Source organism: Aythya ferina (assembly GCF_964211825.1).
Source record: "Aythya ferina genome assembly, chromosome: 19".
In the NCBI taxonomy this organism is placed as follows: Eukaryota; Metazoa; Chordata; class Aves; order Anseriformes; family Anatidae; genus Aythya; species Aythya ferina.
Genome location: NC_140309.1, coordinates 2,680,094 through 2,968,451, shown reverse-complemented (window position 1 = coordinate 2,968,451; position 288,358 = coordinate 2,680,094). Strand labels below are relative to the sequence as shown.

The following is a 288,358-nucleotide window of genomic DNA, read 5'->3' as shown; positions in this document are numbered from 1 at the left end:
CTTTTTTTTTTTTTGTCATGTATTATGACAGCTAAATCTATTATAGGCAGTGATAAATGCTGCAGATGAATTTTTATGAGAGCCATGGACACAATGTATATTTCTGTTCTTCTTTACCTTTGCCAGTGCATTCATGAAAACAGAATTTATAATCCTCGCTGGACTGGAAGATGGCAAATGGTGGTTGGGGAGGAAAAGTATTTTCATTTGCTATGACTGTACCTTGTTAAGTTAATATTTAATGTGATTCTTGATAATTTGAACTCTAACTCCTCCTTCACACATGCAGGTGACCTCTGCTGAAAGCCACTTTGGTTACTGGAACAAGGTATCAGACAGTTGCTTAGATTCCATTTACAGAGGAGGTGCTTGTCTGACTGCTTTTGTTTCTGGTAAGAAAGAAGAAAGAGCTGTGGTTCAAACAAAAACCAGAGACTCAAATAATTCAGAGTTCTGTTAGTCCTGTGGAGACTTGGTTAAGTCTTACCTGGATAAATTGACTTGCTTGTTTAGAGTCCCACTGCCATCTTTGTAGGTATACCCATCCATTTTTTCAGAAGGCCATTTGGAGTAGGATTCCAGCTTAAAAGGTCTAAAAGGCCTTTTGAAGGTGTCTCTTCTTAACTCCAAATAGAGACTAGCCTCTAACCTAGCTGTTTCAGAGAAGTACATGTAAATGTGTGGTGGGACTACCTCCTCCCTTGCTGATTTTACAGTCCAAGCAGATTTTTCATTCTGTACCAATCCTGGCCATTTTTTATGTGAAGATCTTAGGGAGAGTCTGATTTTTGTTATGTGATTGCATTGTGCTTGGTGCTCTGACTGCGGCAAGTGAGCATTTCTCAGGGCTGCTATAACAGGCTGACAACTGAGGGCTTCAGTGAATTAGTTTATTGGGTAACCACTATAAAAAAAATCCAGGTTTTAGCTAGCCAAGAAGCAATAAAGCTGCAGGAAAGGTCAGGCTCTGTTCATCCTGCAACCTGTCTCCATCCGGAGGGGCTTTGACTGCTTGTGGCCAGGAGCAAAGTGGAAGTTCCCAGCATGGCTCATCATGATAGAGTCATGGGTTTTCCAGTACGGTCCCTTCTGCCAGTTGTGTACTTGGCTAGGTATTTCTTTTCCTGCAGGTGTCTTGCAACTACAGTAATTGTAACACAAAGACATTGCCTTGTCACAAAGAGTATCCCCCTCCTTGCTCGTGTACTCTCCATGAATCTCTGTGCAGCAATCTGTGGAATATGGCATCATGCCTGGCACCTTACAATCTTGCATATCCCCTTAGCCAGTTTAGCAGAGGCCTTTCCTGTAGGATGTGACCATTGCATTTGATGTTTCCGCTGCTGGCAATACTTTGCTATACCATTATGCCTATTTTATAAATGAGGAAAGTGCACCTGGTAACACAAAGCTCAGAGTCACTGGTGTGATAACAGCCACCTACTGCCTGACTCATCCCATTAGTCACCCAGGGAGACTAGGTACTGCCTCAGTCACCAAGAGAACCAAAAAAAAAAAACCTAAATCAGGTAGACTGCAGAGTCAATGGCAGTAAGAGATGAGGAATTTATGGATCACTATTGTGCCTTTAGAAAGTACCTTTCATCCTAACCCAAGTTAACAACTTCCTGGTGTTTTAGATTTGCTAACACTATGTCCATGAAATTATGTTTTTACTTGTTAATAGGATAATTCAAGTACCTGTGTATGGCCTGTGGTCATTCTGGTTATTAAGGGCAGATACACCCTATTTTAACACTGAGTGTAGATTGTTTGATCACCTCTATTGCTCAGTGTTGAAGCTTGGAGGGTAGCATTTTTCTTTGTTAGATTTATGAGGTGTTTCTCTACTGAAAAAGTGGTATTTAGCCCTAAGTACCAAACAATCCACTCCCAATACAAACATCTTTGTTTAAAGATGAGAAAATAATTAAGGGAGAACTTAATCAATTGATTACATAGCTGTCAAATATACATTATTACTGCATGGTGATGACATGCATCTCCTGCTTTGCGTATTCAAAGCCATTAACTAGTTTCTGTTGATTTAGTGGCAGATTTCTGTTGACAAAGCAGTCACTGCTTTAGCACTAAAGCATGAAAACTAACTTTTTTTTTAAGATAATTAAAAATGCAAGTATAAATTTCCTGGACTTTCAGCAGTCCCTGTGTGTGAAGAACCTCAGTGTACTTGGGGCAAGCATGATGAATTTGGAGCTCAGTTCATGAAACAAACAATCGAAAAACAAACAAACAAACAAGCTCGTAAAATGATCACTGACTACTTGCCTTCCAAAAGAAACGTTTTGTCTGTGTTCAGTGTAGATTGGCCAAGTAGAGCTGGATTTATTTTCACCTGTTAGAAAAGGCTGTTGTTCTTCTGAGACACCACAAGAGGGTAGTTAAAGAGAGACTGAAATATGTGTAGGCTGACGGGATGGCTATGCTGGTTTGTGCAAGGTGAATGTGGCTTTAAATTATTTTTATACGTGTCTGATCTGTGAGGAGCTCTCCTGTTCCCTGCATAAATGACAGAAATCTCAATGGTGCTGTGGCAGGCAATGATCAGGTTGACTAAAGAGTGACCTTGCTTTATCACATTTAATAGGAGGGATCAGAAGTGGTCTGTACCCGGACCATTCAGCTAGATAAAGGTAATCATATTTTTCAGAGTTAGGCTTAAAGTGCATGGTGCTACAGTCCAGCAACAAAGCACGTTGCTTATGTTATGGGAATAAAAGATGCCTCTCTATTGCAAATGGTACGTACGATGAGTCAACGTGTGTCAGATCCTCAAAGCCTCAACCATTAATGAGGACATCAACCTGTGTTATCCATTACCTGCCTTTTGAAGGGGCTAACTGCAGTCAGCAGTGAATCGCTTCATTTGGAGACGAGGAAAAAAAATAAAGTCAAGTTTTCTAAGGACATAAAACAAAATGGTTTATTTAACATCCATACGGCTGTCTGCTTCACACCAGCAGGTTTTTTGTTTTGTTTTGTTTTTCCCTGTTCTGCTCTATTCACCTTTGCCATGTCAGCTGAAGGCTAACAATCTGCTGATGTTGTCAAAGCCCTGCTGACCCCTGAGGAGGTCTGCCTGCCTCAAGGGGCTTTTCCTCAGAGTGCCTTGAGCAGGCAACTACAGCGAAATGCAGCCCCCACAGCCTTTCAGCTGGACTAAGGGGCCGAAGCAGGCCTGGTGGAGCCTCCAGCTCCCATTCGCACAGCCCCACATGCACCTGCCCCCTGGCCAAACCACACCAAGAGCCTGGAAAAGGGGCTGTCCCCATTGGCATGGCACAGCCAGTGTCAGAGTCCCTCAGAAGACAATGACTGAGGAATCTTGCACCCAAAGGCAGGTCCAGAGGCACAGCACACCAGTGGCTGCCAAATAGCTCACACCTGTGGGTACAGCAGCTGAAGGTTTAAACACTAATTGGCATAGAGATAGAATTAATTTTGTGCTGAAAATGCTTGTTGTGTGCTGAGCACTGCATGGAGGGCTCCTGTGTGCCTCACCAGGGTGGATGAGGGTAACCCCCCACACAGGGGGTGTCTGGTGATCCTCAGGACTGCCTCCTTGACTGGAGAGAAGTGGGCACTGTTCCAGGGCAGGACAACCCCCTGAAGGCAGTGTCCTGCTCTGCTCACCTGAGTCACCAAAAGGGTTTCAATGAAGCCAAGCAGTGAGGTGAGCCAGCAATGAGGCAAAGCGCCATGTTGATGAGATGGTGACTTGCTCCCATGTGTCCTGCAGAGGGCAGGAGCAGCTTGGCCCCCCCAACTGGCTGTGCCACCCCACACTGGGCTCCTTCTAGCAGTGCTGGGGCTGGCACATGTGGAGGGGCCAGCAGCCCTGCAGCATTATCCTTGTGGTGCTACTGTGAGCCGTGGTTTGTTGTCAGTGGCACTATGTTATGACAGTCATTATGGTTTTAAATGACTCATTTTCCACTTAACTGTATTATTGTGGCTTATAAAGCATCTGGAGCTCTGCAGCAGTAAATACATCACTTTGCTACAACAATATACTAATCTATTTATTTGAAGGCTTTATTCAACAAAAGACAGTTGTTGCAGGCAGGTGCGTACAGACATCCAGCCCGTGCCGCAGGGCCTGGCCCACTGGGCCTTCGTCCTGGTGGCCCACCAGCATAGGTCAGAAACATGTCATGCTGCTGGCGTATCTGCAGAAACCAATCTACATGTCTTTAGTATGACTTGCTGTAGCAGCGATTTGGCATCTTTTAATGAAACAGAGAGAGATTGGCAGATATGCGTGAGAGAGAGAGGTTCTGTGTTTGTGCCAAGGTGGCCTTTGAGGCATTAGTGTCCTGGGGACCAATGTGGGTCTGCTCGTACCAGTCAGTCCTGACTAATAAAGCCCCTTTAGACTCTTCGTTTTATTCATTTTATTTCGTTTTCACTCAGCGTGAGCTGAGGTTTGTGTGGGCACGGCCGGGAAGGCGGCTGCAGAGGGCAGTGTGGGAGAGAGAGAAAGCCGAGCCGACATGGCGGCGGGCTGTCGGCCCGTGGGCGCGCTCGGACGCTAGAGGGAGACGCCTGCCCGGCGGCGGCAGGGAGCAGGCTTTTTGAAGCTCTAAAGATGGACTTTTGGGGTTGGTTGTTTGCTTTTTTAAAAAGTCTCCAACAGATTTGTCTCTTCTGCGACCTCCCAGGAGCTCTTGTGCCGGCCCGCAGCAAGGCGGCAGCTGGTGCCCCTCAGGCTGCTGTGGTGTTCTTAGCAAACCTCAGCAGTTCTCACTTCTGATTTGAGACCCACAAGGTGTTAGGATGAGAAAGCTCTAGTTTGATGTTACTTTGATAAAGGTATTTAGAGAAACATATCGAGGAATGCAGAAAATTGAAGTAAATAAAAAAAAAGCAACAGCTGTAAGTTAAACTGTCACCTTTGGTGAATTGAAAAAATGAAGAACTAAGAAAAGGAGCAGGTACAATAGGGCTCTTAAAATGTACTTATTTACTTATTTGTTATCAAAAGGCACTGTGAACTCCTGTCTTTCTCTGTGAGTACCTCTGAATGCTCTCCCTTACAGGTTGGGCGTACAAGATGGTGGAAACAGATTGTCCACATGGCTGCGAGCCTGGCGGCAGAGGTGGGTCTGGCAGCTGGACAAGGTGGAATAGGAAAAGGGTGAATTTTTATCTCAAATGAGGTGGGGAGGGCTCTGGGGAGCAAGATCAACTCTTGGTGTATTGTTCTGTCCCAAATATTACTTTTATCTGATACATTTGTGTGGGAAGGGTGTTTGTAAATACCCTCATGGCATGTCCTCACCGGCTGAGGCAGCATGGATAGCCAGCAGGTCAGTGGGTGCTGGGGCAGACAGCTGGTGTCTTGCTGTGCTCTCCAGGCAGCAATCACTCCATTTTTGTACCTGGATGTGCTGTATCCTCTAGCTTGTGTATAAGAAGGCTTTTCTAGCTGAAATTGTGAGCATCCCATCATGATGTTCAGCGTGCTAGCCAAACTCAGGCTCTGCTAACATGGGGATGCAGCCTAACTATGTTGAATTAGAGGTACAATTTGTCCTTGCTCCCATTAGTATGAAGATAAATTAAATGTGTGTTGTTCTGTAGCATGTTTCTGCAGATGATTGCATGTTGCAAAATTGTATTTCAAATCAAAGAACTAGCAGCTTGAGTTTTGATTTCTTACCTAATCTGCTAGGGACTCTTTAAGAAGGTCATATTAAGAATCTGTGTCTCTGCTACTTTCTCTGTGATATGACTCCCCCAGCCCCTCACCTTTTTCCTCCTGTAAAGAGCATGAAAATCTGTTTTTGGAAATTCTGTGTGAGAAGTTTCATGGTGCAGGTTTGGTTTGGTTTTGTTTGTTTCCCCTTCTCCCTCACTGTATTTGCTGATGTCCATTAGCACTGCAGTAAGTCTGTTCTGGCAGGTTATTCAGTTATATCTTTAGGTTGACTTGAATTTGGAGGGATTACAGTCAGAGTGGGCATCAGATTTTGAGAATTATTTTGCAACGACTGCAACAGAATTAGCAGTAATATAAAGCTAAACTCTATTTGGCATCAAGTTAATTTGTTCCCAGTCTCAAGAGTTTTGTGAGATTTGCTCTGAATGGCACCAAAACTTCCTGATAAAACAGAGAACAGTCTATCTCCAGGAAATCTACCATAAAGCATTCGGATCTCTTTCTAATTGACTGTTTACATGAGTTTCCATTAAATTCTGGCATCCAGACTACAGTGGGATCATTCTGGACCTTATTTTTATGCATATACCTTTCACAACTTCAGTTTTACTCAAATATGCAGGACTGAATTTGCCTGTCACTGCAAGGCAAAATCCAGAATGTCCTTGACTTTCACTTCCAAAATACTTTGCATGTGAATGTCTGCAGCATTTTGGTGAGTGAGCTAAGCACTACGTTAAACCTAGGAATCCAACTGAAAAATAAGAAGATAACTCTGCAACACTATACTTAGCAGGGTTTTATTTTGATTTTTGTTACCATAAACATATTCCACTATTAAAACTGCAGTGAAAGACCATGGCATTGCAAGCTGAACTCCTCAGGACAGGAAAAAGACCCCCGGAGATAGCTATATATATGTATATCAGATGGGAAACAGTAAAAAGAGACAAAAAGTGATGGTTAAATATAGGTTTGTAGGATTTTGTTTTATCTAGAATACTAGATTAGGAGTTTGGGTTTTTACAAAGGAAGGTGAGTTTACTGTTTTCTTTTGGCATGTGGCTGTCTTCAGGCAATTCTGAAGGATTCTTTGAATGGCTTAAGTATTGGCAAACAGGGAGTTTAGTGGCCTGTAAAAACAGCTGATGGGTATAAAAACAGTGCATTGATACTAGCCTGGAAGAGGATGTTTTGAGAGGATGGTTTATGAGGATATTTATGATTTTAAGGAAGGAACAGAGGATTGTCTAACAGGTATATGAACAGAATGTCTAAAAAGCTATGAATGGGAATGATCTGTATGTAATAGAAAACTTGGATACAAAATAAAATGTTTTGATGTGAATATCTGAACCTGCAAGTGGTGCAAAGGCAGGTTAAAGGGCCAATGAAGCTTGTGATTATTTTTTTTTTCTGTTTTGTAGGTAGCTGAAGGTGATAACTCTTCCACTGTTGAGCATCAGGGAAATTCCAGGAGTTCCTAAATTTGCCACAGGTGGGAAAAACTTTTATTAAAGTTGTTGCTGGAAGAGTTATGGCAAAATCACCTGTTTTGCTTCACTAAACAAAACTGTTTTGCTTTTATTCCAACTGTGGAATAGAAGGGGAACAGGCTACCTGGCAACGCCACCAGGTAGCCTGTTCCAAAAAAAAATCCAAAAACTGTGTATTTTTGTATTGTCTTTTCAGCTAAGTAAGACACTCATAGAATAACATAGTTTACTGAGTATCAAAATAAGCCTAATTGTCCAAATTTCTCTATTTGAGAACTTTGTATTATATATCTATATAATATGTTATGCTTGAATCTCCATCCTGTAGATCTATGAAAACAATAAATAAAAAAGTCACTGTTCTGGGTGGAGAATGCAACTCTCCTGCTAACTTCAAAAGACAAAACAGGAAATGTCAATTTGAAGTAATGTTAAAGCCCCAGCACAACTCCAGTCTGAGGTTGTTTGCCACCAGATCAAACAGAGAGCTGGGACCATACCAGCTTTAGGAAGCAGAGTTCAGCTCTCCAGGAATCATAACAAAGCTATATGTACTCCAGAACAAGACAGGTTTCTCAGGGCTGTTAAGTCCTGGGTATTCTCAGTAACCAGACTTCCAGGTTCCCAAAATACTGACAGACCAGTCCAGCAAACCCAAAGCAGTTTCTAATGAAGGTATTTTCCTTTGAAATCTGACCAAAGGCTCACTTCCCATATTTTCCCTGAGAGACCCACAGACCATAAATTTGAGCATACTGCCAGCTTTGGTAGACACAAGTTTCCAAAGGCTGCTGGTCCTGTAGCACTTAAACTAAATTCCCTTTCACTTAATTTGTGTCTTCCATGCCCGTGATGTGAAATCCCTGCATCCTGCTAGCTGAGAATATGGGGGAAACTTGCCTCTGTTGTTGGAAGCTATTATATTTCCATGAAGCATTTATGGTTTGGTTCATTGCATTTTTCCAGTGTTTTCCTGGAAAAATTTCAGCAGCTCTAATTCTGCCTCGTGTGTTTAGGTGGCAAATGCCGCAGGGCACAGCCTGGCACACTGAATGTGTGCATGCGGTACTGAGCCCTATTTGCAGCTGAGTCGTAATGCCTGAAGGCTACCACAAAATTCCAGATTCTCAGTGAGCTTTGTATGCTTGGCTTAGGAAAGTTTTCCACCACATCACAGATAATACATCGCACCTAGCTGAAAAGGCTTTGATACTTCACTTAGGATCTCATGTAGCTACAGAAACATCACAGAGGGGAGTGGCTGCCTATTGCACCAGGAGAGAGCTTCACCTCAAAGCAGCTGCTGCATGTTGTGCTGTGATGACTTAAGCTGTTCCCAATAGGGCTATTTGCTTGTTTAGATTTACTTAGTCTTGGATCTGAGTTACCTGTGCTAGACTGTGCAAAGCAGGAAAACCAGGCTTACTACCCAGGTATGAAACATCCAAGGCTGTGCACAGATAGCCTTACCTTGATAGGATGGGCTTTGGTGCCAGAGTTTTTTCAGTGGTTTAAGTGTGTCCAGTTTTTCAGGTAATAAAGAAGCACTTTAAGGCATAATTTGATGGAAGCTAAAACCAATAACCTACCTTTTAGGTGAGCTTCTACAGTAGGTGGGACGTGATAGCATGGTGGAAAGTATGTAGATATTTGCTTGTAGGCTACAGCTGCTTGAAGACTGGCTTCCTTCCTTCCTTCAGTCACATCCTAATCCAGGCTAGGGTACTGAAGAATACACTTAGCATTTTACAGCACCATAGAAAATACTTGAGGATTTGCATTGAAGGCAGAACTTGTCGATCTTGTGGAAAGTATTTTATTCCTAGGGGTCTTGGTAAGTCTTAGATTTTGCTGATATCTTAATACGTGGAGGGCTGATTGTCTAATGATCAGGATGATCTCTGAGCATGTAATATTTCTACATTTCACGCACTTAAATGTGTGTGTGATTTTTTTTTCCTTTTTTGTTTGTTGGGATGCCTTCAAGTCAAGAGTCATCTTATAAATGGGGAATCTGGTCAAAGGAAAATGAAATCCAAGACTGCATAAGCCTGATGAAGGAGGAAGTGAGAGCTCAGCCATGGATTCCATAGTCTGTCCTTCTCCCCTCCTCTGTACACATCATTAGCAGTCTTGTTATTCTACAGAGCAAGTATTCAGGTGAATTACGAGTCAGAAAGGAGAGAAGGGATATAGAATAATGTTTTAAGCCTTAGAATAGGTCACTTCAAGTGATGAGCGACTTTTGTTTTGTTGGAATTCTTTCCAGCATTGCCAGTGCTCATGCTGCTCTTTACAGGAACAAAAGGCTTGTCTATTCTGAGTTGCAGTGCAGCATTTTTTTGCCTGCCCTAAATTCACTTAATTTTAACTTAATCACTCCATATTTTTTCATGTTTCTGTGAGGCTACCATGTTGCTGTCTCAGCAGTAATAGTGAGAAGTTGAAAGAAGTTAATCGTGCTGCGTAGCTCAATGCCTTATGGTTTATTATTAAGAATAAAGACAAGTACTCCACTATTTAATCTCTAATGTGCAGTTAACTTAATTCCTAATCCTCTAAAGAGATGGTGTTCTTCCTAATGCTTTGGCTTCTGCCTTGCTTTCAAGCTGTGCATGAAACTTAAAAGCCAAAATACTCAGTGCTGAGAAAATTTTAATAAATGCATGCATAACTCAGTCTGCATTTGTTTCTGCTTAAACATTCAGGGAGAGAAGTTTTCCTCTTATTAGAGTGCCTGATTGAAATGAATGCTTAGGGGGCTGCTTTCCCATTCTTGTGCTACTGATGCGTGGTGCAGCACAGACAGCCCGGACTGATACGGGATTAGTTTAGTTCTCTGCTCTAAGCGTTGGTAACTGTCTAAAATACCTCTTTCTCCTTGTCTGCTAGTTCTTTTCTTAGCCTGGCCGCCTCCTCCTCCCTATTATTTTCATAGTTCCATGCTAGATCTGACTGAGTATTCACTGAGGACATGTGGGCTGTGCTACAAGTTAATAAGCTTCTGCAAGCCGTTAGTTCTTTACAGTGATAGTTTTCTTTATTTTCAGTGTATTATGGTGTGATGGCATTTAACAAACAAGCTTCAGCTGCAGATTTTTGGCATTGTGCTTTCACTCATGGAAAACCTTGCGCTTGTCCCTGTTCACTCTTCATCTATAAGCCTGGGTATGAGCCCCAGAATTGCCCAGACAACATCTGTGCTCAGGTTATGTTTTCAGACTGCATGTAGATGCCAAAAGCCTGTTGTTCTGGTATTTTATTTTCATCGCCTCTCCTTTTTGGGTATGTTTAACTTTAGCCTCTTTCAATCTTCCTGTTTTACTACTATCCCGCACATTCGTTTTATTCCACTCAGCTAATTGGATTAATGCACTTAGTGTATTTATTGCACAGTATTGATTTGATAATACCTCTCATACACTCTTCACCATAATCTCTTATTTTCTTTGGACAACACTAAATGCTTCTCCACCCCCACCTTTGCACTTAGACTTCATGTGTAAGATCACAGCAGTGATTAAACCCCCCTGAAGCTAATCATGCTCTGCCCTGCAGGCCTGGTGTGCCTGGCTGACTTCTCCGTAGCCTTCAGTGCTTAGGAAAGTGTTGGATAATGCTTTCAATAGCTGCTCAGTGCTGATGTAGGTGATCTCACAAAATTTGAGGCTTGTGTTTTTGCAAGTGGTTAGTCACTTGAGTGCATAGCTTTGGTGCCTTTGGGGGAGGTTAAATACCTCAAATTTTTGCTTGCCTGTGCTTACTTTTCAATGTTCAAACTTCTGGCAAGAGCTCAGCATCCAAATTCCCTGATGACCTGTGAAAACTCTGCCTAAGTGTCTAAAGCATGTAAGTCTAAAGCTTTCCTAGAGTCAAGAATTGTTTGCAACATGCAAAGTCTAATTCACCGGAATTATCAGTGGCTTTCCAGAAAGTATGGCAAAACAGAGCCTGTGTTGATTCCCTCTCTGTTGTTGTTTGACAGTCAGGTGCGTTTAAGTATGTGTGAGCTATGCAGAGTTTTCAGCTTCACATGTATCTTTATTTTTATCCCCAGTTCCTGAAAAAAACACGTTTGTTATATAGACAGCACTCTAAAAACCTGAAATGGTGTGCTGGGCTGGACAGTGGTTTTCCCCAACTGAGCTAAGGCTTTCTTCTACCTCATCTGCCTTTGTGTGGCCATGCTGAGCGCAGCCGAGGCCTCGTGTGCTGCTGAGGCTGTCTGAGGCTGGTCCTGTGCAAGGAGCTACTTGTACACAGGATCCTGGCAGTTCTCCCATCTCCTCCAAACAGCAGCATGATGATGAAATAGTTTGGTGCAGAAGGAATGGGTAGCAAAATGGTCTGCCTGCCCCTTTTTGGAGTTGATCTGACACGTTGGAAATAGGGTTTCCTCCGCTCAGAGAGGTTGTGTAGCCCAGAGCAGAGGTTAATGCTCTCTCAAGCAGAGAGCGTGCTCTCCAGGTGTAGGCAGTTTTATTTTCTGTCTCACTCTGCAGTTGTTGCTGTGTGTTAAAAGATATTTTCATTATACTAAGGCAGTTGTAAGACATTACCTCCATTTGACAGCCTTTACACCAGCTTGCTGCTCTCATCAAGCAGATGCATTTCTTTACTCTCAGTATCAACACGTCACTTGTCTGAGATCCAAAGCTGTGGCATGAGGAGAGGACCATCAGAAAATAACAGGCTGTGTACATGAGGTGTCTGGGAATGCTGTCACACAGGTACCAAAGGAAGGTGGGATTGTGAGGGGATTTTTGTGTGTGCGCTCTATATGACAATACATTGACTGCAATTTTAGGTTAAAAAGAAATCTTCTTGAAGCTAAAACTGCAACCCAGGACAGCAAGTTCCTTGGGGTAATTTGCTTGTGTTAGTGGGGAGTTAGAGCCCCTAACTCTCCCTGGAGACTGGCAGGGAGGTTGCTTTTTGTTGTTGTTGTTGTTGTTTTTTAAGATAAGGCAGGGAAGAGAAGCCAGCAGTCTCCCAGGCAGTGTCGTACATCCTGTAGAAAAAGAAGCTGAGCCAAAGCAATCTCTCTAGAGACAGTTGCACGTTGGGTTTTTATAGCTTCATCTTCTACAGCTTATCCTGAGCCAGGCTCCCCCTGTATGAGGCTGTGACCTATTTAATTCCAGACCCAGGAGGGAGGTGAGTGCTGGGTTAGGGCAGTAGATTTGGGTTGTGCTGGGCTTGCTGCTCTGTGTTCCCATGTGCCCTTCTGCTTGCATGAAGCAATTCAGGTAGCACTTCATCTTGAAAGCTCAGCATTGGTGCGTTTTTTACATACAGCAGACAAATACCTCATCAGTGCTTTGAGGTGCTGCCATGAGTTGGTTTCGTGACAACTTTGAGGAAAGAAACATTTGGGATGCTTTTTTTTTTTTTTTTGCTTTAAAATGTTGCTTGAGAAAAAGTAACTTCCAAGTGAGTTTCTGCTGTCTGTAATGCTTCTTCCAGCTTCTCTCCAACTCTAGGGCAGGCTGTCAACAATTATCTGTCGCTTTCTTTCTTTTTCTTCCTCCAAAGCATTTTCCAGGTTAACTTCCTTCCCCCTCCCTTTTTGCAGGATACCTGTTCTCTGGGAGCCCCGTGCAATACTCGGCACAGCCTCAGCACCTGGAGGAGGGCAGTGGGATTGGGGCTGGGTGAGCTCACAGCAACAGCTGGCTGGGGGTGATTGCTGGTGATTTCCACGCAGCCTGGGGACAGGGGTTAGCAACCAGTCCTTTTGCATTTGGGGGGCTGGAGCTGTGCCTTCGGGGCAGGAGTTGCCAGGCAGTGAGGGTATGTTGCAAAGAGAAGGGCCTGGGGAACTGTGTGGTGCTTTGAAAGGCAGGAGGGCATCATTAGGTCAGATGGTGCATGAGCTGGCTTTTTTGGAGCAGTGGTGGATGTATTTAAGACAGACCATTTGAAAAAGGCTGAAACTCCTGTCTAGGACCAAGTAGAGGCCTAAGAAAGGTAGGGCAGGGTGCCTTCTGTCTGTTACCATCAAAAAAAGGCTAATGCCTGAAATAACTCTGATTTTCATCCAGAGTGAGTGTAAATACATTTCTAATTGGGTTGGGTTTGCTGTCTGAATTGAGCTCTGTCACCATATAGGGCAGGAGAGTAGTGGCCTCTGTTAGAGCTGATGGGAATGAAGGGTTTTGAGTGTGTGAGATAGCTTGTCTTTTAATAGGGTTGCTTCCTTTTGAGCTGGGAAGAAAGCAAATATTAGCTGCTGCTTCAACAGCTTAAGCATATCTGAAGACATTTTGCAACATCTCATTTCATGTCCCCTATAGCCTTGCACGGTATCAGTACTGCTGTCATCATCAGGTGCTGGATGATTGGAAGTGTTAGCAGTGGAGCTACTTTAATGCTGAAAAGCGAGGTGTCAGACCCTGCAGCGCAACGCATGACAAATGGCTTCTGCTAAAGCAGGCTCTTCAAGTTAAAGCTAAGGGACCTTGGCCCTTTATTTTAGGATGAGCTTGGACATGTGGCACTAATTTTAGTTGTAGTTGTGTGCAGTTACTAGTGTAACGGCAGATGAAACCATTTTGTTTTAGGAAATTTCCAGTTTTCTATGCTGTAATCCACAATGATGCAAGTCTGAGGAAACTGGTTATTCAACACAACAAAACCCTGTCTGATGAGAGTTTTCTTAGGAGCTCTAGCTCCCAAGCTAGATTACAAAGGAGGAAGACGTGCTATTGTAGCCATGCTCCCATGAGAGCACCTGTATGATCCTTGTTTTCTATTGACCACAACTGTAACCTGCAGAACTCTGCACAGAAATAATCCTACTGTGAGCTGCTTTTGATGCCAAGAGATGATTCTCAAATTGTGCAACTCCCTGTTTTCTATTCAAAGATTGTGCCTGAGTTGTCTTTCTGCATTTGATCCACTGAACCTTTCTCTTTTGTTTCTTTTCTTTTTTTTTTTTTTTTTTTTTTTTTTTTTTTTTTTTTACCAGTTTCTGTTGCTTTTCTACTATGTGCTTCAGAGACCGAAAATAGCTACACTGCTGAGAATGAGTGGGGAGGCAGAAAAGCAGCAGGAAAAATTGCTAGCTGTATCTGCCTAACCTTAGCCATTATTTGACAAAATAAACCTTTTTCACTTCCTTCCCTTGTGACAATTTATCTCTGACCAAAGTTTTGCTTTTATTTCTTTATTAATAAATCTATTTACCCCTTAGTGAAGAGGATTACTTACTACTCTAATTTGCTAATTCTTCACACCTTTTTTTTTAGCAGTGTCATAGCCGATAGCCTGTTGTTTATGGGAGGCCCAGCCTTGGGCTGCAGCTAGCTCCTGAGCTGTGAACAAATGTTTTTCTAGTCTGGGAACTGTCTTAAAACAGCAGTGCAATGCTTATGAAATGGGAGTATGAGCTAATTTATAACATACTGTTCTTCTGTTGTGAGGAAGTAAATACTTTGCAAGGCAACCGAGCACCTCCAACCGGCTCAGCTGCCTGCATCCGATGTGTGTAGCTGTGGGTGGAAGTTCTGGTGGTGTTTCTGAGCAGCGTGCAAACAGGCTTGTTACTGCTTAGCTATATTCACATCACTGGGTAGAAATAAGTCTTTGTCAAACCGCATTGCTTTGTAGTGGCTGACCTTGTTTTAAAACCTGAACTTACAAAATAGATTTTGTTTCTGACAGTAGTTTCTCGGCAAGTTAAATCATGCTCCGCAAGTATCTGGGGGGCGGGAACATCCTCTTGTAAAATTTAGTATTGGCCTGTTTAAGGAGAGTACCACTTCAGCTCAGCAGAACCAGCAGAAGAGAGCCTTTGAGGTGCTTAATCAAGGGATTGGTATCAGCTTTTGGGAAACAAAACAACCATGCATTCCCATTAAATAAATATAATTGAAAAGCTGCAGTACTGTATATTTTTGGTATACTTTGCCTGTAAAATGTCTTGAAGTTTGATGCAAGCTCTTGAGGAGTATTTACCAGAGAATGCATTCCCCATATAATGAGTTGTCTCATGGCTTCAGTTAGGTTAGATGGAAATACAGAAGCCCTTAAATAGGAGAAGTGGCTGGGGACGCTGACCTGCCAGGGCATGCTGCTGGATAAGTTAGGCTGACAGTTGTCTTTGTGCCGCCTGTGGTTTGTGTGTAAGTCTAGCACCAGACTGTCTAAGCAACATAAAACTGATTATGATTTTAAGAGCCATGAAAAATGTATTAAGAGACAGGTTATAACAAAAATTGAAAAGTTTACATAAATGGAAGTGTCTGGTTGCACAAAAATAACAGCTAACAGGTGGTTAGTACTAACAAGGTAAATAGAAATAAATTATGGTTTGGATGCAGTGCCGTTGCCTTGTTGAAGATACCTAGCAATTTAATAAGCTCCAGGAACAAATTCCTAAGGGCCCGGTCCTGCATTGCACTCTGCAAATGGATTTAATTGAATTGTAATGAGGCTAGTTATGGACAACTGTTCCACTTACACACAGCTTATTGCAGGATTAGGTTTAAACTCCTCAGTACAACATATGTTAGAGTGTTACTTTAAAATTAAAAATTTCAAGCTTTGGGGTGGGCTTGTGGTCTTCAAAACCTAGGAGGTTGACAATATACTAAAAATGGTGGCATGCTTTGTGTTCCTGTTATAAGCAAGGAACTTCATTAATAAAGAATATGTTCGTACATCCTTAAATATTAATAGCCAAACTTATGCCTGTGAGAGAGATCATTCTGAACAAGATGATTTTTTTATTCCTGGAAGTGTTTGCACATTGACAGTTTTAAAAGAGCAACAAACACCTCCAAATATTTGTTTAGAAATAAAATTGGCTATAGGGCTGACTAATGTTGTTGAGGATTGGGATCCAATTGTGTGACATATCAAAGGAGACTGGCAAGCTCAATTCCCTGAATGGGAGCTTTGAGGGAAGAAGCGGTCCCACAATGGCAACTTGTGCCACACAATACAATTTTCATCCTGAGATGTTTTCTCTGGAGGTGAGAGAAGCATGTTTTAGTAAAATGTATGATTTCATCATCTTTTAGGTGGAAAGCAGGCAAAGTTTGAGGCTTCTATAGGAAGGATGAGCTGAAGTCATTTAACCTGCATCCTGCACATCAAATTATTTTCTTCTCACTGCAAAGTATTTGTCCACTTCTAATTAACTTCCTCTCAGGCTTATGTATAAACCTGTGCTGAAATATAACACTATAATTACTGCCCAACTGTTTTTAAATAGGTAAAAATGACCTATCAATACATTATAAACAGAGATAACTGAATATTTTATTAATGTTTTCTGAAAGCGTCAATTATTTCTATTTGGATATCAATTAGTTTGCTTTTAAACAGAATTCAGAGTAGTAGCATTCAATTCACTTACTCTAAATTAGATGGCAGTATGTTTCACTTAATATAAATTGTGTGTGATTACTTACAATCAGTTTAAATCGATAAGTTTGTGATGGATTTTTACCCTGTGCTGTGGTTTCCCAGTAATAAATCCCTTGTTTAGTCCAGAAGGCATCGCTTCTTTTGGCAGCTTTCCACGCATTTCAGTAATGAGTATTGGATAGGCACAGTTTTAACAAATCAGCGTTTAAGAAAAAAAAGTCCCTGTAGAGGATAAATGCATTAAAAAAAATCAATTTAACTCAACTAGCCCCAATTCAAATGAATAGAATACTCAGCTTTAAGAATCTTAAGAGACTGTTCCTTGTGGCAGGTACTTGTACATATCCTGGCCTAATAATTTTAAATTTATTAACCAAAATGCTTTGTCTGTAATTGAAGGGTTGGAAACTGCTGTAACTTTACAAAACTCGTGGAGGGTAGGTGCAGAATGTTATTTTAGTTTGCTTAATTGAGTCACAAGCTGGGGTGACTTGTTCCTGAGGTTTCTGTCTTTACCCCACAAGAGAAGGTTAATGTGAACCAGAGGAGTTGTTCTGGAAAAATTGCATCGAGGTCACAGAACATAATAAAAGACAATCCTCTAATCTCCAAAACTGCTTGTTTGGATTTGGGTTTTAATGGGAGTAGGGAAAAGAGCTCCAAAATCATTGGTAAGGCAGCAGGCACTTATGGATGGTGACGCCCTGGCTTTTGTGGATGACTTTGAGTGATAGCTGGCTGGTGAGATGGGTAGGAAAGCTGCTTGTGATCTCCTACATGATGAAGGAAGACACGGGCACTAGTGGTGATGGAGCACAGTGAAAGCCAGCCTGGCTGTGGCACTGCACTGGCAGGAATGACAGCCTCCATCCTCCCGTACTGTTGAAAATCCTGGTGGAAAATCTGTTGGTCTACAGCATATACTCAATTTAATCACATGGGAATGGCTTTGGTAATTAATTGAACTAGAATGCAGAAATCAATTTTCGTCTTTCTGGAATGGAAAGCTGCTTCTAGGCCAGGAAGCTGTTCCCCATCTCTCCTCTGAGCTCTATTCTCAGACTCATTTATGCTGTAGTGTGAATATACGTATGCTCAGTCTTTCTCCCATTTCATGCTTCAGCTCCTGGTTATAAAAGGCACACACTAACAGAGTGTTGCTTCCCAAGCCTGAGCAGACTTCATGAAGCAGTTCTTAGAAGAAATAAAGCATGGAAATGAATTAGTGAAATTCTGAGCTTCAAAGACCACCAAAAAAGCCAGGCAGGGCTGAGCACTGCAAGGTCAGGCAGTTGGGAGGCAGCAATGTAGTGAAGATCTGCAGGAAGAGAGCAATGCAGTATAAATCACCTGGTTGTTTTGGTGTTAGCACAGTGGGTTAAGGATAACTTGGATAAAACCTCTGAACTTTAATGCAAGCATCAGGGCTGAAAATGTGCCAGCGTTGGAGGCTCCTCTGAGGAACAGGTAACTGTTGAACCAGCTGTGCCAAGACTGCATGGACAACTTTCTGGGAAACGCCATGAACCCACTGAGCCTTTCCCTAGGATAAAACTGCAGCTTTCTGCTGCAGTGCCCCGAGTGACAGCCTGGGCCATTGGCTAACAGGCCGTCAGGGGAGGCATGCGCTCTGCAGCAGCAAGCCCCATGCAGGTGCCTCTGGGCTGGCCGTGTTTCACCTGCTGGCTGCTGTTCCTTTGTATGCAATCGGTCCATTTTTCATGCTATTCTTGAGCACTCGAGTCCTTTAGGAAGCAGGTGGCAATCATGGAGCTCCTGCAGCCAGGAGGGTGGTGAAGGGACATTTAACAGCATGGGTTGCTTTTTGTTTTTAAGGGATCTGCTGGCTGCCTTGGCAAGAAATAGAAACTGTTCGTGGCTATTTCTCTACAGCAGAACAAAGTGTGCTGGGTTGTACATTCTGGTCCTTCATCTGTTTTCCCTGGGATGGCGCAGGGGTTCTTAGCGTTTGTTAATAGACTAACCTACAATCTCCACATATGTGCTCTGTGTGTTTGTGCCAGGCTTATGCCCCCAGCCTTCCTCCTGCTGCTTTTTCAGAAATATGTTATTAGTCCCTCAACACGAAGGATTATTTTTTATCTGGGCTACCTAAGTGCTCTAATTTGTAAAGTAATTTCTCCTGAATTCAGGTCTTGCATCAAGGCTAACGCCAAAAGAGCTATTCAAGGTGTGCATGCATGTGTATAATTTTATGCTTTTAATTCATTTGATTTAGCTGAGGCTATTAGATTCCTGTTGTTCACAGTATGGCTGACTATTTGTAGACTACATAAATTAAATATTCCTTTCCTGGTACTGTGTAACTTAACAATTAAAACTACCTAATAATATTCTCCCATATAATTCCGTCACATGCTCTTTAATCTCAGAAATACTTCACAGGGATAAGGTGCAATGAACCCCCAGCCCCTCTGCCCCAATTTTTCCTTAAATGGCCCAAAGTTGTATTGCACTCTGATCCAACTGCCTAACAAACGTGATGGCTGAGCTAATAAAGTCACAAAGACCAAATCTGTAGTCAATTCTTCCCGTGCAATGACTTCACTAACCTTTTTTTTTTTTCTTTTTTTTTTTTTTTTTTCCCACTGTACAGACTTACTGGCCAGCAAAGAACAACATCAAAACTTGTGTGTCACATTTTTGGGATCTAAGATTACTTCAGAATCAGTCATTTTCTTTGTAATGAGGATGGATCCTCTTCCCAATAGCAATTCTCCTGGACTCTGTTATAATACAATTTGTATTTATTCTTTAGGTGAACCATTTTAATTTATTTTTGGTGAATAGCTTAATGATAACCAGCTAATGAGACGACTGCGCATGTTGAGAATGCTTGTTCCGATAGGAATTGTGACTTTGTGTGATACCGTTTTTTCTATCCTGCTTTGTTTGTGTGCCAAATGGTAGTTGTGTACCATGCTCACCTCTCATGCTGTTTTTCAAAAGCTTCTGATGGTGGACACCACACATGAATGCTAGCTGAATCTGTATGTATTCTATCATTTGTGGAATTAATATGAAAAATAGATATATATATGCAAACTAATCTTTTCTGTATATCCATTGGAACTTTAAATTTAGGGGGAAAACGTTTGTCCACGTTATTGTCACCAGTCCTCTCATGTTAAAAGATTTGTTGCATCTTTCTGTTACTTCTAAATCTAGAAAGCTACCTAGATTTGGAGGGTGTACTTTTCGCCTTAAAAACAGGGATGTGGTAGACTAGACCAAACTGCCTATTTGCAAGGAACACCTCTGGAGGAGCTGTAGTCAATGCCCAAAGGTCTGGTACAGTATTTCTTCCTTCTGGCTGCATGTACTAAGGAATTGTCTTTCCATTTCAGGCTGCCTGCAAATCTGTCTTCTCAGGCTGCTGCACTGGTGTTTCAGAGCGGAGAAAACTTCCTATCCTGGACACTTGCAAAGGATTTGTTTTTTCTAAAGTTTCAGTAGGAGTGATTAATTGCTTTGTAACAGGCCATAATATGGACATGTGCTCTTAGGTAGTCATCTTTCTCACTCGTGTACAGTAACCATCAGAAAACTTCTCTTCGTGTCCAAGACTATTCACGGGGAGCTAACAAGCTTGCTCTCCCACTCATAAACTTCAATTGCAACATCGCTTGTGAGACGTGAAAAGTGCCCCACAGCCTGTATCTCATGGCTTCTGTGAGCCAGGGCACGAGGAGGTTTGTGTCCAGCTTGCAGTGTGCGTGGCAGGGAGTCAGTCACTTCCACTCGAATGGAAACTGGTTTTGAAAAATACTTGCCCGAGAGCAAAGCTGAAAGTAATTATAGCACATGAGACCAAAGTTGGAACCGTTGCTGATAGGCAATGAAAAATGACTGTCTGTTGAAGACAGTGCCCATCCTTTTCTCTTTATCACAGTGTCTGGTTTACAGTCACTTGGCTGTAATTGCAGCACTTAGTATTTCTCAGTGTTGGAGCCTTTCAGGTGTCATTCCTTCAGTGCCATAACTACTGGACTTCTTGACCTGTGCTTTAAAGCCCCTCTTGAGGTGTTGCAAGGCGATAGCTTAGGGAAGAAATATGTTCATTATTACTCCTTTTTTCTCTGCTTATGGAATCCACAGCAATTGCACAATAGCAACTGATAAGGAGCCCTGTGATCTTAAGTGGAGTTGCAGTGAGGTACACAAGCCTGTCGCGGTGGTGCCTAAGGGTTTGCAGTTACTTTCAGCATGTTTACTGCATCCAAAGCAGGCCAGATGAAAATGGATTCTTGTGATGGGTAGTGACCAGGCTGCCATCTTTGCTTTTTTTTTTGGTGTTGCTCAAGACCGTTTGCCAGTGCATCACAGTTCAACATGCTATTTTTCTTCCTGTGCCTTTTAGGCAAGTATCTGAGCCAATGCCTGCAAAAAGTTTTGCATAAGGCTGTTAGCAAAATTCCTACCCGTAGCCACCTACGCTCCTGCTGAAGCCTCTGGCTGAGCAATCCTGCTGTCTTCGGTAGGAAAGGCAGCAGCTACAGACTGCAGCTGAATCCTGAGAGGTAACAAGCCTGCAGTCAGGCTGTGATCCCCAGCAGAAGCAGTTAGTAAACTCATCACCCAGGAAGGATATGTGTGCTTAGTGGGTGCAGGATGCCCTGAACAGTGGGGCATAGGTCTCCTGTCCCACATCCCTTTGCAAACTGGTGTGGAACAGTATTTCTGGCACATTGTTAAACACTTTGAGATGCAAGGCTGGTCCTTTGCTCTTTAAAGCTGCTTTGTGTGAACAGACTGTATGCTTTCTCCTGGCCCTTGCATGTGGCTTGAAACATGCAGATGGTTCTGGTGGAGGTACGCTTGAACACCTTGAGATTAGCCCCTTGGAAGTCTGATTTCTCCATGCCTTTTAGAGCAGCGGTTCTTTCCAAGGATTCATTAGTATGCTGCTGTGTCACCTCCCAAATGCTTTTCGTCTTTGGGTAGCAGTGCCCATTACTACAGGCTTGCCGAACATCTCAGATCTTTGCCGTTGTTACAGCTGATCCATATTCCTATGGATGATTTTGCATTTCAGTGTTGTGAAATTTCAGAGGGGACTCAACTTGCCTTCTGCTCATTAGTTGTTTCTGGAGACATCCCTGCTGATGTATACTGAACTCTGACAGGTAATAGGGCTGCAATCAGAGGAGGCAAAAAAGTGTTCTCTGCAAAAACTCTTCCTCCCCTTGTTCTCCTTTCTCCAAGAAAAGGTACATGAGCTGGAGGATGCTGAATCCGAAGAGCAGAAGGTGTTGGGTCCTGCTCACCTCCCCAGGAGAATGGGGAGTGACAGGTTTAAACTCCCTATTGCTCTCCTGGCTTGCTGCAAGAGTTGTGTGCGACCTTGTGTCAGAGGCATGGGAATCCACCCAAATCCTGCACGTCTGTGCATGTGACAAGTAGTGTTCTTTAACCTTGGCTTGGTGTGAAGGCAAACTGCCTGAAGAAAGAACTGGAGTCAGAGGAGAAGGAAGCATTGCTCCACCAGAAACTGGGAGGTCTTTACTTGCTGCTCTTATTTTTATGCTTTACAAAGAATGAACAGGGAGAGCGTAAGACTCCACTCATAAATAAAATCCTTTACGTAGTTTGCAAACTCAGGCAATTACATTTGTGTTCAATTAATGTTAAGCCACTGAAGATTCAGTGCAAGTGCATTCAAATTTCCCCTTCTCCAGTCTAAAACCATTTATCTCAAGTGAGACCCGGAGGTAGCCTCTTGTGAACGTACCCGCTGGTTAACAAGTAATCTGCTAAAGAAAATAAGTGCTTCTTTTACAACAGTATTTTAAAGATTTCTGTATGTGCTTTCTTGTGAAAAAGTGTTTTCTGCAAGGATCTTGTGGTTCCTTTGGCAAGAGGTGACTTGACAAACTTGCTGTCCCTGTAAACAAAACAGCTATGTTTCAAAACTGAAGTCTTTTGATCCGTGTAGAAGGGATGGATTTCCCCCCCTACACACAATTGCATTCTTAGGTTAAGTTGCAAGTCTAGTGAATGAATCAAAGAGTTGGCTTTAACAAGTCCCTATCTTTAAAAAAAAAAAAAAAAAAAAAAAAAAAAGGAGGGGGGAAGCATTGGGATGAGATTTATGACATTTCTTCTCCCCCTCCATCTCTTGTTGTGAAGGTGATAGTATTAAATTCATGTTGTCAAAACATTTGACCAGTGCCTTGGCCTCTGTGTATCTAATGACCAGTGAACTTGAGTTGAATGTGGAAGCTTACAGAAGCTTAGGTGGGAGCTTGTAGGTTAGCTACAAGACAGAGCTGCTTTTCATAATGGTTGTATGCTCAAATAATTTTTTATTTTATTTTTTTTTGCCACTGCTATGCTTCTTGACGTTTTGCAGCTTGCATCCTCTCTCTGCCCTCTGACTTAGAAAAAGGATTGTCTGCATGGTTTCTGCTGTGGTATGTTTTCATTTCAATTGCAAGTGGCTATTAGTATTCCACAAATAACCATTCAGGCACTTGGGTTTCTAAGCAAAAGGAGAACTTAAAACAAGAATGAATGTGATATTTAAGATAGATGTTTTCAGGAAAGCTTATGGGTTGTGCCCAGAGACTGCCAGACTTCCTTAGTGACCTGGGTTGATTCTCTGATTGTCTCCCAATGGTTTTACGTGCAGTTTTTCTCTTTGTAACAAGGACAGATCATCAAACTTGTGTTGTATTCTTATTTCCCTCACCACCCTCCCCCCTAACACCACCACCATTAGGCACAGGGAGATTTTCTATTGCTTAATTACCTAAAAGCAAACTGGAATTAAGTGCTTTTTCCTGAAGGAGTTGGGGTAGCTTGTACCCTTGGGGACTTCAGGAGCTCAGGGTGCTAGGAGGGAGCCCACTGTTCCTCTTAGGCTGTGGCACTTGGTAACCATCCCTTGGCTCTGTCCTGTGGCTTTCTCCTCAGCCTTGTCTTCTGACTCTAGTTCATCCGTGTCGAATAACCATGGCTAAAGCTGAATTGCCGAATCCTGGGGACTGCAGCGGAGTTGGTACGTAGCAGCTAACTCCTCGGAGAAGAGGAGCAGTTGGTGCTCGCCATGGCTGAGTGCATCTGAAGAACATAAAGGAATTTGGGATGCACAGACTGTAATGTCTTTCATCTTGCTAGTGTATTACCCTACAGGATCCTTTCTGGGAGCTTTGAAATTTTTCACGATTAAATGGAGCTCTCAAGTGACCTATTCACTTGTCCTCCCGTTCCTGTGAGGGAGGGAGTCTTGGATCACTGGACTGTTAGCACAAGGACATTTTTAATGCAGAGAAGTTGTTTGTTGTGTTTTCTTTCTATTTTTCTAATAGTTGAATTGGGCTGGTTCCAGCCCAAATTTATAACAAAGCCCTTCTGTATGTTTTGAAGGGCTGAAAGCATAATCACTACTTTCTCATTTAAATTCTAAAATTACCTTTCAAATCTTACCTTTGTCATTTCTTTTGTAAAAGTCTTCTCTGGCCTTTTGAGGGATGAGCAAACACAGTTTCAGTACTGTGATTTCTGTAAAAGGCTATAAACGACTCCCTGTGCTCTTAACACAAAATTTACATAATCCCAAACCACACTATTGAAAGAGTAACTTCTAACCACTTAACTACATTTAACTTTTGTAAAGTTGGATTGGTGTCTAGGGAGTCTTGGGGGCTGTGGTTTGCTTGTTTGTTCTTCATGGATTACATTAATTTTAGAGCTGTGTTGGGGCAAAAGAGAGCAGGGTGCCTGTCTGCCTTTATTCGCCTCGGTTGATCCTGTCCAAGAGAGATGCTCCCTCCATGGAGAGTCGCAGCACTCAGCTGGGAAAGACCAAGGTGCATGGCAAGCACCCCACGAGCTGCAGCGAGGGGAATGGGGAGCAGGCCCACAACCCAGCCTCAGAGATGGAGCACCAATTCCTAGAGAAGACTGAAAAGGTGGCAAGGAGAGAGGGGCCCCTCAGTTTGCCCCTGCCTCCCCTTCCACGTTTGCCCAGGAATGGTGATACTTGTTCCATACCTTTTATTTTGATTTGTCGCACTCAGTGCATCTGCATTTTTGCTGTTACAGAATTTAACCTGCTTTGGTTTGTGTTATCCAGGTAGCTCTGGAGATTCAACACTCTTTTCTGTCTTCACTTTAAAGGAAAGGTGTAGGCAGATCTCCCAGCTGCAGTTGATGCAGGATACTGTCACATAAATCAGAGCGTCAGAACATGCTCACTATGGAGGAAGGTCTGCTTTTTGATTATACTACCTTATTACCAAATATATTGCTCAAAGGCAAGTGTGGGGAGCCTTTCCCTTGCTAAAGGCTACGTAGACCTTTCAGATAACTTTGACAAGCTATACATTAAAACTCACAGTTGTGGTTTTTACCCTTTATGTTACCGTTGAACGATTTTGCTGTGGGCTTTCTGAAATAAGTAGCAAGCTGTAGTCAGCCAGAGGGTTGCAGATTCACCACATAGGCTTGACAGACTAATAAGCATTCTCTTAATAGTGTCTAAGAGCTGATTCTGCTGGAACTGCAGTGTCATTTCTCAACCTGAAGTCAGGTACTTCCAGACATGCCTGCCATGCTTTCCCAGCTGTGTTAGCCACAGCAGAGCAGCCACACCTTGTTGGCAATGTTGATAACTGAGGGAATGTCTTATAGGGGGATGGCCAGGTATTTTTCTGGTCCTTAACAGCCACTCAAGCTATGTCTTAAGGAGAAGAGAGGTTGTTAATGCACACATGCATCAGAATTTTGAAGCTGGGAAAAGGAAAAATTACCTTGTGAATAGAAACTAAGTGTGGCAGCTGTCCTGTGGGCTGTGTGAATCCTTTTGAAAGAAATTTGGAGGGGGAGGAGGGCAGGCAAAGGAGTCTTGAGTGAAAACAAAAGGCTTCAGATATGTCAGATCTTTCCCATTGATGGTTAAGTGAATGAGGTACTGAAATGACTTGTCTTTGGAGGTAGTGTAGTCTTCATCATGGGAGGCTGCTAAGGTCAAGTTGGGTAAATGCCTTTGAGGAAAGGTGTGGGTTGCTGCTGATCCTGTCTGAGGCAGGGGGACCAAGGAGGAAACTTCTCTACCTACTTCCTTCCTTAGTATCCTGGGGCTTGCAACTCTGGAAAGTAGCAGTGGCCTAATCTTCTTTGCAACTTCAGAAAGTAGCAGGGGTATCTTCTTCACGATACACGGTGACCCAAACCCTCAGCATTTTTCCTAAAGAGTATTTTGAACAATGGCAATATGGTGCTTGCAGCAACTGGTGCTTCAGTGGTGAAGGAGTGCTGGCCGAAGGTCAGCAGCGCTGCTTGCTTTTGGAGAACAGTGCTGGGGAAATATGTTTCAGGATCTAAAACTGTGAAAGGACTTCTCTACTTGTTTGTTTTGTCAGTTTGCAGCTTGTTAGAAAGCTTGTTAGGAAGGAGTAGGTTACGGGTGAGGTCTCTAAGTGTTATGTTGGAGCTTACCTCCCTCAAAGTTTGAGGGAGAAGTGTCCCTCACGTTACTAGTGACTTGTATAAAGGAGTGCGAGAGTATGAAAACACTAATGAAAGTATATAATGGCTTTTGCAGACAATTAAGCAGGAGATAGCTTTTTAGCTCTGGAGAGAGTAAACAACTGGAAAATTATGGTCATTGGACAGCAAGAAATCTATTTTTTTGTCATTACTGTGTATTGAAGAGATCAGTAAATGACTGTTTAAACCTTGATCAGTCACCAGCCCACACAGGATCTCTTTCTTCTTCATTTAATTTCATTGCTGAGATTGACAGGTTCAAATATGAACAGCTTTAAGTATGTGATCACTCCCATCTCGAGGATTTGCCTGGCTTTTTAGTTTTCAAATCTCATTTCAGAATACATTGCATTAAATGACATGAAATTACCAAGCACTTTAATTACTTTTTTTGTTGTTGTTGAACAAACTGTTTTTATCTGTTGCTGTTGCTTACAGACTCTGTGGCACAGCAAAACATAATAGTTTGCTGGTATAATGCCCTGTTCCCTAATTGTATTATGTTTCAGGATGTGAAGTTACTCAGCTACAGCTACTGAGGGATGCGCAGCACAACTTCCAGTGCCAGCACTAGCACTGGGTAAGACTCTTTCTTTGGAAATATCTCCAAATCTGCAGAGTATGGGAGGGCCAGCTGTGTGTCTTCAGTTTCTTTTGCAGGAGAGAAGCTGATCATTGATTTGGAAGTGAAGATGAATGGGTTGTATTACACTTTTAGGTGTTGCTTCTAATATTGTCAATGATGACTTGCTGCTGATGTAAAGTTTTGTAACCCAGGAAGGAGAGAGGAACAAAGGCAGGACAAAATGGAGTGAAGGATAAATTTACAAAGCTTCTAATAAAAAGAATGGTGATGAGGAAAGAATTGTTGTTTCTAATTGGAACGGACAGTGGGATCTTCCCATACGAATTACCATATCTAATTGACTTGTAGCAGAGTGCTTGCTGTGGTTTTCCTGCAGTGGTGTTGCTAGGAAATGTTGCTAGGCAACTATTCAATGACTGAACCGACCTTTAAGATAAATATATGTATTTTTTCCCAATTTTGATGTTGGAGAGCAAACCTCTATTTTGTGTCTTGTGCTGGCCTTTCTTTGGGTGGTAGGAGCTATTTGGGCATGGGGATTTCTTAAATAACAGTCGGCTTAAGATTTGGCAGAGCTGTTTTGCAGGCACAACCTTTATGTGTAACGTTTTTAGGAGCTCAATTTCTTCCTTGTAGCATGAGCAGCAAAAGTTAGTAAATAATGTTTTGAATAATTTATCTGATTAATTTTGTGTTTTTTATTAAATAAATCATTGCAGAAACATTCTTCCCGGCTACACGGGGACAGGCAGGGTGACAGGAGAGCACAAGATGACTAGGTGCAGTCTGACAAACAGGAATTTAAAGGTTCTCATGTTGACTAGGCCTTCTAATAATAAGACTGGTGGCAGAGCACAAAACACAGTCGGGACCTACTGGGAGTGTTTTCTTTTCGCCAGCTGTCTTTGAAGCAAATCCCTTTGTTTATTACCATGTTTGAATGAATTATTCTCTTAATTTTTGGAATGCTTTTGCTGCTACAAAGTGAATTACTGCATTTCTTCCTCCAGAGGAACAGTTTGAATAGTCTCTGAGCTTCATAATTTTAAAAGTAGCTCTAGTTACAGACAACTTGTAGAAAGCTACAGAGATATTCTGGGTTTTTCCTTGGCTAAGGATGAAGTTTCAAAATGCTGAGGCTTGCCGAGTGAGCACTGAATGCCAGCCTGTATGGAGTCCTATATGGTGTCGCATCAGAGAACTGATACAAGGGTTGCAGCGTCTGCTCCTCTGACATGCACAGATATCTTTGAAGCCGTTGGGATCAGGTGTGCTGTCCCTCGCCAGCACAAAGCCGCGAGGAGGAGGAGGATCCTGAAAGCAGAGGCAGAGCAAGTTGGTTTGTTGCTAGGAACTGGATGGTGCTGCTCCCTCTTGCATCCCCTCGAGTAGCACAGTGGGAGGCTGAAAGAAGAGGGTAGAAGGCAAGGGAAAGCACAGACCACCTGCAAGTGCCTCTGAGGAGAGAAAAGGGAAAGCAGCCAATGTCTGCAGGGGAAGCAGGTTTTGCTCGGCTGATGCCCAGCAGCCCTACCCCATCACACACCATATGGCTCTGCCCCCTTCTCTTCTCCCACAGACCCTGACAGAGCTGTGAACAAGGATATTCACTCCCCACCTCTAAACTTCTGGGTAACTTCGCAGCTGTCCCGGATGCATGTGCAAGCAGTCTTGGAGGATGCTGGCTTGATTTCCAGGCCCCCGCTGTGTTTTTTTTTTTTTTTTTTTTTTTTAAGGAAGGGGCTATGGGCACAGTACATGGGTGAACAAGAGTCCGGAGAACTCTCCCTTGTGCTGTCTGTCTTCCTTTGTCAGCCTCATCGAACTTCAGATCTCCCCTTCCAAATGTATTGCCTCCCTCCCCTGTATACATGCTATGTTGTAAAGGGAACTGATTTCTCTCAGTGTGTTGTAGAGGCACCCTGCTGGTGCGTTGCCTGTTTTGAAATAAACCCAGATATCCACCACTGTCTAAATTAAACTAGATTTGTTCCAAGCTTTACATTATCTGATACAGATTACCCAGTGCTTGCCTCTACTGTGCTTGCTGCCAAGGAGGTTGTCCTCAGGTTTTGCTTTTCCAGGCATTTCAACCGATCTGTCCCTCACTATAAAAGAGATGGACTCTTCCTGATGGAGATTTATCCATCCTTTGCACGACATCTGTCATGGTGGAGGGATTTGTTTTCTCCCCTGGTTGTAGCTAGGTCAGAGTATCTGTGTCCGAGCAGAGCAGTGGAAATGAGAATGAGACTGCCGGGGAGGAGGAGGACAGTCTTGCAGTGAATACTTCCGCAATAATTCCTGAAAGAAGGCAGTTTCTGCAGCACTCGAGGTGTGGTAGGTATTCCTGCTACATGTAGCAAGGACTTGGGATGATTAGCATGGAATTGAATTTTGTGTTAATCTAAGGCAGCAGTAGGGTGCAGAACCAACTAGCAGATGATTTCATTCTGTCTCATCCCTTAAATAACAAGAGAGCTTCAGCCCAAGGTTGAAGCGGGACCCTCACTCCTGTGTGGTCGTGGGAAGGAGTCAGCGCAATGACTGGCCTTGGTATGGGAGCAGAATTCAGGTTCTGTGAGGCAACCCAGGGCTTTACTTACATTGAGGCAGAGGCTGGCTTATTAGCATTTGTTTTTGTCCTTACTTTATGCTGTATGCCTAGGAGCAACAGTTCTTGTCAATTTGGCCAGAATGGAAGTATGAGTGGATGGTGACAGGGGATTTAGTAGACATTGTAACACCAATTTTTTTAAACATAATCACATTTAGTAGCCTTCTGATTACAAAAAGAAATGAATATAGTATTCACTTTGAATGTAAAGATGGACTTTCCTTATTTCTTGTTTGGCGAAAGTATCACAGATGATTGTAACACCCTGTAGAGACTAAAGGCTTAAGTTTCTGTAGAAAGTCTAGAGTTTGCAAATACTGAACTCTTGGTATATGTTTAGTCACAATGAAATTAGTGACTTTAAACTTTTTAAAAACTTAATTTGGAGGAGAGAGGTCTTCATTAGCTTTCACTGTAGAACGCCAGTCAGTTCTTAAGCGCTTTAGCAAGCATTTATCATTGCTTTCAAAAAGCCTACGGAAACGTAGTTATTTGAGATTTTGGCTTAAATACCCATTTAATACATAGACATTACTTGGAAGTAAAGCATTAATATGTATTAGGCTTTGCAGTGTTAAGTAGACTCACTACAACATCCCTCAGTCCTTCCTGCAGGCTACTGTCCTCTAAAATAGTGTGCTGTTGTGGAGAAATTACTATTAATTGAAAACATCAAAAATGAGTAGCTTGTGTAGCTGTGAGAAGGATTCAAAATTCTACAGCTTGCCATAGACTACCCCAGCTTTCAGAATATATTGATTTCACAGCATTAAACAGTATATGTGGTGTCAGGTCATAGATGGAGAATGCGTAGAATGAATAATTTACCACCTAGAGAGAGCGAGCCTGTCTACAGGAATAATAAGAAAAACAGCCTTGTGAACTGAGACTCTGATCTCAAAGCTGAGAGCTTTCTTGGAAGTGGGAGCATCTGATGTTGAAAGACCTCTGGAGGTTTGTATGTGAGAAATTCTGCGCAGCAAGCAGGAAGAAATGAATCTCTCATTTTGTGGTTTCCCTTCCCTGCATGAAAAGATAAGCTCTACAGATGCATCTTTGACCTGGACAAGGCTTCACATTGTCCTCCTTGGAGGAGGCAGGCTGGGGTTAAGGTTCAAACCCTCATGTGAACCCTCAGGTTCAAAACTGCCTCATGTGGTCCTGGGGCTTGGCTGCAGCCACAGGGTTAGGCAAGGGGAGATGGATTAGTTGCACATCAGGGGAAAGCCCTCATGGAAGGACTGCCTCGTATTTAACTCCTTCAGGTTTTGAGGTGCAGGTTTGTTGCCACAAGCACCTGGATGGCTGTTACAGAATTTGCTCTTGTTTCTTGTCAGTTGGGTTAAAGGATGAATCCATCTGGAATAGTGGAATACCTAGCACAGCTAGTCAGACCTGGGGATCATTTCACAAAAAAATGAGTACAGTGGATTTTTCTGGTTCTGTAGAAACATTGAAAGTTGGTACCCATGCAGAACTTCAGCAACAGAGGTGCTTTTCCACGAACCTTCTCGCATTGTTAGCAAGGCTGCTTTCCAAGAGAGGTTTTGGACCGTTTTCTTGTACTAATTTAATTGATATTGTTAATTAAAAGAAGGCAGTTCCTCTGTCCTTCTCCTTCACCCAGAGCATACATACTCCACCTCCCCACACCATTCCTTTTGCTAATAGGACAGTACAAAAAGAATAAAAACAAGGCAAGTGGTAACTGGCAACAATTAACATACCTTTCAAGTAAACAAGCAAGCTCTCACTTAGTATGATAAGTGAAGGAGGAAAGCAGAAGTTGATAAACCATGAAATGTGGATATTTTTCTACAAGTAGACTAGGTATGGAAAAAGATCTGTCAGTAAAACATTCCTTCCCTCTTTTCTGCTCTGTCTCAAAGCCTCCCTTTGCTTGGACTTATGTGGACGGTTGTGCTGCAGAGGGTGTTGTGTCTTAGCCAAATGACCAAAATTGAGGAATATGTGGATGTGGGCTCATATCCTGTTCCACTATTTTTCATGAGCACATAGTTTCATGTCGCTGGGCTATTAGTTCCCCTCTCTCTGTGAAAAGGGGGTAACCTCACGTGGCAGTTCAGATGCAGACCTTCAGGAAATGTATAGAAAGAGACTTCCAAAACCCAGCAGGCTGTATTTGAATCTCTGGCTAGGATCCCAATACAACTAACTTTTTGACACTTTCTATCTGCAATTGCACTCAAATGCTCATGTCTCTTCTGAAAGCCAGCTTACACAGGGAAATTAAAATATGTGCTGTGAAACTCTCTGGGATGCTTAGAAGTGCTAAAAGATATTAGTTGCACTGAATGGGTCAGTTTTTGGTTTTCCAAAATTAACACCACCACACTTTATGTTGACTTGTGTCTTAATTTAAGGTACAAATTCATCACAGCACAGATTCTTCATTGCAACTACTATTATCAGTGTAAAAATGGAGAGTCCAGTGTTCTTCTTAGTTCACCTGAACGGTAAATGTGAAGCAAAGCTCCAGTAAATTGAAGTTCTAAGTTAAATTAGGATCAAGAAAAGGTTTTTACTTGATTAACTTGTGCAAGCTGTAGAGGGTGTTAATGTAGATGACAGATTGTGCTATTTGCTTGTGGGGCTGTAATCAGATAACCTGTAAGCAAATGAAAGTCCTTACTGACTTCAACAGTTAGTGCCCTCCTTACTGTCCCCATTGTTTCCTCTTGCACCTTTCAGAAGCTTGTAATGTCCCTATAAAAATGTTTTTGTACTATTTGAAAAAGGTGGTGCTAATTCTACTGCTGCTTAACAAATGAAGAAAGCTCTTTTTCCATAATGGCTGCAGATTTTTAATTAGAGGCAAAGGTATCGCCACTGCTTGTTGCACGAAGGGTTGGAGCAGTACTTCACTTTCCTTATCCTCTTGTGTTACAAGAGGGGTAAGAATGTAGTGTAATATGAAGGCAGATCTACAGGAGCTGAAGCTGGAGAATTATGCGCGTGCCTTGGTACAAATGATAAGAGCCTCAGGTTGTACCAGCTCAGCGGGAAGAGTCCTGACTGTGCCGCGGGTGATACAGCAAGAAGGTGGTATTTGAGAAGACTATTCTCAAAGCACCATTCTGTGAAGTACTACCTTGCATCAGGCACGTCAAATTTTGCAGTTTCCCATTCACTTCAGAAATCCTTGCTTTCTGAATTTCTTTACTACATTGTGCTTTTCCGAGCCACTTTTTCCATTTTCCTTTACGGGTTTGTTTCTCTAACTGGGAATAAGTAGTTTAACTTCAGGTTTTGTTAGTAAACAAACCACATGGAAAACTAGCATTTCCCAGTGGGAAAAACTCAAGAGCTAGTATCTGCACTAACCCCTTGCTCTTAAAAACATTCCCCAAGAAAGCAAGCAAATGATTCTCTGCAACTGCATTTTTCCTGATCAGCAGGAAACTGATCGTGCAACTGTGGCAAATTTTTTCAGTCCAAGAGACTGAAGATGCCTGAACTTGTGATTCCTTAGGTGACCCAGAAAGAATGTGGGTCTACGTGTATCTTTGCAGGGTAGGTGACATGGAGAAAACAAGAGGGGACCTATATCTGATTTACACCTGCTGCTTTGTGATGAGAGCACTTTGTTCTAGAGGTAATTGTGTGGGAGGGGATGCAAGTTCGGAAGGCCATGCGGGTAGCTTTAATTCTCATCTTCTTGGGCCACAAGAGGTTACAAACAGGTTTGGTTTGTCGCTACTAAGCTCAGCCCCAGCCCTCTTCCCATACTAGCTCTGAACCCCTGCAGCTCTATTCAGCCCTTTCCGTTCTCTTTCCTTGTGCCCATACCTTGAAGAATGTCTGTGCAAAGCCTGGCTGTTCCCACCTTGATACTCAGTAGTAAGATCTTGCCCTGAGCCCTTTGGAAATACTGGAGAAGGGAGAGCTGTGCTAGGGCAGACCTGTGCAAAGTATCCCACCAGGTTACGGCTGTGCTACCAGCTGCAGAGCTGTAGTGGCTTTGCTGGCTGGGAGCCCCCTGGGATGTACCAAGAAGCTATGCTGGCTCTACTGCCTGTGCTTAGATACTCAAACCCTGACTTCCCCCATCACACAGCGGGACTACTGAAGTACTTGCAAGAAAGCACAAAGTTGCCTCTTCATTCAGCCTTGGACCTGGGGCAGCCTACATTGCATCAGGAAGGTGTGTTCTGAAATTAAAACAAGCATGCGATACGTTTGATAGGCTTCATGAGTTTAATGCCTCTTGACAAACTGAATTCATCATGATAGTAAAATACTGGAGTTACTAGGCAATTAAATTGTTTTAGTTTCTAGGCAGGGTACTTAGTGAACATATTTGCCCGATACTGTGTTTTAATACCAGATAAAATTATTTCCTGCCAAAATTTTTTTAAATGTGGGAAGCTAGAAAATATCTTTAAGCCTAAAAGTGTTGTTTAAGAATTCATGAAAGAATATTGGAAAAATGCTGCAGAACATATTGCTAACTCTGCTTTCCTTTTTAAGGGAGAAATCTTGTTAGTTAGAAGACCAAGTATTCATTTTTCTGTTAAAAATTAAACAGGGCTTTCTGCAAGAAGAGAGATTTCTGGTTTTAGAAATCCATGCTGAAGCATATCAAATACATTGGTTAAAACTCAGAAACTGCCTATAAGCCTCTAGCTCTAACATCTGTTCAAGAATGAATAGAACAAAGAAAACATAATGGCTGTGAACAATATGAGGGAGATAGTATTCTTTCTCTTCTGAATAGGATTGTTTGTACCACAGTCACTACAGTAACATTTGAACGCTTCCCAGTAGTAAATTAAATAATGGGACTAACATCGGTGTTCTCTTATCTACTTTCAGACTGTAAAGAATTCATCTGGCTTGCACAAGTGGCTATCTTTGTTCCTATGGCCACACACAAGGTGGTTGCATATCGCGTTACTGGCAGTCAGGACTCTTCGAAACAGCCTTTATCTGCCCATTTGCTTTTGATACAGTTGTTCACAGCACTGCGGTGATAAGTGAAGAACAAACACGTTGAGCCTGTACAGTTCAGAAAACACGCAGGACATGGGAGGTTGCTTGAATACAAGTCTGCCCGCAGCAGCATCTGGCTCTCACCTGAGCAATGTCTTCTAGAATGAACCTCTAAGTGATACAGGAGGGCTTCCACATGCTTCATGCCAGAGCTTCTCATCAGTATAGATCCTTGCATACAGCTGAGTAGAAGGAAGAGGACAAAGTCTGTACTAAAATTCTCCGTATGCTGTAATGAGATACCTACAGTTATGTTTGACTGCAAGGGGGAAAAAAGCTTTGAAAAGTGAAGGAGAATGATTACACTGTCACCAGCAGTTTTTTCCTTCTAACCTCAGGGATGGAAGCGGTCTAATGACCCCCTAATGTCTTCAGTAATCTACTGAAATATGTCAATAGTATATAGAGATGTTGCAGAACCAATTTACCATTGTTTAAGTGCACTGTGGGACAGTAAGAAGTTCACAAAGCTATTTTTTTTGATTGCTTTCTGTTTAATCCCCAGGGAGAAACTTCAATGACCTGCATCTGCAGTGGGTGTAATACTTTGTCATAACACATTGTAGTCATATTTTTGAGTCTGTACAGATAAATATTTTAGGAAGCATAACTAAGGAAGTTGAATATTTTTTCTTGTCCACAAGGGACTCTTTGGCCTCTGGAGAGGATGCTTCCTGGGTTAAAAATGAGACATTCTTTGGTTGTATTTGGCTAAAGTTCATTGCATAGACTCTGTGACTTGCTTATGAATTAGCATGAAAATTAATCTCCTTCTTAAGAGGATATATAGATTAGGGGAAGCTTGAAAGATTATTATATCCTGTTTGAGAACACACCAATTGAATAGAGCTTAATATTTTTCATCACCATACATTTCTATCTGGCATTAGCATAATATACCTGTATAGTACTTAAGAATCTATTACTTTATTACTGAAGAGCATTCACATGTTTACTGCAATGTTTCAAACCATCACTTTTAGCTGTGGGTAAAAGTACAATTTAATGCAGTTGTATTTTTGACTGAAGGCAGGTGAATATATTGCTAATAAAGTCTGTTGTACCAGTACATCTCTCTTTGAGAATCATCTTGGGGTGAAGTTCCTGTATTAAAGGCCGTAGCCACACAAATGAGCTGTGGATAGAGAAAATGGTGCATCTCTGTTAATGAGGGAAGATTGGCTGCTTTGCTTTATGGATGAACGGGGGCTTTCTCTTAGGTTACGTTAATTGAGGATAAATGGACAGACTTATGCCTGTAACTATGAAAAATTTAAGCCATTTCTATTTAACCTCTATCATCTTGTGCTCCATTATTTGTTGCTTCTTTTGGTATAGTCAAAACAATGTCCACAGAAAACAGAATGGCTCAAAGTACACTCAGGAAATGTTGAGACTGTATTGTTTTTTTCCTTTTCTTTCTCAATACCTAACTAAAATATTAGTTACCATCCTGTTCTGACTTCATCTTGTAAGTAAGGGTTTGTGTAGCTGGGAATCTGCAGATGTTGGGAAAGCAACCTTTAGAATATTTTAGGATTTGTTTTCCTTTTTAAAATCATAAACAATGTTAGTGTTGATCTATGTGGCCTCAGATTTTTTTTAAACCTAAATTGTTGCATTGGCTACTAATTACAGAATACTCAAAAATAAATTAGTAAGCCCTCTGTAAAATTACATCAGAAGCAACATTATTTCCCATAACATTAATAAGCACTTTTTGGGTGTGATTTATTTTTGCAACAATTACTGTAAAGTCTCCTGGAAGATGTATTTCTGTGTAGTTAATGTAATATACGTGTATGCAGTTTTCCATTTTAGTGCCTATTGATTGCTTCATTTTTCATCTATATTAGGCTATTCATATAATTTCCTTCAGGCTTTCAGAAATGGCAGACATCAAGGGAAAATTTTAGTGGTAATGCCCTATGGAAAATGCAAAAAAGCAAATAGATGAGTCTCAACGAAAGGATTGAGTTCAAGTGCACTTGTATTGTGAGAATTTAAACTGCCTTTCAACCTTTTAGAGATCTGAAAGTATTTTATTGAAGCAACTTTGCTTTCATGTATTTTACGGCGAGATGAATTCTAATTGTGAGTGGAATGCGCATGTAAGAGAAGTGTGTCCGTTCTGTTCTCTTTGGCAATCCGTAAGTTCAAAAGGTGAAGGTTAATGTTTCTCAGTAATGAGTTTCGTCTGAAAACTTAAGTTCAAGTTATGAGTAGCTCATGAAATGTATTGTAGATGAAGAGTCCCTCAAATTCAGACTTGCTACCTTAAATGCCCAAGTTTGTAAGGCATCCTGGTACCGGAATATAAGAGAAGGTAAAAATTCTACTAGTATCCAATATTTGTGCACTTAAAAACAATAATAAAAAAGGCATACAAATCCTTATAACTAATTATAATTAATTGGTTCCTCTCTGCTTTCACCTCTCACAGGCTCCCCACAGCAGCGTGTTCAGAGGGGACACGTTCCGTTTTCAGTTCAGGTGGTGTAATGGTGGTTTGGACTTACAGAAATGAATTTATCTTCACTGCACCGAATAAGGTAATTAAGTAACTTCTCATTAGTGTATCTTTAGTGCCACAGTATGTAGCTGTTTATAATGCAGTTTGAGATAATGTAGTTAATTTATGGTACAGTGGCAGTTGTAGCCCTAACTGTTTGCTGTTTTAATGGTAACTTGTGTTTTTACAATAACTTCACAATGAAAAGGGTCAGGCAGCAGATTTGGCTGAAATTGAAGAGCTTAGGATCAAAGTTAGAGTAAAGGAGCTGACACCTAATCTTTTAAGACAACATTGATCTGCTGAGATTGTAGGCGTTAATTAGAGGCACGGGTAAGAACTACTAACAAACTCATGCACAGCTCCAGAGAAATCTCTCCATCCTAAATTAGGTCTATGTGGCCAGTCGCTTCCTGAGGAGAGAATTGGGTGATTCACCCAAACTCTTACGGGAAGTGCCATAATTTCAATTGATGAAGGTAGGAGAGAGAAAACCAATGTATCCAGGTTCAGCTCTTCACCTCTATAAACATTGTCAGTTTTGTCACAGAGAACAGTAGCATCAGAATTGATAAACTAGTGTACCAATATGAATGTATGATTTTCAGAGGGGCTAATAAAGGAGTCAACAGATACCCAGTAAACATTTTTAGAGGGATTTGCAAACCTGACTTCTTAGCTGACTTTGAAAAACCTAGTAGCATTAAGTTTTCTGTATTGAAGACTTTTGCAAGTTATGTGGACGAAGTGTTGTGCCTTTTTTCACTTGATGCATTTTTAGTGCACATAGCAAAATGTTTTAAAGAGGTGTTTCCTTGAGAAGAGTAATTTGGAGGTTATATTTATGCTGTTCCAGAAAGGTCAGCTTCAGAACTCCCTTGTGAGATTAAACATGGGGTCAGGAACAGGTATTAAACAAATTATATAAAAGGCAGAAGTTCAGCAGTCTCTTCTTTGAATTCCTTTACAGCTCTTGGGTGAGCACTGTGTCGTGCTTGTGATATGGCACTGTGCTTTCTACCTTTGCTGTAACCTCTACTTCAAATTCAGATAAGTCTTCCAAGGCCACGAGCTCCAACTGTCTCAAGGGAGGAAAGGCTTCTAGCACTGAACCCTTTCAACTGAAAAATACGTATATGTCTATATTTATATGTCTTTTTTATAATTATTTTTATTGCGACCGTGAAAGCTTCTTTTCCAACCTGATCTTCCATTGGCCCAACAGACTCTCTAACAAGGATCTGTCTGCACAGAATCATAGAATCACAGACAGGTTTGGGTTGGAAGGGACCTTACAGCTCATCCAGTTCCAACCCACTGCCATGGGCAGGGATGTCACCCACCAGGTCAGGTTGCCCAGGGACCCATCCAAACTGGCCTTGAAAACTTCAGGAAAGGGGCATCCACAACTTGTTTGAAGGGTTTGTTATTGGATGTTACAACTTTTGCAAGTTGTTTCTCAAAGCATTTTTGGCCTCTTTTGTGTTACCTCTACTGTCAGTCTGCCGGAGTAGCATACACTATTTTCTCTTTGGGGTACAATTTCATTTTCTTGAACCTTCCATGTAGTGTTTTTATGTGACTTCTCTGCCATCTGCAAGGATCTTGCTCTTTCTGAGTGCGCTTCTGAGGTTTATGGAGTTTTTCTGAATGTATTTCAAGCTGCTTGATTGCAAAAAGTATTTTTTGCTTTTGTTATTCCAAGGTGGGCCATGAATTTAAACACACAGCAGTCCATGGGCCAAAGTTGAACATGAACAGGAATGAAAACTGTGTCCTCAGTGCTGGCCGGGGCCAAGTCAAGAGTTGATTTTCATGTGGTTCACTAATCAACCACCTTGTGAAACAGTCATAAATGGTACTGAAAAAATGGGTGTTGGCATTGTGCCAACATGCTATGTCAGACATTTATTTGACATTCATTTGTATGTATTTGACATTATTGTATGACATTTATTTGATGCATATGGGGGTATCCGATTCTCCCATTACAGCTGTGTTTGTTGCTACCATGTTTCTCTGTTGTCCCTGAACACTCCAAAATTGTGGCTGCTCTCAGCAACATGCAGCTGAGAATATTGATCTGTTCTTATATTTTTCTTTTAATGCCTGGAAGGTGCTATTGTATACATTCCTTTGTGTTGAGAACAGCCACCTGGGACAACTGTCTGTCCAGCTCTTCATACGATGCAGCCTCATCAAGCAGACACTTGTGTGCATAAAGCAACTGCATTGGATTACCAGCTTTCTATACCTGAATACCTCTTTTCCTCATATACACCATGCATTTTAAGAGCAAGCTCATATAAAGCACTAGATGTCCTCAGGAAAAGAGATCTTTTGAAAGACTGAAAGATGAGGCCTTGCAGAACACGTTTCGTATGTAACAACCTTGAAACCCTGGTTAAAGCTATTGGGAAATCCTCACTCCTTGAGTGGTTTTTGCCATGCTCATGATGTGGATAACAACCAACCTTTTTAGTGTCATTGACTCTTCAAATGTTCTGCTGCATGAATGTGCCAATTCCAACTGCACAGACCATGCTTCTGCTCCCTAAACTCTCATCCATTCTTGTCCTTTGGTGGGGCTAAGGAGCTTCATGATTTGATTTATTTGGCCATTTTTAAGCAAGTTTCTTAGAGTAGCACACACACATGCTGTTCTACATTTTTCTGGGGGTGTCATAAAAATAAAGAAGGGATTTTTCCCAGGGAGAAAACAAGCTCAGAAGACCTGAAGATAGGAATATTTAATTACCACACTGCTTATGGCTTGACATAACCCACTAACATTTTCATTGACTTCGTCAAAGTGAGTACAAGTAACAACTGCAACTTTGGCTGTTTTTCTAAGTAGCTGAAGTTATGAAAGCCTGCCTAGCATCTTCCTACACTATGGTCTGTGGCAGTTTCTTTACTGGGAGAATATAACCTTATATTTCCCTTGAGCAGGGAAAAGTTGCTGAAGTAAATTTGTTGAGATAAATCTCAAATGTTTTGGTGATGAGTTTGAAAGGGGCACTAAAGCGGAAGGCAAGAAATGGAAAATTAAGAAGGCAAGCTATGTCATCCATGAGCTGACTGCTTTCAGGAGGACGAAGACTTTTTTTTTGTAGCATACCACAGAAGTTTTGTACAGACGCAGATTCAGGCAAAAAGCAGAGCAATTCAAAGATCATCTGTCTCTTCCAGTGATAATAATTTCTTAGCTTTTATATCTTTTGTATCTCCGTGAATCTAAAAGCACTTACAAGGAAATTGATATAATTTTTCTCCATTAGCCTGTGGTCAACTAATAGCTGCACTAGAAATTGAACTTGAGTGCTGGGTTGTCAGTCCAGTGAAGCACACTGGTACTGGGGCTTCTGCCAAGCTCAGGAGAGGCGACTCCTGACTGTCAGAAGTAGTTATGGCACTGAACTTAGCTGGCTTGTATTGCTGTAAACCTCCTGTTCTGAAACACAGGTGGGTCAATATATGGGGTGTATGCAGTGTGCTACTCCTGCTCCGCCTCAACTTATGCGCCAATTTGTTCAGAATTTTGAACTGGGCAAAATGGTAAGGAAAGCAAGTTTTTTACAAGACCTTCTGGTGGCTGTTCTGATTTGTTTTGGGAAGTGAGCAACCCTTGTAAACGTTTGTCTCAGTATTATTATAGCTATCCAATGATAACGAGTGAAAAACCCTGATTTCTTTTAATCTCCTGAATCCATTGTTATCAGATGAATTCTTTTTATAGGTCCCAAATTTATTCAGGAGATTCGTAAGGAAACCCTTGTAGCTATAGTTGAAATCCTATATGTCTGAAGCATAGGCTGGTTGTTTTTTAAAGAAATAAAATACAACACTAGGAAGCTAGTAAAACAGCAATTTCAATACATCAGAGAGTGGTGCAGTGACTACAGGCTGATTAGCTATTTCTCGTCTTCCGGATCAAATTACTTGCATGTAAGTAAATCATATCTGAATCCCCAAAACAGGTTTTGATATTATCAGTGGATTTAGGCAACTCCAAATGCTTGTAATAAGCATGATGAAGCAGGTATTCTATCTTTACCCAAGGAGCAGATTAAAACTTACCCTAGGTATGTGCAATAACATAAATGTATGTCATATCTGGTTTACTTTTATATCTTCTTACTCCCGTTGACAACAAGAGTCAGATGTACCAGATATGCTTAATCTGGAAAAGTGTCAGCACTATCATTTTTTTTCTGCTTTCATATTTCCTGCACTTCTGGAACTCTAGCCTGCTGATCTGATTTCTCCTGGCTATACTTTTCTGTGTATTCTTTTTCCTATTTCTCTTACTTTGTGCAACTCACTGTATATAATATGCCTATACCTTTACATAGCTCTTCTCAGAGGAAAAGAAACTACAATAGGAAATGAAGTCTGGTAGGTGGAATGAAAGTAGAAATAACGTACCTCGTGTTTGTGACTGTAGGCTACTTCGTGGTAGATCTGTGTTTATTTTAGAAGTGTCTTAGTTACTGTTAGCTCTTCTATGTTTTAAGAAATTTACTAATGCTTTTCATATAGTAAATGGAATGATAACATCATATGGGTTTAAAAACAATTGGAAGAAAAGCCACTGTTTCATACTGAAAACATTTTAAACTAATAAAAAAAATCTAAATCAGAAAAAACAGTTGAGAACAAATGACACTTTTTGAGAGGAAAAACTTGTAATTTAAAATACTGAATTCAGAATCTCTCCTGCTCTACGTTTCCTGTGAGAGTCTTGATTTCCAGGTTATTGATTATTTGGAGGTTGGTGTATCATAATCTCTGCTCATGGAATATATTCTACTTTGTGCAGTTTGAATTAAATCTCCCATGTAAGTGAATGGGCACACTCATCGTAAGTCTACCAAATAAATCCCTCGGGACTGATTTTATAGTAGCCCTCTGGAGGGATGCATGAAGGTGACGTCTGCCAAGGTTGAGGTATTGCAATACTACATGTTGTTAGGTGGTTTGGCCAGAGAGTAAAACCTCCCTACTCTGTCTCCATGGTGTTACTCTGAGATGTTGTTTCAGAAAACATTTGCAAGGAGTTGTATTCTGGAAGGTGGGTGATAGCCAAAACCATGAGTATGAGAAGGCATTGTAAGGTGGAGCTGGGGATCTTTCATTGGTGGAAACAGACCTTGAATTTATGCTTAAGAAACGTAAGTGAATGAGGAAGAGGTCAAGGTCCAGTTCCTCCTGTAGGAGGACACCATTCAGGAATCGAAAGCAGATCTTGGTGTAAATCTGTGGGAGGGACTGATCTCATGTCTATGGAGAGAAGGAATAGTCTTTAGTGCAGAGGGACTGGAACTTGCATAAAGATGCAAGGTGCAGAGAGCATCAAGCTGAAAGGGTACAACTTAAGAGTGTGTGTGAGACCATCAGTTCAGCTGTGTTGTTTGGGCAAGTTGAGCCAGGGCTGCAAAAGCAGTGAAGGCACAGGGCTCTCTGGATTTTACTACAGAAAACCTCTGCAATGCAACCACACATCTGATCACTTCTACCAACACTGCATGTTCTTATGGTCCTTGAAATGAACCAAAAGTGAAAAGAAATGTATTTTTTTCCTCTCTGACCTACCAACCCCCCTGTTTTTTGTTGTTGTTGTTGTTGTTTTTTTTTTCTCTTCATACTGGAACTAGTACTAAATAATTGAAATTGAAATCATGATGAAAAGTGAGACTGCATTATTTTAAGGACCAAGCTATTTGTTTCTGAATGGAGAGGAGAGGGTGGAGATTTGAGGAGAGTTTCCTGTTATGCTGGTTTCTAATAAAGTAAAACTGAATGTTTACATAAGGTAAAGGAACCAGAGAAGTCTTAATTCTGGTATTCTGTTTGAAAACCAAGTTCTTGTGTTAATTAAACCTCTGCAGAGCAAACCTTATGTATGACATTTGGTATTACAGATGGCATGGACTGGCTTCCTAAATCTCTGGTTTGAATCATTACTCCTATGCAGTTTATGGTGGGCCAACCATGCATGGGATTCTTGACAAGGATAAACCCAGCTGGCTCATATTAGCAGAAGCCAACATTTATTTCAGTCAGCTATTGAGTGATAGTCCTTTCAATGTTGCTCTCGTTGCCAAGTCTACTTTCCAAAACTCCTGTGGACATTGCTGAATATTGTCGGGACCAGTGATTTTTAACACTCCTGCGACTGTCTCTCTTCTCTTACCCTTACTTTCCAAGTGCAAAACTGTTTTCTTCATCATCTAGGAGAAGCGTTTCAGCTGAATTCATACAAGAAATCTGGGAAACTCTTCCCGTTTTTTCTGAAAAAGCTGTATTCCAGATGTTGCAGGATGGATTTGTGAAAGGGAGAGTATTTGGATGCAGATGACGTGTGTGTGTGTGTTTGGTGTTTTTTGTTTTTTTTTAAGCAGTTGAAAGAAGTCAATGAACAAGAATGCAGAATTTCAGCTCATAAGAATAAGGCATTGAAGTGTGTCCAGGATCTGTGGGTCAAGAGGCAAACATGGTGAACTTCTGCATATAATAGGTACTTCTGTACTTCATCTGTCCTGCAATGTGAACTGTACATTGTGCAAGGAGCACCAAAGCATGTGCAGTGACATCAGGGAGGAAAACAACCAGGGAGGGAGAGTAAACCTGTTTATGTTGAAATACGTTGAACAACTGGCATTTACTTGAGCGTATTGAACTGCAGCCTGATTTTGTTCCAGAAGACCCCATCTGGCTGAGAACTTGTAAGCAGTCCTGTTACATCTTCTGATCTTGCTCCTGGCTGATTAATCTTACTGAAGAGTAAGAGGTGTGTACGGGAAAAAAACAAACTTGAGGAAAAAAAAAAAATAAAAATGTTTCTACGGTAACCCTGAGAAATCTCTTTAAAAGGAATTTGTTTCCTGTTTGACCCTCATCTGTGAGTACATTTGGATTTCGTTGTGCATACAAAATATCTGGTGGTTGCATTTCAAACACATCCTCTGTAGAACCACTGGAAATGTAAACAAGGTGCCAAAAGCTGAACTGCAGAGGGTGTGTGAGGAATCTCTCAGCCTGGGGACATGAACTCGTTCTGCTAATCAGAGGAACAGGACTGCATCCATTATCGCAAATTCCAGTCTCCCTTCTATCCACAGAAGAGCTGCAGAGCCCATAACAGGCAGGATGATTAAACTTTCTTTTTCTTTTTTTTTTTCTTTTTTTTTTTTTCAGTCATTGACCCATTCTTGCTCTTTACCATAATACTGGAGTATCCCAAAGTTTCTGTGTATAAAGCTCAAGTCATTTTAGAGGAAAAAAGCCATATTACAGTATCTATCTAAGATATAAGATTTCTATCATTACAGAAACGATAGCATCAGTGACCTTGAATAGAAACCTTAAGGTGGCAACTGGTTGCGTTGTTCTGTTTGCCAGACAACCGCCCCCACGACCACTCCATACAGAGCTATTGTGGCCAGTTTTGCAAATAATGTGCAAAAACTCTTGTGCTTGGTGGGAGGGGGCGTCAGTATGTGTCAGAACTGAATGCGTCACCTAAGTGAATGCTTCTGGATCCACTTGGTTGTGCTTCTCTGTAAAGTGTTTACATAAGTGCACCCAAAATAAATTCATCACTGTGAAGTTACTGTAATTGAGAAGATGGTCAGAGAAGAGTAGCTAAGAAATTAGCAGGAACCTGAAGGATTTGATTAATAAGGAAAATTGCTAGAAGGTGCTGAGGGTGACGGAGGAAGGGATGGAACATAATACACTATAAATATTTGACGAACAAAAATATGGAGAGGAATTATTCAAGACAGAAACAAGGTGAAACTGGAGAGGTATGAAATAAATGCAAGGAAGAAGAAAGTTCTTGACAGCAAGATGTTTCAGGCTGTGTACACAGTAACCCTGAGGGACACATGACCAATAGCATGTCTGAAAACTAAATTGAATAGACAAAGAACAACAACCTATAGCGGGCAGCCCTTTTATGGAAAGGCAGAAGGAGGTGATAAGTGACTCAGACATTTGTGGCAAGATTAAGTACAGATAGCATGGCCAGCTCTCTGATATTTTGAAGTTAAAGCATCATGTAGGCGTGCAAATGGGAACAAGACAGTCAAGCAGTCTAGTGCGTAGACCTTGTGGAAGGGAAAAGCTGAAAGCTGTTAGTCCTGTGATTTCTGGGGGGGGGGGGAAATCTGACTGTCAGTACAGCTTCTAATTTCATCTTGAATTAATGAAACATACCTCTGTTGCACCAAGAAATGGATTTTTAATACCTACAACTGTGTGCTAGACCTGTTCCAGTTGTTCTAGAGTGACACAGCTGCTGGAGGTATGTGAGAATTCCTGAAACCATGTTGCAGGAGGAACCTTGTGCTTGTGTCTCTTGGTTTTGCTGTAGGGTAGTCTAACAACTGTTTGCTGTCTGCACAGCATGCTTAACAGAGAGCACATTCTCAAAGCAACTGAAACAACTTCAAAAGGCAAACCAGTCAGTTTGCTATGTAGGCACACAACAAGGTTTTCTATGGCACGTCAAAGTGCTTAACTTCTTTTAAATGATCTCCACCCCTGGATGGGAAATCAGAGCTCCCATCAGCTAGAGACAGACTCCTGCTGCCCTGAAGAGCCACGTCTCTACTCCTCCCTCCTTCAACCACCTTCTTTCATTTAATTTCATGCTATCAAGTAGCATAAAATGAAATGGATAATCCCAGGGCTCTGTGATGTGTGTTTATATTACAGTGTTCCTTAGTTCTCAAGAATCTTCTGCAGGAACACATCCCAGTAGATCTGTATAGCTTGTCTTCAGTATTTAGTATAAATTCAATACTGTCCACAAGAAAGATCACTTACAACACTCACATTGTATTTTTACTTTCAGTGAAGCTGAAGTCACGTCTTTTATTTATACGAGCATGTTATTATCTATAACCTAATAAAGATGCAAAATGCATGAAATCAATTACCTACAGGCTTAAGAAATGTACATACATGATTATTTTTTTTGTTTTGCTTTCACATTTGTTGAATACAAACCTTGTATTAGTTTGAATGTGAAAAGTCAGCTGACTCCTGTATGAAAATGAGTTTTGTCTTCCCTCTTTACCATGAGCTAGTTTTAAAATACTTTTTAATCCAGCTAGAAAATTCACTTAATTAATAAAATTTTCAAATTATAAGGCTTATTAAAAATCCTTTGTGCTCTAAGAGCTTATTAGTTTTAAGAACCTTATTTTCAAGATAACTTTCAACTACATAAAAGGATTTTAATTTTAAAAAGAGTTTTATTTCTGTTTTTCATTATTTTGTAGCTTGAGACAAAGTGTGGAAAGCATTTAATCCAACAGAGCATTTCAAAATATGACTAAGCCTATAGTTTTTTATGACATGCAGAAAACATTGTCTGCTTATTTTGCAGTATGTTGTGCAAAATACTGAGAGCTCTGTCTATACATACCCAATCAAAATAGGTCTGGTAGGAATAAGCTTTTCCTGCTGTCTAGCTGTCAACCAGATTTCCATAATGTTTGTTGCTGTTGAAAGCCCTTTCTGAACTGCCTATAGCCTTAGGAATGCAAATAGCGGTAATGGAAAGCAATCAGAAAAGTTTTTACTGGAGTCCTTTTGTTTTTTTGGATGGTCTTTTTTGTTGGTTAGGATTTTTTGTTTGTTTGTACTGACCATGAGCATAATGCATGTTCTTTAACTTTGCTGACAAAATAAGCATAAATGAGTCAGAAAACTATCTGGAGATCCATCCTGTGAGCAAGTCATGTGTGAAGGGTTGCTAACGCTACTGCGCTGGTCTTGTTAAGATTTCTGTACAATGCAAGTCAGACGGGTTGTATTGCTGGCTGGTTAATTAGCCTCTTATTGCACGGGATGAACGAGCAGAGTCAGTTTGGTCTCTAGGAGCTTTCTGCTAACCCCTGGTTACCTGCAGCCAAAAGAACCCCATTTGTTTCCCAGAGTGAGGGTGCTCACTTCATAGGAGCCTCATTGTCCTACTTCTTGTGTAAACCTCCTCACGTTTCTTATAGATTCCTTACCAGATTTTTGCAGGTTGTATCTCTCCAGACGGAGCATCTCAGCCCAAGCAGAAGGAACTGCTGCCTGTCCATCCGGTGAGCAGACCTCGTGTGCAATGAGAGATGTTACAGTCTCTTACTAGCCCCTTCTTCAGAGCCGTGTGGCATGGTTTTGGGGTACCTGTAGCACAGTGAGGATGAGGCCAATGTGCCTTCTAACTGCAAGAGTCTTTTAATGAAATCCTTTAAAACCTGGATGTCTAATGTATTGGGACAGAGCACCTGAGCAATGTTTAAATTTAAGGAAGCAAATTCTTGCTTCCATAGGCTTCACTGGGACTTCTTCCATGTGTTGATTTCAGTGAATACTTAAGCGATGAGTTAAGGGATTGGAAACTGGAGCTCTTGTGCCAAACAGTATAGCATTGAGCCCCAAAGACAGCTGGCAATCCTAAAACCCAGAAGGGTTTATTTTTACAATTAAAAAGTCAAAAGCTCCTGAATAATGTATGTGGTTAAAACAATTGTGCACATTCAAAATGCCAGTTAATCACAGAAAGAATCAGGCTGTGTACTATACTTTAATGTTCACCATTGGGAAAACTGGGGAGGGAGGGGAAAGGCTACTTCTGTTCACACAGCAACAGCAGCTGTACTTGGCTGGGGCAGAGGCTTGTGCTATGAGATCATTCTGGAAAACAAAATTAGTAATGGATCAAAGTTGTAAAGTTGTGATCTGACCTATGGTTGTGTCACCAAGAGTTTTCAAGGGAAGTGCATTGAAGTGTGCTTTTAGATGCTCATCGTCTAATGACAGACAGAATAAAGAGTAATTCATTAAGGAAAGGACAAATACAACATGACATATGCCACACCACTCAATTCCCAGTAGATAGCCAGAAAAATGTTTAAATTTAGATCTTAAAATCCAAAATGGATTTAAAACGGGTTTCTAAAAGGCAGTGAGGGTATGTGTATTGGTGTTCTTAAGTGGGATACAACATGCTGGGATGATCAAAGTTTTTATGTCAATCAGGCTCTGTACTGGTTGAACACATCAACTGTAACAATGATACTGATCTTGTAGACCTACAGCTAGACAAGTTCGGGGAGTTACTTGTTTTGTGTGGTGGTTATTTTGTTTGTTTTGTTGGGGGGGGGGGCATCCTTCATGGCAGCTACCTTTGTACTCCAACTGGGAACAACTTCAGTAGATCTTCTTAAAGCTTTAAAAAATCTTAGGGCTGTCTGAAACTGAGGAACCCCACAGCTGCGGATGCTGTCTCCCAGTACAGCTGGAGGTAGCGAAGACTACAGGGATTAAGAGAAAAATCTCTCTGGGACCTTGCGTCTTGTAAAAAACAAACAAGCCAAAAAAAAAGGTTATAAGTGACTTTTCCAGTATTTGACTAAAAGTCCTGTGGCACAGCAGAGAGTTGTCATGGATACTCTGACTCTAGGATGCTATAAATCTCATCTTTCATTGCATTTATAATATCTTCAGCACTTTTAAATCTGCTTTCAGTGCCATTACAAAGCTACATCAAAGTAGATGGTACAGTGCTATAGGAATAACTTATTCTCCTCAGGCATAGTGAGGGCTGTGTTGTGTAAAGAACTCCCATAGTGCCAATGAGCCATCACCTAAGCACCATTATGACACTCTTTTAATATAAAGAAAGGTAAAATTTTTCGTAGTTTGAGTAGAGATCCCTTACTGCTATAGATGTGTGACTGCCTTTTTTTTTGTCTAAGTGTTCTGTATTCCCTCATCTGAGGTGAGCTATTTTGGATACGTGACGTCGGTTGATGAGCATGAGACCTGCAACTCCAGTGCTGTTTGGTGTGTTTGGGAAGCTGGGGAAGTGTTAGGATGAAAAGTTGATTCCTTCGTTGTTTTTGTTTATTGTAAGGATGTGGGGAGAAATTTTCTGTGGGTTAAAGTTGCAAACTGGAGAGCATAAGAAGTTGAAAATAAGAACCCTTCTTAACCTGCCTTGGATTTGGAGTGGGTCTATATTTAATAGCCTGGCAGGCTCTGTTAATTGCCAATTAGTGCAATAGATCTCTATGCATCTCTCTAGAATTAATTTAAGCTGGGATCAAAAGAAGAGGCCAGGTGAATAGAGGATGGGTCCTGAAAGGCGACTTCTTCCATTTGTCCTTAACTATTATTTGTACAAGCTGAGAGGAACAATAAAAGCTGTTATTTCTAATAAGCAGATATGAGGAAAATGGATGAAGTCTTTCAGAAAACTTTCATGCTAGATCTTAGCAAAATCCTTAAGCTAACTCTCCAAATGAAGAAGCAGTGAAGTGCGCCAGTATTCACATAGGACTCCCTCTTTTAGCGTTACCAATAATGGATTGTAACTTCTGTGAGAGCATGGTATGATTCTTTGTTGGCTTGAGTTTAGTGGGTAGGTACCCAATGAAGGTCTGATTGGAAAAAAAAAAAAAAAAAAGTGCTAATAATAATGCCTTCAGGCTGCAGTTAGTATACACTAATTAATCTGTGACTGGAGGTGCTGTTCACATTGAGCTCTGCCTCTCTGTAGTAAAGAAACATGCCTTGCTTGTCGTTGGCTGCCATGATGGCCTCTGCCATTGCCTGTAACTCTATAATGTGCACATCCCGAGTCAGAGCAGGCCTGGGGGCAAATACCTGGGGGCAGGTCATACTTGACGGGTTCACATCCTGTCCCACGACAGTCACGGCACACCACAGACTGGTCTAAGAACAAAGATGTCTGTGTGAGGGTTAAAACTGCAGAAGAGCTGCAGACAAATTCAGAAGAGAGTTGTCTGCAGGGGAGGACTCCATTCCTGATTCGGAGAGGATGACCACATTGTTTCTAAGAAAGAAAACAGAGGGGATGAGTTGGTACATTTTCCTGATGAAAGTGCACACCACACTGACATCTTCTGCCTCATCCTGGCCCCGAGCTAAGCGCTACAGGCACAGAAGGCTATGACCCTTCTCTTTGGTCTGTCTGTTCTTAGCTCTGGGAAGTGAATCCAGTGACAGCACGTCCCTACAGAAAAGATTAAGAACAAATACAGCCTCCTCCAGAGCTGTGCTTCAAGGTCTTGTCCAGGACCTGTTAGAGCAGATAAGAAATTTTCTAGTTGCCTTTACTGCGTTAGGTGCTTATTTTATATATGCAATGCATTTTTGCAGGAGCCCTCCATTACCTCTAGCTTCGTCTTGGTTTTAGCTGTGGTGTTCATTATATTATATCCTACCCAAGTCAAATCCAGTACTAGTTTGTCTCACCTTTTATGCAGAGTATTATTCAATCATTCTTTGTGAAGTGAAGATGAGCAATAATATAATATCAGAGATGATTAAGCAAGGGGTAAACCTTCATTTCATGCTGTCAAAAAAAAAATCCTGTTTGCACTTTTGAACTTTTAAGTACATAAATACAGGAAGTTAGCATTTCTTTCGATCAATATCTGAATTGGATGATTTTTTATTTTTTTTTTTTTTTTTGTGGCTGAGATGTACTAAATTGCATCAAAGAATTCATCTGTGCCATAAAATCAAAAATAATGGGTTTTTGAAAACGCTCATTGAAAATGGTCTGGTCTTACTTGGAACAGTAGTAATAAATACTGTAAGCCACACATCACACTAGGGGATCCGACAGACCCATTAGAACAAAAGACATTTGAGAGTGCTTTGCCATATGTTTCCTTCAGAACAGAATATCTCCAGCTGGGAGGGACCCACAAGGATCATCCACTCAGGTTGGTACCAGTAGGACAATGGTGCTTCCTAATGGATCAGATCAACCTCTTGCAGGTGCTGGCATTATCCATGGGGACAAACCAATGTAAAGACCCAATATTCTTCTGTAAAGAAAGAGAAAACTTTCAAAAAAATAGTAATCTTTATAAAACAGTTTTGTAGGTTTGAGGGGTTACTGCATTCTTGAATATCCAGGAGAAGCTGTAAAGCTGCCCTCATGATGGGGTTGAAAACGTGGTTATGGTAAATCTCTACTTCAGTGGATTTCCAATCATTAGCTTCAGCCTCAGGTAGACTAACCGTTCAAGGAGAATAAATCAAAAATGCTTAAAAGTTTCAGATACGCTGATAGCAACACCTACCTTCTGCATAGTAAAAACATCAAAAGGGAAAAGCAGGCTTGATAATAATGAAGTTTGGGAACTTAAGAAATTACAGAGGTCACTTCAGATCCCATTGGCCCCTGAGCAAAACTGTTTCAAGGCATTTTAGTTCTTTGACCTTCTTTGTACATATTTGAATGCCACAGCTTTTTACCTAAAGCATTCAAAAGAAGATTAAATAACTTTTTAACATCTGCTGTGTTCATAGTGTGTAGGAAGAGCTATCAATTTTGGTTGCTGTTAAGATGGGTGGGTTTTTACTTGATTTGGAGAAGGTGTTTAAACATACTTTATCTTATGTTTGTGTGTTCTATTATAGTCTGAAAATGGGGAAAAAATAGCTTGCTTTAATTTGGTGACTTTCATTTAAAAGGAAATAAATGCTTTAAAAACAAAGCAAACCACATCTAGAGGTCAGTTCTCTCGCAGGCATGAACAACAGCATCTGTTTAACAGCAAGCAGCAGCTCTACGTGCTGGTGTAGTGTAGGAATATGTCAACACAAAAGAACACTGGGAAAAAATAGAGGATAAAAATACAGAATATTTGTTTGAGCTCTTGAGTGCAACTAATATGTAGCAATTGTGTGAGGAACGATGAACTCCTACTAAGCTTTGTCTGCTTTTCTAGTTTTATATCTTGCCTATACCTTGTGCAACTCAGAGAGGTGATTTTGCTCAGGATGAAGCTGCTCAGGGTAGAAAGCGCTCCCAGGGCATCAGGACATTGTTGCAAAATCGTCAGCTCTTGTCCTCATGGGGGACTTCAACTTCCCAGACATATCCTGGAAACACAACACAGCCCAGAGAAAGCAATCTAGGAGGTTTCTGGAGAGCGTGGAAGATAGCTTCCTGACACGGCTGGTTAGTGAGCCTACCAGGGGAGGTGCCCTGCTAGACCTTCTGTTCACAGAGAGGGACTGGTGGGAGATGCTGTGGCCGGGAGCTGTCTTGGGCAGAGTTAGCATGAAATGGCGGAGTTTTCTATTCTTGGTGAAGTCCAGGAAGGCTGCGCACTCCTCAAGAAGGAAATCTTAAAGGCTCAGGAGCGGTCTGTCCCCACGTGCCCAAAGACAAGCCAGCATGGAAGAAGACCGGCCTGGCTGAACAGAGAGTTGTGGCTAGAGATTAGGGGGAAAAAAAAAAAAAGAGCGTTTATGATCTATGGAAAAGAGGGAAGGGCACTCAGAAGAACTATAAGGATGTTATAAGGATGTGTAGGGACAAAATTAGAAAGGCCAAAGCTCATCTGGAGCTCAATCTGGCTACTGCTGTTAAAGACAAGAGAAAATGTTTTTATAAATGCATTAACATGAAAGGGAGGACTAAGGGAATCTCCATCCTTTACTGGATGCGGGGGAAAACTTAGTGAGGAGTCTTTACCGGCAAGAGCAGTTGTTCTCTGGATACCCAGTATGCTGAGCTGGTGGAAGGGGATGGGGAGCAGGATGTGGCCCTCACAATCCACAAGGAAATGGTTGGTGACCTGCTACAGCACTTAGATGTATGCAAGTTGATGGGGCCAGATGGGATCCACCTGAGGGTACTGAGAGAACTGGCGGAGGAGCTTGCCAAGCTGCTTTCAATCATTTATCGGCAGTCCTGTCTATCAGGGGAGGTCCCAGTTGACTGGCGGCTAGCAAATGTGATGCCCATCTACAAGAAGGGCCGGAGGGCAGACCTGGGAAACTATGGGCCTGTCAGTTTGACCTCAGTGCCAGGGAAGCTCATGGAGCAGATCCTCCTGAGAGTCATCATGCAGCACTTGCAGGGCAAGCAGGCGATCAGGCCCAGTCAGCATGGGTTTATGAAAGGCAGGTCATGCCTGACGAACCTGATCTCCTTCTATGACAGAGTGACGCGCTGGGTGGATGAGGGAAAGGCTGTGGATGTGGTCTACCTTGACTTCAGCTAGGCTTTTGACACCATTTCCTGCAGCATTCTCCTCAAGAAACTGGCTGCTTGTGGCATGGACTGGTTTACGCTTTGTTGGGTTAGAAACTGGCTGGATAGCCGGGCCCAAAGAGTTGTGGTGAATGGAGTCAAATCCGGTTGGAGGCTGGTCACTAGTGGCGTCCCCCAGGGCTCGGTGCTGGGGCCGGTCCTCTTTAATATCTTCATCGATGATCTGGACGAGGGCATTGAGTGCACCCTCAGTAAGTTCACAGATGACACCAAGTTAGGTGCGTGCATCAATCTGCTCGAGGCTAGGAAGGCTCTGCAGGAGGATCTGGATAGGCTGCACCGATGGGCTGAGGTCAACTGCATGAAGTTTAACAAGGCCAAGTGCCGGGTCCTGCACCTGGGGCGCAATAACCCCAAGCAGAGCTACAGGCTGCGAGATGAATGGTTGCTACAAGAAGGACATGGAGGTGCTTGAGCGGGTCCAGAGAAGGGCGACGAAGCTGGTGAGGGGCCTGGAGAACAAGTCCTACGAGGAGCGGCTGAGGGAGCTGGGCTTGTTCAGCCTGGAGAAGAGGAGGCTCAGGGGTGACCTTATCGCTCTCTATGGGTACCTCAAGGGAGGCTGTAGCGAGGTGGGGGTTGGTCTGTTCTCCCACGTGCCTGGTGACAGGACGAGGGGGAATGGGTTTAAGTTGAGCCAGGGGAGTTTTAGGTTAGATGTTAGGAAGAACTTCTTCACTGAAAGGGTTGTGAGGCACTGGAACAGGCTGCCCAGGGAAGTGGTGGAGTCACCATCCCTGGAAGTCTTTAAAAGACGTTTAGATGTAGAGCTTAGGGGTTAGTGGGGACTGCTAGCGTTAGGTCAGAGGTTGGACTCGATGATCTTGCGGTCTCTTCCAACCTAGAAATTCTGTGATTCTGTGACTTGGCATGTCCATGCTCATCTCCATGGTGGCTACTGAGACTGGCTTCTCCTGGCCTGAACTGCTCAACTGCAAATGTTTCCTTGGGTATGAAGGAGAGAGAAGTGCCTCAAGAAGGGGTCCCAAATCTTTGGATGCACACTGTGCTTTGCTAGGCAGAAGGCTCCAGAGGGCTCGTCATTTGGGTACGGGAACTGTTCACAGGCACTTCTTGGCTGCACTCATCCGTGGCATTTTTGAGTCAACAAATAGCATGTAGTGAGGTGATGACTGCTTCTGAGGGACATTGATCAGAGACTGCTAATGAAAAAGGGCTTGACTGGATCAAGTAGCGAAGCGCAACTGCGACTCAGAGCTGGGGAATTTGTCAGCACCCAGAGACGGCTCGTAAGTAATGAGCACCAGGGCCCTGGAGAAAGGGGCTGGGCATGGGGCCAGGCGGTGTGGGTGAGAAGGTCTGAGGAGAGTCCAGAACAGCAGTCCTCAATTCCTTCCTATTCTCTTTTTTCATTTTTGGGGCTGTGCATGACCTCAGTCAGTAGAAAGCATCTGGCAGCACATAGCATTGAGGCTGGAGGGGAAGCCACCTGCACCTGACGGGACCGCTACCACGTCACTGGCTGTCTGGCCTAAAACAGAGCTCCCGATAGCATGATGCTGGTGACTTTTTGGTGTGACTTTGGCTCTGATCCAATGGAGGAGCTGGTGGGGTTTTCCCTCTAAGGCCTCTCATTCCAAACTCTAATCTGAATTCAGGGCTGTACTCTGCTCAATTTATGAATTCCACAGGGATCATCTCGTGGGACAGAAGAGCAGCAGACATCGAAGGAGAAATGGTGTTGTTTGCAGTACACTCTAGTGCTGCTAATTAGAACCAGTGTTGCAGCGCTCTGATTCCTTGATGTTCACATAAATTCCCACTTGGGTTTATAACCCAAGCTTCCTGCTTGAAATAGCCTCACAATGAGATCGGGAGAAACTCCTCTGGAGAAGTAAGTGCAGGTTTTTAAACTTCAGATGAAAAGCCTGTTGCTGAATCTCTTTATCCAAATTTTCCTCATCTTTAATAGCAAATTTAGCTGAGCACAGAATGCCGAGATTCACCCTGAGTTTTCAGGGATTCAGATTTGCTGTTTCTTGATGTACATTGCCTTACACAATCAATTAGCCTGTATTGAGCATTGATTTTTCTTCCTGTTTTATATTTACATGCCTTGCTCAGAGCTTGCCTCTGCTGGGATTAAGGAGTTGCATCCTTGTGAAGTTATTCTGGTGATGAGGATAAAACTAAAGTTGAACAGCACTTGTTTTGTATCTGGGCTCTGATAACAGTGTTCTGTAAGTTAGAGCGGAGGTTGTCTCAGACAATCTGCATGCGCAGGATTCTTTTGCTGAGGAGCAGGAGGTTGACAAGTCTGTGACCAGCTGCTTTTGTACCCCACAGCTTCTGGGACAGGTTTCATGTGCAGCTGGATGGGACTTTGCATGCAGGCTTGAACTTCTTGGAATATCCTTACTGTCAGAGCCAGCAGGACTAATCATGCTTCCTCAGTTCTGTTTAATGAAGGTAGTGCATCAGAGTGCAGTGTGCTTTGTCCCACGGATAAAAGCTTTTACAGCTCAGCATATTTGCTAAGATCTCCACTACTCTCTCAGTAAGGAGATTAGTTGAGGAAATAGGTTTTGCTCCCTCAGGAACTGTGGTGCATTGCCAGTTTGTAAATACACAGATGCCATAAAAACAAAAAAAAATCCAAATATTTTATCAAGCTGTGATGTCTCAAACAAAGCTTTATATTCTAAAAAACTGTCTTTGTTACTGAAGACTTGGATCTTGCAAAAGTGAATGTGTATGATTTAATTTTTTTACAGGGCTACAGCTAAAGAGTTGTAAAATTCTAATGGTGTCTATTGTTAGCGTATTTGCAGGGGAAAAAAAAATAAAACACAACATAAAACATCCTTCTATTGTAAACTTTATGCTGTATTTTCTGGACTGTGCTAGTCACAGTATAACAGTCTTCAGAATAGAGAAAATAGGAACATAACCAACCCTTACAAACCTTTGTAATTGCACGTCTCCTTTTGCTTTAGCTCTTAGCTTGAGTGTCCCAGATGATTTGAATTCTTATGTTGGAGGAGAGTGATGCTGCCAGATATTTTAATGTAGCTTTATATTTGTCACATGAGATATTTGGCTCAGAGAAATTGATTCCACAGTTTTGTCTTACTCAAAAAAGGGAAAACGTGTAGCACTCTGAGTGCCATGAATAAGCTTGAATTATTTCATGCCTGAATTTTCTTTCAAACTATAGCGCAACAAACCGCCTTCTGCAGCAGTCTCCCTAAAACCTGATGGTAGGTTGGGCTGTTGACGCATGAGATGCCACCTGGTGCTGTGGTCTTCGGGACCTAATCCCCTGCATTTCTGCTCACTTCTCACATAGAAGTAGGTCACTGCTCAGTTGCTTCTGGCGGTGCTGTATTAGGTTCCATTGTTCACCTCATTTTTCTTTGAACTGAGGATAAAAGATATAATTTGCACTAATCTTCTAGAACTGATGCAAAATTCCAGTGCTGAGGCAGGACAAAATGAGGATACACGAATCTATGAGGAACTGTGATGCAAACGTGTCGGAGATTCCAGAGGTAATGTGAATTTAACAAACACGTTTTGCTGCCATCTGGCTAAAAAGGTCCCTGCTGCAGCTTTGACATAGGGTTGACTTCTTTGAGCTTTATTGCCTTTCTTTCTAATTACAAGCAGATACAGTATTGCGGAAATTCATGGACACGGTGGATGCCCAGAGAGTCCACCCAGCTTATTGCCTGCAGCCAGTATCTTGGTGCTGACTGCGTGCCCTGCCCGTGCTGCTGCACCATGTCCTGCAGCAGTGCCATTTGTCCCCACCTCCCAGGGACTGAGAGCGATCCTCCTGCCCTCTTGTCTCTCCCACTGGCTCAAAAAGCTCAAAAACTTTGGTTCACTGCTTTGTGAGAGGCCCGGCTGTTTCCTCCCACCCTCCCCGTCCTTACCCGGTTAAACAAAGCCAGACTCTCCTGGGAGCTGTGTTTAACAGTTCGCTCTGAGATCCTCGGCAGGAAACGTAGGTGGGGGGGAATGGAAAGCATCTTTCTATGCCTCACGATTTTAGAAGCCATAAATAATACAGTAGAACTTAAACTTTCTTGGAAAGCACTTTGTGTATGTAATCTGAGCATTCTTCACCCCATTTCTCATCTCTGGGAAGTATCCCATTTTCTTGCACATTTGTTGTTTTCCTTTGGCCTAAAGCCTGCCAGTGTGCAGCACCTTATTTAATGTGTAATTTAATTTAATAAAGGGCTTGTCAATTAATAAAGAAAACAACAACAAAACAGAAAATACGTTGGGATGATGATGAGTTATTCAAATTGTTGCCTTGTCCTTGTAGAGAGTCTGCCACTCAGACAAAGAAAATTTCTCAGGTTTGGTTTGGCCCCTTGGAGAAGAGTTTTGGCGAGGAGAATGAAGGAGGGTCTGCCAGCTGTGATGTGGTCTGCACTCCTGCTGTCGCTGTAGGACTCTCGGGAGACCTTGGCAAATGGTTCAGAACTGAGGATCTGATATCCAAGATACCCCCTTTGGGCCGTCAGATTCATTAATGTTGTGGGCATGATCCCTTAATAAAAGTAGCAATATGAGGTAGTTTAATAGGTAATTAAACCTGATGAGCCAGGAGGAGGTCCCTTCCCATGCTGTGAAGTGCTCTGTGGCAGAAGGAAGCTATTCAAATCAGTCTGAGAGATGTAGGGTTTGCTGAGGCTCTGAGGGCAGTTCAGTGAGGACGCTGTATAGAGGACCACACAGCAGCTCTAGATGTTTAAGGGCATTACTATTTTGGACTTTTTGCATGGTTTGAGTGTATGTAAGCCACAGAGAGTGCAAGGTAGGCAAAGCATCAAATTAAAATTAAACAAAAATATTCACCCTCCTTGGACAAGTTAATGTGCACTAGACAAGTACATACATGAACTGTATGAACACCTCCCTTCAAATACTAGCCAAAACCATTTTCCCTGTGTATGGGCTATTTTTCTTCTTCTTGTTCTTTGCCTCTAGATTTGAGATGTGCTATAAGCTCTGGTTTGCTACAGGATTCCACGTGATATCAGAGCTGGAGTGCGAACCTGCAGGCTGCTGGAATAGGCATTGGATCTTTATGGGCTGAATCAGGTTCACTACAAAACAAGCCTCTTGCTGGCTGAAAAGTATGGCGTGCTCTGTAATAACCATGGAATTATGTGCATCCAGGATTTGGAAGAGAGCTAAAACTGCCAGTTTTAAAACACTGTAATTGCAACTTACCTTTAGTGTATGTTGTATTTCAGGTACATACAGAAGACTATGCTTTGCTTTTCTTATCCATGATGTGTTAAAAGTTACTATGTGTCTGCTACAGAGATACGAATGGGATTTCTCCCTAAGTAAACTGCTATCTAGTATAAAGAAAGATGTCAAATACTAGTCCACAACAAAAATGCAACTAATGGGTATCCAATGACTGCTTTTACTGTGTAGCTAGGCATCTTACATCTCATAGGCCATAAAACTGTTGTATTTTGTATCCATGCCTAGTACTGAAGGTGAGAGATGTTAGATTTCTCATCCTCCAATATTCTGTTTGAACATGCCTTTTATCCTTAGCCATACATCCAGCAAATGCAGAGCCCAGTAATGTTTTCATTTAAGGACCATATGGGAAGCATATGGGAAATTATCTCTCTGGTTGACCTGCCGTTTATTAATGATGCCTTATGAAATCTTTTTGTTCGTCTTTTTTTTTTTTTTTTTTTTTTTTGCCTTCCCTTGAAATTCAACTCCCCTCCCCTGAGCAAATTGATACCATTGTTTGTTTGCTAGGGAAATGAAAAAGATGTGTCTACTGAGGGTTAAACTTCAGTTTGGGGAATAAGCAGCAGTAGCAGATGAGATCCCTAATAAGGCTCTTGCTTCTGTGAAAGTGCCCTTGATGATGCAGATGGAAGGTAGATCAGTATGGAAAACATGACCTAGATGTTCTTTCTAAGCAGAATACTTGCATACACATACTTTATATATATATATTATGTTGTTCCAGGCATTGGTAGCTCTTTAAAGGAGCAACAAAAGCTCCTTATTTCAGAGAAATACCACATCAACAAGCTTATTTGCCTCAGTATAGTCCCCAGTGATTAAAGGTACACCTACAAGAAAAGCTGAAAGCTTTGCCTACAAGCCTTCCTCCTTGCTAATACAGCCGAAAGACCATTCATTATCCCACCCAAGGCAGAGTTTAAAAAACAGATTCTTTCCAGACTCATTGCACTGAAAGGGAGATATTCAGGCATGCTCTCGTTCAGCAGCAGAATCAGCTATACACTGAAATATTTTAGCATTTCAGCATGGGTTTCTCTGTAGGTTACTCATACTATACATGTATAGACTCTTCACACTTCCTGTGAGCAGTCAGTTATCTGCTTATTCAGAGATTTTGCAAAAAGCTGTTTTGAATTATGAGCATTTTAACAAGTCTAGTAGTCAAGGGATCACAGATAATTGATAAATTATAGACATGAATAGTTTGAATATGGATAGTTAACACTAGCTAGAGAATATCATTTATATAAATAGATCTATCGAGTTATTAGACTTCATGGTTTTAAAATAACCATTTACTAAACATCAACTTAGTTAAAATTAACTCCTTGTTGCCTCATTACATGGGGTAAGTCAAAGTTTATTTTCTGTTCCAGTTGAATCATAGTCCAATTTAATGTTGTGACCATGTAGCTGTTATCAGAAATAATCTCCTAAGCCAGAATGGAGCTAGATAAACAGCAAGACAACTCAGGCAGACTTGCACATATGATTACTGATGTGATTCAATTCAGTGAGCTACTGTAATGAAATTTTAAATATGGGGTTTAAGTAGGCTTGAGTTATATGCAGGTATTATCCCGGCCCTTTGCACAAGAATAAATAGTAACTTCACTGAATGATTAGCAGGCTATAATGTGTGCCTTCAGAATCTTACTGCGCTACTGAGGCTATCCACAGAAATAAAATGTATCTTTGCATGCAATCCACAAACAAATGGAAGAATTAAATCCAGTAAATAGTATTTGCTTATTCACTTAATCGTTCAATTTGAGTAACTTTTGTCTTCCACGTCACCAGTAAAAAGTTAACTCCAAAGCCCAGTACTTGGGATCCCAGTTTTCCCAGTAGACTTGTAGGAGATCTTGTCTAAGTGAATGGAGCTGCTGACCTTCAACAGGACTGTCTGCGCTCTTGGAGTCAGGTGTGGTAAGCATCAGGAGTCTCCATGTAGTAAGTTTTCTGTGTGTGGATCTTTGACTCAAAGAGGGAGAGACCAGGCCTTCCAACTGGTGGCTGCAACTGGTAAGCTTAAGACCTATGGTCTTTAATTCCAGTTATCTCAAGGGTTACTCAAACCAGAATTCAGAATAATTTGTATGTGGTTCCTCTCTCTATTAATCCTAAAAATTGATAGCTGTGTGCTGCTTTGAGCCTATTGAATTTAAGAAATTGAGTAGTTTCTTGTGATGCTGTCCATGATTGTTCCTTCATCTGTAGTGAACTACCTCTGGCAGCTTAGCAGCTAAACAAGCAAGTAGCTTTTCTGGTGGGTGGGCGTTTATTATTTATTTATTTATGCATATATGACACTTCCAAAATGATCTACTCAGTTTTTACCTAATGCAATTTTGTACAGGCATTAAAAAAAAAAACATCCACAGAATTTTTCTATTCAAGATTACAAATGCTCAGTTTGAAAGCAGGTTTCTGCTGTTTTATCCACAAAACAGATAGACAGTCGTATATGTTTGCTCAGAGCTATGCCACATCCGTCTCACTCTCCAAAGTCCCAGTCCCAGTGCCTTTCTTACCAGCTGGTACAAGAGAGGGCTTACAGCATCAGAGGTGGGGATGGCTAAAATTATTACAAAGAATCCTTCTTATTCCTTTGTGCCGTACTGTTTCCGAACACCAAAACAATGAATACTGAGAAGGAAAAATATGCATTAGCTGTCTTGTCTTATCTGGTGTGAATGTGCCCTGAAATAGTTGTGAGCAGCATTTATGAGCAGCCAAACATTGTGGTTTTTCTATGTGAATTCTGGAAACAGGAGATTGTTTCCCAGTGAGAGCAAAGCAGTTTGCAAAGCTGCTATTGGGATATGTTCAGCCTCTCAGGCCTGTGAATCTTGTTACTGCTTATTTACTAGACCTTTGTGGGTCATAATAGCTGTTCTTTCTTTCCAGAACTATCTCCTCCTTACCTCAAGTACTTTCTGTTTGAAATATTTATAATACTAGTGACAGCACCATGGAATGAGTCAGCTCCATGCTGCTTACACTTTGTTGAATGAAGGGATGCCAAAGGCATAATTTCTTCATCACTGAAACCTGTTTTTGACAAAACTTAGAATTCAGCTCCTCCTCATAGGTATGTATGTCTAACTGATTTAAAGCAAATACCAAAGACTCATAAAGATCAGAGGCACACCACTACGCTGATAGGTTGTGTGCACCAACGCTTGCAGGTGCAGGACCACAAGAGCAGCAGTGCTCTGGTTAATTATTCTGACACCTCCTTTCCTTAAATGGCTCTGAGATGAGAACATTTTTTAGGGGGAAAAACTAAATTGTTGCATACTGTAGGTTATTTGCCAAGGAAATACCAAAAATATTTTTCCTGTGAATATTATCCTTTCTGCAGTGATCACTCTACAGAAATGCAAATACACTGTCCAGGCCACAGACAAACCCATGTTGGAACAGCACTGCAGACGGTGCCTGGGCTTGGCCCCGCTGTTGGGGTTTATCGGCCCTTCTGTCCCAGCTCTGTTGCCCCTGGCAGGAGATTTGAGCATGTAGACGCAAGCTAGAAGCTTGCCTTAAGTCCTGATCACGTTTTCTGTTTCTCTGAGGTTGAGGAGCATAAAGATGACCTCACCCAAAATGTTCAACAACAGTATCTCTACCCTGTGAGAGGACAGCTCTTGCAATCCTCACCTGAATCACTTTCCATCTGTCTGGTCTCTTACACCTTCTTTCCCAGAAAATTTACCCTCTTCCTATTCTGTTTCATAACCCACATCCACTGGAAAGAAGAAAGGACAAGTCCAGCCTTTCATAAGGCTGGACTTTGGACATAAGTAAGGCTTCTTTCATAAGGCTGGACATTGGGAGCCCAGCGCCGTGCGGCTCTGTGCAGCGCCCCGCGCCCTGCCACGTCGGAGCTGCCGGCCGCAGACATGGTCTCCGTGATCAACACTGTGGACACCTCCCACGAGGACATGATCCATGAAGCTCAGATGGATTACTATGGCACCCGGTTAGCGACCTGCTCTTCAGACAGATCCGTAAAAATCTTTGATGTTTGGAATGGAGGGCAAATCCTCATCGCCGACCTAAGAGCGCATGAAGGTCCAGTGTGGCAAGTTGCCTGGGCTCATCCGATGTATGGAAATATCTTGGCTTCCTGTTCCTATGACAGGAAGGTCATTATCTGGAAGGAAGAAAATGGCACGTGGGAAAAGACATACGAGTACACGGGGCACGACTCGTCAGTGAACTCCGTCTGCTGGGCGCCACACGACTACGGATTGATACTGGCCTGCGGGAGCTCTGACGGAGCCATTTCGTTGTTGAGCTACACAGGTGACGGGCAATGGGAAGTCAAAAAGATCAGCAACGCACATACTATTGGATGTAACGCAGTTAGCTGGGCTCCTGCTGTTGTACCAGGCAGCCTTATAGAACAACCATCTGGTCAAAAACCAAACTACATCAAAAGGTTTGCATCTGGTGGCTGTGACAACCTTGTGAAGATCTGGAAAGAAGAAGACGGTCAGTGGAAAGAAGAGCAGAAGCTGGAGGCTCACAGTGGCTGGGTTCAAGACGTAGCCTGGGCTCCATCCATAGGTTTGCCAACAAGCACCATTGCTAGCTGCTCACAGGATGGCAGAGTGTTTATCTGGACGTGTGATGATGCCTCTGGAAATTCGTGGTCCCCAAAACTGCTGCACAAGTTCAATGATGTTGTCTGGCATGTGAGTTGGTCCATTACTGCAAATATTCTTGCAGTGTCCGGAGGAGACAATAAAGTCACACTATGGAAAGAATCAGGAGATGGACTGTGGGCATGCATCAGCGATGTCAACAAGGGCCAAGGAGGAGTGTCTGCCGTTACAGAGGGGCAGCAGAATGAGCAGTGATGCAGGAGTGAGCAGTCCAGCAGCAGGAAGTGATCACTAATACCTGATTTGCAATGTTTCTTGACTCAGGTAAGAACTGGTTTTATCTAAACAGGATGTGAACTTGGGAAAAAGTTATCCAATTTTATGAGCACTCTATAACCAATGCTGGGAGGCTACAATGTGTTGATAATCAGCCTTAACTGACATTCCCTTAAATTAAAGGTGAATATCAGAGCAAAGTACTGTGCCTTGTGCTACTCCTTGGTGCTGTAAAAGTTGTACCCTGCCTTCTGGTTTAGGGATCAGATTTAATCGCATATGCTGGGGTCAGACTTCCCGCACTTGAGTAGGAGCAGGAGGAGGCAGGCTGTCACAGTGCCGATGCCTGAACCCTTCTGTGCACGGGGACGAGTGTTCTGGCCATTCAAGTGGGGGGGAGGGCTGGTGGAGTTACCAACAGGAGGTGATGTCCTGGCAGTAGTGAAGTGGTGCTTAGATCCTCCCGAAAATAACATGCTTTATGTGGGTATGTGAAAGTCTCCATGTTTTCCTGAAGATGAAAGGAGTAGTTGAACGCATATGTATTTTGCTTTACGGTAATCTCAAACCTGGTTATTTAACCAACATCAACAAATCAAAATACAATTTGGAGGTTGGTTTGTTGTTGTTTTTTTTTTTAGCCATACCACACTTCTGTACTGTACCTCAGGTTTTTGTTTAGATACCAACGGAGTAAAATCCTATTGCTTAAAAAAAAAAAAAAAAAAAAAAAAAAAAAAACAACCCTGGAGAAGAGGAGGCTCAGGGGTGACCTTATCGCTCTCTATAGGTACCTCAAGGGAGGCTGTAGCGAGGTGGGGGTTGGCCTGTTCTCCCACGTGCCTGGTGACAGGACGAGGGGGAATGGGCTTAAGTTGAGCCAGGGGAGTTTTAGGTTAGATGTTAGGAAGAACTTCTTCACTGAAAGGGTTGTGAGGCACTGGAACAGGCTGCCCAGGGAAGTGGTGGAGTCACCATCCCTGGAAGTCTTCAAAAGACGTTTAGATGTAGAGCTTAGGGATATGGTTTAGTGGGGACTGCTAGCGTTAGGTCAGAGGTTGGACTCGATGATCTTGAGGTCTCTTCCAACCTAGAAATTCTGTGATTCTGTGATAAAGGCTGGGGAAAGAAAAAGGTAGGAAACAGAAACAAGTTCAGGCTTTGGCTTTACATGTGAGAATCGCAAACTGTATTTCATCCTTGCATACCTCAAACACTTTTTTCCCTGTCCCAGCATCCTTCATCAGACCTGCCATTCCTGTGGCAAAGCCCTTCAGAAATAGCCAGGCCCTTTAGGATTAATAGGTGTGCTTTAGTGTTTCCATCTGCAGAATGTATATTGCTCATATCTGGAGGTTATGGTCAGTGCTGATGGTTCTAAAGCTCCTTCAAGATATGATGCAATATAAAAATGCAAAAGCTATTTATGGCTTACTTTTTTATATGTAATATTTACCACTTTCCCCTGCCTTTTCATGTAGCGTAACAAACAGTGTTCTGCTTCCTAAAAAATGTGTGGTAAATCAATTGCTCAACAGTTTTTCAAATATTCTTACTTAATGTTAGCTTTTATATGCAGATTTTGGAAACTGTGTAAAATGTGCCTTAAATGGCAGAATAAAATAAATACCAGGGCTCTTACAGCTTTTTTCCACCTGCTTTCAATGCTGAGTTGCCAAACAATTTCAGTGTTTTATAGCCTGTTGCCCCAAATCAAATTCTGTGTTGCTTTTGGTTTAAGGGCTAATAGCTTTTTGAAATATATTAGTGCTTTCTGGTGACAGATCTAAGATTAGCTGTTTATCCATAGTTCCAAGAGGTATTCTGTAATCCTGTGCCACAGTAAACTTTATGAGGAATTTTACAAGCTTTCACGAGTGCATTGTGTTTTTGAAATGCTAAAAAAGCAGTTCAGGAGAGAAGAAAGCAAAGCACTGTGGGGTCTCCATCTGATGTTCCCCTGGTCTTTCAAGTGCAGCATTGCTAGCGAGGGGGGAAGGACTGCACAGCATACAGTGAGGAAGGAAACCAGCAAGCCTAAAGCTTTAAGCGCTGCATAACTGCTTTACTAGAAGCATATAGGCCTTATAATTAACAGCAAGCATGGAATAACTCTTCCTTCAGCCAGTAGTTGGCAAGGCAGCAAAGCTTGAGCATGCACTCAGTAGCAGTAGCGCTCAGAGAACGATGTCCCTTCACTGTTTTTTTTTTTTTTTTTTTTCACTTAATGGGATTTTTGAGGCAGTGTGAAGACCTCTGGTCTGTACACAGTACTCTGCTGCAGTGCCTCAAGCAGGTGGTTAAGGCAGGGTGAGGACGAGGCAATGCGCTTCTGGGGCAGGGGCACTTCCCTGGGGCTGAGCACAGCTGTGTTTCTCTGCAAACTGGGGGTGCAGTTTGAATGAAGCACGCCATCTCCTTATGCTTCATTCTCCTTCTGCACTGAGTGACAGGCAAATACGCAGGCACTATGATAACACAGATCAAGAGAGAGACTCGGATAGTCTCTCATAGACTTTTTCCTTAAAAAAAATATTCCTCTCTGGAAGATCTTCAGTCCTTCGGGGATGCATTTCAGAAGCAGGGACTAGTATATAATTCGTTCTCTGCTTCCTTAAAGATGTCATCTTTCACCCACAACAAATGCTATTGCAGGGGAGAAAACAGAAAATAGTTGGCCATTCTTCTGAAATGAAAGCAGCAATCTTCTAAGCTGAAAACAATTGCTTCAGGGGAACTCAATAACTGCTTGGACCATATGAAAACAGGCAGTTTGTATCAAGATCAGTAACTGTGTTATCAGGCTGGAGCTACTGGTGGAGATGTTTGCATCTAACCCCAAGCAGCAGCTGGAATGGTGCTTCAGCAGGGCATGGGTGGTCTATGTTTGGTGACAGAGAAGATAGCTTGAATCACGCTTTCATAACCGGGGAGAAAATAACAGGCTGTTTTGAGCACTAGCTTTCGTTTGGTGGAGCAAGTTGTAGTTTTTACTCAGCGTGGATGAGCCTGACTAGAAAGCACAAGTCAGCCAAAAGTGACTTGCGCTGTCCCCAGTCTCCTACAGCAGCTTCATCTGGATGTTAAACAAGAGGAGGAGGAGGTGGCAGGTTTTGCCCTGAATGACTTGCCAGCTGAGAATAATTGGAATAAAAAGGCAACTCCTACCTGAAAAGAGCTGCTTTAAGGAGCCTCCACCCTGGGTTTTGCACTTTTGTAGCATCTACCTCCCAAAATCCCCACCCAAGGCCAGAGATGGGGAATATTCTGGCAGCATTACTGAGCTGAGGGTTTCAGTGTGCTTCTCAGGGCTGCTTAACAACAAGAAGATACAAACAGAAAATGTAACTTTGTGCAGTATTTCTGCAAGAGGACAGACCTGCCCAAGATCTCCCTTTCCCCGTAGGCACCAGCTTTTCAGAACTGCTCAGTGTGTTGGGATTTATGTGAAAAGTGGAGTTCTGAAAATCTAGCCTCAGTTTAATGCCTGTCTGGTCCATGACTACCCTGAAAAATCACCTTGCCCAATGGATACCCAGTGAATCAACAAGAAGTCTGGAATAAAACCTGTTTGTGTATTTTTTTCCCACTCTGACTTTCATTGCATCCCACAGTGAAACAGTACCTTGTATTTATCTATGAGGAATTGCTGAGACGTGCACTTGGTATGTTTTTAAAAAGTGCTTCAACAAAACATTTATTTTGTTCCAGGGAATCTGTATATGAAAAGGCTTTGTGATAGGAGGGGATTCAGTTAATTAATTCAAAATATAAACATACATGTGTCTGTTTCTTGACCTACTTACGCTTCTAAACATTAGAACTGCTTTGAAGTATTTCTTTGCTGGGATGTAGACCTCTTGAAATTTTTATGAGAAGTATCTTTTAAATTCTGTAACAAGAACTTTTACTAATCTTTATCAGTGAGATTTAATTAGGGTGATACAGTACACACATTGACATTCATTAAGCAGTGTTGCAATTTGTGGTACCTCTTTATTGGGAGGTTTACATTTTTTAAGGTTATAATACTGGGTATTACTTCCAGATGGTCAGCCACCATTCATAGTCGCAGCAGGATAAAAGCTGCCATAACATGCCTGTAACATAGCTGAAGCACAAATTCAGTGCAAGAGATATCTTAATTATCTAAAAAAGAATTACACAGAAAAGACTTAAAGAAACAAGTTATCTGTGTGCACTGCCTTGTAAAATTCCCAGTATTTTTTTTTGTTGCTTTTTGTTTAAGATGACACTATTTTTGACTTCAATGGATGGAGAAATACGTTAGATAAGGATGAAAAGGCAGGTGTTGGTTTCCCGTTCGTACCTGTGTCTGCCCCATGTCCAAGTCTCGAGTGATGCATCCTCAGCGCAGCCTCTGTGCCTCCTGCCCTGTGTGGCTCTTGGTACTAAACATTCTTGGTTTGAGCCTGGCCAGGTTGTTTTTAACATCTCTTAATTTTCTTGAGAATTTAGAGCCCATTTTTAAAGATCTTCAGGTATCTTTTTGTTTGCACATGTAACATGAAGAAATAATAGTATTTCCTACCTCAAACGAAGGAGTATGAGGTGGTTAGGTGCTGTAATAACATTGGCAATGTTTGTTATCTAGTATAATACAGAGAAGTAAATGGGGATTCTTTTCTGGTCACACAAAAAGCCAATTTTGTGTTTTAAATGACTTTTTTATTTTTTTTTCCCTATGCTTTGTCAAAATTTCAATGAACTTGCTCTTCTCCCTTCCTCTCTTTTTTTTTGAGAAAGAAGCTGAACCTTTTGAAACCAACTTTAATAAGAAAATTATGTAGGAGTTAGCATTCAGAGTGATGACCAGAATCTGAAATGCAAAGCAGCAAAACAAAAGAATATTTGAGCTATAAGCTATGATTTTGCCTTTTCTGAGTGAGCCCTTTCATTTCTAAATTCAGTTCAAGATTTGAAGCCATTCTAGAAACTTCAGGAGTGCTGATCCTGGAAGATACTTATTGATAATCCTTGCAAAGATCTCGTTTTAATATCCTTGAGGGAACTATAAAGCAACCTCATAAGCTAAAAGCACAATATGTTGCTTGTTTTTCACAGCATTTCACTGATGTGTCAGTGATGAGCTGTCCATGCTCACAGTCTGAACTTAAAAAATCATGAAATATGAATAGAATCATTGTAATGTAGAACTAAATGTGTTTCCAAACTTTGAGGATGAAACAGGGGAGAGCTACTTCTGTGCATTAGCTAGCCATTCTTGTGGAGGAAAATCATAAGGCTGGAGATAAAGGGCTCACTCCTTAGCATTAAATACATGCTTAAGTTACTGCCAAAAATGAATCCAGAAGGAGCACACAATGTACCATCAACTTTTTGTATTAGCTTCTAAAGAGATTTATTTATTTAGTTATGTATGTATGTATGTATGTATTTATTTATTTATTTATCCCCCCCCCCCCCCCCCCCCCCCCACCAAGTGCTTACTCATTTTGTGAGATCGGGCCTCACGTGATCAGTGAAATTTAACACTGTCACTGACCCTTGCTATTCCGGCACTACTGCATTTTCTGGGCCAGCATTTGGACTGCAGTTCCCCACAGAACAGCTTTATGCTTTGGGTCAACAGCTACAATTCCCGAACTGAGTGCGTGCTGTGGGCATCTTACAGCAAGCTTTTAGCATTTCACGGGGCAGATTCCTGCATGGCGAAGACACCAGTGTGGAAAATAAAGAAGACATAAGTGATAGGGATGCTTGAATTCATCTGACCTGTCTCGAGGGAGGAGTCGCTTGGTAGTTTCAGACAGCAGAGAAATAAAATTACGTAATCAGGAATTCTCAAATGTTTGAGAGAAAAATGAAAGGCTGGCAATCTCTTTGCATCACCTGAAGCCTGCAAACAAAGAAGAAACCCAAATGTGTTAACAAATACTCTAGGCAGAATTTGAAGGAGAATCTCATGGCTTTAAATGGAAGCCTTGTTATTAGTATTTTTTATTCTCTTGAAGATCATGGTTCTTGTGGTGATTCAAAGTCACAGTGGGTCAAATGAATTCTTCTAAGACAACCCAAATGTCTGCTTTCTTATGCCACAAATGTAGACATTTAGGCTTCCCGTGTGGGTGCAAAGCATCCTGGTGACACCCTCAGTCTGCCGGCCTCTGGGAGCAGATGGGAGAGGACTGAGCTGGAGCTGAGAGGAGATGCCTGTGCTGCCTGCCCTGGAGAACATAATGCTGGCAGTGGCTCCAGTAAGTAGCATGAAAATGGATTTTTCTGTGGAGCGGCAGAGACGCCAGGGATGTACAAAGAGTCTGCCTAGCAGACATGGCATTGCACTGCCGTTACATACTTTTAAAGTGATTTGGATGAGATAACCTCTGCAAACTAAGTTATTTTTGTATTTTTAATTCTTCTTGTAACTAGCAGCTACCGTTCGCTGTATTTTAAGGAGCGGAGATTTTAGCTAAAGGATTACTATGTCGTTAATCAATCTATTGAATATTCATGATTTAGTGGATTTTTCCCCCACAGAAGGAGAGAAGTAATTATTTTGGCTAGCACTTGAAAAGCGTGTTTAGTGTTGATAGAAACTCTTCTGTACTAGGCAAAAATAGAAATTTTTCAGACATGCAAACTGATCTTTTCTCCCTGATACCAATAAATAACCTTTAGTTCTTTTTTCTGTTTTGTAATATTCAATGCCTTTTTTTTTTTTTTTTTTTTTTTGGTAAGTAAGGAATGGACTTAAGTAAGGAAAGTGCACAAACTGAGGAAGAAAAGGGGGAAAAAAAAGGAAACAACCTCCAGTGAAGGTTGAGCTAGTCTTTATTGAAACCCTGATTTAGAGAGTGGGGTCTTGACAGCCATTTTCACATTTACTGTACACTAACACTTTGCATAGACATTTACATTTTCTTAAGTCTCTTGCTGTGATGCAAATCTTAAACACTGGTTGGTGGAGTGTGTGAGGCTTGTTACTGTAAAAGCAGCGAATAAAACTCTCTAAGACTTACTTTGAAATCTTAGAAAGTGGGCATTCTTTATTATCAAAGCTGTAGTGTTGGAGACACGGGGATTGCTCCGCCAAAGTGTCTGCCTTATCAATGCTGACCAAACAGCCTTAGAATCACAAGGTTTACATGTTCATTACATTCATGGAATTATTTACAGATGTTCCTGCTATCTGTGCAGACTCAACGAATTGAGTCAGTGGTCCTGATGGTCATTGAGGCCTCTTCACCTTTGCCTGCTGGCTAGCCCTGAGCTTGGTTTTTGCTTTTGCTTCCTTAAATGTTATTTTGCTGATGTGCCAACTCCAGTTGAGTTATGCACACTGCTCCATTTCCTTTTTATTTTCCATCTCCAAGGTCAATCAACCACATGTTGCAGCCCTTCCACTGCTTCCTTAGGTTATTAGCACTTAACTACATTGAACGTAAAGCACAAAAATTCCTTACTAGGCAGTACAAGGGTTTCTCTATTATCCCTATCAATTCCTTCCTATCAGTATTATTCAGGCCAAGAGATCTGTCCGTACCAGGCTGTTCTCAAGACTTTTATGACACAAAGCATATTTTCTGGTGTCCTACTGGTGTACATCTTCAGTATATTTTGTCCTTATCAGTTTATGCTCTGTAAAGCATACTGCTTTCTCCCATGTGGGGAAGCATAAAGGTATCTGCTGGCAGATATTACTGCAACTCAATGATGCAGATAGCTTTAGGCTATTTGGAAATATGGTAGAGTTGGCCAACTCTTGTGCAGAGCATGCTAGCAGTTGTTACTCCAGAGAGCTTAAAGGCATGTAATGATAGCTGCTAATTCTTTGGAGTTTGAGCCCTAGCAGTTTCTAGGATCTTGATCATCAGACCAGAAGTGATTGGCTCTAGAAAGCTGAGCAAAGTGAGGTGGCTCCCTGTGAATAAAGCAAGGGCAAACTCAAACTGTTGCTGCTGGTAAGAAGTAGAAAGGTCCTGTGAAACGTGTAATGTTGCAAACCAGTTAGGGAGAGGAGAGATCAGTTTTTTTGTAAGGTGTCCCCCTGTCCCCACTGCTTCCCAAAAGGCCAATGCTGATTCACATTAGGAGTTTTGCGTAGGCAAAGAATGTGCCCAGTTGCACCTCTTCCCCGGAGGCCAGCAGGAGAAAACCTCTCTCCTGTGTAATGGAGATGCTTTGCAGGTGGGCTGGCTGAATGTCCCAGATGATGGCTGTTTGTCAACTAACACAGCTTCAAAGTCTGTACTGTTCAGTTCTGCCTTTTATATAAAGAAAAGCAGCAACAATAACAGATACCTGGGAAAGTCTTTGAAAATCATCCTCGATACGAGTGGCGTTGTTGAATGTGGGTATTCTTAATTATTTACAGCTCATGCTGTTTCCCAAACCATATATAACTTCAATTTATTTTTCATACAGGTCTTTAGATTTATTTATTTTGTCCTGGCACACCATGTGCTGTCCACAGACCCACCATAAGGTGGGTTGTGGCTTTCTTCTTCCATCCCTGCTTTGTCTGGGGACTTACTTGTGCTCCTTTCAGAAGGGGGATGGTAAAAAATGCTCTCCTTCTCCTTTAGCTAACTGAAACCCTCAAATTCAGTCTGTGCTTGCAGATTGAATTGTCCAAGGGGGGCAGTCTAGAAAACAAATGTGAAAATGGGAAGGTTATTGCTTTAGTCAAGCAGCTTTACAAAGCCTTTTATAATACCAGCTTGGGTTCCTTGGACTTGAGCTGCAAGGATTTTAGCAAGGTAAGAGTTAATGTTTCTTTTGTGTCGGTTGCATGGGGTGGTTTTTATTTTTCATTTTTATTTTTTTGGGGGGAGTTTTTTTTTTTCCCCATTAGGGTCGTATTATATAACAGCAATGTGCCAAAATTTCTTAAATCTGTTTTTTTACAGCCAGTGTTTTATAATTAAAATAGATCTTGCTGTTCCTTTATAATGCAACAACGCTTAATTCAGTGGGAGCACTGTGTAATGAAGGACTTGCAGGAATGGACTCTACATCCAATACTGCTTTAAAATAAGCAGCAGGTAGTTTTCTGTTTATTTCTGAATATTCTGTGTCCTATTTCTGTTTTATTTCTCAATATATCTGCCTCCTGACAGTCTAGAGACTATGTGGCCTTGCTTTTTGGTAAACAACTCTGCAAAGTTGCTTTTTGTTTTTGTGCATTTTTTACATTGCTATTATTGATAGAGGGAAAAATAGTATCAGTAGACAGCTGTGGAGATTAAACTCTTACGCTTACCATGTGCCAAAACACCCCAGACAACCCCCATACCTGCAGGTGTAATGGTAAGCTTCCCCTCAGTGCCAGCAAAAAGCTTTCATGGTTTTCATGAACATCTGGGGTAGAGGAAGCTTCATATCATTAAAATCATTCACAGTTTTACCCTCTTTACCCTCTCAGGTGAAAGCCCTGTAAATGCGAGCATGGATGACTGACCAACTGCCTTATTTCAACATGTCTACAAGAACTGTGCCTGACTCCCTTTTCTTTGGGATTGTAGCAGCATCCTGGATCTTAAGGTAGAAACCATGAAAGGTTGCACGTACAGTAAGAACTAAGTTTAAACTCCCAATCCTTTAAAGCAATTTTAGTTTTTTTTTTTCCTTGGCATTATTTTTCCCCTTTTTTAATTATGGCTGGAAGGTGAGAGGGGGTATTCTTGCACCTCGAGAAGGTGCCTTGTATGATCCAATGAGTCAGTGTTCGAGCTTCTAATCCATTTTCATGTCATCCTTCTGAAAAGCAGGGCTGACTGTGGCAAACTGATAAAGCTCTAACGAGAGAGGCTTACTGCAGCTGTTCTGGTAGTAGCTGCCCTCTCGGATGAGAACTTTCAATATTCTGGCACCGAAATGCTGGATTTGAATTCCTGTTTGGGGTATTTAGCATTACAGCAATGTAAACCTGGGAGCGTAGGAGATAGGAGCTGACCACCTCGGTGCTTGATGCAGGATGTTTGGGGAAGGCAGCACGGTCTGCAGCTCGTGGCTAAACGCTGGCGTGGGCTCAGCCTCCATCCGTGTGGGACACAAGCCCAACAGCCAAGCTGAGGCAGGGACCCCGAGTCGGGCTGGGGGCGCCTGAACCCCCCCCAGCACGGAAACTTTCCGAGCATCCTCTGCGCATCCCAAGCAGCCGGGGCAGGCCGGGGGGGGGCTGTTTTGAGGGGGTAGGGGCACACGGACCCCTCCAGCGCGCCTCGCCGCCAGGCCCGGCCCGGGGCCGCTCCCCCGAGCGTGCGCTGAGAGGGGCGGGGGCCGCTCCGCGACCGCCCCCCGCTCCCCGCTCCCCGCCCCGCCGCGCTGCGGCCGGGAGGCGGCGGCTGCGGCCGGGGAGGGCCCGAGAGAGGGGCCGGGAGGAGCCGTGCGGGAGCGGGGAGGGAGCGGGAGGAGCCGCGAGGGGCCGCCAGGGCCATGCCCCCCCCGCCCCGCACCGCGCCGCCGGCGGAGGCAGGCGCGGCGCTGCCGCAGGGCGCCCTGCGCCGGGCATGAAGTTACGGCGGAGCGGGGCGGGCGGCGCCTCCCCCGGGCGGCCGTAGCCCCGGGGCGGGCTCGGCACAGCCTCGGCAGCCGCCCCGCAGCGCGGTGCCGGTGGCGGAGCCGTGCCGGAGCCGAGCGATGTGCGCGCCGCGGCCGGCACCTGCCGCCCCGCTCCCCTAGCGCCTGCTGGCAGCGCGGCGGCTGGAGGTGCCCCTCGGGAAGTTTGATGGCTTCTTTGCGGAGAGTCAAAGTCCTGCTGGTGTTAAACTTGATCGCGGTGGCCGGCTTCGTCCTCTTCCTGGCCAAGTGCAGACCCATCACGGCCAAGAGCGGCGACTCCTTCCACGACGTCCATCCCCGGGCAGAAGTGGTCAACTTGACAGCCCACGGCATCGGCTCCATCCAGGATGCGGTGCTGAAGAGGCTGTCCCTCCTGGAAGACATAGTCTACAGGCAGCTCAATGGTAGGAGCGCGTCTGCTTTCAATGCCGTTTGGGCACGGGTGGGAGTGTGAGCTGAGGCAGAGGGCGAGCGCGACGATTTTGTGAAGTTTCTGTGCTAGAACCGTGCCTTTTCCCGTGTTATCGTGAACATGGGGCTTCAGCTGACTGAATTGATTTGGTATCCGATTTCCAAGTTCTGTTCGTGTTAAAAGCTCGGAGTACCTTGCACAGGATGGGAGGAAAGCATAATAACATAATGCTGGCTTTCAGGTTTGTAGTACCGGCCAGGAAATTACAGTGTCATGATTTCTACATCAAATGAGAAGGGTGTTCAGTGGCCAAATACAGGGTTGGAGCAGCACGGCTTATATTGATTGAGGGAATGACTTTAACCACTGCCGAGCTGTCCTTTTTGGAAGGATCTTTTAAATGGCTAAAGCACATTGCGTTGTTGGAGTGCCGAAGGTCAGAAAGCAAATTGCTCTTTCTGTAATAAGTTAAGCAAACAATTCATTATTTCCTATGGCTTAGCCTTGACAGCTGCTAATTAAAACCTCAAGTAATGCTTCTCTTCATAGTGTAGCGAAGGGATTTCTATTAAAATCTCACCAGGTTCAGTAGTTGTGAAATGTAGAAAGGGAGTTTCAAAGATGCCGTGTGGGATAGAGAAACATGCTGTAAAGATGTAAGAAATCTAGGTGAGCTATCTAATTAAAACACTGACTGTGGAAGCTAATTTTTTTAAAAACTGTTCCCCGTGGATTCACAACTGGGAATGTGATCTCAATCAAGTCTTCCACTTCTTCCTTTGCATCTCTGTAGCTCTAAACGACTACCAGCTTTTGTATTGCAGAATTAGCAGAGTTAGTGTTCTTGGCAGTGGCAGTGTGATTCCCTCCCTGACTTTTGAATATGAAGCTAATGCATGATTCTGTGCTGCGTTCAGCTGAAAGCTGGCGTGCATTGTGTCTCTGTGCTGGATCGGAGCTATTGCTGCTTGCACTTCAGCACTGAGGATGTGAGGCAGGTGGGGGAATGCAGCGTACCCTTCCTGGTGTCTGATAGTTGTCTTGGTCAGCATCTGTGCTTTGTTGAAGGTGCTGTATGAAAGGAGAAGCACTCAGCAGAGTAGGGAAGTGTTATTTATACTTTTACTTTATGCACTTGCATGCAATGCCTGTCCTGCCCATGAGAACAGCTAGCACCACAAGATGTTGAGGCAGCGTTGTAGGGCGACAAACAAGGTGAAATGAAAGAACGGTAAGGGATAAGGTGGAGAAGTGTGTGTCATGTACAATGAAACTGAAACTCAGTGCTGGTGGATACTGCTCAGGGCAGAAGTTTCCAGGAAGGTTTTGGCACTTTACCTAAAAAGGGGTGATAGCTGCAGTTCAAGATAGGAGACCACATGCTGGGACTGTGGTATCGGACCTATAATCATGATGCCATCTACCATCCCCCAAATTCAGAGGCTAGTGAAATTATAAGCTAGTGCTCTTCTGTGGAGGTAAACAGGGGGGGGTCCCTGCTCTGATGTGCTCTGAGGGATGCTTTTGGAGCTAGCTGGTGTGCGAGCAAAGCTCTGGATGTGCTGTGTTGGCGGGAGGCTGCTTAGTGCTGCGGAGCAGCCGTGCACCTGGAGAACAGGGGAGGCAGAGAGGTGCCAGATGCGTTGCCCGTATCGCAAAGGTTTTCTTAGGGCAGGTGGGAAGCTGAGCACATAAATGCGATGTCTTGCCTGGCCTCTGCATACTGGGGTGATTTATGGCATTGCTGATGAGTCTGGCTGAAAAATAGCTCTGGTGTAGCAGTTACATAACTTCGGGCCAAGTATATATTTGGTATGCGTGGTTTTTAGAAAAAGTACTATGTGCTCTGTTCCCCAAGTAATGTCTGTGTTGTGCTTCAGAAAGGCACGGAGTATGATGCAGGGGGGCTGTGTGAACCCCGTCAGCACCCCCAGCTCCGAAAGGATGCAGCCACAGCCAGGTGTGCTGAGACAGTCCGTGGGGTGGAGGATGCGGAGCAGCTGAACCAGCTTCCCCGCCAGGAGTTTGCTGAGCCCCCATCGGAGCTCGGTCTTCTCCTGGGTGCTTGTCGAACAGTTAAAGCTGAAATCCTAGTGTCTGTGTGAAGTGCGCAGATATGAGCTCATTTAATTTTTTCTCTTTTTAGGATAGGAAAGTAGCATGCTGGTGACAAGTGCCAAACAAAGCCCGCCATATGCTCTTCAACAAGTTCTCTACACAACGCGTCCACTGAGAGAATTTGTTCTGGTGCTTGAAGTTGTCTTTAGTTTTCAGTCTGACCTGTGGTTTAGCATGTATGAAATGTTTGAGTATCCTGTAGCATAGCACAGGGGAAGCCTGCAGCTCAGGGAGTGTTGGGAAATGTTTAGCCAAGGAGAGAAACTGAAACAGTTTGGGTGGAATCAGCTATGGATTTTTGTCTGTGTTATAGGACTTGGCTGGATTTCCGTGCAAGCTGAAGCCATCTTTAAAAAAGTGAATTTTTTTAAAGGCTGCAATTCTGTACAGATCAAATGAGCAATCTGATCATGCCATTGCTGTATTTTTAGGTTTTTGAATCGTGGTATAAAACACATCAGAAAGAACAGATCTCTCTTGTATGGCAACCCTCATTTTATATGTGCGCCTGTTTATTTCTGTAAGTGCTGGCTATAAAAGCAAGCTAAACAACACTATATGCCTCTGGTCTGGTAAAGGAATGATTTTACACAATCATTCCTTTTGAATGATGTTCCTCTGCATTGCCATTCTGGAAACAGCACCAGGACGGATCTTACTCCTCAGAGTAGATGCTCTTTGTGCACAAACAGCTGTCCCAAATGTGACCTGATCTGCTGCCCGCAGTGACATCTCATTTTCCTGGTGATACATCTTGCTGGTCTTTTAGTGTTTTATGGCTGCAGTTAGGTGGTTTTGTCATTGCACAGCTACGGGACGCTTGTTTCAGATGCTGGAGAAAAAGAACACTGTGGGAATACTGAACTGGGCTGGGGACTGGCGATTAATTGCATCAAATGTTGCCCTTGCTTAGTTTTTGCCGTGGAGTCATTCGTACAGAATCTGTGAGAAGACTTAGACCTGTGCAAATTTGTCTCTTTGCTCTTTTTTTTTTTTTTTTTTTGGCCTAAATCAGATTGAAAACTATACACACGCTTTGTTCTTTTAAAAAATTGGTTATTCCTCCTTAGTTCATTGCACAAGTCTTGTGTTTTTTGCCTCTCGATTTTCTGTTGTTTTTTGCTAGTCTCTCATCAGATGGCTTCCACGGTCACAAAGAAGTATGTGGGTGACCTTTGAATAGTCTATTGAAATGGAGGTTTTTGTTTGGGCACGCGCTTATCTCTGAATTCAGAGGATTTTTAATTTCTGTAGTCATTCTTTGGATGGAATTTTCTTGTTGAGCGGATGTTAACAGAAAGCTAATGAAGGTCTGAAAGGAACATTTGCATTTTATTTTGGGTATTAACCACAACTTGTCTTTTTGATACAAATATGGTTTTTTAAATTATTTATTTTTATTTTTTAATGGTAGCATTTAAATAAGTGTAAATTGTGTTCCATATTACCTCCAACTTCATGGAGATTCACACAAATGAACTTTCAGTTTGGGTCCTTGTTCACAAAGAGGGGGTCTCTGTGCCTATGTAAAAGGCAAGCTAGTTAGCTAGGGAGGAGCTGAAATAAAGACTCAGAAGAGTGCAGTCAGTATCTGCTGCAACCGTACGCCCCCTGAGAAGCGATGGGGTAAGGTTCTTTGATTTACCTACCTTGCCCCTCTGGGGCTATTGCTGAATCTCACTAATGACCAGGAAGAATTTGAGAAATGTGTTTGTAGGATACTGAAACCACAAAGGCAGGTCAAACTTCTTAACAAAAAATTGCTGAGTCCTGAGATCAGTGGCATATGTGATGAGTGACGTGATTTGAGGAAAGCTACAGCTTACCTGAAGAGACAGCTTACAAAGATTTTTCTTACTGTGAGATCCCTCTTGATGGGATGTGTTGCAGGGCGAGTAGCCGCTCACCTTCTCTCCTGCAAGCAAGAGCCGTGGGGGAATTGCCCAGCTAGCTTTGTTTGGCTGTTTCTTCTTCCTTGAGCTTTTGCATTTCTCTGCTCCGCTTCCCTTCATCCTCTTGAGGGTGAGCTCGATCCCAGCCTGGGTGTGCAAAAGGGAAATGTTCACAGCAGTGCAGGATGTGTTCACCCTGTGACAGAGAGGATAAGGGTGCTGTGTGCCCTTGGCAACGCCTGCCCAAGGTAGGAGGTGCGTTAGCAGGTTGGGTGTCGCCTGCCAAGATGCTGGTGGGATGGATATGGCCCATAAGCAGTTTCTCTTAAATGTGCAGGTTGCTGGTGTTGCACTGATGAATGTTCATGCCAGACACAAGGAAAGAGCCTGGATATGATTTTGTGTGTTAGTTGTTTTTTTTTTTTTTTTTTTTTTTTTTGTCTTGTCCCTTTCCCTCTGGGTCTGATCCTACACTAAAGTGGGCAGTCCACTTTTCTAAACCCTGCTTGCCAGATGCTCTTGAGGTCAATATAGGAACAGTGCAGTTATTGAGTAGTGCTGCCTGTAGGAGAATGAGAATCGCAGAGGGGAGTACTCCAAATAAACCTGTTTTGCCTGTGGGGAAGCCATCACCCATGTCTGCCATTGCAAAGCACCCTGAGCAAATACAAGTAAATTAGTTCTGCTGCTCACGGGCTATCTGAGGTAGTTATTTAGCCGCCTCCTTGGTGTGCTGGGGTAAACGTCTGCATGGCTACTTGGGCCTTTTCAGCAGAGCTCTGGGTCATGGGTTGAAGCCTCCAAGAACTGTGAAGGCTGCGAAGTCCCCATCCAGTGCTTTTTGGCTGATGCACAGCAACAGCTAAACCTAGTGAGCAATCAGCTGCCTTGAACTCAGTTAGACAGGAATGATGTGGTATCTTTTGGAGGAGAGTGGAAAAAAACAAATTTCAATATCAAAGTTCTTTAATTTGTGCTAAATATTAGTAAGACAGAGAATGCTCTGAAAGGACACTGCTGACTCACCTGAAACCTGTCATTTAAGTTTTACTTTGTAAACTCCCAAGAGATGATGTACAAGATCAGAAGGAATAAAAGGTATTTGCAAATTGCTAAAAAACATCACTGGCATTGCTAGAGTGGCCAGCAATGAAGAAGTGCAGGAGTGGAGCTGGCCAGAAAATGGGTGAGCAGTTTTTTTTTGTTGTTGTTTTTCCCTGTGCACTCATGAAGTCCACAAAGTAAACTGCTGCTGTAGCAAATGTTAAAAGTTGAAGAGGAACTTCAAATTCTGTGTCAGTTAAATAAGCCTATGTTCATTTTTTTTAAACAAGCTTGCATCTGTGCTTTTGCACACAGAATTATTTGCACATGCTGAGATATGAACAAGTGCATGCCAGCAGCCTCCATGCACACAGATTGTGCTCTCGTCTGCTTATCCAATTAGGAAATTAACTTTGTGGGGGTTGCATATGGGCATGGAGGCAGATACTGAAACATAGCCTTTTGCGTGGTCTTACTATCCCTCTTGTGAAGTGGCACTTAATTAACTTAAAACACTTTAGAGATACGTGGATTTACTTCCCATAAGAATAAGATAATGCTTATCTTCTATAACACTTATCATCTTCAGAGTACATTACAAACTTAGCTAACTACCAAGTATAGAAAATTATATATGTAAATAAAGCAGATTAAAAGCTGTTCCATCAGCCGTTTAGTAGTATGTAGTAGTGTTACACCCATAGATTAGCAATATTAAAATTTCCTAACAGGTAGGTAATATATAACTAAAGCACTAAGAAATTCTCTGCAAGAGAATAAGCAGCTGAATGTAAAGAATAGAGAGTAGAGAAATGCTGTTTATAGGCAGAATGGGCCAAGCTTTAATCACGTTAATGAAATCATATCAAAATTGCTCTTCATAGGAGCACAGCCTTGCTGGGCAAAATCCTTTGATATAAGAAATGATGATGTAGAGATAAAGTATACAGTGATATGCTGTGGTGGATGTGAGTGTTGTATTAACTGATGGTTATCACACAGGATCTGATAGACTGTTTTCCCATTCTATTCCACTGCCATGATGTTTTTGAAGTAGAAACTAACTGTATCATTTTACATAGCCTTATATAGCAACCTGATAAAAAAATTACAGCTTTAATATCAATTGTATACCCAACAGATTTGGCTGTCATATTCTCCATTGTGAATAATGCAAATTATCCACATTTTGTACTTGCTTTTAAAAGTTATCAGCCTGAAATTGGTAACTGCTGGAGCGTGGTCTGCGGAGAGGGTCTTCGGGCACCTGAGAGCTGCTGCCTGTAAGTTATCCTTATCGGGTCCATGGAAATTGCATCCGATACTGATCAAAGAATGAATAAAACAATAAATACTCTTTGGAGAAATAATAGAGTTAAAAGATGAAGCTTCAGATAGTCACTTAGGAAGCATCTGGAAGCTGAGACGTTAACGTGACATTTAGTTTACAACCCAGCTGACTAGGAACTGATAGATAATTTTTGTTTTCGATAGTTGTTTGGCATCATCAACCGAATATTCACTGTCATTGGCAATGAATGAGTAATAAGCCACTAACACGTTTATCATGCAGAGACAACACAGGAATCATGAGATGCAACAGCAATGACTAGAAAATAGTGACAATGTTGGTATTTTATTCTTGCATATTAATTCATGTCTGCCTGACTGGAGAAATGGAACCTTAGCTCAATAATAAATTTTCCTAATGTACGTTAGATTTAGGCTACCAAATGAGTTACGAGAGCTTGCAGGGGTATATTTTTAAGGATACAAAAAAATCCAAAACAAAGCACAAAAAACAGGTGCTGCAATTATTATGTGAATTCCTATATTATTTCCCACCCTCAGCCCCAGTCAGTAGTGAGCTTAGTAAGAGACATTTGGAATTGGATGCACTTGGCAAAACATGGGCATGTAGTGACATTTCAGTGCCTGAAGGCATCCTGCCCGGCTTCCAGCTGCCACTCCAGAAGGGCACGACTCTGCTGTCGGTGGAGTGTCACATCTGCTGGGCTCACGCAGCATCTTGGATACCCCGAGGCCTTTCGAATGGCAGCAGGCATTGCTTAGACAACAGTCCCGCGCTTGTGCCTTGGAGATCTTCTGCTTTGATCAGAGAGGACAGACAGACGAAGCTGGCTTTAGGCGTACGCTGCCAATGCTCTTGGATTTTGGGGAGACCTTCTGCTGTGATGTTGGCCACCATTTTCTCTCATCACTTCTCTCCTGGCAAAAGTTGCACATTTCCTGTATGGAAATGCTGCACATAGTATGTGAGGAAAGCTGCTGGTTAGTAAGGCATAGCACAAAAGAGAACAGAAATGAGTGTTCTCAGGTAATTAAAAATGTTTTACTCATTTTGTGATTTATGCCACTAATCTTTATATAAAATTCAACAATCTGGTCCAGATGTTACGGCGGGCTGGCAGGCTGCTCACTCATAGCTCCTACAGATGTGCTTGGATCCTGGGGTAGGTGAGGACATTCTGCACGTCAAAATATTAAACTTAAAAGGGGGAAGTTTTCTGCAAGATGTTTGCATTGAAGTCTGTAAGCAGCTGTTCAAACTGAACGTGCACAGTATTGACCCTACCAATCAGTCAGCAGCAGCGATTCGACTTCAGTGATGTATCCTAGTGGTACAATATTATTTTCCCTAAACAGTTCTGGGAGTACTAGCAAGTGCATTCTAGCCCCCAATCCCCATGGTCAAATTTCTCCAGGAAATTGTCGAATGCTTTTACATTTTATTGCTACAAGCATGGCTAGCTCTGCCTATAAATCTAATAGCTTATCGACCCGCATTCTGACATTCACTGACAGTTATCTAAAAATAATGCGGTAATGATGCAACGAGAGCCCCACGCACCACGCTACGTTAAAGGAGAGTGCTATGCAGAGCCTCGCGCTGCTGACATTGAGCAATTACACGCTGTGCCTCCGATGCAGCCTCGTGGCTTTGATGCTTGCGTTGGTGGGGAGATGCAAAGTTATCTGAAGAAGAAAGACAATTCCCTGGAATCAGGAGTGAGTTGGATAAGATCACAGTGCTTGCCTTTTCCTATTAAAATAACCCTGATCTGTACTTGTCTGCATGTTACAGTGCGAGGAGTACCGGTTCCTAGGGTGCTGCCCTCCCTGGCTTTCACTCGGATGCCCAGTACCCACAGACCGTGAAGCTGTCGGGTATCTGCCGTATCACAGCACTTGTTTGGGCCTGCAGTAGGAAATGCCTGCAGTGTCACGGTAGCTGTAATACAACAGTGATATGATAACTCGTGGTGAATGGATTGTGTAAAATAGGGATCTTCCTGGGTTGCATAACCCAGGCTGTTCTGTAAGGACACTGCTCTACCCTGATAGAGAAATGGATGATCTCTCAAAAGCCGGGGCTGTGGCACGCAGAGTAACTCCCCGTGCCTTGTTGTACCTGGATACCTTATCGTAGTGCATGCAGTAAAATGACCTGCGTCACGTCAGCATTGCATGCTGAGGAATGGAGGGGGATCCTGAGTCCCTCTTCCCCTTGGCACCCTTGCCTTCTGTGCAAATGGGCATCTCGTGCCCTCCTCCCCACCTGCAGCTTCTACAGGGTGTGGGTGACAAGGCTGGGTGGGGGCGCAGGAGGGCTGTGTGCCAGCCTGCCCTGCGCTGCCTGCAGGCCCTGCAGCACCCCAGCTCCATCCCCCAGCGTCCGAACGGAGAAGAGTTGGGGAGAAAGCAGCAAAAAACTCGAAGGGTTTTCTTTTTTGCTCATGTCCTCTATGTAGCAGCGGTAGGGTCTTGTTGTGTTTGCAGGCAGAGGGAATCCAAATTGTTTCTCCTCGGCGTGTCTGAGTGCTGCTGAGATACAGAAAGCAGAAAACTGTTACAAGAGAAAAATCAACAGTGGATTAAGGTCCGCAGCCTCGGCTGAGTTATTTTGGATGTTACTTCAACCTGCAGAGGGAGTGAGCAGGCATGGGAGTTGAGTAAGTTACCTCACTGCTGGGAGACTTCATTTAACCTTTGTTTTATTTTTCATTTGCACGTGTAGCACTTCAGACAGTGTAACAGCCCTCCGTGGTTGTGCGTGTTCTCAGAGCATGAAGATGAAGTAAGAAGGTTAATATTAAGGTGAAACAATTAGAATTCCTTTCTGGGTCTTTGCCCACATTATACTTTAAATTAAATCATAAAAGCAATCGTGTTTGCACCAAATTACTAACTTTTTTTTTTTTTCAAAACAATTACTTGATGGTACTCTCAAAAACACAAAGGAAAAAAAAGTGAAAATCCATTTAATGATAGTTAAAAGTTTGCATATATTCTGTTATTGTGTTTAAAATAACTTTTGTTGACCTTTAGCCTTTTTAGTGGAGTGTGCTGGAACGCTGAATGCTTTAAATAGGTCAGAACATAAAAACCCTATTCTGCTAGATTTTATTTCATTTTTTCATATTTGTGCTGACAAGACAATAACAGTAATAACCAATACACTTTTCTAGACCTGCAGTCAAGGCTGGGGCCATGTTGTGCTTTGCCCTTCGTAAGTGTAAACCGAATGCCATAATGCGAAATTTCAGTTCCCTTGAAGTTGTTACTCGTATAATTAGAAGGGACTGGTTTCACCATTAAGGGCACCAGGCATTCAGGAGAAGAGATGTACGTCTCAGTTTTGCCTCCAACTTTGTGTGATGCTGGACAAATCTCTTCGAATAACATGAGAAAAAATCTGCGAGGCAGGGGTTCAAGTTCTCTTATATATTGCTGAGCGCATGCCTCAAGGACAGAACAAGATGAAGAGTTTATATGTGGGAAATGGGATGAGAACAAAGAAAAATTGACCGATGTTGTGGTGGTTTTTAAATGCTCGCAATCGGCATTAAAGAGGTCGGAACAGAAAACATGAGAGAACAGAAGAGGCATTTGCCTTGCTTCCTATTCCTTCCCATAACAAATGACTGGAATTTAGCCTTGATTAAGGGGTTACCACTTGAGTGCATTAAGACCTCATTCAGTGGCTGGTTCACATCCCATATATTCAGTGCTATAAACCAGTGAGAAACAGGCCGTTCCCAAAGTGCTTATCATTCAGCAAGACAAATCATGCAATGGAATGAGGCAGAAGATGGGGGAGAATTAGACCTAATGTTGTGTTAATTCTCTCTGTTTTTTGGGTTTTGGTTTTTGGACTCCCAGCCCAAGGATCTCTATGGGCTTCGAGGACTGGGGAGGAGGGCAGGCAGCAGCGCCCATCTGACGGCTTCCTCAGGTTTCTGCCCCCAGGAGGCTGTCACAGAGGCCTCGGTCCAGAAGGATGAAACTGTCCACTGGGCATCATCCCCTAAAGGGATGCGTGGTGGCATCCCGGTTGTCAGAAGGTGTGGGGTATGGGATGCTGGTGATGGGGCCAGTGCTCATCAGGTAAGGCCGCTTTCATTGACCGTATGCAATGCCCAAGGGGGGACAGCTGTTTTTAAGCCCTGGAGGTGGAGGTCAGAAACAAAACTGCAAATGACATGAATGCTTAAAGGACTGGGGGAGGGTGAGCTGCTTCCTCTGACGCGAAGGGGTCGGTTCAAACACAGTGTGGTTTGGTTAGTGCTTGTGGTAGGAAGGGGCAGTGTGACAGTGTAGTTGTTCAGCTGATTTGTGGGCACGTGGAGAGCTTTTGTATGGAAATCTGCCCCTGTCCAGAGTGCTTGGAAGGTGGTTACTGGCCCTTCACAATGTTGTACATGAAAGGTGTTACTGGGGTCAGGTCATATTGACTTCAGTTGTCTTTGGATCAAGCGCTGAATCAATAAGCAACTTTCTGAGGGAGTTCAGTGTCTGTTCTGCACAGACATTAAAGGGGGATAGACAGTAACATGGGACTTTACACTTTCATCAGTCTTTTCTCAGGATGTTGCTCAACTTTCCAATACTAATTAATGCTGTGTTCCTTGTACACATTTCCTCCCTACTGATGCTGCCTGTTTGATCCAACATCAGACCTTGCAAATTAGAACCAGCTGCCAGGCTGCAAGGAGGAAAGAGGCAATGAATGGCAAGGAATGGAACTGTGACATCACATCCCAGCTTGAGGCATGCGGCATAATCTGTGGGTTTTGTGCAGCTGTATGGAAAGTCCTGAAATTCCTCTGAATGTCCAGCTCCAATTATAATTACTGGAACTGGATATCCAGAAATACCTGGCTCCAATTATAATTAATGGAACCAGATGCCCAGAGAAAGTCCTTCACTCCAAAGCCGCAGACCCAAGTGTAAGCATCTCTGTTAGCATCTTATTATGAGGCTGCCCAACCTTTCCCATACTGAGAAATTGCTTTTGTTTGTTAATTGTTTTTCCAATTAGGCTGAAGTGGTCAGATATTGTCAAGCTCCTGTTTATCTTTAATCTCAGCAAACTGGCACAGATGTTTCTGGAGATGATGTATGAAGAAAACGCATGCCATTGTTCTCGTGGAGGGACAGGAGGGACAAACGTCGTGCAAAGGGAAGAGGAGCAGATGGGCTGAACTGGCAGCCGTGAGAAATGGGGCTGAGCAGCCAGGGGAGCGGAGAAGGGGGGAGATCAGGAGGCTGACATGGGTCGGTGACGCAGAAATTGGTGGGGAGGAGGAGAGGAGGCATAAGACGAGGTGTCCAGGCAGGGAACAGCACCTGCCTGTGTGAGGATGCCAGGGGCATCTCTGTTTTTTACAGCAGTGTTTGGATGCAGCACGGTTGCTTGGGGGCTTTGTTACAAGTTGGGGAAAAATGGTGATTTGAAAAAAAAAAAAAAAAAGTCTTATTTTCAACTAGATATCTCCTCTAAATTAAGTATAACTAAAAAGATAGGTTCCTTCCAGAAACATTAATACTAAATGTATTTTTGCAGGTTTCATGATTAAAGTGTTAGCATGGTAGAGTGTTCAGGAGATGTGTGGATATGAAGCTTGGGCAGGTATTATTAGCCATGTAAAGCAAAACAATACAGTCACTGTGGAGAAATTACGGGTTTTGTGCTGAAGCACATTTTTAACCTTTGTTTTTACTACTCTAAAAATGAAGCAGTTTGAGCATTAAGCCTACATTAAGAAACAAAGTGTATGCAGGCTGGATTTTCACGTCTGAATGTATGAAATGCTGGGCTATTAAAATCTGTTTTAACGATCTCTTTTCCCATAACTCCTAATATTTGCCATTTACTAATTATGATGTGCCTAAGTGTTTCTCATTTGTAGTACGTATTTTAAATACTGCAGCTGTCCTAGTTCCCAGCTAACTGCTGGTGATTTTTTTTTTAATTGAGTAGTATTGGCGATTTTTGCAGGTTGGCATTAAGTGTTCACCTTATACTGTTATTCCTTAGAAAGTTTGTGATATAAAGGTCCCCGGTGGAAGCAGACATAGTTGGACTTGGCAGTGGAGCAGCAGTGCTGGAGAGCACATAGATTTTCAGTGAGCATTGGTTTATGTCTTAAACTCATGCTGAGTCAGTGAGGGCATACCCGGGGGCGGTTGGAGTGAAGCAGTTCTGGATTTGGGATTTCCTGTTCTATTTATCTTTATTATTTTTTTTTTAATAGCTCTTAGGATTTTCCAACAAATTTGTAACAGGTGAAACGTGATGTGGAAGGTAGCAGCCAGAGCAGCAGCTTTGCAAGCTCCCCAAGCTGCCCATGGACACAAAAAAGGCAGGGTTTTCCTCATGGTCTGCATCAAGGGCCAGCGTGATTGGGGCTAAAGGTAGCAGGCAAACTAGTTACTGAGTTACCAATATTACTGAGGACGTTGACCTTAAATTCTGATGGACCTCTCTGCAAAACAAGGAGCCAAGAATGCAGGGAAAATGGAAAGTGATAGTAATAAAAAAATAAATAAATTTAAAAAAAAAGAAAAAGAAAAATAGGAAGCAGGGACCATACATGAAGGACAAGGGGGAAATATGCAATTCAGAACAATTTAGATATTCTGCAAGCAAGAAAAGCCCATTAGCTCAGCTGTCTGTCCTCCTTGCATTTCATTTTACCTGAATTTTACCTGTTTTTCCTTAATCCCATTTCTCGATCACCTTCACCAGAGGCAACTCCAGCTGTGATTTGACAGCTGCTACTGTCTTCTTCAGCGTGTGCTGCCAAAAATCCCAGCTGATTCTAGGGCTTAAGGCACAGTGCTGTCTATTTTCCGTATTTCTTCCTATTATAAAATGATATATTAATATTAATAATGTCCTTTCTAAATTCAAAAAACTCCAGGCCTTTTGCAATTATGTGGGTTTTTTTGAATGCCAGTCGTTGGGAGGTGCGTCCTGGCAGCAAGCACGGCAGCATGAGCATGCCCCAGAATAGAGGCAGTGCTTTGGGGCTGGGTGGGCAGGACTCACATTTGGAACCGATCCGTTAAAGTTTTAAGGAAGCTTGAATACAGGTGAAAGCTTTAGGTATAATCTGGATTTTTAGGATAGGCTGAATCTAAACCCTAACCATGGATGTCCTTATGGATGCGTGTGTGTCTGAGCTGTGCTGTTCAGACCTAGCTTTACATGCAAGGAGAGCTGGTCAGGCATTTTTCTGTGAAACAGATTTCAATGAAAAATGTCATTTCTCAAAACGGAGACTTTTCGAAGGGAATAGTACAGGTCCAGCCTTGAAATTCTGGTCAAAGAGCAGGAAGTCTCTTCCACAGCAACCAGTTAATGAGACCTGGGTTCTCGGTACCAGGTAGTAAATTCAGTTTCATTCAGAAACATGCAATAAGTGGATCCAGGAATGCTTTTGGTTCATCCAGACCCTGTAAGGGTGGTATGTGGGATCGCCCTTCTCTTGCGCTTTGTTTTTTTTTGGGGAGGAAAGCCATACACACGTTTTGGACGGGATCACTGCACACCATGGTCCTAGCAGCCAGGGACCTCAGTGCCACAGCGTACCTGGAGCCCTCCTGCCCCTGCTGCGGGCTTGTCCCAGTCCCTACCCTTGGGGAAAGGAGAGCTGAAAGCTGTCCCCAGCTGGGTCCCTTCGCATACCTTAGCCTATCTCTGCAGGAGACAAAACCGGCCCCTTCTGTGTTCTGTATGGGTGCACTGTGGAATGAGGCTATAGGAATCCCTGCAGCTGGTTAAGGATGTGCAGGAGGGAGAAGGGCTGCCCTGTGCCTGCTCGGCTGGAGGAGGAAGGCAGAGAGGAGCTGCACCAGGCGGGGTGTGTGTGTGGGACTGGGGGCAGCACTAACAAGGTGTAAAGAGGTGGCTCCCACCAACAGAATTTCTCTGCTTGAGCTCATCTTAAAAATCAAAGTCTAGGCAAGTAATTAGAGCTCTATTATCATTGCATGTTGTTACGGCGTGTTTCCGAGGAGTTGATCTGCAATGGATTTGTCAAGTTTGTTTCCTTCTGTCTGCTGTCCAGGCTGTGTTTTCAGTAGGCTCCCATGTGTCCAACTGACGGTCTGCCTGCAGGGTTGAGGTTCAGCATGTGAAGTTGAGTCCAGACTGTCGCTAGCCCATGCTGCTCCTCTGGGACACACAAATGTGTCCCTCAGGAGACAGGAAGCTGTTAATAGGAGTTGGATAGTGAAATGATGAGCTGCGTCCAGCCTTTGGGTTTATGTAGGGACTTGCACGATTTCCCTGATGGGAGACATCTTTTGCCTTATTTAGTTGGAACAGAAATATAAATATATATTTATACTCAGACCTACATACCTGTTGTGCTTGTCAGTTCTCCTGTTTTTTCACTTCACATCCAGTGAAATAATTGCATCTGATTTAAAAGAAAATAGGTGTGTGATGTGCTGTAGGGCCTTCTCATGCTGAATGTTACCAACCAGCCATAGCTCCTTCTGCACATGTTGGCAGTCCTCACGTGGCTGCTCAGCTTATTTCTTGCTTCCTAGCCATCGGCTCCCTTTCTGCTGCATTGAAGGCAAAATGCTGCTCCTGTTAGAGGCGGTATCTGACCTATAACTTCTTGCTCTCTCTTTCCTCCAAAAGGTTTTCTTCAAAAAAACAACAACAACAACCAACCAAACAAATAAACAAAAAAACATGAAGCACACACACACACAAAACAGCAACAAAAACCACAACATTTTTATTTTTTGCTAGCTCCATCCTTTTTTCAAGCCTCCATGCTGAGTCTTGGCTTAAAACCTTGAGCTGAAACTCAAGAAGTTGAAATAAAGCTGATCTAGGAGTCTTCTGGCTGGATCAATGGAGCAAAAGAACAGGCTGAAGTTGCACAATTGTAAGTTAGAGCTTCGTGGAACGTGCTGTGTCAGGATCTTGTACCATGTGATTATCTTCAGAGGTGCACAAAGGCAAATGCTTTTCCAGTCTTAGGAAATTCCTTTATTCGTGAATTTTAAAACACTGTTTTTTCTTTTTTAAATGCTGATATGGACATTCAAGTAATAATGAATTTCTTGTGGTTCATTTTCTTTAACTCATTTTTTTGATGTTATTAGATAAGTCCTTTCAGTATTTGCCTTCTGTGAGCACTGGAATTTCTTTTCATGCCTTTTGAGTTGCCCTTTCTGCAATTCGCATACTCAGTTGCTGGGAGCTTCCTGAAAGGAGCTGAGTGGCAGCAGCGGGGTGGGATTGCAGGACCTGGGGTGCCCTGAGGGAGCTCAGCTCCCCCCCTGGAGGTTCCTTGAGTGTTTAATGCAGATAAATTTAGCGGGTGCTGCTTGGTTCAATCACCACCACCATTTTCTGTGTATCTGTATAAGGACAGCTCAAACTGCTGGTTTTAAACCCTGTAAGCCTGTCTGGGTCATGAATTTGTCTGACAAGTGGATCCTGCCCAGTTCCCTCCATATGGGTGAGCTGGGAAAAGCCCGAGGAACCCCCTCTCATCATCACAGGTGCACACTGCATTGCTCCCAGGGGCTTTGGCAGGGTCAGAAGCAGGCTTGTCTTAGGTGCTTCGTTACTTGGCAATACGGATTGAAGGCTGGATGCTGAGATTAAAGAAATGGAAAGATAAGGTCTGATTTTCAAGCCAAAATCTGTATGAGCTGGGCTTCTCTCACATCAGTCCCTAGAGCATTCAGTCTAATTGGAGAGATTTTTTTCCCCTTGCTATGTCACTAAGGCCCTTTGTATTTCATGTGCGTTATGTTATGTCAGAGACTTGGATCTTCAGCTATGTACCAAATGCAGAACTGTGTGGTAGATACCTGGCAAGCTTTCATTCATTTGTCACATTTCAGGGTTTTTCGACAAATAAATACGGTTTCATATTTATACCCATGCCAGTAATAAATCAAATTAGTTTGAAATTAGCTTTTGCTCTTACAATGGTTTGCACATTTCTAATACTAAGGAGATAAGGAAAGAAGAACAAACCTGCTTTGAAGACCAGCTGATTTCCATAGCAGGCAGAGTGACCTACTTAACAGGAGAGGGAGAGCGAGCTGAGTCAAAAATGGACTGCTTATTTATTTATATAATTTTAAAGTATCTGCGTCAGTGCTCCTCTGGCCGAGTCCTCTCCTGGCGCTCACCTGACAGAGCTGAAGAACTCGGAGCTGAAGAAATGTCATTTGTCCTTCAAGAGTTCTCTTTGTGTTAAAAGACTCGTGGTGCTGCCTGGGCAGAGCTGTGCAGCTCAGTGCAGAGGCACTTGGTAGCTGACAGGATTCAGATAGGGCTTTGGGGGAATGTGAATCAGTTTAACATTTGTAGGAAATCTATTCCATTGCTTCGCTTAAATGAGAAGGAGCAGCATGCCTTGCATTGGGGCTTTTATCCCGTGCTCTTGAAAACCACGCTTATTTGGGAATGTCCTTGTGGAGAGCTGCCAAGCGGCGCAGCAGATCTGGAGATCCCCCAGTAGATGGGCTGGAACAACAGATGGGTCGGGAGATGCATTAGCTTCTATTTTTACCCACTCCTTGTTGGTAGCCAGGAGAGGCATGAAGTTGTATGTATATATGTGCCATCAGATAAACAGAGAATACACAACTTGTGGCTTTTTATCTTAAAAGAGAGCTCCCTCTTTTCTCAGTCTGATTCAGAGCCGGTTCTGTCTTAGGAGGAGGTCTGGCAGCTCTGCGATGCATGTCTGGAAGGTTAGGGGCTGCTCGTGGGGCTGCAATAAGCAGTGTGAGCGTGCACAGCTGTAGCTCATTGCCCTGGCTCTAGTATGGGCATTCCTTTGGTGTAAAGTCAGCATAACGTGCACCCAGCCCAGAGTGACCGTGACTTGTATACCAGACAATGAAATGCATGAATTTCTGTGGGAAAAGGTGATTAGTCAGTACCAGGGATCTTATAACTAGCTGGAGAACCAACACTTATATTGGTTGCTGGAGGCTGTTGGCTGTGTCCTGCTCTCAGTATTTATTTACCCCACTGCAACCAGGCTGCCTTTATGGCTGTGCCAGCACCCACAGGTACTGGCTTGTGTTCTACAAGTTGTGTTTTGCATTGCTACACCTGCTGACAGTAGGCTCATTTGGCTCTTCCTGGTTCCATACTGAAAATGGAACGGCTTGGGTTGGGAGGGGCCTTACAGACCATCCAGTTCCCCAGCCACAGGTAGGAACACCTCCTGCTAGATCAGGTTGCCCAAGGCCCCATCCAGCCTGGCCTTGAGCACTTCAGGGATGGGGCATCCACAACCTGTGTGGGCAACTTCATTGTATCCAATCTAATCAATCTAATTGTATCCAATCTAATCCTACCCTTTTTCAGTTTTACTCATAACTTGATTTGCAGAGCCTGTGGAATTGTTCACGTATCTGGGACCTGAGTTGGGTACATCTCATGGATTACAAGAAACGGTGATGATCTGAGCTTTAAATGCTGCTAAATTGATTGATACTCTGCTCTTGCATTTAAAGGAACGAGATGTTCTGGTATGCAGAATGGGGAGGACAGATTGTTGGTCTGAGCTTGTGATTGAGACAGTCTTGACAGAGCTGTAGCAATAAAAATTTGTTCATTTATTCAGAGAAGATACTATAAAGTTTTCTTTGCTAACCCTGCGTAGTGGTAATATTTTATAAGAGCAATGTGTGCTTTGTCTTTGGCTGAAATATCTTCTTCCTTTTTCCCAACACTGGAGTTCAATGAGCTGAAAACTTCCCTGCCCTGTGGGCAGTTGCATTTCACTGGGGCCATATGTTGAGTTTGCAAAGCTCATTGGGAACTCAGCAGGATCTCTGAACCAAGTTAAAAATTAAGAACTGACGAGTAGGTGAGAAAAGACTGCTCGCAGCCACCTCAGGGTGTTCATGCTCCCATATCAGCTTTGCTCTACACAATTACTGTGCCCTGTTTCTTTTTTAATAGCACTTCTATTTCTGTGAGTCAAAACTCAGCTCCTTCTAAATTCCACTATTCACTAAGAACAGCAAATCTGAGAAGACTAGAGGAAGTCTTGTGGCCTGCTTTAAATGTTTTATATGTTTTAAGTTTCATGTAAATGAAAAAAGTGTATTGACCTGCTGCAGAGAAGAAAGCATTTCAAATCAAACTAACAGAGCAATGGAGAGAGCAACTACTCTGCCTAAAACACCGCCTGGTTGGCTGTTCCTCAGCCTGTCCCCGAGCTGCACTACGCGGGGGCTTCTTCGTGCTTTTCATTCTGTGAGAAGCAGACTCTGGACTTCATGATATGAAGAAGAACATTTGTCAAGACTCGTGAATCAAACGCTTTATTCCAGTGGGAACCCTTTGCAAGGAACAGCTAGGTTCTTTGGGAAGGGCAAAGTGACCTGCAAGCAGCTCAGCTGGCGGTGCATCTGGGAAGGGGCTGTGGCAGCAGCAGGAGGTGAGCAGCAGAGCCACGCATTCAGTGGCAGCAGGGGCTCGTCCCCCTTTGCAGTCCTGTGTTTGCAGGAGACCGTCATTTCCAGACTTGGCCAAGCTGAGGGACCACCTTCCCCAGGAACAAAGGAGTTCTTCCTGTTAGCTTTTAGCAAATCATAAACTTGCTAACTGATAACGTCTGAGGCGCTCCCTGCTTCTGGTGTGGCGCAGTGTGTACCTTGCTTTCTGTGTATCTTGCTTTTCCTTTTTACCTACTTTTTTACCTAGATTTAGCACTACATCTGGCACATCCGCTCAGATCATCTGCCTTGTTTCCAGGGTTCTAGTTATTTAAATTCTCTATACAATAAGCATTTTATTTTAATCTTTGCTCCCCCACTGCTCTGTATTTCTAGATTTACTGTACTCCATTTCTGAACTGGAATTGACTAGAGCTGCAGCTAATATTCTGCATGTGAGAGCAAGGTCTACAATAAGGAGAGATGATTTGGCCAGACATTGGCAAAATGGCATCAAGTGTTTGTAGTATGGTTAAGTGTAATTCCCATGATTGACGTTTAAATTGTGGACCACTGTCCTCAGATAGACAGTTTTTCATACCCTTGATTGAATGGTTCTTATTTTTCAAAGTCCTTCTCTTCTCACTGTCCTTCCTGCAGTGCCTTGGTGCTGCAGAAGGCAAGACTGGAGGATTCCTTTGGTCTCCCAGATTTTTGGGTTGCTTCACAGTATCTATAGAGTCTCAGTGCGTCAGAAAAGGAGGTAAGGTGCTTAAAGCTGAACACAAAATGACATGGATCATTTAAAGCTGCTTGTGGAACTTCTGACCATTAATTTTGTTAGTGTGAGAATCTAAGTTCTTAGGAGCAAATATTATCCACCCCCGAGGATGTGTCTTGCCTGTGTAGGTGGGGTTGCAGATGGATTTTATCCCTTTTCTCTGAATGTGCAAATTGTGGAAGTTTTGGAATTCTCTCTGAGCAGAATTTGGCAAGTCTGTGCTCGTTCCAGCCGCCGCTCTGCAGCTATTCCTCTTGCGCAGTGATCCTTGCAATTCAGTCTTTTCCAGTCTTGCTTGATGGACTCTCTTGTTTAATTTCAGAAACCAGTAAGGCTTTGATATATATATGTTTTTGGTAGCACTTGTACTTAATGTGTATGTCGATATGATGCACTTCAGATTTGTGTGTGCCGATGCTGCAGAGTATAAACTGCCCAAACTGAAACGTAAAACATAAGACGTTTTACAGCATAATTGTGTCACTAAAACAAGTTGCGTCTATGGTAAGAATGTAATGATTCCTCTCAGAACGATTTATTTTAATATAATATAAAAAAACAAACAAACAAATACACACAACATTTAATAAGCTGAACTGTTGCAGAAATAATAAGGCAATGCTTTCTTAGCCATATAGCCATTTGTTTAAATACTAAAACAGGTTAATTTTAAATTAAAAAAAATATTTTCACAAGGTGCTTTATGTAATTCTGAAATGCCAACTAATTCCATGCATAGCCCTGTGTGGCCAGTTAGAGAGAGGTGTAGATTGGCGATTGATGTGACAGGGCTCAGGGCCACGTTCAGCATCTGTCTGTCCTTAGCAGCACAGGTACCAGTACTGACATCAGCCAAACGCGTGGCCTCGAACCCGCAGGACTTAGGGCCTCAGGGTGCTCATGTCCAGGTGCAGGTTGCCCTTCTGAGCCCTGCTGGGGGGAAGCTGAGCCCTGGGCCACGTCCTTCACCCCACTTCGGTCAGGCATGGGCAGGGCTGAGCACAGACCACAGAATCACACAATCACAGAATTTCTAGGTTGGAAGAGACCTCAAGATCATCGAGTCCAACCTCTGACCTAACGCTAACAGTCCCCACTAAACCATATCCCTAAGCTCTACATCTAAACGTCTTTTGAAGACTTCCAGGGATGGTGACTCCACCACTTCCCTGGGCAGCCTGTTCCAATGCCTCACAACCCTTTCAGTGAAGAAGTTCTTCCTAACATCTAACCTAAAACTCCTCTGGCGCAACTTAAGCCCATTCCCCCTCGTCCTGTCACCAGGCACGTGGGAGAACAGGCCAACCCCCACCTCGCTACAGCCTCCCTTGAGGTACCTATAGAGAGCGATAAGGTCACCCCTGAGCCTCCTCTTCTCCAGTTTTTTTTTTTTTTTTTTTTTTTTAAGCAATAAGATTTTATTCTGCTGGTATCTAAACAAAAACCTGAGGTACAGTACAGAAGTGTGGTATGGCTAAAAAAAAAAAAAAACAACAAACCAACCTCCAAATTGTATTTTGATTTGTTGATGTTGGTTAAATAACCAGGTTTGAGATTACCATAAAGCAAAATACATATGCATTCCACTATTCCTTTCGTCTTCAGGAAAACATGGAGACTTTCACATACCCACATAAAGCATGTTATTTTCGGGAGGATCTAAGCACCACTTCACTACTGCCAGGACATCACCTCCTGTTGGTAACTCCACCAGCCCTCCCCCCCACTTGAATGGCCAGAACACTCGTCCCCGTGCACAGAAGGGTTCAGGCATCGGCACTGTGACAGCCTGCGTCCTCCTGCTCCTACTCAAGTGCGGGAAGTCTGACCCCAGCATATGCGATTAAATCTGATCCCTAAACCAGAAGGCAGGGTACAACTTTTACAGCACCAAGGAGTAGCACAAGGCACAGTACTTTGCTCTGATATTCACCTTTAATTTAAGGGAATGTCAGTTAAGGCTGATTATCAACACATTGTAGCCTCCCAGCATTGGTTATAGAGTGCTCATAAAATTGGATAACTTTTTCCCAAGTTCGCATCCTGTTTAGATAAAACCAGTTCTTACCTGAGTCAAGAAACATTGCAAATCAGGTATTAGTGATCACTTCCTGCTGCTGGACTGCTCACTCCTGCATCACTGCTCATTCTGCTGCCCCTCTGTAACGGCAGACACTCCTCCTTGGCCCTTGTTGACATCGCTGATGCATGCCCACAGTCCATCTCCTGATTCTTTCCATAGTGTGACTTTATTGTCTCCTCCGGACACTGCAAGAATATTTGCAGTAATGGACCAACTCACATGCCAGTGCCACCCTGAGCTGCAGGAGGATTAATGGTCGCGGCTGCAGCTGTAACATGTTGGTCACAGGCCGTGGCTTGTTTTCATCTGCTCGCAAATCTGGTCTGACCCTTACAGTGCTGTTGGAGCCAGCAGGAGAATATATTGGGGAAGGAGGATGCGTGCTGCCTCCCAGCCCTGCAGGGGAGCCTCGTACCTCCTGCACGCCCAGCAGTAACACAGCCGGTGGGCAGCACTGTGCTTGCGCCGTGTGAAATGTTTGCAGGCAAGAGATCATTGCCCTAGTGGTGTCCGCACTGCCCAAGGAAGGAGTTGAAGAACTCATTCATGTTTGGCACTGAAAATGGTCATGAAAGACCAAATATTGTCCAAATAAAGCAGTTACCAAAATGGGATGTTTAGTACTCATCACGTGGAGATGTGAGAAGTGTCTCGTGTACGTCAGGATTCATTCTGGGAAAGGCTGGTCTGAAGGCAGGACTTGCAGATCAGTGCAGAGTTTGCCAACTGGAAGGTATCCTAAAAGGGAATCTAAAATCAAAGCTGTTTTACTGTTTGTTGTTACATATCTGTCTTCAAACAACTGGTAAATGAAGTCTGAAGTCTTGGATTTTAGTACGGTACCCTCTTGCCTTTAGCTGAAGGCAATTTGTTCTGGGTAATGGCTTCAGCTGGCTGGCAAACCATTTCCAAGGTCTTTCAGGTCCCTCAGCCGGCAGTGACCAACTCTCACAGTGCCCAGAACATTAATCTGAAGTCAAAGGTACCAAAGACATTATGGGACACTGTGAGTTGGTTTCATTTCACAGCTGAAAGCTGAGGCATTGGGGAGATGTCTCCTAGGGCTGTGATTTAATCTGTAATACAGCTATAATACACAGATGCGGGAAGAATAAATCTCCCCACATCACGACACTTGCTTGGGGTCAGCAGACTGCTTCTTTCTCACCATATTTTAATGCAGTTGTTTTGTTCCTGGTGAGGTTATGAAATACAAGGATTATGCTTTATGTTTTGAAACCTAAGCGCGTCCATTATCAGTTGCTCCATGTGGCCAGCAGTGGACAGACTGTGCTGAAGCCTGGTGGTAAATGCCCCAGAGTTTCTGTCCTCAGTATTTGGTAGCTGGCAAAGTTCAGCTCCAGGGAGGGAGAGTGCAAAGACAGTTGAGTAATGATGATGACAGTGTCCTTTTTGAGACATGTTTGTCCATGCCATAGGATAAAGACATTCCTATGGGCACAGTGATCCAAATAATAACAGCGGAGCTCTTGGATCCAGTTGTGAGCGATTGAACAGATGGGCCCTTGTGTGCAAACAGAGCGTTTTATGCGTTCGCTGGCACAGCAGCCACTGAGTCTGTTGTAGGAGTGGAGCTTCAGTAATGCCAGACCCTGTAAAAGCCCTGAAAAGCATGTTTTCTCGAGAAAATTAATTAACTAGTTGTTTTTTTTTTCTTTCAAATACATGTAGACTTACAACTTGTGCTGTTACATGTAGAGGTTCTGCATCACTGAGCCTTATGATTTCTTCCCTCTTGCTCCTGTGATGCTCCTGTGGCTGCCTGGTGCTGAAGAGCAATGAAACCACCGTGCTGGTGCCCGTTGGACGCCCACCTCCGGCCTCCCCTGCCTGCAAGAACGTGCACTGCTTTCCTCGTGTGCGTGCTAACGAAACATAGCAGCTTTCTGGAGCCATGGAGTGGATAAATAAATGCAAAATGACTAAAATACCTTATCTTGGAGTTTAAAAAGGATGGGTGCAACCGCTTTAAAAGGGTTTGTGAGTGGCTGCTGGCAACCTCAAAGCAAGGCTGTATCATGTGAACTAACGCTGTGCCAGCTGGTGCTGCTGGACAGGGCATAGCATCTGTACCACTGGAAGAGGGAGAAGGACATTTGTAAGGGTCCCATTTGTATCCCCAGGATACATTTAAAAGGGACATCTGTATCCCCAGCAAAATGGGATTGGAGAGAACTTGTCTCTTAGGTGCGAGACGAGGGTGCAGGTTTGGATTTTGAAGGCAGAGGAACTTATTGTGTTGTATTTGTGCTCTTAAAGCCTTCTAGACCGTGCACTTCGTGCTGCTTGATGGGTCCTTGCTCACGTGCCTTTCCAAAGAGATCATGCGGCTGGTGTTACTACATGATCTGAGAGCCAGAAGAGGTGGCTAACAATTCAGTGCTTCCTGTTCAGACATGCAAATAAAGGGGCAAATACTTCAAGCAGCTCATTGCAATTTAGCTTTCCTGAAGGGTTAGGAAACTCAGAATGCTGCAATATATAGACCTTGAAGAAGAAAGGAAGTAGAGTATCTGGGATGCAGCAGCGCCCAAAATTCTCTCTGGTTTTGGAGGCAAAGTGATGAGGAGGGGTTTTGTTGTTTAGCTTTGTTTTTAGCACCCCCAGCTTGTGGCGCAGCACTGCTGGTAACAGGAATACAGCAGTGGCGGTGCAGCAGAGGTGGGATTTGACTCAGTGAAACACCCTGGAACCAGTGCTATCTCCCTGTTAAAAACAAAACAAAAATCCACCCTGCAGTTAACGACAAATGCCCATTCTGTATGAAATTACATGTAGAAACCTGTAAGAAAGAAAGAAAACCTGTGCTTAGGGTCTGTGAAATCAGGCCTTTATGTTTTTGAGTATCCTTAGTACCTGTTTTCCAAGTGATGCTCGATAGTTGCTTTCACTTGCTGAAATTTGTGGTCTGGCTGTAGCATACCTGAGAGCTTTCAGTCTGTACTAAGCCTGTGATAAGCAGCTTCCTTTTGGCAAGAGGTCTCTGCATTCCTCCCACTGCTCTCTCTTTACGGCTTAATTTCTTCTGCTTTGCCACAATTTGATTTTATTTTACGGCTTGCAGCATGAGGTCCCTGAATCGTTTGCGTCTGTTAAACAAACATCTATTTCTGGGATTGATGTTTTAATTTAATAAAACACCTTCTAATGGGGGTCAGCTGCAGCTGTGAATTTGTAATGAGCACTTGTTGGAAGCCCTGTCAAATGGCAGCGTGTAGCAGAGTGCATGCAAGGGTGTTTGTTCCAAGCCCCCGCAGGTGGGTGATTTGTTGGAGGGGCTTCCCGTGGCTCCCGTTCCTCACTGTGCTGCTTGTGTTGGATCAGCCGCTCGCACTAGTGCTGCCTGAGCCACCTTTCATGCAATCTCGGAGCCATACAGGACCAACATCTGTACAAAGAAAGTGGTAGCGGAAGCCCAGGTTTTGGATCTGGCTGGATATGGTTGCACATGGAAAGAGCACTTCTGTATGCCAAGGAGTTGGATGTTAAAGGAGGTGCTTCTAGGAGCTCAGCTAGGGGAGGCTCTTTTGTAATACACACGGGAAATTGCTTTAAAATGGCCAAGAAAATTCAAGTTTGAATTACAGCAGTTGGAGCATGCAGAAACAAGCACTACTTTTGTGCCTAGTCTCTGGGAAGAGCCCCAGACCAACTGTTGTTGACTGCTATCTTGGCTGGTACAGGTCAGAAAGTCAGAGGTGCCTGAGAGCACATAGTGCTGGCTTGGGCTTATTGACCTGTTGCTTAGCATAAAACATTTTGTGATCATCTGTGAGGATTAGAAAAGCACCAAGACACAGACTGCTGGTCCAAGTCTTTAGGTAGAGAGAGTGTGTAAGCCAGCTCACAGGATTTTCGTCGAAGTCTGCAGCTAGTGATGTTAACTGGGGACTGGTTTTGTTTGCTAAAGCAGCACCAAGTGATTCCAGGCTTCTGGCTTTGTTCTTGGCCCTCAGGACATCAGGCGGAATGATCTTGTATAAATTATAGAAGATATATATATTAGTTTGTGGATTCTTTCAGAATGTCCTTTTCCATCTTTGCTAATCTCTAGTAAATCAGTGTTTTGGGAAAGAAAACAGAGGCATGAAAAATCTCATAGCAATGCGTTATTAATAAATTCTTCCTTAAGCCTTTCGTTTCATTTTTCACTTTAATGTGCTCTGTTCTACTGCCAGTCTTTGGTTAGCGTTTTTAAGTGTTATTCCTTTGCCAGAGGTTTCCAAATAGACCTGGGATGGAACATTAAGCATCTGATAAAATTTTGTGGTGCCCCACCGCCCCCCCACATAGAAAATTTGGACTTACTCCAGGTGGAAACAAACTTCTAATGAAAGCCAATGGGCTCTTTAATATTTTAATTTCTTTTTTATTTTTTTTTTCCCAAGAAATAATTTGCCTAACAATTATCCTGCCAGCTCTAACCAGGATATCCCTAGTGAGATTTGCAACCAGAATAACAAGTTAATTCTTATAGTAGTGCTGCCTTCTAGGTTATGAATTTCCCTATAACCTCTGATTTTATTGCAAGAGAGCTGTCAGGGATGCATTGGACAACAAAAGCTTTGATTGTCTGGGTTAAATTTCAACCGGCAGTTTTAATCAGTGAGGTTTTTCACTTGTAAAACCCACTGACTTACTGCAGTCAGTTGGTACAGGTGATGCATTGTGCTGTACCTACCCTGTTCCTGTTTCTTCTGCTGTTCTTCAAGAGGTCCGTCACTGGCTTATTTGTCCTTGATGAGCGGTGTTACACTTTAAATCTTTTTCTTCACTCTTCATGTCTTCCTTTTCCTTCCTATTTCTCTTGTTTTATTTTTTTCTTTCTTTCTGTTCTTTTTACTTCTCCCCTCTTTTTCCAACGATTATTGGAGTTGTGCTTTAGCACTGGTTTAGGGTTTATCACAGGGCTGAAACCTCAGCAAATTCACAACGGTACAAATCCTGCAGTGTTTGGGATCTGTATGTCTCCACAGGGCAGTTGGGGAGGAAGGAGAGGAGTGATGTGATAGGGAAGGTCTAGTAGAAGACCTCTGGATACAGGCAGGAAGACACTTGTCTTCCTGCCTGAAGGCAGAACCGAACTTGTCAACAAATGTCATAATTATTTTGATTGGTTTAGCTGTGTTGGTACCCCAAGTTACGTAAACGGGCCTGGAGGCTTAACGTTACCGTCTATTGACCACCCATGGGCACCTGTTCTCCTCTAAAAACGTTGTTGATAGCTTGCAGTGAGCATTATGTTCCACTTATGACTGGAGCTTTGCACATAAATAACTTGTTAAGAGCTGTGGGAAACCTCCTGTTGTAACCATGGTCCTCTGATTGCAGGGAGTTGACTCTTCCCTGCGTTTGCCTTGTATTTCTCTATTAAGGACATACGATTATCCTGTAGCAGGTGGCATTGCTGTGCAGAGAAATCTATGCTTGCTATCTCCAGCCTTAACCATTATCATGAGAAGAATAGATTTCTCCTCTTCTGTGTATTAAGGACATGTTGTGACTTTGTGGAATCACTGCAGGAGTAAATGATGTATGAAATGAGAAATCTCTGCTCAGCGCACACAGACACAGCCAGGGCTATAAAATGTTCAGCTCAGATGCAGCCAGAAAAATCTCTGAAGTATCCAATGTGAGCCCCAGTTCTTCCTCTGGTAAAGCCTGTTTCCACCACTGTTGGCTTAAATCTTTTCCTGGTGCCGTCACAAGTCTTGACTGATCATGACAGGGAGAGATGTCGAGGAGTTGGACTCGATGATCCTTGTGGGTCCCTTCCAGCTTGGGATGTTCTGCGATCCTCTGTCTGCTCCAAATGTGGAGACCTCACCACGTGCACATGACGTGATTGTTTTCCTTGAGGCTAGTAGTCAAGGACAGATGCTCCCTAGCTTGGGAGCTGTGGGCCCCACCTTCCTCATTTTCCCCAGGTGGCTGATCTGGACAAAGCTGGCAGATGTTACGTGCAACTCAGTCCAAGCGAGTCCTGGAAAGTTTTGCAGTTTCCTGGGTTTTATTGCCATGTGTGGATAAAGCCTAAGGGCTGAGGCTAAATCTGTATATTGACACGCAGCTGTCTTTCCTCTGGCTGCTGATCCTCCTCCTTTATCCCCCAGGAAAGCACGTGCTTCCCTTGCGGACAGCTTGCAGGGCAGGGCGAGAAGCCGATGGGTAAGCTCACTGCTCGGGCTGCTTTGGCGACCAGTGTCCAAGCTGTGCATGGAAAATCGAGCACTGCTGCCAGAGGGCTCAGTAAGGCACCACCTCCAGATACAGTGCTTGCTGACTTGATCTTATGAGTGTGTGAGGGGACGGCAGGTGACTCAGCTCAGACACAGTTTCTTTCACTGCTGTTACTGCTTTGCAGACTTATCCATATGTGCTCCTCTGGTGTCCAAGAGAGAGATGGGGCTTGTGGAGAAGAAAGAAGTACTGCAAGTGGTGACAGTCCTGCAGCTCAGGCCCTGTGTGCTCAGCCCTGCAACCACGGGAGGCAGCATGGGAAGGAAGGTGGTTACTAGAAAACATGCAGCAGTGATTTTGGGAAAACTTCAAAATTTACATTTCAAATCTAAGAAATTTTAAGGAAAAAATCTCAGAAGCAACTGTAGAAAACAAAAAAAGGTTCGCATCAAAAAAGGATGCAATATATTTTAATGGTTATTTCAGTGCTTTGGTGCATGGAAGAGACAAAAGTCATGTAGTTGTTACACTGAGAAGTGGCAGCAGCAGGAGTATGGAGCCCCTTGTAAGGTAGGTTCACTGAGCTAGAAATGTAGCACTGTATGTACCTTCTAAAATAAGCTCAGCTCCCTTTCTGGAAAAACAGATGCTTTGGTTCATTTTGAACCTGTAAGATCCTTGCAGATAATTCAGTTGGAGAACAATTTGGAATAATTCACGAAGGACGTTCTTCTTCCCATGTTTAACAATGAGGTAGAACAACTGAGAGAGAACTCCCTTGGCTTCATGCCAATAAGCTGCATCAGTGTTCCTGGGAGAGTGCCTGGAAGTTGCAAAAAATACATCATCTTCTTGGCCAAGGCTGGATGAGCTATCAGTTGAACAGAAAAAGAACATTTCTGTGCTGCTCTAAGTGGCTGCTTCTTCCTACTCTGGTGTTTGAGGTGAGCCCTTTCCCTTCTTCAGACTTCCCTTGTGACAGGCAGGTCGCAAGGCTGTAGGATGCTGCTGCTCTGCCTCACCCCAAGGCCCAGGATGGTGTGAGCGATTGCATCTTGCAGTGGCACTGACTGTGTCGCCTCCTGTCCAGCTGCCCTGCAGAGCCCTCTGGTTGCCATCGCGCCTCCCCTGCATCCTTCTGACCCTGGTCCCCAGTGGCAGACTCTCCTTGCTATGCCACATGGATGGGAGGCTGGGACCGAGCAGTGATAACTGCTGCTCCAGTGCCTCTTAACGTCACTTTTCTCTGTCAAAATGTTAGGTGTGGATAATGTGGGCACTGCTGGTTTTGGTGGTGCTTTCTTGCCACATTTGTCACGTGTGGGGAAAAATAGCCGTGTTCTGTGCCATCAGCTCCTTAGCTATCACCCTTACCAGGTCTCTGCCAGGGACGGATAAAGCTAGTGAGGGAAAAGAGGTGGTGGAAAAATATTTTTGTTGTTGTTGTTGACTCATGGATGCGGTCCTATGTGCTTTGCTGTGCTTTTTAGGCATGCCTGGTAAGCTATAAGAGCTTCTTCAGGGATTGCAGAATGATGTTCTTCTGAGACTTGTAGCAAGGGTACCTGCCAGTTCCTTCAAGGGTTTTCTTTAAAATCACAGATCTGTAGGATTTTCTGTTGAGAAGAGAGCTTTATGGAGAACTCATCTGGGGGCTTCCAGTAGGCTCTGTGAGAACATTTTAACATAGATCCTCCCACCATCTGATCTGTTATCAAGGACTGTTCTACAGCGATGCAAGCCTGGCTCTTCTGCCTTAGAGACTTTGGAAGTGTATCTGTCTGTGCATGCTTGTCTGGAGGTCAGTTGGTTTTCTGCGTGGCATGTGGTGCTCTTCATATTTTTGCAGTGCCCTTTCACCCTTGACCTTCTCTGCCTCTGTGGATTGAAAACAGCTAAGCTGCCTGTCCTCCAGCTGCTCCCGTCTGTGCCTGAGCACGTGCTCTAATGCTATTGGGTGAAACCCAGTTTAAAACTTCCACACTTGTCCTTTGTGTTTCTCGGGGGAGACAGCTCTTGTGGGGCTTTTACCAGCACAGCGGCTACTTGTAGCTGTGTACTGCAAGAGCTTTTTCAAGATTGCTATATCCATGTCTCAGTTTTTTTCTACTCATTGCACACCGTAGTAGGGTTACTGTTGTGCTGAGACTTCTCACTGATGTTATGTAGCATTGGTAACATTTTATATTCCCCTTGCACCGCAATGCTCTGCAGAATTTTTTCAGTGTTATGAGTTTGTTCTGTGCTGGCAGAAATAGCAGCTCCATAACTCCTGATTAGTTTCTGACCATCCCTCTTTTAACCTTCCACTCAAACGTGGATTATTTTGGGTACCAGACAATGCAATGTACTGCAGTGACTAATTGAGCAGATGATATATGAGTAGATGGGGAGGTATCTGCCGTATGGAGTTCCACTAGCAATCTGCACCGACAGACCGCTGCGGCTGGCGGCACTGCTGGCATCTCCTATGCAGAAACGAGGTGCTCAGCCCCGGGCTGCCACACTGCTGGGGTGGCCTTTCTGGACCTGGTTAGCAGGTACGAGCACACCATCATTGATAACGTGCCAATTGTCAGGGCATTTACATTTTGAGTCTTTTTACTGTTTGCATTTTGTAATGCATGAATGCTAGAATCTTACAAAGTTTGCTACAAACAGAGAAAAAAGCTAAGTTTGCATAGCCTGATTTTTGTTGTTAGAGTATATTACAGCCCAAGTTGTTTTTCCTGGTAGACTCTGATCAATACGTCCCCCAGAGCAATGGCACTGAATTTCCTTGTCCTTTAACAAAAACTTAAGAAAGTCTAACTCGAGTCATGTAGAGTTAGCCAGGGGGAGATACCTGAGGACCTCCCTCTTGGGAAATACATTTTATTTTTCCCTGTGGTAGACCTCCAAAGGTCCCAGTGTAGTGAGCACAGCAACAGTGCACAGTGAAGTCTTTCTGAGGCTTTTAATTCAGTAGCTTTGCTTTTTTCTTTCTTTCTTTCTTCTGTTACAAGCTTATGTGTATGAAAAACGATAATTAGCTGCTTTGGTTTAGACTTTCATCACAGTCTAATGGGTTTAGATGCATGTTTCATAATAAAATTCATAGATTGTGTTAAAAATACAACCACAGAACTTGACTGGGGTAATGTAGTAATGCTTGTAGAGAAATGTAATAAGCTTGTGGTAGAAACCACATGTGCCTGAAAGTTGCAGAGCATGGCTGTGAATGGGAGCCTCTCTGCCTGGATTTTGAACCGAGGAGGGGACGATCTCTCTCCTGGTTTCTGCGGAATGGTTCAATAAAGCTAATTTTGTGACATTGGACAGGACCTCTCCATCAGGGCAAACTGACAGCCCTGGAGGCTCAAAGCCCTCTTTAAATAATCCACAGAAGAAGCATTGCATGGTCTGTAATTGCAAAAGCTTCCCAAAGAAATTGATGTCTTTCATAAGTGTAGTTCACGGAGCCTCATTTTTTGTGTGTGTGCAGGCTTGCTTCACCTAATAAACCCAGCTGTGTGTTGTGCTATAATTGTAAATCCTGGAGATCAATGTATTTCTTTTCTGTTTAACAACTTGGGAATGAATGCAGCGCTGCACAAAAGGGGATGGTTAATGGTAGTGGTTAAGCAAGATGTTACAGGCAGGTGTGGTAGTTAGATAAGGCAGCAGTCCCATGGGAGAGTCTTGGTCCTGATTTATGCCATCCTCTGCCGGTAGCTAAACCTTGACTTTGTAATGAATGTCTGGGACATTTTGGGGCATTAAGAATTGGTTTTGTCTTTATTTTCAGGAGGGAAAAATGCATTTCACCCTTGTGCAAGGAGCATAGCATTTGAGCTTTTTTCCTTCCCTGTGGGGAAGGGAAGGAGGAGGCCAGCAGTTACCGCCCGTTGGGCAGCTCTCGTGCTGCATTTTGGTGTGTGCACCGGGACAGCCAGGCGGCGCGGCTGCCAGGAGGCTGCATCTGTTCCTCCTGACTTGCGTGCCGACTTCTCCTGGGAGCTCACACAGCTCCCTCCACCCTGCTCCTCTGAAGGAAGGCAGGATTTTTCAACCCACAGGAGATGATGATGTGCTCAGTGATCATTATCCTGTTAAATCTGTACCCTTTGATTCCTGGCTTGCCAGGCAAATGCGCCTCGCGGTGTTTCAGCCGCAGGCGTCCTTCCCCAGCTCCTCCGCCCCGTGTGAGCCCTCCTCAGCTTTCCTCCTTTGGCCACCTCCTGCGGGAGAGGTCTCCCACCAGCAGCACGTGCTGGCAGCCAGCCCTGGCTGTGTGAGGAAGGCTCCATGCCGGGGCAGGATGTCTTCGCTGGAGCTGGGGAAGGCTTTGGAGTCGGGAGCTGTGCTAACTAACGCTTCTGCATTGTTTAAGGCTCAGGGAGCAAAAGCTGTGCACAGAGGCACTGAGCGAGGCTTGCGTGTTGCTAGATTTTCATATGGGGCTGTAACTGGATTAAATCGTTGGATACACAATTTAAATTCTGTCTGGTTTGCCTAATCTTCAGAAATCCTGGATAATGGTTTGTGTAAGTTTTCCATGCCCAGGGTAAGTGAGTATATGGGGCATGTGCAGCTCCCCTTGTCCCAAGCAGTAGGCAGAGACCGCAGCTGAGAAGTGCTGCAGCCTGCACCTCCTGATTTGTTGTGCTGCTGTTAATGCTAATGTTGCACTGTTTACGTTAACATAATTACATTAACATAAACAAAATGTTTATATTAAAGTCACTGCAAGGAAATAATCATTCTCCTTTTCCTGTCTCACATCTCCATGTTGCACAGTCTTTTCATACCTTTTAACAATAACTTGTAGCAAAACAACAACAAAAAAACAGATCTGGAAAGTGCAACTGATAAGCAGTGAGATAACTCATGCTGGAGCAGGGATGGTGTCAGTCTTTCAGATACATTTTTGAAAGCAAATGCTCCTGAATCTTGTTTTGTGCATAAAGAGATTCTCAAGGGGATGGCATCAGATGATCAATTCCAATTGAGAATCAAAGGGAATTAAAGAATAAATTTTTAAAAGAATTTGTGGTCCGAAGGCCAAATTTCATCAGAAATCAGTAAGACTTAGGCTTTTTACACAGTTCAGGCCTAGATAGTGGCATGTGCTTAAAATAAGTTCATTTTATCAGTAGGGCTTCTCAGCAGTGTATTAAGATAAAAAAAAAAAAAAAAGATGCACAAGTTTCTGCAGGAGTGCAATCCTACTGACTTTTGTAAAATTAAAGCATTTTATTTTCATGTCTTTGGAAATCTCTTCTTTAATCTCAAGGTGTAGGTTGAGGAGCCTAGCTTTAGCTATCCAGTATTAAAAATCTTGATCTAAAGCAAGTTTATTTTGCCTTCAGAAAGCAAGCTTTTCTTTCACTATATTGACCCCAACAGTTACAGTAATTATAATTAATATTAATAGTCTCTGATATTTTTTCTATCACTCTTTTCTACCACAGCAAGGGTTTTAATACATTTTCTAAAACATTTGCTCTGAGACGGAAGCTTGTATGTCAAGTTTCACCCTGGAGCAAATTCCTATTTTCAACTTGAAAATACAGATTTCAACAGAAATGCTGACAGCCTTCTAGCGGCACATCTCCCACAAGAGCGAGGGGGATAACACATGAAGCTCTGGATCTTTTATGACGTTAATCTTTCTGAGAGAAGAAAGAGATTTGATAATCCAAGTACACCAGTCAGGAGCTGTTGGTCTCTTCTGTGTCTTGAAGATGAGCGTCAGGAAGTACCTAAGGCAGCCCATGTCTTTAGACTTGCCCACTAAATTATTTAGATATTATTTAGATATTCATATCTACTTTTGTACTGTATTACTTCTGCGAGTGCTAGAGAGACTGATTTATGTAGAACACTGAAACAAAAAGATGGTTTACAAAGTGGCCACTGGAAAGGGTACCTTTATTTGGTGCACCTTTTCCATCGTTACTGAGGTATCTTGTTAAAGGCTGCAGTTTTTATTTGCTGTCCTTACTGTTAAATTATTACTTCTTCTTTCATTTGACCTCGTTCAGGACAATTTGAGGTTTTTGCTTGTGTGTTTGTTTGTGTGTGCTGTTAATCCTGGCTCTTATATATATATATGTTTGAAGTTAAGTAAGTGCTTAATGGCTTTTGTACAGCAAAGTGTACGGCTTCTCTTGGACATGCAGCTCCAATCTGGGGGAGGGCTTTTTTATTTTTTAAATTGACTTTTGGGGGAAGATGTGTTGCATGCAATGGGAATATTCATGTTTTAAAAATGAAACACAAACATTACACCCAAGTAGCTGCTGAGCCAACGCTTCTGGCCCTGCTGCTGCAGAGGATCTATGTGTACTGACCTCTGTGTCCCCGTGGAAGGCCACTGGATGAATGGGATCCATCCAGACAGGCAGGAAAGCAGCTCAGGATGTGGGAAAAGGTTGTTTAAATTGAGTTAGAGAGGAAAAGCAGAGAGGATCGAGTGTGATACCTTGGGTAATGCAAGACCTTAGTGTGGCATGGCAAGAGTCTTCTGCAGCTTGTTGAAAAGCCTTGCCTTCTTTTAGACTGTAAACCTCACAGACTCTGCCAGTCCTCAGAGACGTCTGTATGCTCTTGGGTTTTCTTGCCTCCCTTTTCCCTCTTTCCTTTGACCAGAAGCAGAAAACAGAGCAGATGCAATAAAGCACTTCCATCCAAGTGAGCATTTGTGAGCTGGGAGTAAGCACGCAGCAGCCACCTGTGGCTCTGCTCCCCCTCCATGAATTATGCAGCTCTCTCCTTCAAAGCGCTCTCTTCCACACAAAAAACGGCTCCTGGGACGGTACTCGCCAGGATTTAGGTTTCCAGGAGCATCAGTGCAGTACCTTCCCTCAGACTTAAATTCACTTTAAAAATCCATTACAGGCCCTATTACCAAGGGCACCATTAAGCCTTTGTAGCATTCATCTCTTTGGTATATATGTTAAGTGGATGATCTGTTTCCAGACTAGCAGGTAGTATGACACCATATATCACAAAGCTGCAGATACATCTGTGCCAGCAGTTAGATACTTGGCTTGATTTGCTCAGATGCTGAGCACATGTAGTGTCCTTCGGTGCCAGATGTTGTCATGTGTCCAGGTAAATTTGGTATGAGCATTAAGCACAGTGGGGCAGATTGTGTTCTCCCATATAAAAAAAAATGTCAGTCCTTACTGGACAGAGAGGGTGTACGTTTCCAGGTATAAATTGCAGCAGGTACCAAACCCATGGCTGTCTCCTAGCCAGCCATCAGACTTCTTTTCTGGCCTGTACAAATCTGCCCCAGCATTTGTTTGTCTTTCACTGGCAGCATAGCAGTGTTTTACTAAAGATCTACTAAAGCATCTCTTTAGCTTTAAGCTTGTTAATAGTCATAGTTTCATGACTTTTTCCATGCATAGGGAAAACCACAGTAGGCTACCAAAAGCACTAACTATCCCTTCAACTCTTATTATTATACTTTGGAGTAATTGCAGTTATTCCCTCAAACCTACGTATTTCTTAGAAAACCAAGGGCATGTTGTGAAGCTTTATAGAGTTCATCCACGTTGCCAGCAGGATTAGTTTTCTCCCTGCCAAAGGCTTTGTGCATCAGAGTCCTCTGGTTTGACCAGCTGAAGCATTCACACACGTACTGTTTAGGCTGTAGGGTTCTGTGTGGTGGGGTGCTCGCTCACCCCTGTGCTCGCAGGGGACAAATGCAGGGTTGGCACCAGCACATAGGACCCCAGACCTTGATCTGAGAGATCTGCATTGAGGTTCTGGCACTGTCGCAGCCTGGGACAAGTCGGTGGTGTGTGCTGGGGATGTGCTGGGTGAGCGACAGCCAAAACTGCAGTGGTGCTGCACCTGTGCTGTGGCAATGAAACCAGGTTTGCATCCTGGCGAGAACGATGCTGTGCTGTGCCAAGAGGAGGTCCCTGCCTTTATGCATCACCAGGGCAGTAAATGGGTCCCCAGCTGCAAGGGTCAGGCACTGCAGGGGCTGCCAGGTTGCCCACTGGACTTTCTTTTCTTGCCCTCCTGGTGTGGTGTGTTGGGGGAAGGATTATGAGGCATTAGGTTTGCTGCTGGACAAATCGGGGTTCTGCCGCTTTCTGCTGGCATTCTCTGACCTTAGGGAAGTCGTTGGCCTCAGACCCTTGTAAATTAATGGTATTTTCAAATATGATTTAAGATGTAATAAAATCAGTGGAAATTGGAGTCTAAATACACTTAAAGACCTGGATATTGGTTCCTGTCTCAAAAATCTTGCAGGGTATGCAAACGGTCTCACATGCCTAAAACAGGGCTCTGTCTTGGCCAGAGGATGGGAAACTTTTGTATGTCTTTCTGTGCCACAGCTGGAAACATCCAGGTTATAAAAGAAATGGTTGGTAAGAAGAGAGATGATAGATTTTTTTTTGTCAGCCCGTATAGCCACCAGCTGGCTCTGTATGTATGCATTTTATATGCAGCACAATTCAGTATGGTCAGGCTTTTTGCTGTTTGCACTGAACTCCATTCAAGGTAAGAAATATATTTGTGTTGCCTCAGTGGGAAGGAAAATCTGTTGCTTCGAGGACGTAGGCTGCTTCAGTGTGCTGCGGCACGTGTGAGCATCATGCACCGACACAAGATGGAGTGGAAGCGAGTTAAGAGCTCCTGAGATGACAAATTTGCTGATGTACACCGGCTTCGAAACGTGCAGCTCGTGCTGTGAATGAGGCCAGGGTGTGTAACAGGTTGTGATGTGCTTCAGCAGTCTGATGAGGCGATGACATGGGAGATAACTTGGGATATAGTAATGTGCTTGGATCCGCTCCAGCACACATGCCTTCTCGCTTCTGTAGTGCCTTTTCTTTAATCTCCACACATTCTTCTCCTTCCTTATCTTAATCACGTCTTGCCGCCTTCGAAAAGCAGTGCTCTGATATTACTGGTATTTTATTTAGTATTTGTGCTAGCATTGCACCAGCTAGATCTGTTGTATGGTTTGTTTATTTTCAAGGGGTGCGCAGACGTGTTGAGATATTCGAAAAATAGCAGTTTTTCCAGAGAAAAAATCTCCCTATGAAATTGCTGATTTTCATTGCGAGTCCATTAAAGTGTCACTTAGTGGTGTGTGTTTTAGAGCAAAGGCTTTCTTCCTCTGCCATTGCGTATGATGTATTTAGATTTGCATTTTAAGATCTGAAATATTGGTGCCTCAAAGGACAAAGTCAAGAGGTCTGCAAGTAAATTTACTGTTGAGATAACATTGAAATAGGAAGAATGCCAGTGAGCTCTGGCAGGCACGTGTTGGGCCCCCGCTTGGAGGGTTTGCTTCAGCCTCCCCCTGGCTTTCTGTGCGAGCCCTGGGTGCTTACTGGTTCTTTTTACAGCCAAAGATGCTGAATCCAAAATTAAATACGAAGAAGCATAAATAGCCCTAATTCTTGCCTTTAATTATTATCATTGCTTATTACGGACTGGATGCCTGTGTCCCAGTGCTGTCACTTCTCCTCTCTGTCATCAGGCTGCTGTTGCAAGGGACAGCAGCAGCCCAACAATGGCCTTAACGCTGCTGTACTGCCGGTAGGCAACTCATCTTCCTAGAGTCCAGCGCTCACCACCTCAAGAATAAAGAAGGATCCTTAATTTTGTAGTGTCTTAACAGCTGAACATGTTTTGTAGCCAAGTTCTGTTGAGATGTACAGCAAAATGCAAGAAACCAGTGGTTCCTTTGCCTAGCTCTGTTGTTACACTGCTCGTTCCTCCATCGGGCTGCTGCTCTCGCTGCTCGGCGCCTGCCTCCAGCTTTTATGTGTGTGCGTGCTCCCGGGTGCTGCGAGTGCTCCTGCTCCAGCAGCTGGGGAACTGAAAAACTCAGGTTTGACTTTTCAGGGTGTGACTGATGCCGCCTCAGGTGGGAATGAGTTGGGTATCTGCTCAGCAACCTGCTGAGCTGCCCTACTGGGGAGCAGCAGCATGTGGATAACCTGAATGTTTTTGGGAGGGCAGCAGCTTTCGGACATCCACACCTTCCTAAAGGTCTGGCTTTGAGGCTGAAATTCTCCAGACTTGGCCTGGACTGTGCTTTGTTAATTTAGTGCATGGCTTTGTTAATTTAGTGCATGTATGCCTGTGGACTATTTCTTAGGCATAAACAGACGTAGTGAGCCTCCAGTCTGAAAGTGATTTAACCAACCCCTCTGTATTTCCATAGAAATAATAGAACACACAGAAATTAGAAAAAGGTTGTGGATTACTTGCCTCTAAGGATGTTAAGGTACAAGGGGGATTCTTGCTCTGCCTTTAGCTGGAATGATTGTGTGGGGTTTAAGAATAACCCCAGCCCATTGTGGTGCAAGACTCGTGCAGCTGCTTGGTGGTTTGGGGTGGTGACTGCACCAGCCGGCCGGGCTGCTGGGGGGGACTGGGAGAGGTCTGTTGGTGGGCTCTGCGCAGCACTGATGGAAGGGGTGATTAGACTGTCTTCCTTCTCAGACAGCTGCAGACAGCTCTAATGTGTTAGATAACATTGCCATTCAATAACTGCATGCTAATACAAACTCATCTATCTTCATTTACTATCCTGCTGCTGTGCTTTCCTTTTCTTTTCTCCTTTTATTAGTGTTTTGGTTGGTCGACATGATAATAGTTTATCAGCTCAGCAGGGGGAAGCCTCGGTGTTGCCTGGCTTGGGAGGGTGCAGCAGGGATGCCCGTGGTGTCAGGGAGCCCTTGAGTCAGCAGCACCATGCCTCTGCGTTACGCTGTTGCTGGTGGTAATAGTTAATTTAATTTGAGAGAGTTTTAAATCCATGTACCTGATCCTTTGTTCCTGCTAAAGAGCTTTGGGCTCTTCCAGGAACCTGGGCTCAGCTCAGCTGGCTGCATTCAGGTAGCAGATTTTCTACCTAAACCTCTGTGCAGAATCGCTAGGGATTTTTATCCCCCTTCTTTGCCAACAGGATGTTGCAGCTGCATGTTGTTACTTCTGTGTGGCTCTATGAAGCAGCCTGTTTGAAAGACTGGTATGTTAGAAGTAGGTTAAATTGAACTTTAGGGGACTCTTTTGGTAGACTGGGCCATGAGGTGTTCGCTAGCTGATGCCAGTGTATGGATGTTTTTTGAAATTAACATGATTGGATGTTGTTAGAATTTAACATGATAATAAACCACATGAACGGAAACATGATGTACTTATTTTAGACAGAGGAACAGTGAAGTGACTGTATTAGTCTGAATGTAGGATTAAACCTGAGGGAAAAAATGTGGCTGAGTTTTTTTCTTGGGCAGTGATTGGGATTACCTGAAAACTTTTACCAAAGTCTCAGAATTTCATCTGTCACTAATAGCAGGAAATAGGACTTAGCGCTTTATTGCTAGGTCTGGTATATCACGGGAGTAGACCATATGCATGTGTAATGATTTGCAGCTGTTTATTTTAATTTCATTTGACTAACGTATAGACTAACACAGAATTCACAAAGGCAGTTTTAATAAATGCCAGAAATATGCACAGCAGGGTTCTTCTGTTTTTACATAAACAGCAACTTACTTTCTGCAGACAATTACAGGCGTGTAACATATGGGGAATTATGGAATGAGGTCTGCAATTGCCCCGTATTTATTTCAGAATTCATATGGGAAGCATTTATCTTGCTTCGTTGTGGAGAGGCATGCCTGTGCAATCTGCTCTTTGGCACGAACACCAAGGGTCCTGCGTGGCCACTGTGCCGCCCCGTGGCTGACGCAGCCCACCCACAGCCCTGTGTTTGAAAAACGTTTCTGTAAGGGCTTTCAGAGTGGCAATTTCACTGCCTCATGAACTCCCAGTATGGTAAGAGGTAGATGATGCCTAGAAAAGTTACATTCATAAGCATAAAAGTCAAAGAATAAGAGTAAAGTGTGGTTACAGACACACAGTTTCAACTGGTCAGCCTACCCTGGGGAGCTACGTGAGCTTCTGTGACAGTGATACCAAGAAATCGGTACGTGTTGCTCCTCAGCCACTAATAAAAGTATCCTGCTGGTAATTCATGATGTACTTGCCTTTCCTTCCCCTCCTACCTCGTATAGCCCAGCCATGATCAGCAGATGGGATTTTTTTTTTTTCCCCGTATGTGATGCATCTCTCGTCTCCAGCCTTGATTGCAGAGGGATGTTCATTTTATAAAACTCAGGCAGGTATTTTAAAATAAGTCAGTGGAGTGGCAGCCAGTGTTGGCTGGAGATGTGAATTTTGACATTACAGAAGATAAAGGCAGATCTGGGAAAACTCACTTTAGTCCCTGAAATCTAACAAATACAATAGTCAAATTGCATACATTTACCATTCTCAAATCCAGCATAGTTGGTGGTTACTGTTATTTTTATGTTTGCCACTAGCACACAGAGCCCTCAGACCAGGTTCAGATCCCTGTTGAGGCACACACCGAGAGATAAATTTGTACTGATTAACATCTTCCCAGAGTCTTGCAGTCACCTTAAATATATTGCATTTATTGCTGTTGTCATTAGCTATTTGTACCTAGGTAGTATTTAGGAAACCCAGTCATGTATCAAGATCCCATTGAGTTAGGCTCAGTACAAATAAACAATAAAATGACTCACACTGCTCCACAAACCTTACAGTTAATGACTTAACTAATTACTCTAATTAATCTGTGCAAAAATTGGAGAATTTGCCCTGAGACCTATTGAAAAATTAGTAAACACGTACTGTCCTTTCTTCTGTCATATATTCTCATCCTGAGGGTTTTATCTCTGCCCTTGATTATGTGGAAGCGCAAGAATAGCTGTGCTGGGATGTAGGAGTAGCCCCAGGTTCCCACTTAGCCTTTGTTTACTCGGAGGACCTTCCAGCATCCATGCATTTTTGAGCCAGGGAAAGTGGGCTGGTATTTAACAGTGCTCAGTGGATTGTCTTTGGATTTGCAGGGAATCTGCACATGTTGGCTGATGCAAGAACGAGGATTATTTTGGTTTGTGTGTGGAACATGTTGGCTTTCATTTCTCTTTGAAAAGGCTTGGTCCAGGAAGGATTTTTTATTTTTGAGGCTGGTCTAGTAGAGCACCTTGTTTCTTAGAAGAATGCATGTATCTCGAAGTGTGATAAATTATTTGGCCTAAAGGACATGATACTTTCCTTCTAAAGGTATCCTCTCAGCAATCTGACCTTTTAAAAATGATTTTTTTTTTAGTTACATATTTTGTGTTAGCTCATACTGTATGTGCCTTTCTTTCCAGCCTTATTTTGGAGCTTAAATCTTGGTTAGCAGAAACCCATTTATTGTACTGCATTTTTGTGCATCTTCTTCACTGTAGTGTACATCACTAAGCATCTGCATGCACATAGAAAAACTCTGATTTAAACCACCGCTTACCTGCCTGGGACCAAAATTAGGTTTGTACCTTCAAGAATTGATGACAGGTACAAGTAAGTAACAGTGGTGATTTGTCACTGAGAAAACGTTTCCTGTATCTGAAAGGAGACTCATTAACTATTCAGCCCCAAATGGAAGTGACCCTTAGTGAATTGCTCACAGTTATGGAGAGAAAAGGATCTGTCTTAAGGCTTTCTGTGGCAAGGTGAAGGAGTCTCTTCAAGTCAGACCACCATGACGGCATAGCAACTTAGGTTCAGTAGTTCAGATACTTTTTTTTAATCTGTAGAAGAAGGTATGGAGAGCAATTGCCAGTATTGCAGTGTCTTTGGGTGCTGTCATGCAGGCTCCAAGCCACGTACTCTTTTGCCCAGAGATTGTGACTTTGGCTTGTGAGGCATGTAATGTACTTTAACTCACACAAATTAATCTAATACTTTGCCTTGAAGTTCATGCAGAGCATAGGAAGGCATCGGCAGCATGTCAAGTTCACAGGTTCTTTCTGTGTTACGTCCGGAGAAAGCTTTCATGGGGTTCTGAAGTGAAACTCAGATTTCAGATTTCAAAGTCCTACAGTCTTTGTTTTAAGTCCATGTACATACCTGAATTGCATATTGATGCCAAGCACTGGCTTCTGAATGTATTTTACTTGGTGTTTTGGAGTCTGGATTTCTGATAGTGATATGTTTTGTCAATAATCTGAAAATGGAGTAAGACTATCTGGAGGAATATATACAGAGCAGCCTGAAATCACACTTAACATGGTTACACAGGAGAAAAGGTTTTGGTACCCAGGGTTATCTGCCCATAAACTTGCTGCAGAGGTGAGTGAGAGAGAGATGAGCTTATGAAGAAAAGGCTGAATATTGTCAGCAATTACATACTTTAATAGCAGTGACCATCAGTTTTCCTCTCTCTCACAGGAAGGAGCTTTGTCATGTCAGTGTCATTGGAGGATGCTTCTGAGGACCTTGAACACATGTAGGGGTAACGTGCCCAAGATAAGGTTTAATCATGGTACAGAAAGCACAGGAAAAAGGAAAGGAAGGTCTGGGTGGCCAACAGGCAGGCTTCCTGGCTGGGCACCCAGGGCTGTGGTCTTGAAAGCCACTTGACCATGTAGACAAAAGAAAGATCTTGAGCTCAAAGTCATCTTGGCATTGCCAGGTTGTTAAAGTGGAAGCAGAGATGTGAACTTTTGTCATGATGCAAAAACTTGACACAGGAAAAGGAGACATGAAGAGCAGTTGCTTAGAATATTTTAGTCTTCGTCTTGCACTTTGAGAATATGTACTATATGCTAACAATTTAAGCCCAAAAGATGAGTTGGGAGAGCATCTTGCTCTTGCTTCCTGCTCAACATTTCTTATTCTCTTTGAATTTTAGATCCAAGTTGCTCTCGGGTGTTGTCAAAAGGTGGCATATCCTTAATAAGCAAACACAGGAAATGAATGTAATGCTTTTGTCTTTTCTCTTGACCTGCATCTGAAGCAGGAGCTATGTTTTGCTCATAAATAAATTATTTTCCCAAGGAGAATTCGATCTCTGTAAACTCACGGTGTGTGGGAGGCTTTGTCATGTCAAGAAGGAAGAAGAAAGTCACAGATTATTGAAGGACAACTTTGGGAAAGATTGGGGGGAAAACTGATGACCTCCAGGCCTTGTGTGCATCAGGGGAGAGTTGGGACTCTGTCCTGCTGGAGGAAGATGTCCCTCGTTTAGGTCCTCAGCTCCTTTTTCCTACCCAGAGCTCCCAGTAAGGTCTGGTTTTCATTCTTTTCCTTTCATTCATCTCCCAAGAATAGGATTCCTGATCTTTTAGGGGACAGTAAAGTACTACCTCCCTCTCCTGAGAGGAGGCATCTTTTTCATGGCATCTTTTCTACGGCACCTCCAGGACTTGTTTGAGCTGTGAAGGGATGGGGCTCAGGATTTGAAGGCTCAATGTCTACCGCAGCAACGTTTTCTACTGGGAATCTGAATCCATGGTAAGCCTGACCTGGAAAGGGAAAGAGCAGCTAGATGAGGCTGATGACCCTTAGCATCTTACAGCCACCTTTTATTCCCCGTAAGCCATTTAATTTGGTTAAGGTGAAGAGGGCAGACTTTGTGTGGTGGGTGTTAATTGGATTTCTCCCTTGATAGAGCAAGAGGAAGGTATAACGCACTGAGCGGTTGCAAGATACTTCCCAAATTGTTTAGGATGCTGAATTGGGAGATTAATTAAAATACAGCCTTAATATCCTGTTTTCTTGCTGCATTTCTAGAACAAGCAATGGCAAAAGGTATTTTTTTAATTTAATTTTTTACTGTGAGTGTCAACACAAAAGAATAGCTGATTTCTGTATGCTGGGTAGCAACAGGGTTACTCATTAGCACAGTTTTTAGGGGAGAATTAGTTTATGGTCATGGGCTCCCCTGGCAGACTCAGGGGCACAGCGCATGTGGCCCTGGGGACAGCGGGTACTTGGTGGGGGCTGCAGCCTTCCAGTGATGTGGTGTAGAAGGGAGACTGCCCTGATCAGCGGGGGCTTTGAGGGACAGAAATGAGGTGCCAAGAGGAGTGGGATGTAATAATAAATGCCTGTGTGCTAGAGGGCTTGGGGAATGGGAGAGAGCATTGAGTTGAGAGCTGTGTCTGCATGGGAAGCTGTGGCACCACACACGTGGCAGGGCTGTTCTTCCCAGAGAGAAGGTTTGGCAAAGACAATGCCTCAAGAGACCTCTCATTTGCCATCTGGGGACCAGAAAGAAGAGAACAGTGTCAAGTGTGCTCTGTGCTGACACTGCTGGCACTGGGTACGTCCCTGGCAATCTCTGCCATGGGGCAGGAGGCTTGCAGAGGCCTGTGGACACAGAATGCACCTCAGTGCCAGCTCTGTGTCTGGGGGCTTCTTGTTGTCGTCTTAATTGAATGCATTGCTCTTGAAAAAGGCTACAAACACTCTGCTTTTGCAACAAACATAATCCTGTCAAGCACTGTAAGGGTTGGGGCTGGCCCTCTGGATCCATCTGGTCCTTCCCAGTCACCGTGCTCCCTGTGGGCCTGCTCTCAGAGCGAGGTGGTCAAAACGCAGCCTTCGTGTGATCCGTACTTGGGTGTTACCTCGTGTTACCCTTCCTTTGGTGCTGGTTGCTCAAGAGGGGAGGGCCTCTGGAGGAAGGCATCCTTTCTTCTGGCTGGAGAATATGATTCGGCCTGTCCTAAGTCAAGTTCCTTTGCCCTTGGAACAGACCGTGCTCTGCAGGATTTGCTTTAGGATTTGGGTGGCTTTTACTGCAGTAAAGTAGGCCAGATTTTTGTTCTGGAGGCAGAAAATTTTCTAATTTCACAAGAGCTCAGATTCTGTCTCTAAACACTAATCTTTTCTAGCTAAGTCACCTTGAACAGATTATCTTTCATGTTTGATCATCTAGAAAATTAGTGAGGTATGCTTTCAGTTCTGTTCTCTTGGAGTACCAAACACAATGGGACCAAGATGCTGTTGTACCATATCCCCTCTGTTACCAAGTGGTTTACAAAATGAACAGGGACAGTCCTACTTCAGGTAGGATAAAATCAGAGTCTCATATTTAGTTCCCCCTCAGGGTGCTTTGAGCATTAATTATGTTTTTAAAGCACTTAGTGCCTATCATCAGAAGCTCTCTATAGAAACACAAAGTTAAACAGTCACATATCGGTGACCTCTTAGGAATTGTTCCCGATGTTGCACGGCATAACCATTCATAAATTCACATTAACAGCAGAGAGCAAGCTCCGGTTCTCCTTCTTTGAGACTCCTGTCAGGCAACACATTTAAGCTTATGCTTTACTTAAACACTTCAATAGTTTCCCCAAGTTTGCTAACTTGTGTTTGATAGGAAACTAATTAAGTCTATGCCTTCACCTTCACCTTTAGCAATACTGAGACTAAGTCATGATAGAGCAGTTCTAGCTTTGTATCTAAGAGGTGATGCTCATATGTTCATTACAATAACACATTACTTAAAATACCTTGGACTTACTAACAGCAGTATTACAGAGAATGCAGATGTGTACAAGAGCAGAGGCATCACAGTGGAGAATATTTCTCTCTGATGATCAAATTAACGCCTTTATTTCTGTTCTTAGATGTTGCAAGTCATAGTGTGTCACCCCTCTGACCTATTTGCAAAGCACAAACAGATGGGAAGAAATTTGAAAAGCAAAAGCACTCTCTGGGGTGTCCTGTGTGTCTGAGAGCACTGAATGCACACCAGTAAACCAACAATAAATTGTTTCGGTTGCTGAGTGAGAACAGCATCTGAGCACAGCCAGAGCAAGTATTATAAAAGAAATTAAATGCACTAAGCAAAACCCTGTAAAATAGACTTTCCTGACCTTAAAAAGTAAGTAGCAAGTTTATAGCTCAGTAAAAGGCAATTAGTGCAAAGAAGCACGTACACACTTGAAGATGCATGTATTAACCCTGAGTTTCTCCTTTTACAGATATGCTAACATAATAATTACATGTTGGCTTCACTGTGTTCTTTCTGTTTCGGGGAAAGCCCTCTGTGGGCAATGTCATCTCTAATACCTCAGTCTTTGCTAATTTAATGAGCAGGTTTATGGGTAGCCCAGGGAGGGATGATACTGAGTAGAGGGCCCCTGTAGAGAAACTTGGAAACATGCTGAGGACCTGTCTGAAAAGTGGTACAGTCCCTCATACCTTTTTGTCGCCGTTTCCCAGCTTTGTGGTTTGTCATCTCAGTGACATAAGTGCTCATGGGTTAAAAATAACCCCAGCACTCCCTGCCCTTCCTAAGAGAGAATTAGGGACAGAGGAGGAAGGCTCTTGGTTGACCTCATCAACTGTGGAGATTTTATAGCCTAATGCACTAGAGCAGTTCAGTTACTGACTCCAGTTTTCTGCCCTTTCCCTTTTTTGGCTCCCAGAGGCTCTGCAGAGGCGTTGCCTTGTGCGTGGGGCTGACACAGTTTGTGTGCTGAGTGTGTAACCTATCGCATAATGACAATAACCGAAATGGAGTATCCACCTTTGTGCTTATGATGGCTATACTAAAGTGTGTTATTTCCTCATTTCATTCCTTACTAAGTGGCATCCTTTGTTCTCTTTATCAACAGACCTATCTGTAGAAGAAGGAAATGTTTTACAAAAAGGAGAACATGAGCATGCATTAAAGGAAACCACAAACACCAACAGCAAGTTATGGAAACATGATTTAGAAATAACAGATTCCTTGTGGCAATGAGAGTGCAGAATATGATTCTTAAGCTTTGAACGGGACTTAAAGAATGTTGGCTTGTGCTTCTGTGGGCTTTGTTCTCTTTGCACTTCCATAGTTTTTCCTCCGGTTCCTGGGGGTACCCTGCTGCGAGTGTGACTCTGGTCATGGTTTCTGTGGGGGCAAGGTGGATTTAAGAAATTCTTGGTTCTTTGTTCTTGGCTGCATGGTCCTGTCCTGGGACTGCAGCTTGGCACTTCTGGGACGTGCAAGAAGCAGCTCTGCCTGGATGCGAGAGGATTGTGATGGCGTGAGAATGGACTGCATTGCCCAGAGAAATTGAATTTTACACTGAAGCATAAAAGTAGCTACGCTGAGCCAAACAAAAGGCTCACCTGACCCTGGGTTTCTGGCAGTGGCTGGTAGGAGTGACTGCCGAGGGAGAATAGTTTGCAGAACGGCCCCACAAACCTCCGCAACAACACAAATGAGAGAGGTGATGATTTGCAGCTGAGGGCAGAAGAGTTTGGTAACTTCTTAAGCTGTCTTTACTAAGAGAGATGGTATAACGAGCAGTATATCCTAATTTTCCTTTGTGCTTTCTGATGCTTGGATTGGGTCTCAAAATAAATGAGAAGATCCCAACGTACTGCTCCTGCCATCTTTCCTGAGCAGGTCTTGCATGTAGCCCTGCCTACTGCCAGGCTGATTTCTGCACTGCTCGAATGGGAAAGCAAGATCATTTGTGCTGGCTTGTATTGCAATCTAGCTAGAAAGAATATAGTTACAGATAATTGCTTAATTCTTCACTCAAATGGGATCTTGGCTGATCAGTATAAATATGCTAGGTTGCTTTTACCCTTGATCTTTCTCATTCAAGCTTCTGTGTCCCCAGCTGTCTGATATGCACCGAGTCAGCCGGCATGTATGAGAATAGCTTGGGTGCTTCAGCAAAGTCCATCAAGCGCAGAATTGTACTTAGGTGTTTGCTGAATCAATACCCCATTAGGTGCAAGGACCAGGGGCCTTGTATTTCTTTTGAATGGTGATGTACCCTAAATTGATCTTTGAAGTTACTGGAATGGTATCAGGCTTTTCATGTGAGGTCCTGCCATGGTTTGTGTTGTATTACGTTGGTAAGCTACATACATAGACTCCTCTTATGATATTTCATCAGGCTTCAGATAGTTGTATGTTAACTCATTGCGGAAGTATTGCTGGACAAAACTTCTAGTGTTGCTCTTTAACCTCGCTGCTGCCATCTATGGAGAGAAGCCATGACACCATGTTCCTGGACAGAACATTGACTTCTTGCAGAGCATCTGTAATAGTATTTGTGTGCCTCGAGTTCCTTGTCCTGGAACCTCAGCAGGTAATTCCCACACAGGTGGTTTGCAGTGGAGCAGCCAGGCCTGCTCACATGTTGCTCACTTGGCCTTAATGGGGGAAAAATATACAAGTGTTACTTGCTTTCTAATTGCAACCTGAGCATGATGGTATTTTGTGATGTCTAAAGACAACTTAAAATAACAGCAAGGAGATTTCTTTAGATCATTTTAAGCACCTGATGGAAATCCATCCCTGTGTGTTGGTGGGGAAATGGTTGTGCCTGCATCCCAATAAGATCGAATCCTTGAAAGCAGGCCTTAGGCAGGGCTTAATAAAGTGAGCTCTCTGAAGCTCTTGAACATGGATGCAGTGTGTCTGGAGTCAGCAGTCTCTCTAAATGATCTTAGTGATGGTTTTGACCCTGATTTTTCTTTTTGTTATACATTGTGATCTACTACTACTTGTGTTGTTTTTTCCTCTCTCAAGTAAACTGCATGTATTTCCAGAATGTGATGGTCCCATGTGCTAGTCAGAGATATAAATTTGTGTTCGTGTCATAATGTGCAAGTGAGATCTCTACAGCACATTCTTTTCTGTGCTTTAGTGCAAATGCACTTCATCCATCCTCCTTTGCAGATCCATGTGTGTTATCTAGAAATGAGAGTCAGCTGCTGGTGCTGCATATGTCACTTTACTACTTGGCAACTGCCTCAAAGATATCGATACCTTGCCTGCAAAATGTACATTCCTTCTTACAACACATCTTGCACTCACTGATATAATGATGCAGCTTATTACAGCATATTTAATTCCAAAGAGCATTTTGAACTGCCTGTTACAGGAATCCCTCTTCCTCCAGCTGATTCAGGATGCTTTGGGTACAACCACAGCTGCTGAACACCATGTGCAGTGGGGCACATAGTGAAGGTGGGAAGAGCACAGGAAAGTCAGAGCCATCAGAAATCCCCACGTTCAGAGCAGCAGAGCATAACTGGTCAGTTTGAGACAAACCTTTAATAACCGCGAGTGATTGGCATCTTGGTTTGAGCCTTTCGTTTGAAAGGGGGGGCTCCCAGCAGCACGGCAGCTCCTGTGGTGGTTGTGTTAGTACAGGCATGGGAAGAGCATTGCTCTAATTAAGTTGCTAGGAGTGCTTCATACACGTCCTGGTTTTTCCTTAGGATATAAATCACCTCCAGTCTTGTCTTTTGTATCTGAATAAGATATTTATGCGTAAGTCTACTGTTTGTTCTCCCTGCTGAGATGCAGAAAGCTTTACTTAGCTGGGTCTCCTTGGTCTTCTGATTCTAATCCAGCTATGTTGCTAAATCCTGCCTTTTTTTTTCTTTTTTTTTTTTCTCCTCTCAACAAGTAACTTAAAAATGTGCAGCAGAATCATAGGCGCTAATATCTTTGGACTTTCAGGGAGCATAGATCTATGTCCAAGCTCTTCTACTAGTCCCAGGTTTTAGAATCAACTATATAATTCCTTTGAACTGAATGGCCTCAGCCAGCTGAAGGATTTCTGTCATTTTGTGCCTGAGGTGAATCTTGATCAGGAAATTCTTTTGCAGCCAGAACTTTGTAGTGTAATGGCCTAAACAGGGCAAGACTGGCTTTGAAATTCTCCTGGTAACTGTATTCTCCTTGCAGCAGATGCCAGTCCTCCCTCTGGCTCTGAAGGTAATTTCGTGTGTTTCCATTTCCATATAGATAAGGAAACTTCAATTACCTGTATGTTTATGTGTGTGTATATATATATGTATATATATACACGTGTATAAATATATATTTATATTAAAACATTTCTAACCAGACTCAAAACTCTGTGCAGTCTGAATGTGATCTCTTCTCCTATCCTTTCTATTGAGTACAAGGTGGGAGGAAACCTTGGACATTGCCTTACTGCTTCTTTCATGATGTAATCTCAGCTGTGCTTAAATCATAGATGTCGATCCAACCTGTCATTACTACATTTAATAATAAGGAGCTGTGCCTGTCCTGGAAAGCCAGTTTTGGTGCTCGCGTAGCTGGGCTGCTGGGAAATGCATACAATTCTCACCCATCCAGCTGTCACGGTTACTTAAGTGAGCTCTTAATGGTCTATTGGACAAGCTTGTTTTAGTAAGAATTATTCAATTTTATCTACACAGGAGCTTTCTTATAGATTAAATATATTGGATTACAGGTAAAATATGCTGTGTTTTCAGTTTGTCTGTGCCTGGCTAAAATCCCTGTTTGCCAAGCGTGGGCCCAACAGAATTCATCTGCTGCTTTTTTGAGTTCACATTTGTCATTCAGTGTGAAGCCAGAGGTTTGAAATTTTCTTGAAGCCACCTTTTGCCAGTCATCATTTTTGTGTTTATCTCTGCAGTATACCAACAAATCATTTGCATGGCAAAGGACGCCAGACAGCTCTGTCGGATCATTGCAGCTGCTCTGAAGGAAATGTTCAGATGTGCTAAAATACATCTCACTGGAAAAGTACTGTCCAAATGGAAGTTGATAGCATTGATCCTTTAGCAAGGGGGATTTGTCAGAAGCCTGCTGCAGCATTTGATGTTGAGGATATACTGGCTTTTGATGAGTGGTCAGCACTGGGAAAAACATACCCAACATGTACACTGAATAAAATCGTGGAGTGTTCAGGTGAATACTGATTTTTTTTTTTTTTTCCACTGGACTCTACTAAATACCATTTTAAGTTAATTTTTAAAATTTGTGTTGTTATTTTTTTTTTTCCAATAAAGTTATCTTCTGTCTTCTAATAGCTTTACTAGCACATTTGGTTTCCTTTGCAAGAGTTTAGGGATGCTTTGGGAAAGCAGTGAGAGCAGAGAGACGGTGATAGAGCCAGTTGTGTTTTGTGCTACCTGGACACCTTCTGCTGCCCCCGTACCGCACAGAGTTGTGTGCTGTGTAGGTGTGACCTGCAGTCAGACGAGTGGGCAATATTTAGTGTAATAAACAGCAAGTGTGAGCGAAGACTGAGTAAAAATTGTGTAAAAGCTGCTGCAGGGAGAAAGAAGAAAATGTATTGCCAGGTCTCAGCCTCCACCAAAGCTGAAAAGGAAAATTGGTGCCTGTTAGTCTGCCAATTAGCCTTATCTTTAATGAGTCCTCCTTTTAATAGGCTGTATTTGCAGCATTCAGCAAGTCAACACTAAAAACTTAAGCGGTTTTCCATAATTTCTAGCATTACCTATGACATTTGCCCTTTGGTGTCTATTCTGGTTTCTCGTAAAATACCCCTAAAAGCCTATTTGTTGTATCCTTTCTTTCCCTCTTCACCAAGAGGTCACACAGAAGAGCCGTATCAGCACTGTGACACAGCACATACTAGGCCATTTACCTATTTTTTATTTATTATTTTCCTGAATCAGAAATTTCTTTTTAGGCTTCAAATCTCTGGCTGAAGTGAGGCCAGAAGTGCATGTCCCCGTGAGAGCCATTTAGGCTGGATGGTCTGTGGAGCTTAGTTTAGGAAGAGCTGTACTTTTCAAAGCCGTTTCCTTTAATTTTCTCTTTATGCTTCCCTTATTTTCAGTTTCAGAGGGTTGTTTTTTTGTATTTATTTCTTCTTGAGAAGGGGTGACTTTGTGTCCTTTCTTGGTGAAGGTATAGCACGTGCCTTTAAATCCATACTGCATGTACTGTCTCATGTAGTGGGATGGCATAAACAAATGATGAAGGATGCAACTTACAGTTCTTGCCTTTTATTTGCCTTTTCAAAAATCTTTCCTATGTGATTTCCTCCCATCCTTTCCCTTCTCCACCTCCAGTGTTCAGGCTCAGGACCCCTGTTTTTCTGAAGAGACGTTCAATTTCAGATGCTTTTCTCTATTCCCTAGCCTTCTTAATGAAAGAAATTTCCTTGGCTTAAGTTTGTATAGGTAGGGTTAACATTTTCTTTCATCTAGGCTGACATGTAGCAAAATGCTTTTCCAACAAGCCTGCTGCCTGGGGAGCCTGTTTGTCTGGGCGCTTTATAAATGAAGGCTGTGTATCACATTATATTGTATTTTACCAAAGGTTTTCTCTATCCCTGAAAGCTCCTGTCTCCTTATGAAACATGCTGCCAGTTTAAGAAGGGAATAATATATTTACTGTAGCTGTACTCAGTCTAGGAATAATTTGGCTTCGGAGATTAAATTTTTATATCATCTTGAAGAAAACCAACTCTTTGTCAGCCCTCAGGGAATCCAGTGTCTGGCCTTTTCAGCAGGAGGGACTCAAATATTAGCAGATAAAAAAAAAAAAAAAAGACACCACTTATAACTTCTATTCCTGCAACATGAGCAATGCACTCCTATTGTTTCAAAGTTCAGATGTTTTAGGAGATTTTGAGAAAAATCGTCTTTTCATTTCTAAACTACTTGTTGGGTGAATGTGGCTTAAGGATGACTGAAGCTCAAAAGTGTTCAGAGCTCTGATCCATACCAGGCATCTAATCTAGATGCAGCCCATTACCATCTTATGAGCTTGCAAAATTCACTAGGGAGTCTCCAAAGATCAGGCTTTTTGTGGGGGCTTAATGCTGTTTATCGCTATAGATAGGCTGGAGCAGGCATCAGGAAAGATGTTTTGGCAGCAATTCAGCACTTCTGCTTTGGTGCCTGCCCAGAATGATAAAAGATTTGGTCTGTGACTTGGAAAGGGTTCTGACTGTTTTTACTTTTTAGCCCAATTCTTCAAGGAAATAAGCTGACGCGATCACGCTCTTGCTCTTTCTTGCTCTGTGTGTAATTTCTGGCACTGTGGGCCCATTTCAAGCAGGTTTGGCAGAGAGCTGGAAGTTTTAAAAGCGCAAAGATGCTGCAAGCACATTGCTAGTAAGAAGCCACAGCAAAAGGCTGTGCTGAAAACCAGCTCTGGACAGTTGTGTGTTGGGAGCGACCGGCTTCAGAGGCGATTTCGCCTCTGTTTCTGCATCACCAGAGGTGCTTAATCGTTCATTTGCAGCGTTACGCCATTTGAACATGGTACAAGAGATTGCTGGTCCTTCGAGAACCAAATGGTGTTTCCATGCAGGCTGTGAAGGGCAGACAGAAAACGAAAGAAGATGCATGTGCCACCGCCAGGAACCTGCACGTGTAGCTCTAAGCTCCTGAGCAGTTTGCTTGGTTCTGCTGGCTGGGAATCGGAGGGGTGTCCTGGGCTGTGCTGGCTGTGGTGACTTGGGAGCCCAGTGACTAGGCACCGCAGGGAGGATTTGGGGTGTTTGCAGCCTCTCTGCCTTGGGAGAGCCTGAATCTGCTGACCCTGCACGTCGTGACCAGGATTTAGACCAGGCTGTTGTCCGTGCAAGCAGGGACTGGAAAAGCAATTCAGAGAGCAGCAGGGGAGACAGGGAGGAGGAAGATTTGGGGGACTGGACTAGATGATCTTTCAAGGTCCCTTCCAATCCTTAACATTCTGTGATTCTGTGAAGGAGAGCAAGGAGAGGAAGGGACACGGTTGCACACAGGAACCCTATCTGAAAGGTTTGCTCCTGGGAAACACAGGGGTGTTTCTGTGCACCTGGCTGTGGGTTAATGCAAATCCCAGGATGCTCTGTGCTGAGAAGCAGCTTTCTGTGGGCTGAGGCTGATTTCTGAAATTTTGTCAAAGATGCATAAGGACTGTGGGATTGTGTCCTTTGTGCAGCCCTAAAACTGAATGAGTACAAGCAAATGAATGGATTGATGGGATGAGGGTTGCTCTAACAGTTTGTTTTCAGTCCTGCCTCTTCTGAGGCACCTTTTCAGCCCATTGGAAGCAAACTTCTTCCTCCTCTGTTTGGATGTGAATTATCTTTCTTGCCAGACATTACTTGAATCTTGCATCTCAGTGTCATAAACCAAAGTGGTACTCCAGCTGCACGGCTGAACCCTTCTGACAGCCTCAGCTGGAGGGTGACATGCTAACCAGCACACACACATACATGTAGATCCTCCCCCTTGCATTGCACTGGGGAGTTGTGACTGTCCCTGTGGATCTTTTTGCTGTTTTGGGTAGGGAGTGGCATTGGAAGAGAGGTGGCCTCGTGGCGTTGCTGTCCCCAGTGCATACGGATCGATTGCCTTCATTGATGCCTTTGGTTAAAGGACCCGGGTTTACCTCTGCTTACCGAGACAGGGTTCATAGTAGTAGAAGGGCTAAAGCAAGGAAATGTAACACGGAGAAGTTATATGCAGAAATAAGCTTCAGGGAATGTACTGAGTGAGTAGAGATAAATGTGTGCTGGTATGTTGGTGTGTTTATGCGTCTGCTTGTCTCGACCACAATCTTGGGAGAAAGCAGTTAATGGCATTATAAGCTTGTCAGTCAAAGCTGCTGAATATTAAGTCATGTCTTGGCCTTCCTCTGCAATAACAGGTGCTTCGTTTTGCCAGGACCTGGAAGTCCCGGCAGAGCCTGCTACCTCGGGACAGCTGGGGACAGGGGGTGCAGGTGGGTCTGCTTTGCTCTGCCTGCATCCTGACTGCATTTTGGGAGAGGTGAAACACACACGTCCCCTTTTATATCTTTCTTCTGGAATAAGGCTACAGAGGGGAAGGGAAGGATGACATCCTTGTGCTCCCCAGCAGTTCCCACCCTGTCCTCCATGGTATACCATGCTGGTGGGTGAGGATGGAAGGTTTTGCTGGAGTGTGCCAAGTTCTTGCAGCCTGCAAATTTCAGTGCAGCCAGCCTGATTCCTTGGCAAAATGTCCTTGCTCCAGGCATCTCCTGCTGCTGCTGCTAATCCCAGCTCAGGTCCACCAGGCTGGGCAATGCAGGACGAGCTGGTATAGCTTGCTCCTATGGTTGTTGGTGTTTTGAATATTGAGAGCCAGATTCTTCCCATCTCATTTCAGGTATTGTACTAAGGTAGCTGGGAGCCCAGTTACCTCAGTCAAGACACAGACGAGCACCTCTGGAGACTGGCTCAGGTCTGGTGGTGGATACATTAGCCTTGGAGGGATAGTCTTTCCCTGCTGACTTTGATTAGGGACCTCTGCGAGGGCTGCTACCTTACTCTGTGTTTAAAAAAATACAAACAGTTGATAATAACCTGGTTTTGGCTAGGATGGAGTTAATTTTCCTCCTAGTAGCTGGTATGGTGCTGTGTTTGGGATTTAGGATGAGAATAATGATACCACGCTGATGTTTCAGTTGTTGCAGAGCAGTGCTTACACCAAGCCAAGGACTTCTCAGCTTCTCGCTCTGCCCTGCCAGTGGGCAGGCTGGGGGTGCAGCAGGAGCTGGGAGGGGACAGACCCAGGACAGCCGACCCAAACTGGCCAAAGGGATGTCCCACGCCACAGGATGTCATGCTGAACAATTAGTATGGGGTGGCTGGGGGAGCGGCTGCTTGGGGCTAGGCTGGGCATTGCTCAGCGGGTGGTGAACAATTGCAGTGTGCATCACTTGCTTTGTACACTTTATCAGTAGTAGCACTATTAGCATTATTATTTGCCTTTCTTTTCTGTCCTAATAAACTCAACCCACAAGCTTTCATTTTTTTTTCCCTCCAGTTCTCTCCCCCATCCTGCTGAGGGTAGGTAGGGAAGGTGAGCAAAGGGCTGTGTGGTGCTGAGCTGGGTTAAACCTGCCTCAGACAGAGCGTGGTGCTGTGATGTTGGCAGCTCTGACAGCCCACAGGGTGGGAACCCCAGGTACCGCAGCCTCGTGCCCAGGCCCTGTGTCCACGGAGCCTCTGCCAGCCCTCACCCAGCCCTGAAAGTCCCCGCTTCTGCTCAGCCCTTCTGGCCGCTGTGCAGTTCCAAAGCACCAGTAGCAAAAGCACCAGGAAGTGAGAAATCTGGTGAAACAAATGAAGAAAAGCAACATTAAGCTTTTAAAGCCGGCTGGTAGATTTTGAAGATACCTATAGTGGCAGTAAGGGCAGGCTTTGAAAGGATTTTATAGCTCTGTGTTACAGTCTTTCTGGCCAAGAAATATAATTGCCAGGCAGTGAGATGATTTCTTACAGATAGGTTTTGGTAGAAACATTTCATGGGGAAGATGAAGGAGGAGGAATTAAATTTATGAGCTGAATTCCATTGTAATGTATCTGTTAGTGATAAAACCCTCGGCTGAGCAACTAAGGAAGATGTTTTGTCTTCTTAGAGTAACAAGAAGCAGGACATGATCTGGGGTACTCTGCGGGAATTTGTGCATCGGCAGGTACTCTGTTCCTGAGTAGAAAAGGTGTTTTTGATAAAAGTAATAGACGTTTCAGAAAAATTGCCTTTTTCTGAAAATATTTTTTAAAAATATTGGTTTTGTTCTTTTGGAGTCCTTGTCTGAAACCCTGGACACTGCCACAAAAGGAAACTGGTGCCTTGTCTGTTTGGAAGTGAGCTGATCCTTCTCCTTCCCGCTGCTTGGGGTTAGGTTTGCAGAGCGGTCTGTTGGCCTTTTGCAGGCCCAAAGGCTTCCCCTTAACTGGCTTTCTTGGTGCACTCCTCTGGCTGTTGCTGAGCTTACAGATGGAAAAAGGCAGCTTGGGTATCTAATCCATCCCCATGTCACAGTCAGCTTCTCCTCGCAGTTGATTTGTTAGTACTGTCCTCGGATAAAATCTAATCAAGCCCCGTGCGGTCAGAGAGACTCCATCAACTCTCAGAAGCTCTCTAGCAGGGAGGGCTGTTTAGAGGTACCTTGTCAGAAGGAATAATAATAATTTCCATTCAAGTGTTTCAAACTGTGGTTTATATTCATAGGTGATTTTCTTACTGCCTCGCAATACTGCTTTTTAAGGAAAATAGTGTTAAAATCTGTATCGTGTAAATGGTCAGGCAGCATTTGGTCTGGGGCAACAGAAATCCACAGCAGGTTTGGGAGCTGGGCCACACGCTTGGACAGCTGTGCCCAGGGAACAACCTGAATGTTGCTGTCTTTTCATAAATACCAGTGGTGAGGACAGTCTGTTCTGCTCTCAGAATCAGGACTCTGCTATTAAAACAAAAAGAAATATATTCTGGTGTCTTAATTAAAAAAAAAAAAAAAATCCATCAGATTTTTTTTTTTGACAAAGAAAAGTGTGAGTCTCTGCTAATGAAAAATATTCAAATTCCAGGTGTCCTGTGTAATAAATAATAACATGAGCATGAACTTGGCTTGCCACAATCAGCACCAAATCATCAATATAGCTTCTTTTTGTGCAGCTCATTTTGAACTTTACCTATTTCCTTGAGCTATGCAGATATAAATAAATAATTCCACTTGATAAAGGTCTGGGAATGCTATACTTTAAAAGATAAGAAAGCTTTGAGGGGAAATTGTTTTTAAATCCATAGCATTTGTATGCTGTTCACTGTTCATACCGAGCAAAAATTCATTCAGCTGGCAGTTAACCAACCCAATTTTATTCTTATTCTGTGTTCAACCTATCCTTCTCCTGGGGACATCTAACCTTATATGTAATTACATCTCGTAGAGTGGGAAGGAGGTCTAAATAACCTTCTGAACAACTAAATAAATGCACAGATCCCTAGGACAGGTTATCGGTTGGATGCAGGTGGTAGAGCATTGGTAACAGTAGGCCTGAGCTGTGAAGAATTTCAAAATTTGAGTCATTTTCCTTCCTACATTGGACCAAAAATCTAGAATTAGAAATATTTTCAGAAAACCAAAATAAAAAACTCTGGCTTTTCAGATTTTTTGTTTCTTCGTTGGCTTGGAAGTAACAGTGATGAATTTAACAGTGATGGTGGCTTTCTTTCTCTCGAGGTCTGTCCAAGTCACTTGGTCTCATTGAAGGCTATGGTGGACGTGGCAAAGGTGGGCTTCCAGCCACCCTGTCCCCTGAGGAGGAGGAGAAAGCTAAGGGACCCCATGAGAAATACGGCTACAACTCCTACCTCAGTGAGAAAATTTCACTGGATCGTTCCATACCAGATTATCGTCCAACCAAGTAAGTACCAGTTGCTTCATGAAGGAGGTGTTGCTCAAGAGCTAGGAGTGGTGGTTACCTTCATGTTCCTGGGCAAGACTGCTCTTCCCTGCTTGCTGTTTGCTGGGCAATGCTCAATAATGAGCAGCCAACACAGTTTGACTGAAATCAGGATTGTTCATAAAGACAATTTATCAGGGAAAAAAAAAAGAAAAGGCTGGTTTCTTCCCACTTTTCTTTCTCTCTCTCTCTCTCTCTCTCTCTCTCTCTCCCTATTTCCCTGAAGCAATATATTATTTTGGGTGGTAGTAATGTGGTCAGAAGCTCACATCTGCTCTCGTCAGCAAAGAGCTGTTCACTGAGCTATTGGCCTGTGGTGTTTATTACGCTGTAAAAGCGTGCCAGGACTCACCCTCCCTCCTCCCCTGTCAGCTCCTTCATGTCCCTGCAACACCTCTGGGGCTCTCCGGCTGCCTCTGCGCTCCTCCAAGCGCAGTCCTCCTGTGATGCTGCCTGGGGATCTCCTGTTGGGCTTCAGTTGTCCCCAAAGGGATGCTACGAGGCATGGGGCTGGAGCACTGTAACCCTCTTGAACTGCTGTGGCAGGAGGATGGCATGGGAAAAGGCTTAAAATACTGAGCAGAAAGAGTAACAGATATCTCCTGGCAGTGACACCGCTGCGCAGATGCCTGTGAAGGGATCCCAGTGGATTCAGTGGCAATATGCTCTCTATGCTATTTCACCAGAATGAACTTTTAAGGTGGTGATGATGATGATGATTACCTACTAAGCACCAACTCACTTTAAATGAGATGCCAAATCATTGTTAAGAGTGTGAGAGAAGACATACTGTAAGTTTATCTTCATGAAAGTTAATTTTAGATATGGCTAGTAAAGTGCTCCTCAAAATAGGAAAGTGTCAATTTGTTAAGGCTGGAGTGATAGCTCTGATTAAAAAAATAAATAAAAATAACACGACTGAGAGAGATTTAGATTCTGAAAAATACCTGTGTCATTAGGGTGGTGACAAAGCTATTGCTTGGCATCTGCAAACCACTGAAAATCATGCGGCAAGGGGATGCAGCTACATGTCTCCAGCATCCTGGCAAATTGTTAACGATGTGAGAGCATGGAGAGCTTTTGTTCCGTCACTTCTCTGCATGCTGCATGAATTTCAAGCAGCCACTCATAGTTTCCAAGGCTGTCAGCCACTGACAACAGAAATATTTGGATGAGTTTTCAAAGGAGTGGAGGCCCAGCCTCCAATTCTGCTGGTATGGTTTGTCTGGACAAAATGAATTGCAGGTAGAAATTGCACCTTTGGCTGTATGATATGCAAATCCCAGTACAATGACAAATCCTTGAAGTGAGACCTTCTCTAGCAGTTACCTGAGTCTGAGCTTCTTATTTTCATTTCTCATCCAGAACTCTGACTTCTAGCAGAGCCAGCATTACTTTGTGAGAATTAATTTGAGCATTAATGTTTTTTCAGATCTTCCAGGGAAGAAAAGGATTAATTCTGACATTTTTAGGTTTGCATTGTATTTTCCTCAGTACCACTATCAGTCATTTCATAGGAGGGTGGTGGAGAGGACAGAGCAGACACAGCAATTTATTAAATATGCATCATTTTCGAGCTAGACTAATATTTCGGAGGAGAGAATTTGTGGGTACTGCAGTTGCATAACTTAGTGTATTTTATCTATGCAAGATCTTCAGGATGGTGTTTTGGTTATTACTGCTTTTTTATTTTAAGAGTTCAGTTGTCTTGGTGTTGTAAGAGAGCAGTTGGTCTGGTTGTGAAATAGGTTTTAATTTTGCTGGAAGATTTGAAAAGTTTCAGCTTTTTCTGCTTCTGACTTCAAGATCCATTCGCTATTTTGTGCATGCAATTTTATGGCTGATTTTATGAAGGGTTTAATGCAAACCATTTAAGTCAAGTATCCTGGTCTCTGATTAAAATAGATTCAAGTCAAAGGAAATTAGCCTAAATGGTTTTGAAATTGCAGCATTAGTGGGAAAAACTGTTGAAAACCCTCCAGCTGATAAGCATTACAAAGCATGTATTAGTTTTAAATATAATAGTGAGGCTTGTTTGGTTCCACTAAAGGCTGTTTGATGTCCGGAATGCCGATGGTCGCAGGCTGCTCCTAGCAGTGGCTGTCACTCTTGTGATTCTGTCCTTTTAATTTTCTCTTTTTTAAAACAAAAAGATGAATGAGATCGAGTGGTGCTCTCCTGAGTGCTGAGCTGTGCTGGGTCAGACCTCGTGGTTCTTTTTCCTGCCTCCTGTTTGTGACTGTGGCTAAAGTGAAGCGAGCTTTAGGGGGAAATGTGACACGTTTTATAATTGCACTGCATTTAAATACTCTGCACCTTGTGGTCAACATGGCTAAGGGGGGGTCAGAGACACATGTGTCCCTGCTCAGGGTGATCAGCAAGCAGACATTGGCAATGAAAAGGTATCACGAGTCTCAGCAAAGGGCCTTTCGAGTCCCTCCCAGAAGCAGTGGAAAGGACAGAGGCCACTGGCCCTGGAGGACATCCTCCAGGATTGCTGGGTTCGGGAGGGTGCTTCCAGAGAAGCTTTGGAGAAGGTAGGGTTCTTCCCTTCTTCCCTTTGTGATGTCTCATTTTAGTTGATCAGCAAATTGTGGCTGTAAAACGCAGTTTATTTTAGATAGTTTCTTTTACTTAAAAGCTGAGGCTGCTCATCTGGGCTGGAAGGTAAGAAATCTCCTCTGCTCTTCCCCCCTTGAGCAGTATTGGGCTTTACCTTGGAAGGCTTCCTGAAAAGGTGTTGCTGATTACATGGATATATGAAAAGTATGCGCAGTGCTAATACCACGAGGCAGTTGTGCCTGTAAGACCTTGAGCTGGTTGATGTTGGTGATCCTGGCCTTCTCCTGACTAGGAAGGGTTGTGTTGGGTGTGCAATGCAATGTGCTTTTGGAGTGAGTCAGGGAAGTATTCTGCTTTCCCCCCTCAAAGCTGCTTCTTTGGCTAAAGGAAATCAGGACTCGTATTTTGGGGCAAGGGGCCCTAAGTTTGAGTCAGTGGGGGTACAAGATGGGCATAAGCAATGTGTTTCTAGCTATCTTGGTTGTATTTTTGGACTTCAAGATGAGACTTACGCGTGTTCCAAAAGTACCTAAGGTGCTGCTGGTGGACTACAGAGCTTCTACACACATCTTCCAAAAATGAGCTGGAGATATTTTGTCTGTCCGTGTTTTCCTGCAAAAACTGGTGAGAATGGGGCTGGTCTGTGAGATTTCTGGTTGATCAATTCACAGCGTTTTCTGCCTGCCTGTGAAGGTTTTGGTGTGTGTGTATGTTAAGATGTGTTATGTTCTTTATTGGATGTGAAGCATATTTACATGGGATCCTACGGGCTGCTGATGTTCCCCACTTTGATACCAGATTTTACGCACCTCTATTTTTATTCTGTGTTATATGATTTAATGGGAGCCCCTCTTACATGTAGCAAGAGAACAAAAAATTGCTGCGTTAGATCAGCCTGGCAGTCCATCTTAACTAGTATCTAATCTCTGATAGTGGAATTACCAGATGCTTCAGGTTGAAGAAATCATATTAAGGAGAACTATGAAATAATCTGCCCATCTGGTGCGTTCTTCTCTCTTCTCTATCCTATCTAAAATAAATGTGAAGTTCTCATTATCGCTTTAAAAGTCTGCTCCTGTCTGGAATCCTGCTAAGCTCTGATTCAGTGGTGTTTTATGGCATTATGGGATTAAGGAGTAGATTTAAGAAAAATAATACCCACAATTGTGAGGACTATTGAATCATTGGGTGAAGATGATATATTCCTGCTGCTGCCAATCTCTGAGCAGCTGTTCTAATGCAAGCAAGCTTCAAGTCAACACAAGATATTAAAGTAAGGAAGAAAAACAGTGCAAGTGATGGGTAATTTCTTCAAGTTTAGTGTTCAGCAGTTTTGAGGGCTTCCTAGCTGGGAGCCCCTACCCCTTCCCACTGCCTGCCTTTAGTTCCTGTATGTGGCTCAGGCAGAGCATGGGAAAACATTGGGAGGTTAGGGGATGGTGGTACATAGGGAGCATGATCTGCTTTTGTTTTCTTCACAGCATGCAACTGGTAAAAGGTTTGTGTTTATTAGCTGGTCCACGTGGCCTTAGGGAAGTGTCCTGGGCAGAGCTCAACCATCACCGAGGCAGTTCCTGAAGATTAAACAGTTACATATTGCTGACTTGATTTTAATTTTTCCCAGTGGCGTGTCTGGGGGTTGAGTCAGAGCCATTACGCTCAAGTGTCTCAAGTGGCTGAATCACCCTTTTATTTTCGTAGCTGCCTTCCTTGGGAGCCTGGGAGCAATTGGGCTTTTTAGCACCATCTGGCTTCAACTGGTTTTATTGCCAGAGACTTCTGTGTAGCTCCTGGTTGAGGCTCTTTCTTTGAGTGGGGCACAGTGGGAAAGACAGAGTTATAAAGGAGACTTTGGGCTGTTCTCTCACAACTTAAAGGAACTAAGCCCATTCTTGACTTTATTTTTATTTAGCGATTGAACAGGTTCTGGGGTGGAGAAACTGCTGTAGCAGGAGGCATTGCAGACTTTGAAGTCTTTGCACCTACGGAGAGCCCCTTGGCCTCTGCCGTGGGGGTTCCTTGGGTCTCAGCCTCCACTTAAGTTACAGAGGTGTTGAGAAACCAGACTTTTTTTTTAATACTCAAAATTGCATACAACTTTTGGAAAGTAGTGAATGTGGATATGACTTGGTTACATCAGGACTGTCCAGGAGCATGGGCCTTAGAGATCAGCAATTCAGTCCCTTGCCTGTGAGATCTGCATTTGTGTCTCTCTTATGCTGGACCCGAGATGCTCTGATCCTGGTCTGGATGCTGGCTGTCTCTGCCTCCCACAAAGATGCTGAGGTCAGCAGTGGTTTGTGCCACAAGGCTCAGCCAGGGCCAGGAAGGTCTGGAGGTTTCGTGTCCTACAGTATTTATTTATTTTCTTGTGAATAAAAGTAGGTCTCTGCCACTGTGGGAATAACTGAAATGACCAGGTTTTGCAGGTGCCTTGATCTCGGTTTTCTCTTTGTACCAAGATACTGGAATGTGATACTTACTCAGGATTTCTCATGATTTGGGCAGGAGACTGCCCTGTGCTTCATGCATCTGGCATCGTGTGTCTTAGCATTTCATTTCCTTTCAAACTGGAAGGCGTATGAGCTCCTTCAAGGTTTGCTTGAAACAAGTGTTTATTGCCTCTTTCCCCCCCCAGCTCCACTCCCTCCCCCCAAACGAGCATATTCTTCTTGTTAAGTGTGGCTGAGATCTGCAAATATTATTGTAGCACGTGAGAGAGCTCCTCACTGGTGGTTTCAAGTTTCTTTAGTAGCTGAAACATTTCTGGAGTCACACATTTGTGATATGATGCAAGTTGCTTAGTCATGCTTAGCCCTAGGGTGTTTAGCCAGGCTTGATGAAATGAGTCTGAGGAGAAGGACAGTGCTTAAAAGACGAAAACAAATTGTTTGAATTAACAATGGTGATGTTTGCTGAGAAATAGCAGTCCTTGCTGTATATTGCAGACCAAGGAGATCAAAAGAGCCCTTTCTTTTGTGTGCACGATACATTATCGTAGCTTTTGCAAGGGGTTTCTTTTTTTCTTTTTCTTTTCTTGTGTTCCTGTCTACAAACAATAGCAAGGAAGAGGCAGGATGTATTAATTTTCTTCTTCAAGTAAGTGAAGGAAAAACTAGCAAGGAACCAAGGCCATATAAAAAGGAGAAAAGCCACGATGGTGTTTCAGATGAGAAGTCCTGCTTTAATGGTACATGGGAGTGTCTTAAAATATACTTTCATCTCTAGGGAAAACAATCAAACAAACAAAAACAAAACAAAAACAAACAAACTACAACAAAAAACAAACAAACAAATAATAAATAATAATAATAAAAAAAAACAACACAGAAGTAGGGGTGTATCTTCTCTCTTACTTGCAGCGCTGACACGGGCTGCTTAGAGAAGCTGTGGATGCCCCATCACTGGAGGTGTTCAAGGCCAGGTTGGTGGGGCCCTGCGCAACCTCACCTGGTGGGAGGTGTCCCTGCCTGTGGCAGGGGTTGGAACCGGGTGAGCTGTGAGGTCCCTTCCAGCCTGAGCCATTCTGATGCTAGATGCTTGTGGTCTGAACCATCACTGTGCGCAAAACTCTTGCCCTTGGCATTTTGTGGCTGCAGCATGGACAAAGTAACACATTCCAATGCTTGGAAAGATGCCTCCTGAACATCTTCTGAGAGAGAAAGTAAAGAAACCAAGTAGTGAGTGTCAATGTCAAGACTCTAGCCAAAAGGAACCATTCCTTATAACAGGGTTCTGCTTTGCTGTTCAGAGACTGTTTGCTGGATGTTTTCTACCCAAGCACACTGTCTTGCCAGGTCTGTCCCATCTCTGTGTGTTTCTAGGGCTCTGTGTTGCTTTACATGTCTTTAGCCTGCCAGGCTGCACGTGTTCCTTGTGCTCTCCAAAGGAACGCTTGAGATTGTGCCAGATCTGTCCCCTCTCTGATGTGAGGTTCACGGGCATAGGAAGATACCTGCAAATGCAGCAAATCCAGCTTCAGAGCTGAAAGGTTGTGGCTCTTCTTCCCCTGCTTCATCAGGTACGGGAGAGGTGAGGAGCAGGCACCCAGTCTGCACACAGCCTGGCACCACCTGTCCCTGGCTGTGCTGCATCTCCTGCGGGCCTTGGGGTGGGTTGCGCCAGGGAAAAGCCCCACATCTGCCTGCTTTATCCCTGCGTTGCTTTTCCAGCACTGATGCAAACCACTGCACTGTTGAATACATACTGATACTGATCTTTATTCTTTAGTGGTATCCCGGTACGTATGTATGCAGGGATTGGCTACTGGACTTCCAAAAGTCAAAGTGGAAAGAAGAAAAGTGTTTTTTTCTTGAAAACTGGGCAAGAGAAGTCTCTAAAGACATGCTTTTCTAGCTGTGCTTGGTGTTTGCTGGTTACTTTAACTTCCTACTGAAATGTTTGTTTTTACCTTTTATTCTGGATGTACATAGAGACACAGAACAACTTTGTTTTTCTTCTGAAGTAAAGATTCTTGCAGTAGGGTTTGTCTGACAGCTACATGTGCTCTGCATGAAGTCAGTGTCAAAAGCCTTTGGTGCTTAGAAGTCCCAAGCATCTTTTTTAACTTTATTGGTAAGAAAGTGCTTCTGGGAAAGTAACTCTGGAGTTGTTTAGTGGCTATTACGGGATTCTCTTAGTATCATTATTCTGCATCAGTGTAATCTAGAAACACCATGACCCTGGCTTTGTATACACAGTACCTGATTTTTTTTATGCAATGGATTCCACTAATTGTCATATTTCCCTTCCTGACTACAAAATTATTCCCCATTCTTCTGAGTTTGGAACATGATGCTTCAGGGAAGACTAATGTATGTGAAGTGTGCCATAAAACATTTACTGGTGTAAACATAAGTATTAAGCACATGCTTAGGAGGAGGATAGCATTAGTATAGTTTAACAAACAGCTTTTGCCCTCTTCTGAACTCCTGCACTGAAAAATACCTGCGTTAGGAATACTTCTGACTAAATCATACTTAGGGAAATAAGTAAACCAAATTAAGATTTGGATATGCTTCTTCTAAATTGCCTTCCAAAGGAAACAAAGCTTGTGTGTTTGTGCTACCAACCTGTCTGTCTTGCAGAGAGCTTTTCTGTTGCCTCAGGAGCTTCTGAATCAGTTGTATATGCACAGCCAAGGCAGGCAGAGGAATGAGTCAAGCATCGCTGTCTGCCAGCATTGGTCCTGAAGCCGTTTATTTAGTTCTCCAGCATCCAAGGCAGCGCAGTGTGTGTTCAGCTGGCTGGAAGGGCGCAGGGATGGGTGGCAGAGCCGAGTGACACGGGGAGCTGGGTGAGTCTGTCCTGCAGTCGACGGCATGTTTTGGAGGATGGTCAACCACAAAGCTTGAATCTGTTGAAATAATTTAAAAATTCATTATTTTTTTTCTCCTCCTCACTGTCCCTGAGTTGGGGCCATTCAATCAATCCTCCACTGAGGGTCTCCCAATGACTCTTTTTCTTCATTTATGTGAAATAGCTTGTGTGCATGGGGAGAGACGGGTAAGTGGATGTGACACTCATAATGGCTCTGGCTTTTATGTCCCTTAGACCTGTCTGAACCTAATAACTTTATTGCAAGAGCCTGTCACAAAAATAAATCCTATTCTGCACATCCTATTTTTCCAACTTAGGAGATCGTTTCTTGTTAGAACTTGCTGAGTAAGTAATGTGCACTTAAAATGTCTGTATGTACCTAAATATATAAATTGTAATGTATATTTTTGATACCCGCAGTTGTAAAAAATATAAAGCACAACATTTCTGAGAAATAGTTACTGGAAATAAGGTAGGAATTAAAAACAAAAAACCTTTCATGAAGAAATTCAATGAGTTTTAGAGGTTTAATGATCAGAAATTCAATTTATGAGAATCCTGTGTTCTGAATCTATAAGCATAAAACTGTACCAGACAGCGTTAGGTCTTTTAAAATTCTTGGGTAATAGAAAATGGTTTTCTGTTCCATGTACTTCATAGGGTAGATACAATTGATTTAATATTGATAATCTCTTTTGCAAGAAGACATGTGCAACTGAATCAGCAAAATAGGACCTAAAATAAGCAATCAATGAATGGAGCGTGATTAGGAAGTGGCATTTTGAATAGCAGTCTGAACACTTGCTTTCTTTTAAGCTCGTTCATAATCTTTACAAAAGCCAAATGAAGATCAATTCATTTCCTGGTGAAGCTTTATTTTTGTGAACGGAACTTGAATGAAGCTTGTTTGAAGTCAATAGCTTTAGTTTGTGGACTTATTTGTCATCAGTTCAGAAGGATATGGAAGTCTTTGTTTTTCTACTGAGATTTAAAGACTGAACCTGGTATGGATATATGAGTAAAAGCTGAGAAGCAGTAAATTTGGCTGGATTAAGGAAACTTGAGCATGCTTGAACCTGCCTGGATGCACACAATGTGTGTGCGGAGACAGCAGAAGATTGTAACATGATTTATAATGTATTGTGTTTTAGTCACGGTGCCTTGCAGCCCAATCCTCAGTAAATCATTCAATCCAATCAGTGCACCATTGATATATAAGAATTTACCTCCCAGGTTTTCAGCTGCATCGATACAAAGTACATAGCTGTTTTCTGTGGCAAGGCAGAGCATGTGCTGGGCTGGGAGAGGGTCTGTGAATATCTGCCGGCTGCAGGGACAAAAGAGAAGTCAAGTCTTGGATGTATATTAATTAATCTGTTGAATTTGGCTGTGCAGGTGGGATATGATTTTGTGTGTTAGGTTTTTATTGGCTCCCCATGAGACCTAAGACAAAAGTCAGACAGCATTCATGAGGTGAGGGAGAGAGGGAAGAAGACTCCTGAATCTTCTGGTTTTGTGGCTTTTGGGTGTTTGCTCATCTTTAGCAAATATCAGATGTGGCCCCAAATCTCTGATAATATATATAAATAAATGACAAGTGTGTATTGGTAAGGTGTGGACCATGTATCACTATATGTATTTCCAAACATGTTTACTTCCTTTTTGGTGTCTGCTCACAGCAAGTATATCATAGCCATTGCTGCCTGAAAATGTACCTAATAAGCTAGTCTGTATTTATGGCCTGAAGTTGCACTGTGCTTCTGTCTCCTTTGGGAGTTGTTGGTTGTGGCAGGGTGAGAAAGGAGCTGACTTCCAATGTGTTGGCCTTTAGATACTCCTGTTAGTTTTTCAGTTGCAGCAGCAAACAAATCTATAGTCTTAAATCATGTTGTTTGGGTTTAAGTAATAGTAAAAGACTTTTCCAAAGTGTCTGTGCTAGATAGCTGTGAACCTGTTGTCATTTGGATGTCTGTAGATAAAGGCAGGCATTTAATAGGCTTAGCAAAAAAAGAGAAAAGGTCTAATACCTAAACTATGGGGCACACTTGAAATTCCTCACTATACCGCCTCCAGCTCATAGTTAAAAATTACAGACAAGTTTTTTGATTCTTAACCCTGTAGCAGTTCAGGTTGCGTTTGGCTGTGTTCGGTTGGATTCCTCTCTGAGCTGCCTAGTAGGTATGCGAATGGCGTTGTGTTTTGTGCCCGCCTAAGCTGGATTACCTCTCTTCTGCATGCTTGGTCTCTGTGCCTGTCAGTTTTGTCTCCCAGTGTTGTCTCTCCTGTGTTTTCGTTGTGTGTGTGTGTGTGCTTTGTTTGGTTTTTTGTTTGTTTTCTCCCAGAGGAGAGTGCAGCAGGTAAGAGTATAAAATTCATCCAGGAGGAAATTTAACCACAGAACAGCAGTGGTGGTGTGTATTTTTATCTGTGGAACAGAGAGAAACTTCTGGCATGTTGGAGTGTATTCTTGGCCTCTTGTGCTTCTTGCAGCAGAAAACAATTATTTCATGAAAAACAAGACTATGGACAATGTGGCCAGTCATTGCTTTTGAACTCTGTCCCTAAACACCTCTCCAGTCTTCAAGAAGCTTCTTGCCCTCTCTGTGCTTAATGTCCACTGCCACTAACAGGGGACAGCAATATTTTTTAGCCAGTTAGTTGAATTCAGTTAACAGGTAACCAAAAATGGAATACAACTAGAAATGCAGACCTAAATCAACCTAATCCTTTATTTTACATCTCTTTGGTATTGCTTCTGACTTGCTTTTTTTCCCAGACCAAGTGACCTGTGTCTGTTACCCAGTGGTAGGTAACTGTAACCTCTGTGAGCAGTCTGTGCTGTGCGGAAGGTGGTGGTGCTGGCTCCAGCAGGCTTCTGCTGGGGCTGCAGAGCTCCCTCTGTTGAATTTTTCAGCATGCAGAAATTTGCCACGCAGGGCTGAGCAACACCCCTTTGCTGGACCTGGTCCAATTTTGACAGGTTATGTAAACTTAGGAGGTGATTTCTGTACATAACGGAAGAGGTTGGTTTAAAACCTCTTCATCTTGCCAGTTCATAAACCAGTTAGCAGAATGGAACTGCTATTACCCAGAAAAGTTATCTCTAAAAATCAGCTATTTCTTTTAAATTCATCACTTTTATACTACCTGTTAGAGCAGTAGCATTGTTCCACCCGGTGTTCAAGGCAGCACAAGTGTTAGCCACTTTTCTTATTCACTGCCCTAAGTACATGCAGTGGATGTCAAAATCTTGAGTTTCCATGAGATCTATTCTAGTAAGAAGCTCTGAAGGTAAGGCCATATAGGAAGGACTGAATATTAAATTTGGCAGGCAAGGCTTATGGCTGTGACAGTTCTATACCAATGTACCAAAGCAGAGCTGTGAAGCTGTTTGTGTAAGGCTGCTGGGTGCTTGCTGCCCCAAAGTTGCTGTCCTGAGAGATGCTGCCAGGGCTAGAATTCACTTCCCAGCAAGTGAACCCCAAAAGTAGCAGCATCAATTACACCTGACAGCAGGATAAACATACCTTGGAGAGAAGGGTGGAGTAAATTGTCCTTTGGCAATACCAGTGTCTCTGTGCTGACCTATCAGGAAGCTTTGACTTCTGCCTTAGTCTGAACGTCTCTTAATTAGCCATATCCAGTGTGGTGTCTGCGTGATCGGCTACATGAGCAGCTGACACCTCTAATAGAGGGTGTCAAAACATACACTGTTAATTCACAGTTTTACATTACTGCCTTTCATCTTGTGACCTCTGATCACTTAGAAGCCTGTAATGCGAAGGTTGTGGTTGCCCCATTGTAGCAGAGTCAGCGTTCCCATGCTGGCTGGCACAGTGCTGCTCCTTCCTCAGTGGATGTGCAGGGGCTGCTCAGCACAGTGCTGGTGAAATCGAGAGCAGGCTTTGCTTTGGATCTGCACCCCACAGGAGGTCAGGGTGCTTCTCGCCTTGATGACATGATGCCTGTCTTTGTAAAACGCTATAGGCAACAATTTTCAAAGCCTGTTCCCTCAATCCATGCCTATTTTGACAATATTCAGCATTCAGCTCTGTTTGGAGTAGACCATTTTCAAACAAACTGACAAAAATCTTAATTTTTCTTCCTGTCTGTTGTGCATTGCCTGGGGTTACAGATAGGTCAACAGACTGGCAGAGCCAGTGCTGTGGGACCTGTGGGTTTTGTTGCTGAGTCCCACTTACCTCCTTTGGACTTGGGGTTCACCACCTAATTTCTTCATTCCCTCATTTAAAAAGAAGATATTATCAACTTTGAGTGGCATCAAGTACTGCTTGAATTATTGGTGTCTTAGCTAAGAGGAGAGCAAGCTCCTTCTCCTGAAGACTCAATGGACCTCAGAATCCCCAGTTCTGGGGATTTCCATGGTGTCCAGGGACATCCAGGCTTGGTCCCAAGGGCGATACATTTGCCTCCTTGCAATGTGGCCCCATGGGATGAAAGTACTGGTCTGTGTCTAGCCCTACCTTGTCATGCTGTATGTTGTCCTTGTGGGACTGATGAGGAGCAGGTCAAGAGCCCAGGGGCTCTAAGCAAGAAGCAGAGACAGTGGATGTCATTACCTGAACTATCCTGAAAAGTGTATACCTGGTGATAGGCACCCATAGGCTGCCTGCAGGACTGTAAGCCAAACTGCATTAACCTGCTGCTCTGACCCTGCTACACCAAAACAGTCCTGGTACCCTCTCTGGATAATGGGTCAAAATTTATAGCATGTTTTGTATGGGGACTGCTCTGACAGTGCAGCCTTGGGAACTAAAGGATCAGAGCTTCCTATGCACTGAGAGATGTATTGATGATTCTTTTAGTTGCAAGACAATGTTTGCTCCAGCTTGGCTTTACAAGAGCTTAGGAAAACAGCAATCTATGTGATAGTAATTTAGGGGAGAATTCCACTGAATGTGCAGAAATTCTAAACCAGTTTTATTTTATGCACCTTTGCTTTAATGTTGCAATTCCATATATCATTGTAGGAGACGTATTTAAAAATATACGAGCTTATTAAGTTGAACTCTCTCTTGTGCTGAACCACACTTTGTAGGAAAATCTACAAAATCCTGTAAAAGCTCTGCCAACATAGTTGAGTACTTTTGCAAGCCTAACTGTTTTTAAGGACCATAAGTAACAAGAATCATTTATTCTACTAATCAAAAGAATATTTGCCTATTTAAATATTCAAACCCTCAAGCCTTATACGAGAATGAAATGTCAGCAAGGGATAAGCACGTTAGCTGGATTTATTTTGTGTGATGGCCAGCAAAGAAATGATTAACAACTAACTTCAAGAGCCAGATTTGGGAACTACTTGGTGCTCAGAATTAAAAAATAGGGGAGGAAGAAAATCTAGCCACTCTAATATGTAGGAGAGGAAGACAGCTGTGAAAAAGCTATCATTGAGATCTTTTATGAAGAAGTGTGGTCTCCATAATCAAAACCACTAAAATCTTTGCCTACTTTGTCCCTCTCCATGGGCAAGTTGGAACAGGGTTGTGCCCATTTTGTGCAACCTTGCAACTAGCATGGATTTTCATGCCTACTTCTTTCTGTTCAGTTCGTGGCTATTTATTGTGGCTGATCATATACAAGAGATGGAGAGGGCCTAGAAGGGACCCCCATTAGTAGCTGCAGGGGTAACTTCATAGGATGCAGAAGCAACAGAGCCCTAAAAATGTGGGATGTTTTGCAGGCATGGGTGTTTGCCCTCCTCCTGATGTTGGCATCCCAGAAGGGCACGTAGAAGGGATGTGCTTTCTGGTCCTTTGTGTGGTGCAGGAGAATGGTGTGTTGAACAGACCTGAAGGGCATTTTTTCAGAGATGAGTAATGGTGTGGAGTCAAAGCTAATGATGGTGTAGCCATTAGATAGGTACGCTGGTGATCAATCAGCCTGAACAGCTGTCAAGGCTAACTCGGAGGGCTTCTGCTGCTGGGACCCTCTGCCTGTGGCAGCCACCACAGCGAGTCCAGCACTGGCTTGTGGCCATCGATGCATCCCTTAAGCTGAGAGCAGATCAGAGCTCCTTGTGCTTCCAATACTACCTTGTGTGATGCTGCCTAATGCTTTCCTGGGCCAGGCATTAGTCAGACCAATTAAATTGTTCAAACGTTGCAGGAAAGCAGCCTACTGTTACTGTGTTGACCTCTTCTTCAGTGTGTATTTTTCATACTTGACATCCATGCAGAGCAGAGCCTGCCTGTCCTGCGTGACAGCACACAGGCTGTGCGTGGCATCCTGTCCTTCTGTGCTGGAAGAGCAGGATGGGGAATGCTCCCCCTTTGGGCTGAGGGGAGGGTGCAAAGCAGTGGGCAGCCCAGGGAGGGTTGAGCATCAGCAGAGAGAAAATAGGAAAAGAACTTACTCTAACGTGATAGAAAGGTCATACAGCAGACTTTTAAGTTCCTGGTCTGCTGGTAATTCATTTTTGGGCAGTTGCATGCATTCTTCTGCATCACCTCTTCGTCTGTCAAGTAGTGACTGTTCCTGCTGTGGTGGAAATGGGAAACTTAAAGCCAGCACCGCAGGTAAGTCTCCAAGTAGGGTGTGCTATTTTTCTCTTAATGTCAACAGTCACGTTGCACTGATGTTGAAAATCAATCGGAACTGATGTTAGCTGGTGCTGTCTTACAGGGTGGGACTCGTGTCATGGGGATTTTCAGCCTGTTAGTGGCCTTTCCCACTACACAAAGTATATAAAAAGTTTTGCTAGCTTGTCTTGGTTATTGAATGTATGACACTGTAAAACTCTCCTGTGCTTTGTGGGGCACTGAACAGGGATGCTTCTGTGCACAGAGGCGGCTGGCTGTCTCGGTGGTGGCAGTGGTGGCGTGGGGCAGGATGCGTGCCATGGCACGAGGTGAACGGATGCAGCGTGACTGCCCGAACGGTTCCCGTGCCTGCCAGCCATTCCTGGCAGGGTGAGCTCTGCCCTGCCTGCGACACGGGCTCAGGAGCTGCACCCTCCCTCTGCAGTTTGCAGCGGTGGCACCTGAGCCTGGCCCATGGTGGCTGGATTCCCTTTGCTGCCTTTCTGCCCCACGTATCTTTTGCCTTGAAGACTTGCCTGCCTGATGGTCTGCGCTGGGACACGATGCCCAGTGTGTTCCTGCCGGAGCATCGTGTGCCTGTTGGGCAGGCTTGCAGGTTTGTGTTGGATCAGGAACCACAACTGCAGCTTATTTGAAATCAAGGGTAGGCAAGTGGGGGGGCTGGGACCCCTGCACTGCACTGCCTCTGGCTTTCCCTCAATTTTTGCTGCTCTTCAGGTGCTGGTTAGCTGCGTGTTTAAAAAATAACAATGCAGCTTGGGGGAAGATGCAGTCATCTCTTAGCAGGCTGTGATGTGGCTTCTGCTGTCTGGCTTGGGCACTGTGGTCTTGCCCAGGACCCCTGTGTGGTGTTTGTCTTGTGCTGCAAGGCATGTGTGACTGCTTCCTTTTATGTGAAGGTTTTGGTTTTTGTTAGCATTTCTTAACACCTTCTCTTTGGCTTCACTCGCTGATGCACCTGCATCCCATACAGCGAAGATCTACCAAGTTGAGAGCAGGAAATGACCTTTGGAGAAGGGTTTGTGCTGATGAGGCTGTTGCAGAGATCAGCTTTGGGGCATTTGCAGCCCAAAGGGACAATAGGCAGATCCGTAAGAAGAAGCTCTGCGAATGCTCCAAAATGTGCCTGGGGTATTGCTGAGGTAGCACCAGCCTGGAGGAAAACAGCTCCTGGCAAAACTGTTGTGTCTGGTTCTGTACAATGCAAAACTGTCTCTCAAAGCAGATGGTGAGTGTTTTGCCCTTGTGTTTTAAGGCACAGGGGGTGTGAGGTTAGGTTTTTCTCTGCTTTCTTTAAAACTGTGGATTAAAAGCATCATCAGGGCTCCGTGTCTGCAGCAACAGATACTTTTCTTTCAGTGGTGGTTTTCCTAATATCTCTTTACCACCTGATATTCCCTCCAGCTCATCTGTGTCTTGATCTTGACAAAAACCTCTGCATTTTATTGCACCCCCATTGTGCAGTTGGAGAGATGGCTTCTGACAGCTCCAGGCTGGATGATCTGTGGTGCTTTACAGGCATGAGGAATGATTCATTAGAAATACATCATTAGGAAATTCAGGTTACTGATGGATCATTTTCAGACAGCCTGTTGAAGCCTACTTTTTGACTAGATCCAGGTATGACCCTTAAAACACTGGGCGTATTTGGGACCCAGGGCACATCCATCCAAAGCAGACTTTTCAGATTTATGGAGTTCTGCTTTCTCACTAGGAACGAGAACAGCTATACTTTCTGCTTAATGGTTTTTAATCTTCACTTAAAATTTTGGTAGGCATATTTATATATGGATTGGGGAGGAAGGACTCGGAGACAGTACAGCAGGGACAAATTAGGAAAAAATGATGGTCTTAATGATTTGAGGTTCTGTGCAAAATGGATGCATGTGCTGTCAGGAGTGGATGACTTGAGTGAGGCATATCGCAGAATGTAGCAGATAATTTCTAGAGTCAGTGATGAATACAGTCTTTGATGCAGCATCTGGGATTAGTGGTTACTGGATCTCAGCACTAGCAATATTTCTACTTTTGGTATCTGGAGAGCAAAATGCCCTGGGAGCAGAGTGAGCTGCAGGGCTGTCCAGCTGCTCCTGGACTTCTTCTGTGGGCTAATGTCTGCTACTATTTTTTTCTGGAGTACAAGATGACAGTGCTGTTCTCCATGGTTAGGGGCTTTGAAAGAATATGATGTGTTATTGTCTTAAATTGTCGTGTTTCTTTTGTTACATTTTTTTGGTGAAAGGTGCTACCTGACGGTGCCTGCCATCCATAGGAGATGCACCATGTGCAGTATATCGAGTCACAACATAGGCACAAAAATCTGCTGCTAGCTCTGTGCCAGCGTGGCTTAATCTGGAGCTGAAGGATCAGGCTGCTGCGACTGACGGGTGCCTGCTCTGCGCTAGGATCCAGGCGAGGTGTGCTGGTGGCGGTTTGTGCTGGGGCAGCAAAGGTGCAGAGACCGCCTGAGGTTGGTTGTCAGTCGCCTGAAAGCGGACAGCGTGACTCAAGGTGGTTGGTACAAGATAGAAATAGCTTTGTGCTCCAGGAGCCAGTTGATGTGTATTAATTAATAGAGTGGATCACGTTAAATCACAGAGCAGAGAAGCGTTTTGAAATGTCACTTGCCATCTTGTGGCCTCCCTGTGCTCCAGGAGTGCTTGCTGTGATTCCAGGTTATTTTTCTGCCGTGGGATCACGAAGCAGTAAATGACATGATATCCCTTTTCTGTCACCCAGACAGCCAATAAACATCCTAATCTCAGTTGCTGCACTGAAGAGTAGATTTACAGCTATGTGGTGGGCATAAAACAAATGATCAGAGGATTCAAAGGCAGCCTCCTGCAGTAGACAGGCCTAGTAGCAAAACGTGATTCTTTTTGTTTTGTTTTAAAATTTGCTGACTTGATTAATACAGCCTGACGTATGGCAAGCTGTTCGGCATAAACTCAGACGTATTTTCCCTCCCCCCCCATCTCCTCTCCTCATCCTTCATTTGTTTCTGAATGGCTTCTTGCATAAAGAAGTCACTGTGAAAGATACCCCCTGTAAATATGCTATATTTCATGTGCTTCCTTGTGTTTTCTCCTGATTGCAGAGTTAGGCTTTTGTGTAAAATAAAGATCTTGGATCCGAGAAAGGTGCAAGTGTCCACAGTGAGGTGGTGTCAGGTTCTCTGCACCCATCTGCCTTCTTGCTGGACCAAGGATGGAGTAAAACCTCATTAAACCCCATTCTTCTGTACTTCAGGACAAGCAACACTTCCCAATGAAAGCTCAGAGAGGTCCGTAACTTAACCCCCCGATGAGATACGTTAGTAAGACAAAACTTCCTGAGAGTTTTGTCAGCATGATTTAATGGGACATAGTCAAGCATGATTTAATGGGGCATAAAATGCCTCTTACTCTGATATCCCATTGATCTAAATGAGACACAAAACCGTAAGGGATCTGTTTCTTTTTGCTATTGATTCATGGCATTTTGATATAAATCGTGAAAGCAGGTTCCAAACTACATTTAACTGAGCAGAGCAGGATTTAGTGGGGAAAATGCCAGTGTGTAACCTGTGCTAATTAGTTTACAGGTGTTGGCAAGTAGCTGGTGTTGTGTGCTTTACCAGTCAAGTGTTTCTTACTTACCAAAGAGGGAAGTATGAGGGATTAACTGCAGTCTACTTGAATTTTCTCCAGTTTGTGCTGCTTTCTGAAGTAAAAGGCCAGGTATTGCCCTTTTGTAAACTGGCACAGTGCCTGTGTCTGGCAGCACTGCCTTGGGTCCGTAGGCTGATGTGCGCTCTGCTGCTGAGCACCTGGTACCGGGGGCACAGAAGTTTCCGAACCAGGCTTTTGGTAATGATGGAAAACTGGAAGTGGGCAAATGTCAGTTTAAGAAGAGGTGCTGGTCTTTAAGTCTATGAATTTCAATGGATTTCAGTACATGACACCAGCAAATGTATATTGTGTTCGTCTCGCCACTGTAATTTTTTTTTAAATGTAAAAGTTTTCACAATGCATGCAGTTGTTGCTTTGGAAATCCAGTTTTACTGGACTCAGAGTTGCTTGCAAGCAGACTGGCCAGGGTGTGAGCAGAGCATTAGAAACAAAACCTAGGATTGTCCTCCTAGAACACACGAGAAGCTGCAGAGGTCTCCCAGCCTGTGCAAAAATTGATTTCCTTTGGTGTTAGTTCAGCTTCTGAATAAGCTTGGAAAAACCTCAGCACAACAGGCTTATTCTAGAGCTTCTCCCTGTTGCTGGTTAGCCTCAAATCCCCCTGAGGATGTTCTCGAGTGTCACATTTATCTCATTAGTTGCAAGTCCCTGAAGAGACAAGCCCATGGTCTGGGCCAAGGATGGCAGCTGTGCCAGAATCGAGCTCTGGCTGTGTGTGTGTGTTCCCTTTTGTATAATTAGCCAGTCTTGAATCCTGAGTCTAGATGTATTTTGGCCTGGGAGCTGAATTTGGAGGGTGCTGTCTGGTGATTAGCTGAATGCTTTCTTACCAGAGGGTGATTGAGCAGGGGCAGGAGGGATGATACCTCAGATGTGGTCTGGTAGCCGGCACGTTGCTGAAAGGCATGGGCATGCCTGGGGACTTGTCCCTGAGCCCTTCGTCATTGCTCCTACTGGGACTCAGGCTTGGTGCTGGCTGGCTGTGCTGTTCCTCTATGTTTCACCTGAAACACAGAGCGCTGCAGAGTCCGAATCAGTCCCTTTTGTGTTTAAAATGCTTAGAAGACAAAACAAACCAGCTAAACCGCTTCCCATCTCTTGTAGTCATTATTCCTGCTGTTTTAATAAGTTCTCTGCTGACCCTTCTAATTATGTTTGCGATTGAGCTCTTCTCCCGCCTCCCTGGCCCCACGAGAGCACAGAAGCACCGGGTGTTCTCCTGCACGAGTGTTTGTCGACATGTCAGCTCGACAGTAATGAACCTCTGCGATGAAGCCTGGGGGCTGAAGTCCAATAGCACATGGCTGTGGGCAGAGAGCTTCCCTCAACCCAGCTGCTTTTTGCGCCAGAGGCCCGTGTGAGGAAGGCTGACAAACCAGAGGTTAATTTGTTTTCAAATTGCTGCCTTTCCCGTTCCTGTGGTCACAACCAAAGCCACCAGAGAGAGAGCGCAGTGTTTATGCGAAGCCTTTGCCTCATTCCTCCTGCCGATAGAGAACGATAGCTCTGCGCACACGAGCAGTGCGGGTATATGAGGTCCCCACTCCTTCCCTGACTTATCTCTTCTCCCCATATCTTTGCTTGCCTGTCCTTAGCAACCAGGTGAGGAGAACAGAGATAAGAGGAGTGCAGGGTGAATGCAAATCATCAGCACACGAACCTCATAGGGCTCGGTGTGAATTTTCCTCCAAACCACTTTGATCACAAACTGAGTTCTTTGTTCCCCAGAAGTGTGCACTGGGGGGAGGCTTTTCAGAGGTGTGCAGTTGTTAAAAGGAAATACTTTTGATCCCATGACCACTATTCCTTCAGTTTAGCAGGTGTCAACATATACAGAAAGCAGATTTTTAATCTCATAGTCTGTTCAGTTCAACTTTTGTGCAAGGATTAAAGAATTGCCCCATTGTGACTGTTCATTCTTTTTAAAGAGAGATCTGCTTCTTGGAAGATACTTTTTGGCATTCAGTACGTTCTTGTTTGTAGAGAGCTTGGATTGCTTTAGGGTATGCAACAGTTAAATCAGGAAATACATCCTTGTTTTCATCCAGCATAGTTGTTTAACTAAAGATTCATAAAGAACCATGCTTCTGTTAAAATCTTCATCTTTAGCATCTCATTTTGGAGTCTAAAGAATGCCTGCAGTTGCCTAAGAAACGCCCAGTACAATTAAATACAGAGTCGTTGTTGGCGAGTCAATGAGCTTGAAGCTACGCCTGGATGTCGTTCCTGCGTTTGTTCTTTCTTTGCTTATCAGGGCAGGATTTACTTGGTAAACGCTCATTGTAATTCTACGAACTCTGCTAATGTTGCATGTCTAATCCAGCATGAATGGGGAGAGGGAGCAGCAAGGCTCGTTTTCTTGTTCATCCTTTGCATGTATTTATTACAGGGAAAGATGGAGAATTTAAGTTGCTCAAAGTAGTTAAAGATCACCTGTTTGCTTTCTGCAAGTGCTTAATTAAGGCTAGGCTTTTATTTAGGGTGAAGCGTGGCATAAAACTTCATCTGCATCTCATTGGGAACTGCATGTACTCCTCAGAGAGCTCTGGGTTACCTGAAAGATCTCTTCTCCTTAGAGCTGCCACAATTCTGCTCCATGTATGTCCTCGGTTGTGATGCCTGGTGTACGCACATAACGTGAACCTGCTGCTTGCCAGGGATGAAGCTGGCTGGTAGGTGATATGGGAACACCTTCCACTTCTCTCTGGCTCTGATACGCAGAAATGTGCCTGAGTAGATGCCTAGCCACCAAAACGAAGCTCGAGTTAAGCAGTTACTCCTGTAACCCAAAGAAATGATTGCAAATCTTTGTTTTTAACTTACAGTGGCTGCGAAGTACAAAGACACCAATTCACAGCAGTGCTCTGCTGGGATACTCCAGAGACTGAAATGTATTCAGAAGAATCTATAAAGAGAGTTAAAGCATTACTAAAACTATTTAACCAAGGGTCATTTTGTATTCATTTCATTCCAAGGCAAATGGGAAGAAAATTCACAAGTGTGGTTTAAGAACAAAACTAACTTCTGAGCAGCTGTTTAATCTTAGCACAGAACAGGAAGGTGAGGTTTCTCTTTAAATGAGGAAAGACTTTCTCTGTTCTAGCAGCTGCCTGTTGTTATGTGCCTACAGACATGCATGGACACACAAATGCAACCTGAATTAAGTGAACTGTGGCTTTGCACCCTGCCCTTGGTGCTCTCCCAGCCCAGAGGATGCTCTGTCACTGCTGTCTTCCTAGAGAGCACTGCTGAAGTTATGCCCAGGCACTAACACACACATTGTGCAAAGCAATGTAGTGTTGGCCCTTGTCCTTGCCATGTATTAAACATGTGCCTAGCTCTAAGTGCTGCAGCGTATGCTCTGCTAACCCCGTCTTTCTCTTTTTCTCCTTTGTGCTGCAGGTGCAAAGAGCTGAAATACGGCAAGGACCTACCCCAGATCTCCATTATCTTCATCTTCGTGAACGAAGCACTGTCGGTTATCCTGCGGTCGGTGCACAGCGCTGTTAATCATACACCAGCTCACCTGCTGAAGGAGATTATCCTTGTGGATGACAACAGTGATGAAGGTTAGTAGTGCTGGGATCTTGGATCTCCAAAACCCTCAGGAGGGTGTTTAACTTCTTCAAATCTCATGGAGGAGTTGTTTCCTTTGGCAGTGGTGATGCTGCAGGGAGGCATGTGGCCTGATACGATGTGGGTGCTAGCTAGCACACCGGTTCTACCCTGCCCTGTTTCTCCAGCTTTTGTAGCAAAAAAGCAATGGGATCAAACTGAAGTTAAAATCTGAAATAACTTTTAATTGGAAGCATTGTTGAAAACTAGAAGGCTATAAAAAACGCAGGGTGTGACCTTAACTCTGTATTCACAGTAGCATCCACCAGTTCTGGTTTCAGGTGTATATTTATTTCCACTCGCAACACCTGGGTTGTTGCAGCAGTACACCTCTAAATGCTTACCATGGAGCCAAGGGACAAGACCCTGGAGACCATGTCTTATTTCTGCTTTGGCTCCTCACAGTGGTGTTAAACAAGACATCTTCCCCTCTGTGTGCCTCAGTTTCCTTATCGGTAAAATCAAGTCCCAAACTGTCTTTTTTTTATTTAATTATTTTTTAAAAGTCTGGGATCTGCAGAGATGCTGCTTCCTCTACAGAGGACGCTGCAGAGATGTTATATTTCTGATGTGAGAAAGATGAGTAAAGAGGAGGGAATGAACACACTAAGCCCTGTAATGGTTTTACTCATCTGGGAAGCTGAGCTCCATCACAACTGCGCTCTCACTCTCCCTCCTCAAAGGGAAAGGGGAAGAAAATATGATGGGGAAGAAAAACAGGGCTCACAGGTTGGAATAAGAACATGGAGATCACTCACCAGTTACTGTCACAGACAAAACAGGCTCAGCATAGGGTGATTATAGGCCCCTGCTCCTGGGTGGGCTCCTCTCCACGGGCTGCAGCTCCAGCCTGAGGCCTGCTCCTGCGGGGGCTCTCCATGGGCCGCAGCCTCCTCCAGGCCACATCCACCTGCTCCACCGGGGGCTCCTCCACAGGCTGCAGCGTGGAGATCTGCTCCATGTGGGACCCATGGGCTGCAGGGGGACAGCCTGCTCCACCAGGGGCCTCTCCACAGGCTGCAGGGGAATTTCTACTGCGTGCCTAGAGCACCTCCTGCTGCACTGACCTTGGGGGCTGCAGGGCTGGCTCTTACTCCTTGCTTCCCAGCTGTTGTTGCACTGCAGTTTTCTTTTGCCCTTTCTTAAATCTGCTCTCAGAGAGGCGCAACCAGCCTTGCTCACTGGCTCATCTCTGGTCCCTTTAGAGCCAGATGAAACTGGCCCTTATCTAACATGGGGCAGTTTCTGGGCTCTTATTGCAGAAGCCACCCCTGCAGCCTCCCTGCTACCAAAACCTGGCAACGTAAACCCAATACAGACCCATGTAAGACAGGCCATGAAAAAATGTGGAGGAAGATGTTAGGTTTCCTGTGTTAGATACTTGTGTTTTGGTTCAACCTTCTTGCAATCTCACCGTCAAAATGCCTTCCCTTCTGGCTTTTGATAACGCAAATTTTCCAGAGGTTAAATGTCACATGGAAGCATTTTCAGACTTGAATTCTTCCCAGATCTGTTCTTCCAGTGTGCAGTTGGTATCACTTGAGCAGTTAAAATTTCACGAAGATCAGCAAATGGTTGTCACTTCGATTACTGCCACCTTCATTTACATTGCACGCTTCCAATATTATTTAAAAAAATAATAGACATGGGCTGTGGATTCTGTGATGAGAAGGGAAGAACAGGGAGTCTGAGAGGTTACTCGTCTGTCTGCAGTGAGATGAGATGGTACACAGCAAGCTACTCAAGCCTGCAAAAATAGGCACTCAAATCCCACAGTAATGAGCACCATAGAAAGCTGATGAATTATAATTACTAGTAGAAGAAACAGGAGGCCAGCTCCACAGCTGATGGAAATCACAGCAGCTCTAGTGCAGAAGCTAGGGTGATGCACACCAGTGAAGCTGTGGGGTTTCAGAGCTGGAACAATTCAAATAGTGAAGAGGAAACACAGGTGACCTGTTATTGCAGTATTTAGTATTGCCCAGTTTGAAATACCAAAATGAGATGCTGCTACTCAAAACTGAACCATGCCAATGGGGTGAAGAGAAGAGCTCTCTTTATTAGAGAACCCCTTGGTAATAATTACTGAGCTTTTGTACCCACTGCTATGCACAAAGAAATATGTTTCTGAACAGCCTCCACCAGCCATTCAGTATGCAGCACTAATATTGAGTCAAGGACTCTGGAGACACTCATGAAAGACATGAGACAGTGAAATGAATGCTTTCAAAAAGCTTCATCCCCTGAGTAAGCTGAGACTGCAGCTGGTGTTGAGGATGTGGAATGAAATCTCTTTATCCACCACTGAGGTTGCAAGCCAATGTTTTCCCTGGTGGCTTGCTGCAAGGGCTGTGGCAGTGCTGGGGGGGGTTTGGTGGTGGGGCTGGGTGGTGGCAGGGTGTTGACAGGACAGCACCACGATGGTGGCTAAAGCCTGGTGTGTGCTCGAGCACTCACAGCTGTGGGATTTCCTCTTTGTGCCTGTTTTAGCCGGGCTGACCAAGGTGCTTGGGTTGTGCCAGAGTGCCTTGTGGCACCCACCTGGCTGGGGAGGGAGATGCAGGTAGAGGAGCTACACTGAGGGAGCAGAAATGCCTACAATGTGTGCGGGAGCTAGGAAAAGCCAACCTCCTTATACACGGTGGTTGCATGCTCTGTGCATCCCACCAAGAGGCTGCATTGACCGCATCAGGAGTGTGAGCATCCAGAGTCCCTTGTGAAAGAGCAGGGTTTGACAGAATGTGAGCACCAAGGTGGTTCTATCCTTACAGACCTTCCTGGGGAAGTATAAAAGGAGAATGGGAGTAGGGAACAGTTTGAGGGAACCAGGCGATGCTGTTAGCCAGTAGGGTTAGTTAATAATGTCAGCACTACGCTGTTGTCTTTGTAGGCATCATGACAAATGAGATTTTTAAGGAGGGATTTGAGGAAGATAATGAGGTAACTTGGCAGATGTTTATGGAGAGCTCATCCCAAGCGTATAATAGTCTAGTTTTCTCCTGTAAAAGAAATGATGCAAACAAATACATATCTCTTGGACCTATGCGTTCATTGTCTGCATCTTCAAGGAGTTTCAATGACAGCAAAAAATTATTAATGGCAATAACGTTGTCACATAGTTCACACTAATGGTAGGAAATAATTGTGAGCAGCAATAGCAACATCTTGCAGTTCATACTTCGGATATTGCAAACAAAATCATTGTAATACATGGATTTATCTTCAATAGGAAAATAATTACAGGAAAATAGATTCTCATAAGCTGTAAGATTTAGCGATGGCTCCTGGAGAAGCAAGTGCTAGTGCCAAGCAGCAGGGGTGGGATTGCATGCGGGTGGCTTCCATTGAACGAGGTGAGGAGTTACTGGAGCCTTTTGGTGAGCAGCTGTGTCTGTTTGAGGGGTGGCTTCTGTGGGTGTACGGCTTGTCACAAAGCCTTTGGGCTCTGTTTTGTACACCAGGCAGGAGACTGACCTTCAGAGAGTGGGGTCTCAAAAGCAGTAGGAATATTAAAACCAGGTGGGTTCCTAGGAGCAACCTCTGGGCAAGTCACTGAAGACTTACGAGAACCTGTGGCTGTGGGCTGCAAGCCGGGGGGATGCGGGGTTCTGGTGCAGTTTTTGCTAGGAAATACTTCTCACAAACATAAAGAGGAAATAGAGGTTGGGAATATGTATAGGTAATGTAAGAGTAACATGTTTTCCCAACCCAAGTATTAAAAGACCCCTGGGATTTTCAAGTCAGCTTCAAGTTTTAAAATTAGTTGCAGGGATGGAGGTGAGATGTGTGTACTCTGCGCACCTCAGTCTGGCGTCTGCCCTTCAGGCAGCCCACTGAATGCTTACAGAGATGGGAGCAAAGCCTCTTGGTGTTTGGCAGTTTCAGACTGGAACAAACTGCTCCTGAAGGCTCCGTAGACGCTTTTTGCCCTCAGCTTTGTTGTAATGTGATTTGTACAACAACACTGCATAACTTAAAAGTATGCAGTGAGAGATTAAAAGTTAATAGATGTGGATGTTCTGATTCTTCCTATCTGAGCTGTAAATAGATAAAAGATAAGAACGTATTGTAACTGGAAGAAAATCCCTTCATCAAGGAAGAAGCTTGGGGAGTTGTAGTTTGAGTCCTTTTCCCCCTAGAGCTGCACGTTATACTTTGTAAAGACTTTTTTTGGAGGTTGCTTTTGTTTGTGTTTGTTGTAGGGGTGTAATTACAAAGTGAGTGCACAGGTTGTGTTTCTGAGTGATAACATGTTTCGTAGGTTGTTGGAGGGATGCAGCAGCATGCCCCTGAGATGCTGCGTTATCTCACAGTTGCACACTTTGTCTGAGTCTGTTGCTTAATCAACACCTGTTTTTTTTTGCTGTCTGCCTTCTAATGTTTTTAATCTGGGATAATATCTCTTTGAAAAGCAAACCTTCTGGTATAAAAGAAAACCTTTGAATAAAAGTCTGCTTAGAGTAGCTGACTACACCCAGGTACACATGCTAGCGGTTGTAATTTGCCTCCGTGTGAAGTATTATTGGTGACTTGATGTATCACTGTCTGGTTTTGCAGCTGGTTTCAACACCAACAGCCGTGGTTTGTGTGCGCTCTCCCAGGAGCTGGCTCGCTTGCAGTGTGTGTGCATGTGTGTTGAGGTCAGTTTTTAACAGACTTGCAAGAAGCTGAGTCTTAGCTTTTCCTAGATATTGGCCTAATTATTCTAGTTGCTCAAACCTGAAGATGGATTGTTTAATTGCAGCTGACCTGGTGCCATCCCACTGACAATCAGGACTCAGGCTTTCAGTCCCTGCTGAGGTGGGAGGGGAGCAGCAAGCCTTGTTGGTTTGTCCCTATTTCTTTGGCTTTAGTCAGCCATAAAGTTAAGATCTGAAGGCACTTTGTGGGACCAGCTTGGCCTCTATCTCCATCCAAGAATTGGTTCACACACCTACTCCCTTTTCACAGTTTCATATTGAATATTTACATGCAAACATTGAAAGCTTCAGAGACTCGCCTGGATGTGAGTCTCACTGCCAAAATTTGCACCTTCATTTATTGACCACTGAAGGAGTTTCTTTTGTAGGTTGCTGTAGGATTCCAGCCCACAATAGCTTCAGCGTTTCAGGCAAGCGAGAGCGCGGGGCAGAAGGGAGTGCTGGTGTTCCCATGGCACTGGAGCATTCCCAGCTCCGACCCGGGTGTCCCCCAGCCTGCAGTTTCTGATAACAGCCTTAGGCTCTGTGGACTTTTCCCACCTGGCTCAGCCTTGCAAACACTCCTGTGTTTTCCTTAGGGGCATAGAGGACACATGGTCCACTCCCTAGGCCTTGGTCTTTGCTCCTTTCTTTCTGTGCCACTGGGTAGTTCCCACCGTTGGTTCTGGGGGCTTTACTGGGGACAGGAATAGCAGCATGGAACATGGAGCAGTGGATGTTCCTTCAGTTGTTTCAGGGCTAATGTCCATGGCATAGTCACTTCTAGTGGCATCAGGTGGTTCAATTTCTCTGGCAGGCCTATTTCCCAGAAAGCTCATGTAGGTGACAAAATACTTTGCAATACGTAACATAAGTCATTATGGCTGACAGCTGAGCTTTTTTAATAGAGCAACAGGTCTATTGGATTCTACTTTCTTGGACTCGCCCTTCAGTGAAGATCAATACAGACAGATGGAGAACAAAAGGGAGGATTGAAATTGAACCTCCTGGCATTTTCAGTATGGTTTCTTTCTGCAAATCTTTCCCGTAAGTGGCTTGTGCAATGGCAAAGACCAAATGTTCACAAATGCCTCCATGTGCAAGTATTGATTGCATCTGTAACAACTGAGATTCAGGAATGATGTGGGTGTGTTGTGAAGGATGGCCCAGGTAGGCATCTGTGAAGGATGCATGGGATGCCATGAGATATATAAGAGAAAGGGGTATCCAACTTCCATTGCAGTGCTCAGCTGGGATCACACTGACAGATGTAGCCCCTGTAGATCCACCCATACAGATATCTTATGGGTTCGTGGGCTGCTTAGACACTCTTTTGATTAGGAGGAATGAAGCAGTGGTGTTTCTGAGCTGGATGTCATGCTAAAATTGTCATTGGTGCAGTATCTTGTGGACATGCTAATTTCCAGCAGTGTTGCTGTTGATGCTTTTCAGCACAGCCATGTCAGTCCTGCAGGGATGACTTGATACTCAAATGGGAATTTTGCAGAGCATTCCCAGAGAGTGGGATTTCATGCGTGGTCCCTGATACTGTTTTTTTCACACCTGAACTTCTGCACGTGCTGAGAAACAACATCCAAAGCCCACCCTGCTGGCTGGACGCTGGGGAGATACCTCCTCATACCAAGGCAGATGTGCCACATGCTCATTGCCTGCTGTGCAACGTGCCCTCTTCCTGCAGAGCTGCTCACAAGTGCGAGAGGCTGCCTGAGGCTAACACAGGTGTGCAGCCGTCCTGTTGTGAGGGCTTACACAGGCACATGAGAAAAGCAAATTCTTGTCCAAGAAGGCAAGTGCTGAGGCAAAATGGGAGGGAAGCAGGGAAACTAGCCCAGAAATCTGTGCCAGGTTGTGCAGGAGGCCTATAGCACAAAGAGATGCCACGTTTCCCATGTCTGGTTAAAGCTTTTGTCTCCAAGCATTTCTGCACTTGGGAAGCAGTCCCTTAGGGATACTTCTTGTGGGCAGGGGAGGGCAACTCTGACCTCTGCTGATGGAGGTGCAAGGTTAAAATGATGCTCAGTCCCAAACATCTTCAGCATCCCTTCCTGGTCACAGGGGGTCCAGCCTTGTGATGTTTGACACGTGCACAGCTGTGCTGAACTGGCCTGTGTGCTCTGTACCTGTTGGCACCCAGCACCCCTTCAGGCAGGAGGAGGATGCAGCTATGGCTCCCCTGGGGGTTTCTGCCCATTACACAGCACCATGGGGTAGGCACCTCCCAGGCTCCACCTGTCACCACACTCAGGAGGTAAAGTTACAGTTCTTCCTGGCTCACTAGAGCTACACTCTCCTTCAAGCTGCTCATGAATGTTTTTCCTGTTTCCCATCAACGGGGTAAGCTTAGAACTTCAATTTTTTAAAATGTGTTTTAATTGTTCAATCTATTATAATGCTGTGGTCTGCAGTATTAATGACAAAACAGGTGAAAGGCTGGTACTGGACTTGTGGGGTTTCATATGCCAATGTCCCTGTCTCCTTAAAACCATTCAGAAGAGTTGTTGTCTCCATAAAACATTGGTTTTTCTCTGAGTAGCTCAGCATGAAATGGAAGTTGCTGAGTTATGTATGTATGTGATGCAGATGCACTGAGTTGAGGAAGGGGCTCATTTGCTTTATTCTTTTTATTCCCATTTCAGCATAAAAGAGAAATGAGACTTTGGGGAAATTGGTATGTGAGGGGAACCATCCCAAAAAGGCGGTTTGAAGAAAGCACATTTTATTTACTTGGCAGAAGGCGTGGAGGGAAAGGGAAGAGAGGATCCCGTATCCTTTGATGCAATCTCGAGCTAAGCCCAACAGATGGGACTTAGTGTTTACTTTTCTGCTCTCCACTGCTGTTTTCTTCACGTAGGAACCACTTTGTTGCTATAACCTGTGGATTATGTTAGTGGTGATCTGGTGATCTTTTTTATTTTTTTTTTTCCTCTGGAAAAGGGAGTGTATGTGAGGGGTATGAACTGACCAGGAGGTAAAAGGACTAAGGCAGAGCACTAGAAAAGCCAGGCACAGAATGTGGCTTCTGTAACGGGAGGCTGGTGGCTCTTCTCACTGCAGTACGTGTGTAGTGGGGCACATCTGTTGGAAATTGGTATTTATTTGTTTGTTTTAAGTGTTGGGCAGAGTGTTTCAAAAGGTGGAAGGGTGCACGTGACAGGTTAACGCGTTGTGCCCGTACATGGGATGGTTTCCAGTCTTATGAACTGAAACTAAATCTTAGTCTGAGAATCTCAAAGATTCTCAAATGGGGCAGTTGAAATTTTGGACGCTTTTCCAAATTGTTGAGAAAATATACTGGTATTTTCCACTTATTGCATGCAACCCTTCATATGCTTTCACCCTCAAAAACCCAGAGTGTTGTTTGTGCTCCGCTGACAACTTGTAAGTACAGCAAAGTTTGATGCTGGTCATAACTGCAGACGGAGAAATCCATGTTGTTCTCAGCCACAGCCGTGTACAGGCATAGGCAGCGTAATTACATGATCTGCAGTTCCCAATGAACATAAGATACATGGTTCTGAGGCTCTTTTTTATAAAGCCAAAACATCTCTAATCCTATCAAGGTCAGTCCAAAGTCAGGTCTGTGAAAGTGGTCTCTTGCAAGGCAGCGTTGACTGAATCTTAGTTACCAATAATTACGTCCCTTCCAGGGGTGGTGTCTGGTTCCAGTAAGTCACACTGGTATCCGTCAGTACAGCCGGCTGGTTTCAGGTGAAAACTGTTGTGCCTTTACAACGGGCTCTCTGGTACTTCTCCTCTAGAGGAACTGAAGGCGCCGCTGGAGGAATATGTCAACAAACGATACCCGGGGCTGGTGAAGGTGGTGCGCAACCAGAAGAGGGAGGGCCTGATCCGTGCGCGCATCGAGGGCTGGAAGGCTGCCACGGGCCAGGTCACTGGATTTTTTGATGCCCACGTGGAGTTCACGGCTGGCTGGTAGGTGCTCGACCTCGGGGTCCCTGTTAGTGTGTGTGCACGGGGTGTCCGCTGCCATGTAGGGTGGTCTGTCCTTCTGTAAGGATGTGTGTGAAAACCCCTGGCTTATTAATCTTGGCTTTCTGTACCAAATGGCCACTGATGAGATACGTTGAGATGACATAAGGAATATCTTTCCTTGCTCTTGTTTTCTCTAATCATTTCCTATTCCCCCCTTTGATGGACGCTCCTCCCCCCCCCCCATCCACTCTAGTTTGTTTTTCGGGTAGATTCAGGTAGATTTCCTGTTCTCTTAGCCCAAAGTACTTTAAGTTTTAAAAAAAAAAAAAGCAGACAGCAAGGGATTGAAAGAGAAAGCATTTCCCGCATTCTTGCCCTTTGCAGCTGGATCCCACTGGGGAAGGCTGATGTTTTAGATTGATTTGTTTCTTCTGCAGCAAAGAATAAGTGCAGAGGCGCAGAAGCAGCGAAAGGTATTTCATATGGACTTTTTTTGGAGAGATTCAAAACATTTGAGTTCAAGTGGTTTAAGCTTCTGTGAATCTAAATCATGAGAAGAAACTGAGAGTGGTTTTTCTCTCTAACAAAGTATAAAAAATAAATGGTCCAAGTTTAGAGAACTGGAGGTAGAAGCTACTAACTTACGTCTAATTTGACCAGAGAGCAACATCCACTAGAAAAAGGCTTTAACATCAACAAAGAATTCTGTGCAGTTACGGGATTTTTCATAACAACAGCACATGTGAAGAGTGTATTTAGGAGTTGTTTCTTATGTTGATATCTGTATTCCCAGCTAAACGTTCCTTTCAAGGTCACTAAGTCTTCACACCGAATTTTATTGCTATACAGAGGAAGCTACAATTTACTGAGCTCTTGAAACAGCTTTTCTAGGGATAGAGAGGGAGCATTTCTGCAGCATGGGCATGGCTCTCTGATATTTTGTACCTGCTGCTATTGCTGGAGGCACCAAGAGTGGAAGTTGTTCCTTGTGTTGGCAGACCAGACCTGCTCTGTCACTGGTTCTTGGGCTGCCGAGGTGAGGCTGAGCATACCCCTACTCTGGGCACATTTGCATGTCCCCAAGATGAATTTTGTAGCTATAGAGCCTTTTTCTTGAGCCTTCTCCTCACCTGTCTCTTTTGATGGTCCATATTTCTTCTATGGAAAGTGTCTATTTCTTCTGTGGAAAGTGACCACTTTTTCAGAGCCTTTCCTGGCTGTTGCATCAGTCCATACTGCAAGTCTGGCCCTTAGGTAATGGTTTGGCTGATTTCTTTGCTACTTTAGTAGCAGTATCAGGAAAGCTCCGTTTAAAAAATAAAGAAATTTTGAAATTTAAAAAGTTCTGAATATGGAATTACTCTTTAATAATGCTTTTTTAAACCAGCATACCAGAGAAAACATGGTGTACTGGCTCTGCGGGAAGAGATAAGTTGTAGTTTTAGAGGTTTAATTCATTTCAACAGCTTAATGCCTTAGTTTGTGAAAATCATTTTTTCCTTGCGCTGATAGCCTCAGCTTGTCCATGAATTTTCATAGAAGTAGTCAGTTGTGTAGGAGAGTGCTAAAACTCCCCAAACATGCAGGGCTGCATCTGTGTACTCCGATTGCAGGCCCACGCAAGGGATGCGTCCAGGCAGGAAATCCCATCAAATGCAAGTGCTGAAACCTCTCGCTGCATCTCCCTTGTGGCTGACAAAGCTTGGCAAGCCTTTCAGGAATAACTTTTTAATCCTGGCGGTGTAAATGCATTGTCTCCGAGCACAATTTCTGTGCTGATAGAAGCAGAGGCGAGTGGATCAGTAGGACAGGGGTAGTGCACTGCAGTCCAGGACTGCTCGCTGGCGCTGCGAGGGGCCTCGTGTTGGTCACCGACCCCCACTGGGTGGGTTTTGCTATATCTCTTTGAAGGCAGGATGCCACTTGTGAATGACAGCAGAGAGGGGTCCACGAAATTCCCTTTTAGGTACTGAACAGTGACAAGACACATTTCCTCATCCTCATTTAAGTGTACAAGCTGTAGAAAAGCAACAGTGTGTGCAAACTGGGGAGAAATTAGTGGTCTTTTCCTGTACTTTGCTTCTTTTTACCACCCAGGGCTGAGCCAGTACTCTCACGAATTCAGGAGAATCGAAGAAGGGTCATTCTTCCCTCCATCGATAACATCAAGCAGGACAACTTTGAGGTGCAGCGCTACGAGAACTCTGCCCATGGGTACAGCTGGGAGCTGTGGTGCATGTACATCAGCCCCCCCAAGGACTGGTGGGACGCTGGGGACCCCTCACTGCCCATCAGGTATGTCACAGAGCTGGGGACCATTCCAGTTCTGTCAGTGAGGTGTGACGGGGCAAAATGGGGAAAGATAAAATGAGAAAGCCAGCTTATAGAGACTGGATATCGAATGGTAACAGGAGGCAGCTCAGAGAGGCTGCCTGTTGGGCTGTAACACAAACCCAAGCCAGGGAGGGTTTTTGCTGGAGTGCTTTGGGAAGAGGTGTTATTTGGTAACGATGTGCAGAAACACAGGGGGGTATAGGAGCTGTGTAGATCTATACGGTTTTATGTTTAACTGCATTCGACAGTCGCTTTACTTCAATTATAGCATTAAGTTTTTGCAAATCATAAGGAATGAGGTGATTATTCCTGTATAATGAACTAAGTGTGAATTCATGAAATATGGCACCGTGTTTTCTTGAATAAAAAGTGCATTTCCTTTCCAGGCAAACTTTATAAAAATAAATCTTAGCTTGTTCCAATGCTGAGAGGCCTGCATGGTCGGCAGCTCTGAAATGTTGCCCCAACCCCTTCAGGCTTTAGGTATGGGACAAGTCCATTTGGGAAGAGAATAGCTCAGTGTAGGGGGGAGGCTGAGGTTGTGCTGCATGCAGAGTTCAGTTATTTCCTCTTGACAGCCCCTAAATATGGGGGATGTAACGTAGACACTGCTGCTTTGGGTTGTGGCACGTGGAAATTGGGGCACAGGAGTTAGAAAGAGCCAGGGCGGATGGGCAGTGCCTCTGTGCCCTGCTCTGGGAAACAGCTTCTGTACCAGACCCAGTAGCCTCATGGTGATGTTAAATAATTAAACAACTTACTAAAATAACGTTGTTAACATGCACTGGGGGAAGGATTATGAGAAAGATAAATGGGTAGTGTCCACAACAAAAAGCTAATGGAAAAATACTGTCTCTTTGCATTATGTTGTGTAACCACATACAGACCAGAAATAAATGACTACAGTTATTTTTTTGTCATATAATGCTATGAAAACTATGCACTTCATGACAGTATGTGTATGAAAGGGATGCCAGTGCAGTACTCCATGTAATTATGCGTGGGATTAGAGGAAATTCTTAAATTACCATATACAAAGGTACATTAGTTTTAGGGTGACCTTTTAAGATAAGAGTGGGAGTGGAAAAAGGCAGTTTGTTCCTTTTTGGGGGATGTGTGTGTGCGTGTCTTGGTTTTCTTTGCTTGTTTCATATCGGTGGTGCACGAGTTTTATGGCAGCCTGAAGAGCAATTCCCCTGCCTGAGACAGAGGCTCCAGCGTGCCCGTGAGCCCTGGTGTGACAGCCCCTACCAAATATTCAGCAGTGGAGACCAGAGACAGACAGCTGTGGGAACACGTTTGGAGGCAATTTTCTCTCATGGATTATTCACAAGATATAATTATCCAGGCAGAGTGCTGATGGCATGAAACTCATCTAAAATATGGCCTGGTCCCAAACTGGCTCCAGGTTGCTGCTCTGTCCAATAATTTTCCCAAAGAAAGTCTTTTTGAATGACTAGGACTGCTATAATACCTGGATTCTGTAATACATCTCCTGGACTATTTTTTCTATTAACATTTAAAATTCTGATACACAAAGACACCTTCGATCTTAGCACTCTGTTGTGCATGCATTTCACAGCTAGACTTTCCTTGCCAGGTTTACGGACCTCCTCTGACTACTTTCTGCCCAGAAGATAAAATTCTGCCCAGCGTAACATATGATGTCTAAATCAGTCCTCATAGAAGAGGCAGACAGTAACTGACATTTTAAACAGTCGTCATATAGATCCTTTTCTGCATCAGCATGAGCTCTGGTGAAGATATTTGAATTTTCTAGTTCAAATGTTATTAATTTGTATGTATAAAGGAATCCATGCGTGTGTACATATCTGGAAGTTCTTTGCACTAGGAGATGTAGCCAAGATTTATCCAGTCCTTTGTTATTATTGTCCTCAATAAATGTTTACTGAGGGTCCAGAAAACCTGCGTATCAAGGAAGAACAGAAGAAAACTGATGCTTTCTGTGTCCTGCCCAAAACAGGTCTTTTGGAATGCTGTGAAATTGCATGTTGACCTGATCTGGCAGCAGGTTATTCCCAGGGTGGGATCTGCCTTCTTGCTGTCTCCAGGACAGATTCATTTCCCACTTGGCAGATCATGATTTTCTGGGGGCTTTTCAGGGTATGGAGCCTGTCTGCTGCTACAGCAGTGCTGGGCTGTGAACTCCAGCACCAGCGATTTCTTCTGCTTGACTCATTTAGTTCATGCTGCATCAGGTTTTGTCAAAAAGCAGCTTTGGAGAAATTGCTGATATCTGGAAGATTTATGGCTAGATCTGCTGATTGCGCTCCAGTTGCAAGACTCATGATTTATAATTACGAATGTGACATATTGATGGCTCCAGGGGTCTGATTCAGGAAAACAATTAAATGCACTCTTGCATCTTTGTCTCTTCAAGAAGCCAAGTAAGCAGATAGTGCATATTAAGCAGACTTGAGGATGAGGACACTTACCTGAACATGGAAATTAGGGGTGTCATGCTTTCCTACTGGCAGTTGAGCGCATGAGCCTCCAGAGAGAAGAGACTTGAATCTTGGTGCTTGGCTGGTGGGTCCATCAAGAGTGCTGTGACCCTGGTGGTCACACTGGTAGAATATTTGGAATATAATGCATTTACTGGCTTTGCATTTTCTGCACTTTTCTGGTGGATCTGCTCAGTCTGGGAGGCAAAAACATTGCTGAATAGCTGTAGTAATTAGCAAGCCCCCTTAACTGTGTTGAGGCTGAAGGAAGGGTCCTGGGTGGCTTCAGAGGCGACAGAGGCATCTTTGCAGGCACGTGGTGTGCTGGGGCCAGCTGGGAGCCAGCTAGAAGGTTAAATTGGACTTGGGATGAGGCTTGGCTGCGGCTGTTTTATGTGGTACTTAATCTTTAGTGGTGTTGGAAGGCAAAAGCTCATGTAATTAGTATTAAGATCACTGTGAGGAGGAAATTGGTTTTGAGAGCTATGGATTGTAAAAGAACAGAAAAGCTGGTGGTGTTTGTTTCTTTTTCCTAAAGATGAAAATAATTTGAGTAAACCCACCCAATTACCTGTTATCTCAGCCTCAACTGCTAATGGATTTGCTCTTGCAACATACTTATGAAAGAGAGCTCTCATCCTGGTTGCGTAAATGATGCCGAGTTTGAGATGGAAGAAATAAAAGGGGATTTAGATTATTGAATGTCATGTGAGTGGAGAGAAGGTGCCTAGTTCTACAGCTCACCAACATGCTTGTGGTGTTCCCTATAAACTGCCCCTTTGGACACAGGCTGCAAATAACATTGAGGTTTCCCACTCTTGGCATGTTTCATTTGTAGTAAGACCATAGGGATTTGTGGTGGTGGTATTACTATTATTTTATATATACTTACATATATTTTTTCAGAAACAGCTAGATACTTCCTTAACTGCTTACAGCAGCCATCATCCCCTGATGGCTTTCACAAGCACAGAAACGTGGTGTTTTCTTTATTTTAATTGATTGGTGTGTTCTTTCCTCTTTAATTTAGCCATTGAGACTTTTTCCAGGCAGCTGTTACAGCCTGAAGCTTTTGTACACACGGGATATGCTCAAACCTTTAAATATCCACAGCAATAAAGCAGTTCTCAGGAATAACTTTTCCTTTTCCCATCATGCAGAATGATGCAAGTGAGCTTTCATGTTTAGGATGACATTCCTGCATCTGCACCTTTGCAGGGACAGCATATTACACCAGCACATCAAAACCTCTAGAAAACTCTAGACAGGCTTGCTTAAACTGCTGTATTTTCACCAACTTTCAAGTACTCGGCATGGCAGTCTTATTAGAAGGCTTCCAGCAAGTCTGAGTTGCTGCAGACTGTTACATGCCGGTGATGTTGTGAGGGCTGGGCAGAGTTTCAAGGATTATTTCTTGGGGGTTATGTTTTTGAAAAATCTCAAGCTCCCTAGGAAGCTGTTTGTACAAACGCTGCATATTCTTAAAAATTAGTGCTTCCTGACTTTAACTAGCATCTCCGAACTGCAGGAATGTTCCCATTTCTGTGTAAAGACAGGTGTAAAATGTTCTCACTCCTCTGGCGTTGCTGCTTTGGAAGTCAAAGGGAAAGCTGATTTCCATAAGAGCCAGACAGGGGGTGATAATGCTAACTTGTGTTTGGGAACCTCACCTGGTATGTCTGAGAAGATGCTTGTGTGCAGGTGTTTGCTTAGAGGGATTGGATGTATGTGAATGTCACAACAGCTGCAGAACACTTACGGAGCTCTGTAATGGCTTTATATAAAGTTTAAATCAAACACAAAGATAAAATAATGGTTCTGGTGATCCGTCTCTGAAGCCCCTTTTCATAAGCAGATCAAAGAAAACAAAGCTCTGTGTTGACCACACAAATGCTTTCTAATCTTTGAAGTCTGATTCCCCTCCAAGCCCTCTACTTGCTGCAGTTGCTTGTCCAGGGGAGCGACATCCTGCTGCCAAGTTTATAGCAAAAATCCCCACGTCCTCCGTAAACGTTGGAGCCAACCTTAGACCAGTCTGAGATCAGTGTGGATGTACTGCCACAGGTTGTGAGTGCTCCTGGGAAGAGCTGGTACAGGCACCTTATGTAAACATCTGAATAAATCAAACCCTGGCTGTCTTTGGTGTGCTTGCTGGAGACTCGCGCTTCCATGTATATCACTTTTAAAATTAAGGCCACTCCTGGCTGGCACAGGTCAGAACAGAGGCCTCTGACAACTTGTAAACAGCCTACCAGAAGACATAGAGGGATTTTTTTCATCAGTATTTAATTTGGGGCAGTCTTGCTTGGACCTATATTCTGGGAAAGAGAAGGTTTAGGTCAGAATCCTGATCTCAATAAACTTTGTCATCCATCTCTGGATTAAATTACAACCATCAAGCATTTTACCAGCTTCAAAAGTAGTTTTACAGAAACCTTTTTAGTTTTGTCAGTGTGGGCTTGCCATTTAGTTATGAGTTTTTTGGTGATGATTTGAAGCCACAGAGGAAAAAAAAAAAAAAAAAAAAAGGTCTAATTGACTTTCCTGATTTTGACTTTAAATGTATTGGGGAGAAGTGAACCCCAACTCACTGCACAAAGTGACTTTCACCAGAGTGCTAATTTTAAGCTCTCAGACTTCACAGAGATTCCCTGTGGTGTGAGAAACCTGCTATGAGCTTTGGATGGTTCGAAGCTCAGATTGCCTTTTTATGTCATGCCTTTTTTTTTGATGAATTCTCTGTCTGGTCATTTTTAACATTACATAATTTAGTACAGAGCATAAAAGAAGGGTGTCTAATAATTTGTAATAGTGTCAGGTTTTACAGGATGAACAGATTTATGTCAATGCCTGAAACACTATAAAGCTCCCACACCTGAGGTTTAAGCATATGTAGATGGTTAATGGTAGCCCATGTGCTGACCAGCTGTACACGTTTGTTAATGCCACATCTAATTTCAGAACATTTATGATTTTTAAAAGACTGTCCTTGATTGCGACTGTTGGTCTCAGCCAGGAGCTGGGCTTGATCCAAACCCCACTGGCAGGGATGGCAAGGTTCCCACCTAACACCAGGTTTTGGGAGCGGACCCCACAAGCTATGCGAATTTTCTATAAAATAGAGAAAAGCTTCTGGAAGAAAGGATCAACATTTCTGCAGTCTCTGAGCATCGGGGCCAACGTTGTCACTGTAGACAGCAGCGTGTTGTGACACAGTCTTGATGCATGGACCTGAGTGGGCTCATGCTTGGCCGTGTTATAAATGAAGTCTCAACTCAATCTGAATTTAGTAATATTTATAAAAGGCAAGTAAACAATGCTGATTGCGTGGAGAGTCTATGCTCTACCAACATGCACACATGAATATCGAACCTTCTAAACATACAGAACATTGTTTTTCCATACTAAACCCGAGTATGCCTATACATACCCGCACCTTGACCTCAATTTGGTCCCGTATTTCAGGCTCATAAACTGTCTGATTGTTAATAAGGAGAATAAGCTGTAAGGTTACCAGGACAGTCTTTGTTCCTAAGGACGTATGATTCCCCATAATGCGCAACTGCTTACCAGCCAGGGGCAGTTGTGTGCACAGGTCCACTTCTCTCAGCTTGAGCTTCTTCCCAGCTCCGGTGCACCTATTTCCAGTGACTTTCAGTACGAGCTTTGAGTGGTTTGCTGAGTTTGGCCGAACCTATCTTCATGAGGCGATCAATGTGCCTGTTCCCATCCTGGTCTCCGTTCTGCTAGCCGGTCCCTATTCATTCCTTTTTCCTGCTTCTTTATTGATGACATAACTTCATTATATCGTGTTGCCTTTTTCATCTTGAGAGCAGGCTCCCCTCTTATACCCTTCTCCCCACAGCAGTCCTTTTCAAAAACAACTCTTCATTGGTCAAACAACTTTGCATATAATAGCAACAGCAAACACCCAGCAACTTCCATGCCTTAATGGCTGGAGAACAAGCAACTGCGTGGTATCTCCTGAATCACCCTTCTTTGTTCCCTCTAAACTCTTTTACATTCATGATGGCCTCATCATTAAGAGTCTGATGGTATCAACCATGGGGCTTGCCGACCCCCATGGCCACACTCGCACATCTCCCCCTTCTTTATTAATATCAACCATCTTCTTGACACGAATTGTTATGCCATATCTCACAGCCAGTTTGGCCAAGTGACCGTCCAGAGGTGGTTTTTTTTTGTACACTTTTAGGTAACAGGGTTTGGGTGCTGGTTGCTGCTCTGGAGGAGGCTGGGTTTCTCCTGGGATGGAGGGGAGCTCTCTTTCTAGTCCCAAGCCTTCAGACCAGCTTGGTGCAGGTTTAAGTGGGGGCTTGTTTTCACTGAAACCACTGCTCCGCTAAACTGAAGGAGTCTTGCATATAAAGCTTCAAGACCTTCTTTGGGCACCAAAGTCAACAGCGAATTTTCCTAAAGTGCCTTTATAACTGGGTCAGGGCCAATTAGCCTCCAGGATTGTCCTCTGCGGAGGTGAGCAGAGGGTGGGAGAGCAAATCCTCCCTCCTGAAGGGAGTCATCATTTATTGATATAAAATGCTAATACAAGTCATTTCCATGAGGAAAGGTGGCTAGCCACCCTGGAAGAATTTGCCTTTGTGTTTTTAAGTCTTTACATAAGAGAAGTGTTTTAATTAAAAGGAAGAAAAAAGAAAAAGCATGCTTCTGATTTAAAAATAAATAAATACTTGCACTGACAGAACTTCTAATCTGAGCCCTAGTCACAAAAACAGCCTTTATTGATGTCAAAGTTGCTTTAGAAAAGGAAAGAGTAAACAGGATTTGGCCTTTAATTTGTGAAGGGTTTTGATTTTTCAGAGGCATTAAAGAGACAGAAAAGATGGGTATTGAATTATTTAACAATTGCTAGTAAAATTAAGCTTCAGTCAGCCTGCTTTCACCGAAATAATCTTATGAATAAAAACAAAACAATCTGGGGCAACACCAATATACAGTGCTCATATCCCGCTGGCTGAATTGTTTCAAAGTAGTCCATGAAGTGGTTTTGCAAGTCAAAGCCAAGTGGAGCCTTTTCTGTGGTCTGTTCACACTTCCCCTAGGAGAAAGCTGCTGTTGATGGATTATACAAACGTCTTTTCTCTCTAAATCTGAAACCGAGGGGAAAATATGCAAAAAGGAGTTGGGGGAATTTGGCTCTTTGAATTTCTTTTTTCTTTAGCAGATGTCATTTAAGTGATTTATTGTCTAAAACCAATCTTTTCTCATTAAGAAGCAAGTATTTAATGACTTCTGAGGTGGGTATTCAAAACAAAGACGTGATAATCGAGGCAATCGTGCTCAGTGACAAAACACAGCAGCCCTTCATCAAACAAACTTAAAAGAGTGTTTGAGAGCAAGTGCTGAGGGCTATGATTTTCTTTCATGTGCACTTTAATTCACTGTCCTCTTCAGTCAGTGGCACATAAATAGGCATAGTTTAAATTAAAGGAAAAAAAGATCCCTATTATCATACCCATCGGTTGGAGCAATAAGTGTTTGATGCCGGCGAGCTCCGAGCTTCCTCTGCTTGGGATCTCTGGAGGCTTTTAGAAATTCTGCCTCCCAGAGCACCACCCTGCTGGTGGGCTGTGCTGGGGAGCCCAAATGAAACCTTGAGGTTACGTCTCCTTCCCAGTGCTTGCAAAGCATGTACGCATGGGTGCAGGCAGCAGGCTGAGCATCGCATGTTTAATGGCCAGAACCTGTCCTGGGGGTTGTTCACTAGACCTGTGTTAGCAGGCACGGCACAGAAGGCTGCAGCCTCATCTTGGTGTGCTCGTTCTGGCCATCTGTGGCATTTGCAAGTGCCCGCTTTCCATGCTGGCTGGTGAGCTGGGCTAGCTGTAGCCGCTCTTCCTTCCCTCTTTCCAGAGCACAAACACAGCTGTGGAAACTTGCAAGAGGAAAATGCCAGGGAAGGGCAGCTTTGGTAGTTCCTGGTGGCGTTGCTGCTGTCACCTGTTCAGGTCACTGCTGAGCCTGACTGTATGGGATTTTCTGAAAATTTCTCTTTTTTATAATTTTGGCATTTCAATTTGTTTTCTTCTAGCTTCTTGGAGAGGTCAGAGCTAGCATTGCTGTTGGGGCCATGGTGCTGTTTGGCTTTGCAGCGGGGCAGGGCCAAGGGCACAAACCTCCCCGCGCAGGGCAGCAGCCCCTTGCCCTCTGCCTCGGTTGTGGCGTGGGTGAGTGTGGCCCATTGTGGGGACCTGAGGATCGCGGTGATGTGGAAGGGCGTCTGATAAGGTAAAAGTTACCTAGAGAGCAAGGGGAGTGGATGAGGTGTCAGAGTGTGTCTGTAGTTAAGGGGTGATTTGGTGGCAGCAGAGGAGTGACTCCACAGTGTGCGTGGTGGATGTCCTGGCTGCCGGCTCTCTCCTGCTGCTTACTCTGAAGACAGGACTTCTCCTGGGAGGATTTGTTTTACAATCAATTCAAGCCCAGATCAAGCAGTAGCTTTGAGAGCACTGTTAGTTAGGTACAAATTTAGTTTTTAGCAAGCATTGCTGTTCTTCACGGCTGTCCTGTGGATGGAGGAACACCATGCTTTGAAGGAGACAGCTTGTCTCCAGAACACAGCCCCCACGTCCCCATCGCTTTTCACAGACAGTGACACATCCGAGAAATGCAGACTTCAAGCACTGGAAGTTGGAATCGTGAAGAGTATTTCAGGCTTTGAGAAGAAGCTTTTGGGTTTGTGGAGTCAAGGGACTCTGGGGCGGTGGTCTCCCATCCCCAGACACAGAGGTGCACCCACCCTGATCTTCAGGGAAGAAGAACTGAAAAGTTGATCTTTGCTGCCTTCTGCAGCTAGGCAGGCGCTGTGGTGCTTGATGGAGTTGTGTGTTATGTACATTGGGCTCCTTCAAAGAACAGGCTGAGGACTGGAAGACAATGTTATTGCTGAAGATTTTTGCATTCATATGGAAATAAAAACACTTTCAAATGTGTTTTAATTGCCTTTTTTTTTTTTTTTTTTTTTTTTGAGGCTCCAGAATGCAGCTTTCATCAACACCTCTAAATTACTGCAAGTAGTGACAGCCTGCTGCCTGGCTGCCTGCAGAAGCACTGCTGGGTTGTAGAGCCCTTCAGCGCAGCAGCTGTAGAAGAGCAGTGTCTATAGAAGCTTTCTAGAAGAGCATCAGCTGAGCTGATCCTAAAGGATCTGGTGAGGGTCTGAGTTGTCACTGCCCGTGCTTCCCCCCGGCATGGGGAGCAGCCCCCGCTTCAGCTTATGTATTTCAATCCCACATGAAGGGAGGATGTGGTGGTGGAAGTCCTCACTGCTCATTAAGATTTTTGGGGTCCCCAAGTTGGAAACCTGCTTTGCTTCCCGTCCCAAGATGATCAAGGGAGAGCAAAATGCTCCTTGAGGGGTATGGGAGGCTGGGAGCAGGGTTTTGCTCTGATTAGCTCTGTGGCTGAGCCTCTCCCATGACATGATGGCTGAGGAAACCTGTTTTTTCTATGCCGGGCACCTTTGTGTTTAATGAACACCTTTCTCAGATCCCAATTGTCTCGTAGCTGCTGTGATCCTTAGAAGACGAGTGGGTACTTGCTAATGAGCAGTCAGGCTGGAGGTGTTCTTAGCTTGATCTGACAAGCGCTCGCTTTGCTCTGATTAATGCCTGGGTGAACTCACTTTTTTTTTTTTTTTTTGGAAACTAGTTCAGACCTGCTGTGTTGAAGCAAAGAAATGGGGTGCCTGTAGGGACAGGTGGAGGCAGGGCTTTGCTCTGGGCTTGTCTGCCCTGGAGTAGTGGCCCTGCAGCCTGTCCCCACTGTTCTTCAGCCCTGTCTTTAATGCTACGGGCATGGAGGCAGGAATGATAATCTGCTGTGGAGTCTCTGTTAGCCCAGCACAAGCCAATAGCAAAGCATCGCTGCTCAAATGTCAGTGTAGCACGTCTTCTATTTCCTTGTCCTTTCTGTCTATGAGATTTCCTTTCAGGAAAAAATAAATCAAGAAGGAAGAAAAACAACTATTTAAGCGAACAGCTGTTGGTGGCTTTGCATGGTGCCTGAAGACCTCGAAGTTTTGTGGCTGCAGCCAGCCTGTCTGACCGATGGGAGAAGTAGGCTGAGGGAGGCTTCTGCCCTGCAGGATGGGAACATCGTGGGCTGGGCAGAGGGGTGGGCTGCTCTGTGGCACCCAGCCTGCTGTCCGGATCGGCCCTGAGAGGTTCCTCGCTCCCTGGAGAGAGGGAGGCTCACATGCGACAGTCCTTGTAAATTCTTGCCCAAGTCGCTGCTTGGAGGTGTTTTGAAAGAGGTCTTTCCTCTGCTAAGTGTTAGATTGATGTCAGCAGAGGCAATAGTCCATTCTGTTACTGTCGCTGCCGCCGACACCACTGCTCTATTTTTCTTTGCAATTAGAAAAACCATCAATCATTTTCACAGATGTGCACCTTATAATTGCCTTCTCTTGCGCTCCCGGTTTAGCGTAGATGTTCATGTCAAGTCCAGCCCTGGGAGAAAAGAGCAGCTGACAGGTTTCTGAGAGCTCAGCAGAGATTCTCCATAAACTCTCTGTTTCCACATGGGATTTAGCGACCATGTGATTTAGTGTTTCTGGCTTCTTTTTTTAGGGGAAATAAGTGTTGTGTGGTTTTTTTTTTTTTTTTCTTCCTATTGTAATGACAGAAATTTTTCTTTAAGTGTGGCAAGGCTGGGTGCCAAAAAGCAGTGTCTTGAATTCCTTGCAGTGCAAACTTTCAGTAAGCAGAAAAACAGAAGAGTGTGAGAGCTGCAGGCTCTGGGCATGGGCTGCTTGGGATGTTGAAGCCAGTGGCAGTCCTGAGTGAGACTGGAGCTGGACCTTAGAATGCGATGAGAATGGCTGTGGCCAACGAGACAGGCACAAAGGCTGATGCTGAGAAGAGCCTTGGGGATGCAGTTTAATTTTTTTCCCTAGGAAATCAAGAAGTTCCTTCGTGCCCTGTCAGTGGGCTGCTTGCACTGGAAGAGAGGAGACAACAGAGTTTGATGCGAGGCTGTTTGGGAAGAGCAATGCACACAGCAAAACGGCGGCATTGGAGACCGCTCTGACTGCAGAGGGATCAGATGGTTGGTCCTGAGTGGTGCCATTATAGTGTTAATTACATCAGCCTGAAAAGCAGGTGTTACTTTGGTTTAAAACAGAGCATGAGGTGGCTCAGAGCAGTTCCCCCGAGAATTTTTCTCTCTTCTCAGTACAGCCGTGACTTTCACAATGATTTAGGATGTGTTACTGCATTTCCTTTGCTTCTTGGTAGAGGAAAGGGACATGAACACTTACTAATGTTACATCACCCCAGTGTTTAATCCTGTCTTTTTGGTTTGGTTGGCAGCTGTGTGAGTATCATCTCAGAAGCAGGCTGAAAGTATAAAGAAAAAAGAAACTGCATGAGCACTGGGTTTTGTCCTTGCTGTTTGTCCGTAGGCATCTGCACTTAGATGTGGGCAGTTGTGAGTCTGGTCACAGCTTCCAACAGGAAAAAAATCTGCTTTTCTTTGAGATCACAAGGTTTGGTGACGGTATTTCACCTTCATCTGAGTGAGTTTCTGGATTTAGGTCTGTCACATCCAAATGCTATTTTGTTCTGTTTGTATTGTAAAGCTCTCTGGCCGCTGGTCAACAACCGTAATGTTTCTGCTGTAATATTGCTGCTGGAGGAAAATGCAGCTGTAAGGAGAGAGGGAAGCACGCAATATGCAGTCCTGCATAGTTTTGGGGAATTGAGCTCTGACTGTAGGATGGTCTAAAAATAAGTGGAAAGTGGAGGGAGAGGAGAGACTCCATTTCTCCATTTACTTTAGGAACAGAAATGAGGAGATTGGGGAAGCAGATGGCTGGCTTGCTGCTAGCCACAGTTGATTGTTCCAGCTGATTTGGGGATGGGCACATGTAGGCATTGCCAAGGAAACTCATGTGGGTATTCATGAAGACAAGTATAATAAAGGGTTAGTAGTTTTTCTGGACTGGCACAAGGCTGGTGGCCTCTTCAGGCTTGCGACACCAAAGCGATCAGAAGGGACTTAATGCTCTGTGTGGTGAAATACTTATCGTGTCGAGATTGCTGCAGAGGTCTTGACATAAACTGAGGAGCTTTGCAGGCCTGTTAGTTATCGGGGCTGTACAACAGGTACACTCCATTTTAGCAAGAAATAGCCTTGCCGAAAGACAATGCAGCATAACTGTGTTTTTTTTTTTTCCTTTTTTTTTTTTTTTTTTTTCCCAGCGAGCAGTCCTTCCCTTGTTGATTTATGGTTAGCTTAGTCAAGAAATTCCTGCATGCCTAGTGAAATGGGTTCATTTTTAACTGTGAGGGAGCATTTTCTTTTTATGCAGTAGCTTCTTTTTGTGCTTTTGTGAAATAGGCTTTAACATAGAAATAAATCATCACAGCATTACTAAATTAAAAATAAGTTTAAAACCAGGCAGTGCCGCAAGCCAAGGTTAAACTTGGATCAGGAGATCAGATTATAGTTTCATCAGTCTTTCCTCCCACTCTTTGCTTAATTTGGTACTTAAATGAACTTAATAACCATTTCAAAGATATGTACACCCAGCTGCTTTGGAGAGCAGTCTCCTGGTCCTCATGTTCTTATTTTGGGTCACGCGCATCATTGCACTAATGTGCTATAACTGTACTCCTAGATGCCACAGTTTATTTGGATGTAGAAGAATTACACTTGCTTGGAGCAGAATTAACATTAAGTTTACCTATCTTTATAAGGCAAAAGAAGTAAAACATTTTCAACCGGCAGTTTTTTGGTTGATTTTGTTTACTTGCATCTCTGTCCTCATAGCTGCCTTTTAAAGGGTGTTGAATGACACCATTATTTGGAAGAAAACTTAGCACCAACAGGCAACTTGGCAACTGAACAGTCACAGGGGACAAACTGGCAAAGGTATATATGTGCCTGGTGATGTACTGGTGCTGTAGGGGATTTATAAAAATCTGTCCAAGAATGTTTTATTCCTCACAGTCTAGTCCAAGAGATGTTTTTAACAGTCTTGCCTTTCAGAAACATTTTATCCCTTGAAAGGCTCATCTTTAATTACTCTGCACCTCCATTCCTGTCGGTTAAATGAATGTGATGATTTTTTCCTCCCACTTGTCTTCTTTCATTTACTGGAAGTGTGATGTGGCAAAATACTCAAGCATGCTCCTAACTCAAAGAGCTTAAACAGGAGTGTTTAAACGGTGCTAAATGTGAGCTACTTGGTGAACTACTTTGCTGAACCTTGACCACTGTTTATAGTGGCTTCTGTCTGGGTCTTTCTGCTATTTGTTTGCTGTTATCTCGATCAGTTGTCTAGATGCCGTTGCTAAACAAATGAGATGATAATTAGCATAGCAACATCAGAGGAAGTTGATTTTCCATCTGTAATAAAGATGATGATAATTAAACATGCATGACCTCATTGGATTGAATATGAATCAATTAAAATTAAAACTGGCTGGGAATTATTTTTCTCCCGTGATTTTTTTTCAGAGAAAGCAAGAACAATATGACAACTCCTAATGGAAAGAATTTGAGCTGATATGCACCCTTGTTATTTAAAAATGAAAACGTCATGATTCTTCAGGGGTGGTGTATTTAGTGGTACCTCCGCCACCCTGCCTGGTGCAAATGTCCATTTTGATGAAGTTTTTCACCTGGGGGGAAGAAATAGTGAAAAACTTTTCAGCTATTTCTAGCACTGTTTAGCAAAACTCAGATCAAACATGTGCAAATGCTTTCTGCGTGTGTGTCCAGGGAGGCATATTCCACAGGCACTGCGGCCAATGGGGTGCATAAATTACTTTTATAACACGTTTTAATTTCCTGTGCATGAGTGAACACCGCAATGGAGCAGTTTATTTTAAAGGAAAATGATTTATTAGAGGCAAACTGCAGAGATGAAACAAAAAGGGAGCTGAAGTTGGAAACCCAAGTTTGGTGCCCCATCAAGGAGCTGGTGATGCACTTGCCCTCAGCACTTGAAGTGGGACCCAGGAGAGCTTCTCTGGAGCACAGGTGGGAAAGGATTGCATTGAGTTCCTTTTTGCCATTTTTTCAAAAATGAGATTGTGGTGGCACTGTAGCAGTCACGGCCAGACCTGCCTGGGGCTTTTGGTTTTGTTTTTTGAGAGCTGTGTGACATGTCCTAGCTGGCAGCAAGATACAGCCTGGTTTAGTTCAGAGCATTGACCTGGAAAATGGGAAACCAAAGCCTGTGCAGTCCTAGGTCACTGTTTAGCGTTTTGGGATATGCTTCCAGGCCTTTTGGTTAAAGCTCTTCTAATCTGTATAATTTATCAAACATGAGAAGGGGTTGAAAGCAAAATGCAGTAGCCCTGCTGCTGTGGTGAGGACGCACACCCCTGGCAGGGAAGCCCTGAATTCAGCTGCTGCTTTGACTATTTGATGTCTTGGTTGAATATCCTGAACAGCAAGATACTCAGCATGTGTGCTTTAGGTTAGGGTCATCTTTTGGTCCTTTTCCTCCCTGCCAGTAGTAAAAATAAAAAAAAATAATAAATAAATAAATCCCATTGTATCTAGTGCAGAATAAAAGCAAATGCTAAAATATTGCTTTTCCCTTCCCCTTCCAAAAGAGTTTTTTCTTGACTGTCCTCAGTAATTGGTAATATGTGGTGTGCTTAAAATCTGAATACGGTCCCATGTGCTGGTTGGGGTTTAGCACTTGACTGCACTTGTGATGGGGACATTCATGATTCAAACTCTCAGATTGCCTTGTATCTGATAAATGACTGGAACACAAAGTTGTATCTGCATGGGCAATAGTCCTAACCGTACACTGCCATGCATTGCCTTGCTTGAGGATGACATATGACAAAATAACGTTGCGGGGTTTGTTTGAATACATCAATTTAAAGTTGTGTGTTCTCCAAATGGATTTGTTTTTGCCTGTCACTTACATCTTCCGTGGACACGGAGAACTGTTTCTGGAGAGAGATGTAAGATGTGTCTCTGATAGCATCAAAGAAATAACCTATCTTAGACTAGAAAATCCTGGTTTTATTTCATTTTTGTTTCATCCTGGAATCTATCTCATTTAGGCTTCATTGCTGCAAAATGGCCAGTTATAACTGAGTGTGATTGGTGTATTTTCTGTTATCTTTATAGGCTTGGCTAAAATGCGGAAGCTACTGTCTGCAGGTATCAAATAAAAAGGGTTATTGCAGATACAGAAATGGACGCCAGCTGAGTGCAGACGAAGGCTGCATAAAACGTTAAATCATTCTGTTTTGAATATGTTATCTTCCCATGTGCCAGCCCCCACCCGCTCTCATCTTTCATTTGGCCATTTCTACATAAGACAGCTCTTTACAGTGGCTTCCCAGAGAGGAGGAAAAAACTTACATGTTTTCTTCAGGAAATGTTTACCCTGAGTTGTTATCAGGCACTATGCGAGTTGTTAATGTAAGTAACATTTGAATCCAGCCCCACATAAGCAGCAGGGCTGTGTGTGTGCTTGGTGCGCAGGGATACGGGCTTTGACAATAGCAGTTGGCTATATTCTGAGCTACATTTTAGGGGGAAAAAGGGGATAATGGGGAGTGAAGAAAGCTGTGCTTGGTTAGGAAAATCCTATCTGCTCCTCAATAGGCCGAGCTCTCAGCGATGCTGGAGGAAGAAGCTCCCCATGCTGAGGGGTAATGCCCAGCAGGGTGGGTACGTTCTCCAGCTGGTTCTGTGGTCTGACAGCAAGGAAAAAAAAAAACACTTTTTTTGGTTACATCCGTGCTTTTTGCTGTTTTCTACTGGTATCCTTGGGGCAAGGAGGTGAATCCAGCAAGGCGTGCTGGGTTGCTGCCATCATGTGTAACCTGCTGAGTGTCTCTTCTTGGTGGCCTCTAGGGATGAAAGAGAACAGAACTGACTCAACTGGAAGAGATCTGCAGTGCTAGTGGTTGGGAGAGAGGAAAAAACATTTTTCAACTTGTAAGCTGAATAAGCTTTGCAGGAGGTGCAAAGAGACAGTGAATGTTGCATCCTGCCAGGTGTGCTTATGATCAAACTGCGTTTTAGTCTTGGAAGAGGAAGCTAAACACGTCCGTTTGAAGCAGATATTGATAAAACATAATGAATTTGATTGGAGTTCAGGGCTATATTGGGCTGGAGGCAGCAATCTGATAAAATGACAAGGTTTAGCACTGGGGCCTCTTACTCTTCATTAGGACAAATCTTGGAAACGAGCTCTCCCTTTTGCCTCTTAATTGCACTATCAAGGCCAGTATCAAAAAGGCAGGATGCAAGTGACTGCTGCTGCCCAAGATGCTATTATAATTAGAGTAGTCCCTGAACCTCATCCAAACTTACAATGTAGTATCAATTCAGGTTAAATTGGGAAACTGAGCAGAAAATTGCTGTCTGGTGTTTTGAGTGTTTTTTTGCATCTTAACATTATCTGATATTGGATCATTATGTAGTGATGCAAAATGCCAACAAGTAACAGCACAGCGCGGCAAGTAATGATGCTGGGATATAAGAGAAGTAAATAGTGAGTGAAATTTAATTTCTTATGCAGTTTCATGAAATAGAAGTCAACTCAGGTACAGACTTGTTCAGATTAAATATAATGATCTGTGGCTGCAGCCGAACTCTGCAGGGAATGCATATCTATAAGTTGAGGGGAGCGGGGAAGAGTTGCCATGGAAATACAACCGGTGTCATAGTTGCGGTGCATCACAAATGCCTCGTGTGTCGTGGCTCATTTTCCAGAAGGCTCAGGGAAGACCAGGAATTAAGGAGAAATGTCTTCAAATGTTTGCAGCAAGACACGTCTGGGACTGTGCAGAGACAGCTTAATAGGTAAACGTTTTGAGTCGTAACTGCTTTGCTGCAAGAGGGAAGCTGAAGGAGGGCTTCATGGCTTTCACGTGCTGCTTCATGCCATCTCCTTCCTGCCTCGAGGCCAGGGGTTAGACAAAGGCCTGGCAGCAGGGCCGCCTGGCCTGGCCTGGCCACGGTGATGAGCGAGGCCTCCTCTGCAGGCCCTTGGGGCACAAGTGCTGGCTCCTGCCATTGGCCGGCCCTCACGATGCACTGAGCCAAAGGCGTTGCTTTCAAACTGGGTGACATGTTCTTTATTTGTAAAGATTTATTTAGCTGAGAAGATCTGTAACTTCATTGGTTCTTTGCTTGCACGGCCTTGGGTTTGGGTTTTCTTCTATGTGTGTTCTTGAGATAGTCAGCTGCTGCGCAAGGCACCACCGTTTCCCACAGTTCAGGCCTTCCAAGCCTTTGGCAGCCCAGTTTCTTTCTGCTTGTTTTTATTGCTTTAGCCTGTGTACTCTTTTAGCCCATGAAGGAAGCCTCAGGTGAGATTCTTGCAGTTGCAGAAATGTGCCTGTTTCTTTCCAAGTAGCTTGCAGGATGCCAAATGGTCCAGAATTATTGTTTGATCTAATCCTTTAATTGGGAATTAAATTGCTCACTGTTGTGTGAACTAGCACATCGCTTATTGTAAAATGGGATGAAGCACTCAAGGGTATTTTTCTGACTGGGGGGGAAAGAATACTTTCTTTACCATGCAAAAATGAGTAAGGCTGCTGGACAAACATCTTGGGTCTTTATAGCCTCTCTTCAGGTAATTATGGTATAATTCAGGCTTCTGAAATAAGAAGCAAAGAAATAAATGATTAACTTGTCTGTATAGTATTGAAATCTCTCTATACTTTAAAGCAGTCCCATTTGCCATAGTGGCTAAATACAAGCAAGTGCATACTTGAAGCAAAAATCTATTGGAATGACAGAAAATCAGAAGATTGGAAGCCAGAATCCAGCAGGGTTCACCAGCTCTGGTTGTGCCTGATTTGGGTTAGCTCTCTCTCTTTCTGGCATCACAGTTTTTCTGTGGTATGGGTGTAACAACCCCACGGTTCATATGTGCTTGCAAAGTGGCTTTCAAGGCATGTGCTGGTTGCTTATTCTGGAGCAAGAGGAGTAGAAGGCAACAGTGCTGAAGTCTGTGAAACAGGTGCTGAACTCCAAGCAGGATAAATTGGTGTGTTTTCAATCAGTAATACAACTGGCAGTGAAATATCACAGGTTTGTCTTTTGAAATGTCTGTTTTGTTGAAATTTCAGTAACTTCTCAGCAGGGTGAGACCCTGTGGCGTAGCACAGCCCCCAGACAGCATCTCAACTGTGCCTTTGAGTTGAAGTCTGCAAAATCTGTGGGTACAGCTTGTCTCCTGGCTTATAGACACTCTTGCTGCAGAAGTGGTAGCAAGAGCAAAGCTAGTGCAGAGAGCACGTACATCTCTCATTTTTTCCTCCATCTTCTACTCCAAGCAACTCATCAACCTCAACACTGTGAGGTAAAAGTGAGTAAAATCAGAACATAAATCTTCATTTCCTCCACCGTAGTGATGATGCTCTCATTTTAGTTAGCTGAAAAATGCTCAGTTTTTGCCTAATCCCACCTGGGTGTGAATGGTGGGCAGATACCCTAGAACTGCAGCTCTGGAGCCTAGTTTATTTTCTGAAGCAAAGTGATGCTCCTAAAAATTAAGTGTCATTTCTCTTTTCTTGCTGATATATTTCCTTTAGCAGCAAAGAAAGGCTGCAGAAGAAAATTGAGTACTGAATTCAAAAACACTGTAGTGATAAATATGGTTCTGAATAAACCTCCTTGTAGTCACAAATCAATTAATCTTTTTTTGCCCTGTGCACTCCATCCTAAGGATTTACTTTTTCATTGAGCTTTTGCTAGCTAGTGCAGTATACCTAATTCTTCACCTGGATAAATAACTAGTGGCATTTTTATTCTAAAGCAAACTGGCATTATCTTTCTTGCTGTGTACAAGCAAATGGAAAATAACCTTCATTTATTTTTTATTTTTTTATTTTTTTTTTCCCTGAGCAGCCTCTTGTGATTTGTGGCTTAGAATAAACAAGAGTTCCGGGCCTGGCTCTGAGCAGCAGCATGCTTGTCCTCTGAAAGCACTTTGCTTTAGCCTTTTTGTTTGCAGTTACCCCTCGGCTAATGATACACCATGGATTTGGGTACCAAGAGCTGTCCCACTAGTTTGGAGAAACATGGCCAGTGCAGTGGGCAGGGGCAAGTTTGCTCGTTTTGTGCTTTGAGCCAGCTGAAAACTCTGCAATGGGTTTAGCACGGAGCCATGGAGCTCATCAGCTCCAGAGCCAGCAGTAGGATGTGCGACCTGAACTCAGGGCAAGGATGGAGTGGACACGTGTGTCCCTGTGATAAACCATGGAGGCACACTTGGGGTGGTGGCAGGCTGCTATAACAATAGGACAATAACATCAGTAGGGCGCAAGTCCAAATGATGGCATTACCAACTGGGTGGGTTCCGATTTCTGGTGCAGGTCTGTGCCCATGCTGCGGCGCTGGGAAGTAGGGCAGAGCTTGCCTTCAAGTTAATCAGCTAGTGAAGTTAGCTGGAAGGGGAGAATTGCAGTGCGTATCCTGACTGTGTCAGCTGCCTGCACCACCCAGCACTGGAAGGCCTGTAGAGAGCCCCGTGTGAAGAGACTCCTTGACACAACCCTTTCCCACACCTGGATGTTGTGATCTGGACTCTACCCTTGTTCTTTGCAGAATACAGGGGAGAAGCAATGAGAAATCCCTAATAATCCCTAGTGTTCCATTTCAGGCTAAACTTCAAAATTAATTCTGAAGGTCTTCCATATGACAAGCTTAATTCCAGCTGTGAACTTGTATTATTGTGCAGCTTATTAATTACCTCTGCAGAGTGATTTTTTTTCAGCTCTCTTTTTCTAGTGACTCCATATCTGGGAGGTGGCTTCAACAAGATGATCACCATCGTCATCCCGCAGCCTAAAAATTGAATGGCCATTCTGTTCTCACTTCCATCCAGATGATAAAGGTGAAGGATGCTGTGCCCCGCTTTACTCTGTTGCGTGTAGGAAAGGTAGCTGAGGAAAGTCAGTGTGACATCCTTTGTGAGTACAAAAGATTGTGATGCTAAAGTGTGACAGAGAATTTGGATCATGAATTGCAGCACCACCTGCATTTTGCCCCTGTGGTTGCCCTACAGAAATATTTCTAAGAGGACAGGACACGGTAGCAGGAAGCTGGAATTCGGATTGCAGAGCTCGCAAGAGTTTTTCTTTCATCCCTTGTAGATGCAAAATGTTGATTGAGTTCTAAAATCCCAAGAAATAGAGATATTTAAAATCTCTGAAGAGCTCTTCCGCTCAGAAAGATTTTCTCTCATTAACATCCAACATCAAGGATGCTCCCTGAAAAGAAGAGTCTTCCCTGTATATAGCTATAGTGGCCCATTAAATATCCTGCTTGGTTTGTGTCCTGCGGTTTATGAAGGAGAGATTTGCTTTCTGGTCTCTTAGTGGGAGAGGCAAAAAAGGCAAGGGAATAGTAATTAATTGCAAACACTCTTTCAAAAGTCATGCAAAGTATTAGCTGCTGTAAGTGATCTTTGTGGAAAACACCGTGTGTTAGATTTCCAGCTGGTGAAAAAGGGGTTTTTCCACCCCAGGGTCTGGCTTATTAGGTTTAACCGGCAGATGGTAAAACCTGTTTGCTGTTAGACATGATGGAGAACAAGGTGGAAGAGGATGGAGGCAGTAGGATGCGGAGAGGCTGGCTGGGCTATCTTTTCTGTCTCAAAGAAGCATCCTGCTAACAGCAGTGTGAGTCATACGAGCTAAAATTAATTTATAATAACATGAAACTGTCTTAAAATGACAAAGTTTAATAACTGCAAACGGTAACTGCATCTAACAGCAAATTTAAGCCAGTAGCAGATGGTTCATAAAAGTATCATATCGGCTGTGACCACGTCAGTTTAATTTACGGATGGAACTGCAAGCCTTTATCGTCAGCTTGACCAGCTGAATCTCATTCTGGTCAATGAGATATTTTTTTTCTCTCCTCTGGGGGTGGGGAGAGGTTTTCAGAGTTAACTCTTATTTATAATGCATGGGCTGGTCATTCTTTCCTTGACCTGTTGAAACTATGATGGGTGCTTTTTCTCTGTATCACAGTAATTCTCATAGAGATGGCAAACAAGATTAAGCTTTTAATAGGCGTGGACCAAATACGTGGCAGCTGTGATCCTTGTTGCAAAGCCTTGAAGACTGAATAGCTAGAGAAGGGTGTGCACAGGTAAGTGAAGCATAGGAAGCATAAGTGGCTTCCCAAGGCCACACATCAGGCTGTAAGGAAGACAGGAACAGAGTCAGGGGCTTGTACCCTGGGGGCAAAACACTAATTTATATAATCTCTCAGCACATTTATTTACTGTATCTGTCTATTTTGCAAGGCAGTGTATGCACAGTAGGAAAAAGAGCAAATGATCGTGTTGGGAAAAAGTGCATTGTGATATATGTCATTCCATGAAAAATCTGCCAGGGCGTGATGTGTCTTCCTAGCAGCTCCACATGGTGATGCAGGCAGGAGCTGGATAGTCAAAAAATGCTCAGGACTATCAGTAAGTGGTGACACTTTTCCTTGGCTGACACCACCACTGCTGGTGTGACTTCACAAATAAGAACATCCCTCTCATTCCGGAGCCAGTTCCCTGGGGCTGTCGTGCCCTGAGCCAACCCAGGGGTCCCACAGGTGGTTTCACAGAGCTGAAGTCTGCACTGCTGCTAACAGAGGAGATGCAGAGGTAACAGGTGGGTTATTTTTCTCATCTGGCAGCAGCTGGCTGTAAAACACATGTAAATGCACAGGCAAGGTACACAAGAAGGGTGGTGTTTTACATCTTTTGTCCCCGAGTCACTAATGGTGTTCACTTGTGGAGGGGAGAGGTGTTAAGAAGTTGTGGCCAAGTGCAGAGAGTTTGTACTGATTTCATTCAAATCAAGGCTGTTGGGACAGCCACAAACATAGCATGCCTTTGGGAAGATGGAGAAAAACAATGCTGCCTTTCTGGAAAGCCTGTTTCTTCAGGACAACTTTGGAATAAATGTCCTTCTAATTACTAACTGTAGATTGTGGGTGGGATAAGCCTGTAATGGCTCGAAAGTCAAAGGTGTGGAGTTGACCCAAGCATACTTACGACCAGCCCTTGGATGAACACCACTTTAGGATTTAAGAGTGGCTTTCAAGGGCTTGGGAGGACGAGGTGAACGTGGGGGTCCCATGTATGGGAGATTTTCTTGGCCCTAAGGACACAGGAGGCCTTGCTGTCACTACTGCGAGCTCTTGGGAGGTTCCTGGCTGCAGAACTGGATATGGTGGCTGTTGCATTTGTTATATCAGGGCCCAACCCCAAAAGCACAAAAAAAAATCAGCAGGGAAGAAACCTGAAAATCCAGCTTGCTGCTGGTATACCTTAACATACTTCAGTAAAAGAGCTGCATTGCTGAGAATGAACAGTTGACCAGCTTAGTTACCTTATGGTGGTAATGCCTCGCTGTTAACAGTGAACCTTTCCTGCAAAATTGGGAAGGCTAATGGGATTGCAGAACCATTTTCCTCATTCCTCATAGCAATAAGAGAAAGGAAGGGATCTGCCCCAGATTGATGATATTCAGGATTGTAGGCATCTAGGTCGCCTTTGAAGTTTGTCTTTTGGTTCTGAAGACCTCTAAGCACTGTTAAGTAACTTGCTTCAATGCGTCAGTTGAGGTTTTAGGATACGATTGCTATTCATTGTGAACTAAAACTTTGTAAAATACAATAATCCGTTCGGGGTAAATGAGAACACTTGCAATAGTTCATGAAGGCCAAGCATTTGGTGGGTTTGTCTGGGAGCACTGACAGTTTCAGTGAACAAATCCTCTATAGGCGACTACTCCTGCTGTGAAGTTTCAGGCTGTATCTCGTTGTTTTCTTACCAAAACGAACATGTTCTCACCCAACGTGAGCCTTTCTTTGCATGCTGCTGAATATTCAGCCTCTGAAACAAGAGAGGGGAAATAAGTGAGGCAGTGAAGTTGAAAATGCATCTTGACAAGAACAAGGAGAGCTAAACTCTCCCAGCAGTTGAGCTGGGATGCTGATGGACAAAATGAACTGAGCATCCTCCTCACCTGTGAGATTCAGCTCTGTGGACAGGTCTCACAATTTTGCTGATAACGGGCACCTTGCAGTACTTGTCCCTTTCAGCACTTATAATTATCAGTCAAATACTGATGTATCTATCTCTTTTCTGAAGTTTCATCAGAAAAATGGATGAGTTCTGAATTATTCACCATATGTTTCACATTTGGTCACCAGGCTTGCACTTCTCTCTCCTTTGCCGTTGGGGACTAGAGTGATGGAGGAAGGGTGTATCTCAAACCTGGCTACCATAACCTTCCTCCTTTGCTCAGCAACTTTGAAGCACTAATATATAATGCAGTGTCTTCCCTTCCTTCTGCTGCTATCCCCCCTGGACTTTTCCACCCACTTGCGCAGTCAGCGCGTTTTGCTCCCCCTCGCATATGGCGCGCATAATTTCCCATATATTAAAAATCCAAACCAGGAAATATTTAATGTTCCAAAAAACATAACAGTGAAATTAGAAACATCAAAATATGAAGGCTACTGAAGTGGAAGGGGATTTTACCCAGGAAATAACAAAGAAATCTGTCTGTAACACATCCTGTTGCATTAGCAAGCAGTATCTAGATGGAGCTCTTTGAAGAGCTGCATATTTAATCATGGTAACTTCCAGTGTCAGGCTTTGGGAGGTGGAGTGAAAGAGCCTGGCTCCATTGTCTTGGTAAGTGCCTTGGAGGCATAGGATGCTGTTAGCAGGTCTTCTCCACAGCCTCTGCTCCAGCAGGCGTGGAGTTTGCTGTGGAAGTGTCCTTGGTGTTAAAAAGCAAGAGGTTTTGGGAGGAGTGGTCAGAGGTACTTGGGGCTGTGTTTGTGTGGTCTTCAATCAGTCTGAGACAGCTCTATGCAGTGAGGATGTCTGTCTTGCTAGGATAAAATGAGGGTTGTTTCCAAGGCCCCTTCTCCTCACGGTCCTCTGGGCCCTCTGTGAGCCCCCACAGCTGCCCCTCAGTAACACAGATATTTGTCAGAGGTGGGGCAGAAGAATGTTATTTAGAGGTTATTTCAGTTTGTAGCAAATAATGCTCCAAATCAAAAAGCTCCAAATAATCTGAGATTAGATCTGAGATCTGTTCAGTCCTATTATTATCATTACCATTATTCGAAGGCTTTTCAGTTAAGCAAGTACATCTTACATGCTTCCAACATATGGCCTTAGTAAATGATTGCCCTATTTATATCCCTGGAGTTTTGTCAAGCATCTGTTCCAAGCACAGTGTGGCAAGCATGAAATTTTTGGTCCCACAAACGCAGTGTACTGTATATATCCGCTAAGAAGACAGATGTGATTTTTAGGTCAAATGTCTGGAGCAGGCAGTTTTATATAGTCATGTTGGCAGTTGCCCATGCATTGAATAATATTTGCTGTTAATCCTGGGACTCAAATCTGGTTTGTCTTTATGTGATTCTGCACTGGCGGGGGAATGGTGGACTCTTTTCCAAAGATGTAAATGTGTTGGATCTATGTGACTCTGCATACAGCCTGCCTCAGATGGGGGGCCTTCAGTGAAGTTGAATTATTTTGAAAATTTTGCCTAGTTAAGCTCAAATTCTTGACAGGATCTAGCTTTTAACTAGCATGCTGGAGTTATTGCTGCTGTGTTAATTCGCATGTAATGGGAAATGGTACCAAAAGAAAGCAGAAATAATGTGTGTCATTGGGATAGCATTGCACTCCTGAATAAATCTCATGAACGTTTATGAAATTCCTTTTGCAGATTGCCAGTTCATCTGCAATGTGCTTTCTTTTTAGATCACTCATGCATGGAGTAGCACAGAAATCTTGTGCTGGTTGGAAATGTCAGAAGTCAAAAGTTTGATGCCAGGTTTTTTGCTAAAATGTTGCATTTAGTAAAGACTGAAGGGAAGTTCCTTTCCAAGAAAACAATATTGGAATATATGTTCCCTCTGTCTCTTTATGACCTGTTGTAATAAGGAATGTATTGATTGTTGGGGCATTGAGGATCATGTGAGAACTATGACAGCTAAAAAATAGTTTAGGCAATTCATTTTTCTATCTATGGAGTTTCGTAAGAATAACCATATTTAATGTAATGAAAATTCCCTCCAGCTTAGTGTTCTGCCTCTGCCAGTGGGTGACAGAAAGTACATGTGAAAAATGAGTGCGTAAGACAAGCCCAGCGGGTGGTTCTTCTCCCACCTTGTGCTGCAAGTGATGCCAGATTTAGCACAATTTGTGCCTATGTTGAAAATGGGCCACTGAACCTATGCTTCAGACATGCTAAATATTCGGCTTTTCCTTGTCTTGTGTGGTACCGCATGCCCAGCATCACTTACATTTCTGATGACGTTTTCTTTGTGTAGTTCCCTTTACTACATTCCTGCCTTGTAGTCTCTTCTCTGTAAAAAATAGCAGGTAAATTCTTCCCTACTGGAACTTTTAGTCTTCCAGTTCACTTCGGAGCATTGCACTCGACTTATCAATTTTTCCTTTTTTTTTTTTTTTGTTGCTTGGGAATGCAAAACTGACATGGTGGTGGAAGAAATAACATGAAGAAGTGTTAGTAATTTGCTGGCAGTATTCATGTTCCACAAAAATTTCCAAGAAATTTTAAATCCCTTTCCTGGGCATAGGAGATGCAGTGCAGGTGTGGAACAATGAAGCAGAGGGAGCGCACACTTATCTGTCCAGCAGGATGTTATTTTCCAAAAGCACGAGTGCCATTGTTACCATTCAGAGTTTCTAGGTGTATCCTTATACAAATTTTACTAAAAGTGGGCTTTAAATATATGCTGGTATTATAAATGCTATTCTCGGGTCCCTTTCTTCTACTCTTTTGTTGATGGAAAGACCTCTTATGCTATAAGTATTTTTGAAGTGCTGTATTACAGTGCATTCCATCTTTATGTAAATGAAAATATTTAAAAAAATAAAACTGAATGTCTGTAGCTGTATCGCAAGGTAGTATTTGCGTGGAGGTAAGTACATGTCAGTGCTCAATACTAAGATCCTTTAAAAAGAAAGATACTTAAAGTAGAGACTGAAACTTTTTGGGATGCTTTGGTCCATGCTCTGGTTTACCTGAAGCTGCTTACTGCAGGGCTGGGGGCAGCTCGAGGTGTGTGCTGGCTGGGTTGTCTTCTGCGCTGGGTCTTTCCTTGGAGCAGCCGTGTCACAGCTGTGTCCTCAAAGCGGCCGCGTGCTGCCAGCAGCTGCTTTGGGCTGAGATGGAGCAAGTGGTCAGGCACTTTTGGTTTACATGTAAGGCTGAGGGCTGGCTCTGGGATTGCTCACCATATGTGGTGGCTTGTAGTGCCCGTCCCCTGAGCACAGCCAGCCATGCGCTGGCTTGTGCACTGAGCCCAGGCTGGTGCTCTGAAAATGCCATCTCAGGAAGGACAGTCGGGATGCAGAATCCTGGGTGTCTCTGTGTAGGTCATCTTCCTAGTGACTTATTCTCCCTGCTGTGGGGAAAAACAACCCAACCTCAAAGGCAGTCCTCTCTCCGGCACTCATTTTCTTTCCAATCCATGCTAAGCCACTACATGGTGCTTGTGAGAGTCCCCAAGCAGGTAGCTCCTGCTGTAGGTGTTTGGTTGAACTAAATACATTTTTGGATTAAAGTCTTTTGCGCAAAGGGTTACCCATCTCTATCTATGAAGTCCACATGTTACTTGCCTTTGATTGATTTTATGTATAAGGTGTTTGTTTCTAGGTGAAGATACTTTTAGACAGAGATTATAGAGCTGCAGGCAAGTGGCTATTATTGCAGTGGGTAAAATAAAACAAACTGTTCTGATAAATGGCTGGTTGGGGTTTTGTAGAATATCTCTAGATGCTACCTTCTCACAAAGCCACCAAAGATCCCAGTAGGCCCAGAGGCATTTGAGTCTCTGCAGATCTGTGTTGTTTGACTCAGTGTGGTTAGTCCCTCAAGATCAAGGCTTAGGAGGTCAGTGAGAGATTTGTTTTGGCTTCTTCTCAAAACGCATCAACCTCTTTTAGCCACAGACTATTTGTCATTTCCCATAGAAGTGTCTTGTTGATTGTTTATATTGGCCAAGTGGGCGGCTGATAAAACTATATAAATGGTGAAGCAGCTGGTGTTTAATTGATGTGTTCCTTATATAGCTGATTGGCCACGCTCTGATCTCACTTCAACTGGGCTCGATCCAGAGCCATTCGCTTTGTGCTGGAGGTTTGCTGGGTTTGGGTAACTGAGAACACGAAGTTGTGTTACATGTTTCTGTTTTAATTAAAACCTGCTGTTGCTGAGAGAGGTGGGGACGGACACAGGGGGCTTAGCTTTTGGATGAAGGTACCAGACCACTGTCAAAATCCTGATGGTGGTGGCTAAAAACCTTTCCCCTCTCCAAGCCAATTGCAAAACTGTCTTCTCTTGAGCCAAGGTTTTCCTGTTGTGGGAGGGGCTGGGGGGAGTGTTATGATGAGTGTTATGATTTCTGTTATTTGTTGTATCAAGGGCTCTGTGAAGGGATGTGCTGTGCAGGAGGAAAAGCTTGACTTGCCTGGTTGCATCGGCGTATCTCAGAGTTACAACGCCTATGCTCAGCTTCAGTCGGCAGAGAAATTCCTGTTGCCCCTTCCCCTCTTGGAAGCAGTGAGCTTCCAAATAAGGATTGAGAATAGACCTCCAGCCTCTGTCAAGTCTGTATGCATTTCTGTTTGGCAGAGATATCTCCAAAGAAATAAAGGAGCCTTGGGGCTTGGAAAATTTTGTGTTCAAATACACTGCTGAGAGGTCAGAGACGTTCACGTTGGGCTTATATTTGTTGCTGTTTCTCAGGGTGTAAATCAGGTGTTGTCAGCAACCATTGCTTAAACGTGTCTTATTGTAATTAAGGATACCTGCACCAAATGAGATGCTCTGCGTTGTGTGTTGCCTGCTGCAATTTGTACAGCATCTCTGCCCACACTGCAAAGTATTCAGAGAAATAACAAACAAGGTTTTAAGTGCTCCTCTGTAAGAGTAGTTGCGATGCTAAATTCATGCAGTTCTGACTACAGAGCTACAGAAATATTTTCCCATTAAGGAATTATTCACTATTGCATTTTTTTTTCTGAAGCAGCAGGATTAGGATTTGCTGCTCTTGAGTCTGGCTTGGGTGGAGCTGGGGGCGGCTGGGCAGTGATGGAGCGCTGCCTGTCCTCCTACAGAGTCCGTTGTGGGAGATGACCTTCCTTGAAGAGTGCTGTGTGTTATTTTTCCAGTCAGAATGGTCAAAATCAAATAAAACGGTAATTCGGAAAGAGGTGAGTGGTAGGCATGAAAATAGTCTCATTATAACATGCAGAGCACATAGAGTTGGATGGGGATAAGGAGGCTCTGCTTTGTTAGGAGGCACAAAGGGCTGTTTGCCGTGGCACTGGCCTCTCATTTCTGTTTAGTTTCAGCTTCCCTTAAAATTCCTGCTGTTTATCCACTTTACCCACACGGGAGCCAGAAGCCTTCCTGCTATTTTCTGTCAAATTAAATTAATGGGAAGAAAAAACAACTACACAGATGCTCTAAATCCCAGGCTAATACTGCTGAGTTTTGGCCCTTGTATCTTCTCAGTGCGGTTCAAAAGCAGCCCTGGAGACACTGGGGCACTCGGAAAGCCAAAAGAGCAGCAAAAGCTGTGTTTAAACCGAGCTGGATTTTTAATTTTAGTTCTGGAAGGTGAGATGTGGGGTAAAATCCTTGATTTGCCTGTGATCTCTCTGCACGCATGTGTATGACCAGGCTAATTTGCTGCGGGCAATGGACAGGAGGTTTTCATTGAATACGTTGATCAGTTGAGCTTTTTGGTAAAATTATTGTACTAAAAAATTTGTTGGGAAGCTTCTGTTAGTGTGAGGGATGATTCTGCCCTGTCTGCTGCTCTATTAGTCCAGCAAACCACTGGGGACAGACAAGATGGAAACTCAGCTGCTTGCACAGAGCAATGGACCTGCACTTTGGGGATTTGACATTTCTGGGGGTTGATCTGAGTTTTTTAAGATGACTTCAAGCTTTCTCTCTGCCCTGTAACTCTTCACAGCCAGCAAGGGAACCAAAGAATAGCTCCAGAATAAATTGCCTCAGTCACAAATAGTGTCAGGAGCTTCTGCAGCCACTTCAGGGCAGAACCGCTGTGTCCCACAGGCGCAGATGCGGTTTTTGTGCAGGGAAATGATTAAGGCAGAGGTTGCGACAGCCGCAGCGTGGCACCAGCCATCTGCTTATTTTTTTGCTTGTTGTATTTTCAAGTATGGAGGAGAGCCAAGGGAAGAGGGAAATGGGCTTCTGGTTTTAACCATATCTAAGAAGCCAGATCATCCTTCTCTAAGCTGCTTTTATTTGGCTCTGTGTAGACAGCTCAGACCTTCTCCTGGCATCATAGCACCTCTCTGATAGCAAGTGCTGTGCTCTCATAATTCCTCGTCCTGCACTTTCTTTCCTTCTCTTTCTTGTCACCTGGATTATTGAGTTATAAAGGAAGTTCTAACAGGCTCCAGATTTAGGGCTGGAATCCCGTGGCACTGTTGGGATTTTTGCAGAAGTGAAGCTCTGTGCATGTGTTCACTTTGTCTCTTAACTCCCACCCCCTAAGAGTTTGTTTGTTTTTACAAACCTTCAGGTGGATGGTAGCAATTTTACGAGTATTAATTATAAAGAGCTGTTCTGGCCTCAGTGAAAAGCTGAGGCTCTGGATCAGGGTAAGAGCAAAACATGGAACATCAGGGATCTGAAGCTGTTGGAGCTACTCTTGGTCGATGCCAAGGACGTGCTTAGGGTTTTGCTCAAAGGACTGATCTGGTAGAAAATATGTACTCTGAGCTTAGTTAGCTGTCAGATTTTCATTGAAAACATATTACTAAAGGTAGGTACTGTGTGCAAGATAAATAGCAAATTTTGCCAAACTAAATTTCTAAATGCTAATGTTACTTGAGAGCATTTTTTTTGTGTGTTGTTTTTATTACAGTTTGGGAGATACTCTTTAAAATGGCTGCCAGTAGGACACTTTGTTTCCACAGTGTCTTTTGCTGTACTCCTGCTTCTTCTGTTAATGCAGCGCTTCTAGAAGCATAAAGGAGCAATTTTTAAGTGTATACACTATGCAGTGTTTTATATGACAACATTCTTTTACTTTTTGAAAATTGCTAGGCAAAAATCTCTAAAATACATTGTGAACCATCAATATGCTTTTCTTAATTTAGATAAAATTCTGCAGCGAGAGCCTGCTGTCCCCAGTTTAGTTTGTAAATGTTAAAATGTCAGATTTTCACCTCTTAATTAAAGTGGTATGGTAAAGTGGGATACCGGTGAAGAGGTTCTTCAGCATAGCACCAATGCTGAAGTGTTCAGATAGTTTTCACATACAGACTATGAATCTTTTCATTATATCATGTCCCCTGTAGGTTGCACACAGGTTACAAGGTCTGGCAGCCAAGGGGTTAAAACTTCTCTTGCTTCCTTTTCTCTGCTTTTTACTCAGAATGTTAAAATCAGCGCGTGTTTTTTGTTGTTTTGTTTTCTGATTAAAAGCACAAATGGACTGAAAGTGCTTTTCTCTCATCTGGCATGTGGCACTCTGTAAGGCGAGGGCATAGGGGCATAGCTGTTTCACCATGTAATGAAAGTGGCAGTCATTCCTAGCACATGCATTTATCTTCTTTTTTCCTTTCCACTGATAATTTTGCACAAGCAAGAAGTCTCTGCAAAGACACTTTACAAAATGCAGTTTAACTTCATACATGGTCTTCCAAGAATCAGCAGTGTGGATCAGAATGCATGGAGCATGTTGTTACAGCATGAACTCATTGCAACTCTTGGTTTGGTTCAACAATCTTTGGCTGGATTCATCTCAGATTTGCAGGATTCCTCAGACAATCTGCTGACAAAAGTTCTTTTCTGACTTCTTTTATAGGAGTTCATACACTGGCATTGACTCCCTCCATTTTTTTTCCAGACCATGGATTCAATCACAAAGTCTTGATTTGTTTAAAACCTGCAGCGTGCTGGAGGTCTGCCAGGGCAAAATGCAGATCCTGTCCGCCAAGGAATCTGGTGCTACTTAACTTTTAGGCAAAACACAAATAAAAGAATCAGCCTTTCTGCTGGGAACATTGCGGGGTAGGACAAAGGCTTTGTTAGCAAAACACGAATGGCAAAGCACTTAAGGTTCCGTGTGTAAAAAATTCACCATTCTCCAGAAAACACGGGCAGCTCCCTTTCTTCCCCCAGTTGCATTTGTATACACCAAGCTACAAAACTGCAGCTGAAAGACCGACAACCTCAAATACCCTTCTTCCCAACCTGCACCGTGGTGGGTGCTGCACTTTTGTGTGCATTGCGGTATGTGTCTGCAGCGATGGAGTCCCCTGCACCCTCGGTGAGGGGTCCAGGGGAGAGGAGCCAGCCTTCCTTGGCCTTCCTTTTAGTCTTGGGAACCTTGTTGCCAAAGTGGTTGCAAACTGCAAGAAAACAGCTGCAAGGGCAGCTAAATTAACATATATGCTGACTTCTCCAGTTTGGCTGTGTGTAGTCAGTGAATGACGTTTTATTCCTCCGGATGACACTTTGAAGGGGAAAAAGGACCTGTGTTCCTTTGCTTCCTGAGGATGCTGACTTCAAATGAGCTCCCGTGGCATTTTGAGTTACGTGTACAAGTGAAATCCTGGCTCTTCATCAGGTCCAATTCTTCTTGGGCTGATGCTGACTGTACACGTGGCTAAGCCCATTCATCCCCATTTGCACAGTTGACTAATTATCAGCAGCCAGAGAGTGCAAGCTGGCTGATGTTGTGCACTGGCTTCTCACATGAGCAACCCATAATTTGAGTACTTTTTTTTAATGTTGAAGGTGAACTCTTGACACCAAGGAGTTTGCTGATAGCTTTGCCAACAGCTTCACGAGGGCTCTGAATCCATGTTCTCCATGTAGAAAATTAATACATTTTTATTTATATTTTTTTTTAAGAAAACCAGCTCTGAGGGGGAATCAGATTGAATGTGCCTCGTTCCAGCAGAAGTATATTATAGGCTAGAGTGCCATGCTGGGCTTTGGGACTTGTAGGGATAGGTGATCAGATGCGTAAGCACCAGCTTGAAGATTATCTACCGCCAGCAGATCAACTATAACAATTTCATGTTTGCTCTGTAATCTGTGTTGTTTCTTGGCACCTTTTCAAGGAGAACTTGTATCAGAAGTAGTGGTCCCCAACCTGATGTGCCTTTATGGGAGGAAATGCTCAGAGACTTAAAATTTTCATTGGGGTGATGAATGCACCTGGGACCGGATGTGATTACTGCTTTTGAAGCTGTTGGCTCAAAGTTGCCTGACCCTTAAATAGACAGTTTGGTTAAATCCCTTCGTAAATATCGGGACATTTGATTTGTGGTTGGGTAGATCTACTCTAATCCAAATGGAGGTGAATCCAAAACTGTTTCTGCACCTCTGCATTTCCTTACCTGACAATCATCTTTACTGACCTTGCTTTTACATTTTGATATAGTTCTTCCCATATTCATTTTTCTTTTCTATCTGCTTGGCTCAGTGTTTAAAATAAACCCCAAACCTGGAGAAATGAGAATGACATTTACTATTAAATGCTGGAGGCACAAAATGTATCTGTTATATTTCTCAGGAATAGTGCTTCTGTGCTGTGGATGCGTGAAGGGTAAGATAAACCTGAGAGTTGCCCTCCCTACGAATCAGCTCGTATCAAGTAGTTGTCAAAATAAATGCATTACTCAGCTTCTTGGAGGTGCTTACAGGGCTATTTCGGTGCACTCTCATTTACCCACAAAGTGAAACTGCTCCATCTGTCAATAACCATTACTCACGTCCCTATTCTTAGTAACAGCCTATAGTGAAAGCAAACATGTTTGCCCAAATTCTGTCTGCAGAAATATCCATGAAATTCCCAATAACTTCTGTCTCCTGAATCTTTAACTTCAGCATCCATTACAGCAATATATCTGAAAGCAATGTGGACCTGTGCAAAACTAATTTGTAGTGAAGAGCTCAATCATCAGCCAGTGCAGACTTCTGATAGTGCTTTTAGTTTAGTATTTAGGAGGAATTTAGTTTAGTATTTAGTAGGAATTTAAGTTAAGTTTAAGTAAGGAGGTACTTCTATGTGTCTGAAGGAAACTAGGGCCAGTACGTGCTGTGGTTCCATTGTAGGGTTGAGAGTGATTGTGCAAAATAACTGTCTAGTGGAAGAGGTGCTGGGTGCCTGCCTTCACGAGCATGGCTCAGTGTAATGATGGCATTCGTCTTTCACTGCTCTGTCATTCACATTACTTCTTAGGGACCAGCAGAGCTGGCAGGGACTTACACTCTGTTCCTAGCTGAAAAGGGAATTACTTTTTAACTCTAACTTGTGACAGTCCATAGGGCAGTTTCATTTGCGTGTGTGTCCCCAGATGCATTGCTTTGGCCTGCAGCATCTTTGTTACAGGGAATGATCCATGGCAAGAGAGAGCTTTGTCTTGACTGCTGGGTTTTGGTTTGAGTGGTCAGAGCTCAGAGTAAGAATACCATTTCAATCATAAACAGGGTAGGTTTGTTCTCGAGTGATGCTCACATTCATAATTGAAAAGCCCATCTTCATATTATCACAACCTTTTCAAAGACAGTTTAACTGTAGAATTGTAGTTTTGTTTGTTTGTTTTCCATTTAGTAGTTACTTGAAGCATATTTTAAACCTGAGGAGGAGTACTTTGGTGTAAGCGCTGCCTTGTGCAACTCTTTTTGGTTTTGTGTGATTAGTCATGAATGCCTTCCTTGGGTTTTTGTGTATCTTCATTATAAAAGGGCAAAAAGTAGCTGCACGGTCAGGATGGAACCATCCCATGTGTGGCATCTCCCTTCTGAGAGTCTCAGCTTAGACTGGTCTGTATACGTGCATATCAGTGCAGATGTGGGTGGTGCCACAGCCTCCCCCAGCTGTGTCTTTGAGAAGAAAGCAGTTGTGGCTCATTTTTCTGCACTGAGCTCATTCCTCTTGGTGCCTCTGTGTGAGGAGCAGCAGAGTGCAGAGCCCCAGGAGAGTGTTTGCTGTGACATGGTAGGCTGGTGAATTGATAGGGTTGTGCTGATGTTCCTGTCCTAGGCCAGGACATGACATGCTGCCTAAGTCTTGGTTTGGGTCCTGAAGGAGTCTGCCGCAGCTGAGACCTTCAGCCCCAATCCTTCAGGCCCAGCTTTAACCAGGCACAACCTGTTGCTGAGTTGGGCTGGGAGTAGTGTCTGAAGCAAACGAGAAATGTGTTTACCTGTGAAATTTGTTCCTGTAATTTTTCTGCTAGGTGGAGAGGAGGAACATGACTGAAAGTCAGCCACTTTGCTGCCCTTGAGAAAAAATATATTCACGTTAAAAAAGAAAAGTAAATAACATGTTCCTGTTAAGTGCCTGTTAGTTATACATATTACATCTAAAAGTAATTATCATTTAATTAGCAGTCTAGCGGCAGTGGAAGGAGATGAAGTTACAGTTGCATTGCATTTATTGCCAATAGCAAGCAAAGGGACGTGCTCTTGGCAAAGCAGCTCCTGCAGGAGCCATTCTTACGGGCTGCTCACTGAATGTGAGCAGCTCTGTGGACCTGAACCTGTGGGGGTCTGCAGTGTGCAAGACAGTGGGGACCCAGCAGTGGAACCCAAATGTGCCTGTTGCAAGTTTACCAGTACTGATGCCTATGTTTTCCACAAGGGTTTAGTTGTTCCCATTTGAAAACCCGTGGGATTAGGATTAGGTGCTGGATGAGGTAAGCGCGTTCAGCCTGACACACAAACTCTGGCCTCCATCTCGGGTACTTTTAAGGATAAGAATTTCCTCTTTTTTCTTCCCCTTCTGCTGCAACAAACATTATGTTCTAATAAATCAGGTGTTGGAAATGCCAAAAGATCATATTGAAGTGAATAAAAGTCCAAGAAGTCTTTCAGCTTCATGCAGTTGAGACAGATTTAGTCTGTCCTCATGTCACTCTGATTTCCAAAGTGGTGCAAATGCAAGTCCCTGTGTCTAGAACTACCTAAAAAATACTGTTTTGAAGAACTGGAAAATGGTTTAAAAGTGTTTGCTGCCTAGCTCTGTGTGTTAAATCTAAGTGTCTTGGAGAACCGATGAAGACGTCTCCTATTCTCTGCTAAGTGAGGTGGATTTTGGTCCCTGCCAATTAGCAGAAAAGAGGTTTTAAACTTCTTCTAGTGAAACTTCAAAGCTAGTTCCTGACATTGCCCTGGGTAGTTCTGCATCTCTAGCATGGAATAAATAGGTCTGATTTGCAAATACAAACACTACCCTTTTAATGAAAAGTTCACATGAGACTGAAAATCCTGAATAAGCTGTTCAGGAGGGCGCTTCCCACTTGCATTGAAGAGGCAAGTGATAGTCGATAGCAGGAAAAGACTGTGACCTTCTCTTGATTAATCTTTAAAGGTGCGTGCTTGCTGTACCTACCGTGTGTTAAGTAGGAGCAGCTTTCTCGTGCACGGCATGGTGATGCATACTGTGGGGAAGAGATTGGGGAGTGATTTACTCTTACCTCCCAGCTCAGATGAAAATTTCAAGCTGCTTTGTTTTACTAGAATTTTACCTCATGCTGGTTAGCATGTTTTAACTAACGAGATATAGGAAAGCATCTATTTTCCTAGGGCAGACAAGGCTTTGTTGCTTAGCTCCTGGATTTGATAGCAAGATGTACTTTGGATGCTCTCCGTGTAAGTAAAACATAACAGCAAGTTCCATATCTGCTTTGAGTGTAAGACCTCTAGGGGACCAGTCATTTAGGAAAAGTAAAAACAGGTTAACTAAATTCTGTGCCTTTCTGACTCTTCATCCATGCTAATCTGTGCTCCCTTGTATTCTATGTTGATGTGCAATAGCTTTCCAGACAGGGAAAGTACTTTTCATGCTATCTTTTACATATTTTTCAGTGGTTTCCAATACGAGCTAATATATGTGTGAAAATCATGCTTTCTTTTATCTCATCCTCCAAGTCTGAGACTGTGGCCTCTCCTGTATAACCGTCCCTAATAAATCACTATGAGGGATCACTATTGTTTTGCCTAGTTCTGTCTTTGCGGATAAATGGGTGACCATAAACTGATGTTTACAAGCATGCAGTTGTGCTACAGTGGCTTGTGGGACAGTGTCTTTCCCTATGCCTTTAGTGTAAAAGACTGGGTTTCCTCCAGGCATCTGTCTCTGTGCTGCCTCCAGCAATAGCTCTGCAACTGCCATTAAATCAGCTAAAATGAAGAATCATCTTTTAAGTTTATCCCAAGGGAGAATCTCGTAATTGCAATGATTTCCTCAAAACCATTCCTGAACAGATACTGAGTCCCATTTGAAGGGTAATTATCAAATTAACCTTCTCCAAGGTGTCTTCTTCAGTGCTTGTACTCGAGTTTGCCATTTTTAGGCTCAAAACCACACACCTCAAACACCGTGATGCAGCATTGCTCCCTGTGCAGACAGCTCGGAAAAGAACCCAAATGTGCTTGTGCTTGTAAAGCTTCATGTTTCTGGGTGAGGATCATTCCCATCTCACAGACACTGGTTCAGAAGGGTTTTTCAGGGATGGTTTCTTCTGCTGGGGTCCCTACAAGACCACTGTGGGAGATGGTTGGGCAGCCAGCACGTGACCTAAAAGTCCTGCTTCCACATTGCATGTGGAAATGGGGTTATAAGCACATGGGGCCTGCAGGTTAAAGCTTTCACTTGGCCTCTCTGACCTGGCACACCGTGGTGTTGTTCAGGTTTATGCCTCATTCAGTGTGGGTGATGTTTGTAAAATGGTAAATAAATGGCATTTAGTCAAGTTCTTAAATGTTTTGAGGGCAAATGAGGTGCTGCTTCTCCTTTGCTGAAGGTAAAGGGCAGAGGGTTGGGAGTGCAGGGACCGTGGTGCTGGCAGATGGGCTTCAATGTTGGCATTAGTCAAAATCTCTGCAAGCAAACAGTGCTGATCCAGGTGAGGGAGATGTTTGGGGCTGGAGTTACAATTCATATGAAAAAGTACAGGTGGGGATTGTTATTACCTGCACATGAGCAGCCATGTTTTGACAGCCTATAGCAGCACACGCCTGCAGGAAAAGCCTTGCTGAAAGTCCTGGAGAAAATGGGAGCGTGGAGGTGGGTGTTCAGCAGGCATCCAGTGATGTCAAGTGTTGGGACATCCTCGGATTTTCCAAAACGTGCAAGGAAGGAAAATGCTTTTAGATGATGACCTTGGCAGCATTTTTTTTTTTTCTCCTGAGGGGAAATTCTACAGTTGAGTTACAGTCCTGAACCTTGGATGTGTAATAGTGATCTGCTTTAGACTCACATGCTTTATCTTAACACACCTGGGGTGCGGTCAGGGTGTGCATGCTGCTTTCATTGCTGCTGGTGGCCTAAAGCAAGGCTTGAAGCAGAAAACTGTGTGCACAGTTCCTTACGTGTAAGGTTATTATCTACCAGTGTTTTTCTCACCATAGATGGCTTAAATGTAGGAGGGGTCCAACATGTGTAACAACAGTGGTAGATAATTCAGCAACTTGAATGCAGAAATCTAAAGTGATTTATTAAACGCTGTCTCTCAAGACCTTGTGGGTATTATACTCATCTGATAGATGAGGTACAGAGAAGTTCAATGATTTGCCTGAGATCGCAGGGTGTGTCACTTCTTGACATGGAAATCAGAGCAGGCATACAACAGCAACAAAGTCAGATGTATCTTGAGCAAGGTCACAGATGTGGTAGACGTAATAGATATTTTCAAAAATACAGAGTTTTCATAGCTTCTGTGTCATTAAAAGTTAAAGTCGTATTAATCTCCAATAAATTCAGGGAAGGCATTCAATCTAGCATCTCTTTTATGTGGTATCTCTTATTTTTAATTTGTTTCACAGATTCAGTAGTACTTAGCAACAGTGGGAAAATAAACCCATTTGAAACAGACAATTAAACAAGGTCACTGGGGCAGGGAAGCTAGAATTATTCAAGAAACAACTATTGCAGATGCCATCCTGGGAATAATATTAAGCAAGGTACGCTGCTGTGGGCTACAGTGCCTTTCCTTCCTAGAAATTTTATTGCATTCTCTTGAAAGACATTCAGCTTTTATCTGCCCACACCATTACACAGGCAGCGAAGGGAAGCTGAGAGCCTGGCTCCTGCCTGACTCTGCATCTGCACTTAGACGCCCCTCCATGGGAGGCAGAAACAATATATATTTCTCCTTCAGAGAGGCACTTCATCTGTGACATTGGTTTTTGGGCTGTTGTGATCAGCATCTTGCCCTTGTGCTGGTGCGCTGTTGTTGGTCCCCTCCCGCAGCTGCCCTGGCACTGCAGCACCTCCATTACTGCAAACTTCTTGAATTAATTATCTGAAGTTCATTGTTAAAGCAAATGCTGGCTCTATAGCAGGCATGCAGGCCATGTCTGCCCTATGTATTTGCATTTTGGAGAAGATGGAGAAAGGGAAAGGGGTGAGATGGGCAGCACTGGATCTTTTGCATGGCTGTTGTACTTGCAGGGAGGAGGCTGGGGGGGATGGTTCCGCTCATCCTCGTACCCACTGCTGCCTCCTGGAAGTGGCTGAGCCCTTTCTGAGGACACGGAAGGCAGAGCAAAGCATGGTGGGGGGGTAGAGCCAGTATGGGGACAGAAGCAGACAATCCCTTGCTGGGGGAGGCCTGGCCAGGTTTGCTTTCGGGCCTATGTTTTTTTCTGCCTGGCCCCACCACCTCTCTTGCACGAGGAGCTGTCCTGCTCTGCTGTGGTCTCGTTGCAGAGAAGAACAGGGTCACGTCCAGCACTGGTCTGTGCCCGAGCCCGTCCTGTCACAGCCTCACCACCCTCGTCCCCAGGGCAGCTCCCAAGGGTCACCAGCTCAAAAGCGACTGAAGGCCAGGCTTGTTGTTTTACCATTCACTTGTAACTCATTCAGTTCCTCTCTTCCATTTCTGACTGTTCCTCAGCCCCAAATGAGAAGAATTTTCCTCTGTGACCTTGCTGTAAGACATTGCAGGTCCCCATGAGACCAGCATGTTGCCTGGGGATGCCCCAAGGTGGCACTTGCAGTGCTCAGCAGAGATGCTGCTCCTCCAGCACCCCTGATGGTCCCACAGCATCCAGACTGGGCCCAGTGCCACCTGGCTGGCTGGGGTCTCTGGTCACCTTGTGGCCAGACAGTTCCTGGGCCACAGCTTGTTGCCAGAGCAAAGGGTTTTGTATGGTCTCTGCCCATAGAGCTCTGCTGCCCACGGGCAGGAGGTTGGGCACACGGGAGCTGAAGGGATTAACCCTGTTTTATGACCAGAGGGGTCGATTCGTAATGCCGCATCATTGTATTTTATTTGCACACACGTATTCTCTTGCTATAAACCTTTGTGTAATACATCTTGGTCTTTATTCTATAATACGTTCACCATACCGCAAATTAAGAAACATAGAGGTGCACAGCGCCGACAGTCTTTTTTTGTTTGAAAATTGGGTTCTTAATTTCATCTGGGGCCAAAAGAAAATTGCTTTATCACAGATTGCCATGTAAAATAAGTAACGATCGTGTTCTCCTTAACCCTGGTGTACTCAGGGAAATAATTCACAGGCTACTGTTGGAAGCTATATGCTTACTTTCAGCACATTTGATAATTTAACTTAAATTTTCTACATGTCATGAGTCTGTTTTCAGCTCTCCTGAGGCAGATGTGATGGCTGCTGGGTGGTCAGTGTGGGATCCAGGTGTAAACCCAATGCAGGACGGGGTGAGATCAGAGCTGATGCTCCTCAACTGGTAAGTTCAGGCCACAAGCTCAGGGTCTCCCTGTGTCTCCTGCTGAGATGCTGGATCCCACCAGTGACCAACCACCAGCTGAAACGTGGAGGTGCAGAAGAGGAAAATTGTAAGTAGTTTGGACAAGTCTGAAACCTCAAGATGCAAGTGAAAATGTTTGAGTTTAGTGCATTAAATGAGGAATGCAAGTCTGGGAGAGGTTAATAAAAAATTACATCTTTCTAGGTATTTAAAGTACCGTCGCAGAAGTGCTACATGTGGTGCCATGTCTCCTAAAGGTGTGGGATTGTGTTGTTGTAGGTGGAGCAGCTCCTTGAATATTTATTAAAAACAGTGGCACTTTAATGGAAACCAGACACCCCAGCAAATTCTTAAAGTATGTTCTCAGTTCTCCTGTACTCAGTGGTATGACCACTAATTATTTTTTTAATATCTTTTTTCTACATATTTTATAACTTGCGCTTTAGCATAAAATTGGAAGCAAAATCCAATTGTGTAGGAAAATTAATTTCCTTGAATTGAAGAAGCAATCTACTTGAGACTTTTTAATCATTAGATGGTAACTGTGCACTAAAGAAAGGAAGACCATTAAAGTAACTTAATAGACTAGGATAAACGTTTTCCCCTGTATCTTCTTCATCTTTATTTAGAGATTCATGCTGAGGATATTTCATAAAAGCTGTTCTTCTTGACCTTTTGTCACTTGCTGTATAGAGGAGCCAACAGAAATAACAGCAAGGAACTAACGCTGTGGGTTTTTGGATACAAAACCAATAATTCTGCTAAACATCTCTGTTCATCCTTTTCTGCCAATTTCTGCTTTTCCTTTCTCATTAAAGAAAAAACAGCTATCGGGACAAATAAATGCATTGAGCTGAGCTGAGCTGTGTGATTTTTAAAAACAAACTGTGTTAATGCTTTTAATTAAGGGGCAGAGGAACAAGAGGCTTTATCAGCTCTTTGTCTGCAGGCCATAATTTCATTGTGGATGGGCTATCTATTATTGTAAATGTCCACCTTTTTGAAGGATTTACTACAAAATCAAATGGTGTTTTTATTTAAATTGTTGAGCACTGCATGATTCCTCATTTATTTAATATGGAGGCATTGTTACAAAGAAGAATGTAGCACTTAATTTGTATTGCTTGAGGGATCTCAGATCTGCTTGGGAGCACTGCTTTGCATGCTTCATGGTTATCATTTGTTGAAAACAGAGTGTGCAGGAAAATGAAGAAGAAAATGTGAAGGTGAAGTTGCAAAATCCCCATCAGGCTGTTTCTGTAAGCATTTTAGGAAGGATCAGTGACTCTCTGGTCTACAAAGAGAAGGAGTGTTGCAAAATAATGACAAAAAAAGTATTATTGTGTGGCAGTCTAGGGCAGGAGTGGACAGTTTGGGGAATTTCTTAGTCCTTTAAATTTGTGCTCTATGAAGCTGATAACAGCATGGTCAGCTCCTGGAACCGCTGGCTTTTCAAATGTTGGTATCTGGAAAATAAGATTATTTTATTTGTACTAATTTAAAAGAAAAACAAACAAAAACAACAACAACAAACAAAAAACATACACAAAAAACACTGAGTTTCAAATCCTTTTGGTCAAGAGGTTAGATTTTTGTTGTTAAATGACTGTGGCATGCCCTCACGGTGGGAACATGGGGCTCTCCATCTCTACCGAGTCAGGCTTTGTGGCTGGCACCCGGTCTCTGGTATACAGCTCCCGTGTGTGGCTGTTGAGGGGTGTCTGTTTCAGAAAACCTTGCTCACCTCGTGGTGAGCTCCCAGAGATCCAGGTGATGGAGTCAGAAATGCAGATGTATTTGGCTGAAAACTTTGTGCTTATTTTTCCTGTCAGCGTGACTGGAGAAGTCAAAGGTCCCTGCGTCCACCACATCTATTCCCCGTGGAGGGGACAGGCTGGGTTGTTCCTGCTCAGTGTAAAACCAGAGACACTTAGCTTCTATTTAATTCCAGCAGGTAATGTAGGATAATGGAGCTATTACATTTGGCATCTCTAACGTGGTTATCATTTCAGAAAGAATTGTTTCTGCTAATGGCAGTTAAGTTGCTACAAATAAAGCAATAGAATTGAAATCTTAAGTACTAGAGTGGCAGCAAACCATGAAACATTACACCGCTTATTGGAGGGAGGGCCGAGCAGGCTGTCAGGGAAGAAATCTATTGAAAAAAAAACAACTCTTAGATGGGTTCTGATGCTAACTAAATTAATATGGCAACAGCGTTTAGCTGTTCTACCAGTCTATTAAAAGTATTAAAATGCCTATAAATAATAATACTTAAGTGGCTAGAACTTTTCATCCAAGGAGCTCTGGGGTTTCACAGGGACAAGCATGGCTGGCTGTTGGCGGAGCTGTGGCGACGCCCCTACGGGGATACTGTGTGCTGTGGCCACCCGTGTGCCACAGGGTCCCCCAAAGGCTGCTCTGGGAGGTACAGGCGTGTTGGGCAGCATGGGTCTGACCCTCGCCATCCGTAACCCACATCTGGGTGAGTTTGAGTGTGCTTTCCTCCTTTGTAGTCTCTAATTGCTTGGTTCAGCCCTGAGTGTGCCCCACGGTGTGGACAACCCATGAACTGTGCTTTGTGCCAGGAATTTGAGGCCGTCATTAAAATATGCCATCCCGTTGCCATATTTCTACCTCAGAATCCAATTTCCTCCAGAAGGCACGTGTTTCTAAGTAGCCTGAGATCCCTAGAGACGTGGGCTACCATTTGTGTTAAGTCCTAGAAGTGTTTCCCAGGTAGCACAAGGTGGGCGTCCTCAGGAGAGGAGCTGCAGAGATGATGGCCCTCCTGTCCCGCATGGGGCTTCCCCTGCTCCGGAGCAGCATTGTTTTGTTTGCTCAGGGTGGGCAGGAGGATCCTGAGAAAACAGCGGTACCTTGGCATGGCTCACCTGCAAAATTCGTCATCTCCTCCCTGCTGATCCCTTCAAGTGGATCTTTGTTTTTTATCCTGACAGCATGGATTCAAATGAAAGCAGGTTAAAGGGGCAAATGGTTTTTATATTTCTATTTTAGTACAGAAAATATCCCACGGGGTAAACTCTCCACATACCATAACCACAACAGATTAGTGTATCCCCAGGCAGCAAGGGCATAATGATACGGTTTTGTTCAGTGCCATGCTCTGTAGCAAAGCATAATTTTATGGAGAGGGTCAGAAGTGTTTAACCGTTCACAGAATACCCCAAACATGATCTCAGCTTGTGAAAATCAGAACAGAATCCTCATCTCTGGGAAACTGTATCAGATGGAGATCTGATGAGCGCTTTGCAAGGTAACGAGGGAGGGACGGTGTGTGCACATGTGACAGCAGGGGTGGTCAGTAAACACAGCCATCTACTGTGTCCTTGAAATTGCATAGTTATTATAAATTAACCCCTGACACTGAGTTTTCTCTCAGTCTTTCTGCTTATTACACTGATGTTGTCAGTACTGGTAGTACTGCTCCCATTTTCCTGTTATTTTCCTTGGCTGGACTTGCTTGGCTTCCTTTCCTTACCTTGCTTGGGCTGCTCCTGCAGAGGTAGGGCTGAGCAGCACTGTCAGGTGGGGGGCATGATGGTTAACAGGGTAAACACGAAAACTTCCTCACCCTAACATAGAGCACCGTAGATAGCAGTGGAACTGGGCAAAAGACACAGCAATGATTCTGTAAACAGTTGTCCGCAGTTTTTGAAGAATTTGCTTCTGCATCACTCTTGTTGATAGCTGGTGGCAACTCCTTCATGATACGTTATAAAGATCTGAGGTAGAAACTTCATTTCACAAATACTAGTGTCCATGCCAAAGTCGACTGTGTTACTAGACATGCTAGAAGAAAGTATGAGGAAGGAAATACCAATATTTTATTTCCTTCACATATGGCGAATGGAAACCCAAAGAAGTTGTGCCCTTGCTCACAGACATAGCAAGATGTTTGTGACAGAGCCAAGACCTGAAGGCTTTTCAGTAATTTAATCCTAGAAAAACTCTTTGTCCACTCTATACGTGTTGATGCAAACTTGCATTTTGGACAATTTCATTGCAGTGGTGAGATAATGTCTCCAAATGCACAGAGCTCACTCATTGCTGCAGAGTCCCTGCCATAACTGATGTTGGGGACACGTGGAGCCAATGGGAGCTTTGCAGAAATCAACGCTTGATCCACTAAAAATTAATCTGTTCCATTTCTGTTGTTTTTCTCTTCATACAGAACACCAGCGATGATTGGTTGCTCCTTTGTTGTGCACAGGAAGTTCTTTGGAGAGATTGGGCTCCTTGATCCTGGGATGGATGTGTACGGAGGGGAGAACATAGAGCTCGGCATCAAGGTGGGAAAAAAATGCACCCAGCATTATTTAAGGAATCAAACGCAACGCTTTAACAAGTTAACATAAACAGTTGCTAGAATGCTTCAGGGGAACTGAGCATTGACTTGATTTATAGCATTTTAAATTTAAAGGGGAATATGATTTGGTTTTAGGGGTGAGTGCAATTTTTTTTTTTTTTTTCCTGGGATGCTTATCTGTGTGACTTCATGCTCAAAGCTACTGAGATGAAATGGCATGCTAACATAAACAGGCCCCAGTCAAGCTGTCACATTGGTTACTGTAAGTTATAGTTCTCTTAAATATCAGGAAAAAGATGGTGCTGTTTTGTCATGAGAACAGTCTTAGGGAGGCTTGTGGGACTCTTGTGAATATCTCAAGAAGACATGATGCCTGAAAATATTTTACAGGCATTTCACAGCTGCAAATAAAATATGTTCTTAAACAGGCAAAATGTGCTTTTAAAAGTGAAACATTAATAGCCACGTTTTCAGAGCTGTCTCAGTAAATCCATACAGACATCCGTTGTTACGGCATCTACTGTGACAACATCACTTGATTACTATGTACAGTATTAGATGTGGTTTAGCGATTTGAGTGTTTACATACAGTGAAGTGATTCATAAGCAATGAATTGAATGTTCAGAAGCAACATGGGATGGCAAAGCCTATGGAGATTTTTCCAGGCATGGTTTAGAGTACAGCACTTGTACGTTAACAAGCTGATAGGGAGAGACTTGAGACTTATAGCTGGAAAATTGAATTGACTGTGGTGTTGTAAAAATGAAAAATCATTGTTCAGTTCACAGATTTACCAAAGGATATTTGCTTTGCTGGCAAATCAAAAGAAACTTTAAAAATCTATTGTTATTGGCTACAGGGAGCAATAATCTCGTTTAAACAAGGGAATAGAAATTAAAGGCTTTAAATATGCCACATAGCTCTTCCCCTTATGAAGTAATTATTGTACATCATCATGCAGCTTGCTTCCTGGGTCTAGAGAGATCCAGCTCCAAACAAAGCTTCTCTTGTGACTATTCTTATTTGTTTGTCTATGGGATTTTTTTAATATCATCATTGTGGAACTAGCCTCCTCACAATTAATAATTCAACCCATCTGTTAGGTTTTGGGGGGATTTCATGGAAGATTGGCTTCTTAACTAGAAAAATAAGATGGATATCTCAGGGACAACTGATGAACATATGTCCTCTTCTTTTTCACATGCTGAACTTTTTAGAAGAAATATGTAATAAACATCCTTTTGGAAAAAGATAATCCCTCTCTTCCCCCAGTGACTCTTCCAGGCTTCCATTTCCAACCCATATGTTTCACTGCTGTTTGCATACCCGTGTGTTGTGTGTTCTGGTCAAGGCTTTAAAAACATTGCTGGTTTTGACAGCTGAAGTACCTAGGAAATCTACCTTGTAAGGTTGTTTAAACAGTAGATTTTCAAAGATTCCTGAGCTATACAAATCCATCTCAGTGCAAGTGTCTTATGTGGGCAACCAAGAGCTTTGTCCCATTTCATGTGCAGTAATATGTGTTGGCCATTGTGTAGGTAGGTCAGGTAGCTCATGTGGAGGGAGCGTTCTGTAGATGGTGTGTTTATGATTGCCAGATATTTCAAGTTCCGCTTTACAGTAAGATTTCAGTTATAAATAGTTTACCCAAGGCTAGATGTTGCTTGTATAAGGAAAGAATCATTATAAATTCAAACAGATGTCAGGTCTCAGATGGATTTATCTGTTTCTAATAGTCCTGTTGTACACAAGCTGCCAGCCCTTCCTCACAAGCTTGCAACTTGCCATGGCTGGCTCTGTAGCAGCCATCTCACGTTACCAGTAACATGGGACTCTTTATATTCAGATGGAACCTTTAAAAATAATTATTCATGCAGTATTGAGGCTTTTTATGCTTTTCTGTTTGTTTGTTTTGGCTGTTAAATAGCTGGCTGTAGTTGAAAAAGCAGTTCGGTGGTTCCTAGTTTGTTTTAGTGATTCTTAGATGAAAATATTTACAGAAAATATTTATTTTCCTTTTGATGGTGATACAAATTCTATTCTGAGAATCATGTGGCATTTTAAAAACATAATATTCTTGTATTACAAAAAATGCTTAAAGAACAAAAAATGAGTTAATAAACCCATTGAGGCTATGAGAACAAAATTGAAAAATTACAGTGTTTCAGGCAAAAACACAAGCCAACTGTATTACAGTAAAATTAAAGGTAAGTAATCTGAATAACAAACTGAAATAAATAACTGAGGAGGTTGGGCTGTCCTAACCTAGAAGGATGGCCCAACCGTATGCTAAGCAAGACACTCATTTTATAAATATGCTTTGCATATTCTAAAATAAGCTATATGTGTCTACATATAGTGAAATATATGGGCCATGTGCTTCTTTTGGTTGCCGATTTCAGTCGGCTCAATGAGAATATTTCTATGTGAGCCACTTAGAAAAACAAAACCCCATTACTCACATTCACAAGGTAACTCGGGGCTTGCTGCTCTCCCTTACGTGCCGGGGAGCATCCTTGGGTTGCTCAGATAATAATAATAAAAATAAAGCCATTAAGTGTGTTGTTGCCCTAGGCAAATTCTTGTTCTGCTCATGGGGTAGCTTTGGCCCTGACAAGGGGAACATGTTGTTCTTTGTTATTATTGTATTTTCTTGTATCACACTGGAGTGTCTCCAGAAGGTTGTGCTTATTCTCCTTCTCTTGTCCCTGATGTCCACTACTTCACTTCCTGAGGCAGAATCGACTCTAATTCCCTTTTTCTTGGCAGAGAGCACAGAAGTGTTTGCTAAGCAAGGCAGTGTAGGTTAATATTTCAACTGAGAGATTTTCAATGCATTTTCTTTTTCTAAAGTGTGCCTTGCAATCAAATTATAACAGTGCTGGATCGGTCTTATTGCAGTGACAGCCACAAGGACCAAACGTTTGATCAGCCTGTTCCTGAGTTCTTAACTCCCCAAGGCAAAGTGTTTGCGGAAACCTTGTCCTTGTGCCGAGCTGGTGACTGGGCACCGATGCTGGTACAGCTGCTGGAGCCTGGGTGTATGGAGATCATATCTCATGGTAGTGCACTGGCTTTTAACTTTTTCAAATTTCAGTATGGTAGGTACTTGGCACTTGGGACTGAGACTCCCAATTGCATTGGTGGAAGATACAACTCTTGCTTCCTCGTGCAAGGCATCTGTAGCTTTCATGCACTCTCACTTCTGTTCAGAAGGGGCTAAGAAACACAAACATCTCTTGAAAAATTGCCATGGCCCTGGTGACTAACCTGCTCTTGATCTTGCCATAGAAGCACATTTTGCCCTGGCTCGCCGAGCTCCCACCACCTGTCCTGGGAGCACACGGGTATAGTGGACCTGTCCCCTGCTCCAGGCCCACCTCCCTTGTCTTGGGCTCAGGAATAACAGCCTGCTCTCCCTGAACAAGCTTTGTTAACCTTTGTTAACCCGTTGCTGCACTGAGCAGGTTTCTCCTCTGATTGTATGAATCCAGTACTCAATTCCCATGGCTTGAAAGTGCTGATGCTGCTCAGGGTCTCCACAACTCCATCTGTGAATTTTGGCACTTCTCTGACAGTTTCTGCATCTTTCATCAAAAGTTTTTATTTTATTCTAAACCCATTTGTGGCTCTGGCTTTTAGTGACTGTGTGACTAAGCAGGAAGACTGCTTTTGTGCCATGTCTGGCTTTTTCTCTGCACAGAGGGTTTCATGGATTTTCATGGCTGGTCACAGACATTTGCTAAAGATGCTCCGTAAAATTTCACGTGTCTATTTGAATAAAGATGCAAAAGGCTATTGCGTGACTGTTGCCATGATTTCGAAGTCTGGGATGGGTTACAAGGTTGTTTTCAGAGGATTTTGTGCTACTGTCATGCATTGCTAATTAAACTCATTTGAGTTGTCTTTTAGAGATTAATTTAATCAATAAGGATATTATTACTCCTTTGATGGTATCATTTGTACGAATTGTCACTTGAAGAAAGCAATTAACTGAGAATGCTTATTAGCTGATCCATCCCACACCTTATTTGTGTAGTAAGAATCGATTATTGAATTCATTAAGAAAAGCACAGTTCAGGGATCCCTTTGAGGTTTAATGACTGACTCAAGCCATGTTTTCTTATGAATGTTAAATTGTCTGAAGTTTGGGTTGGGTCTTTAAAAACTGTTCTAGAGGAAAAGAACAGTGTGCCCCCTTGTATCCCAGATTTTTTTTTTCCCCCAAAATTTGTCATCTACCTTCATCATGCCATTCTCCTGGTGCCACCAAGCCAACAGTTGCATCTGTAGAGCAGGCAGAGTTTCAAACGTTTATAGCTTTAAGGGCTGGAAATATTGAGCTTGGAGAAGCAAATGGGAGCAGTGAGGGCACTGAGCATTTTGTTGTTATTGATGATTTCTTTAATAATCAGACTTTCATCCTGCAGCTGCTCAGGCACGTAAGTAACCTCATTGCACTGGCAGTGACATTGATCCTCTCCCAGAGGGTACCGTGCCTGTGCACCCTTTGGTCTTTCAGAAACCCTTAAAATAGATGAAATAACATTTTAATGCTACAAATCTCTTGTGTGCATTTCATCTATGAAGGAGCCCATTTTGTTTATACAAGTACAATTATTCATATGCTGAAATGTTGAGAGGGTCAGGCCCTCAGATGTAAAAAAGGAAAAAAGAAAAGCCACCAAATAGTTATATGTAGACTGCACGAGGGAGCTTGACTCTTTTTGCATTTAGAAAATCAAATCCTTCTTTTCCTGCATACATTTTCCATAATATTATGTTACATCTTTTTGTTATGAAGAATGCAGGTAAGATATTAAGAACAAGTATTTCTTCTGGCATCCATGGCTTTGCGGGCTCCGGGATGACATGTGGAGGAAGGGCAACCTGTACCCAGCCCTATGGGAGGCAGGAAGATCCCCCATGGGATGGCGGGTGGGAGCAGAGGAGGGATGTCAGGGCAGGGCTCTGAGTCAGGAGAAAGCAGCTTTGACTTTTTTTTTTTTTTTTAATCAAATATTTGAGAACAGGCTTGCTTTCCCAGCCTGTCTGGGAACACAGGCTCCCCATATTTTTCTCTGATATTCTGCAGATCCCTGAAATGGAGAGTGGTAGATGTGAGTGTGGTGGGGAGCACATAAAAGGATGGATATTTGGGTAGGTTTTTACTTGCACAAACCTAATATTGAAATTGTTATTGCCTGTCATCAAAGTGTAAAGACTGTCCCCAGTTAGGGTAGAATTTATTTGTGTAACGCCAACCAAACACACAGACACCCAATATCAGGTGTCGTGTTTTGACTCTGCGATGTGTGCTACTGCTGTCATTCCAAATGCGTTTTGCCGGGGCTTTTTCTTTGATCATCTTCAAATGCTTCTCTCTTTCAGTTCTTCTGATTAATATATTAAAGCCTGGGTGCAGACAGAGATAACTGGCGGTAGGCAGCACCTGAAATCCTTTTTTCACCGCCCTGTCCATCAGCGTGGGTGTGAATTACAGCATTTCTCCGGTGCCTGTCACGTCTGCTGGCTTCACCAGCCGCCGCGCGAGGCTTGCGGGATGCGGTGTTTGGTGGGATCTGGCAGATCTGTGCTGATACATCGTTACATTTGTTATCACTTTGAAAAATAGGAGGCTGAAAAGCATGTAATTTATTCATAAGGCTTTATTAGGCTTGTGAGGGTTCGCTGAGATGCAGTAGTTAGGGTTGAATCAAGTTTCTCATGATGTGCAGGGTTTTTTTCCCCTGTCTGCACCTACCTTTGCTGAGGCTGAATTAGTCATGAAATCATACACGTGGCAGCGAATGGTATTTTTGGAAAGTGTGGGGACAAATTGGCCCAGACTTCTGAGGGAAGGACTTTCAGGTGGGGTTTGCGGCAAGACGCCTCCCAGGCTTTATTTGTGGTGGGTTATGGGAGGTGTCAGCGCGTCGGCAGACTCGCGTTTCTGGGTGCAAGAGAGAGGACATCCCTGTGACGAATGGAACGCTTTGGGGTAAAATCAGCAGCTATCAGTCGCTTACTGTTCCTGGAGACTGTACTGTTCAAATATCCCCTTTTCTGAAATCCCTGAGGATTTCTGCTGCGGAACTGTGAACTTCACGATGTTGGTTGGATGCAGATGGTGCAGAGGAAGCCCCCGTGGTGGGGGATGCTCAGATGGGGCCTTTGGCAGGAGGGGAAGGGGACAAAGTTCCAAGCTCACCTCCTAGGGTAAGGGATCTTGGAGCTGGGGCAGGACCCAGTTTGAAAAGCTTCGGGGGGCCAAACCTCGGTGAGAGTAATGGGAAGAGGCATCTAAGGCAGGGAAGTTTTGTTTTACAGACGTAGGAGCTATGGTTGGCCCAGCCTGGTCTGCAGGATGAAGCTGAGTGTGGAGAGGAATTGTGGCTCCTGCCTTGGTTTCTAAGTTTCTAAGCACAAAAAAGCCTCTCTGTGGCTTGGAGCAGCTGTGGCAGAATGGTTTGATGCAGGCTATCACAGATCTGCCTATAGCTTTCCAAGACCCCAGAGACTCCTGCGGTGTAGGAAGCGTTTAAAGAAGAAACACAGAGAGAGAGAAAAAAAACAAACCTGCCAACAATATGAACTTAAGACTAGCTTTTAAAAAGTACTTTATCAGTCAGGCACTGAAATCCACTTAGAAACTGGGGCTTAAGGCTCTTTCCAAATGAAAATCGAGTTAACTTGGAACAAAGTAAGAGGCAGAGTAGAACTGACCTTGGTAAAGGTCTCAGAAATGTAGCTTCAGAAATAGCAATATAGCAGCAATACATTACCTTTGTGTACGGCCACAGTCTGTTTATTTGTACCTGTATCCCTGCTAGGGAAGTTGATTTTGCTCTTCAGAGTGATTGTTGTGTGGTTGGAAGAAATATTTCCACCATTGAACAATATCCAATCACTGCATGCATTTATTTTAAGAGCAGAAATCAGTACAAGTATGACTTCACATCCTATGTTTGGCATTTTAGTTGTCAGCTCAGTATTTACTGTTGGTGCTTGAAAATGCTTTATAAAAAGCTCTGGTGTAGTTTTCCAAACTGGTAAAATGCTTTTCATCAAACCTATCTCCATGGAAATGGAGCCATATTTTGATTATTTTTCTAAACAGGCTATAACCCTCTTCACCGGGAGCCGGGGAGCAGCTCTGCTCTGGCAGCCGCAGCGCCTGGGCGCTTTGTAGCTATCCCTCCTTGGGAAGGGAAATTGCAGGCAGGCAGCCGCAGAGCTCCTGTCTCTCTCTTTCCTCTTGATAGAAAATGATTTGTCATCTCTGCCTGTTACCCGCTGACAGATGGGGAAAGGTAGAGGAGGGGGAAGAGGCCGCTATTTTCACCCCAGTTGATTCTAGTATTTTTACTGACAAGTTGGTTTTTAGGCCAGGAAGACACCGATCATCTTTGCTGGGAAAGATGATAACTCTTTGTGGGCAATAGGCTGTGTATTGTGGTTGAGATTCACTGGTGGATGAAGAAATCCATTTTAGGACTCAGCCATGCCTTATGTTCACTTGAAACAGGCAGATGTCAGCTATTTACTGATTTTTCATAGGATCGATGTGTGCCTTTGGCAAGCAGTAGTTAGAGATCTCCCAGACCTTGGTTTAACATGCTGGGCAGGAGGTGGAGTCCACCCTGTCCGTCCTGGGCCTGGGCAGGGAAAACCAGATGTGAAGAGCAGGCACAGCACCACAGTGGCTAAAGGGGCTGCGGAGGTTCACAGAGCCCAGCAGTGTGGGTTATTCGTGCTTCTGGGAGGGGCTCGGAGGTGCTCGTCCTTGGCCCCACTTGGCTCCTCTTGAGCAGAGCCTTCCCATGTTGTTTCTTCCACTGAATTTGTTGCAACAGGATTTCTTGTCACAGATGTTGTCTGGTGAGGTTGCTCCAGGAGCTCCTCAAGCCCAGGTGCTCACAGCCCTGCCTACGTCCAGGCTGGGGGCATCAGACACCTCCAGTACCCTGAAGACAGGTTGATTTTTTCCATCACATGCTGCATTCGCTCTCAGTCTGTATTTTCACTCTTTCCTGCTTGTTGCTCAAGGGGTGCATCCATTCCTGGCCACGTTCCCTCAATATTCTGTGTGGGGACACCTGAACCCCTCTAGGCATGGAGCAGTACCTGCAGCACAGCGCTGTAGCAGGAGCGATGCATTGGCTGGGCTGGGCAGGGACACTCTGAAATATGGGATCCGGGTTGTGCCTTTGGGGTATTCATCACATCACCAGGCATTTTAAGGACTGCGTGACCCAGGGGCTTGTTGGCAGTCACTGTCAGGTGTTGTGTCTGTGAGGTAACGGGATTGGCATAGGTGAAGCCATCAGGCTTGGCATAATCATGTTTTGGATTTCACCCTCTGTTCTTGCACAGAAATAAATTTCTTAACTCCTCCATTAGCAATGGGCATGAGAGCTAAAAAAGGATTCCCTTACCATTTAAACTGACGTATTCTCCTCTGCACCACAAGGCGCTTTGGGTTGGTTCTTTATGGGCCTTCTGGGTCCTACTGAGTGGAAGCAGCCTGGGACATCCCTTCCTATCCTCCCTTCCCTGGCTGTGGTCACGTTCCCTGCACTGAGCCCTCATTAATGTGGGGGATGATGCATGAGCCAGAGCAGTCCTGGCACTGAGCGCCTGGCGGCTGCAATTCACTCAGGATTTGCTGAGATGCAGCAAAGTTGGACCCCCTGAAAGCCAGTTTTTTAACATTGCTCCCTGGAGAACAACTGTCCTTTAAGTATTTCTGGGTGCTTGAAACAATAACTCTCTGAAATCCACTTTCTCCTTTCACTCGTTGCTATACAAGGTGAGCAGCAGCACGTTTACTCTGTGCATATGCCTACAATGTCTGGAGTATAAATTACCCTATAAAACAAAAAACAGGCTCGTCTCATCCTAAAAACCAACTCCAAGCCAAACTGAACTTTGTCTTTTCACAAAAAGCACGCTTGGGAAATGCCAAGAGAAAATTTGACATGAAATTACGTGCCAATAAATGAGGCTCATATTAAACTGAGATGAGAAATGTTTTTTTTTTTTTTTTTTTTTTTTTTTTTTTTAATCCCATTATATTCATAAAGCTTTCAGAAAGCTCCCTGTTCATCATGAGTGCAAAGGCAAGGTTATTTTTTTCTTTTTGTCTGTCCTTTCTTATGAGAAAGCCTGACTTGTGATGCACTTTCTGGGACTGTGGGACACCCTGGTCTCTTCCCTACCTCATCCAGAGCCATGGAGTTGATTTTATTACTCTCACCAGTCTCTGGTGAGGTGGTGGCGTCAGACCTTGGAGCGGTCCAGTCTTGTCATCACTGTGCTTCGGTTTTGATTTTTTCCCCCAAGGATACGGCTCTCTCTCCACTGATTACAGATTTCTCCTAGGCCTGAGGATTGTTCCTGTTGAAAATGTTATCGCTGCTGTTACACTCCTGTGATTTCCAGCCAAAAAGCTTGTAGTTAGAAGCTCCTGACTAGCTTTCAGTGTGTTCAGTGTCTTGGTAAGGCTTTGCAGTCATCCTCTCTCAAGGACTTTCAGGTCAAACCTGATTGTTTTTACAAACAAAAATGTTGTTTTCCAAGAGCCCCTGCTGCAGTTGCAGTCTCAGCTCCAAGAGCAGTTCCAGCCATATTTCATGTTCATCTGGGCTCCTCAGAGACACAACGCGCAGCTGGAAGGCAGCTGACAGCCTGATGGGTGATGGCAAGGAATGGGGACTGCTCTGCATTTCCATGTGTGTCAGTCTCAGCTCTGCTGAATCAGCAGAAGATAATAGTGACAACAGTGGCATAAATGACCAAGTTTTACCCTAGCCCTGTAGCAATGCCAGTTTCTTTCCCAAATTAAGGAAGCCCTCTCTACCAGGAACTCCCTGGCCTCCTGCAAGTGTACTTGAAACATCCCAGTTTTGCTGGAGGACCCTGTGGAAGACCCCTCCTGGACTCCCCCTTGAACATCCAAATCCATTTGAAGTTAGTATCCTACTCTCCTTTGGGATTGCTTTATATCATTTTCGTATGTCAGCTTTTGGCCAGGTTTGATGGATTTTTCCATGTTAGTCACCTGTGTCTCCAAGAAATTCAGCCCAGCATGTTCATATGCCAGTCACCTGCCTCCTGACCTTTTGCTTTTTTATGTTACTGGGCAGGATTTGCTGCTGTGCTGTCACAACCTTCAGCAAGCAGTGAGTACAAAGCAGATGAAAAACACTTAATAGGGACGGTAACACTTGGTAAATGATCATGCCCAGCTCCAGAGCTTTGCAGAAAACCCTGGAAGATCTCCGTGTCTGGCCTATTGTGTTGTATCCAGCCAATGGCTTGCTTTGATCAGAAAAAATCCCATATACTCAAGCTTCCTTTGCTTGTTTTAATATATTCAAGTTAGCTTTTATGTGTGTGAAGCTTGACTGGGGTAGGAATTGCATTGTCTTGTGTTGGGAAAAGATGTTGATGTCTTTGGGCGCTGTCAGCATTAATGGCAATGTTGAGAATGATCAGCTTGTTTGGTCATCTGCTCAGATTGGCTGGTTTAGTTTTTCTGCTGCTTTTTCAGTTCCTGCAGACATGAGTGACTGCATCAATGTGGTGGGGGAATGGGGATGCAAAATTCCCAGCAAAATTCAGTGAGAACTGATCATTTATCTCCTTCAGTCATTCAAGAAAATCTTCTCTTTCCTCTTGTGACATGCAAGAACCTGATGCTGGATGCACATCTCTTGATGTGCCATCGCTTGAGACTTGTCCTGTGCATCACTGAGAATAACAGTGGAAATAACCAGACATGATTTATGTTTCCCAGTGCATTTATCCTTCAGTCTGGTGTGTCCTTGTGATGCTCAATGGAAACTGCAGAGGTGGTGCTCTGTGGGACTCATTTTGAACAGCATTCACAGTCAGAGCTCCCTGTAAAGTGAATACTATCACAGCAGTGAACTTTCTGGCTTCCCCGTGGTATATTTATTATTCATAGCAAGACAATTGCCTCATAGATGATCTAATCACTATGATGCACTGCTGCCATAATGCCTAAAGGGTAGTTAACCCCAGTAACACTGCACACTGCTTTCATTTGTCTCCTTGACTTCAGGGTTTTCCCAGGAGTCCAAGGGCAATGGAAAGCATCGCAGCTTGACCTCCGTGCCGCGAGCTGGTATTAAGCTGTCAGCCAAATCCCATCCTCAAATTCTGTAAGGGTTCAGGTGTTTGACCAAAGCTTCCTTGGCTTTGCATAAGAACTCAGTCACTGAGGTATGAGCTCCCATGGAATGAAGGTATATATTTGTTTTTTTTCTGCACTAGGGATTTTAGCAATTCTTTCAGCATCCAGTTTCTCCCTGAACAGTTTAGAAGCAGCCAGTACAGGAAGCCAGTGAGGCCAATCATGGAGTAAAATGAAATTCTACCTTTGACTACCCAGGCTGTGATCCAGCAAAGCACTTAACTTTTAAGCACCTGGGAAGTCCGCTTAATTCCTATGGCATTATTGCTCCTTAAATGTAAGTGCTTCTTAAGTGCATTTCTGGATTGGGACGTTCTAGAGTTGAACTTGAGCCATAAGGGTTAATATTTGCAAAATGAAATACGCAGCCTTATTTTATTGGAGGAAAGTGTTTTTTTCCTCATCATTTATTTTTTTGCCCTCCAAACAATTCTTCCATTTTATGAGCTAATTAACTCATCTAGCTTTAAAATATAAGTGCATCCTTCTTGGATTTTGTCATGTGTCACCACCTTCTAGAGAGTTATTATATCTTATTTGCACAGAAGATACTGGGAGAAGACACTGGGAAGTAAACTAACCTGTTCATTGAATAAATTTGTATCTAAAGCTGCAATAACAAAACTATTATTTCATATTCATCTACAGACACGAAATATGTATTAATTAACCAAAGTACTGCTAGTGGGCATATGCAAATGAAGTGGCATCAATCAAGCCAAGATCCCTTTCTTTTGCATTTTTACTTTATGGAGAAATACTTCTTTGTGCTGACTGTAGTTCCTCAGTATCAGATCTGTGCCTTAAAGCTCAGTGCTAGGACCAAAAAGAGAAAGAATCAGAATTTCCTAGCACTGCAGAAACTGCTGCAAATAATGCAGTTCATAATGAAGAATTCATATGTAATCCCATAGAGGAGATAACAGTCTAGATCTGCCTCAGGCACAAAGAACCCAAGTTTATTTTCACAGAATGGGTATTTCATTCTGTCAAAGCCATAGAGTTAAACAGAGGGGGACAATTAGAGATGAATTCACATTTGGACTATATATATCTAACTTAATGACAAAATAGGAGTTTTAAGTCTATAGCTCAGCTTTTCCAAGTCTGAAGGTGATAGCAATGCCTGGAGCAGCACATAACAAGGTCTCCCACACTGGCCTGCCAATTGTTTTCTTTAGAAGGAAAACGGTCCTTCCTGTCCCCAGGGTGCCAGCTGTCGGGACATCGGGTGCTTCAATGTGAGGAGGGGTGCTGGGGATTCTCCTGGTATGCCAACCCTTCAGTATTTCAGGTCTTTGCCCAGCATTTTGCCCATTACACACAGAGGAAGGTGGGTACTTCTCTGCAGGAGCAGGAAGGGCACTAGTCTCGTCTCTGAGCCACAGAGCGTAGCAGCCTGCCTCCACTATGTTTTTTCTTATTTGTTGCTTTGGTGTCATTCAAATATTGATTGTGTCAAGGGCTTATTGGTGTTTTTATAACCGCTTCTGAGGATGCATTTTGTTTACCTTACAAATGAAGGATCTAGGCTGGATTAATATTCAGCCAGGTGAGCCAGGACTGAGGGTAGGGGCAGTAACTTAAAGTGCTTCGGAAGTGCTAACACAAATGTTGCTGGCAAAGACGTTGACTGGTAATGAAAATCCTTACTGTAAGGTCTTTCTTATCTAGAGATGCCAAGCCACCTACCAGGGTACCTTTCAATATTCTCCTGTTGCTTATGGGATCCCATAGTACAGAATGTCTCTTAACCCTTGACACAGGTTAAGTGCTCTGTTTGTCCCTGGTATCTGCCCATTTTGTCCCTGCAGATCTGAGAGAATGGATGGAGAGAAATGGTCTAAATCCTGGGTTTGGAACATCCCTGTGAGATTTTCCATTGGTCCTCCCTGCTGGTGGGACACATTCCCCTCTCCCAAGCCCTATGCATGCAGCCATGAAATCCAGGAGACCAGATACAAACCAAACCTGAAGATCAGCTGTCCACCATCACTCTGGTCTGCTTTAGTTGGCATTGCAGCTGTAGAGTTACAAGCAAATGCAAAGGGGGTCTGCAGGAGTGAATTGTTTCCTCTTTCCTTCCTGGGATTTTGGGTTTTAAACTGTAAAAATGTACAGAATTGCATCTGTTTTCTATTGAAGATGTTAGCTTTGGCCATTTGTGCTTGTAACTTGGTCTGGGTCTACAAAAGGCTTATGTTCTTCCCTGGATTTTTCCAGGATCGGGAGCCAGTCCCTGGGTTTTGGCTGTGAACATAAAAAACATTCCTGTAGCTTTCTGCTCAACCAGCTCCTATAACATATCACCATCCTGGTGAACTTGGATTCTGGCAAGCTTTGCTTTCTGTTCATCTGTGCTTGATCCTGTGGCATCTCCAGTGGGTGCTTAGAAGCAGTAAGTCGGAGGAGATGACACATTGTTCCTGCCCCAGGGGTTCCTCTATCGACTGTTTTAATGGCCATCACAGATGTCTCCATTACACGCAATCTGAAAAACACAGAGCTGGAAAAAAAGGTAGAGCTTTCTGACCTTTCAGCCAGCTCTTGCACTGAATTATCCTGACAGCCCCCAAGCCCTTTGCAGCCATTTCCAAAGCCACAGGCAGCGCACAGTCCGTGGCCACGAGGCCAAGACCAGCAGATTCAGCTGGGGCACCCAGAAGGGTAACCTGTCACTCTGTCCATCCCAACCTCCGTCACAGCTCTTGCAACCCATGTTATCACAACCTCATCTCTAGTCCAGGGTCATCACAGCCACCAAAGACCTGGCAGTTTTCCTGCATTTCTGCTGCCCAATGGAGGAGCCACTGCCTGGTACTGGCACCGTTCACATGCCGTGGTGCTGTGTACTGCCTCTGCTTGCTGCCCAGCCTGTCAGAGCTGTGGCATTCCCTGCTGCCTTACAATAATAATGAGCATGTGTCTTACTGATCTTATCTGCTTTGCTTGGACTTGACTTGTTGGCCAAGGGTTAGCTGAACCTCCGTGAGTGCCCCTGTGTTGTGCTTCTGGGGCTCAAAAAGGTTCAAAAGCAAAAGGTTCAAAAAGCAAAAGGTTCAAAATATCAAAGACAGTAATTAGACAGTTTTTTTTTCTTAATAGTCACTTCTTAGGAGGTCTTAGTTACTCAGATTTGTACAAATTGTAGGAATACAGACCTTTTTATGGTACATTTTAATGGTAATTTTTGCTGACAGTCAAAAATCAGCCAAGTGAACCATTTTGAAAGCCTTTCAAAACTGTTCATTTATATCATCTGCTGCTTTTGTCAAATACATGGAAGAATGTCTTGTCATGTCTTTTACAAGAGTTATGTTGTCTACTTAGATTACAGTAGAGGAGCAAACAGTTGTTCAGTGATTATAATTTGTATGATACAAAGAGAACATTCAGGCTCACTAACAGGTTGGTTACCTCCTCAGCTGAAACTGCCATTAAGTAATTTCTTTTTCCTACTGCACAAGCTCAACACTAACTAAAGTGGCATCCACTGTTGACTTTAGTCCCCAGTGCAAGCAGGAGGCCATGGAGTTGGATTCTGGTGAGCAAAGCATCCTTTTCCACAGCCTAGGTGAGGTGAGGGACCAGAGGCAGGTGTGGCTATAGCAAGTCCCTTTATGGAGCAGGTTTTGGTGTGCTGGTGTGTGGTGAGGCGATGAGGGGGAGATGTCCCCCCACAGAGGGCAGTGCGGCCACTGCAGGTGGCCTCTGGCAGGGCTCCCTGTGGTGACTCTGGGGAAGGGACCCGGAAGAAGGTAAGGAGTGTCCTGTGTGGGCAAGACCCTGTCTCCCTAGAGGATGGAATGCTTCTGACAAAACGTGCATCGATGGGATAGAGGAGGAGCAGGTGTGCTCTTCTCAGCATCTTCCATGGCTCCAAAAGCTGCAGCTCTTGGTTGAGATTTACACATCAGGCCAGGGAATGTAGCTGTACTACTTCAATTTCAACCAAAAAATGCCTCTGAGGTCTTCCTAAAATCTTTGCTGACCTTAAAGGCATTTACGGGTACAATATTTTCAATATTTTCATTTTTTGCAAGGGACACGTAGATATTGAATTGCTCCTCTCCTTGTCTCTTTGCAGCATATTTCTGAAAAGTAAAACTAGGAGCTATCATAAACTTGACCTAAAAACTGAGTGCCCAGGTGACACACGTCTGTGCTGGCTTTGATTTCATTAGGTCTGGGGGAACGTCTCATTCATAGCGTAGCAGTCTGCGTGTTTAATGGATTTGCTTGGCTCTTTCTGTGACATACATAATGGGAAAAATGTGTTTATTGGTATCAAATTTAGAAGACCTGAAATGTTTAAGAGGGAGATATGTTCAGTGCTTTTGAAAACACAGTATGAAATGGAAAATTGTCAGTTTTGCTATCTTTGCAGAAGTTCTCTCAGCTTTACTGACCAGGCTTCTGCAACGTGATTATAATCCAAGTCCTAAAAATGTGAATGCATAATAAAATGCCTATGGCATGTCATCATTTTCAGCTATATTACTGTAACTGGTGTATATATCTAAAGGCTATAGAAGGGGGAGGAAAATACAGAGAGAGTTTTACATTTTGTAGAAGTTGAAACATCTGAAGGGTGAACTGTAATGGTAATACATGATCAACCTCTTTTTTTTTTCTTTCCTTCTCATAAAATTACATCTTCCTTTTTCTTCTACAGTTGATCTGACTTGCAGTATGCAGGTTTCAGAAATAAAGCAATGATTAATGAAACAACAGGTGTTTGTAAACTCTCCTGGTTTTATAGCACCATTTAAAGTAATGCACACCAAGTGTGCCTCAAGCAGATACACTTAGGTACATTGTTTGAACTGCTGATAAACGAATGGTTATATCTGGTGTTATATCTGGTAGAGCTTATGTTCGGTTGTACTTCTGCTGCTGTAAATTTGTGTAGATTTATTGAGGAAGAGGAACAATATTTTTTTACAGCTGCAGGAGACCTGGCTTAAGGCTGGAGATCTCTGGACATTGCACTAAGGGAATGTTATTGCTTTCCCTGACTTTTTCTGGCTTAAGAGCACATCTCAAGAAGTGCAAATGAGATTCTTTTTTTTTTTTTTTATTCCCCCCCCACCCCCCCCCGACTTTCTGTATTTCAATTCCAGTTAAGAGTAAGTCCTGAAGCAGTTTGAAATCAGCTGCTTTCATTACTGGAAAGCATTGCTGTAAAGGAAAAAAAGAGTACCTTATTGCAAATGAGCAGTGTGTAGTAGATTATTCTCATTGAAAGCATTTAGCTCTTGGCAAATGTGTATCATGTATATAGAGCAGACCATAAAGGATATCTGATAATGTGTCGTGGTTCCGCTCGAGTGGGCAGCCGAGCTCCACCACAGCCGCTCTCTCACTCCCCCTCCTCAAAGAGGAATGGGGAGAAAATATGTGAAAAGGACTCAAGGATTGAGATAAGGACGAGAAAATCACGCAATAATTATTGTAACGGGCAAAACAGACTCGGCATAAGGAGATAGTAAGATTTATTGCCTACAACTAACAAGCGAGAGAAGTGAGAAAACAAAGGAAAAAAAAAAAACAAAAGCACCTTCCCCCCCCATCCACCCTCTTCCACCTCCTCCCCCCGAGCGGCGCAGGGGAACGGGGAATGGGGGTTATGGTCAGTCTACAGCACTTCTTCTCTGCCGCTCCTTCTCGGTCACTCTCGTCCCCTGTGCTGTGGGGTCCCACCCACGGGATGCAGTCCTTGATGAACTGATCCGGCGTGGGCTTCCCACAGGCAGCAGCTCTTCCAGAACTGCTCCAGATATGGGTCCGTACCACGGGGTCCATCCCTCAGGAGAAAACTGCTCCAACCTGGCTCCCCTACGGGCAGCAGCTCCTGCCAGATCACCTGCTCCTGCGTGGTCTCCTCTCCACGGGCTACAGGTCCAGCCCGGAATCTGCTCCGGCAGGGGTCTTCCACAGGCGGCAGCCTCCGTCGGTGCACGGCCACCTGCTCCACCGTGGTCTCCTCCACGGGCTGCAGCGTGGAACCCTGCTCCACCGTGGTACTCCATGGGCTGCAGGGGGACATCCTGCTTCACCATGGTCCTCACCACAGGCCGCAGGGGACTTCTGCTCCGGCGCCTGGAGCACCTCTCCCCCTCCTTCTACACTGACCTTGGTGCAAGGCTGTTCTCTCACTCCCTTGACTCTCCCGGCTGCTGCGTGGCGCAGCGTTTTTTCCCTGTCTTAAATATGCTCTCACAGAGGCGCAAAACAACATCGCTTATTGGCTCGGATCTGGAAAACAATGGGGCCCTTCCCAAACATGGGGCAGCTTCTAGATCTTTCTCACAGAAACCACCCCTATGGCTCCCTGCTACCAAAACCTTGCCACGTAAACCCACTACATAATGTTGACTGAAGAGCATGAAAAGCTCATTGTACAAATGCTCTTGGTAATCACCTGGAAGGGTCTGTGGTTCTCAGAAGTAAACATATATGCAGGCTTCTCGGTTGATGTTGTTTTGGAGGCATTTGGTACTTCAAATGGAAAAACATTGTTATGATTGACCCACATCAGATATAGGGTCGTATGTGCCCTGCTGATTTCTCTGTCAGTATCTTTCCATCTTCTTTATGAAACACCCTGCTCTGTCTTTAATGTGGGGACTTGGGGATGGGTGCTACAGTTGCTCGTTGTGGGCACCTTCTGAAAATATCATCTCTGCACCAGTAATGATTGAAAAGGCAACAGAAACACAGGGATTTATCAGGAAAGGAGCTGAGAATAAAAGCAAGGACATTGCCATGGCTCCCCCCACCCTGACTGCGCTGCGTAGCTCGGGGCCTCTGTCTGGGAAGCAGTGAATTAGAGTTGGAAACGGTTCAGAGAAGGGCAGTGAGGGTAATGGGGGGCATGAAGGGGCTCCTGCATGGAGAAGTGCTCTACGGAGAGGGCATGCAGAGCCTGGATAGCAGAAAAGAACTTGGGAAAGCTGCAAAATCCAATTTCCATCTCATTTTACTGTGCGTGCGAAAGCGGTGCCACTTCGGATGCACGAGCTGTGGCCATGTGGTGCTGCTGTTTGTGCTCCAGGCTTCCTTGTTGAAGGGTCTCCTCTTGCACCTCTTGCTGTAAAATCCTGGAGGGGGATGTGTCTTTATAACAAGAAGAAAGAGTTCGAGTGATTCATCCTGCTTAAGTATAACTCCTGCAGTGGGAGTTAGGATAGGCTGCATGCCTACGTTTTGGATTGCTGAGAAGAGATGCATCACGCAGTCCTTATCTGACCTCTGTATGTGTGTCCTTGCTTCACAACTCGTGTGTGTTTATGGGACGACTCCAGGAAAGCCATAAAGCCTAGAAGATGCACACAAGTTTACAGCAAGTAATTTCCAAGTTGTTTCTATGCTCTGCCGCTAGCTAAATCATGATATGCAAGGAAAGCGCTCAGCAGCAGAACGATTTCTTCTGACAGAGCAAATCATCTCAAAATCTCCTTGCAGGAGAGGTTAAGCACAGCAGACCCAGATCTGTCAAAACTGCACTCATTTCATCGTTTAGGCAGACAGTGTCCTCTCCTCTGCTGTTGGGAGTGTGCTGTTCGTTAACCCCTTACCCCCTGCCTTTTGCAGTCCCTGTCCTTTAACCACCTGTTAATCAGATGAGCACACCTGACTTCCTCCTCCTCCTCCTCGCTGCCGTGTTTGCCAGCCCACTGGAGCCACTTAAAAGTCAGCATTGACAGACGTTACAGATTTTTCTATTTCATTTTTTTCCTGCTGTTGCTCCTCATTTGACCCTTCACGGCATCGCTCATAGAGGTGCTCAAAGATTATATCTGTTTCCGTTTGCGCAGATCCTGCATTTGGCACTCCAGTTCTGCAGCAAGGGCTCATGCGTCAGCGTTTTCATTTTGAACCACTTTAGAGAGGTTTAGATGTGCTGTAAAAGTGTGCGCTAATCTGGAAGCTGATGTACAGGTAGCACAGACATTCACACTGGCATCGATGAGTTGTGGAAATGCAGCTGATGGAGTAGGCATCTCAAATGCATTTTTTGGCACTGCTGTTACTGCCGAAATCTGTTTTTTTCATATGAACAGTAGGTTAGAGAGAAAATGAGCAGAATCAATGCTTCAGTGGTGTTTAGGTGAAAAAAATCAATGCAGGAGACATTTATAGTCTCAATAAGAACAGCTTTGAGAAATTGTCTCTACCTTAGAAGAATCGTTTCTCTTGTAAGAGCAATTGTTGCTTTAAAAGAAAGGAAGAAAAAGGAAAAAATTGAGGGCTCCTGAAGTGGAGAGAGGAACAGCAGACCTGCTGAGAGGTCTGGTCCTGGGGCTGGGTCAGGGAAAGACAGGTCTCAGCAAGCTCAGCACCAGCAATACATGAAATGTCTGAAGCCAGCAGACCTGATATCGTAAGCCTAAGCTATCAGTGTGAAATGGTGCCCGCTTTCCAGTGAATGTTGTGACAGTCAGTCCACTTCCCTTAAGTACTTACTAACACACTGTATGAGCCAGGCATTTGGTGCCTAAGAAGACCAGTTGCCTTTTTCTACCTTGTCTGTCATCTCAAATATAAGTTTAGCTTTTCCATGCAGTGTTGGACCACCCTGTGCTCTAACTGATGTGTCTCCTCTTTTGGGTAAGCAGCTCTTACCCTAATACGGTGAGGTTTGGGGAACTGCCCTGTGCAGGGCTCTGCAGAGGTGGGAGGACCTGCCTGTAAAAGCCTCATTCCCAGTGTGTCGTTACCTGCTTTCTTTTCTGTATCAGTTTCTCTGAATGGCAATGCTATTTAAAGAGAATAAATGTTCCTCCCAAGCATGTACAAATATAAAACTTATTTCATAACATCTTGCCTTGCAGTTCCTACACATTGCATAAGAATTGCTGTTTAAATTATGGTGATGTCCTGGAAGTGGCGTGGTCAGATCTTAAAGGAGTAAGCAAACTTACTTTCCTATAAACATGTGCAGGGCAGCAAGTACTAACTGAAGGTACTAGAAAAAGTCCATTTTTCTGTTCTTATGCTTTTTGAGCTGAACCATAACAAATTCCTTGTAGACAGAAAATTGCAACTCCTTGGTGTTAGCTAAGGGGAAATCTTAAAACATAAAATAGAGTGAAAGCACCTGTTTTTATGAGTTTCATATGTATAAAAAGGCAGTCATTATCCAGGCATTTTCCTATTTCTCTTGGTTATCATTACAGTAGGTAGAAATTTTCTGTCAAAATGGGATATGGTATTACCTGTGATATCCAGATCTCTGGGATTTTTATCATTATTAATAGCACATCCTCAGAGCAGAGTACTGCTGAATTTAAGGAACTGCAGAACCCAAGTTTATTGCTGAGGCTGTTTGATGATGAAATAGCGACGGTTAGTATGCAGCATTAAAATACAAGGCCTCATACCTGCTCAGAGCACCCACAGGAAATCTTATGAGTGTCCAGAATGCGTTCATAGGCTCTCTTCATATCCAGGGCAGGGACTGAATCCAGCACCACGCTGCTCTTTGAGTTCTGCTCCTCTCCCTTCAGGAGAGCAAAATGAGATGGAGACAGGCACACAGATTTCCTTTATGATCCAGTTGGCTCATCCTCGTGAGGGTTTTCCTGGCCTTCTGCTGCTTGTGGTGTAAATGTTTCCAATAAAACTGAGTGGCGTGACATCAGCCTTGTTCTGCTGTCAAGGTCATTGGAAGAGGTGTGATCCTGCCCACTCATGACACAGAACATAATCCCCTTGGGTGAGGGGGATTTAACAGAGTGTTTTCCCTGAATGTTTTGTCAGTCTTCTGGCTTCTTTTTTGATAATTACTATTGCTTTGATTTAATGCCTGCGGATGGCACGTGAGTCAAACCGCTGGTCCTGGTGGAACTGAACCTTCGTCTTGGTGGTAGGATGAATACTGCTGGTAGTGATAACACTTTGCACTTCTCTAGGTCAGATTTTCTGTAGGAGAATCACACAGCCCTTTGATACTTGCTGAAGCCTCCAGTGCCTGCTGGTTTCCAGGAATTGGGATCAGGATCTGTTCTCCCAGCTTTGCATCTCACAGGACGCATGCTCTGGAGCCCCAGTTCCTCTCCAGTCGTGCATGTTGCTGTAACACCTACTCTGCAGTTTCACAGGTGGCCAGAAGCTAGCAAGGAGCTTGGGGCTGCTCAAGGGCCGTTTGTGAAGGTAACAAATGCATGGCCTGATGTCAGTCCTTGGGACCACAATGCGGGTGAGCTGCACCTCTGAGCAGGCAAACCCGTCTCTGCCCAAACTGCCCTGCAGCACCCGTTCAGGGGCTTTCCTGCCCTCCCTCTGCCACTGCTCTGGCAGCTCTCAGGAGCACAACCTGATCAGGTTGTCTAGAGGCAGGTAGAGGATTCAGCTAGAGTTATTTCTAGGCAGAATAAGGACAGTGAGATTCCACATCAGACCAGGAGTATTATCTCAGGGTGTGAGCCACAGGTGGCTATTGTAAGAGATTTTCATGTGCAGGAGCTGTGTGAGTGTCCTGTGTCAGGCTGAAGCTTCAGCTGGGGTTTTGCTTAGTCTGTAGGGTAGCTGCTGGGTTCAACAAGGATAGCTGCTGTGCCTCCTTGTACGAATGGCTCCGTACCAGCATCATCATCATTTATGTACGGTCTCTGGATGAAATATGCTACATTAACAAATATTTCTTGTTCATAAAAAAATGCCATGAGAAAAATTATCTCCCTGCCTGGTGTTGCTCCAACCTGCGAAAGCATAAAGAGAAATGGAGACTCGATACCTCTGCCCTGCATCCCGCAGTTGAGTCAGATGTCACAGAGATGCTAGGCTGTTTCAAACAAGTGCTTTTTGCTGTGGGTGAGCATTACAAGCTGAGATGTTTGTGACCTGTGAATATCTGGGGCTGGGCAATATATTGCATGTTATAAAATAGGTCTAAGAGGGAGGTGCAGCAAACGTGGCAATGGGAAGGACAGCCACAGCTGTGTGTGGAGCACTGCAAGCCTGGGGCAATGCATTACTTAAACCTCTTGCTGCTGTGGACAAAGTAGCTCCTGGTGTTTTTCCACAAAACGTCGTCTTAATCCCTAGGGAAGGCAGGTTTCTAATTGAGGAGATGTGTGCTGTGTGTTCACCCCGAGCTCTGATTTATGTGAGTTGCTATCGGAATACATATTCATGACACTCTTTGCATAAAGTAAAGCAAATTATTGTTGTGAAAATATATAGGGCAAGAATCGGTTCAATTTGTTACCTCCTGAAGTGTCTCTTGTGATTCTAATGAAATGCAAAGTGGTGAATTTGGTTTTGCATTAGTTTAGTGAGGAGGGAAGGGTCATATGTTACAGAGCTGTACTTCTACAGATGGGGCGTGGAGGGTTAATAAATACTTACTGGACCCTATCGTTTGCATTTGGTCACATCCCCAGATCACTCTCTATATGACATCCGTGTGTGACACCTCATCAGTTACCAAATCCATGCTGTGCATTCCCAAGGCGTGCGTGTAACGCATGCTGATGTGGCTCTGAACATACCTGAAACCAGCAGTGCTGCTCCCAGCCCACCCCCAAAGCACATTGGGGTGTGCTGGGGCTTCAGGGCTTTGGCTCTGGGGCTTCGGGATGCCACAATGCTGTCGCCTTTCACGGTGTTTGCATCAATATGCACGTGTAAATATTTTATGGACTTCTAGCAAAGTCTGTTCGGTAGCTCAAGAGGAGGAGTTTGAAATAGTCTAAACTGGATCAGTTGTTCCCTATGCATCATTTGCCCAGCCCTGCAGCTGCCCAGTGTTGTTTAATATCAGTTTCTGTGTCTTGGGTAACTTGCCTACCTGCATATGAATAAAAGACCTTGTCCTTCATCAGCACTGCTGGAATCAGGCAAATTAAAGAAACGAGGGAGAGGTGGTGTTTAGCAAGCGTGAGCCTGATTTCTGATTAAATATGAGCTTTTAGCATACTATGTAGATGAGATCTACTGTCAAATTAATACACTGTGAACGCTAAGTAATTACTTGAAAGAAAGAAAAGCTTGAAATGATGGATTAGTTGCTGGCGTGCCGAGGGTATCCCAAATGGAAGGCAGGTTGCTGCCGCTTCTCTCCCAGAGGGAAAAATACTTTCTGAAGACCGAGACTGGGTCTGTCTTGTGCAAATTCAACCTTCTTTCCTTTTCCATTTGAATTATAAAATGTTTCTGTTTGTTTTATACACGCATTCAGTTGGCTTTGAGAAGGAACACGATGTTATTTACAGTGCTTTAGCCTTGTACTTTAATCTGTTTTTTAGTAGCAGAACAAATTAACTGCTTTTTCCATCTCTAGAAAGAGAGCTCTGGTTCAGAGCCAGCTTAGCCTCAAAACAAAGGATGCTTTTAGTCACCGTATCTTCCCAAGCTTCCCATCTTTAGTGGATTATTTTATTATTCTTCCTCTGATTTCAGATCAGAAGTGGATATGTTTAAAGCTGTATATTTACGATACGCTAGGCATAAGCCTCTGAGAGCTAATGCATCTGGGCTTTATGTAATTTAGGGCGCTGCACGTTACTAGAGATCAAATGCTTTTCCAAGTAAGTGTGTTCTGATACATGTAAAATCCTTTTAAGTGGCAAATGCTGCACAAGAAACCAGATGCAGCGAGCGATTATTGATACTGGAAATTAACACTGAAAATTAGAAAGCTAAAGAAAACTCCTGAAAGGGGGTCACCCTTTGGAGGCTGGGTTTTAGAGAGAGAGTGGCATCCTGCAGGCTTAGAAGGAGGTGAAGCCTGATCTCCCCTGGTAGGGGAGAGCACGCAGCTACTCCTACACCACTGCAAAAGACAGTAAAAAATAATGATGATAACAGTAGTACAAGCACTAAAGAGAGGCTTTTTTGTGGAAACAGTGGTTCAGGATGCATCAGGCTCATCTTCTCCAGGGGAAGCTCTGTCAGCCTGGTGTTACAAAGATGCTTATAGTCTGGGACACTGAGGAGAGCAATGCCAGTGGTAACACAATCCTCTCGTGCCCTGAAGTTTTATTTCAGGAACTTGGAAAAAAAGTGATGGAGAACCTGAGGGAGTTGCAGGCAGCTAGCTTTGGATAAAGCTTTCTAAGCAGACCCTGCCAGGAGGAATTTCATGACCTAGTGGCAGCGAAGTGCCCCAAAACCCATTTTCTTCTGCCACTGCCCAACATTATCACAGAATATATTCTCTCTGTGCTGGAAAGCCGCTTATTGAAAATTTGCCAAGCTTGATTATTTCCTGATTCCTTGGAAAGGATTTAAAGAAAGATCATACTTATAAATTTACTTGCATTTTTTCCCCTGCTGCCTTTACCTCACATAAAATGTGGTGTGTTTTTTTTTTCAGTTTCAAATCATTGGATTTCATGTGCTTTCCCACTTGCATTGTTCAAAAATAGATTGTGTCATGCATAAGAAGGCTTAATTACTTAAGACTCATTAAAAAAGGAGAATACAAACCTTTCCTTAGTTTATCTAGGTATTTCTTTGTTCTGGTTTCAGGAGGAAACCAGTGGAAGCAGAAATCACATCCCCCAGCCCAAAAGTATAGTCTGGACCGTAGTGAAGCTTTTCAGAAGTTAGAGTAAACACTGTAAATTCTAATCCCCTTTTTAGTTCACATCCCTTGTCTCAATTTAACAGTTGTTTGGCAAAGCCAGACACAAAATTCCTGAAATAAAACCAGATGCAGCAGGAATTTTGTGAAATAGTTTTACTGGGGAGAGAGGACTCTTGGAATATTACTTTCCTGACAATGAAATGGAAACCTTTTTTAGAAAACTGAGTGTTTTTCCTGCTTACAAAAAAGAAAGGCATGATCTGTGGTCATTTGAAGAGGGACCTGTTTCTGTGCAAGGTTTACACTGAATTGGCTGCAGAGTTACTTGGAAGAAAACATGAAACTTTTTCAGCATGGAACTGTTTGCACTGGTTTCATGCAGCTTCTTGGGTGATGGAAAAACCATGCTGCTAATAGACCTCTTGCCTCAAAAGAAAATGTAGAAGAGAACTTTTATAGCAATTTAAGCTCTTGTTTGAATATTGCATGATTTTCCAATAGTTCAGGGAACGCTGAGGTTTCTCGGTGGTCCTTTCCTGCTTCCCACCAGCACTGAAGATGGGGACAGACCCATCTGCCTCTGCTAGCCATGCCACTTTAAAGCACCAGGTACTTGCCAGCAGCTCACAGTTTAACAAAATAACATAAAACCCCCTTGTGGGTGAGTGTGAGTTATTTCGATCCAGCTGGGTGAGAGTTACAGCCACAGACACCTTGTCCAAGGTCTCAGTGCTGCGGCAGACGCCCTGCTTCTGTAGGCCACAGGACAGGGGGAGATTTGAGTTGGGATTTGTGGGAGCAAAGCCCTGTGAATATTTACAGCAAGCATCTTCTCAGCATGAAAGTACATGAACGAGAAATGTTATCTGTTCCTCTGGAGAAGCCCCAAAATTGGAAGAAAGTCTTCCAGACCTTTCCTTCAGCTCATGTGAGACTGGCTTCTCCATCAGCCAGCTTAGTCAATATCCTTGGTCCCCAAATCTCAAATAAAAACACTTGGGCAAACACTTCTCTGCAAAAATAGTCCTGTAGAAATATCTTTCATGAAAGCTCATATATATAAACAAGTCCCAACTTGGCACGGTGCTAATAGTTATAAGCAGTTATTAGAATTAATTAAAGTATAATACATAGTCTGGGAAATGAAACTCAATTTCACATTCAGTCTTTAGCCTAGTTATACCGTTATGAACATGCTAATAAGTGTTGAAAATGCAGGTGAGTATCATGCAAATTAAAGGGAGGATGAAGTATTTTCTAATTTTATCTGGGAAAACACATTAAGAGCTGCAGCAGGTCAGCTGGTAGAGAATTAATCACTTCCCAGCCTCTGTGGCTGGACTTTTGGGGAGCTTGAAAAGCTGCCTATTCAATCAGGGAAAATAAAGGGAGTTTTAGGCGTTCTAGGCGTTTTGCCCAGCAAAAACAAAAGGTGTCATTAACTGGCTGCTAGTGCCTAGTTTTTCAAAGTTAGTTTTCCTTTAAAACTTTTATTGAAGCTATTTTTTCTTATTTTTTCTCATGTAAAATAATCCAAGCAAGAAGCTGAAATGTTTGTGTAGTGCAATTACTCCTTATTATCTTTATGAAGTCTGAAGTAATACAAGAAAATATTGACCTTTTATGCCGAGCTAGCTAACGGCATTTTATTCTTACCATACAGCAGCCAAGAAGTAAGCTTTCTGGCTCTGTATGTTACAATTTTTTTCTGTCATTTTGTTGTTACAGTTATGAACTCTTGTTGACTCTTAGGCTTATTTTTTTGCCAGAACAGGCATGTCCTATTGAGCAACTGAGCTTGTGCAGAGTGGTCTGCTAAAAAACAAAAACAACAAAAAAAAACCACAACCCTGGCCTGGGCTGCAGGCTCTTGGATGGGTGCAAGCCATTCCAGAAGAGGTGAAGCCAGCTCACTGCTTTTATAGCTGGTCTACATCATTGAATTTGGCACAGAATAAAAATCCTACAGCCTGCTATGGCCCAGCTCAAATATGAGCCACCCAGAAAGGCATGGCTTGGCGTGGTGGCTGGGATGCTCTTGGGGACACTGGGTGAGGGCTGGGAGGTGTTGGGCTCCATTTGCTACCTGCCTGACGCTCCTCGCCCCTAAGCTTCATCCCCTCTGAGATTGCTGGAAGGTGTTGGGGTGCTGGGTATGGCCAGGAACACAGTGTGGACGTGGTTTAGGTCACCTGTCTCAGATCCAGGTCCTAGTTGCCTGATGCGCCTAGGGCCACGTGTGTCCCTGGGCTTTCACTTCATGTAGGGCTGCAGGTACAGGGCTGGATTTGTTGTTTTGCAGTTTGGAATGGCAGTGGATGTGTACATGTATGGTCTTACCTGTTGCTAATTCGATAGCTTGGGTCACTACTCCAGTGTTTTTCTGGCCTGGCTTTTGTTCAGATGAATGGAGTCAAAGTGCTTTGCTCACTCTCCTCTTCCTCCTCCCTCCTTACACCAGCGTGTTCAAACAGGACTGAGCCCACAGTCCTCAGATTTTCTTTCCTTAGTAAGAGAAGTAGGTCAGTGTTTTGGCCTCAGTCTGACCTTGTTTTCCTCAAGCCGATGTGTCGTAAGGGTTTCACCATGTCAGATGAAATCACATCTGACTAGAGTATCTTATTACGGCTGGTTCCTGGATGAGATGTATCATTATATATATTTTATTTTGTGATTTTTGCATAGAAGTAATGTTAGTGTGGCTCTTCTACAAGCAGAATCTGTATGGACTTGCCTGTGTTTTTACCATCTAAGTGTTCAGCATTGCCTTCTAAGGGTGTCCTCAATGTCTCTTGTTCTTCCCATCTCTCAGGGGCAGCTCTGGAGTGACTGTTCAGAAAGGCAGGTTGTTGGCTGGATGATACCCATTTCAGAATGTGTTTCATCACATCACTGCGACAAGAGTATTCTACCTCTAATGCAGCTTTCTCAAATAAATAAAAATTTCAGCACTTTTTCACTGCAAAGTGGCCAACAGACACAAGTAAAGTATTCCTTGGCGTGTCAAAGACAGAGAAGGAGTCTGTGCTAACACCAACGTGAAGGGAGGCTGCACAAATCACATATCACATATACCTCAGCTGTTAGGATCTGCCAGGGTGTTCCTGTGCACAGGTGGTTCCTGTGGCTCTGGGGTGAGATGGAGTTGTTGCTTGATCTGATATTTGCTGGAAATACCCATTTCAAGCTCTGTTTTTTTCATGCAGTTTCATAAATATGAATGAAAAGCAGATTTTGTGTATTTAGAAGATGAGGTTTAAAAAATGTGGACTGTTCAGAATTTAATTTCAAAGTGAATTGTGTTAGGTTTTGTGTTTTTATTTATAACTTGCACATGGTTGCGAAAGCCACAGGCAGCCAGCTATTGAGGCGAATACCGTGGAATTGCATTACAGTTGTGCTGCGTTCTCGTGTTCCGCCTTCTGCTTTGTGTTATCTTTTATTCCAAAAGATGGGAGGATTCCTGTGCACACTGAACAAGATATCTTCATGTCCAGAGCAGACCACCTTTTGCTTATTTTTCAGTTAACCATTTTAAATGCTAGAAGTGATGGCAAAATGATTAAAAAAAAAAAAAAAGTAAAGGAAAACCGTGAAAACGATGATTTTTTCATTTTAAAATCACAATGGGAAAGTGAATTTTTCAATAGCCCGTTTCCTGAAATTTTTCAGGGACATATTTATTGTTGCTTTGCCTCTGAATTCAAACAATTCAAAGTGTTAATGTTTTTAGTAAAACCAGGAGCTGCATACATGACTCACCTGGGATGAAGCTCATTTCTGGGCTATTCGAGCCAGTCAGTTGTCAGCAAATGTTGATATAAGAAAGGAGGGGGTCACCAAACTATAAGGCTTGTTGGAAGCAGTGAATAAAATTAGTTTTATGATCTGAGTTAAATCTTTAATGAACAATCCATGTTAAAAAAAAAAAACAACACAGCACGTCCAAAAGGACATTTTGATTAGCAGTCTTGGCTCTGGTGGCATCTCATAAGTGAAGCTGCGAGAAGAATAAATGAGTCCTGTCTCTTGCTTTACCTTTTCTGTTAATATCACAGCTGATACATTTTAAGTACTAGCAGTTAAAATAAAAAAAAAAGAAAGAAAAGCATTTGTCAGAGAAGCATCAACGTGGCAGCAAGGACTGCAGTCCTCATGCTTTCATCACTTAAGTGCTTCTTCCAAAGTCTGTATTAAAGTCAAAATAATTTGGGAAGGGGACTACCTGGGAAAAACAAACAAGAGAATGTAGAATACTGAAGAGAAATAATATATATTATTTGCAAGAAAATATATATGTTGCATGCAAGGAAGCAAATTGAAGATGTAGCCTGTCACAAAGAAGAGTATTTGTCTTCAAGGTTGTTTAGATAATCCTGTTCCTCTCTGCGGTTGTGTAACCTGCTGTCACCCTGCTTCCCTGCAGCCTCTTCATTCCTCTTTCTTGTCACTTTGAAGTTCTCACTGGTTTGAATACCAGGTTCAGTGTTTCCTGCTTTTGACGCTTATTCAAACTGGTTTGGACAAAGCTGATAGATTGACAGTGGCCTTTATCTAAAAGCAAAGTATGAATTTTCGTCAATAGAGAATGAGGGTTGCTCTCAGATTTCATTTTATTCTTTCACCCTAGTTAATTGTGGGCAGAAATTGATGTGCCTGTCTGAGCAAAGTGGTGCGAGAGGCTGCCTTTCACTTCCTTAATTGAATTCCTACATGCAAGGAACCTTTCGGACTGCTGCGAATTCAAAACCTGATTGCATCGCATGTGAAGGACTGAGCGTCCCTGGTGAGTGCCGACCTCGGATGGAGCTGGTTGTGCACCAGGTCTGATCGTGGTGCCCCGGTCCTGCCCAGCACCTGTGCTCCTGGCAGCTGCCCCAGCAGCTGTGCTTCTGCCCTTCCTGATAGGTGATCATATACTGGAACTTAGCATCACTGCAAGTCATGCCTGCTTGGATTGGGGGAGAGGTAAATTGGGGTAGGGCTCCTAATTAATATAATGGGGAAATGGATACCATGCATCTCCCTGAAGGTGGCTGATTCCGTGGACTGGGTCTTGCACCAGCTGAAAATGTTTAAATCTGGGAGTCTTTACTGAAGCCAGAACCAGCATGGCTATTTGTTTCTCTGTTTTCTCCCTGTTCACAGCTGTAATATGTTCAGAGAGTAAATCGAGAACGCAGGCTTTTCTCCTCCATGATGATACTTAGTGCATTTGAACATCCTGGCCAGGTCCAGGCTTGCATTTCATTCCAGGGGTGTCATGTGTGCTGCAAAGCAGTGCTCAAAGCTGCAAAATGACTTCTCTGCAGCAAGTCAAACTGACTGCCGTCAGTTTGAGAATCCTGATCAGGAAAAAAAAGATCCATTCCATGTCTCCTGTGTGCCTTTTATAGGGAATTTTCCTGTCTGGATGGGGCTCTTTCTAGGGTACGAGCAGGAACAAGCTGTCCTGTAATATGGAGAGGGGCTATAAATAAGCAACAAGCAAGGTGTTTTTTTTTCCTCCCCCCCCAGTGCTTCCTGTCCTTGCTTACTCTCTACAGTAAATGCAAGGTACCACCTATTTCCAGTGCATCAGAAAGGTCAGTCCTTTGCACAAAACCAGCCCTTGAGATTTGTTTCAGACACCAGCTGTTTCAGGATCCTTGTGTAATTCTGAATAACACAACTATTTTCTTCTTCAATTCCCCATCTTTATAATGATAATAAGAAACTTTCTATGGTGTCTTTTTGTGCAGCAAGTGAGCAGTAGAGAATATCCTTGGACATAGTGCTCAGCAAATGCAAATTCCAATTACTTTTTACTAATTTGAAGAATAATAAGTGCACATCCCCTGAAATGCCCAGCCTTCTGCAGCGCTACCAGATGATGATATGCAAGGTTATTGTAACACCATGTAATTGTTACAGGCTTATTAGTGTCACACTTACTGTCAGCATGGAGGATCGGGTGAGCTTACCACCCCATGATCCTGGCTGAAGGCCACCGTGGGTGTTGGCTGCACTTCTGCCAAGCTAAACTCTGCTCCTGGCTGCCCAGCTCTTATTTCTCTTCTCACTTCTCTGCAGATCAAGTCACAGAATCACAGGCTGGTTGATGTTGGCAGGGACCTATGGGTCCATCTGGTCCAACCCCCCTGCTCAAGCAGACCTACCTACAGCATGTTGCCTAGAACCATGTCCAGATGGCTTTTCCCAAAAAAAAAAATTCCTAAAAAAAAAAAGTTTCCTAAAAAATATCTTCACTTGTCCCATTGTGGCACCTGCAACAATAAAGTGCCATCAAGAGCATGTTTCCAAGAGCTTGAGGCTGTTGCAGAGTGGTCAGCACCAGGCACGTGTCCTGCCTCAGCCCTGTCAAAGTGTGGGTGCTGTCTAGGTATTGAACTTACAATGTGTTTATAAGGCAAACATGTATTTTGGGAGGGTCTTGAATATAGTTAGAAGAGACTGAGCTTCCATGTAGGTTGAGGATTTTTTGAAGTGCTCAGCCCATGGCCAGTGCTGCACCAAAAGCCAACCTAGTGGTGGCTGTGCAGTGATGACAGCCCACTAACACTGTCATCTGTGATGGGTGTTTTGGGCTGTTTGTGGTCTATTTTGGAGCATTCGTACTGTTACAATATTTAAGGAAACAAGATAAAGTAAGCTTGAGCCTCTCTTAGGGCTGACGTTGATGAGAGTCTGTTAGGGGAGGGAAGGAAGGTAAAAAATCGTTCGGGATATCCTCACTGATTTTGATTTGCAGGGTGCATGTGCTCGCCTCGACGTGCACGGCGGCGCTGGGAGCCCCTTTGCTGAGCTAGGCAGCAGAACGGTACTTATTCATGGGCTTGCTATTAATACATGCAATAACTCATCATGGACTAATTAAGCAGCTCAATTTGTAAAGGAGGCATAAGGGAATTGGGTATTGGGCATTTGTTTAAAGAGCACAAAGCAGTGCTTTGTTTTGGGCAGCCGACCGTTGTGAATCCCGCTGTCCCCTTGACACTGACAGCAGTTCCAGCAGCGGTGCCTGTCGGCCGCATAGAAGTGCTGTGTGCTAGGCTGTCACCGCCTTTCAGATAGCAAATACTTCTGACTAATCTGGAGTACCTCTGAGAGCAACAGGGAACACTTATTTTCAAGGTGACTTGCTACATCCTGGCTTGGAAGCTGCCAGCTCTGAGCCCCAAAATTCCCGATAGCAATCACGCTGCCCACCTCGATAAATAACGCAGATGTCTCCGATGTGAACAGATTGTCTTTTAAGCAGCTTTCCTAATCCTAAAGCTTTGTCAAAATTAACTGAACTTGGGTTGCGTGGCTTCAGCTGAATCTCAAAATGGGCTGAGATGCCAAGATTGTGTGCTTTTTCATATAAAAGCTGTCATGAAGAAGGAATTGGTCACAAGTGGTCAGAATCTCCCTCAAAATTCTCATCCAAAAGGTAGAAGGAACCCTTGGGAGATATAAAACTGCCACCAGCTTGCAAGTTTTTGGCTGGTTTATAAAAATAAATAACAGCCTCAAGGCCTTCTGGTGGTTTTAGTCTGTTCATCTGAAGGTGTTTGAGAGGGGAATGGCTGGGGAGAGCCCGTTTGGGACCAGCCACAAGACGGGAAGATGGAAACAGAGCAGAGACTGAGGGCGACAGCTGAGATGGGGAGAAAAGAAGCAGCACCACTGCTAGTGCTTGCAGGAGAGGCTCTCGGCAATTGCTAAAGCTACTTACAGCAGACTTTTTTGGCTAGAAAGGACACTAGCAAATATTTGTGAGCTTTTCTAATACCTGGAGCGCTGTTTAGAAGGTGTGGACCTAATGGTGTGTTCATTTATCCAAATTCTTCTGGGTGCTTCTGTCAAAGCAGCAGCCCTGGTTGGTTTGTCAGCTGCATAGTCTCTCACACGCATTATGTGGGTGTCCTGGAAATTACATCTTGTTTACTTGCCTTTAATAGACAATTAGGATGAAGTGTTTTTACAAAGAGGATAAAGAAGTTGGCAAGTAAGAAAATTAAATTCTCCTTACTGGGGAGACATCTGGAATGACTGGCAGTCATAAGTGTGTACCTGTACGGCACATGGGAAATATTATGACAGTTCAAACTGAAAGCAGGCTTTGGTGTTTGTACTTTTTTTTTGTATATATACTGATTTTTTTTAAAGAACTGTGGTGTGGAACATGGCTTCAATGCTTTAATGGAATCTGGAGAGCTCAGTAATATGCCTCAGGTCTGGATAAAAGAGAAGAAAATTGCTTCTAGCACTTTTATGCTCAAGAAAAACAAAACCAAAATCAGCCCTCTGTGATGTCTTATCTATAATACGTTATCAGTGTGAGATCTGTGTGTAGCTTTTGTAGAGCTTGCTGAGACTTCTCAGCTCAGAAAAATTGCACAAGGCTGGACTATATTCTGAGTTACATTTAACGAAAAATAAAAATTAAAAAAAATAGAGGAAGGGTCTAGGAGGACGGGTTGACTTTCAAGGACCACCTGCCCATGGTCTGTCCTGACACACAGGGAGTAGAACAAAGGTGGTAGGAGCATGGAGGTTGTGGGGTCTCTGTCCTTGGAGATGCTCAAAGCTTGATGCAGTCCTGAGCAGCGTGCTGTAGGCTGCCTGGGCTTGGACTGGATGGTCTCCAGAAGTCCCTGCCAGCCTCTGCAGCTCTGTGACACTGTGAGAAAGAGAAATTAAAAAAAAATAATAATTAAATCCCACTGGATTATATATTGTCACCAAACAGATGTGTTTTTTCCAGCAATGGGCATTCTGAGGGCAAACACATAGAACTGCAGGGGGAATTCAGCAATGTCCTCACCTTGGTTGGGCATCATCCGTGGCACGACCCCACTCAGCATCAACTTCGGGGTTCACTGAGTACCTCAGGACAGATGGACAGACAGCACTGCTCTGCTCAGCTGGGCTGAACTGGGACAGTGAGAACTTCAGAACAGCACGGCAGTTCAGTGGCAAACGATCATTTATTTAGCACTGGGAATTAATCTCCAACTCCCCCCCATTTGCTTTAGCTGCTGATAATTCTGTCCTGTATGATTTTCAGCGTGAAGCCCTATTAGCTCAAGCTGCGTACAGCGCCTTCATAAAACCGAACAACAGAAGTTAATCTGTTCCCTTTCATCTCTGTTCCTGTGTTGGTTCTGAGCAATAGCTGTGTAAGTTTTCACCCTTTTTAGCATGCCAAGCATTTCCCCCATCTCTTTATCTTCTATTTTCCTTTATGTCCTTATCCTCCTTCTTGAGACAGCCTCATCTACAGGGACCGCTGCGCTGCAGATGCAGAACAGCTAGTCTGAGGAGGTTTAAGAAAATAGTTATCTGAAGATTAAGAGGAGATGGCAAGCAGCCGGCTCTAGTTTTATCTGCTTTTGCTCCTTGTTAATTGCCATTGGAGAGAAAAAGGGGTTTTATGTTTCCAGTGATGGGGAGCCGATAACTTGTTTAATCTTCCAATCTCACTTGTTCCAGTCTCATGACTCACACCAGAAAGGAAAAAGAAAATCTCTAAAAGATCACACAAAATATCCACCAAACTGCTTCTTTCTTTGGGCCAAGCTTCTCCCCCTCGTTCCCCGGATCAAATTAAGCTGGAGATGCCACGCCAGCTCCAAGCATGGCAGTTGGTGAGCTATGAGTGTGGGACTGAGGTCCCCCGAGCTGGCGTCACGCTGCTCCTTTCACGGATCCATTTTGTCCCTGATGCCTCTTGCATGATATATGTTAATTTTGAAAGGTGGCTTTAGACCTGAAGCCTTTCTGGCTGGCCCAGAGTGGAACCGTGTGTCGGCAGTCGGTGTTGTGGGTGGCTGTGCACACGCAGGCTGTTTCTGCAGCAGGGTGCAGGAAGTGTTTGTTCTCCTTTTTCCTTTGCTTTGGATGTACCCTGCTGAAAAGACACGTTGACACATGCTGCACCCAGGTCTCCTCTCCTTCTTTTCGGCTGCTACTAAAAATTCCTGCTGGAAGGAGCTCAGGAATTTCTTCCCCCTCGTGTAGTCATTTGCACTTAATTATTTTTATGAAGAAGAAATAACGATTTGCAGATGGCAATGGAAGAACCCTCCAGGAATGTGCCTTTTATTTTGGATGTGCCTTTTTACCGTGGTTTGAAGCCAATAGATTTAAGAGTTGGAATGAAATCACATGAGGCCGAGTGGCGACTGCCAGACGCGATCTGCCCAGCTCCAGATTTTCTATTCCTCCTCTGCTTCATTCAGCCCGACAAAGAGAAGTCTCAGGATGTGCCTGGCCTGCCCCTGAGTTTGCCCTCATCAGCTGCAAACCTCAGCAAAGGGACTTCAGTGGGGTGGGGCTTATGGGAAACTACCCAGTGACGTTAACCAAGGATTAATAGTTCGTCCCTTAAGATTTCGTTTTCCTGTGTTTTTTCTTATCCATTGATTATCCCAGTTCTTACCAGTTCTTGCAGTCCTTAAGTGAGTACCTTTTTCAGGTCTCAAAGATGTTTTCTTCTAGTGTCAGTCTGCACATTTCCTGCTGTTTTAATGATTTTCACCTTTTTTTCCCCTGGATGAGCTCTGAAACCTGTAATTGTTCGGCCAGCAATGGGCATGGCAATGTGAATCTCACTGTGGCTGCATTTGTGTGGTGTTAGGGTTTGTTCCTGTAGTTGCTGTAGCTGCAATAACATCTACAAGGGGGCAGAACAGCATTTGCAGTTCAATTCCTTGGTCTTAAAGCAAGCAGAAGTCCATTCCATGGCAAAGCAACACAGTGAGTGGATTTGTTGCCCTGAAACAGAGTCGGGTAGAAATTTGGCATTTAATCCCTATTAGCCTAACTAGTGCTGGAGAGGGGAAGTGGGCACCTCGCATGGCACTGGGAGCGAGTGGTCCCCAGCAGTGCCAGTGGCAGTACAGCAGAGGGAGCCCAGGTGACCAGTGGGGACGGGGTGCCTCTTGTGAGCAGCTAATGGCAAACAGAAACGAGCCTGGCTTATAGCTTCATGCAACAAATCCCTTAGTGCTCAGCAATTTGGCTGCTTGTGGGAACAACGCACAGAGAAGAGGTGTGGCTGTGGGGAGCAGCAGGGCGTGTGGGCTGGATGGGGTCCTGAAGTCTGTTTAATAAGGACCCAACAACAGCTTGAGCTTCATTCTGGTGACTGAATATTTCACCCCTTATTCAATGTCTGGTGCGGTTAGCAGAAATTTATTCATTGATTTCCATGGGCATCGCCTTAGGCTGCTCCCACGAGGTACATGCTGAAGTGCACTTGTCTCTAGAGAGCCAAGAGCATGGGAGTGCCAACCCTGACCAAAGCTCTTTCTAAATAATCCTGTCTGTGGATGAGCTGTATGAAATCCGTTTTGTCTGGCCCTGTGTCTGGGCTGTTGTCAGAAACAAGTGCCTTCTGAAGGTGATTTATCACACCCTGATGTCAGTGGGGAATGCTCCTTGTGGAGATGTTCCTACTTCTCCATGTGCTCAGAAAGAACATCAGATGAGCTTGGGATGGAGATCTTGGTATTAAAATCCGAGAATGGAAGAGATGCTCCTTGCTAAAAGCTTTCCTGCTTTATTTATTCTCATGCAAAATCAAATGTAGATGTAATGACTAGAGCCACAGAGGAATAGCATAGGTTGGCCTTGAATTTCAGGGAGGACCTTTGGTTGGACCCCATGCACAGGTAGGCTTGATGACTGCTCCAGACTGCACAGCTGTGCTTGCGGGGTTCAGGCTGCCATTTTGGGTAGTTAACTCAAATCTAGCACAAGATTCAAGGCCTTGCAGCAGTCATGGCCCTTGCTGCAGCCATGGTTGGGCAGGATGTGCCTCTGCTTCCCAGCTCATGGACAGAAATCGTCTGTCCATGAGTCCTGTGCTAGCTCAAGCCAAGGGGTGGGTGTGCGCTGCAGAGCTGTTGGCTGCGGCCACCCCCTCCCAGCTGCTGCCAAATCTCCACCTCATCCTCCTCTTCCAGCTTGGGCAGACGAACAGTGTTATTCTTACAAATGCCAAAAAAAAGCACAACAGAACCCTACGAAATGGTTATGAAAGTATTTGATTTGTCAAAAGATTTTAAATACATCCTTTCTGGAACGGGGAGGGAAAGGCAGAAAAAGAACCATTTTCAGCTTTCTTTTCCTTTTTTGGTGTGTGAAAACTTTGGGATTTGGTTTTCATTTTGAAAATGTAAAAAGAGAAACACTACCAGTGTGAAAATGAAATACAACAATAGGTTTTTGTTCAAAGCAAAGTGCTTTCGAGAAAACAGCAACTACAATATCATTGTCCTAAGTAATTGTTACTGCCTTCTGGAAGGATTTAAATGCTGGATAATTGTTGATCTGCAGAAAGTGTGGGGTGCGACCCCTGACAACTTGTAAATTAATTGCTACCTTTAAACCATACATTTGCTTAACGGCTGCTATTAGTTCATTTTAAGAGATTTTACAGATCTGGGACTAAAATCAAGTCCCTTTGCTATTGTCACTGGATGTCTTTGGCAACATCAAGGCTTTGGCTACGTTTTGCTTGGCACTTGTGTGACCCAGTAATATATGATCTTAATGCAGATGAAATTAAATCCTGTCTCTCCCCTCTATGTGTATGGAGCTTAAGAGAAATAAAAAGCAGCTCTTTTTAGACTGGCTTGCCACCACTGTTGCTGACTGAGGGGTTAATCACAGGCTTTGCTGTACAGGTTTGGTGGGGAGCATCCATCATTAAACACTACGTGTGTATTCCCCCAGTGCTCCCTGTAAAGCAGTAAAATGACTGGTCAGACCTGAGAAGCCCTGAAAGAGCAGAGTCAGTGTTTCTGTTCTGTTCTGATGCCCTTATCTGGGACTTGTAAGAATGAAAGGAAATTTCCGAACTGCGGTGCTTATCATGGAAACAGAGTTCCCGCTATCTGGCGAGCCTGCCTTGGGATTCCTGATGGGACTTCTGCTGGGGATGTCTGTGTCTGCCCCATCCCTGCTGGGCTTGGATGAGTGGCTGGCACCCAGCTCCAGGCAAGGCTGAGGTTTTAGGCAATGGCTTGCCCCAGACATCTTCTGCAAGGCTTTTTTATAACAAGGGGGTATCAGAGAAACAGAAAGCAGTGCGTTGTGCGTTGGTCCCTGGGAAAGCTGAGTCATCTCCCCCTGGTGAAGGAATCTATCTCAAAAGTAATTATACAGAGATGAAAACAGTCAGCGACGAGCTCTGTACCAGCAGTTTGAGTTCAGATTCTCATTTCATGCCGCAGAAGGATGAGTAATTCTAAATAGCTCTAAAGACATTTAAAAGCACCCAAACCATAACAGACAGAATGCAGCAAATGAGAACAAGGTAAGTTATTATATGCTTTGTGAGCATATACAAAGCCCTGTTATCATCGGTACATTGGTACACACGTTATCATTGTGTGTGTACCAGTAATGTGCTTTCTCTGGCGCGGGGCTGACAACAAGCCTGATCTTTTCTTTCCCCAGCACCGCTGAAGGCTCAGGCAGTCTTGTCGGCTCTGTGCTGGGTCAGGGAGTAATGAAAACAGAGGTGCAGCAGCTCCGTGGCAGCGCTTTCAGCAGGTTACTGCTTATTCAAAAATATGTAGAACTACTCAGTGATGGCAGAAGAGTCTTGATCTCTGTGCTCAGACAGAAAGCTAACAGTGCGTAGAAATGCCAAGGAGGCAGGAGGAGAACCCCAGCCTTTTCCGATCCAGGCTGCCCATGGCAGTAAGAAGGATGTGGGCAGCCAGGCAGGCTTTTTCTCTGCCTCCAGCACAATGTGCATAACTCTGCTTAACAGTGTGCTAGAGCTTGCTCATTTACAGGAAAGATCAATGAGCAGCTCATAGTTAAACTAATGAAGCAGAGCTCAGAGGCACTTCTCAGACCCAGAGCTCTCCACGTGCCTCAGAGGAGCAGATCCTTTTGCACCTGAATGCATCTTTCTAATTAAAGTAAAGTTTTACTATTGCATTCTGATTGAAATCTCAGCCCTGGTGTTTGCTGACTGCATTGGCATCTCCCAGGTGAATTGCTGCCGAGTATGGCATGGGGGACCACACTTAAGGCTGATTTAAAACCTATGGAAGTGGATGGAAACACTTCCATTTTCTTTTAGGGATTTGGCTCACACTTTACAAGTATAATTTGAAGCTGAGCCAGGATGTGGCCCAGGCTTTATTGTAGAGGGGATTTAGTTGCTTTTTCATTGCTTTAAGGTTTGCAGAAACTTGAAGGCTGCCCAGTTACTTACAGTTGTGTTTTGTTTTAGTTTTTGTTTTTTTAAAGCTAAATTTAAAAAAAATATGCATAACATGCTGGTATGACTTGCCAACCCTCAAATAGCCTTAGAATGGCCCTTCTGCATAACCTTTCTAGAACGGAGGGATGCATTGAAGGCAACCTCTGCTCAGCATCTGATGCTTCAGCAGTGGGCGTTTCCAGCAGGTGTCAAAGAAAAATTTGGTAATAGCAATTTGGCAGGAATCAAGGTGAGATCTTCTGATTTTGTTCTTTGTTTTCCATCTCTTACAGCTTTGTGTGTTTACAAGGAATCACTATATTTGTCATTTTAAACACATACAGACCACAGGAATGATGATGAATCAGGCAACTAATAACAATTGGTGTTGAAATCTAAACAAATGGAACAAAAAGAAATGAGTCATAGTGTTGTCGTGACCTGAAGACACAGCACTGCTCATTGTTTTCTTCAACATTTTTACACTCTCGTTTCCAAAACTCATTATTTTGTTTGGGTTTTGAAATGTGTTTCAAAAAGTACTGAAAAGTTTCCAAAATTGAATTTAAAAAATGCTCTAGTTGATGAGAATGTTTTGTTTTGGTAAATCTGAAATTTTGCTCCAGTCACAACTTTTATATTTTGTATAATTTATTGGAACTTTTGAACTCAATGCAAAACAAAAAAATACATTGACCGTCTGTTCTTGGGGGGGATGGACAGCCTCATCCAGTTGGGCTGGATTCATTATCTGCAAATGCTCTGTTTCCTTTTTTGGCAAAATTTCATTGAAATCAACATATTCCAGATTTTTAAAGAAAGATGTTTAGATCCTTTTGACTCATCTCTGGTTTGAGATATAGCCAGACCTCTATATGCTGAATTCACAATAAATGTCTGTAAGCTAAAAATACGAGAAAACAGCTGGGCACTTCACATCCGTGTCATTTGTATTCTTGGTATATTCATGAAGCCTCCTAGGGTGAAATGTACTGTATGGATGCCGTAGGTCTGTTCGTAAAAAACATGCCCTGTGCTATGGGTCTGGGTTTTGTAGCCTCTGTAACATATTTAAAAGGAATAAAACAGAAGTAGCTGTTTCAGCAAAAAAGTTATTAGTGCTGGTGCACCCTTGAATGGGAAGCTTCATATTCGGATGCAGAAGCTGCATTGAGACATTTTCAATTTTATGATTTTGTCTGTGGAGAGAGTCCTTTTAATCTCAGTTTGATGAAAGCCAGCTCAAGATGTGTAAGTGACTGCTTGGATGAGGCAGGAGTAAAGCTTTAAAGGCGCTCCAAAGTGGGTTGAATCTTCTTTAGACGAAGCAGAGTTTGGTATATGGCTGGGTAACTACCACATGCTTCCTTGTTTATAAGTATGTGATAGTTCATGTAGATAAATGGCTTGGGAAATACTTCATAGACGTGAAGGAAAATGTGGCAGAATAAATTATCTCAGTGACAGTTACATCAGGAGCACCCATCTTTTTCAGTCTCTCAGACCAAAATAGCTGAGAACAGTCTGGCCTCGTTAATTGTTTACCGCGAATGGGTGATGTCTTTCATCTTCCTGCACTCCTACGAAGTGACAAGGATTGCTTTTCCCACAGCACAGCCTTTATCCAGATAGAGTATTTTGAATAGATTGGTGAGAGCGCTAGCAGAGGAGCATCCCACCTGGGTCATAGGCAGACTTCTAGGACTTGCTCTTGTCCTTGACCACACCGCAGGGAGATCCACAAGCCACCAGAAGGCCCTGTGCAACAGGTCACGTTGTCCTTTCCATCTCTGGTGTGCCAGGGCATTCTAACAGGTGACATGCAGTAGATTTAGGAATTAAGCTATCTGAGAGGGAACAAGAATGTGTCCTCCGTGGAGCAGCACCATTGCAGCAACTGATGTCCTGCCCTGTACTAGAGGTATATGCAAGCAGATCTGTGCTGGGAACTTGGACAGATGGGTGGACAACATCATGAAGAACTTAAAACTTGCTGGTTTTTGAGGGTGTAGTATCTGATAACGGAATTATTTTGTCCCCACAAGATCTGGTGATTAATACGTGCTGTTAAGTTGTGGTTGTGGAAGCATGCCTTAGTGTCCCTATGCCAGGAGCTGTCATGAGTACTTCGGAGGTAAGTCCTGGTCCAAAAAGAAGTGTCTGTTGCCTCTGGGGTTGTTGTTTCCACCAAACTCCTGTAGCTTGGTGGCGTGGCAGCCAAGTATTGGAGGTCCTCCTCTGCTGAATTGCTTTACTGTAGGTGCAGAGTATGGAGAGCACAACAGGACCATATGCTGTACCATCCCTGCTGCACCGACACCACTTGGGCTCCTGCTCCATCCATTTTATCCCATATGTCCTGACTTCTTTTGGCAGCTCTCACTCTTCATCCCCTTCTCATTGAAGCACCCTGCCCACGTCTTCTCAGCCACTCTCTGGAGACAGCTGATGTGGAGGAGCTGTTGTAGCACTGAGCAAAACCTGGCTGCGTCTGCCAACCCGGGTAGGATTATCTATCCTCCTCTTTTAAGAGAGCTGCTTCTATGAAAAAATTCAGGCTCTTCCCAGACTCTGCAGTCTGGCTCTAACTGGGGGTTGGGGGAGTGAATTGCTCCTCTTTGGCAGCCTGGCTTCCTTCCCTGCCTCCTCTATTTATCCCTCCCCAGCCTTGGAGCTGCTGGAAGAAAGGCTGGAGGAAATCACTTTCCCACCAGGCACTAAGTCCACAGCGCAGATGTGTAATAAAAGAAAAAAATATGTGTTGCTGCTAAGCAATTGCAGAAGAGCTGCTCTGGCCTTGTGTGGCAAAGGCAGAGAGAAGGAAGGAGTGAAGCCCTCAAAGTCAGGCCATTGCTGCTTCTCTTAGAGGCCAAAGAAAAAAAGGGGAAATCTTTTCAGAGAGAACAGCCCTTCTCCATGAGAGAGCATGCACTATGCCAATCAAGGGATAATACTTTTTTTTTTTTTTTTAACAGACCTCTTCCCTATCCTTTGTTGGTGCCACCTCAAGCTGAGCACACACAGGTGGTCTCACAAGGCCAAGAAAGATGGCCCTACATGCAGGGATCACCTTGAATCCCACACAGCACTGTCAGATTAAATGCCATCTTCTGGCAGTGGCCTGAAGCAAATTAGAAATGCAGCCACAAATCATGATGTGCAAGGTATATCATGGTCATGACATACAAGAGCCCTGGCCTGGCTCTTTGCCAGTTAGAACTTAGAAACAGTGAGCTGCTCTTTCTATGCTTGCCCATGGAAGAAAATATGAAACGTAAAAAAATCCACGGGGAGCTATTTGAGGGAAAGGACTCTAGCTCTTGCTCACAGAGTCCTTAAGCCACTGGTTGCCTGAAGCTGGGAAGGACAATGAGCCAGTCATCACCACATGCTTGCCCTGTTCTTCTTACCTGTGGATTGGCATGTGGTTGGCATTGGAGAAGCCAAACCTAGTGTACAAAACCAGCTCATTGTAGTCTGCCTGGCGTAGATTAGGCACGTGGCCCTGGAGATCACACTGCAGAGGATGTGATTTTCCCTCTGAGTCAAGCACTGGTGGGCCCTGCACTTTTGGGGCATGGGAGACAGTGGTCATAGGCCAGTTGCTAAGGATGCCTGGAGCTGGCCAAAATGGAAAAGGAAGAAAATGTGCAGTCAGTCTGCGTGACTGCTTGGTGTAGGGCAGTCATGACACTTTTGAGACATTTACAGCCAGAGTGGTGTGGGTCACAAGGGAATTTGCTGGTGGGTGGGAGATGGGTGCCATTGCATGGGGCAGCCTGAAGTGCAGCTCCATTGTGGATGAGTTGGGAAACGGCAAATTCGACTTAAAGACCAGTTTCTACATTGAGTGTTTTCTTTGCTGTCCCAGACTTCAGCTGAAAGAAGTAGGAATATTCTCCATGGAAATGCCTGCTAAGAATATAATCACCATTTTCGTACTTACCTGGTGCCTTTTGAGGCTCTCAGTTACAGAGAAAGGTAATTGGTTTCTTCGTGTTAGAACAAAATATTTGAGTATGTGTTCATAAGTATGTATACATATAAATAAATGAAAACATTCATTGTTTTCATCAACATGCTTCATTGGAAAAAGAATTCTTATGAGCTTTTTATTGCTCTCTAATAGCTATTCAGGTGACAGTCTGTCTGAAACCAGCATTGTGGGATTGTATCACTTCTACTGCAGTTATTTCTAATTGGCAAATCAAGGACAAGAGAAGTCAGGGAAGAATGGATAAGGACCGTGCTCCTGTTATTAAAATGCAATCTCGAAATTGGACTGTGCTGAATGAAATGTAGTGCCACTAACTAGGCTTGCAGTTCTTTTGCAGGAATTGAGGGCATCATTATTCTACAGAGGCCTTTTTTTTTTTTTTTTGAGGAAGAGTAAATTAATTAGTGATTTTAAAAGGGAATCTAATATAAAAATAGAAGCTGATGGATATTAGATGCTCTTAAACAACGATTAGGCATTTGGGGAGTTAGAATGGAGATTCTTAAAATCTATTAAACATTTGGCAATAGACTTTTATAGATAACAGGAGAAGGGAAAGCACAGAACTGTGGTAACCGCGCTATTATCAAATAAATAAACAGGATCCTACCAGATTAAACACATGAAGGTGCTAGTGTATATTTTTATGACACCATTCTGCATGTCATGCAAAATGCGAAATAAATACTATTAGTCTCTAAACTTTGTAAATACATCAGCAAACCAAGTCTAACACCCATTCGGAAGTGTTTTCATTTACTTTGGCCCAAAGACGTCAGCTGAAGTTCCTGCAGCTAAGCTGTAGAGGATGTGGGAAATGACTGTTCTCACCATTTTCCAGCACAGAGCTTCACTTGAGAGAATCAGCTGCTCAGAATAGCAGTGCTTTTATTGCACATCTGAATTCCATAAGGTTTATCCTTTGAAACTTGGCAATATGCTTCTGTAGCCTAACTTTCTTCTTCTGATCCAGCTTCTTTTAACTTTACTGGGGATCTTTGATCAGCTGAAGTAGAGACTGACCTTTAAAAGACTCATAACCACATCTTCCTTGTCCACCAACCTGTTGCTCTTACAGACCTGTATTTAGTCATCTAGTCTAGTGGAATCACATGATGGATGTTCCCATTTCCTCTATGGTCCAGGAAACCTAGAAGACATCTCAGACCAGGTTTTTAGTCTGGTACCTGTGGACACTGGCTGTCCAGGAATTACGTTACAGCATCTGCAAACTGGGTAGGAAACAAAAGTTCTTATATGCTATGTGGTAGTCTAAGTGGGACAAGTTCCTGAAGGGCTCTTCTCCTCAACTGGAAGATTTTACAGGGCTCAGAGATTAAAAACGTATGAAAAACACCCATAGTATATATATTTATATTTCAAAAAGTCAGAAGAGTTCAACTGTACAAAGCATTCCTTGTATTTCAGTATCGTGAAGGGACCCAGCTGAGGTCCAAGCACTGTGGCACTAGGAGCCATCTGCATGGGTTGTGACAGCCTCTCTCCTCATGAGACTGTATCTCAGTTAAATTATACCATTTGTAAAAGGGGAGAACAAAGATAGATTGCACAGAAACAACTTGTCAAGCTGCTCAGTGGAAGAGCCAAGATGATATTTCACAACTTTTCTACCTTAGCCTAATGATGTCCTCACTGGGATCTCTGTATATCTGTACAGCTCAAAGTTGGCTGTGCTTCAAGGTAGGATCAGCTTCTTCATGAACGTGCCCAGTTGAGGTTAAAGGATGGAGGCTCCACAACCTCTTGTCCTGGTGCTGGATGCTCCCGTTGTGCATCCTGACTGGGATGAGCATAAGGAGCGCATGTGCATTGTAGTATGGATAGTTGGAAAGCAAAATTGTTACAGATCCGGAGCTCACTGTGGGGTGCGCATTAGAGAGAAGACAGCAGCCCTTTGGGGCTCACAGCCATGTACCCGATCAGCTGGTGCCATAGGCATGGAGAGGCTCCAGCTCTCCTATCTACCCCTCCACTCCCTGAGATACTTCCAGGACAACATTGTACATCTGCAGGGGGGAAATAAGGAATTTGGGATATTTCATTTTTTTTCATAAACACAGTCAAAAATCTAAGCACCAAAGTGGTGGCTGGACTGTGTGGAACTTCAAGTTGGGAATGGCAAAGTTGAGAGCCTCCGTGTATGAATTAAGGGATGAACAAAAAAAGTGGATGTCATTGTAGGAGTCTATTTCAGACCACCCAGCCAGGACGACAATGCCGATGAGTTATTCTTTGCGGAACTAAGAGATGCCTTGTGATTAACTCCCCTTGTCCTTATGGAAGATTTCAACTTGCCAGACGTCAACTGGGATCACCACACAGCTGACACGAGCAAGTCCAGGGGGTTCATAAAGCACCTAGATGATAACTTCTTGGTGCAGGTGCTAAGGGAGCCAACTAGGAAAGGTGCCCTCCTTGATCTGTTGCTGGAAAACAGAGAGGGTCTTGTGGGAGACGTGGCAATTGGCGTCCGTCTCGGTCATAGTGACCATGAAGTGGTTGAGTTTAGAATTTATGGTGACAGAAGGAAAACTGCCACCAAAACTTCAGCCCTGGATATGGGGAAAGCAGACTTCAGGTTGCTTCAGGGAACTAGTCAGCAAGGTCCCCTGGGAAGCTGCTTTTGAAGGCATTGGCGTCCATCAGTGCTGGTCAATCTTTAAGCACTGCCTCCTAAAAGCACAAGATCAGGCGATTCCAAAATATTGGAAGGCAGGCAAGTGGGGCAGAAGGCTGTCCTGGCTGACCAGGGATCTTCTACTGGAGCTTAGATGGAAAAAGAAAGTGTACAGCTGCTGGAAGGAGGGTCAGGCAATGAGGAAGGAATACAGGATGCTGTTCATGTTTGTAGGGAGAAAATTTGTGTGGCCGAAGCCCAACTAGAGTTGAATCTGGCCAAGTCTGTGAGAGACAATAAAAAAGGTTTTTTAGATATGTGAACAGAAAAAGGAGAAGCAAAGAAAACATAGGTCCGCTACTTGACAGGGAAGGTCTCACAGACAATGACATAGGTAAAGCAGAGATGTTTAATGCCTTCTTCACCTCTGTCTTCAGTGCTGATGTTGGCTTTCGGGACCCTGGGTGCCCTGAGCGGGAGGACCATGACGGTGGGAATGACGGACTCCCAACCAACCCTGAACATGTGTGGGATTTGTTGCTCCACCTGGATCCATACAAGTCCATGGGTCCAGATGGGATCAATCTCAGGGTGCTTAAAGAGCTAGATGAGGTCATTGTGGGACCTCTCCAAATTATTTTTCAATGATATTGGGAATCTGGAGAGGTCCCAGTACACTGGAAGCTGGCAAATGTCGTCCCAGTTTTCAAGAAGGGTAAGAAAGAAGACCCCAGCAATTACAGGCCTGTCAGTCTCATGTCAGTGCCTGGTAAAATTTTGGAGAAGATGATCCTTGAAGTTATGGAAGTGCACCTCGGGGACAATGCAGTCATTGGTCCCAGCCAACATGGGTTCATGAAGAGTAGGCCCTGCCTAACAAATTTAATTTCCTTTTATGATAAGATCACCCATCTAGTTGACCAAGGGAAACCAGCTGATGTGATCTTTTTGGACATCAGCAAGGCTTTTGACATGGTTTCCTATAGGATTCTACTGGACAAAATGTCCAGCATACAACGTAACAAAAACATCATACGATGGGTGAGCAATTGGCTGACGGGCAGGGCTCAAAGGGTTGTGGTAAATGGGGCCACATCTGGCTGGTGGATGGTCACTGGTGGGGTCCCCCAAGGCTCCATTTTAGGGCTAGTCCTCTTCAATGTCTTTATAAATGATTTGGATGTAGGACTAGAACATGTTTTGAGCAAATTTGCTGATGACACCAACCTTGGAAGAGTTGTAGATTCTGATGGGGGTGGAAAGGCCTTGCAGAGAGATCAGGACAGACTGGAGAGCTGGGCAATCACTAACCACATGAAGTTTAACAAAGGCACCACAGTACAAGAAGGACATTAAACTGTTGGAGAGTGTCCAGAGGAGGGCAACGAAGATGGTGAAGGACCTAGAGGGGAAGATGTATGAGGAGTGGCTGAGGGCACTGGGCCTGTTCAGCCTGGAGAAGAGGAGGCCGAGGGGGGACCTCATCACAGTCTACAACTTCCTCATGAGGGGGAGTGGAGAGGCAGGTGACCTATTCTCTGTAAACACCAGTGATAGGACCCGCGGGAATGGTGTTCAGCTGAGGCAGGGGAAGTTTAGGCTGGCCATCAGGAAGAGGTTCTTCACCGAGAGGGTGGTCGCACACGGGCTCCCCAGGAACATAGTCACTGCACTGAGCCTGTCTGAATTTAAGAAGCAATCAGACTGTGCACTTAGTCACATGGTCTAAACTTTTGGGTAGACCTGTGCGGTGCCAGGAGTTGGACTTGATGATCCTTATGGGTCCCTTACAACTCGGGATATTCTATGATTCTATGATAAAGCTCTTGCACGCACCCATCAAGTGCAGCCTTGTGCTAGATGGATTCGCAGCAGAGAGCCTGGTTTGTGTGTGTGTAGCTTAACCTTCAGCCAGGACCCAGGGCGGTGGCTAGGCACTGTGCCAGTACAGAGACCCCCTCGTCCATCCCTTCTGGGAAGCAGGACAGGAGGGATGTCCTGGTGGAGCAGCTTGTGGCCTCTCTTCTGCCGCACAGCAGCCATGTGGTGCTGAAGTCAAGCAGGGACAGTACAGAGCTAACGACTCACGGGGGTCTCACTGCCACCAGATTGCCCCGAAGAGGTGCAGTATAACAAGCACAGTGGCTAGCTGCCCTTTTGCTGCGTGAACAACCATTAATGGTCATGCTCTGTGGTGTCCACGCTGTTAGCAGACCCCAGGTAAGCAGAGAGGTGTGGCAGAGGCTTTGTGGCTGGGATTTTGGGAGCAGGGCAGTGCTGAGATGTGCTCCTGGGGAAAAGTGCTGGCTGAACAAGGTGACAAGCTCTGCAAGCAGCCAAGGTGATTTTTCAAAACTGTTCTGATTTCTACTGTGGCAATTTGGTCCCACAGATCAAAGGAGCAATTTGTGGTGTGTGTTACAGGAGGACTTAAGGTGAAGCAGCATGCTTCCTGGGCAGCCACAAAGGGCACCATCCTACTGCAGCATGGGGCATAGGAGCATGATTGATATTCTGTGGGGGATGGCCGAGGTATTTGTGGCTGTGCTGGGAATGGGTTACTGCTGTTCTTTGGGGCATTAATGCCATTTCAGATCTCCTAACGAAGTTGTGACCATGCTATTTGGTCGGGCCACACTCCACAGTGCAAGTACGTGCTGCCTTTGCTGGGTTGGGCTGAATTAGATTAAGGGAGGGCACATGCAAGCAGCTTTGCCAGCAGATCTGGAGGATTTCCGTCAGGTACCCTGTGGATCTTTAATTATGACTAGTAATCCAGATGCATAAGTTCATTGGAGGTAGGGAAAAAAAGCTTTTGGTAAAGAGGATCCAGCTGGGTGCTGGGTAGCACCTGAGTGAAAATGATCAAGATGCCTTTGCCTCAGTCGTGCCCCTGGCACAGTCCCTCTGTGACTGGAGCACCTAACACCCAAACACACAGATGTGTTCACAGCAGCCCTTGTCAACACCATGTGAATCCTTTGTGAATTTGGCAGAAAGCTCTGAGTGTTGGTGGTAAGAGAGAAAGAGCTGAAATCCAGGCTTTGGGAAAGACACCAGGAATTGTGCTGCTGATCTTAGGGAAAGCGGGACTGCATACCCAAACAAGGCTTTGATCGGGGTTAGGTTGTACAGGTGCAGTGTTAATTAAGGTTGGTATTAAGAAAAATAGGAGTGCAGCTCTGTTCTGAGGTGGTGCTGGGTGTAATAGGAGGAAAACCCCACTCTGCATTAGATGCATTTTTATTTCCATCCTGTCCAAGTCTGTCCTCACTTACTGCACAGCCTCCGTCTTTTCGACCATTGCTTTTGTGTGGTAGTTGAAGGGTTGAGCTTCTGGCTCCTGTGCGAAAGTTCAAGCCCTCTGAAATCAGAGACCAAGTGACCATGCAACCAGCATATGTCCACACCAATGGAATGCCATGGTCTTGATTAAACCAACATCTAAAGATTGTGAGTGTGAGCCCTGGCCGCTTGCTCTGGAAACTTTAGAAGATGAAAGGGAGAGTCCAGCTGGACAGGCATCAAAGAAACTGGATGGTCTTGGAGTAGGTCACGAATAGATCAAGCAGCTGCGCTGCAGTTATCCCCCGAATGCTGCCCTCAAAGACAAGGCTTCCAAATGTAAAATCACAGCTCCAACTCGGCGGCTTTTCTGCCCTGAAGGGAAATGTTTTGGGAGTTGGCCAGACTTGAAGGAGTAGTGTTCAACAGATGAAGGCGCCTACCACTGTTGAGCTGAGCAGCTGTCAGTAGGTTTTCCATCTTAAAGAGCCTTTGCACAATGCTTCACCTGCACGTGTTCCAGAATTTTAAAAGAGATTTTTAGCGGAGGCCGAAGGCTGTCTGTGACAATCAGTTATCAGCGGTTCTGCTGATGATAGCTTCAGAACCACGGCAATTGCTCAGGCTTCAAACTTTCACACTTGCTTTGACTTGCAAAGTATTGATTATTTCAAAGCACAAGACGACTCCATTGAAGAGGGGATTTGAACAGTGCCATAGAAAATAAGCAGATGGCAGAGTGAATGGCAAAAATATGACCGAATGGCCCCAGTCTCTAACCATCTGGTTTGGACCTGCTTTTCCCATTTTAAACTTGCACACATTAAGTTTGCTTGCAGGAGACATAGTGCTGCAAGGGGGAGTGTGCTGGGCAGTAGCATGTGATAATTTTATGCTGGGCAGATTTTCCCCTCTAAAACAAGGGCCAGGTGACAACTAGCTTCCAAATTCTACTTGTCCTATATGAGCTGCCCATAGATAATGGCTAAAATGATGGTCAGGTGTGTGTGGCAGCTTTGCATCGCTCCCTCTACCTCTTCTGGGCATCAGTTCTGAGCATTTCTTCCTGTCTAACACATGGTCAACTAAAACTCAGCAATAAGGTTTGGAATGGAGCATTTTTCAAAGGAGTGTGAATTCCGTTGAAAAAGGACCCTCTGGTCCCAGTGTATCCCTCCTGCTTGGAGGTGCCTCTGCCTGGTTGGTGGTTGGGTGGCAGCAGGCTCCGTGTGCTGGGGAGGACAGGAGCCTTTGAAATCCCTCTTTACAGGAGCAAAATCAAAAACTGAGGTAAGGAGCCTTAGGGAAACCTGATAGTTCGTTTCAACACTTGGGTTTGGTGTTCTGGCCAAGCCTAATGAATGAGAAAGACCATAGCAAAAACATCTGAGAGCTTACGAAGCACTGTCAGTCTGGCTTAGAGCACTGACAGGGCATGAAGTCCCTCATGCCTGTGCCTGTCTGTACGTGCTCACGGGCATTTGCACCAAATAACAGACACACACAGACACTGCATACATTTCCTCCCTCTATATATGCATGTTCTACTTTTGAATTCATTAGCTCTTCTTTTTGATGAGTTACTTGAGCAATTTTCTGCAGCGAGGATAGGCTGAGTTGCATTAAATCATATCCATCTATGAGCATCTATGTAGGAGCTCGGCTTCCTTCCCGTGCCTTCATCCCCCATCTGATGAGAGGATATCTATAATTACCGATCACAAAAGCCGCAGTTGTGATGTGCTGGAGTTAAGACAACTGGAAGGCTAGGAGAAGTCGGTGAGCTGTCAGCTCAGGAGCTGCTCTAGCACGCTCTGCCTCTCTGTGCATAAATAATTCTGTTTCAGAACTGCCTCTTATGGTTAAAATGCTACATGACACCTTCCCCCCCTCCTGCCGCTCCCCACGTGGAGTCATGTTAGTCCAGAGAACAGTCTATGGGTAATTTTCTCTAAAGGCTTTTTGTACATGAAAAATAGATCAAAATTCTGTTGAACTATTTATGCTATTTCATTTTTACAGCTTTGACAGAAATGGTAGAAATGGTAATAGGAGAATGCGATCAAGATGCTTTTGGTATGTTACTGGCAATAAAAACAAAAAAATGAGCAGCCTCCAAATAGATTGGGGTCAAATCCTGCAGGTAAGTTCTGTCTTACGAGCGTGTAAAGCCTGAAGTGTTCTTTGCCTTCCAACAGGGCTTACAGGTATTGTTGATGCTAGTTTTAGGCACTTGTCTTTTATGGGTCTGTAATAATCTTTGCATTATACTATTACAACATAATCAGGTCCTTGTCGTGCTGCCAAGACTGATCAGATAACGCAGTGTACTGAGGAATTTTCATACTAAACATATTAGGAGAGGCCCATATTTATACCACAATAGCTGTGAACCACTTCAACACATAGTTGAAGCTCTGTGCTCTGCAGGACTGAAGGTCTCACCCATTTGGGAGCTGGTGATACAAATTTTGGCTCCAGCCAAGGCATGGAGTTCGGGTACGAGAACATCTCTGCAGTTTCATCAATCACTTGTGAGAAGTGGATTTAAAAATGCTCCATTCCTCATTAAAAAAAAAAAAAAAAAAAAAAAAAAAAAAAAGAAAAACAAAAAACACAACACTTTAGAAAATGTTAAAATGACAAAGCTACGGTAATTCTGGTTGCTGTAGTTCAATTTTAAAGTAATTAAAGTATCTGTCCTGGTGTGCTGAGAAGTGAAATGCTGCATTTTCTGTTTTTCCGAGCCAGGGGGATGTGGACACTTGCCCTTAAAGCTAATCCTCCCTGAGCTGTGCTTTGTGATTGGAGTGTTTTAAATATAGCCTGCCCCCAAACCCATTCTTACGCACCTTATCAGGCGATAAAGCCAAATCAATACCTATTGTAGCCAGGAACGATGCACTATTTAGAACAGGTTGTGTTGGAGTTGTTGGAGGAGCACAGCATAAATTTTTCATTGGAAAAGCCTCAAGTTTGAGCAAACACAATTATGGTTTGGATGTCTCATTCTCCTTGAACTGTGGCAGCACAGAGAAATCACTGCTTTGCATTGACTTGAAGCTTGCTTTATTCTAACATCTCCAATATGTCAAATGTTAAACTGTTTATGTTTCTTGCAGAGTTAAGAGGATGAAAACCATCGCTATTACCTAGTATTGCTGTAGGTTAGGATTTGTGGAGTGAATTTTGCACCTGGGTTCCACTTCTATTTGGCATTTTTAAATGGCCAATATAGCAGGAATGACTTCAGTAGTCCCAGCAGAAAAGCTAAGACATTTGGACACTGGATAATCTGGGCAGTTCTGGGGTTGATCTGACACAACATAAACAAGAATCTGTCCAAATCACATCATCCAAGAGGATAAAATGTGAAACAAGTAATACCCCGCCCCCCAAAAAAGAAAAAGAATTTATTATTTTAAATGTAGTATTACCCTTTCATCTAACTACCATGCTCTGCTTGACTGGATGTTGTCTGAGGTAACCAGGCTAGGATATGGACCACTGAGGAGGGAAAATCATATTTGAAAGAAGTAATCCTGTTGGAAAGGGTTTCCATGGCCTCATGGAGAGACAACACGTCTACAAGATTATCAACAAAAATCCTTTCCCCGTTTCAGCTGTAGGATGCAGAGTCTCTTTCACTTCTTTGTGGAGGTTTCAGAGATAGTTTATTGGTTGATCAGGATGAGCTTGTCTGAAGATTTCCATCATGAGGAGGGTCCCTGTTTGGTCTACAAATACAGACATTGCCCACATGGAGCTTCCTTTTTCTAAAGGCAGTGTACCAGATGGTCTGGTTGTTGGTCTTGGCTATAGCTACAACACTGCATCCCTGCTGGATGGCTATAGCACAGTGGCCACAAAGGTTCACTGCTTTTACATAAATTATCACTCCACCAGTCCTCCTGCAATGTGATCTGTGAAAATCCAGATATGCAAAGTAAAAGACAATCCTCTTCAAGGAGTGCTTGTGTCCACCTGCAGAGATTATGAATACTATATTCTGCTGCAATGGAAGTAAAACATCCCTCGAAAGAGATGGGTTTTCTTTTCTTTTTTTCCCTGCTCTGTGTGGTTTCTTAACTGACTTTCATGCAATTTAAAGTAACATTTCTTCTACAGTTCTTGCTGTGATCACTATGGTCAGGTAGCAACATTCGCAGTGGCTTGAGGCAGCACTTCACTGATGGTATGCCATACAGCACGTACATACATTTATATTTATATCTATAAAATAAAACATAACCCAGTTTGCTGTTTATGAGTCTTGCTACTTCAGATTGTCACCTGCGTGACAATCAGTGCTGTGACTGTAGTGCTGTGGAGCTGTGTGTTTACCAAAACAGGTAAGTCCTTTCTAGAGAAGATAAGGCCAGCACAGCACCTTTGCTCTGTGCTGAGGGTGTTTGGTACCAGGCAGGCACTGCGTGATCCCTGTCTGCGGAGGGACTTCAGCTGTAAAGTGTGGTTGTATCCGCTTCCATCCAGGGAACAGCAGCGGCCATGCTTTGGGTACAAAGGATCACGGAAGTTTTGGGGAAGACCCTTCTTGATCTCATTCCTGACCTCTCTTCTGCTCTGACAACTTGGGCACCAGGAAGCTGGAGCAGAAGGTTGGCTTTGGGGACATCCCCCTGTGTGCCCCTCTGCGGGGCAGGTGCTCCTGCAGGGACGTGGGACAGAGCACTGCCCTAATGGGAGTGGAGAGGGCAGAACCGCTTCAGATACAGTGCTAGAAATGTATCTGGGAGCGTGTTGTTTCTTCTGACAAAGGAGTAATTTGGAGAGATACCCCATCTCAGAACCATATGAAGGAGCTTGTGGAGAAATGATTATTTCTTTGCCTTTTCTTTTTCTTCCTTTTTTTTTTTTTTTTTTTTTAACGTTTCTCAATTGTATTATTTAGGTCTTTGTTCTGATGTGTTCCATATTATTTTAGCTGCCCTGGCTAATTGTGTTTTTCCCTTAACTTAGGAAGTTGCTTTTAAAAGAAAGGAGGGGGGTGAAGATAAGGCAAAGCTGTTAAATGAGAAATCTATTGCTAATTAAGGTATGGTTTTGCTAATCACCTTAAAAATGAACTTATCAGCTGGAAAAGCCTGGAGTTTGTGTAATGAAAGTTAGGAGCATTTTTCCCCGTTTCCTTCCGTCACAATACATTTGGAGATTAAAAGTTTACCTTGTAGACTTATCCTGACACCATTAGACATGATGTCTCTTTGCATTAACTGCAGGCAGGCTCGAGCTGTTCTAGGATATAGTTTAGTCTGAATAGTTAAAATTTGGCAAAGTTATAAGCAACAGAAGTCAGGATCCTGTAATGGGAGCTGTCAGTGCTCATTGTGGAAATCACACCGAGCTTCAGCTCAAACACTGCGTTCAGGACCCAAGATAGCTGCCGTCCCTTCATACTTTTTATTATGATTATTATTAATGATATCCCATGGGTGAGGAGGATGCACAGCATTATATAAGAAGCCACCCAGGCAGTGAGATGGTTTTTCATATTGGGAGGCTGATGTTTGAGAGGAGGAGGTGCTACACTCTGGCAGGGACATGGTCCTGATGCTGGAAGGGGCAGGATCCTAATTTTGCCCCTGATGTTGCAGAAGCCCTTCTCTTTTTCTGCTGTCAGCCATCAGTGAAAAAATAAAAAATAAATAAAAAAATGGTTAGCCTGAATTCCTTGGTACTCCTTGTGGCTATAGGAAAAGAAGTGCAATGTATGACTTGTTCTCATATCCCAGGGGAAGCAGCCCCTTTGTCAGTATTTTATGATTAAAATAATCTTAAGGATTTTATTTTCTGCTTCTCTGCCGGTGGGCACCATGGCATAGCAAGTACTGGTTGTAGCAGGCTGAGAAGGAGAGCGAGGTTTTCTAATTGCACCAGCACTGTGAACCCCAAGGTGGGACTCACATTTCTAGCCCTGCTGGGGACGCCAGATAATGCCCCAATCCCAGTGTAGTACAGGACAGGCTCTCGGTACCCTCCTGGGCAGTGAAGCTCCTCTGTGGCACCTTTTTCCACCTGTCTGACTCCGTTGATGGTAGGCAGATTGTCCTAAGTCCTTTTGTTTAAATAACGCCCCTCAAGAGTAATTGCTGCCTGTGGCAGGCAGGAGCAAAGCAAATTGATAGCTGCAGTGATTTTTGAAGGCCAAGGGGATCATGGACAGTAATTGTTCTTAACTGCTTCCTACCTGGGAAATTGTTTCTGTGGTTGCTGGAATGAGCAGGTCAAGTGAAATTGGGATTTTCTTTCTTTCTTTCTTTCTTTGTCTCTATCACTCACACAAGGGACCACCTGTATGCTGTGTTTTGTGGGCAGTGTCCTGTTCTCCCTCCTGTACCAGGAGTGCAGTAACAGTGGTGGATGCCTGGTGCTTCTCCCTGGGCTTGCCCGCAGACCTGGTCTCCCTGGAGCCCCGGGATACCCGCAGCCTCTGCAGTTACTGACGGCGTGGCCATCATTAGGGATGAAGACACATGAAGTGTTCTGCATGAGCAACATGAAAAGAGCTCTGATTTTGCCAGTGGAAGCCTGCAGGCTGATGGCAGAGGAGATGCTGGTGCCTTGCCTGGGAGCTGGGGGAACGGGATGCTGTTGATGTGGCCGCGTGCTGCGTGCTTGTACCAACTTAGAACCATAGAAGCATTTAGGTTAGAAAGGACATCTAAGATCATCAAGTCCAGCCACTAATTTAGCAGTGCCAACGTGCAGGTGCACCTGCACAGGAGAAGCTCCTGGACTCACCTAGAAGCCCTACTGCTGCACTGCTGTGTGCCAAATCTGCTCCCCGTTCTGGTTACCCGTGGTGCAGGTCAGTGTGATGCTGGCTCTTTGGTGAACGCTTTCACACGCCAGTGACACCTTCAGGCTCCCAGAGGGTACTAGAAAGCAAAGCTGGGTTGCCCCAGCAAAAGCAAGGCGATGCAACCTCATGCTAACCCAGGGGTTGCCTCCTACATGTGCAAATGCTTCTAGAAAGTCGATGCCTGGTGCCATTTCAAGCCGCAGTCGGAAATTTCGCAGCTTGAGAATTGCCGGTTTTCCAGGCTGAATTCTTACAACAGTGACACTCTGCTTGGGGAGTAATTGCAAGTGTTTTACCCAGCAGCTTTTTGTAAAACACATCGAAGATCTCTGGGTGATGGATTTGTTTTCTGTTTGTTTCTCAGGGACTTCTTTACTAGAATGTAGTGTTAACTGGTTATTTATAAACGCAGGCATCTCTCTGTACATTTGATTACTCCTGTGTGTAGACTGATGGAGAAGTTACTGAGTCACTGTCATTTACTGGAGGGGAATGCTTCTATTTTTAATCCTGCATCTTTTTACGGGTGGATGAATGGCAAGCTAATGGTTGTGTTGAAATCTGAATGTCAGAAAACAAGGGAAACTTGTGACTTGCTCATCATGTTTAACCTGCTATGTTGCATACTCCATCTTGAGTCTTTAAGCATGCCTTTACATGCTATCTATTCATATTTTTGAATTGATTTGATTGCAATTTGTTCCTTTGTAGCAAGCAATATAAAAGAATCTGCCACATTAAAGAGGCTAAACAGGAATTAATTTTACAATAACTTATTTTTCTCATAGGTCTCAATATTTTACTTCTCTCGATTACCCATCTTCTAAGAAACAGACAATTCTCAAGAAATTATCAAAAAAAACCAACATGCTGGACTGATGGCCCAGCTATAGCTGTTAGTTGCAGTAAACAGAATATCCTAAGGGATTTCAGGTTTATTTGCTATGAATAGGATAGACAACACCACAAATAAACCTGCCCTGAGGGTCTGTGTGCCAAAGGAGAGCGCCTGGCCCTTGCCCATGGCACGTGGCCACCAGTGGCCAAGATGCAAGTCAATGGCCTCCAGCCCTGCCGGCGGGGTGGAGAGCCCTCTGGGACCTTTTGGTCACAGTGTCTCACAGTTCCTCTTGAGTCGGAGCCCAGAAATCAAGGTCTGGGGCATTTCTTGTTGCCTTTTACTGCTCCACGGCTGTGGTTGTTGCAAGGATAAGGCATCACACTGAACATGTAGGGCCAGGGCACCTCTTGCTCTGTGCCCACAGGGGATGTCTCCTGCATTGCCATCCCTGCAGACCTGTCCATGTGTGGTTCTGCACGTCCACAGGAACAAAATGTCACTGCCAGGCCACCTGGGAGCAAGCAACATCTTCCTGATCCACAGCTCGTTCCTCTGCTCAGTGGGGCATTGATGCCAGGGGTGACTCAGCCACTCCCCAAGGACTGTTCCCATGTTCTCTTTGCTCCTGTTGTTGCCAGCAGAAAGGTTATAAAAGCCTTGTAGAAGCAGTTAGATGTTTTTCTTTATAATGACAATATAGGATTTATTTAGGAGATAATAGAAGTATGGTCTTTCCTCGCATAAGTGCCTTTTTTGAATTAATTTTTTATTGATCTCTCTGGAACTGGCTTGTGGATACGTATATAATCAATGCTGTTTTCACAAAGCCCAACTCTCTCTCAGTTTATTGCAATATGCGTGTTTCAAGATCGTTTGTACAGACATTCCAGAAATCTGGGAAAGCTGTCTAGCATAAAACTATGTGAATTATTTAAATAAAACACAAAAAGGCAATATTGCACCCTCACTACCAGAAGCAAGCTTGCTGGAAAATGTCATTATAACTGCGTGATGGTTTTAAAGTTTTCATAATAATTATTTTGCTCTCAAATTGTGATAGAATCTTACAAATCCCCCAGACTACAAAACTGGGTGGTGCTGGATATCTCCCAGGACTGGCAGCTTTATGCAGCATTATGGATGAAGGCAGCAGCTTTGTGACCACCACAGGCAGGGCTCAACGCTCCTGTTTCACCCAGCCACTGAGAAACTAAAGAATTGACCGGGCAAGAAACGTGGATGGTTTCAGTCAAAATCTTGCCTTGGGAATATTCCTTAAAAAATATATCTGAACTTGCACCAGAGGTGCTCCAAAATTGTGTGTAAAGTCTTCAGAACGGTCAAACAGCAGAACTGGAGTAAGACCAGAGGTTTTTTGTTACGTGCCAATGCAACAGCTAATAAAAAGGCACCCTATTTTTATGACGCGAGCCCCTGTGTTCTACAGCAATCCAAGTGATAACAGCAGGAATGCCCAGATTATCACAAGGAAAAATGTTTATCTGCTGCACTGCCTGTTACTGTGTCACTGGTGCCTGGAGGTGCATGTGCCATGCACTTGGTGTGCTAAAGCAGCCATTTCTTGGATTTAAAAGAGCAGCTGATACAGTAGTTAACTAGTTAAGCCTTTCTAATGTGTTTCAATTCATATATGTGTCATTTGGATGTCATTAGGATGGGAAGGTGCAAACAATGGGTTTGGGCATACCATGGCTCACCCATTGCTAGATGTGGGCCAAAATGCCAAATGCCAGTGTGATGCTGCTCTCTCTTGGCTCTTTTTTTGACCCCATGAGGCAAATGGGGTGAAGATTTTATTTTATTTTATTTTATTTTATTTTATTTTATTTTATTTTATTTTATTTTATTTTATTTTATTTTATTTTATTTTTTGGTAAGGCAGAGGCGGCCTGGAGGCTCCTTGTGGTGCTGGGAGAATGTATAGAGCAGGGTCAATAAAAATTTAGGGAATACAGATGGGATAAAAGGTGGTGAGCCTGGATGAGAGCCCAGAAACACTGGGTGTTACAACAACTGTGCAAAAGGGTAATGCAGAGCAGACTGCAAAATAGGCGAAACTGGGATTATTAGGCCTGCCTGGCATATGTATTTATAATGATTGCCCAGTGCCTGGTGTCCTGGCTACGGGTCTTTAGTTTCTGATAAATAACTTCTTGGTGAAGACAAACAGGGAGCGAAGAATTCAGGTATGGTGAGTCTTTCTGCAAATTCCCGTCATGTGTGAGAAAAAGAAGATCTCAAAATATTTTATTAACTTGTAAACTGTGATTTAAGGGAATTTTAAACAGCATGTGAAAGAAAAATAATGAACAAATGTTTTCAAGTGGGAGAAATCTGTCCCTGCCATATGTTTCACTGAGTCATCCCTTCCACAGAAGGAAATGTTGCAATTGTTTGAACTGTTCGAGTCACTAATCCTTTTTATTTAGTAGAAACATCTCTGTAAACTCGGCACCCAGTCCTACAACGCATTAGTACCACGTGTTGGATGTAGTCCTGATCCCACCTACATCAACGTGTGCTTTGCTCTGTCTGGGTACAGGTTAACTTCTCCCTCTGGCTTGCTATTGAGCCAAGACCAAACCTGGCCATGGGTTTCCGCTTGCAGCTAGATGATGCGATGTTCTGCACTCATCAGGACGCTGTAGAAACCACAAAATCTCCTTTCTTTTTCATTAATGGACCCACTGCAGAGAGCCCTGTGCTGATGGAAGTGGTGTTCGGTTCTGTTGCAGGTGTGGCTCTGCGGCGGCAGCATGGAGGTCCTGCCCTGCTCCAGGGTGGCTCACATCGAGCGCAAGAAGAAGCCCTACAACAACAACATCGGTTTCTACACCAAGCGCAATGCCCTGCGAGTGGCTGAGGTGTGGATGGATGACTACAAGTCCCATGTCTACATTGCATGGAACTTGCCTCTGGAGGTATGGGCACTGCGCCCTTCTCTGAGTTTTTGCTTCACTGGGTCAAAATTGTGAATTATAGAGCATTTGGTGCCAGTGGGTGAAGGAAAGCCTTAAATACCTTGGGTCACATCCTTAGCTATGGAAGCCAGCAGAGCTCCCTCAGCTTTGATGGAGATGCTGCAACACCTGCAGAATTTGAGGGGCTACTTATGGTTCACATCAACTTTGTCGTGGTGGTTTCTCAGTATTAAGTCTGTATTGCAGAGTTCATCTCCCCATTGAGTGTTTACACAGCAAAAGCTTTTGTCATGATGCTGCTCTGCAGGTGGAGTCTATCAAATAGGTTGGCAGATGATGACTAATGATGGTATCACTAGTACTTGAGTGTTATCCCCTGGCTTGGGCAGGTCCATGCCATGTGTGGGCACACTTTAGCTCTCCCAGCACTGGGAAACGTGAGGCCATTGGCGCTTAGAAACCATGCCCAGAGGTGAGGGATCAGAGGCTGGTTGGTCACAAAAAGTTTCCCTCCCAGTGGCACCATGTTTGTGCAAGTAATTGAAGAACACTCTTTCTGAATAACTTATATTGATTCCTGTGCAGAAATGTTTAGACTTTCCTAGATCTGATATGTTATTTTTCATATAAATCCTGTCTTGGTGCAGCATGGTGCATTCGAAAAACCATGGCCAATGAGAAAGGCTGACCGTGCCCAAGGGACAGATGCTGCATGTGGATCTCTCTAGGTGGTTCCCTGCATTTCTCCATAAAGATCTCTAAGCTCCAGGAGGACTTACCTCTGCTTACCTCTAGTCTTTGTGCATACTATGTCTAAATCACAAAGCCCAAGACCATCTCCTGCCTCCCGGCTCCCACCACTGCTGTTAGGACTCCGGGAGCAGCCTGGGGTGGGCCAGTGCCCCTGTCTGCAGCCTCTGGTCCTGCCAGGAGGAGAAGGGGCTGTGGAGGAAGCTGTGATGCTCTCCAGGTGATGGGGACACAAGGATTTGGGGTGCCCTGCAGAGCCTGATGCCATTCATTCCCCTTGTAGCATATGTTAGCATGAGCATCTGGCTGTGCTGTAGATATGCAAGGAAAAATGATGCCAGGAGTGGCCTGACCCCTTGTGAGCAGTTATTTACAGACACTCTTTTGGTGCTAGACATAAACACAAAATAGTCACACCTTGCAGATCCAACCCGGCTGAGAGCTGCTTTGGGCCCGATCCTGCTGCAGCAGCATCCCCAACTGGCAGCACGGTGCTTCAGGGCATTTTGAAAAGCATTAAACTCAAACTGCTGCTGCTGTTAGAGGAAAGGTTACATCTGGGGAGGTTTCCTGGCATTTAGAGCCATGGTAGTTGCAGCTTTGTACTGCATTAGAGAACAGCGGGCACCTGGGAAGGGCTGATGAGCTGCCTGTGCTGCCGGTTTGTTGTACTGGGGTGGTGGAGAGGCTGGGATCAGTTTGTTGTTGGGGAATAGGTGAGTGGAGAGGGAAGGAGATGCTGGCTACCCAGTGAGTGGCAGGAGAGCACTGGGTGTGCTGGGTGCTGCTCCAGCAGAGAGTGGGACTGCGAGCTTTTAAGCCCTCCTTAAAAACAGGCTGCAAGATCCCAGTGTACGTGGGTAGGGCTGGAAAGCTGTTGTGGGTTCAGACCTGATGCCCACACTGCTTCAGGATGTGACATGAGGCACCCCGCTCCTGCTCAGGAGAGGCTTTTGGATGCAGCACAAAGGGATTCACACACAGCGTGGAGCCACAGGTCCCCTACATTTCTGAAAAGGCAGTGTCACATGAATCAACACTACGGGTGGGTTTTCTGAGTTATCCTAAGAACTATTTTTTTTTTTAATGTAGGTTTTATCAGTAAAATCGAGATTTAATTTCAGAGAAGCCTTGTTTGACAGGTGGTATTGTGCAGGGGGTTATGAATATACATTGAATTATTTTGCAATGCCATTATGTACAAAACAAAGCCGATCCCCATGCTCTGAATATTTCAGTTGTTGACTGATTTGTGCTCCTGCTTAGCCTCACATCCCAGCTCAGCTCTTCAGATTTCAGCCTGTCCTACCCGTCTACACTGAATCAACTTTATTTTTACCTGTGAGCTACCAGTCACAGATTAAAATGGTGTCTTTTCTAAAGCAGAGTGAATAATTCATTAGAAGATCATTACAAGCATTGTAATGGAAAATTGCTTTTCCAGCTATAGTTAATGATCACTGGAAAAGACAAGAGCAGGAGCTAAAATAGAGTAGAAACCCAGACACCTGTAGGAAGGAGGAAAAGTGGCTGCTTTCTACATTCCTTCACCTGTCTGCTGCATTAGTTCCCCAAATTCTGTAATGGAATAAAAGGTTAAAGAGGAGCTGCTCTCTTCAGCCCCTGCTTCTGGCTCCTGTAAAATTATTCTCCCTGGGACAGATATTGCAGCTTTGTCTGCTTTTAAATCAACTTGAGCAGTGGGGTTCCTCTGTGTCTCCAGGGAGACTATTTCACCATCTAATTGTCCAAATTGTCAAGAGGTTTTTCTGAGGTTCAGGCTCATCTTCCATTCTCCTGTGATTTTTATCCTTTGTTCTTAGCTGATTCTTATATTTGAATCTTAAGTCTTCCCTTTTGTTAAAATTTTTATTTTTCCCTTATTTTATACCTTTGTAACCATTCTGTCCTCTGAGTTGCCTCTTGGAAGAGTCTCACACCCTTGGCATGTAGGGGAAGGGTTTTGGTGCTTGGTGCAATGACGGGGATTTTCTTTCTGAAGATTCAGCACATGACCATCTTTTAAACCCTGACATAAATTTACTGTTAAGCTCTTCTGGAATTCTGCTGTCAGTGGGAGGTGAGATATTTTTAAAATATCATTCATTGTTCCTTTTGAAAAATTCCATCTTTTCCAGACTGTTCAGAAGCTGCGGGGAGTCATGGGGAAGCTTTGCCACTGCTACCCTGTACTTCTCGTATTTCCTTCACAATCTTTTCCTTGTTTTCTCCCTTTGGGTTCTCTTTTTAAATTACCTCCCAGGACCAAAGTGCTTCCAGCTTTATTCTGGTGGCTGTGAGAATGCCTTCACACCCTGGCAGGGAAGTACGTGTCATCTCCCCACTGTGACTCTCTGAAGTCAGGCTTCTCGGATGATAATTTCAGTCTTGGACACGCCTGCCAAAAGTCCAGGGCACAGCTTCTGTGTGGAGTTACTTAACCTTTGGCAGTTTTAAAGTTGATTGGAAATGATAGCAAGCACCAGTGAAATGCACTCATTTTCTCTTTTATTTTAAAGAGGAACCATTCAGTGATATGATATGTCTCTGTTTTTCAGAATCCAGGTATTGACATTGGGGATGTCTCTGAGAGAAAAGCTTTGAGGAAGAGCTTGAAGTGTAAAAATTTTCAGTGGTATCTGGACCACGTTTATCCAGAAATGAGAAGATACAACAACACTGTTGCGTATGGCGAGGTAATTACAGCTGGTACATTCCGTAGATGTGACTGGTAATTTTTACAGCTGGTGAGGCTCTGATGACAAAAAGCCTCAAAGGAGTTGAGCATGAATCAAACCTTCTTGTTTCTGTGTAGTTGTATAGATGTTTATAAATCTGCTCACAGTTTCTTGTGAAAACCTATTTGGGGATCTATTTCTGATCTTGGAGACCATGCATAGTAAAATATTTTAATACCTTATTTACTGAATTGACACAAAATTATCTGTATTACCTATTGAGTCAATGGATTACGCAGCTGAATGTATATTTTTAACAAAAAGTTGTTTTATAAAACCCTTTGGCCTACCCTCAGCCTAATTTCTCACATGGTCTCTATAGGATACAGTGCATTGTCACAACGGCTTAAGGATGAGATAAAGCAAGGAGACTTAATTCAATCTCTATTGGCTTTGAGACAGTACTAGGAATATAAAAACAGGCATTTATGGGGACTAATAATACTCTGTTGTAGTAGGCCTCGCGGAATAGTGGCAGTTGAAGAAGGCTTTTTGAAGCACGGCCGGAGTACCCCGGATGGGCATTCATTTTAAGAAAGTTTTCTTATCAGAGTTTAATGACTTCAAGCTGACCTGCCCAAACAAGCAATATTTTAAAGGCATTATTTCATTACAGTTGCCCAGCGTAGCGAAACTGGAGAGAGGGCATCTTTGCCTTCACAGACCTGGCGGTAGGGTTTGCAGCATGAGTCCAGCACTCTCATGCTCCTTCTGAAATGTGTCTTTGAGTACTGAGCCACCTGGTTTGCCAGCTCTGCATCTCCTCTTGCATCTTTCTGATGATTTGAAGGGGTTCCTTGTGCTTTGGCATTTTGACGGAATACAAGCAATTCTGCATTGATTTCAGGCTGTTGGCAACATGCTGACAGTAATCTAAAAATATGTTTGTTACCACCACACATGACCAAATACAAAGGAAACTGTTCAAGGAAAGTTGGTTCTTTTGAATGGTGATTATTATATAAAAGCAGTCATCATTAGGCCTGTATTTAAAGAAAACATATGGCATGCTAAACCTTTCTCTGCCTGATTATGGCCTGTGATATAGTACCATGTACTCTTTCCATGGCCAGACATTGCTACATATCAATTCATAGCTTATCTCTGAAAACATGTAAACGTGCCCTATTTATTTTTTTACAGCTTCGAAACAACAAGGCGAAGGATGTTTGCCTTGACCAGGGCCCGCAGGAGAACCACACAGCAATATTGTACCCGTGCCACGGCTGGGGACCGCAGGTGAGGAGTCTGCATGTGCTGGGAGCAGGCAGAACCTGGCAGAGGCTGGATGGACCGAAGACAGAGTATGGATGTGCAATGTGTCTGTTGGCTTCACTCTCAAATGTTTAAGGCCATGCTTCTTTCTGATTTAAAAAAAAAAAAAAAAAAAAAAAAAAAAAAAAAAAAAAAAGATAAAGAGATGCATTTTCACAGCTACTTTTATAGCTATTTTCTGGATTACCATAATCATGGCAGAGTTGCAAGTAAAAGCGTAATTTGAAAACATTTTCCAGACAAGGGTAAATAATGCTGAAAACAAATGGCCAATGAACAGAGCAGAGCACACACCAACAGAGCATTTTAAGACTTTTCTTTTCTCCTACCCAGCAGACTAAAAAGGTACCAACAGGGAAAAGAAAGCAAACAGTGCTTTTTGATGGGATGATAATTTACTATTTCAGCTGGGCTGGGCTTCACTATAGTGTTAGTTTTCTAGCACTTCTTTTGTCTCTCCAAAATCTTACGAGCAAACCAGAAGCTTTTTAACCTAATTTCAAGCTCATTCTAGATAAAAAGTCATGATTACAAGATTCACTCTACATCTCTTATCTTTTGGAGGATTAGTGAATGTGTCAAATAATCAAAGTTAGTGATTATGAACTGATTTGGCCTTTTTCATAGTTGTATCTCTCACTGTGTTTTAAAAGAAGGCAGCACGGGAATGCTGCTGTTTCAATAGCTGTAGAGAATAGAACAAAACAGAGTGCTCTGCTCTCTCTGTCACTGCTGGTATCTGTAAAGCAAACAGCAGACTCTGAGCTGGACTTCCAGGATCTGCAGGCTCCAGATGTAACTTAACCATTTCCATGTAAACTTTTCCTGTCTGTTTTTCCTCTTATCTCTGCCTATGTCCCCACCTCAGTGTTTTGCCTAAATCACATGATTTCCTTTATGTTTTTCTTTCTGTATGCCCACTGGCCATCTTCTTGACATGCAGATCCCCTAGTACAATGCCCTTATCCCCTCCAGTCTTTAAGGAGAAAATACAACAAGTCTCGTTTTAGTCTGGAGGCAGAGTGGCTGTCTTATGATACATGTTTTTTTTTTCCAAGAATGAGGATGTGATTTTGTTTTTCTTCATTGCCAAAATCTTGCCTGGCCTCGCTAAAGCCACAGTGTAGCAGCACTTGTTCTTCCAGCGCTTCATCTCTATCTAGTGAGACCCTGGCTGGTTATCACCAGAATATAACAAGTGTATCTGACTTCAGCCTCCTGCTTTTGTTTGCATTTCCTATGTAAATGCTGTGGCTATTTATACTGGAAATGTAGCTGAGGTGGGGAATTTGCAGGTAATGGGCTCTGCAGTCTCTGTGCTTGCCCAGTGACTACTGGCAGTGGGTGGAAATGGGACAAACTCCTCTGTGACAAAGCAGTTTCTTCCATTGCTTTTATTCCATTAGTAAGTCTGTGCACACTACCAAACTGGGAAACACTTCCCGGCTGCCTTCTCTGGATCAGCCACGTTTTTACTGATCATCTACTGATCTGATTAGAAACTCATGCAAAACTGTACCTGAAAAGCTGTCTGATAACTGAGTTGCTAGGCAGAAGCCATCGTCCGCGTTCTCTTGAAAGAAGGTAAGGTGTGCCACAGGAGCAGAGCCAGGACACTTCGCATGGTGAGATAGGTCCTGCCAGTTGCTCTCCATTGCCAAGAGGTTGAGTTTTACACAGGAAACTGAACATGGATTTGGGTGAGGTTAGGTGAGACAAACACATCCCAGTTGTGCCAGGATGCTGAGCTGGGTATATTTAAGGCATAGACAGAGTTTTCTATTTATTTGCAGGAGAACATCTGCCTTGGCATGTTTTAGCAAAAGTTTGCCCTGGCAAGACATGCATCCTGGTATCTGCACTCTGTGGGTTATGTTCTTCAATCAGATAGCCCCAGCGTGTCATTCCATCCTTTGCTAGCTCAGTATCGTGATGTATGTTAGTCTAACATTGGCCAAGCCTTCCAACATGTTCTTTTAACATCATAACCCCAAACCAGAGCTGTCTGTGCTGGCAGATGACTGAGGGTTTAGGCTGAGATCAGCTCTATAGGCATGTCTAACGCGTTGTGAGCACCTAAATCCTGTTAAAGTTGTTGTGTGACAGCGAAATGCTGCAATGAAGCAGCACAAGAGGTGACACAGCAATGAGTAAAGACTCAAATCCAGCTTGCTGATAAACTCTGTTTGACAGATTTTCTATGCCCTTAAGGGTAAGATGCTGCATCAGACCTGCAGTGTGTCCCAAAAGTGCACAAACTATATAAAAATGCTCAAGAGCAGTGGTTGAACTCCTGATCCCAAGGGCTGCGTAAGCCTGCCCAGCACCTCTGCTCTGGGTCACTTTGGTCTCCATGCAGGTTGGGAGAGGAGAACTTCAGTTTCCTTCATAACGTTGCAAAAGAAAGCTTAGCACTGCATGTGCATTCATTAAGACCAGAACTGTGGAAATAGAACATAATCAAGACCACCCAATTAAATGCCTTCAGGTATTTGCATAATAAAACACTGCCTATAAAATTTTCTCCCATGAATCAGAAGGAAGAGCAGGGAAAGGAAGGTAAGTCCCTGCTGGAAAGTAGAGTTTCCCAATATATCTGGGATGATTTATTGAGCAAATTTCATATAAGAATCAGAGTTTTCCAGGTGAAACAGAAGCTGCTGTGACCTGTTCACTGGCTCCAGTTGAATTCTAACCCATTATGGGTTGTAGCCCATCTTGGATATGGGTGTTGGTTGTTTTGTTTTCTCTTTGAATACCAAAATACTGAATACCAGAGATATGTCAACTCAGTCCTAAAAACCGAACTTTCATTGGCCATTGCAGATGGTTAGTCTGTCTCCTTCACAGTGCTTGTACAACCCATACATGGGAGGAAGTCTTCACAAGGTGGTGAGGTAGTGGGGAGTTTTGTCTAAATCTCTGCCTGCAAAATAACACTAGCATTACCCTTCTGCTGACATAGGCAGAAGGGCAAGTTGTAGACTGAGATGGAGCTGAGTGGGGACTTAGAGCTGCAGGGTATGGTAGCTCTGACAGCCTTAGTGAGTATCTGGGGGTCCAGTGTGCTCAAGGAGGGCCATTTTTAGCTAGAAAATGTACAGCTTCAAGTGACAGGAATGTGTAAAGAACCCATTCTCACAATAAAGTCATCGTCAGCTTTCCAGGTTCACCAGGACTAAGTAATTCCAAAGCACACCTCAGCCTGAACTGCAGACTTCAGGAGCCACCTGAGCTGACGAAGGGGCCACGGGGCTCCTTTGGGGTAGAGACAAATCTCACTTTGGTTTATCCTTGCCTTTAAACAGAGGTCAGTCATCTGTGGTTGATCAAGTCACTGCTAAATATAACCTAGCTGTTGCTTAAACACACACAATTTTTTCTTAAATGGCACAAACTGCCTGTTAGACTTTCTGGATGGAAACTTAAGTCTCTAAGTGCATTATAATATGAGAAACTGCATTAGTCTGACATTGCCTGCTAACCCTGGACTTTAAGATGAATGACTAAAAGCAGATGATTTGTGATTAAACTTAACAATGTTTTCTCTTCCAACCTGGTGTTCTGAAATAAAGCACCACAGTGCTCTTGGTTCCCTTCAGTTCACCTGTTGTGCAAGCTCAGTGCAGGCTTTTCTTCCTGGTCTTCCATCTTCGCATCATCTCTTCCCCCTCCACCTAAGAACCAGTTCTTGGTAGTTCTTTTGTTTCACGATACATGCAATTAGTTTAACTCCTTGAAAACGCTTTTTAAAAGTAGCTATCAGTGAGTGCAGAAGCTTTGAAATCAGCCTTTTGTAAAAACACAGGTGCGGCACAAAAGAAATTGGACTTTCATTACTATAGTTTAATTAATGGGCTGCGTGTTGTAATTTATTACCGGGAATATAATTAGAGGTGATGTAAACACTTCGTTCAAATAGCTCACTTACTGAATATAGATATATATATGTAAAAAACACAAGGACTTGCAATTTCTGTTGGGTTTTTAGCATGCTGGGTGGTGCCTGTGTTCAGGTAGTGGCTTGCAGTTTCCCTTCTCCCTTTGATACTGCGGCCCGTCACATCCACGCTTAAATGTTTCCCAACTGAGGAGCAGGTTTGTTGGCTCAGCTAGTGAGGGTAAGCGTGTGTGCTCTCTGCTGGAGAGCATATTTTTATTTACATTTATTTACATTTTTACAATGCAAGGACAGTGGTGTCACCACTCCTGTTCCCTACCACTGAATAATGTTGGGATTTCAGTAGAAACCTTCACTTTCTGTAAGCTGTCCATCCCCACACCGTGATCCTGTCCACTGTGGATAAGGTATGCCTGTGGATGAGCAGCCTGAGGCACAGAGAGAGGGCACATGACTCTCTGGGGAGAGAGTTTTTCCATTCAAATCAGGGCAGCTTGCATTATGTCTTGAATTTCTGCTCACTCTGCTGATGACTGATAATCAGTTCAAACTAAGTACGTAGTTTATGGATGGTTGCAGTTAGGTACAATGGATGCCATACCTAGTGCTGAATGTGGGTGAGAACCTGGCTTTTTCTCACAACACTTTTGTTGTAGTATCTGTCACTGGGTGAAATTTTTGGGGTTTTCTTCTGTTTATTTTCCCTTTACCTTCCCAATTTCCCTGTTTTCATTCACTTCCAGGTCAAATCATTCTCAGATTTCAAGATGAAGCATCCTTTTCTCCTGTAATTATATTGAACATGCTCTTAGATTTTTTTTCCTGATGGCTTCATCTTTTAAGTGATACATCATGAAAACACCTTGCTGTAATGATGTATCACACTAATAATATAGTAATACTTCATTGGAGTGACAGAACGATGGTGATATATTAACATGATAGAAAGTACTATAATACTATAAAACTTAAGATAATGTTCACTCAGCAGAGCATTTCATTTAATTATAGGATAAAATATGTTTTGCCCATTTAAGCATCAGAACTTGGGGACAAAACAGTCAATACTGAGATCATCCGGGACACTGCGTTGTCAAGGGTGACAAAACAGCACATCAGATGATGAAATTGGGCTAAGGAGAAAATAAAAAAGTTGCTAATTAAAGATTGCTCACTGCAGAAAGGAAGCTAAACAACCCTAAATTATTTTCCAATAGAGTCAATGAAGGTCATCGAAGATTTTATTTCCCAGGTGCTAAGATGTCTAATTAACTTTCTCCCATCCCTGAGACACAGCCAGCCAGAAACAATAATCAAAGAAGATGTATTGGTGGTGCAGGTTTGTTGATAGGAGATCAGCCTGAGTGATTCATGGGGCATGTGTGCAGCAACAAATTGTAGGGCCCAGAGCCTCATTTCAGGGTCCAAAACCTCTTTTTTTTTTTTTTTTTTTTAATTCCAGACCCCCATTGTGATGGCACAAATCCTCATTCTCAGGTTCCAGAGCCTCATTTGTTCAATCACCTTCTTTTTAGTATCCAGTAACTCAGTTAGAGATCGAAACCTGCCTTTTTATAGCCTAAACCTGGAGATACATTTGGAACATGCTGTAGGTATGGATCTGTGTTTCTCTCTGGGGATGTGGCCGTGGGCTACTTACACAGATCAAAGGTTTCAAGACCTCAAGATAGACCACTTTTAAATGGCTAGCTAGTTAGCATTTTCAAGCTGTTTTTCTCTGGTCTGTCCTTTTTGTTCAGTCTGTTTTGTCTTGTGCCCTGTGCTAGGCTGAGTAACTCCTTCAGGTGCCTTGCTTGGTCTGTGTCCTTGAGGCTAACACTGCCTAACAGGCAAAGAGGTGTAGATCACTGAAAAGGGTAGGTGTGTAATATTTTAGGGCAAGTAGAGCAGAATTTAAAGTTGAATAATTGCAGTGATTTGCCTTTCCTCAAAGCCAGGAAAAAAAGGGTTTGTTGCATGAAATACCACTGGTTCTTACTGGTTATACGAAGTGGACTATACTTACTGTCACTGGAAAACCTGTAGGCAAAACCCCCTTCTTCATCTATGAAATCATTTACTTCATAAAAAGACCCGCTTTTGCTACCTTTAAGCACTGTGATGACCATGTGAGGAAATCATTGGTGACTACAAAGCCACCTTGGGGTCTCCACGGGAGTAGCCTTGTTCCAACACTTGCTGACAGAGGTGCCATTTTCAGGGTGCCTGACGTGAGAACAGGATGGTCAGTCCTTGCAAGGCATTTGAGAGGAGAAAAACAGTGTGGTCCAACAAGCAAACCCTTGGTGGAAGAGCCTTTCTGGCCCCTCCAAGAGGAGCTGTGAGGATGAGGAGGAGCAGAGAAGAGCCAAGACTTTTCAGGTGGTGCCGGGTGTGCTCCTGGGCAAGAGGGCAGGATTTACACAGTTGGGTTACGTTGCTGAGACTCGCAAACATGGTGCAGAGCAGCTTGGAAGGAGCTTACTGAAATTATGCCCGTGGTCCTTCTTGTACCGCCTTGAGCCAAAGAGCAGTGTTACCTTGGATATCACTATGAGCACCTGCTGTGTCAATCAGGCAGAACGGAGTAGCCTTTGCTCATTCAGCTTTCATATGTAGCTGAAGACCAAATTCTCACTGCTTGCCTGAGGCTGCGCCAGCCGCATTGAAGCAGGAAGGTTTGCTTGAGCTGCTGAGTTGTTGAGATGGTGAATTGGTGCAACTGCTCGGAAGGCTTTAATGGCAATGGCACATGTAAATTATTGATAATATAAAGCATTTGTCTGGCATCTTTGGTTTCTAAATAAGGCTCAGGTCTTATGCAAGTGATGAGCTGTCTGGAGCTGCTCTGTAAGATGTTGGTCAGTGTGGTGATGTGACACTTCCCATCTCTTTTTAGGCAGAAAAAGCTGGTTAGCTCCCCAGAGCAGCCTGTGGGGCCATCTCAAATGTCAGCCTCTGCTGTGTGTTATCTTCCCTCTTACTGTTCAAGAAAGACCCAAGACCCAGTGGTAGCAGGATCAGTGCTTCACTACCCCTTTGCCTCAGTTCTTCACCCCCTGCTTTGGTTTGGGGTTGGGACCCCCAGCTGCTGCAGTGGGCTTGCTCTGGAGAGGAGCAAAATAATGAAAGAGTTAAGACATCAAAGGCAAGATTTCCCCAAATGCATCTTGGAGCTTACACTTATGAGTTAGATGGGCTTTTTTGGGATATCATCAATATCATCACTTTCAGCTTTGAAGTACTGAGGAGGGACAGGCTGGATCCAGTGTGTGACAGTGCGCTGGATCCAGACATGTGTTTAAGACTTTCTTTATCTGGCTATTATACCTAGTAGATGACACATCTAATAGATGCACTTGATGCATTTTTCATAATACCCGTGTTTGTTTTTCAGCTCGTTTAGTCTCCCTGCAGCCCCCACCCCTTTGCCTTCCTCAGGAAAGATTTGATTTTTGCTCTACTTATTTTTCCCAGCACATTAGGCGATAACATGGAAGAGCAGAAATCGTGTTGCCTTATGGGCATGAGGCCAACTTTCTGAAGACAAACTGTGAAACACCATAAAAAAAAAGGAAAAGTGTCTAGCACGCTAATTTTGGACATGGTAGGAAAAATTTCAGAAACAGGAGAAGAAAGGGTAACATGCTGTCCATTTGGGACCTCTAGATGATTTTCTGTCTGCCAAGGAGAAGTTGTGGGGTGTTTCTTGTTGTTGTTTTTCTTTTCTTTCACATGCCTCTCTTTTTGCAAGGCAAGTAGCCTCATCCTCTGGGCTGGTGCTCAAATACTAATTCAAATGAATTGCGTGGCTAAAAACATTGTCACTCTGAGAACATCACCTCACCTGAGGCTTGGCTCATTGAAACATCAAACTGATAAAAACAAATAATGTGAATTTGAGCCTTTCAAGCTGAACTGGAGATGCCCTTGCTGGGTACGTGGTGCCACGTGAGCTGAGTGTGGAGGTGACCAGGGTCCCTGCCCTGTGCTTGGGCACCATGCATCCAGGGCAGATGGTGGCAAGGCTGGGAGGAAGAGGAGGAGGAGGTGATGGTTATGGTGCTAAGCTCTGCAGGCTGTGCTCCTTTCCAATCCTGCTGCTCCAGCACAGCAGGTGGGATTGCTGTAAAGCCAGAGACACACACTCCTGTGCACCATTTTGCAAAGGGATTTAGGGGGCAGAAGAGCAGATACCACACCAGGGGATGGGATGGGGCAGCGCTGGGCTGTGTGGGCTGCCATGCAAGCGTGTGTGCGTGCTGCCCTCTGCAATTGTACTGTAGCTGAATTCCCATCTGGGGATGGATACTGCTGGCAAACAGGCCTCCGTGAGCTGTAATGTAGCAGAGGTCTTGCTTTGATTGGCAACACATTGGCTAAAAGTGCAAATCTGCCAGCAGCTGGGAGCAAAACGCAAGGCAGAGGGGCAGTGGGGGGGCTGGTCAGAGGCTCTGGCACCTCTGTCCCTACAACCAGCATGCAGAGGGAAGGCAAAATGAGATTCAGGGACCATAACTGTATCTGCTGTTGCTAGCTCAAGTCAGACCCCTGTACATTGTTTTAACTTGATTTTCAGTGTTTAATTATTCTAACAGAGATAACCCGAACTCCCTGTGTGATTTACTGTCTCTTTTTAAGCATCTGGGTCACAGATATGCTCAGTTAATTAACGTGCTGAATACTCCTCATTTGTCTGCTAGATAATAGATTGATTCATAATTTAAATAAGCAGCTGTGTATGTCTTTCCCCTGAACCATAAAAGGCAGGCCGCTGTCATTCATCTCCTTTCACTCCTGAATTTAAATATGTTTAGGGAAATATTTTGGTGGGATTCCTTAAACAGTGGCACCGCGGGAGCCCTTTGTGTGTGGCGGTGCCAGCTGTGTGCTGCCTGCCCTGGCAGCAGTCCCCGGTGTCCCCGTTGCCTCTCGCTGCTCCCCGGGATAGGGCCGTGGAGCAGTGTGGCTGCCAGAGGGGTGACAGCGGTCGGATGCCGGCAGGATTGCAGTGGTCAGGTGCAGTCCTCAGCCTTTGCTTCCATGCTGAGCCACAAGGGAGGTTCTGGGCTTGCATCCTGAGGGACCAGGGCCAGTTGTATATTGGCCTTTGGCTGGTGTTGCTGCCTGGCTGCTGGTGGAGCTGCTGGAGGGCTGCACCAGACACACCAGCGGCATTGTTTGCTGGCCAAAGCAAGGCTGGCTTGCCAAGAGCGTGAGGAGCCGTGAGCTGGGCCAGCGTGCCCCACCGAGCCAGCTGGCTCCAGCCAAAAACCAGGGGAAATCATGTATTGCCCCAACCCACGGAGCGTTCAGGCCTGGGAGAGGCTGCCCTGTGATGGGTTTGAGTCTTGGAGTTATTCTTTTCTTTTCTGTGTGCCCTGGCTCCTCACCTGCATCTGCAAAATAAACAACATCAGGAGAAAAAGCCTGGAAAAAGGCATATTCTTTTTCCCCTCTTGTTGGTTCTTTCCCTGTTCACCATCCTCACTGTTTTTTTCCTGGGGCTCTGCCTGGTTGTCCTCTCCTGCGTCACTTTTTAATGATACTCCAAAGATACTGATGGTCTTTTTCCTCTCTGTCCCTGCCCCCAGCTTGCACGCTACACCAAGGAGGGGTTCCTTCATCTCGGCGCCCTCGGGACCACGACTCTTCTGCCCGACACCCGCTGCCTGGTGGATAACGTGAAAAGCCGCTTCCCTCAGCTCCTCGACTGCGAAAAGGTCAAGAGCAGCCTCCATAAGCGGTGGAATTTCATCCAGGTTTGTTACGGGCCTGCCATTAATGCTGCCCCTCTCTTTTCCCAAGCCATGGCTGTGGCCTGTTGCCTTCAGCATGGGACAGCAGGGGACGAAGATGAAATGCTGTGTGTGACAGCAGGTGCCACGTCCTGGGACAGATGCAAAGGGTTAAGAGGGATCAGGGGCAGGGACAGTGTCAGCAGACAAGTAATTCCAGTAGAAATTCCCTTTACTATCACTAAGGTATATGTAACCTGCCCTGTGTATGACTTCCAGATTTCTTTGTTTCTTACAGATAACCTGTGGTGAAATACATGAAAACACACTACTTCTGTCCCAAAGCAGGGAGTTAATCATATACAGCCCATGGAAGTGTCACACCTTCCTAACACACAGGATACAGTCATGCTATTTAAAGGTTACAGATGTCTTTTGTTTGCTGCTGTGTTAGGGATCAGTACTGTCAGTGATAAAGGTTGCTCCGTTCAATCCCATTGATTATTTTGGAAATTATGTTATTGCTTGAATTGCATTACTGCCCCACTAAGTGCTGTGCACTTTACAGCCACGCACGAGGACACAGCCTCTCTCCTGCAGTGCATGGTCCTGGCTTGCTTCACAGCCAGTCTTATGTCTTTAATTTTTTAACTATTTTCTCCATGTCTGTAATTTTAGAATGGTGCCATCTTGAACAAGGGAACAGGGCGCTGCTTGGAAGTGGAGAACAGAGGAATGGCTGGCATCGATCTGATTCTTCGCAGCTGCACAGGACAAAGGTGGACAATTAAAAATTTCATCAAGTAAAAGGTGGAAGACTCTGAGGAGTCTCACCTGAAACACAGCTGACTTGGACTGATCTGACTGGACTCCTTTTGAAAGGACAAAATATCAAAACAGAGCTTTATTCATGTTATTAGGAGAGGACATGGGGGAAATGGGCATTTGTGTCTTTATTTTTATTGTATATTAGTCTCCCGCAGCTGATTCCAACTGTGTGAAATTGGGTCAGAACTGCTATTTTCTTCTGGCAAGCACTCTAAAAGGTACCACTTATTTCTGCTGGAATAAGTGTAATAAGCTCATGCAGTCTTGTGAGCATTTTACTGACAGGGAAATGTTGTTTTCCCAGATGACTCCAAGCTCTCCCAAAGGGCCAGCTAGGTTTGCACCATGGTCAGAGTCGAAAGACCCTGCATATATGTGCATGGCAAGCATAAAAACTTGCCTGCTTGTGAGAGGAAAATGTGGCCAAGCTCCAGACAAGCTGCGTTTGAATGAAGCGATGTTTCACTGGATCCTCTTTCTCTTTTTCCTTTCTTGCCCCTACATTTAGCAGCCCTTTTCTTGAGTCTGGGAGAAGCGAAGCTCTCAGAGACGCCCCAGTAGATCCCACAGATCTTTCCAATCTTTAATCACAGATGTCATTTCACAAAATCCTGTCGAATGAAAATACTGACCTCCTGTTGTCCCCTCTCCATCGCCCAAGTGATGCTGTTTGCCAAACCAGCCCCGGCCCCTCTGCTTATGGAGACCCTGAATGACCCCATGTGACCCTGTGGAAAGACCTCAAAATTTTTCCCCACAGGTGGCTGCCTGCCAGTTTTGGGGTCGGTCAGACGCACAGCAAGCTGTTCTCCAGCTGGGGACCTGGAGAGCTGCAGGTCTGTCTTGCCCCCCTGGTGGAGACGCTGGCCTGGCACTAGCCCCTTGGGAATCCCTTTCTATCTCTACACCCCCCTCTCCCTCCCCCTTTTTTTTTCTGCTTTTGGGATGGGTGTCCTCATGTGTGCAACAGGCTGAGGGCAAGCACCATGAGAGAAAGTCCTGCTCAGGCTTCCTTCCCATGGAGGCTATGGGTCTTGTCCTTAAGGCATCCTTGCTCTGAATGAAGATATCAGTAGCAGTGGTCTCTTTACCTTTGTAGCGGTGTAATTTTCTTCCTGAGGCTTGAGCACACCTGTCCTGAGGCCTGGTCAGCATGTGGCTATGGCCAAGGTCCACCCCAAACCCTGCATGTTTCTGCAGTCCTTTGTGGGTGATGGAGATGGAAGGAGGGGAGAGGGAGGGCAAGAACCAAGAAATGGCAGCTTGGCTGAAATTCCTGACCTTGGAGTCACTTGAGGCTTCTTAATATGATGGGGTGATCTCACCTGCTTTTTTTGACCCACGGTAATCTTGGCTACCAAATCTACCCAGGCACTGTGGGAGACCATTGGTTTGGGGTCCTGGTGTCTGGCTAACTGGAAACTGGAAAAGGGAAACGTCTCACAAAGTTGTTTCACATGGATGCTGGACTAATGGGTGGATGCAGGCTTTGCTCAGTGGAGAGGGGAAGCCAGCCCATCTCCTGTCCTTCTCACAGAATAATACTCTTTCTGGTTGCCCTCTGGCTAGGGTGCACTAAAATATATTAATATATGCGATGTACATGTAAATATGTTCCCAAAGATGGGATGTGCACAGAGTTGTTTGCTGCAGAGCACTCATGCCTGTCTTCCATTTGCATCAGGATAAAGCTACCTGGGTGTTTAATGACTTTAATTTTCAATGCCATGCAGCAGGTTTATAACTGATGTTTTAGTAATTTATTGATCAGAAACAGATATATTTCATTGTTCCTTCTACAGCAATGAGCATCACATAGGACTGATTGTTCACTTACGCGTGACAAGACTCCCTCATCCATTGGAGTTGTCTCTGATTTTTTTCCCTTGCCTTCCTTAATGAAGTAAAACCTCTTAGTTGTCCTGAATTGCAAAGTAGGGAGTCAATGTAGAATTTTGCTCTCTTACTCGCTGTTGCATCATCTCTTGTGTAATAAATTTTAGCACTTACAAAAACTACACGATCACAATGTCTTTAGATGCATGATGTATTTCCCCTTGCATTTGTTGCTGCCTTCTAAGAAAAGCAGTTTGCTAATGAAGTGGACTCCAGGAAACTCTGTGGGATTTGAGACTTCACAGCTAATGGCCAAAATGGTAAAATGCCCTTTAATTGAGCAATCAGTTTGCTGTCAGTCATCAGTGAGAGCCACATATTGTTTAGTGTTGGGAAAAGCCTGCGTGTTTTGGGAAAAAACAACCCAAAAGCCTTTGGATGTTGCCTGTGTTATCATTCATGGTTCTTGGCTGAGCTCTAGTCCTGCCAGTGCTCAGGGCGCCAGCAGATGGGCTTTGTCAGATCTAATCGTGGTGGGACAAGGTGTCACCGCCCCCAGGCATCCATCTGCTTCAACTGTTGGATCTGTCCCCATCAGCAGAAAGTGATGTGTGGCTGCACCTCGGCTACTGTAATTTGCAGGACTGGCTTCAGCCACCAGGCAGGGGGCTTGGCTCCATGAAACACAGCGGATCGTTGGCTGAAGTCACTTCAGGACAGCCGCGTGGCTCTGCTCCAGAGCCGGCAGCCCCTGGCAGCAGTGGGGTGCATCTCCAGCTGCATGGTGGCATTTCTTGGAGGTGATGTCCATGCTCTTGTAAGCCTGTTCTAGGTGGCACAAACCCACCTGGTGATGGTGATCGCAGTGGTGATGGGCTCTTTGATGAAAAAATTCAAAGATGCATTTCCTTCGTGCACCATAAAGAAAGGAAATGCCTGAATACCTAAAAGGAAGGGGATGGTGGAGATGAACACTGCTCCAGGACCTCAGCTGGGGCAGAAAGCTTGTTGAGGTGGTTTGACTGTTCTCACTGCTGTACATAGAGTGCTTTAAAATGCCTGAAAAGCAGCGGCATGAGTAAAATCAGGATTAAAATGGAGAATTTTATCTGCTGTGTCCGTGTAAGTGAAGTTCTGTTCTTACATTGGTCTGTGACATGCAGAGATGATTGCTGAGGCAATGACCTGAGGTCTGCACCCTCCTAAACCTTAGAAATCTGTCTTAGGAATCTGGATCTAAATGTTGCATCTTGCGCTTATCTCTAATAATATGTTAATTGCTTTAAAAAGTGATATCGAAGTGGTTCTTATTAAATATATGATTTGAGCCTTGCCTCTTGAGTGATTTTAAAAAGATTCACTGTTGATGAGATACAGAGGCAGTCATTCTTCTCTGTTACTTATTTAATAGAAAAGTGCTGCTGTTTTAATGGAACTTCCATTTTAAAAAGAAATGGAAATGAAGGAGAAATCAAGAGAGATGGCCGATGCAGATTAACCTTCCGTTTCAACCATCCGTGCCGGCTGCCACTCACCAAGATAATGCAATTACATTCAAGAAGCTGAAAAGAGATGTTATGTGGTAAAACAGCATCGCTTGCAAATGTGCCCAGGCTGGATGTTTCTAAAAGTAACCTGAAGCTTGGGGCACTCCTTAGACCCACTTTTTGCATCCATATTGTCCTAAACCACAGGTCAGCTGGTGATGTGGTTCCCAGATAAGGACAGCAAGGTACAGATAGTTACATGCCCACATAGCAGCGAGGTATGTCTGTGTGTGCACCCTACAATAAAGGCATTTTTTGTTATAAGAGCAGCAGCTCTCCCACCTGAGCTGAGGACACAGCAGGCTGTTACCATGAGTCCAGGTAAGTGTGGCCTCCAGCCTTGAGCTTGTTTCTGCAGAGCGTGCTAAATAGAGCTCCATCACCCCTCCTGAAGAATGACTCGAGATGGATGGTACAAAACCTGTGTTTGTGTTGGGTGCATTTTGCATGCTCAAGGCTCTCAAGGAGAAAAGGCCCAGGCTAGAGAACTGCATGATCCCATGTGGCTTCCACCAGATAGAAGTCAAGCACAAACCTTTGCTCCTTAGATCCCCTTAGCAGGACCTTTGTGTTGGGCAGAGAGCCAAACTTGCAAAAAGTTCCCTCTAATCCCTCAAATGAAGTTAAACTGCTGTCATTTCAAAGTCAAAGGTTTAACTTGTGGATTCCCAATTGCAAAGCCTCTCCACTTTGCCACTGAGCTATTGGGGCACTCATCCATGCTAATGGGTACAGAGTTAAGCATTGTGCAGGGTGAAATCAGGCATTTTGAAATCTGCACAACCTTTGCAGATGAGAAACTATCTTGCTTTAAGTTGAGTGGGGAAAGCAAATGTGACCACTGGGAATCTCAGCTGGCTTTCTAAGGATGTTAGGATGAAGCATTAAGGGGAGTTCTCTGTTGTGGTAAACCAAAATTATCTGCAGATGGTCCCTAAGTATTGGAAAAATTGAGTGCCATGTTTAGGGACATAAACCCTTGAATCCCCATCAGCCAAGTGACAGAAAGGTGTGGTACTGAGCTCCTCTGTGTATTTACTGAGAAGCCAAGGCCTCCTAGTGGGGGTGATCCTGTGTTTCTGGAGGAGGTTATTCCTGGAATCATACAACAGTTCCACTGTGCATATAAATCAGAAAAGTCCCATATTATTAATGGCTTTGACTCTTCCTACAGGCAGGAGCCAGGCATCACATTGAGGCCTGTGAAGCTGCTCAGGTCATTCAGGTTTGCAGCCAAGTCAGTGTTGGTGGGACCAGGGTCTCAGCTGAGCGTTTT

General features: G+C 43.8%; 2 protein-coding genes and 1 long non-coding RNA gene across 3 annotated transcripts; all 3 read left to right on the top strand.

Moving 5' to 3' along the window:
* The first annotated feature begins 4,477 nt into the window (after positions 1 to 4,477).
* On the top strand, positions 4,478 to 35,352 carry LOC311421296. Its single transcript, XR_014684795.1, has 4 exons — positions 4,478 to 4,955; positions 5,061 to 5,120; positions 7,111 to 7,181; positions 34,107 to 35,352. It is a non-coding gene; the product is annotated as an uncharacterized lncRNA (long non-coding RNA).
* Positions 35,353 to 62,009: 26,657 nt separating this feature from the next.
* On the top strand, positions 62,010 to 63,257 carry LOC311421294 (protein SEC13 homolog). The gene has a single exon (XM_084493000.1). The coding sequence runs from the start codon at positions 62,074 to 62,076 to the stop codon at positions 63,034 to 63,036; it is 963 nt and encodes a 320-aa protein (XP_084349126.1). The 5' UTR covers positions 62,010 to 62,073; the 3' UTR covers positions 63,037 to 63,257.
* Positions 63,258 to 73,487: 10,230 nt separating this feature from the next.
* Positions 73,488 to 286,862, top strand: GALNT17 (polypeptide N-acetylgalactosaminyltransferase 17). Its single transcript, XM_084493001.1, has 11 exons — positions 73,488 to 74,009; positions 131,470 to 131,653; positions 153,210 to 153,376; positions 161,881 to 162,055; positions 164,153 to 164,350; positions 208,835 to 208,952; positions 268,284 to 268,469; positions 271,778 to 271,915; positions 273,101 to 273,196; positions 282,728 to 282,895; positions 283,550 to 286,862. The coding sequence occupies exons 1-11, from the start codon at positions 73,772 to 73,774 to the stop codon at positions 283,676 to 283,678; spliced, it is 1,797 nt and encodes a 598-aa protein (XP_084349127.1). The 5' UTR covers positions 73,488 to 73,771; the 3' UTR covers positions 283,679 to 286,862.
* The last annotated feature ends 1,496 nt before the right edge of the window (positions 286,863 to 288,358 follow it).

Excerpts from the sequence above, each read along its gene's own strand:
- GALNT17 (XM_084493001.1), top strand. The coding sequence starts at position 73,772 with ATGGCTTCTTTGCGGAGAGTCAAAGTCCTGCTGGTGTTAAACTTGATC. Across the intron at positions 164,351-208,834 it reads GACCCCTCACTGCCCATCAG|AACACCAGCGATGATTGGTT; the intron begins GTATGTCACAGA and ends CTCTTCATACAG. Across the intron at positions 273,197-282,727 it reads GCCACGGCTGGGGACCGCAG|CTTGCACGCTACACCAAGGA; the intron begins GTGAGGAGTCTG and ends CCCTGCCCCCAG.
- LOC311421294 (XM_084493000.1), top strand. The coding sequence starts at position 62,074 with ATGGTCTCCGTGATCAACACTGTGGACACCTCCCACGAGGACATGATC.